The sequence below is a fragment of the Hevea brasiliensis genome, chromosome 5, assembly GCF_030052815.1.
Source record: "Hevea brasiliensis isolate MT/VB/25A 57/8 chromosome 5, ASM3005281v1, whole genome shotgun sequence".
In the NCBI taxonomy this organism is placed as follows: Eukaryota; Viridiplantae; Streptophyta; class Magnoliopsida; order Malpighiales; family Euphorbiaceae; genus Hevea; species Hevea brasiliensis.
This window is the reverse complement of record NC_079497.1, coordinates 7140135-7398047: the sequence shown is the minus strand read 5'-3', so window position 1 is coordinate 7398047 and position 257913 is coordinate 7140135. Positions and strand designations below refer to the sequence as shown.

General features: G+C 33.0%; 26 protein-coding genes, 1 non-coding gene and 1 pseudogene across 100 annotated transcripts in view; 11 read left to right on the top strand and 17 right to left on the bottom strand.

The window, feature by feature from the left end:
• The first annotated feature begins 10756 nt into the window (after positions 1–10756).
• Positions 10757–16403, top strand: LOC110637772 (pentatricopeptide repeat-containing protein At2g06000-like). Of its 11 annotated transcripts, none has more exons than XM_058146783.1 (5): positions 10757–12825; positions 13730–13903; positions 14458–14502; positions 14811–14876; positions 15055–15290. In XM_058146783.1, exon 1 carries the CDS (start codon positions 11078–11080, stop codon positions 12716–12718), a length of 1641 nt encoding a protein of 546 aa, XP_058002766.1. In that variant the 5' UTR covers positions 10757–11077; the 3' UTR covers positions 12719–12825; positions 13730–13903; positions 14458–14502; positions 14811–14876; positions 15055–15290. The 11 variants fall into 11 exon arrangements, with proteins under 11 accessions (XP_058002766.1, XP_021643789.1, XP_058002765.1 ...); XM_021788097.2 differs by having other exon boundaries at positions 14811–14935; XM_058146782.1 differs by lacking the exon at positions 13730–13903 and adding an exon at positions 16346–16403 and having other exon boundaries at positions 14458–14876; positions 15055–15117.
• A 9124-nt stretch (positions 16404–25527) lies between these two features.
• On the bottom strand, positions 25528–38312 carry LOC110637788 (phytyl ester synthase 1, chloroplastic). Of its 4 annotated transcripts, XM_058146768.1 has the most exons (14): positions 37534–38312; positions 36718–37435; positions 36442–36493; positions 35928–35998; positions 35594–35752; positions 35388–35492; positions 34823–34929; positions 33961–34082; positions 32894–33002; positions 31810–31943; positions 27335–27701; positions 26844–26957; positions 26172–26257; positions 25528–26054 (listed from the first exon to the last, which is right to left on the bottom strand). In XM_058146768.1, exons 2-14 carry the CDS (start codon positions 37160–37162, stop codon positions 25754–25756), a joined length of 2172 nt encoding a protein of 723 aa, XP_058002751.1. In that variant the 5' UTR covers positions 37163–37435; positions 37534–38312; the 3' UTR covers positions 25528–25753. The 4 variants fall into 4 exon arrangements, with proteins under 4 accessions (XP_058002751.1, XP_058002752.1, XP_058002753.1 ...); XM_058146769.1 differs by having other exon boundaries at positions 35928–35983; positions 36718–38309; XM_058146770.1 differs by lacking the exon at positions 37534–38312 and having other exon boundaries at positions 35928–36008; positions 36718–36859.
• A 1548-nt stretch (positions 38313–39860) lies between these two features.
• Positions 39861–51461, bottom strand: LOC110637787 (uncharacterized). 2 transcript variants are annotated; one of them, XM_021788118.2, is made up of 19 exons: positions 51198–51461; positions 49916–50025; positions 48950–49108; positions 48461–48526; positions 48272–48361; positions 47777–48082; positions 47512–47609; positions 45956–45991; positions 45716–45836; positions 45358–45594; positions 44794–44889; positions 44652–44717; positions 44411–44449; positions 44198–44332; positions 43669–44030; positions 43270–43363; positions 41783–41968; positions 41029–41150; positions 39861–40527 (listed from the first exon to the last, which is right to left on the bottom strand). In XM_021788118.2, exons 2-18 carry the CDS (start codon positions 50012–50014, stop codon positions 41052–41054), a joined length of 2289 nt encoding a protein of 762 aa, XP_021643810.2. In that variant the 5' UTR covers positions 50015–50025; positions 51198–51461; the 3' UTR covers positions 39861–40527; positions 41029–41051. The 2 variants fall into 2 exon arrangements, with proteins under 2 accessions (XP_021643810.2, XP_021643809.2); XM_021788117.2 differs by having other exon boundaries at positions 39861–40481.
• A 13913-nt stretch (positions 51462–65374) lies between these two features.
• LOC110638863 (serine/threonine-protein kinase EDR1) lies at positions 65375–78372 on the bottom strand. 2 transcript variants are annotated; one of them, XM_021789583.2, is made up of 13 exons: positions 77738–78370; positions 73920–74336; positions 73710–73813; positions 71491–72665; positions 70830–70870; positions 68149–68217; positions 67921–68021; positions 67662–67740; positions 67480–67578; positions 66748–66816; positions 66589–66638; positions 65901–66077; positions 65375–65797 (listed from the first exon to the last, which is right to left on the bottom strand). In XM_021789583.2, the coding sequence occupies exons 1-13, from the start codon at positions 78158–78160 to the stop codon at positions 65662–65664; spliced, it is 2940 nt and encodes a 979-aa protein (XP_021645275.2). In that variant the 5' UTR covers positions 78161–78370; the 3' UTR covers positions 65375–65661. The 2 variants fall into 2 exon arrangements, 1 of the variants encoding a protein (XP_021645275.2); XR_009148798.1 differs by lacking the exon at positions 65375–65797 and having other exon boundaries at positions 65978–66077; positions 66748–66817; positions 67491–67578; positions 77738–78372.
• A 2310-nt stretch (positions 78373–80682) lies between these two features.
• LOC110638826 (aldehyde oxidase GLOX) lies at positions 80683–82536 on the bottom strand. 2 transcript variants are annotated; one of them, XM_058147840.1, is made up of 2 exons: positions 81095–82536; positions 80683–80998 (listed from the first exon to the last, which is right to left on the bottom strand). In XM_058147840.1, exons 1-2 carry the CDS (start codon positions 82469–82471, stop codon positions 80831–80833), a joined length of 1545 nt encoding a protein of 514 aa, XP_058003823.1. In that variant the 5' UTR covers positions 82472–82536; the 3' UTR covers positions 80683–80830. The 2 variants fall into 2 exon arrangements, with proteins under 2 accessions (XP_058003823.1, XP_021645210.1); XM_021789518.2 differs by having other exon boundaries at positions 80683–82536.
• Positions 82537–85982: 3446 nt separating this feature from the next.
• On the top strand, positions 85983–87541 carry LOC110638860 (late embryogenesis abundant protein 47-like). Its single transcript, XM_021789581.2, has 3 exons — positions 85983–86657; positions 86737–87045; positions 87133–87541. Exons 1-3 carry the CDS (start codon positions 86418–86420, stop codon positions 87307–87309), a joined length of 726 nt encoding a protein of 241 aa, XP_021645273.2. The 5' UTR covers positions 85983–86417; the 3' UTR covers positions 87310–87541.
• An 891-nt stretch (positions 87542–88432) lies between these two features.
• LOC110638846 (uncharacterized) lies at positions 88433–96706 on the bottom strand. Of its 21 annotated transcripts, XR_002491757.2 has the most exons (11): positions 96379–96703; positions 95554–95738; positions 94215–94882; positions 94042–94115; positions 93176–93954; positions 92936–92990; positions 92776–92832; positions 92562–92663; positions 90561–90685; positions 90266–90469; positions 88433–88893 (listed from the first exon to the last, which is right to left on the bottom strand). XR_002491757.2 is itself a non-coding variant. In XM_058146764.1 (9 exons), the coding sequence occupies exons 5-9, from the start codon at positions 93259–93261 to the stop codon at positions 88885–88887; spliced, it is 309 nt and encodes a 102-aa protein (XP_058002747.1). In that variant the 5' UTR covers positions 93262–93954; positions 94042–94115; positions 94768–94882; positions 95554–95738; positions 96379–96704; the 3' UTR covers positions 88433–88884. The 21 variants fall into 21 exon arrangements, 10 of the variants coding, with proteins under 10 accessions (XP_058002747.1, XP_058002750.1, XP_021645239.2 ...); XR_009148797.1 differs by having other exon boundaries at positions 92776–92852; positions 93166–93221; positions 93360–94882; positions 96379–96704; XR_002491763.2 differs by having other exon boundaries at positions 93166–93221; positions 93360–94882; positions 96379–96704.
• Positions 96707–105781: 9075 nt separating this feature from the next.
• LOC110656733 (cysteine synthase) lies at positions 105782–114348 on the bottom strand. 3 transcript variants are annotated; one of them, XM_058146760.1, is made up of 11 exons: positions 113912–114335; positions 113303–113356; positions 113082–113191; positions 112929–112986; positions 112427–112690; positions 112213–112350; positions 112039–112090; positions 106857–106936; positions 106451–106510; positions 106243–106323; positions 105782–106096 (listed from the first exon to the last, which is right to left on the bottom strand). In XM_058146760.1, the coding sequence occupies exons 2-11, from the start codon at positions 113339–113341 to the stop codon at positions 106007–106009; spliced, it is 972 nt and encodes a 323-aa protein (XP_058002743.1). In that variant the 5' UTR covers positions 113342–113356; positions 113912–114335; the 3' UTR covers positions 105782–106006. The 3 variants fall into 3 exon arrangements, with proteins under 3 accessions (XP_058002743.1, XP_058002744.1, XP_058002745.1); XM_058146761.1 differs by lacking the exon at positions 113912–114335 and adding an exon at positions 113771–113870; XM_058146762.1 differs by lacking the exon at positions 105782–106096 and having other exon boundaries at positions 106241–106323; positions 106451–106502; positions 113912–114348.
• Positions 114349–119656: 5308 nt separating this feature from the next.
• Positions 119657–123478, top strand: LOC110645053 (cysteine synthase). Of its 7 annotated transcripts, none has more exons than XM_021798054.2 (11): positions 119657–119776; positions 120482–120535; positions 120645–120754; positions 120851–120908; positions 121146–121409; positions 121486–121623; positions 121734–121785; positions 122256–122335; positions 122749–122808; positions 122939–123019; positions 123166–123478. In XM_021798054.2, exons 2-11 carry the CDS (start codon positions 120497–120499, stop codon positions 123253–123255), a joined length of 972 nt encoding a protein of 323 aa, XP_021653746.2. In that variant the 5' UTR covers positions 119657–119776; positions 120482–120496; the 3' UTR covers positions 123256–123478. The 7 variants fall into 7 exon arrangements, with proteins under 7 accessions (XP_021653746.2, XP_021653747.2, XP_021653742.2 ...); XM_021798055.2 differs by having other exon boundaries at positions 119760–119783; XM_021798050.2 differs by lacking the exon at positions 119657–119776 and adding an exon at positions 119777–119907.
• A 6721-nt stretch (positions 123479–130199) lies between these two features.
• Positions 130200–133891, bottom strand: LOC110656736 (cysteine synthase). Of its 3 annotated transcripts, XM_021813655.2 has the most exons (11): positions 133781–133891; positions 133348–133401; positions 133146–133255; positions 132998–133055; positions 132475–132738; positions 132259–132396; positions 132120–132171; positions 131476–131555; positions 131049–131108; positions 130838–130918; positions 130200–130664 (listed from the first exon to the last, which is right to left on the bottom strand). In XM_021813655.2, the coding sequence occupies exons 2-11, from the start codon at positions 133384–133386 to the stop codon at positions 130578–130580; spliced, it is 969 nt and encodes a 322-aa protein (XP_021669347.2). In that variant the 5' UTR covers positions 133387–133401; positions 133781–133891; the 3' UTR covers positions 130200–130577. The 3 variants fall into 3 exon arrangements, 2 of the variants coding, with proteins under 2 accessions (XP_021669347.2, XP_058002746.1); XM_058146763.1 differs by lacking the exon at positions 133781–133891 and having other exon boundaries at positions 133249–133772; XR_009148795.1 differs by lacking the exons at positions 130200–130664; positions 130838–130918; positions 133781–133891 and having other exon boundaries at positions 131476–131621; positions 133348–133772.
• Positions 133892–135847: 1956 nt separating this feature from the next.
• LOC110656735 (cysteine synthase) lies at positions 135848–139855 on the bottom strand. Of its 6 annotated transcripts, none has more exons than XM_058146755.1 (11): positions 139704–139851; positions 139056–139109; positions 138835–138944; positions 138691–138748; positions 138077–138340; positions 137853–137990; positions 137703–137754; positions 137034–137113; positions 136657–136716; positions 136487–136567; positions 135848–136314 (listed from the first exon to the last, which is right to left on the bottom strand). In XM_058146755.1, exons 2-11 carry the CDS (start codon positions 139092–139094, stop codon positions 136225–136227), a joined length of 972 nt encoding a protein of 323 aa, XP_058002738.1. In that variant the 5' UTR covers positions 139095–139109; positions 139704–139851; the 3' UTR covers positions 135848–136224. The 6 variants fall into 6 exon arrangements, 4 of the variants coding, with proteins under 4 accessions (XP_058002738.1, XP_058002739.1, XP_058002740.1 ...); XM_058146756.1 differs by having other exon boundaries at positions 139637–139828; XM_058146757.1 differs by lacking the exon at positions 139704–139851 and adding an exon at positions 139574–139697.
• Positions 139856–141155: 1300 nt separating this feature from the next.
• LOC110656737 (cysteine synthase) lies at positions 141156–145161 on the bottom strand. Of its 3 annotated transcripts, none has more exons than XM_021813658.2 (11): positions 144974–145161; positions 144512–144568; positions 144308–144417; positions 143966–144023; positions 143495–143758; positions 143277–143414; positions 143121–143172; positions 142283–142362; positions 141768–141827; positions 141554–141634; positions 141156–141436 (listed from the first exon to the last, which is right to left on the bottom strand). In XM_021813658.2, the coding sequence occupies exons 2-11, from the start codon at positions 144551–144553 to the stop codon at positions 141344–141346; spliced, it is 978 nt and encodes a 325-aa protein (XP_021669350.2). In that variant the 5' UTR covers positions 144554–144568; positions 144974–145161; the 3' UTR covers positions 141156–141343. The 3 variants fall into 3 exon arrangements, with proteins under 3 accessions (XP_021669350.2, XP_021669351.2, XP_058002737.1); XM_021813659.2 differs by lacking the exon at positions 144974–145161 and adding an exon at positions 144882–144943; XM_058146754.1 differs by lacking the exon at positions 144974–145161 and adding an exon at positions 144840–144861.
• Positions 145162–148886: 3725 nt separating this feature from the next.
• On the top strand, positions 148887–160409 carry LOC110656738 (5'-3' exoribonuclease 4). 2 transcript variants are annotated; one of them, XM_021813660.2, is made up of 22 exons: positions 148887–149321; positions 150428–150530; positions 150606–150682; positions 150770–150961; positions 151120–151239; positions 151332–151394; positions 151489–151635; positions 151722–151886; positions 152096–152173; positions 152436–152522; positions 152715–152795; positions 153663–153758; positions 155275–155345; positions 155725–155853; positions 155976–156052; positions 156141–156181; positions 156281–156355; positions 157692–157843; positions 157953–158057; positions 158134–158209; positions 158578–158657; positions 159248–160409. In XM_021813660.2, the coding sequence occupies exons 1-22, from the start codon at positions 149115–149117 to the stop codon at positions 159828–159830; spliced, it is 2805 nt and encodes a 934-aa protein (XP_021669352.2). In that variant the 5' UTR covers positions 148887–149114; the 3' UTR covers positions 159831–160409. The 2 variants fall into 2 exon arrangements, with proteins under 2 accessions (XP_021669352.2, XP_021669353.2); XM_021813661.2 differs by lacking the exon at positions 153663–153758.
• Positions 160410–160832: 423 nt separating this feature from the next.
• On the bottom strand, positions 160833–161666 carry LOC110656740 (uncharacterized). The gene has a single exon (XM_021813662.2). The coding sequence runs from the start codon at positions 161462–161464 to the stop codon at positions 160865–160867; it is 600 nt and encodes a 199-aa protein (XP_021669354.2). The 5' UTR covers positions 161465–161666; the 3' UTR covers positions 160833–160864.
• A 2560-nt stretch (positions 161667–164226) lies between these two features.
• Positions 164227–165944, top strand: LOC110656741 (probable transcription factor At3g04930). Its single transcript, XM_021813663.2, has one exon. It carries the CDS (start codon positions 164471–164473, stop codon positions 165674–165676), a length of 1206 nt encoding a protein of 401 aa, XP_021669355.1. The 5' UTR covers positions 164227–164470; the 3' UTR covers positions 165677–165944.
• Positions 165945–168443: 2499 nt separating this feature from the next.
• Positions 168444–181345, top strand: LOC110656742 (protein transport protein SEC24 C). Of its 2 annotated transcripts, none has more exons than XM_058146752.1 (25): positions 168444–168706; positions 168796–169752; positions 170094–170324; positions 170469–170543; positions 170736–170834; positions 171228–171339; positions 171773–171900; positions 172064–172183; positions 172440–172520; positions 173192–173269; positions 173425–173517; positions 174641–174695; positions 175490–175566; positions 175901–175972; positions 176109–176192; positions 176857–176976; positions 177086–177154; positions 177571–177648; positions 177998–178136; positions 178425–178589; positions 178989–179134; positions 179220–179399; positions 179693–179769; positions 179883–179914; positions 180798–181345. In XM_058146752.1, exons 2-25 carry the CDS (start codon positions 168931–168933, stop codon positions 180908–180910), a joined length of 3246 nt encoding a protein of 1081 aa, XP_058002735.1. In that variant the 5' UTR covers positions 168444–168706; positions 168796–168930; the 3' UTR covers positions 180911–181345. The 2 variants fall into 2 exon arrangements, with proteins under 2 accessions (XP_058002735.1, XP_058002734.1); XM_058146751.1 differs by having other exon boundaries at positions 168445–168706; positions 179681–179769.
• Positions 181318–182822, bottom strand: LOC110656744 (guanosine deaminase-like; annotated as a pseudogene).
• A 6690-nt stretch (positions 182823–189512) lies between these two features.
• Positions 189513–191675, top strand: LOC110656746 (general transcription and DNA repair factor IIH subunit TFB5). Its single transcript, XM_021813667.2, has 3 exons — positions 189513–189902; positions 191069–191144; positions 191321–191675. The coding sequence occupies exons 2-3, from the start codon at positions 191110–191112 to the stop codon at positions 191496–191498; spliced, it is 213 nt and encodes a 70-aa protein (XP_021669359.2). The 5' UTR covers positions 189513–189902; positions 191069–191109; the 3' UTR covers positions 191499–191675.
• Positions 191676–193102: 1427 nt separating this feature from the next.
• LOC110656750 (40S ribosomal protein S24-1) lies at positions 193103–195805 on the bottom strand. The gene is made up of 5 exons (XM_058146750.1): positions 195620–195805; positions 194734–194775; positions 194244–194414; positions 193455–193541; positions 193103–193346 (listed from the first exon to the last, which is right to left on the bottom strand). Exons 1-5 carry the CDS (start codon positions 195689–195691, stop codon positions 193305–193307), a joined length of 414 nt encoding a protein of 137 aa, XP_058002733.1. The 5' UTR covers positions 195692–195805; the 3' UTR covers positions 193103–193304.
• On the bottom strand, positions 195094–195181 carry LOC131180503 (small nucleolar RNA SNORD24). The gene has a single exon (XR_009149270.1). It is a non-coding gene; the product is annotated as a small nucleolar RNA SNORD24 (small nucleolar RNA).
• A 154-nt stretch (positions 195806–195959) lies between the features above and the next one.
• Positions 195960–202917, top strand: LOC110656748 (uncharacterized). The gene is made up of 6 exons (XM_021813669.2): positions 195960–196811; positions 199559–199661; positions 201269–201324; positions 201424–201588; positions 202436–202549; positions 202631–202917. Exons 1-6 carry the CDS (start codon positions 196275–196277, stop codon positions 202721–202723), a joined length of 1068 nt encoding a protein of 355 aa, XP_021669361.2. The 5' UTR covers positions 195960–196274; the 3' UTR covers positions 202724–202917.
• Positions 202918–206241: 3324 nt separating this feature from the next.
• On the bottom strand, positions 206242–210157 carry LOC110656751 (probable serine/threonine-protein kinase WNK9). Its single transcript, XM_021813673.2, has 7 exons — positions 209718–210157; positions 209594–209631; positions 209140–209367; positions 208774–208994; positions 208472–208629; positions 207958–208396; positions 206242–207847 (listed from the first exon to the last, which is right to left on the bottom strand). The coding sequence occupies exons 1-7, from the start codon at positions 209790–209792 to the stop codon at positions 206793–206795; spliced, it is 2214 nt and encodes a 737-aa protein (XP_021669365.2). The 5' UTR covers positions 209793–210157; the 3' UTR covers positions 206242–206792.
• A 9200-nt stretch (positions 210158–219357) lies between these two features.
• Positions 219358–220858, top strand: LOC110656754 (DNA damage-repair/toleration protein DRT102). Of its 2 annotated transcripts, none has more exons than XM_021813678.2 (2): positions 219358–219492; positions 219617–220858. In XM_021813678.2, the coding sequence occupies exon 2, from the start codon at positions 219684–219686 to the stop codon at positions 220653–220655; it is 972 nt and encodes a 323-aa protein (XP_021669370.2). In that variant the 5' UTR covers positions 219358–219492; positions 219617–219683; the 3' UTR covers positions 220656–220858. The 2 variants fall into 2 exon arrangements, with proteins under 2 accessions (XP_021669370.2, XP_021669369.2); XM_021813677.2 differs by having other exon boundaries at positions 219381–219514.
• A 233-nt stretch (positions 220859–221091) lies between these two features.
• Positions 221092–223422, bottom strand: LOC110656753 (acetylajmalan esterase). The gene is made up of 5 exons (XM_021813676.2): positions 222537–223422; positions 222126–222338; positions 221859–222010; positions 221506–221779; positions 221092–221425 (listed from the first exon to the last, which is right to left on the bottom strand). The coding sequence occupies exons 1-5, from the start codon at positions 222799–222801 to the stop codon at positions 221211–221213; spliced, it is 1119 nt and encodes a 372-aa protein (XP_021669368.2). The 5' UTR covers positions 222802–223422; the 3' UTR covers positions 221092–221210.
• Positions 223423–223557: 135 nt separating this feature from the next.
• Positions 223558–235063, bottom strand: LOC110656752 (zeta-carotene desaturase, chloroplastic/chromoplastic-like). Its single transcript, XM_021813675.2, has 14 exons — positions 234311–235063; positions 233623–233747; positions 233193–233327; positions 232456–232528; positions 232200–232273; positions 231542–231646; positions 231209–231453; positions 231010–231097; positions 230726–230768; positions 230461–230617; positions 230185–230313; positions 229300–229372; positions 228414–228578; positions 223558–223985 (listed from the first exon to the last, which is right to left on the bottom strand). Exons 1-14 carry the CDS (start codon positions 234489–234491, stop codon positions 223818–223820), a joined length of 1761 nt encoding a protein of 586 aa, XP_021669367.2. The 5' UTR covers positions 234492–235063; the 3' UTR covers positions 223558–223817.
• A 595-nt stretch (positions 235064–235658) lies between these two features.
• On the bottom strand, positions 235659–242667 carry LOC131179884 (uncharacterized). Of its 13 annotated transcripts, none has more exons than XM_058146748.1 (7): positions 241995–242664; positions 241392–241504; positions 241036–241095; positions 237101–237150; positions 236979–237008; positions 236688–236877; positions 235659–236207 (listed from the first exon to the last, which is right to left on the bottom strand). In XM_058146748.1, exons 2-6 carry the CDS (start codon positions 241411–241413, stop codon positions 236755–236757), a joined length of 285 nt encoding a protein of 94 aa, XP_058002731.1. In that variant the 5' UTR covers positions 241414–241504; positions 241995–242664; the 3' UTR covers positions 235659–236207; positions 236688–236754. The 13 variants fall into 13 exon arrangements, 8 of the variants coding, with proteins under 8 accessions (XP_058002731.1, XP_058002730.1, XP_058002726.1 ...); XM_058146747.1 differs by having other exon boundaries at positions 241392–241493; positions 241995–242663; XR_009148789.1 differs by lacking the exon at positions 237101–237150 and having other exon boundaries at positions 241392–241493; positions 241995–242657.
• Positions 242668–248196: 5529 nt separating this feature from the next.
• LOC110656756 (uncharacterized) lies at positions 248197–251718 on the top strand. Of its 6 annotated transcripts, none has more exons than XM_021813682.2 (3): positions 248197–248540; positions 248801–248883; positions 248973–251718. In XM_021813682.2, the coding sequence occupies exon 3, from the start codon at positions 249054–249056 to the stop codon at positions 249951–249953; it is 900 nt and encodes a 299-aa protein (XP_021669374.2). In that variant the 5' UTR covers positions 248197–248540; positions 248801–248883; positions 248973–249053; the 3' UTR covers positions 249954–251718. The 6 variants fall into 6 exon arrangements, 4 of the variants coding, with proteins under 4 accessions (XP_021669374.2, XP_021669375.2, XP_021669376.2 ...); XM_021813683.2 differs by lacking the exon at positions 248197–248540 and adding an exon at positions 248585–248677; XM_021813684.2 differs by lacking the exon at positions 248197–248540 and adding an exon at positions 248662–248705.
• A 2175-nt stretch (positions 251719–253893) lies between these two features.
• LOC110656755 (protein NDL2) overlaps positions 253894–257913 on the top strand; it is a 4333-nt gene continuing 313 nt past the window's right edge. The window contains exons 1-11 of the mRNA XM_021813680.2: positions 253894–254047; positions 254177–254276; positions 254464–254561; positions 254706–254794; positions 255262–255322; positions 255418–255504; positions 256439–256516; positions 256636–256692; positions 256894–256949; positions 257280–257415; positions 257744–257913. The exon at positions 257744–257913 is cut by the window's right edge and continues 313 nt beyond it. Of these exons, the coding sequence (XP_021669372.2) occupies positions 253988–254047; positions 254177–254276; positions 254464–254561; positions 254706–254794; positions 255262–255322; positions 255418–255504; positions 256439–256516; positions 256636–256692; positions 256894–256949; positions 257280–257415; positions 257744–257913 (992 nt within the window). The 5' untranslated portion in view covers positions 253894–253987. The remainder of the gene's footprint in view (positions 254048–254176; positions 254277–254463; positions 254562–254705; positions 254795–255261; positions 255323–255417; positions 255505–256438; positions 256517–256635; positions 256693–256893; positions 256950–257279; positions 257416–257743) is intronic.

The following is a 257913-nucleotide window of genomic DNA, read 5'->3' as shown; positions in this document are numbered from 1 at the left end:
TGGTATGATTATCGGCACCCTCATGAAATCGTTTTTTCTTTTTTATTTATTTTTTATATAAAATTTATTTAAAAATAATTTTATGTATCAAAAAATTATAAAAAAATTATTTTTGGACTCCTTAGAATATTTTTAATTTTTATTTTATTTTTATGCCGAAATAAATGAGGCATCAAAAATATTATTTTTTACTTCTAAATTCATGAAAAAATATTTTATATAAAAAATTATGTAAAAAATTATTTTTACATATCAAAAATCATGAAAAAAAATTTTAAGATTTCAAAAATATTATTTTAATAATTTTTTGATGCATAAAGTTAAAAATAAATTATTAAAAAAAAAGCAATTGCATGAGGGGCGATAATCATACCATCGGCAAATCCTTTTCCAAATATCTAAGTATAATAATATGAAAATGAAAAATATAATTTTTTATATTTTTAATTTTAATTAATTATATCAAATTTACTATTTATATAAAACCTAAAAATAATATTTTTAACCTGTTCTCAACAATATATATATATATATATATATATATATATATATATATATATATATATATATATATATATATATATATGTCACGACCCAACCTATGGTAGACCAAGACTAGGACACAGGCCACTTAAAGCCCCGAGGACCTTAGTAATCCTAACTGTTCATTAACCCAACTCTACTGACCATTTGGGCCCAATTTCAAGAAACCAACTGACAGAGTCCGCCATAAAGTGGACCTTTCAACGGGGAGTTTTTGACTCACCCGACCTGTAAACAAAATATATCATCAATTGGGGAGCTCAGCTCACCCTCCACATACTCATATCGGCATAAAAATAAATGGGAGCTCAGCTCCCTCATCCAATCCATCAAACATGCATATAATTTTACAGGTCCACATGACAATTTATATTACAGACCCGAATTATTTAAATATTTCTAACACATGCGGAAATTCTAGGAGTAAATAAAATTACAAAACTATTGATAAACAACCTGCGAGGAAAGGAAGCAGGTTAACCTCAAAAATATCCTCCTGTGGCCTGGAAAAATAATGAACAGGAGTGAGCGTTCGACTCAGAGAGTAAAATATCAATTTTAACCATAATCTCTATAACTATCTAAAACTAATGCACCCTGTAGAGTGAAATGCAACATCAACAACATTTTCACATCATAACATCAAAAGGTAATTTGGAGCACTCACACACCTGTAGTATCAATCATAACATATGGGAGCCGATCCCTATACTGACTCTCTTAAATCCAACTTTGGTGCCGTGAAGAACTCACTGACTTCCACTTAATAACCAAATCGAGGGTCCCAGCGAAGAACTCAAGCCGTGACTACCCCTCGAAGGATCGGGTCCCAGCGAAGAACTCAAGCCGTGACTACCCGTCCTATCCATAGTTCACACCACATCACACGCACGCCAACACACGCACACTGCTCCAAATTACCACAACAACATCCATGGCACATCAACCGTTATGAATGCAACATAAATCGTGCCTAGAGTTTAACTACATAAATATATGCATATAAGTGATGCATGGGCATGCTTGAACATATAATAATATCGAAATTACAATTAAAATTAATATTCTACTCACAGATCGACAACGGTCCTTTGTGGCGGTGAGGCAGAGGAAGAAGGTCATCCCGCTCACGACAATTACAAGACAATCATTTAATAAATTTGACTCTATACAAACAAGGAAAAAGACCAAATACGTCCTAAGTCGTAGTTTAAAATCCGCAGAGTCTCCCCTATACCTAGGACCTACCCAACCTGCAAAAGAGCTCAAAACACACTTCTATATCCACAATCCATATATCCACAACTCAATCATATCACACAGCCCATCCTGGGCCCATCAAATCAGTCATCCATCACAATATGTAAAAATACAATTAAGTCCTTATAATAGATCATTTTGCAAAAACACACCAAACAATCTCTAAAAATTATAAAACTTTGCCCCGCGGTCCTTAGCAATATTACTAAGAATCATAATTTTCTAAGCTACCACGAATATTTTATGGATTTTTAATCCTATTTAAGCACTAGAAAATTACGAAAAAGCAAGGTTCGGGTTTACCTTTGCTGATTCCGACTTCTGGAACGCGCTCGGGATGTTTGACAATGGGGGGATAGCCAAAACCTCGATCCAATTCGGAGACTTTTCCAGTAGTCTGTTCGCCGGAAATTCACGCATCCAGGACAACCGTCGAATTTTCGCGAATTGAGGATACCTACACGAAGCCCAATAATAATATATAAAAATCGGGTGTTACATTCTTCCCCCTTACGTAAAAATTCGTCCTCGAATTTTACACAAGGCAGAATAAAACACATGATTACACATTGAACATATAAGGGTACTTGCTACGCATGTCCCGTTCTGACTTCCAGGTGCACTCTTCCACCGACTGACTCCTCCACAAAACCTTAACCATAGGGATCTGTTTTGATCTCAGCTGTCTCACTTGGTAGTCCACTATGGCTACAGGCTGCTCCTCAAATGTCAAATTTTCTTTTAGCTCTATCACAACCTTTGCGATGACATGAGAAGGATCGGGAATGTATTTCCTGAGCATGGAGATGTGAAACACGGGATGAACGTGAGAGAGGTTGGGTGGTAGCTCCAACCGGTAGGCAACTGCTCCAACTCTATCCGTAACCTCAAAATGTCCGATATACTGAGGTGCCAACTTGCCCTTCTTTCCGAATCTCATGACTCCCTTCATTGGAGATACCTTCAGGAATACATAGTCGCCCACTGCAAACTCCACATCCCTCCGTCTGGGGTCTGCATAACTTTTCTGTCTACTGAAAGCTGTCCTCAGTCGTTCCCTGATTAAAGGAACTACCTCTGAAGTGTACTGCACTAGGTCTACATCATGCACCCTTGCTTCCCCCATTTCTGTCCAACACAGAGGAGACCTACACTTTCTTCCATATAGTGCCTCATAGGGTGCCAACCCTATGCTGGAGTGATAACTGTTGTTGTAGGCAAACTCCACTAAAGCTAGCTGCTCATCCCATTGACCTCCAAAATCCAAAACACTCATGCGAAGCATGTCTTCCAGTGTTTGGATCGTCCTTTCGGACTGTCCGTCTGTCTGAGGGTGGAAAGCCGTACTGAAGTTCAACTGTGTGCCAAGTGCCTCCTGCAACTTTCTCCAAAACCGAGAAGTGAACTGGGACCCTCTGTCAGATATTATGGAAGCCGGAACTCCATGCAATCTGACTATTTCTCGAATGTAGAGCCGGGCATACTGTGCCACAGAGTATGTAGTCTTCTGAGTAAGAAGTGAGTGATTTGGTCAAGCGGTCTACAATTACCCATATCGAATCATATCCTCGCGTGGTACGAGGCAACCCATCCACAAAATCCATAGTACTCATTTCCCACTTCCATTCGGGATAGGGAGCTCTTGCAGCCTTCCTTGACGGTCTCTGTGTTCAAACTTCACCTTCTGACAAGTCAAGCACTTGGACACAAAGTCGGCTATGTCTCTCTTCATGCCATTCCACCAATAGCTATCTTTCACATCATGGTACATCTTGGTGGAACCTGGGTGGATACTGTACAGTGTATAGTGTGCCTCTCGCATGATTTCATTCCTGAGGTTGTCCACATCGGGCACACATATCCTAGAACCTTGCACTAGGGCGCCATCATTGGCAAACCCAAACTCACCACCTTCACCTTCTTTGTACTCTTTCTATGATCTTCATCAATTGTTGGTCTCTGTGCTGGGAAACTCTAACTCTGTCCCTCAAGTCTGGCCTCACTGAAAAGTGAGCCAACAATACCCCATCATCTGAAAGATCTAGGATTAAACCTTGATCCATCAACTCATGTACCTCCTGAATCAACAGTCTCTTCTCTGCTGAAATGTGCGCCAAACTGCCAGAAGATTTTCTGCTTAAAGCATCTGCTACTACATTGGCCTTCCCAGGGTGGTACTGGATGGGGCAATCATAGTCTTCCAGAAGCTTCATCCATCTCCTCTGTCTCAAGTTTAAATCCCTCTGTTGGAAGATGTACTTCAAACTCTTATGGTCGGTGTATATCTCGCACACTTCACCATACAGGTAGTGTCTCCAGATTTTTAGTGCAAAGAATACAGCCGCCATTTCCAAATCATGGGTGGGATAGTTCTGCTCATGCCTCTTCAGCTGCCTTGAAGCATAAGCCACTACTTTTCCATTCCGCATCAAAACACACCCTAGGCCAACTCGAGGCGCCACGACACTGCAGTGTATCCTTCACCGCTCATAGGTAGTGTTAACACAGGGGCAATGGTTAGACACTCCTTATCCTCATCATTATAACTGACTCTATCGAGCTCTCTTCCTGTCCTTTGCATCTTATCCACTTCCCTTTTCCTATTTTTGGTATTGTTGGTATCATTTCAACCTGCTGTACTTATTCCTTAATTTTAGTCCTATCTCATCCTTACACCTTTTCCTTCAAAGATGTCTATCCCATCATCAACTTTAATTTTCTTTTTATTTCTTAGTCTTATCTTGATTACTAGTTCCATTACTTCGGGAATTCTAACCTTACGATTTTCTCCTACCAGCACATTCTTCACCTTTCGTAACACTTATAATTAACCATAGAAAACTTTTTTTTTTTTTTTTTCTTGTATCCCCTTTTTTCCAACTTAACTATCAGAACATTATCATTCCCTATCAGCCTTAGTAGGAAATTGCTTATCCTGGATGAATATGAGCCCCATAAACTATAAGTTCCATCTGAACTAACACGGCTGTAGGAAATATGTGTCATGCCTTAATTCCAAACAAGATACTTCACGTGTTTATTCTCCTTAATATAATCATATATACTGCCCATAGCTTTCTAAACTTCAACCTCAAATTACCCATCAGTAACAATTTCATCTATTGAATCTCAACCATAAATAGTACTTCCTCCAGCTCATAGTTTAAAACAGTTGCAAGCCTTAGTAGCTAACTCAATTTAACTCCTGTCATTACTCTGTTCGTCCTTTCATACTTAATACTAGGTATGCACTTACTGTCATTCTCATATCAGGAAATTATGTATGAATTTGTGCCTACTAAACTCTCAATAACTAGGTCTCCTTGACTCAGTTTCTGTTCCTTATATAACCTTCTAGAACCAAAAGCACAAGCTAAACTTGAAAAGAAAGAAAATATCCTCTTATATTCAACTACACCCGATTGTCATATTATAACGTTTCACCTAAGTTTCTTGGTCTTTCTCTCCAAATTTCATCATCTCCTAGCACAATTATGCTCTACCTATAAGGTATCATCTGCATGAACCCTTTACCGTACCATTTTCCTTCTTGACATAATATTTTATAATTTATTAACTTTACTTATACTCGACCTATGATTCATATCTATCATCGTTTTTACTGTGCCCTTAACTTTTGTTGATTCCTGAAAGATTTCTCTCACTAATAAATTCTTCCAACACTAATTCCACCCTTATCTAGGGTCATTAATTTTGATCCTTGAACTTTCTAGTGATTTATAACCATCCAGACTTGTCACTTTTCGTTCTACCCCTACTATTGTCCTGTCGTTATTGCTTCACTATAAAGTGATTCTGTTGATCACACTAAAAATGTTTGCCTGACATTCATACTCAAAAGTCTAACCTAAAACCTATGTGTCATTATCTATCATTCTTTTCCTCTCATCATACCTATTTGATCCCTTAGACTGACTTTTATTCAACTTACTGCTTACTAACTTCTCTTTCTCTACCTATTTAGGTAGTCCGCAATACCATCGCACACCTTCTAACATTTACTCATTATTATTGTATTCCATACCTCCATCACTTTTCTCACTAATGTGGTCCCATTTTGGGTTTTCCATCCTTGTCATTCTCCTTGCCAAGAATAACACTTAGCCTATCCTATATCTTAACTTTGTTCCGTTTATTATGCGCTCTTTAGGTTGTCCTTTCATTTATTTCCTTTGTCTTACCCAAAATAGAACTTGACTATTCTATCCCTGGTTCCATTCTTCTTCCTAACATAATAGCTGTACTTGCTAACTATATCTTTCAAAGTCTCTATCGCGTTATCATATGTCCTGCTACTCGATTTGGTCCTTTGACCACTCTAGCTAGTACTTCCACTAGCATTTAGATTATATTGCATCTGCAATCAATTGTCCAAACTTTCATTCTGCACTTTCTTTATCCATTGGCCTTCTGTGATTTATCTTCGCTAATTTATTACTCTTAACACTATTATAATTAGATTATACTATTGTTTTGAATAATTTGAAATTAGAAAGGAACTCAGCAAATTACAGTCATACTTTTATTGTATGATCTCTATTCTTATCCTTTAGCTTACATAATACCCTTACTACCTCGAAAACTGATTCTGCAGTAATTTTATTTATTATTATTATTATTATTATTATTATTATTATTATTATTATTTTCCATGTTTACTCAATTCCAAAACTTAAGATTTCGGGCACCCAAACCCGTCATCCAATTCAAAGGATTTACATCCATCGTGATCTGATTATATATGATTCCTATAATAGAACTTGCATCCTCTCCAGGATACCCGAGCCAACTACTCTCTACCACACTCTACAGTCCCATCTGGGACACTATTCCATAAGTCATCATTATCGAATAACCTTCGATCCATTACGAAAAGATAGGACTATATCCTAACTTGTCGCAACAAAGGTACTACATCTACCACCTTGCCGAACCATGTCAAGTTAATGACTCTTTTATCATATCATAGCTCTATAAATCATCAATTCATAGTTTGACCTTCTCTAGGTAGTAGAGTTGTACTTTATTCCATCTTGATACACACAAGGTATACTATTCTCACTCTATAAGTGTCACCTTTACTTTGCAACTAGTCCAAACCTGCAGTGTCCGATGGCAACTCTTGATGTAACTCTAGCTCATGTCAGTAATCGAGTCACCGACTCTAGTTATCACCCAACCGTGACCTTTCAATATTCTAACTCTAGACTCTTAGCCAGGAGTTCCCAACTCCTCTGCAAATATAGAATTACGTTCGCATAAGCTGTACCAAAGCGAAGCCATCTCAAACACCCTCATTATGGAGCACCACGGGATGCACGCAGCTCTACACAATAATCTCATGTCTGCATGTCTGCGACTTACAGAGCGGACATCGAGAACATTGTATAGTTACTACGATACGTCCCCGGACTAGGTCTCCTAATTTCTTATCTCTCCGAATCTTCTATTATCACAAACTTATTACATTGGGTCATCTACCGATGACCGCCAAGAGTGGTATCCTCATCCTTATCTAGGGCAACTGATTTCTTTAAGACTCACTTTTATGTACTCGTGCCTTACGAAATGGGCACACCATTTAAACCCATCTTGACAAAAATATAACATTTCTTGGAGTACGTATCCTCATGATAGATCTCACATGTCTACTAACTCTATTTCACATTTACTGTACTCCACGAAAATCCGGACACTAAGCGAGGTAATCTTATATTTCCGAGGTATAACGTAGAATCTAGAAACAAAGAATTACAGAAAAGACGAAATGTAATCCTATACTCCGCATGTGACTCCTAGTAGACTCTTCCCAACACTTAGATAATTTTTCCCTATGAATCTGGAGCCTAAGCTCTGATACCACATTTGTCACGACCCAACCTATGGGCCGGACCGGCACTAGGACCTGGGCCAGCTTAAAGCCCCCGAGGCCCGTAGTAAGCCTAACTGTTCATTAACCCAACTCTAAGGCCCATTTGGGCCCAATTTCAAGACACCAACCGGACAGTCCGCCATAAAATGGACCTTTCAACGGGAGTTTTGACTCACCCGACACGTAAACAAAATATATCATCAATTGGGGAGCTCAGCTCACCCTCCACATACTCATATCGGCATAAAAATAAATGGGAGCTCAGCTCCCTCATCAAATCCATCAAACATGCATATAATTTTACAGGTCCACATGACAATTTATATTACAGACCCGAATTATTTAAATATTTCTAACACATGCGGAAATTCTAGGAGTAAATAAAATTACAAAACTATTGATAAACAACCTGCGAGGAAAGGAAGCAGGTTAACCTCAAAAATATCCTCCTGTGGCCTGGAAAAATAATGAACAGGAGTGAGCGTTCGACTCAGAGAGTAAAATATCAATTTTAACCATAATCTCTATAACTATCTAAAACTAATGCACCCTGTAGAGTGAAATGCAACATCAACAACATTTTCACATCATAACATCAAAAAGGTAATTTGGAGCACTCACACACCCTGTAGTATCAATCATAACATATGGGAGCTGATCCCCTATACAGCTCTCTTAAATCCAACCTGGTGCCAGCGAAGAACTCAGCTCGGACTTCCACTTAATAACCAAATCGAGGGTCCCAGCGAAGAACTCAAGCCGTGACTACCCCTCGAAGGATCGGGTCCCAGCGAAGAACTCAAGCCGTGACTACCCGTCCTATCCATAGTTCACACCACATCACACGCACGCCAACACACGCACACTGCTCCAAATTACCACAACAACATCCATGGCACATCAACCGTTATGAATGCAACATAAATCGTGCCTAGAGTTTAACTACATAAATATATGCATATAAGTGATGCATGGGCATGCTTGAACATATAATAATATCGAAATTACAATTAAAATTAATATTCTACTCACAGACTGGACAACGGTCACTGTGGCGGCTGGGCAGAGGAAGAAGGCTGTCCCGGCTCACCTGACAATTACAGTACAATCATTTAATAAATTTGACTCTATACAAACAAGGAAAAAGACCAAATACGTCCTAAGTCGTGCCGAAAATCCGGCAGAGTCTCCCCTATACCTAGGACCTACCCAACCTGCAAAAGAGCTCAAAACACACTTCTATATCCACAATCCATATATCCACAACTCAATCATATCACACAGCCCATCCTGGGCCCATCAAATCAATCATTCATCACAATATGGAAAAATTTCAATTTAGTCCTTATAATTGATCATTTTTGCAAAAATTGCCCAAACAAGCTCTAAAAATTATAAAACTTTGCCCCGCGGTCCTTAGCAATATTACTAAGCTATTGCAAAAAGAATCGTAATTTTCTAAGCTACCACGAATATTTTATGAATTTTTAATCCTATTTAAGCACTAGAAAATTACGAAAAAGCAAGGTTCGGGTTTACCTTTGCCGATTCGACTTGAACGCGCTCGGGATGCTGACAATGGTGGGGTAGCCAAAACCTCGATCCAATTCGAGACTTTTCCTAGTGGTCCTGTTCGCCGGAAATTCACGAATCCGGACATTAACCGTCGAATTTCCGCGAATTGAGGATACCTACACGAAGCCCAATAATAATATATAAAAAATCAGGGGTGTTACAATATATATATATATATATATATATATATAACCTATTATGCATATATTTTAAATTTAGGGTAATATATAAAATTACCATTGAAATTAATTAAAATTAAAGCATATTAAAAATATAACTGTATATTTTATATATTTTTATTTAAATTTCTTAAAAAGAACAATTAATATGTAAAAAAGTAATTAAAGTCAATTAATTTTAAAAAATATCAAATGACAATGTATCATGTGCTGCAAGGAGGTGTCCAAAATTCCCAATTCTATAGTTTTAATTTTTTTAATATAAAAATAGATTTTTTATATAAATTAAAAAAATAATTAATAAAGTTAAAACAATAATTTAATTTTTACCCTTCACTCATATTACTCTATTAAAAATTTAATAATTTATATTATTAAATTATTTTTAAAATTAATAAACTTTACTTCTTAAATGCATTCTCAATACAGGTATATTAATAAATTAATAAATATATTATTATTATTTTAAAAAATAAGATAGTTTATAATTTATGACAAATGAAAACGAATAGCAAACATATTTTCATGAAACGGAGTGAGCAATAGAAGTATGAATATAATCAAATAATCAAACGAAATAGATATAATTACGTTATTTTAATAAGAGTAAATTTGTTTCAGTTTAATTTTTAATTAATAATAATAATAATTTTTATTTTTAAGTTCTCGATTTGTTTACCTTTAATTTGCTAATAAATTAATCAAAATAATTGAATTTCTATTAATTTATATATTAAATATAATTTTATTAATAATATGTTTTTATAATTTTATAATAATATTTAACTAATAATTATTACCTTATTAATATTAAATCATGTTTATTATTTTTATAAATAAAAAATTATAAATATATTTTTATTAATATTTTATTAAACAATTAATATATAAAATATATCTTTTATTTTTATTAATTTAATTATAATCGATAATTAATTAAATATTTTTAATTTTAATTAATTTTATTTTTTTTTCTTAATTTTAATTTAATTAATATTTTTAAAATAAATTAATAATTAATTAATTAAAAATTTAATTCGATTAGATTAATTAAATACTCACCCTAGTGAATACATAATACTATTATTTACAATAGCAGTAATATTGAATCGACTTGACAAGATTCACCCTGGATTGAAAAATATTTTCTAAGCTACACAAAAATAAAAATTTCACACAGATTTAGCAAAAAGCTCCCCATTGAAGACTCTCATTTTATAACAATATGACATTACCTAAGCCCACAAATGATAAAGCGCCGTTGCAGCAGCCTTGTGGGGTGTGCTTCGATGCAATGTCAAATTGAGCGCAAGCCCATCTAGTAGATTTGGCCCAATGTAGTTTGATCCATCTCCCCTGCCCAGCTCCCACTGCTGCTCACACGCATCCTTGGGAAAGGAGTGGCCGCAGTTTCAATTAAAAACTGAACCCTTCTCACTGTGAAGCTCGTACAGGTCGGGATATCGGTAGCTCGGCATGAAGCGATCCGGTCATTTTTACCGGAATGCTACAAGATCATCAAATTTTGATTTAACCTAAAACCCGCGAAATCCAGGCGACCCAGTAAAGTTTTTGGTCATCTTCATGGAGTCGTTGATATAGATTAAGTGATGGCTTGGGATTGCCGATGACCGTCCTATTATTCAATACCCGGCCTTGCAGGGTTCGAGCCTCCACGATCATCGTTTCCCATTTTCACGCTCACACTCAAGGAGGATTTCGCCCCTTCCCTGACAGAGAGGTTATGCATAATCCCGAGGCTTGGTTTGTTAAAGTTGTCGCATCCCTTTTTGTCCGTTCACGTTCTTTGGATGCTTGTTTGGGGTATTTGTGTGAAAATTTGACTCCTTTGATAGCATTCGAGGTAATTAAGAGATTTGGTAACTCTAAAGTGGGTTTAGAGTTCTTGGAGTTCAGTAGATTGAATTTGAGTCTAACTCATTCCTTTTCGACTTACAATTTGCTTATGAGGTCTTTATGTCAAATGGGCCTCCATGATTTGGCGAAAATGGTGTTTGATTATATGAAGAGTGATGGGCATTTGCCTCATAATACACTTGTAGGATTTTTGGTAACTTCATTTGCCCAAGCAGGTAAGCTTGATCTTGCCAAGAAACTGCTTGCTGAAGTTCAGGTTGAGGGGATTGGGATTAGTTCGTTTGTGTATAATAATTTGTTAAATGAGTTGGTTAAACGGAATCTGGTAAATGAGGCAATTTGTTTGTTTAAAGAGCATTTGGCATTGCAATCTCCTCCAGATACTTGGACCTTCAATATTCTTATCCGAGGTCTCTGCAGAGAAGAAGAAGTTGATAGGGCTTTTGAATTTTTCAATGATATGGGGAATTTTGGTTGTTTACCCGATGTTGTTACATATAACACTCTGATAAATGGATTGTGTAGGGTTAATGAGTTAGATAGAGGATGTGACTTATTGAAGGAAGTTCAGTCTAGAAATGATTGTTCACCAGATGTGGTGACTTATACCTCTATTATATCTGGGTTTTGCAAACTGGGTAAGATGGGAGAAGCCTCTGTTCTTTTTGAGGAGATGATCAGGTCTGGGATTAATCCAAATGTAGTCACTTTTAATGTTCTTATTGATGGCTTTGGCAAGATTAGCAACATGGTTGCAGCAAAAGCCATGCTCGAAAAGATGGTTCCTTTTGGTTGCCTACCTGATGTAGTTACCTTCACTTCCTTGATTGATGGTTATTGTCGGACAGGACAAGTGCTCCTGGGTTTGAAGATGTGGGATACAATGAAAGTAAGAAATCTATTTCCAAATGTTTATACTTATGCAATTCTTATTAATTCTCTATGCAAGGTGAATAGACTTCATGAAGCCCGAGACTTTTTAAGGCAGTTGAAGTGTAGTAAGGTTGTTCCAAAACCATTTCTATACAACCCTGTGATTGATGGGTATTGCAAGGCTGGGAATTTGGATGAGGCAAATTTGATTGTGACAGAAATGGAAGAAAAGAGATGCAATCCTGATAAAGTGACATTTACCATTCTTATTATTGGACATTGTATGAAAGGGAGATTGCATGAAGCAATTGATATTTTCAATAAGATGTTAACAATTGGTTGTGCTCCAGATAGCATTACTGTTAATTCATTGATATCTTGCCTACTGAAGGCTGGGCTGCCTAATGAAGCCTTTCATATTGTGCAAATAACACAAGATGACCTCAATTTGAGTTTGTCATCTTTTAGAGCTACTATTCCTTTGAGAATGAAGACAGGCATCCCATTGGCTACTTGAAATAACAGCTGCTGTACAGTTGGAATAGATTTATTAAACCTATTAACCGAACAAGGTGCTGCTATTTCTTGCACCTCCAAATTGGTTATCCTGCTACCAGAGTTTCAGTAAGTGCTTTGTTCTTTTTGAATTTTTAGCAAGATCAACAACATCAATTTTGTACTTTAGCGTAGGATACTTCAAAAACATGCTGGTGGTGATACTGTTGAATTTGTATGCATATATTGCTCCTTTTGCAAGTTACTTCTAGTATTCATTTTTGTTCTCAACTTTTAAGCAAAGTTTACCTTTGGGCAACTCAGTTATTTTCTCTTGTTCTTTACAAAGTTCACAAATAACTATTTCCAATTGTTTTAATAAATTGCTTATTATATGTGCTTTCCCAAGATCAATTAACATATATGTGCCTCATGGGGCCTGATGTTTAAAGTAGCTGGTTGTTACAGAGAGGTGTTGCTTGTGATTGATTGTATCCTATTGTTTTAGTGCATGAGTAAGCCTAATGGAGGATTCTACCATCTTATACATCTCAACTGATTTATAAGATAGTAGAAATAAGATTTAACAAAAGGGAATGAAGAAATAGAAAGGAAAGAGTCTCAAGGTAAAAAAAACAAAAAAAAAAAAAGAGAAGAAAGAAAGAGACAACTAAGGAAGCTCACCTTTCTTCTAGGGTTGTTAAGCTCATAACTACGGTAAACAAATTTTTGGTTTTATTGTTCAAATTGCTTAAAATGAATTATAAATGGAAGATTTTACAATTTTTTCCCTAGAAGAGAGATATGGAGCACAGACTGGTTTATATACAATTTTATATCTACACATATACTACCAACCCAGAGAACTCAAAATAATTCAGAACAAACGCCACTAAAAATTGCTGAAAACCCTTACTTCTTTACTGCAAAAAACACAGACCATACACAGTAAGTTCCTTGTAAAATGTCCACTACTTATACCAGCATAGAAGCCTACCACTCCCTCAATTGCTGCCTTGCAAACTGTTTGCAGAACTAACATGAGAGGCTTTTGAAGGCACCTGCCTACTTCCAAGTTGGGTGATGTGGGGAGTTGCAGCAAAGGCAGCTTATTCTCGTGTTCTCACCTTGGACTAAATGCCAGAGAGTCCAGCATTTTCATGTTGACAATGCCTTGACTTATTGTCTCTCTGATGCTTGCAAACAGGTACTACAGTTTTTAAACATAGTTGCAGTTTCATTTTTCTTGGTTTATAAACCATCTTAATGAAGCGAATCCAAAGCAATTATTGCACACTTTTTAGGTTTTTGTTTGTTAGTCAAGTGAGTGCTCTAATTTATCTCTGTTTAAAATTTACAAAGAGAAACTGAATACAAAGAATTTAATTGATGTATCAATTAATGAATTAATCATGGAGTTAATGATTAGCTGTATTACCAAGTGTGTATGCTCTCTAGAAATTGAATTTAATTGATGGCTTTGATAGGTATTGATTTTGCCATGAAAACGTGTGTAGTTTTCGGGTGTTAGCCTTTGGTAAAAGTTTTGGATAACCAAATTCACTTCACTTTATATTACCAGTAGTTCTTTTGCACCAACTGATATTTGCCATAGCAATTTACCATTTGAAGGCTGAAAGTTGCTACTGAGATTTCTTACTTCTATTTTGTATGGTTGGAGCAATTTCTTGTTTTTATGCTATATTATGGTCTCAGCTGGTTCTTGTGTACTGAAACTCGGCAATATTTGAGTGGTTACAGCTGCAAGAAGTGCTGGTTGGCTCAGGGGATTGCTTCGTTAACCAGGTACCTGTTTGAATTCCCACGCTGAAGAGACTGATGGGAATGGGGTTTCACAAGAGATTAAACCCAAATTGAATGTCATGGAAAGAGAAGTGCTATGGCACTTTTGGGTAGTAAGTTGGGGTAACTGGGGCTTGAGGAGCTTGATTGCTTGACATCAAAATTGTTACACTACTCTCTCGAGTTGTGCAATAAATTTTGTGTCTGTCATGAGATTCATCCTTCACTCTAGGTTATCCTATCAATGTTGTATTTAGATTTTTTTTTCTTTTTCATATATGCAAAGCTCAATATTTGTTCTCCATTTTCAGCTGTGTTAACATTACTGGCACTTACCTTCTTGGAAACAAACTCGTGAATGTGGAATGTTGGAGCAGGTAAGCTACTGAATTAAGAAATTCTCAGGGTGTTCCAGCTGGAGAGCCTTGAGAATCTGGTATGCTTGAATGATACATAGAAATAATAGCTTTCACTGATGTTATCATTGTAGATAGTGGTTCTTCATTAAGACAACTGACATACTCAATTATGCTTCTAAAACCTACTACTAAGCAGGTTGGTGGTTCAGGTGTCCCTGTACTGACTTCAAAAGCTTGCATGATCCCTTCGGAGAAGCAGGTATCCATAAGTTTATATGGAGATACAGAGCCCGATTCTGAGTGAGATTTGTCTTTATTTTACAGCTCTCTCTCTCTCTCTCATCCTTTCATGTGATCATATTAATGGATTACCAATTAATGGTATAATCAAAGTGTTAATCTTAATTATCATATTTAACATCGAGAGAGAGAGAGAGAATATATATATATATATATATATATATATATATATATATATATATATATATATATATATATATATATGATGTGGGTAAGAGAGCTGACAGCAAGTGAACAAATTAATGGGAAGCAACTGCAAAGCAAGCTTCCTTTCCAACTGTGTGTCGATGATATGTATATGTATATGTATATGTATATACAAGGTGGACTACTTTTGCAGGAAAATGAGTTAAGATGATATTCAGCCAAACATTGATTAGATTGCGGAACCTCAATGTTTGCGGAATTAGATTCGAACACCAACCCAACCTTAAAAAAATATTTTAATTTTTTAATTTTTATGTTTTCTTACTAATAAAATTACATGTGCTTGAGATATATGCAAATTGATGATCACAAGATTTTCGCTATAATTTAAAAAGAAAAAATATTTTAATTTTTTAATTTTTATGTTTTCTTACTAATAAAATTACATGTGCTTGAGATATATGCAAATTGATGATCACAAGATTTTCGCTATAATTTAAAAAGAAAGAAAGAACCCTTCAGTTTGTGCAGCTTTCAAAGCTACATTGGAGGCTAAGCAAGTAGATCGTCAAAGAATAATTAATTATGTGATAAATTTTCAGATGGGATAATTTTTTTCTACTTAAGATATAGTGAATTTATTGTTGCTGTATGAGAATTAATTTAAGATTTGGATCAAATTTTTGATTTTACAAGTGTTGCTATTTGTGTAGAATTAATTAATTAATGCTGTTATACATTGTAAATTTTGACGGTGAAATCATGTCTAGAGACTATTTTCAAGCTTGAATTAGCCATGAAAATTAAGAAGAAACTAAGAAAAATTTCGAAATTAATTCAATGCAATGAAAGGAACCAACCAATTTGACTTGAAGCGTATATTTACTTAATTTTAGATATGGAGTTATTCAAGATACCTGTCAGATGTACCTCTCTTTGTTCATCTTAGTAGTATGTTTCTTTGTTTATATGCTCCTCGATGCACGTGGAAATTCTCATGTGCTGGATTATATATGTGTTTCTCTCCCTCCATTTCCCAGGCGACAGCTAGAAGGCAGCAAGAGAACAGAACTCAGAAACTGAAAAAAATAGAACTCAACTCAACTCAACTCAACTAAGCCTTTATCCCAAAAATTTGGGGTCGGCTATATGGATTCGCTTTTTCCACTCTGAACGATTTTGGGTTAAATCCTCAGAAATGTGTAATGCTTCTAAGTCATGCTGTACTACTCTCCTCCAAGTCAATTTAGGTCTACCCCTTTTTTTCTTTCTATCCTCTAGTCTAATGTGCTCTACTTGTCTAACTGGAGCCTCCGTATGTCTACGCTTCACATGACCAAACCACCTCAATCTCCCTTCTCTCAACTTATCTTCAATTGGCACCACTCTTACCTTTTCTCTAATACTTTCATTACGGACTTTATCTAGTCTAGTATGGCCACTCATCCACCTTAACATTCTCATTTCTGCAACTCTTATCTTAGATGCGTAGGACTCTTTCAGTGCCCAACACTCACTACCATATAGCATAGCCGGTCGTATGGCTGTACGGTAAAATTTTCCTTTTAATTTATTGGGAATCTTACGATCACATAAAACTCCCGTGGCACATCTCCACTTCAACCATCCGGCTTTAATCCTATGACTAACATCCTCCTCACATCCCCCATCTACTTGAAGGACTGAGCCTAGATATTTAAAGTGATTACTTTGGGACAGTGCCACTCCATTCAAACTAACTCATTCCCTATCACCAGTTTGGCCTTCACTGAACTTGCAATGCATGTATTCTGTCTTCGTTCTACTTAACTTAAAACCCTTTGACTCTAGAGTACTTCTCCAAAGTTCTAGCTTCCTATTGACTCCTTCTCGTGTCTCATCTATCAGAACAATATCATCCGCAAACATCATGCACCAAGGAATACTCTCTTGTATATGTTTCGTCAGTTCATCTAAAACTAATGTAAAAGGTAAGGGCTTATGGTGATCCTTGGTGTAATCCAATTGAGATCGGAAAATCTCTTGTGTCCCCTCCCATGCGCACAATAGTAGTTGCTCCTTCATACATATCTTTCAATACTTGTATATACCTAATAGATACCCTCTTTTGTTCTAACGCATTCCATAAGACCTCTCTTGGAACACTATCATAAGCCTTCTCCAAATCAATAAAAACCATGTGTAGATCTTTCTTCCCATCTCTATATTTCTCCATCAAGCTTCTAATGAGAAAGATCGCTTCGATTGTTGATCGACTGGGCATGAATCCAAATTGATTGAAAGAGATTGAAGTATCATGACGTATTCGATGCTCCACAACGCTCTACCTCTACTTCATAGTATGGCTCATGAGTTTAATTCCCTATAGTTTGAGCAACTCTGTATGTCTCACTTATTTTTAAAAATAGTTACTAAAATACTCTTCCTCCTTTCATCAGGCTTTTTCTTTGTGTTTAGAATCTTATTAAAGAATTTAGTTAACGATGCCAATCCCATATCTCCCAATTACTTCCACACTTCAATTGGTATTTCATCGGTCCACAGCTTTACCTACTTTCATTCTCTTAAGTGCTTCCTTTACTTCTAAAGATCTAATCCTTCTAGTATAATTTACATTCTTTTCTATTGTTCTATAATCTATATTCACGCTATTTCCATTTTGACTATTATTAAAGAGATCATTAAAATAATTTCTCCATCTTTCTTTAATGTCCTCATCTTTCACCAACACTTTTCCTTCTTTATCCTTAATGCACCTAACTTGATTGAGATCTTGACATTTCCTTTCTCTACTCCTTGCTAATCTATAAATATCTTTCTCCCCTTCTTTAGTTCCAAGTTTCTCATATAACTTTTCAAAGGCACGTGCTCTTGCTTGGCTAATCGCCTTTTGCCTCTGTCTTTGCTATCTTGTCTTGTTCATATGCCTCATTATTATCACATTTAGGTAATTTCTTATACCATTCCCTTTTTCTCTTCACTGCCTTTTGTACTTCCTCATTCCACCACCATCTCTCTTTTGAGGGTGGTCCATGTCCTTTAGACTCCCCAAGTACTTTTCTAGCTACTTCTCTAATCTTTGATGCCATCTGTATCCACATATCATTGGCCTCCATATCTAGCTTCCATACTTGACTCAAGAAGCTCATTTTGAACTTCACTTGCTTTACTCCTTTGAACTCCCACCACTTTGTTCGAGCTACACTATTTCTTCTGACCTTACTTGAATTGTTCCTAAACTTGACATCCAAGACCACCAACCTATGTTGACTTATTAAAGCTTCTCCTGGAATGACCTTGCAATCCTTGCATAGAGCTCTATTTGTCTTCCTAGTTAAGAGGAAGTCGATTTAGCTTCTATGTTGCCCACTTTTGAAAGTCACTAAATGTGACTCTCTTTTTATAAAGTAGGTATTTGCTAGTATTAGGTCGTATGCCATAGCAAAATCCATGATGCTTTTTCCCTCCTCATTTCGACTGCCAAAACCAAAACCTCCATGAACATTCTCATAACCTTGCCTATCACTTCCTACATGTCCATTCAAATCTCCACCAATGAAAACATTCTCTTCATTCGGTATGCTTTGCATTAAATCATCCATATCTTCCCAAAACCTTTGTTTACTCTCACTGTCTAGTCCTATTTGTGGGGCATAAGCACTAACTATATTTATTGTTTCTCCGTCTAGTACTAACTTTACTAGTATAATTCTATCTCCTACTCTTTTCACAGCTACTACTGCGTCTTTCAATGTCCTGTCTATGATTATACCCACTCCGTTCTTGTTTCTCTCCTTTCCGGTAAACCACAATTTGTACCCTGAATTACCCACTTCCTTACTTTTCTCTCCTACCCATTTAGTCTCCTGAATGCAAGCAATATTCACCCTTCTCTTTTCCAAGGTATCCACAAGCTCCATTAATTTTCCTGTAAGTGATCCAACATTCCAAGTACCAACCCTGATCCTCCTCCTATCCTGCTCCTTCCTAATTGGTCTCCTTCTATGATATCTTCTATTATTTTCTATGTCTATCTTGTGTTCTGTTCCACTATTTGTTCTATTATCTGTCTTATGGACTAACTTCTTTACCCACACACCGTCCATGATGTGGGAACCCTTACTCACTTAACACCACACCCGGGCGCCGGCATGGCGCGTCGCTTTCGGTGAACGCCCTACACCCTTGCATATTTATCACTACACCCGGGCTCCGATGTAGCGCGTCGTTAGTAGAGGACGCCCCAACGTTTATATCATTTGAATCCATATCATAGGGTGTGACGAAATTTTTACGCTGGTTGTCACCTACCGCAACCCTCCTCCTTTATCCGGGCTTGGGACCGGCTAAGCGCAAACTACTTAGGCAGAGTTAAAAAAAAAATAGAACTCAGAAACTAAAAAAAAAATCTACTTCAGGAAGCCTCTGCATCCTTGGGAAATAACCTGTGGTAGATCAGTGGACAAACAGGCGGAAGAGAAGTAGCCTTTTGAGAAAGCAACAGCAAAGTACTTTAGGTTGAAAGTTTATAGAAAAATTGATACTTTAAGAATTTGGAAAATTGAACTTAAGTTACGTAGGTCAATACTCAATAGCAATGGGAAGTGGAAAGAAGAAAATGACCTAGGTTGGCAAAGAATGTGCGCAGGTTTACTTTTCTAGCGTATTAGAATATTTAATTATTTATCATCAACTAAAAACTCTGATTCTTGTGGAATGCTCAGTAGTTACATCTGCGACAATCCCAGACGGCTTCCCTCTTCTTTTCTTCTTCCTGGGAAAGGCCCGAGTTTTGAAGCCATACATTAACTAGCAAATAGGAGCAACTTGAGTCCATCCTTCTGCTGATCTTGAAGTGAAAAACCATGGCTATGGAAGATGCATAAAGGGGGACTAAGGGAGAACAATCAGAGAGAGAATTACTAAGTAGGAATCTCCATTAACTTAATAGTGTTGCTTACAAAGGAAGCTTATTTAAGCGGCAATATCAGAACACTTGTTTATTAGTTGAACACCAAGTAGCTCTACTAGAGCCACTCATGAGTAGCAAACAAGAGAAAAGGAACTTCAAAAATCATCTGAGGAAGCTTTGCTGGACCAGGCAAATAGCTCATAGACAAAACCATTCTCCATGGATATAGATTTCACACTGCTGTCCCATGATACTTCCTTGCAGCCTCCCTACTGTCAATGGTGGTCTTGTAATTCTCATCCGTTGTATAAGGTCTTGATGCAAAATTGAACTTACCATATCTCTTTGAAGCTTCCCTGCTGTCAATGGTTTCAGTGAAGCCTGGCTCAGTATACCGGGAGTTAGGAGCAGTATGGACAGAAGGCTTGGCAGCTTCTTTCAGAATTCCAATGGCTGCATTGATATCACTTGTAGGTTCGGAGAGTTTGGACTCAGGTGGTGAGGTCCATGTTGTAGGACTTGGCCTGACCCACCCGCCGCTGGTGATCATGGGAGGCTCAACTGGGGTAGCTTCCTTTCTGTCAATGGTTTCTGTATAGGCTGGTTCTGTATACCTGAAACGGGGAGCAGTAGTGGTAGAAGGTTTGGCAGATTCCTTGAAGAATCCTGTGGCAGGGTTGACATCGCTTGTTGGCTTGGAGAAGGTGGAATTGGGAGTTGTACCCCATGTTGAATGACTAGGCCTAGGCCATCCACCGGTGGTGACCTTTGCTGGTTCCACGGCGCCACCCTGCTTGTTGAAGTAATCATCATAGCTGTCACTTCGGTATGCATTACCACTGGGCTTCTGCCATTCCTTGTTGCCGTAATCATTGAACTCGCTATTATAGCCACCGTTATTACCGGGAAAGCCTGTGGGTTTAAGGGTCTGACGCCAATTTGCTGGATTCACTGTGCCAAACCTGGGTCTGCTGGCCTCAATTTGCACTTTGGTGATGAAATCATCGACCTTTGATGGGCGATCCTGAGATGGACTTGAAGAACTGTGCCACCTTTCTTCAACAACTCCACAACCCTCCAGTGGACTGCAAGAATTATGATGGTGTTCTGAGGCAAAGGGTGAAATAACGTGTTCTTGAACGATTGTTTCAGTTCTTGTAACAAAGAAATCTGAGTTCTGAGCTGGACCAAAAGAAACAATTGGCCTTTTCCTTCCTTCAGCATCGACGATGACTGGCCGGCAGACATGATCAGAGGCATAGCTTGTTTTGCTCCAATCATCAGCTCGTGGTGAATTGTAGGCAGAAGAACTTCTGTGCGGATAATTATACCCAGCCATCACTTAGCCTTCCTTCTCTAAAGCCCTCTACTAGTATAGCACTTCCTTTTCTTGCTTATGAAAGATTTTAACAATTTGCTCATATATATATATATAGGAAAATTGTGTTCTCCTACCATCAAATGAAGGTGATGGAACATTCAACTCTATTGCGTGTAAAAGGATCATATGCTGCTTTTAGCTCACGCTTTGAGATTCTCTTGAAGTTCTTTCTATGTAGAATCATATTCTCAATGTTGATGATCGTGACTTCCAATGCTTCCCTAGAGTTGGAAAACTCATTTTGGTAGCTTCAGCGTGTTGAATATACGGTGCCCACCTTAAGGGCATAAAGAAGCCAAAGAAAGAAAGGGAAAGAGAATCAACTTTAACCTCCTTAGAGGTTAAGGCCCCGTTTGGTAGGCCAATTTTTGGAAAGTTTATTTCTTGAAAAATATACTGTTAGAGTTAGGGATGTTATTTTTCAAGATATATGATTTCAATATGTAAAAGTTTATTAATGAAAATTAACAATAAAAATAATTTTAAAAATCCGTACTTCAAATATTATAAACATTTTATAACTAATATAAATATAACATTAATAAGAATATATGAAATTTGCCATTTAGTTTTATATATATATATAATTTGCCATTATATTAAAGCGCTGATGATATCTATAAATATATATTTGGTAAAAAGTTAAAAAATCAATGGTTAAATATTACTCTTATAATTTTTAATCTTGAATGATGATAATTATTAATCTACTCAATATTTAACCTTAAAAAATGTATAAATATTAATGAGATAAAAAGTTAAATTATTTTCTTTTAAATATCAAAATAATATTAATGGGAGTTAAAAACTACCAGGATAACAATTATCTCTCATTAGTATCATCCCAAACACTCCAAAAGGTAATAAAAGTTATAAATTTTAAAGATTAAGCTTGTTTTTCCTTAATTATTAAGAATACTTTGTCTTGAAGAATTAAATTAGTCAAAGATTTTGTCAAAAAAAAAAGAGTCAAAGATTAAGGTGCATGCAGGCATGTAAAGTGGGCGCCAACAATTGGTTACTTCTCTGCTAAGAATATCAAAGGACTAGCTTCATGTAAGCTGATTTGTAATTCCAGCAAATTATGAGCTGGGCAAGTCGGCAAACTTAGCATTTAACAGTCTTTATTTTCCTATATATATATATATAGGACCAAATCATAAGCATTTGTAACATAGAGAATTATGAGAGGTTAACCAGCTCCAACGAGCTAAGTAGAAATGCTGTGTGTATGATAGTAGTGTTTTATAATGGTTGTACTATTTTTAATCCATAAAATATTTGACTGTTTGTGAGAATTAATTAAAACCATCTCATAGAAACAATTATTTTTTTTAATTGCTAATAATAAATTATACTAAAAAGAAAATGAATAATTTAAGAGGTAAATTTATCAGATTCCAGTAGGATCATATACTAGTGTAAGGGATCGAACATGGGGATGAGACCATGCCACCCCACCTGACTTACTACTAGGCTTCCTACCTGACTTACTACTAGTTTACCAAGCTCAGTAATAATATATATATATATATATATATATATATATATATATATATATATATATATATATATATATATATATAATGATCATATGTATAAAATTAAAAAAAAAATACTTACAAAAATAAGACAACAAAAATCGCCTTTCAAAATGTTTGAAGATTTTAGTAAAACAAGTTCTACCTGTACGCAAGAAGGATTACCTAGACCCGAACAATGAAACAGCATAGGAACAGTAAAGAATGGAGAAAGAGAAAAGAAAAGCAAGGATAAAATAGGAAAATGATGGATTTTTTCCTCATGAACTCCAATTAACTAGGTTGATCTCAGTGAGTTAATTCCAGTCAAGGAAGTAGAATTCTTAATTTCCCGGACAATTAATTGATATGGCCAACCAAATAAGTTGCACTCTAATACTTATTGGGAACTTGAAGTTCCTAAGCATATTTATCCCTAACCAAATAAGGCTAAAGGTAAGCCCTTTGCGAGGCAAGAATCAGAAAAAGAAGAGTGCTTTAATGATGCAGGGACTTGTTGAGCTATGCAACTCTTCTAAGTGACAATATAGAAAAATCAGCATAATTGATAACAAAGGTGCCAAAACTACAGCACGAAGACAAGCCAGCAACCTCATTTGAAGACTCAGTGAGATTGGCTTGCATTGAGAACTTCCCATGGAAATGTTTTCCTTGACCTTGGGGGTATCTGATATTGCTGACCTGGAAATGGATGGATCCTCTGAATTACTATTATTCTTATGATTAAAGAACACAGCTTCTATCATTTCAGCATTGTCCCACAACTGGGAAGTTGCATATTCCTCCCACAACCGAATCTTGAATTCTTTTCACCTCTACCGCTGAATAAAAGGTTTTCAGAATCGTGTTCTGCTTATTACAGATTATGACCTCCATTACTTGCAAGAACAATGAAAATCTTCCCATTTTCAGAAATTCTAAATGTATGGACTAAAGAAAAGTAGGACAATCACTTAAAATCCATTTGAAAAATGTATTAATATCCTCATAGTGCTTTGCAACATCAATTATGTAAGAGCGCATCTAATATAAATTCAAGATCATATGAGAATGAGTTTAACAACTGTTATATTAAATATTTATATTGAGATATGTATAAAATTAATTAAAATGAACATAAAGAGTGCACAAATTTAGATGCAAATATTTAATTTAGCGATTGTTAAACTTATTCTCATATGAGATCGAGTTTATAGTAGTCGTATCTGTATGTAAAACAAAAACACAAAGAGAAGAAAAAAGGCTCCAGGCTATGCAATAATGACTCACTTTCTGTAGGGCATGTTACATGTGATGTCATTGTCAAGCATAACAAGGAAAGAAATGTTTTTGTTTCAGAAAGCATTTTCTATGGAAGCCGCTAGTAAGAAGCCATCAATTAATTGTTCTACACAAGCTCTGGGAGAATACCTCATTTACCAAGTATCTCTTTTTATAGTGCGTGTATGGAAAGTCTAAAAATGAGAGAAATGAACGCAATTGAATTCTTTTTATCACTGAACCAGAAAGCACTACACTATGTTCTACAATAAAATGCTTCTGGCCAAAACAGTATTTAGGTTAGAATATTTCTTGCGAGCCATTTGACTGGTTAATTGGCTTCACTTAAGAAAAGGGGAATACAAACAAGCTGAACATTTTAGTTGCAGACAGTGGCACATGTCAAGCAGGGGTGCTTCAGATATTAAAAATATAAATAAATAAATTCAAGACTACTCTTCCTTAAATCACAAGCTCTTCACTAGGAAACGACCTGTCAGTGATGAGCTATAATGTTTTCCAATTTGTATACTAACGTTCCAGGTTACCTTTTTCTTTGGATAATTTACAATTAAGTCCCTAGAGTATAACAAAATTCATTGATTAATTCTTTGTGTGTTTGAATAACAATTTGGTCCTCAAAATTTAATTCTATTAACATATTAGTCTCGGCCATCTAAATTGGCCGTTAACTCTGTTAAATACTTTTCAATTTAAAATAATTTAGTCCATAAAATTTTTGTTTTATTAAGAAACTAGTATAAAACAAAATTTTAGGAACTATTTTGTTAATAAAACAAAACTTTAGGAACTAATTTGATAATGAAATTAAACTTTAAGGACTCAATTGTTACTAAAAAACAAACCAAATACTAACTTGTGGGTTTTACTATGCCTCAAGAACTTAGTTGTAAATTACCCTTTTTCTTTTATGCCTGCACATGATGTTTGTGATTCATTAAGGAAGAGCCAAGTCTACTCAAAACTCTTACGTTAAGAATTCGATAGTCTTTTAAATATATGGCTGATTCCAGAAGCATTCAATTTGTTGGAATTGGATGACATGTACCACAGAGACAAGACTCATATCAATAGAGTTTCCTGAAAATGAAATTTTAAGCACGAATACTAGTCCAGCACGATTTCATTTCTTCATTGATGCAAAGGGTTTACGCAAGTTCCTTTCTCAATTGTTTTGACTATCATAATCATAAAGTAATTCTACAAATGAGAACTTGATAAGGCACCAAAGCTTTTATTACATATACTTTTTATTTTGTATACACTTCACTTTCAGTGAAATGGATTGTTTGTGGAAGTTTAGAGACCTAATACTGCATCGTCTATGCATATTTCAAGGATCAAAGGCAGGAATGTCTTGCCAACGAGAATTTATTGCACCATATAGTGTTCTATCAATGATACTCCTATAAGGATCCTCCTCTCTCTTCTTCAACAAGTAGTCCATATTATGTTTAATTTCAGATTTTACCTGTAAGTACAACTCATTTGCATAATTTCTGTCTTTCAGAAGCTCTTCCTTCCCTTTTGTTTCTATGGGCTTTCCAAACAGAAAATAAAATCGGCCAGGTAACTTAGGCAAAAGCCCTGGGATATAATGTTTTTGGTTGGCAACCTCTCCTTGACTCTCATCCCTATAATCAGGTCATAAACTTTGTCAATACATAATCAAAAGTAGCTAGAATCTTAAAGCTGATATTGCTTTCCATTTCTAGTGAGCAGGTAAATGTCATTGCACAGAGAGTAATCACCTGATTCTTGCAGCAGTGCGATCAATCTTTCTAACAAACTCATTAACAAACGGGATTTTCATTAGGTCGTTGTAGTCAAGAACCAACTGCCACATCCAGACAAGAGCATTATGTTGTTATAATGAGCATAAGAATAACTGCAAACTGAAGTAGAAAAAGGAAATTTTTGTAAAAATCTTTAAAGCGAGGGAAGATGGTGTATGAGGAGAATGAGGGATGAAAGTATAAAAAAATGCCTAAATCATCCAGAGTCTGGGTCCTATGTAGCGCATAATTTACAAAATATAAAAGTAGTAAGCTTTGTTCACCTAAATTTTCTATTAGAGTTGACACATCATATCTAGTTCCACCCATTAATTATTATGCATGAGCACATATAATTGACACAAATGTTAAAGTTAGTGTTTATGACCGAAGTTTTGGATTTTTTGGGTCATTAACCTAAATAAATAAAAAAAAACTAAAATTTCCTCTTTTGGGCATCTTAACCATTAAAAGAAACCGTGTTAAATTCCAGCAGGCAATAAAGAAATAGAAAAGAAGGATGTATGTTCTGCAAGATTTAGCAATTCCATATCCTAAACAAACAAAAACATCCCTACCATCAGGAATAGGATCTAGTATTGAAATAATATAGTGGTGGCACTAGGAAAAAGAATAGTACAAACTCACTTCTACTATATCATCTTCTCCTACAGTCCCAAATGGTACAATTGTGGCCCCAAACCTTGCAGCCATTCTCACAAATTCTTGCCGATTAGGCCAAATTAACTTGTACTCTTCACCCTGGAAATCACAGAATTGTTACAACTGGGAGGAACCATAGTCTTGAAAAGTATAAAGCAATAAATAACTTAATTAGGTGAAAATTAGGGGTGGTGAGGTGGCAGCTATGGTGATTGTGGAATAGCATACAAGATATCTTTGCAAATATGGAGCAGTAAACTACAAAGTATGGTAACCGTGGCTGCACTGCATAACGGCAATGTGAAAATGTAAGGCAACTTAAATTTGCTGTCCTCCATCTGCTTCTTTACATTTCATTTAATGAAATCAGATGGATAGTTGATGACAGAATTAGGAAAAAATGATAGAACAAAAATATCTTTGACTTCAGCTTTCAAAGAAAAATTCTCGAATTGACACCAAAAAGGTTGATGTACCTTGTAATGCAAAGCCTCCCGTGCACCTCCAGGATAAAGAAGCACATGCGAATTTTTTGAGAGCAATTTGAAAATATTATTTGCTGTAACAGGTACTGCGCCCAACACTTTATACCAATCTAGTTGAGAAAATTCACTAGATGAATTTTCTATCGTCCCATTAAAGAGTGATGGATGTGCTAGACCACGCAGAACAATGTTCTCCCTCAAGAATGCTTCTGAGAGGGGCTGAAGTTCAAATCCCATCAACATGTGGTAACCAACTAATAAAACAGGACCTTCCTTTGGAACCCCAGCAAGACCTCTTACTATTCTTCCATCATCCAGAGTTGAGAACACAGCAGCACCAGTAGCAAAGCAAAATAATCTGAAATGTATTTGATTTTTATTAGCAGAAAATACCCACGAACACAAATACACATTAGAAAGTACAAAGAAAAAACAAACACAAGGATTCTATTAGGTTTGGCAAGTGTGCCTATATCCATAGACAACACATGCTTTATCCACTCTAAACGATTTTGGATTAAATCCTCAGAAATATGTAATGCTTCTAGGTCATATTGTACTACTCTTCTCTAAGTCAATTTAGGTCTACCCCTTTTTTTTTCTATCATCTAACCTAATGTGCTCTACTTGTCTAATTGAAGCCTCCGTATGTCGACGCTTCACATTACCAAACCACCTCAATCTCCCTTCTCTCAACTTATACTCAATTGGCACCACTCCTACCTTTTCTCTAATACTCTCATTACGGACTTTATTTAGTCTAGTATGGTCACTCATCCACCTTAACATTTTCATCTCTGCAACTCTTATTTTTGACGCATACAACTCCTTCAGTGCCCAACACTCACTACCATATAACATAACTGGTTACGGCAAAATTTCCTTTCAACTCATTGGGAATCTTGCGATCACATAAAACTCCCGTGACAAGTCTCCACTTCAATCATCCGGCTTTAATCCTATGATTAACATCCTCCTTACATCCTCCATCTACTTGAAGGACTGAGCCGAGATATTTAAAGTGATTATTTTAGGACAGTACCACTCCATCTAAACTAATTCCTTTCCTATTACCAGTTTGGCCTTCACTGAACTTGTAATGCATGTATTCTATCTTCGTTCTACTTAACTTAAAGCCCTTTGACTCTAGAGTACTTCTCCAAAACTCTAGCTTTCTATTGACTCCTTCTCGCGTCTCATCAATCAGAATAATATCATCTGCAAACATCATGCACCAAGGAATACTCTCTTGTATATGTTTCGTCAATTCATCTAAAACTAATGTAAAAAGGTAAGGGCTTATAGCTGATCCTTGGTATAATCCAACTGAGATCGGAAAATCTCTTGTGTCCCCTCCCACTGTGCGCACAATAGTAGTTGCTCATTCATACATATCTTTCAATACTTGTATGTACCTAATAGATAGCCTCTTTTGTTCTAACACACTGCATAAGACATCTCTTGGAACACTATCATAAGCTTTCTTCAAATCAATAAAAATCATGTGTAGATCTTTCTTCACATCTCTATATTTCTCCATCAAGCTTCTAATGAGAAAGATCGCTTCCATAGTTGAACGACCCGGCATGAAGCCAGATTGATTGAGAGAGATAGAAGTATCATAACGTAGTCGATGCTCCACAACTCTCTCCCACAACTTCATAGTATGGCTCATGAGTTTAATTCCCCTATAGTTTGAGTAACTCTGTATGTCTCTCTTATTTTTAAAAATAGGTACTAAAATACTCCTCCTCCATTTATTAAGCATTTTCTTTGAGTTTACAATCTTATTAAATAATTTAGTTAACCATGTCACTCCCATATCTCCCAAACACTTCCACATTTCAATTGGTATTCCTTTGGGTCCATAGGCTTTACCCACTTTCATTCTCTTAAGTGTTTCCTTTACTTCTAAAGATCTAATCGTTCTAGTATAATTCACATTCTTTTCTATTGTTCTATAGTCTATATTCACGCTATTACCATTTTGACTATTATTAAAAAGATTATTAAAATAATTTCTCTATCTTTCTTTAATGTCCTCATCTTTCACCAACACTTTTCCTTCTTTATCCTTAATGCACATAACTTGATTGAGATCTTGACATTTCCTTTCTCTCCTCCTTGCTAATCTATAAATATCTTTCTCCTCTTCTTTAGTTTCAAGTTTCTCATATAACTTTTCAAAGGCTTGTGCTCTTACTTGACTAACTGCCTTTTTTATCTCTTTCTTTGCTATCTTATACTGTTCATATACCTCATTATTATCACATTTAGGTAATTTCTTATACCATTCCCTTTTTCTCTTCATTGCCTTTTGTACTTCCTCATTCCACCACCATCTCTCTTTTGAGGGTGGTCCATGTCCTTTAGACTCTCAAAGTACTTTTCTAACTACTTCTCTAATCTTTGATGCCATCTGTATCCACATATCATTGGCCTCCATATCCAGCTTCCATGCTTCGGACTCGAGAAGCTCATTTTTGAACTTCATTTGCTTTGCTCCTTTGAACTCCCACCACTTTGTTCTAGCTATACTATTTCTTCTGACCTTACTTGAATTGTTCCTAAACTTGACATCCAAGACCACTAACCGATGTTGACTTGTTAAAGCCTCTCCTATAATGACCTTGCAATCCTTGCATAGAGCTCTATTTGTCTTCCTGGTTAAGAGGAAATCGATTTGGCTTCTATATTGCCCACTTTTGAAAGTCACTAAATGTGACTCTCTTTTTATAAAGTAGGTATTTGCTAGTATTAGGTCGTATGCCATAGCAAAATCCAAGATGCTTTTTCCCTCCTCATTTCAACTGCTAAAACCAAAACCTCCATGAACATTCTCATAACCTTGCCTATCACTTCCTACATGTCCATCAAATCTCCACCAATGAAAATATTCTCTTCATTCGGTATGCTTTGCATTAAATCATCCATATCTTCCCAAAACCTTTGTTTACTCTCACTATCTAGTCCTATTTGTGGGGCATAAGTACTAACTACATTTATTTCTCCTTCTAGTACTAGTTTTACTAGTATAATTCTATCTTCTACTCTTTTCACAGCTATTACATCGTCTTTCAATGTCCTATCTATGATTATGCCCACTCTGTTCTTGTTTCTCTTCTTTCCGGTAAACCACAGTTTGTACCCTGAATTACCCACTTCCTTGCTTTTCTCTCCTACCCATTTAGTCTCCTGAATGCAAGCAATATTCACCCTTCTCCTTTCCAAGGTATCCACAAACTTCATTAATTTTTCTGTAAGTGATCCAACATTCCAAGTACCAACCCTGATCCTCCTCCTGTCCCGTTTCTTCTATTGTTTTCTATGTCTATCTATTTATAATAACCTAATCCTTATGCACCGAGGATTAGTAATACAAACAGAATTTACATAATCAGCCCCAACAATAAAAAATAAATAAAAAAAAAAGAAGCCAAGACGATCAGCATTCTGCACACAGCCCGTCCCCTTTGCCAGGAGCCTTTAGTGAACACTAAATTTCCTTCTAACAAATATGAGCCATAACTAAACAGATTTTATCATTAGCATGAGCCTGCAACAGACAATTTTATGTTGTGAGATGCAACTTAAACAACCTGGTCAGCCAGCCACTCAGACAAAGCCCAAACTGAGAGAACTATGTTGATTTTACAACAAGATGCCCAGGATTCAACTTCAATCCATATAATTAAGCAATAATGTCTAATCATAGATATGCATGCTAGGAACTTTAGGGGTTTTTCCCCTTTCTATTTCTTCTTTATAGTTGTTTAATCATAAAGGAAATAAAAAAACTTAGCTGTAAACATGGAATGAAGGAAAAATATCAAAATAGCCAATTCCAGTTTTAAAATTGAAGCTGCCCAGAGCTGAATACTTAGGATGGAAAGGATTCGCCAGCCTGCTGAAAAACTATTGGAGATTTTAAAATTAATGTACAAGAACTTACATATAAAAGAAATAATAAAAACAATGAATTTCTTAAACGTTAAGAGTTTCAATCAAATAAGCATTAATGTTTAATGAATAATTGAGGAATGGACCTGTTGGACCATAAGAAAAGGGAGAAGGAAGGAGGCAAGAAATCAATGAAGACCAACTTGAATTTCCAATTGATTTTCTTTCTCACAGAAATAAAATTCAATAAAAAATTATAGTACCAAGGTTTAGACAATCAAAAGAGAGAAGATTGAGGAACGAGGAGTGAAGAGTGAAGAGCAAATAGTTGACATATTATCAAACAAGACAATGCTAGGTAATTTTTTTTTTTTATTTAACTGTCTAACTCATGTGAATATAAGAAAGCAGAAATGCTCCGGCTTAACAAGGATCACGTCTGCATGGTCTCATTCTAAGCAGAAACTTATGTCTTAATCATAGATTTCAGTGAGCTATATCAAATTGCATCCACAGACTGTCCTTTAAGATTTAAGAGACTACATATAATAAATTTGCTGAATTACCCATTTACTTCATCATGGATATATTTGAATTCTGACATGCTAGGTGGCACAAAGTCTGAGACAAAATCAAGCCTACTTGAACAACGGTATTTGCAAGTACCTTTAATAATAGTGAGCAAATTAATTCCATCTTCCTGTGCCATCGAAGAGAAAATTCTATCAAAAGGGGGAAAAGAAGATAAAAGCAGCCAATTAAATTTGTCCTTCCACAGTGAAAACAATGAAAGAATGGTAACTGTATGCAGTAATGAATGAAGCTTCTGCACATAAAAACACTTTCCAAAGTATGGGCACAAGCAATGCAGCTGGCTTACCATATGACTTGTTAACAAGAAAAATTTGAGCATTGCATTTCTTATGGGCATAAAATTATTCAGAGTAATTCCTTCAATTTTGGAAATATTCTTGTTTATAGTTACAAATGACAGTACAAAAAAATCCATTCACTAGTGCTACGAATATTGGTAGACACTGTTTCAAATTTGAGGCCTTGATCTTTTAGCTTGTTTCAATACTGCTTTTTTACATACATCGAGAAGTAGCTTCAGTACTTCAGATTTAGGGGTCTATGGATAAAAAATACATTGACAACATGTCCAAAGAAAAGCACCAAAAGCAAATGTATTCAAACAATGGCCATGAAGCAATTGTGGCACCACTTATTCTGATTAAGAGAGACATTATTAACTCTGTTACAGCAGTCAATTATGTTTCCCTACACTGGTTTATTGGTTTCACAAAAATTAATCACCTTTTGAGAAACTGAAGATTAAAGAGAAGGGAATTACATTCCAGGACCATCTCATCAAGAGAAACACTAAATACAGGACAGTTGGTCGACATAGAACTGACTCTTAGTGGTTGAACTGGAAAAATTCATTTACTTAATCACCAACGATTTAAGGTGTTGATTCAACTTTAACAAGTCATGCAAAATTTGGATATTGACCAGAAGCTCTACTGATTTAAAAGTGCTTAAAAGGGATCTAGAAAACCGCATCGCAGCATCCAAAGACAAAAGCAGTCTCTCATACATCCACTTATTTCAGATACATACGTGCACATCATGCTTCTTTTCACATACCAGTAAAATTGCATGCCCATGCTCTTTAAAGAGACGAACTGTGCAATTCCGTAATGAACTTTTCAGACGCTTAGCTTCATCACCACTAGGAAGAATATAATCCTTGCCACTATAATAAATACACCATTGTCAAACTTTAACACTATATAAATATTTATCAATTCTAAGATGATTTGCAAACAAGATCAAAAAGAAAATCAAGCACAAGGAAAAAAAGGACCGAGCAATATTTTCCTACAAGGCATAAATATGTGATCCTTAATTAAATAATCGCACAATTTATTGCAATAAGCTGATCAGCTATAGCAAAAATAGTCACATAGGTAAGTACATTTTTTTCCAATCATGCTGCTAAATCTCAGAAAACATACAGCTTCTCCTGAGAATGGAAAACAAACAAAAGATGTCCTATCTTTTATTTAAGTGACCCAAGGCATGCATGCTAATATTTGGAGGCAAGGATAGATTCAAGAACCTTTAGGTAAGGGAAAGGGAGTTTCTTTTGAGCATAGTTAGTTTGCCACTTTACTTCACTCTAAAGTGCTCATGTTGGATAAAATTAATCAAATGTAGGTGTAGTAAATTTGTGGGAAAATCTATTCAAATTTTGGAGGATAGATGATTCTGACCTCTGGGAATGCACACATATCTGATGCTCAAAATTAAATCTGCGAAACATAGCTTTCAGTGTATTTTCAAGGTGTCCTGTGGAAATTTCAGTGAAACCTGGTAAAGCAAGCCAAATTCTATTTACATGGTCAAATCCTACATTTCTCCCTGTAAAATTTATCAAAATGTTGGTCCTGGGACTCTATAGCTAAAAAGTCATTTAAGGCTTAAATTTTTACTATCCATTACATTTCCTTCTGCAACAGAAATCATAGACACATAATACTAGCATATTAATTAGAGATGCAACATGATCAGTGATTAAATCCTGACATAGCAAGAACAATCTGCCACTTTCCAAACACCATTTAGGAAATGCTTGAAACACCACCAAATGAGAAGCAACTTAAGCTGAGAGAATCAAGAAAGAACCACATAAAGTCAAGAGAGATAAAGACCTAGCAAGCACTAGCACTTCAGCTTTTACAGCTTGAAGACAGGAATTGGCATAAGCAGCAGCAGAGTTAAGCAGTTTCAACTTCCAAAGAAGAGTTTCCCTTGGAAAGATATCAGTCAAACCCTGAAATCAAACATATTAATATCTGTGTGTGGCCCTAAAAAATATTTAAACAGATCAAAAGAATGATAATAATATGAATGCGCATTAGGAATCAATTTATTTAACGTCATGAATGCGCATTAGGAATCAATTTATTTAACGTCAGACCAAAAAACAGGTCTTAGTCTCTGAAAAAAAAAAATCCCGAAAATCACCAATCTTATTTATGAAGCACATGTTTCCCTTTGTTTTAACTTAAATATAGCACAGTACTGAAATCAACTTAGGCCTTCCCACTATGAAAAGGATTTTAAAATCTTATAATTGATAACCATATCCAGCACACGCCTTACATTTTGGTACTTTTCATTACTTTGCTAGTTTACAATAAAAAGCACTTAGAAATACCCTCCAGGGTTTGAATTCACCATATTTTGACAATACCAGTAATCACATCAACAATGGCTTTGAATATTACATCTATAGAGACTAACTATCAACAAAGTTATTGATGAAGAGGGGAAAATAGCAACAAGGCATGAATTCAGAATATATTTAAGCTACCTATATTCTCTTCCCATACCATATAATAATCTACAGGATAAGATACCATCCTGAACATTTTGTGTCCACAACACAGTTTTTCATAACAGAAGCTCTAGTTATTGGAGAATAAAGAGTATATAAAGAGATCAAAGGCAATAAAAACAAACAGAATAACACAAGTGCAAAAACTAGGCAGTGCAGTCTTAATTTCTTACAGAAAGAAGTGGTAATAAAGCAGTGAGATTGCCAGACAGTTGTTCAATTTTTGATTTGGGAAGAAGCCTATTTTCAATATCAACCATTGCCATCTTCAGTGGATCACCTGGTGTCATGAAGAGAAATATTAGCAACACTAGAGAAATTTATTTTCTTAATTTACAGTTTTAGACATGGTAGAAGTTATTAAAGAACCAGAAGAAAAATTCTATTTCTATGTTTAATGCTTCCAAAAAAAAAAATCATGGTGCATAAGAAGGTAGCAGTAATCCTATAACCAAGAGATCGATAGAGGCTTTTCTGCAGTATGCTTGCTAAGGAGTACTTTAACAAGATTCACTATATTCATTCCCATGATTTTAGTTGATCAATTGTATCATTCAGTGATCATGAATGCATATGTTCAAGTAAATCAACCAAGCATGAGTACTTTTTAAGTATCAAACAGTCCAGATTCAGAATTTCTGTTATGGTTCTTTCACTGGAAACATGTTTAAAGTACAAAAACTAAGTTGTATCTTAGAGGAAAAATAAATGAATATTACAGAGCAACAGAATATGTACCCATAACAAAGCTAAGAAGATAGGGGACTGCATTATGTAATCCATCAGGTAAAGCCTCCAAAATCGGAAGCAGGTGTTCTAGCTGTGACCTGCCAAATGATGTAGCTAAAACAAAAGGCTATAAACATCAGACTAACTTGAAGAGTGTGAACCAGGAAGTCATTAAGAATATATGTGAACAAGTCACTGCTTATCTGTGAACTGACCTGGATTGGCTAGGATAAGAACAAGGTCAATTTTAGGATTACGGGCAGCAACAGCAAGTGCTAGACATCCTCCAAAGGAATCCCCCACTAGATAAATTGGTCTATTTGGTGACGCAGCATGCTCAATCCTTACAGTTTCTTCAACAAGTTTCACCAGTCCTTCATGGAATACAATTTCATTAAGTTACCAATAAAAAGCAATTTTCCTATGTACAGAAAAAGAAAACTATCTTTATTTCACCTCAAAATTTTATCTTGATGAGTTATCAATGCAGATGAATGACTAAATAACTCAAGCAAGTAAATACAATAAGTTTGCATCCAAGAGTAATACCTTCAAATGGTGTTCTGTCATACACAGGAATATGAAGGCACCAAACTTCGAACACCCTGCATTTGCCAAAACTGTCAACTGCTAATTCATGTTGTATGCAAACACAAGTTTAGAACATTTTTCCATAAATCATTGATAAAGTAAATCTGAAGCAGTTCAAACAGTTTTTAAAGGGGATGGATGTGCAGAAGTTTTTGCCTCCTAATGCGAGTGTTCCACTGACAAATTAGCAATTATAACTTTATAAGGTGTTTCTGGAGCATTCAGCTGACTCAGGTCAGAGCAAGACCCAAACTTTACAGGACTGAGACGCTTATTTCAATTTTTGATACAACATGATTTCAGAACACTTTGAGATGAACGTCAAAACTTTATTACTCAAAAATGAACATAAAAAGGCTTTGGTGTTATAATGAAGATAGAAATAAAAGAACTGGCTTTGGTGTTATAATGAAGATAGAAATAAAAGAACTGGCTTTGGTGTTATAGTGAAGATAGAAATAAAAGAACTTACTTTCCAAGAGCTTTATGGTGCAAAGTAAGTCCCAAGCCAACACCATCCATCCCTGCAAGTATCAACACCAAAAGAAATTTTCATTATTCTAAAACCCTATAAACATACGTAATAAATGTTAAATCCATCAAAAACTAAATAAATATTAAAGATCCAAATCACTTCCAGGAAGCCAAAATCTCATTTATTAGAAAGTCTATCCTTTTGTTAATGTTTCTCTTTTGTAGAACCTGTAGAGGAGTCCAAATTCAACAGTGTTTTTCACAGAATGAATACCTGGTAAAAACAGAAGAGTTGGAGAATTTTTTCGAGGTTGCCCACACTCGAGGGGGCAAAACCATCGTGGCGGCCCTCCGTCAGGCATAATCATCTCCTTGGCTACATGAAAATAATCCTTCACTGTCTTGGTACCATATCCATCATCCCAAAACACTTCCAAAGAAAAATCTTTAACCTTCTTTTTCTCTAATATAGACTTCAATCTCCCATTTTCTCCATTAATCACAGCCCTCTCCTCTTCCACCCTAGTGCCTCCATCAATAAGAGCTCCATTCTTCTCTTTATGTCCATTGAAAGAAGTTCCATTCGCTACATATGAATCAGATGACGGCAGTGTTGAATCACTACTACCTAAATTCTGAACTCTCACTTGAAACCAACCCCTACTTTCTGAATTTGTCAAAAAATAAGGTGATATCCGGAAAAAAGAAACTGATGCCATGGCCTATATAAACAATGGCAGACAGCTTATAACTTGTATAAGTTCTCAGAAGAGCAACTTAGAACTTCTTAACAAGAGCAACTATAAAGAAACTTGGGAAACGTTTCAAGCAATTGGAAAGGGCTTCAAATTAACAGAATGCGCAGAATATAGAGAACCATAGATTTCTCAACCCCCAATTTATAACCATTGAACAACTTGGAAATTTGTTCAAGCGCTAAGCAGTAACGTGGGACCCATTTCAAGTCTTCTAGCACTTGAAAAGACCTGAAACTGACAAATACACCTCGTGATTCACCGAAGACTAAAACACTATAACTCGACAAGCACAACACTGAAATATGTAATTTTATAACCTTTTCAAGATTCACCTATTGCACAAATTAGAACCGCTTCCAGTTTCAGGTACCAAGACGCAATAGTAAAGAAAAACTTGCGGAACTCAACTTGAAAATATCAGCAAATGAACCAAACCCACTCAGAACGTTCCCCCTAAATCACTCTAACTGAAAAACTCACACCCTTCATGCCCTTCTTGCTTATATGGCTATATTATAAAAACAAAAAAAAGAAAAACAAAATTGGAAGCAAACCCAGAAAGCAAAATGAAGTACACAGGTACACAGCTTGTAGGACACGTAGTTCTAGAGTTCTTATGCGAAAGAAGACAATAAAACGGCAGCAATAGATTCCAAGGAAAATTATGAAAGAGATAAATAACAGGGAAAAGCGAGTGAACTGACAAAATCAAGAACACGAATTGTTTTAAGAAAGTTCTTGAATTTTGGATTCTAGCCAGAAGAAAACTTTAATTTCAATCTCGTTTTCTTTATTTTGGAGCTTTGGGTGTTCCTCTTTTTGTGCTTCTATAAAGGCCATTCCCGCTTTTCTGAATCTCTGATTCTTGCCTAGCCACAGATGCAATATATGGACTCTCTCTCTCTCTCTCTCTCTCTCTCTCTCTCTCTCTCACACACACACACACACACACACGCAGACGCGCCCACACACACAAACACACCCATACAACGTTCTCAGTACCCACCAGAAAAAGACACAGTTGGACGTTTGGTCGTCATTGCAGAAATGACACTTATAATCGGTGGAGTTTTAGAGAAATAAGGAAAGCCATGGCAGACGAAGTGACAAGTGACAGCAATGACAGAGGAAAAAGTATCGATACGAGCATAATACATCTAACGTCTTCGTTGCATTTACGTGAAACCATATCCATTTAAAACTAAATTATAAATTTATTATACACTAAGCAATTCATCAAAGATAATTAGATATAAATTAATTTTTGTTGATTGATATCACACAACATAAGAGAATCCCCTTCTGATATTTAAAAAAAAAAAAAAAAAAGAGAATCCCCATTGCAACGAGGATGGCTTACAACAGAGGCCAACGGGACTTCAGTTGCATGCAGAAAAATTCATGGAATTTGTCATGAGATGGGCCTGGCACGGCATGCGGGCAAATTCTAATACACTTCGAGTATATTCCATCACTCGCATAAATATAAAATTACATTTTATAATTTATTGCAAGGCTTACGTTTATGTTATTGCATGAGGAGAATTGTTATTTACATCATTATATATTTAATACATAAATATATAAATTTATATATTTAAAATAATTTTATTATATATTTTATATTTTAAATTCATAATAAATAAAACCTAAAGTATGGACACTTGACCTCTTAAAAATGTGCACGATTATTTTGATATGTTTTCAAAATTTTATTAATTCAGCCAACATCATGAATTTTTATAAGTCATCGAAATAGATTAATGGCACTCAGGTTTGATCTGTCGTCTCCAACCCTTGCATTGCTCTGATGATTTAAGTTAAAAAAAAAAAATCAATTATTTAATTATAACATATTCAAAATCAAAATTAAAACTGTTTTTAAATCGGACCAAAACCAAAATTATCAACTCTAAATCGTATTTGAATCAAAGCTATCCGGTCCCAGCAGCGAACCTAAAACCAGACTGTCCCCGGGACTACTCGGAGGCGGTTGATGTTGAATCCACCATGTTTTTTAAACGAGCGTTGACAGCTTCGCTCGTCGGAGCCCGATTACATCTCTCTAGGAAACTATTTCATTTAAAAAAAGAAAAAGGCTTAATCGAATGCGCTCCAATTATGTCTACAATTAGTGTGATTTACTGGCTTTTAAAAGATTTTGAAAATTTATGCGCATCGGCAGTTGGAGTCCACCTGTTCTGAATGAATTGATACACCCGAATGACAACTTATCACTTAAATTAACAGCCGAATATAGATTTTTGTAAATGTATGTATTAATAAATGGAATTTTTCGATCAATTATTCTATACTTTGAGATGTCTTAACCAGTCAGAGGACACAATAGGGACACAGTAAGCATAAACATACAAGATACAAAGTACCCATCATGGATCAGATCAATCATTCAACTTACTTCTAAAACTTACAGCAAACTCGAAACAAATTATATGACTGCAAACAAAATTGCTAAGCCCCACTGGACTACTAAATAACCCAATTACACACGAGTATGCGTATGCGCATGGACCACGTACAAATTGAATTCCAATAGAAAAAATAAAAAGATAAAAAGATATTTCGATGGAAAAATAATGAGTACAACTATAGCAGGTTCAAACATTCAATTGACTGCATGTAAAAGTGTAGGTTAGAGTGGTAAGAAGCCTATAATCTCTTTAAATGCTCTCACCGAATACTTCTGCAGTTACAGAGTATTGTTCACCTCGAAAAAGGTTACATGGGAGCATTCGAAGTGGGCAAAAAAATTGTAGGCAGATAAATAAAATGACTAGATCAAAATGAATGGAAATTGTATTATTTCCACGAAAAGCAAAAAGAACATAATAAAAAAATAAAGAAAAACCTTAATAACAGTTTCTATGGCTATGTATTGTACCAACAATACAAATCTACAAAGCTTTCCACATCATGACTCTAGTTGGCACCGCTTAGCAAGCTCCTTGCCATTAACTCTCAACAGTCACAAACAATTCTATTGCCACGTGCAGACTTGCCCTATGACTTTGCTATGTCCATCAAAAATAGCTTGCATGCTGGCTAGACGAGGTTCAAAAGTTATACACCATCAGTCCAACAAAGGAAAACGCTAACCAAGATCTTCTCAGCTAGTTTGGAGAATGGCCAGAAATCAATTGCTTTTCCAAATTTACAAGGATCATTATAAGACTGATTATGCTGAGGACCCCTGAAGAACCAATGTGTTCCCCAATATTTTACACAAGCACAATATTTCCATCAGAGAGCCAAGTTCCCCCTGTAACCCATTAAATAACAGTCTGAAAATAGAGCAACCATTTGTTCTACAAACAACCAAATAAGCATGACTTAGGGCCTGTTTAACATTGCTATTGAAACTGCTGTTAAAAAAATTACTTTTTTAAATATACTAATTATAAAGTATTAAAAAGTAATTTAAATTTAAATTTAATAAGTTTTGGTCATAAGAACACTAAAACAACAAAACAGTTTTTTTCAAGCTATTTTTTTAAATAAAATCTAAAATGGTACTTTTATTCAGAAAAACAATTTTGGCCTCTCAAACTCAATGCCAAACAGACACTTAGCATGTTCAACATTAAAGTCATTATCAATGCATTAAAAAAAAATGATACTTGCCTAGAGAAATGGGGAAACCAAAATAATTTCACTATCCTTTTTTAAAAGAAAAATGTAGGGAAGCTTTCGCTAATACAAAAGAATGCACGAAATATATTTCAACTGAAGGAGAAAATTGAGATGAACCAGATTCATAGAGTTAAGTGAATAATATCATGAGAAGATAACATCAACTTAATGCTCACCTCCTCCCAAAAGTTGTATGGAGTCACCTGCCCTGAACCAGTCTGTAGTTAAGGACCAGATCCTCAGGTTTCTTCCATATGTAAGCTCTCACGGTGGCTAAGCTCATGTCTGGGGATAAGACCTAAAAAATGTAGAATCATTAGGCAGAAGCACCAAACATCTCTAGCCTTTGGTTTGTGGTTCAACTACATTACTCGACTAAAACAACTTAAGTAGAAGTATAATTGGCTTAAGTGAAACAAATCACATATTAAAATAAGTGCAATTGAGGTCTACAAGTTATTGTAAATTTTCATTCATCTGCCAGACTGGCACACTTGAGAAATGGAAACGAAAAATAATCAAGAGAAAGCATTTGATAGAAGGAAGTATGCCAGACAGTTCTGAAGTGTTAACTTACTTGACCATACTACATAAAAACTTTGTTGCTATCTTGTTTCTGTTCCAATGTCTTTTAATTTGTTGACTGAGATTTCATTAATTGCCGTAAACCTTGTCGAGGCCATAGCAACTATATCAAGTGCAGAAAAGCTTGCTGAGGCCATCGCAAGTTGGCAGTGAGGTAAAATCTGATCCAATCTGTCATACAAGTACACAAATGTTTTCCTATACAATCTGCACGTATTATATGTATTTGTGCATGTCTGTAACCTTATCGTATAATTGAGGATTATTCTCTCACAATGAACGGCTCCTAGTATCTATAACAGTTTTCAAGGGCATCCCCAAAGCAAAAAATAAATATCCAATTACCTGATTGTTGCACAAAATCTCTATGGAAGGCCTCAGCTTTTGCCAAGGCTTCAGTCCAGGTCGATAGGATCCATCTCCAACAGTGGAATGCTGTAACTGTCCTCCACCAAGTCCAGGAGCAAAACTTCCATCAGGATTATCCAGCGGTTTGTCAAGGACCATCTTTTCTATGACATAATTGACAACCTACATAATCGTAGCAGTGGACCATGGTGGGTCACAGTGTATTCTTTAATCAATCAAGCAAAAGGACAACAGTACAGCACAACCTAACACAATTTAACGAATTATATTTAATATCTTCCAAAAGTGTGGCCAAAGCTTAAGGTGCACTGGATCACTGTCACATAATTTGTATTAGTCAACTGACACATATAATACCATCAGTTTTTCTATTTGATTTTCAAAGAAAATGTTCCCGGAAATAAATGTGCTATGATTGTCAATTCATTCAGCTCCTCATCCGCCTTCATGAATTCCCCTTGTGTTGAGTTCTTATATCTAACAATAATTGACAGACATATAGAGGGATTTTATAAACTAAGGCATCATCAGTACGTAAAAATTTAATCTTTCCTCCTCTCTATTTTAAGGACAATGTTGCTTACTGTCATTAGTTTGTTCCATCTTGCCTTTGATTTTTGCATTCCATCATTTGAAGAAATTATAAAAAAGGATAAAAAAGGAATGAAAAGAAACAAAGAGCACAGGGGAAGGAATAGAATTTAAAGCTCTCAAGAGCATGTTAAAATAAGTAACCTTTTAAAAGAAAGCTGATACATATGTGTTCACAGGGATATAACCACATGCAATTACACAATTTACCTACTTGGTTTCTAGTTAGTAGTATAACTTCAGATCATAAAGCATTTGAAGATGCAAACAGCAGGGACAGGGAGGTGTGATCTCCAAGATGCTATAAATTGAGGAAATACCTTACATAAAATTAGTTGCAAGGGCACATACCATAAATGCATCATAAACATTTACTTTTGAAACAGAGCAAATGATCCTCAAGTCAACAAAACCTCCCAGACTGTTTGGGTTTGGCTAAGAAAGAAGTTTTCCTACATTCAGCCCCATTGACCAGAAAACACTCTTTTAACTAATTTGATATTTAAATAATTTTTACCACTTCCATCTACATTGCTTTTGGTCTATCTCCACTTCTATTGTCCTATTGCTTGAACCCACTCACTTACATAGGGCACATATTGTTTTGAGACAAAAATTTACAGCTCAGATATATGCATCTTACAAGGTAGTTTTTCTTGGAGAACAATGATTAAACAGTTTCTGATCCCCACTCCGTGCATGTCACAGAAAAGACCATATTAACAAATTTGTGTAAAAAATCTCGCTGGACATATTTTAAGTCCCATAAAACATATGTAAACAACACATACGTTATAACTTATCTCTTTATAATCAAATGCTTCTAGCATACATTCAAAATATATTCTTTCAAGTTACAGAATTAAACTTACTTTGTGTATTCTCAGTATGCGGGGTGCACTCAGCTTGCCTTGCGTGAGGATCTGTACAGCTGAACCTTCACAAGGATGCAGATAAAAGCTGCACCTGGGGAAATTCAACAATTTAAATTATTTACCTCGGCAAGAAACCTACTTAAATCAACTCAGCATGAGCACAAGAACACATCTATTGTTCATTGCAAATCCAAGCCCAAAATAAAGCATATTCACATAGAAAGTTCCAAGTCATGCAGGATAAGTTCAAAGAACAAGAAGGATAATGGCCTTCAATAGATGCATAGTTTCACATAAGCATGCTTTTTATGTCTATGTCTCGCAAGTAAAATGTCAATTAAGTGAAACACACATACATACACACATGAGAAGAAAGCAACAAAGTCAAAAGACTACTTGGTGTTTTCTCTTGGAGGAAGGCGATTATGCAATACACAATCCAAACACCACCAAGGGAAGTCCTTTTCATCCTCAGTTCCATCTAAATCAGTCACTTTCTTTCTCCATGGGCCTCCTTGAGAGCCTTCAGTGATAATTGAAGGAGGGGAATTTGTTGAAAATTCAAACGAGGGATACACCATGGAGTCATTTTCGGCGCTACCATCTATCTCAATTCTTGAACGAGCAAGACTTCTGGAAGTAATATCTTTCCCAGATAAAACGTCCCCATTAGCTGAAGATTGGGATCCAAGTCTTTGCCTTCTTTTCGCCATCCAATGAGCCAACAGACCTTTAAGGGTTTCACGAGCTAGATTGACCTGCAGATCATTGGTCAAAGCAATACATGAATTTGTTAATAGTAAACTTTATGGCAAGCAATCCGGTTTCACAATTAAGTACAACACTTGGAAGATCCTTTACTACAGTAGAAAAAGGCCCTGTTACACAATACCGCCATTAATTTGAGATTTAGTTAATAATTTACCTTATCATCTTCAGGTTTTCCGGCTATGTTAAGGTCTGCAGAATACATCTCTGCAGAAAAGCATTGTGGTGTGTCCAAATGAACAGACAGGCTTCCAAGCCTTGTATCCACAGTGAACCACCCAGGGATGCTTACCTAGAGCAGCAAGAGAATCAACAAAATCCACCAAAACTCCCATACTAAAGCATTGTGAAAAAAATTCATCATACATACCATTTCAAATAATTGCTCCTTTTTCTCCTCAAATGACACCTGGCGAAAGGATAAAATTAGAAGTATGAATAATTACTGCAATACACCAACCTTGACAGCTGCCACATACATGTGTATGCATGACATCATGAATGAACATATAAGTAGTTGTGCCATCCTACGACTTCCAAAAATAGGGGTACCATCATGCAAAAATACAACCATATATTGACATAAAAACGGAAAAGGACAGAGATGTTACCTTTCCAAAGTCCTGAACTACAACACCCCTTGTGATCTCCCATAGCTTCACTGAACCAGTAGTATCCTATCAAGCAGGGTGATTCATAAGTTTCATAGAACTCCAGTTGCACATAACACACTGATGTTACAAACATGCTTACCTTTGTCAGGACATGTCTTCTGTTATTTAAAATTTCATGCTGCACTATTGCCGGAGTTCCAGGAATGCTTAAAGTTGGTTCTTTGTAGACAGAAACCTACAAATGTCAAAGTAGTTTACCAAATACTCAACTCAACTAAGTCTCTATCCCAAAAATTTGGGGTCGGCTATATGGATTCTTTTTCTCCACTCTAAACGATTTTGAGTTAAATCCTCGGAAAAAAGTAGTTTACCAAATAAGGAAGAAAAAAGTTTGTGTCCACCAGTTGAGAGAGAGAGAGAGAGAGAGAGAGAGAGAGAGAGAGAGAGAGAGAGAGAGAGAGAAACCATTTAAAAACATTTCTGATACTCAACTAAAAAAAAATCATCAATAAAAGTGAGAAGTTACCCAAAGTCAGAATGTAAATATGCAGATATAAAGATATAAGTATTCTTGCCACCACATGCCTTAGTTGGCGGAAGTGGTAAAAGACAAATCTAATTAATCAATTGATTAAATATATAGCGTCGAGCATCAAGAAACATAAAGAAATTAATTGAAAAGAATAAGCTAAGAATTACTTACCGGAGTCGATCCTTCTAAAGAAATCCTCGCCCTCGAAAAGGATAGGTTTCCAGCTAAAAATGAACCACCTCTTTGGAAGACCTTTTGAGGATTGCGTCCTTCGGCAGGCCATCTATGAACTGAAGAATCTGTTGTCGCAACCCATATGCTATCATCATGCAATGCCAACTGCAAAACAGGATGTTCCTTTGTACAAAGCAAAAGACTCTCTCTTGTTGCCAAGTCTGTCAAGTATAACTGAAGGTACAAACAGAATTGGGCATCAAAAATTTTGATCATCAAAGCAAAATAGTAAAAAGAAAATACAAGAAAAAATTGAAAAGATTTAAATAGTTAAGTTTGCAAGAAAATCACTTACGGATAGGTCCCTCCCACCACTATAAACATGGCTAAACGTTGGTGTGCTGGCAAGTGCCCAGACAGAATCTGTATGCACAGCATATGAATGCACACAACGCTGCTGACCAAGGTCCCATAGTCTATAAGGCAATCCATAAATAATTAAAAACAAGTTGTTTTGTATTTTAATGGCCTGAGTGAGAGCCATATAATACAGTAGGGAAAATGGGGAGGGAGGGAAAGGTCCTAAAATATCTACCTGATCATAGAATCAGAGGATCCAGATAAGCAAAACCTGCAAGAATGAACTTTGGAAATTCTGTTAGTAACTTAAATAAAACTACAATTAAATAAACAAAATATAGATAAGCGATGCAATTAAATTAGCTAAACTGATAAGTAATTGGTTAAGAAAAGATCCAGCTGCACCCCATTCACTAATAAATTATGTTAAAACGCAATATAATTTGCATATAATTTCAGTCAAAAGCCTTCATGATAACAAGCAGAACCCGGAAAAAAAATAAAATAAAATAAAAAAAAAAAGATGGATACACCCACTATATTCTGATGTAGCCTTTTTTTTCAGTCAACATGTTTGCCAGTTTGAGTTGGGGACTTCATTTTATGAGATGCCAAGAATTTGTTCTACTTATGGTCTCAGGGTTCATATGCCTTGTTTGATTACATATATGTTGGACAGGGTTCATCATTAGTTGCAATTATGGGTTATTGTTACATGAAAATTTCTTCTCCACATTAGGGTTTTCTGTTCAAAGAGATTAGACAGAATTTAGCAACAAAGGAAGCTACATTTGTCGGTTATCAGCTTTTCTTTCTCTCCTTCCCCAGATTCCCTACCCCTCTCATTTTCTTTCTACGCTTTCTCTAAACTGATTTGCCTCATCCCTACATATTCCTATTTGGTCACATCCCTTTTGGCTTGTCTTCTCCATGTTACAGGTAGTGAAAGTTCAAGATTTGGTCCAGCTGCTTTCTGCAGATCCTTTAAGCCAACTAATTAACTGAAGCAGGAAAACCAATATCAGACTGTCACTTAATAATTCAGCTACAAGAAACACATTCCACATTTTTTGGCGGTTCATATTGAAATAGAACATTTACGTTTGTCATTCAACCACATCATCTTGACATGCAACCTTAAGAAAACAAAAACAACACAAATTGTTGAATGTTCTATTATTATTTCTATTTTAACCTATGTGTCGATAAGCAACAGCTCTATCAAAAAAAATCCTTGTTTTACATAATCCAGAAATTTAGTAACCAGAAACACAAGATCGCATTACATTCACCAAAAATCCATCTGTCACATAACTCATCTCTCTCAAGGACATCAGCTTTATCTTGCTTCAGCCACAAATGACAGAGAAGTCCCCTCCTCTCCTAGCTCTTCCTTTCCACCAGTAACACCCCCCCCCCCCCCCCCAAACATTTTCCATTATATTTACAAGCACATTGGTTAAACACAAAATCTTTTACATGTCAAGTACAGCAAGTTTTTAATGACACTTAAAAGGCGTTCTCAAACAGTTTATAGGCTTTTTCACAATGATAAAAGTGGAGTTGTAAAATGTGCTATTGATACATCATCTCAATTAGCTAGACCAACACCCCCAACCCCAGGCTTCAATTCTGTATATTACCTTAGCATGCAGAAGAAGCTGCACCTACAATCTTCCTTTCTAATTCAACATAAGCTAGAAACTAATAACCAATCCAAAATTAAATTTTTTTAACCATAAAAAAGTCCAAAAAGCTAACATGAACAAGAAGCAAACCCATTCAACAAACCTGCCAGTAGAATCCAAAAGCAAAGCCCTAATATTATCAGTGTGCCCTCTTAGCTTCATAGTCTTTGAACCAGTTCTCGAATCCCAAACACGCACAACCTATAGGAATAGAGACATTATATACATTGCTCTCGCTTATAATACACCAGAATCCTTCTCAAACCATTATGATCAAAACCATAAAAGCTGTCCAAGAGAAACTTCATAAATGACTTTTTAATAGTCTTAAGACTAAACACATTAATCACTATAATATCAAAATATACCTTCTCAGTTCCACCAGAGACGAGAATAGTTCCACTCTCATTCATTGCCAATGCATAAACTGACTCCTTATGGCCTTTCGCAGCAATTGGGACATATCCATGGGACTGAGTTGTATGCATAGATATGTTGTTGCTTGACCCAATGGTGCGTAAACTTGTCATGGGCAATGGATTGCCAGAACCATTGACACCATTTGAACAATCCTCTTCCATCGCATCATTTGACTTTGAGACTGAAGCAAGTGCAGCTTCAAGATCCCATATGAAAACCTCCCCACCAAGGCCACTAGAGGCAACAATATTGCTCTAAAAAGCATGACACTAGAAGAGGATCAGAAAATGATTTTGACAACATATAGGATCACACTAATCATACCTACAAATATGATTCTATAAAATTAAGTATGAAACTTAGATGGCAGGAACCTTTCATATGTGCAGTTAATAAGATCGAAAAAAAAAAAAGAAGAAGAAAAAAAGTGACAAGGAAATTACATTTTTTTCTGCTGCAGCAAGACAAGTAACGTAGTCAGAGTGCTGTCGAAGAGTCCTGGTACAAATTCCATCAGACAAGCAATTCCAAGTCTGGTAAATCACAACAGATAAATAAACAAACATATCAATCAACAAGGAAACAACCATAACTAATAGGTAAAGCAACAAAAAATATAAAGGCTGACAGACCTTGAGGGTGGTGTCTGAGGAGCAGGAGACAAGTGTACTATAACCAACAAGGACAGCATCATTTACCTACATAACCAGAAATGCTCCATTAAATCGTATCCCTGGCATTGATATATATGTACCTTATGCATGTAACATAAAAATAATACAGTTTAACACTAATCTTCCAAAAAAAATAAAGGAGATCTAAAGTATCATATTAGATACTTGTTCAAAAAAGATAAAGCTTCCTTCTTTCCATTTTCTCTTTTTGGAAGGGATTAGGGGTGGATGTGTGGGAGTGAGGTGTTCATTTGATGGTAAATCACAACATTCATTCTAACTGCAAAACACCAACTCAGATTTGCTCCCTTCAAAGTCCCATGCAGTTAGTGAGGTATGGAAATCGGCTGAACATGCATCAACACTAAAAAATTAAACATCAACCAGACCCCTGTTATGTGTCAAGTATAATAATGAAAAAGATGCCACAGGGAAAAATAAAGGTACCCAATCAACATGTGATTCAAATGTAGCAGAATATGAAGCAGAATCTTCAGCCAATGCCCATCTCTTCAGTGTGCCATCACGACTCCCAGTGAAGAGGTAATCACTCCCATCAGATACAGGTGATTTTAACACAGCCAAGCAATTTATGCCAGCACAATGCTGCAAAATAGAAATCCAACAACATGCCATATTAGGTTTATCACACCATTGATGGTCAAAAAATGCTACCCAAACACATAAATCTTTGAAAATAAGGAGAAGCACAACGTTCAAGAGATGAGGCTGCATTCATTACAAGTTGGTAATGTTGGTCGCAAAATTAAAAGGATGGATCTCAACCTTTGCAACGGCATAAAATTCATGTTGCAAAACTCCTTCAAACTCCCAACATCAGAAGCAGGAAACTAAAATGCTTTCTACTGAACCCAGAACATACTTCAATATTTATAATCTAACTATAGCTTATCTAGAAAGCATTACTGAAGTGAAGTCATGAAATCGACGACATTGCCCCCAATATGGAGTGGATTAATACATTACCTTGTAGAAGGAAGATCATGGGCTCCAGCTCCAAATTTTCTCCAAACGATAAAGATAGCAAGCAAAGAAGAGGGGCCCAATATTGCTATTATTAAGTAGTCAGAACAAAATCATAGTCAATTTGAATTTTGTGAACATACAAGATTCTTTATCTAATTTGATGAACAGCATGTATACTTTAAAACCATACAAGTGAAGTAATGTATGAACCAAATGGATTATATCTTATGGTTTAGCAGTATTACCATATTATAAACTAGCAAGAGAAGCATTAAATTACAGAAATAAAATTTACATAAGAAGTTCACAAACTGAAGAGAGGACAAAAACATGAACACTACATATCCCAATCATGCAACTTAAGTATTTATATACCACATCAAATAGACAAATGCTGACTACCAAATAACTACAAGACTGCTTCACCTTTGTATCATCAGCATCACTCAGCACATACGTAAGCCTCTTCTCTTTGCGCGGGCGAACAGAATTGGAATTGTTCCCTGCACTACCCACACGGTGCATTGCAATAACCCCTAATATAATATAAATTTGAAATCAGTTAATAGTGAAACTAGAGTTGCAGCCAGCTACATTCTAATTCAATAAAGTTGTTAATAATATGCACCAACTAAAATTATTTATACCTACTTTCCCAAGAAGTGGTAGCCTTTTTCTAAGAAATCAGTACCCAATGCTAATTAGAGGAAGTGAAGAACCCAACTAGTATCTTTTACATTTTCATTTAATTGAATGCAGTAGAAGCAAAATAGCAGATTCTAAGTGCAAAGCTAAGCTATATTTTTCTTACCATAAATTAAATTTTTGTTACAAGTAACTCTGTCCAGAAACAGCATGAAAAAAATTCTAAATTGTAAAGAGCAAAAAAAAAAAAAAAGAATAACTGAAACATTACAAAATGGGTAGAAACACATGAACTGGCCAGTAAGGACTGAACCCCCAAAAAAAATGCATCATGAGGTAAAAGTACAACTCCTCCACAAAATAAAGATAACCAACACTATCTTTCAGGGGCTGGTGCAGAAACTAGTAGATTGGTGAATCATAATTTGAATTCGTGTGAATGGTACAGTGAGCCAGTAACATAGAGCAAGTTATCCTTAATATAGTTTTCCTTCCTACTCCATACTAATAGAGCTACCATTTTACAATTATAAGATCATCATCGCCAGCATTGCAAGTTATCCCACTTCATCTATGCATACGCGTTCTCACTTCCATACAACTCTAAAAATATAATGAATGGCATAACCAGCATCAGAATACTGTCCTCGTCAAAGAAAAATAAAACGCAGATATGCCCTAATAAAAGTAACGACCCATTAATCGCCGCTTCTTATGCATAAAGCAACAACATGTAATAATCAATTGTTGGAGAATTCAGCACAGGGTAGTAATATCCTTCGTAATCTCCAACTGGTCTCTATTGCTTAATTCAGACTTCTCCAATGAATAATTCATTCAGAAACAAATTATAGATGAAAAATTACGATTGAGACTGGTAAAATCGACGAAAATAAAGGCGATCCAAACCCTAAAAAAAATTAAGTAAAGAAAACTGATATACAGACACAAGTCAAAATAAAGAAGAGAAGAGGGAATGCAAAGAAATTAGACGAGATCAATTGAGGCTTAAATGATCGAATAAAGAGAACTGAATGAGGGGGAGAATTGCGTAGTAACTTACAGGGAAGTGATAGAATTCGATGGAGAGAGTGGAATCTGAAAGCGTTTGATTGAACAGATTGAGAGTTGAAAAAACCCTAGAGATTGTGATAGTGTTTTTGCTTCGTTTTGTTTTATTCTTCGAGTTTCACATAACCGAGAGGGAAAGGAAGAGAGGGGGAAGAACTCAAGGAAGGAGAGATTTGGGAACAGGGGGAAAAAAAAAAAAAATTCATAAACAACAGGCTCTCCTTCTCCAAAACTGCACGGGAAAGTAAGGTCAAAGCCCAATGCCTAACCTGTAAGATCCTAATCTGTCATAGTTTCTCGGCCAGCGACGACGTCGTGTATCTCAATGCCTTGAAATAAAAAAAAATAATAATAATAACAATAAAATAATTTTTTTCCTTTCAATTTCGTACACAAATTATAAAACTAATTTATTATTTAATTCTTATATTAAAAAATTACTATAACAGAAAAGTAAATTTAAAATACACATAATTACATAAAATTTATATAATTCAATGAAAAGGTTTGAATTTATGGATAATAAAAGAGAAAAAAAATTTTATGAAAAATAATAAAATATAATTATTTAAAATTTTTAAATTTTAATCTCAATATATTTTTTAAATATTTTATAATTAAATATTTTTATAATTAAATAATAATATAATATTTATATCAATTTATACCCTCCACTTATCACTGCAGAACTCACACCTTTATTCCTATCAGGAAGTAATAAGAAACTTTCAAATTGAATTATAATTCAAATCAATAAAAACATATTAAAAATTAAAGCCACATAAAAATAATATTTATATTAAATTTGTAAATTTATTGTTTAGTTTTACTGTTTAATCTAGATTAATTTATCGGTTAATCAAATTTGGATTTTTTTTATTTTTATTTAATAAATTTCTTTTTTAATTTTAGGAAAATCAATTTTCCATATTCTATTTATTTAATGCTATTTAAATTTAAAACTTTGAATTTCAAATACACTTGAATTTTATTAATCAGAACCTGGGTATATCTAAAATAAACTCCAACTCATATGCGAACTAGTTTAATAATCATTAATTAAATATTTATCTTGAAATATGTATAAAATTAATTTAAGTATGTATAAAGAATATACAAATTTAAATATAAATATTTAATTGAATAATTATTAAGCTAGACCAAACTTATGATAACCACAACCTTAATAGATTATAAAAATAATTAGCCTTATAAATTGTTAAGTATTATGTTTCATTGAATGCATACATATAAGAGTGTGGATTATTATGAAATTGGAAGAAATTTATAAAATAAATTAATAAAAATAAAGGTATTAAAAATTAATTTTGATTAATATCAAATAAAATCAACTACATGTTAAAAGGTAATTCTTCTCTAATTTATCTAAAAGTCTCTTAAAAGTGTTTGACCTAATTTATAAAATTAGTGTATAAATTAATTTGAGCTTAAAACTATTAAAATTTTAAGCAGTTATATATTTGGTTAAAATATTTATAAGTGATTGATAAGCAGTTAATATATTTAGTAAAAAATAGTTTATAAGTATATTTATTATTAAAATTACTAAAAGGGACATTAAATGATATTTATAGTGAAATTTTAAAAATTAAATGAGGATAATATAATAAAATATTTGACTAAACTAATTTACAAATACAAGATTTATAACCATTAAAATAAAAAAATTTGACCTCCTCAATTTATTTTTTAACTTATAAACTCAATTTATAAATTTAAAAAATATTATAAATAAATAAATAAATTTAAATTTAAATTTTATAAATTAATTTGACCGGTTTACAATTTAAAGCGAAGAGAAACACCTTCTAAAAACGATTCAAGGAACTTAACCACATTTAAAAATTCACAAAAATAATTGCATCTTTTGGTATATATCCTAAATCCAACAGCTTAAAAACATACTCCTCGATTTATCATATATTTTAAGATTTGTCAATTTTCATCACATTTTATTTGGAATCTATGGATCGCAACGATAGGGTACTAACAAAAATCATTCTATTTAAATTTGATCAATATTATTAAAACTGAAATACGTCTCAAATTCGATTAAAATTTATTATAAAATACTAAATTTATTTAATTTTATATATTTTAATTCAAAATCTACATAAAAAATTTTGTATGAAAAATGTATATTTTATAAATCTCATAATTTCATAAAATAATTAAATTTTATTCTATTCAAAGTAAAATATATAAAAATTGATAAATATTATTATAAAAATATATTTTTTTTATTTAATTAATATTTATATAAATAAATTTGAATAATAAATATCAAATATATATAATTCAAATGTAACTCAAACCACCTCACAAGTATTAAATTTCAAATTTAAACTCATTTCAAACTCAATTATATGCTATTAAAATTTAATCTATAAAAATTCAATTAAATCAAATATCTAAAAAATTCAATCCATTACCATCCATACTAAAATCCATGAACAACCTCCTAAATGTGTAAATTTGATTTCTTTAGTGTCTCTTTACAGTCCTAAATTTCACAGCGAGTGGAAAAAAAAAAATTTTTTTGAACGTAGGGTCAAATGGCACGTGGACGCAGTAAAAAAGAAGATGAGAGCACCATCAAATGGTTTCAAGACCTATCCATGTGGCCTTTGGCTGGTGAACCTCCATTTCTTTCTTCCTTTCTTTCTTTTTTTTTAGCACAAACTCCATTTTCTTTTGAAATAATAATAATAATACGTTTTAATTTAATTATATTAAGATTATTTTTAAAATTTTAAAGTTTTGAATTGATATTTTAATCAAATTAAATTAAAAAAATAATTAAATTAAATTATTAAATTGATGATGTGACAAGAGATGATAAAAATACTATTTAAGATATATATATATATATTGCCAAATGATTTTTCAATTGAAAATAAATATTATTCTTTCTTTATAAATTTTTCATATTGGGATATTAATTGAATAAAATAAATTAGAAATTTAAGAACAAAAATTGAATAAATCCATAGCTTTTATGTTCAAAACATGATAAGAAGAGGATAACAAATTCAATGGGTTGGTAAGGAAAGCTTGAATTGGAGAAAAAGCATGAATTGGAGAAAAAGCAAAGCAGAAGAAAAAATAAAGAAAGAAAGAAAGAAAGAAAGAAAAATACATTGTGGCCACGTCAAATGCTCTACAGATTTCGAAACGTGAAGTGTTGGGCTCACGTAGCTTTATTTATTTGGCCGTTGACGTTCATCGCATAGAAGGAATTCCCAAGGATACCTCCAATTAGTTAAGACATGGGCAGCCTTTTTTTAATTGGCAATTAGCGTCTTGTTTTGACAAAACCAAAGGGGGTGCTTAATGAATTTTAAAATTAATTTTTATATCAATTTTAAATTTAATTTAAATTTTATAGATTGAATATTTTCTATTTATGTGTATATATATATATTTATATTAAATATAAAAATATATGTTTCTATAATTTTCTTTGTAATTATAATATTATATTAAAAATCAAAATATGAAAATAAATTTAATTAAATATATGTGTATTTTTATATAAACTATTAATTAAATATTTAAAAATTATAATAATCATATAATTTAAGATAAATTTTAATCATGCTTAAATATTTAAATTATTAATTAATTTAGATTTGAATAAAATGATTTTAATTTGCTCTTTATCCATTATTTTATATAATTACATTCCTAATTACATGTGCAAAAAGGAAATCCCATGTGACAATTTTAATGGAATATAACAAGATTACCCATATGTGCTAAAAAAATATATTATAAGTAAATATGGGAATTTTATTTTTTTTATTTTAGTTATTAAATTAGTAAAGCATGATTAAATGTTTGTTTTGTAACGCATAAATAAAAGGTATAGATTTTAACAGCAATGTGTTTTTTTATTTATGCTAATGGTTGCATCTAGCTTATTTGGGGCAGCTAAATTAAAAATTATTAATTAAATAATAACATTTAATTCAGTGATATTATGATAATTTTCAGAATTATAAAATTTGGTAATATTAGGATAATTTTTAAAATTATAAAATTTTAAATTTAAACTAAAATGAAATGAATTGTATCAACAAAATCATTAATCATAAATTAAATATTAATCAAATAATTCATACGCTTTTTTCGGTTTATTCCCGCATAAGAAGATCCCAACTTCCAAAAAGCGGTTATCCGCTCACAAGGGAACCCATGCTTTTGCAGAGAAGCTTTAGATTTTAAAATCCAACGGCTCTAAAAGCAGTAACGTCAATAGCTCCCGTGTATCTCAAATAGGAATGACAGCGAGACGGATTATATTTTATTTTTATTTTTATTTTTATTTAATTTATTAATATATAATATAAATTTATTTATTAAAAATAAAATATAATTAGAAATATAAATTTTATATATTATTTTAATAATATATTTATATAAAATAATATATTATTATGTAAGACGGGTTATGGGTTTCGAAATATGAAAAAAGTATTTCAATTTCTGTTCTACATAAATCGTAATCGAGATAAAATCAGAAAAAATTGATCAGGTTCGAATCGGGGTGGAACGGGTTTGGAAAGTTTTACTATCCCTAATTTAAAAAAAAAATGCCACAAATACTTTATTTTATTTTTCAATGAGAAATATTTATTAATATGCAAATTGCAGTGCAAGGAAGCAAAAATTATATTATATCTAGCTATTTTATATAGAATTAATACTTGAAATAACAAATTAATTATAATGTAATAATTATATAAAAAATAGTCATAATTTATGAAAATAAAAAAATTTTTAATGCATAAAAAATAATTTTTTTATAAAATTTATCACTGTTAATTCATTATTATAACATCAGTTTTTCATCTATGTGGGTTTGCCTACATATAGTATATAATTTTCACCCAAAAGAGACATTAGTAATCGCAACAGTTTCGAAGGCCCAAACCATTTAAAATCCAACATATAAATCCCAAGAAAAAAAAAATCTTAGGTGGCCAAGGCAAAACGGGTCTCCAATCCGTGGGTTTCAAAATGGGCATGCACCGCTCCTTTGAACAGCACACGAGCCGTTCGCACCTTATGTAACGTGGAAACGGAAATATGGACACGAGAAATGTGAAAATAGACATTAAAGAAACAATATTTCAAAAAATATAGGAAATAGAAATGTGAATATATATATATATATAATAAAAAATAAATTAATATTTAAATTTGAAATTTTTTAATTTTAAAAATAACTTTAAAATATATTTATATTTAACTTTAATTTTCCTTTAAACGTCACTACAAGAAATTAAAAAAATAACTACAAAAATTACCGACCAAATATACTGAAATTTCGTAGGTAATCAGTGATTACCGACAAATTATCGACGAAATTTTTTCGTCCACAAATACTAGGGTAGGTAATTTTTACTGACGAAAAAAATGTTGTCGCTAAATTTACCGACAAATTATTTAGTAGGTAAATTTAAATTTTTTTGTAGGTAATTTCGTAGGAGATTTTGCTCTTATAAATTACCGACAATTTACCAATAAAATTTTTCGTTGGTAATTACCGACGAAAACAAATTTTCGTAGCTAATTTTTATTTAATATTTTTAATTTAAATTTAATTTTTAATTAATTTTATTTAATTTAATTTTTTTTTTTTAAATTAACTTTTAAATTTAATTTAATTTAAAATGTAATTTAAATTTTAATTTAATTTAATTTAATTTAAAATTTTCAAATTAATTTTTTAATTTTTTAATTTTTAAATTAAATATTAATTATTAATTATTTTAATTTATAATTTTTTAAAATTTAATTGGCTTGAAAAAAATTACTAGTGGAGCCCAACATAGACCCCATATATGTGACTATGCCACAATTGCTCTATGTTGGAGGGTAGTTCTCCTTTTATAGACAAACTCACTACCCTCAAATCTATTCTCAAACGATGTGGGAATTTCACATTTTTTGTGATTTGATCAATTAATTACTAAATATATTTCGTAGGTATTTTTTTAAAATTTTATTTTCAATTTCTCCTTAATATTACCTACGAAAATCGTTTCGTTGGTAATTACCGACGAAAACAATTCGTAGCTAAAATTTTTTAAGTTTTTTAGAATTTTTTCCCTATTTTCTCCTTAATATTACCTACGAAAAGTATTTCGTTGGTAATTACCGACTAAATACTTTTCGTAGGTAAAATTTTTTTTGTTTTTTAGAATTTTTTTTCTCTATTTTCTCCTAAATATTACCTACGAAAAGCTTTTCGTTGGTAATTACCGACTAAAATTTTTTCGTAGGTAAAATTTTTTTAGTTTTTTAGAATTTTTTCCCTATTTTCTCCTTAATATTACCTACGAAAAGTATTTCGTTGGTAATTACCGACTAAATACCTTTCGTAGGTAAAATTTTTTTAGTTTTTTAGAATTTTTTTTTCTCTATTTTCTCCTAAATATTACCTACGAAAAGCTTTTCGTTGGTAATTACCGACTAAAATTTTTTCGTAGGTAATTTTTTTTTCCTATTTTCTCCTTAATATTACCTACGAAAAGCTTTTTGTTGGTAATTACCGACGAAAAATTTTTCGTAGGTATTTTTTTTAGTTTTTAAGAAATTTTCTTCTCTATTTTGTCTTAATATTACCTACGAAAATTTTTTCGTTGGTAATTACCGACGACAAATTTTTCGTAGGTATTTTTTTAAAAAAATTTATTTTCTATTTTCTCCTTAATATTACCTACGAAAAGCGTTTCGTTGGTAATTACCGACGAAAAAAATTCGTAGCTAAAATTTTTTCAAGCTTTTTAGATTTTTTCTTCTCTATTTTCTCCTTAATATTACCTACGAAAAATATTTCGTTGGTAATTACCGACAAAAAAAATTCGTAGGTAAAATTTTTTAGCTTTTTAAAAATTTTCTTCTCTATTTTGTTCTTAATATTACCTACGAAAAACTTTTCGTTGGTAATTACCGACGAAAAATTTTTCGTAGGTATTTTTTTTAAAATTTTATTTTCTATTTTTTTCTTACTATTACCTCATTTAAAAGCATTTCGTTTGTAATTACCGACGAAACATTTGGTCGTTATTTTTATTATTTGGTCGCTACTTTTGCCGCTAATGTTAGGCACCACTTTTACCTACGAAATTACATCGTCGGTAAACTTTTAATCGGTAATTAGTCGGTAATTTCATCGGTAAAAATTAATTTAAATTTTATTTCTCTTTTCATCGGTAAAGCGTCGGTAATTCGTCGGTAAATTACCCACGAAATTTTGTAGTCGGTAATTTTCGTAGTTATTTTTAACTTTTCTTGTAGTGCGATGATTGCAAGAATATGATAAATTTGAAAATTTTTAATGAATTTGAAAGAAATTTTTTATTTTTTTTTAAAGAAAATTTATTTGTGACAATTTTTTAAATTTAGTTTGAGAAAATTTTAATTATGGGATATACATTTAGATAACAATTAATATTAAATGCGATAAAATTGTGATTAATTCATGCAAATTTTTTGATAAATTTATTTTAGAGAGAAATTAAAAAAGAAAAATTTAAAAAAAGGAAAATAATGAATTAAATGATAAGGGAAAAAAAAGACAAGCAAATATATATATATAATTTTTCTCATATAAATCATAAACCAAACATCCAATCCAATCAAATTCAAAAACTCAAACCAATCAAAACCTATTCCACTATAAATAATCAAACAACCAAGAACAATTAGAGCATCACGATAGGAATGGAGAAAGTCAAAGGCCGCGAGACCACAAGAGGTAGAGAAGAGATCCCTCACCTGTGTCATCACTATCATTGTTGTTGTTGCCGTCTATCGCCACTGCATTGCATTGCTAGGTAAGTCCTCTAATCCACACACCCCCACACCCCCCTCCTCCTCCTCCTCCTCCTCCTCCTTATTCTTCTATGTCTTTTGTTATGTGTTGTGTGATGCGGTGCAATTGCAGTTTGCATTTTTAACCTAATAATTTTTTTTTTAAAAGAAACATGTGTCCATGACCGAAAATGCATCTCTAATTTGTAATATTTCTGGAAATGACCTAAAAACATCTCCGAACTATGTCATCTCATTTCCATATCGAAAACATTTCGAACACTGGAAATGTTACCCAATTCCATTTCTGTGCATCGTTGCACACACCATCAAGCTACTCCAACTTTTAGCGAGGCTACAACGATCAATCATGAAGAGTGAAGTGAGACAAGATGAGCAAGAAAGGCCCCTAGATTGATAAACATGCTTAACTAAGTGAAGCCCATTCACTCCCAAAAATGGAAGCCCTTCACTCCAAGCCAATATCAAAAAACCTTAAGAAAGTAGAACTCGAATATATTTTTAATGACTCCAAAAGAAGAAGCATGGCAAAACTCACGGCATTTCAGTCTCTTTTAGCCTTAGGCTGCTTGCCACTAAAACCATAATATAATTGATACAGTATCATCCTAAAATATCCGAGTCCTAATCTAATATAAATATTATCCAATAAGGATAATTAACCCACCTTATTAGAGATTATGAACCCCACTCTCATTATACTTTCTCCAAAATAGGAATCTTATCTCAAATTCTAAATCCGACTCCAAATAGGAGTCTTCCCGATGCTTATATAAGGAGCTCAAGCCTTCACATTTAAGAACGTTGTTCTCTTTAATCAATTTTATATTTTATTCAGTACCCATACTGACTTAAGCATTGAAAAGGTTGCCCAAGCCAACCCACTCGATGTTCTCTCTAGTCTTGCAGGTCCATACCCAAAGGAAAAATCCACGAATAGCATCAATGGCGCCATCTGTGGGAAACACGACACAATAAGCTGTCTATTTCTCATATTTTTCATATTAATCAAATAAGTGGACAGTTTGTGGTTTGCGATAATCCAACTAAAAAATTCATTATCTTGCTTGAATAATTTCTTAAAAGAGTTATGAGGTAATTAAATTCAAATATTTGTATTCTATATGCTTTTTTAACCTTTTGCATTAATCTTCCTCCACTAGCTTTGGCCCAAATGAGATTTAAAAAAAATTAGTTTTATCGAGTCCAATCTAGTTTTTGGTTTTATGGTTATGAATATGTATATATAACGGGAAAAAAATTATGATTTTTAAGGAAAACCATAGCATTGTCCTGAATTTAAGCCATAAAAGTATCAATTGACTGTTATTTGTTGAAGAATTGAGCTCATATATAACTGCCCAAAATAGTCCTATATTAGACAATGTTCCAATAGCAGCGGTACAGTTATGCTACCGAATTTTAATGATTCAAAGTGGCAATCCTTTTTTTTAGTGCCAACTTTTTTTTCTTGAAAGAGAGGGCTAATTTCCTCCCCCATTTTTACAATTATGCCACCATTAATTGGCTAGTAAGAGAAACCCCAATATTTTATTTAGAGTTACATCTATGCCACCACATATTGGTTGCCCATAATTTTGATCAGTTATACTTGAATATTAAGAAGTAACAAAGCTTTTATCCCCAAGCCAAGCTTTCAAAACTTTCATCCCCAAACCAAAAACCCTAAATCTCTTATACTTTTCAAGGTTAGCCTATATTTGCCCTTCCACCTTAGATAAGGCTCATTCAATTTTCGTCCAACCTAATCGATAAACAAAACACCAAATATTTCAAACTATGAAAATATTTAATTTTAATACCTAACATGCAGTATAGTAAGCTTGTAAAGTAATATCTACATGATAATTCGACTACATGAAAATATATTATATGACAATATTTTTAATAGCATAATAAGAAAACATTTGAGTCTTGAGCAACAATAGCTCATAGATATTAAAAAATTTATAGTATTTGATAAGTAAAAATAATGCATGAAACTTAAGTTTGAAAGAACTCACAAAAAACAAGCTTACTCTCGAACTGTCTGACAAGGTTGGCATAACTTGCTATTTAAACTTTTATAATTTATTATTATAAATTTTTAGTTTTATAGTATGATATATGCATAAAGTATATGTAGTATAAGAAAATGAAATATTCTATTACAAGAGACTTTATTTGACACATAGAATAATATAAAATAACTATTTTATGCCTCCTATAATTTCTTGTTAATAAAATTACCTTCGATATGCCACTATTTTTTCTCTTTTGATCTCTATGGTAGTTTCTTTATTTACAAGCATACTATCATCGTCCATGTACATATTTTTTAGATAATATCACAAGTATGCCACTGCATTCATGATTGGAAAAATGCTTTTGGTTTTGACAATTTACAAAAATATCATATTACTAAAATTGGCCTTTCGTTCAAAAAAGAGCTCCTATGTTCTAAAAATTATAAGGTGTTATGGTTCTCCTCTTTAATTATTTACGGATGCCATTGTAAGAATTAAATAAAGGTAATTGTACATATTTAATTGGATTAAATTACTTAGTTCAATAGTATAATCAATGACAATTAATTAGTTGTGGGGATATATACACTCATTTCAGAGTTTATTGCTCTAAATCTCTCTGTTTCAACATCACCATTGATCTTAAACAAAGATACAGGTTTTAATTGAAATTAAATAAATTCACATGCACATGCATGCATAAATATTTTAATACAAGTATAATATGTTACTTCCAAATATGAAGGCTTTTTATTATTGGTTAAAATCAATACTTAGACATACTTGAAATATGAAATACACACTTACTGTATTACATTTTTTATTATTTATAACAAAGTTTGTACAAACATTATTTTGTAGAAAAATCTCTAAGGGCCACAATGCCCACCAAAGAGCCAACAGCGATAAAAAATTGAAGCGTCTATCTGCTTGCAAAAAAACTTAAGGTGTTTATTTGCCTGTAAAGAAACTAAGGCACACGTCCGACCATGAGGCATCGATAAAGCTATCAAAGGTACATGTCCATCCATGAGGCATCGATAAGCCATCAAAGGCACACGTCCCTCCATGAGGAGTTGACAAGTTATCAAAGGCATATGTCTACCTATGAGGCATTGACAAGCCATCAAAGGTACATGTTCGCTCATGTGGCATTGACAAGCTATCAAAGGTACACATTTGCCCATGAGGTATCGACAAGCCATCAACGATACATGTCTGCCCATGAGGCATCGATAAAGCCATCAAAGGCATACATCTGCCCATGAGGCATTGACAAGCCATCAACGACACGCATCTACCCATAAGGCGTTAATAAGCCATCAAAAGCACACATCCGCCCATGAGGCGTTGGTAAGCCATCAACAGCATACATCCACCCATAAGGCATCGACAAAGCCATCAAAAGCACACATCCTCCCTTGAGGTGTTGGTAAGTCATCAACGACATATGTCCACCCATAAGGCATCAACAAAGCCATCAAAGACAAATCCGCCCACAAAGCATTGATAAGCCACTCAAAGGCATAAGTCCACTCAAAGGGGGTTGACAAAGCCATATACAGCATAAGTCCGCCAAGTGGCATTGATAGCCTACCTAAAGCATAAGTCCACCCAAGGAGCATAGATAAAGTTATCTAAGGCATAAGTTCGCCCAAGGGGTGTAGATAAAGCCATCTAAGGTATAAGTTCAGCAAGTGGTGTAGACAGCCTACCTAAAATACAAGTCCACCCAAAAAGATATTGACAAGCCATCTAAGGCATGAGTCCACCCAAAAAGGCATTATACAAGCCACTTAATAATGGCAAAAGTTTGCTATGTCAAGGCGGTAGAACGCCTTACCTTAAAAGCAATAGTCCACCATATTTTCAAGGGAATAATCTGCCACCCATTAAGGCGACAATTTGCCAATAAAAATATTTGAGGCATTAGTTTGCTCAATTTTAAAGTAATGGTTTTCCAAAAAATCCCAAAAGTCTTTATGACATGGTCAGAGCTCATCTAACACATTATTAGACAATGAACTTAAAGATTCATACTTGAAGGGGGACTAATGATACAGTATCACCCTAAAATATCCGAGTCCTAATCCAATATAAATATTATTCACTAAGGATAATTATCCCACTTTATTAGGAATTATGAATCTCACTCTCATTAAACTTCTTCTAAAATAATAATTCTATCTCAAATACTAAATTCTACTCTAAATAGGATCTTTCCGATGCCTATATAAGGAGCTCAATTCTCCACATTCAGGGACGCTGTTCTCTTTAATCAATTTTATAGTTTACTCAGTATCCATACTAACTTAAACATCGGAGAGGTTGCCCAAACTAACCCACCTGATGTTCTCTCTTGTCTTATAGGTCCATACCCGTAGGATGAGATACCACCTTTCTACAATTAGCCCAAAAGAGTCACCTCCCCCACAAAGCCAGACCTATACACCACAACACAAGTCTAACACACCACAACCCAAATTCACATCAATAAATCCCTCTTAGTTAGCAAGACGAATTTGCAAAAAAAACAAAAAAAGTATATACATCCCAATCTATAAATAGGAAGGGAGCAACCCACTTAGGGAAGAACCTTCTCCTATCCAAAAGGAACAAAAGAAAACCTATAAAAGGGAGCAAACTTAGCAAACCCAAAAACCAGTAACAAAAGAAAAATAAGAGCAAATTATTTCTCTAGAAACGAGAGAGAGAAAATGCATATGGTTAGAGTGCCACAAATACTTTATCACCTAGAATCCAACCAATCTAATCATGCCGAATCAACAATTAAAGTTAAAAATTTTTTGAAGACAACTATTATAAGTTCAATCTTACACGATAAAAAATGTAAAGTATATGATAAGACTTATTTATTAAATATATGGATTATAGATATTTATATTGTGTCCATGATAAACTGAGTCTATATAACTTGTTAAGGTATCTTCACCATTCTTCTTTCTAAACGATGTCAAATGTGTTACAATCTAAAGATACAAGTCTGTTAATTAGTTCTATTCTTTAATATTCTGATTCTTGGCAATAATATTATAAAATTACTGATTCATAATACCACTAACCTTTAACCTTTGCATGCTTATCAATAATGCAGATGGAAGTAAAAGCCTTATAAATAGCCTTCGTAATTTCCCAAACTCAAGCCTTACTAAGAGCACATAAAGAACCTGAAAATACACTCTTTAACATGGTGAAGCTTTCTACCTTCTGCTTCCTGCTTGTCCTCCTCATCTTTCCTCTGGTAAAAGTTTATGGCGGATTCTCTATTTTTATGTTAAGTAAGCTATTGTAGAGGATTAAATAACGGGGCCAACCTGCATAGGTTAAGCTAAAGGTAAATTTCAAAAATATAAGACATGGGAATTTTTATGTGGTGTTAAATTTACATATAATATGTAACGAACTAATATGGAATGAAATATATTAAAAATAATTTTTTTTCTTTTATAAAAATTAAATGAATTTGAGTTTAGATAAAATAATTTTCACAAATACCCTACTTATTATCATTTTTATACGAGATTTTATATTTTTATTTTACTAAAATTGAAATTGTGGTCTTTTCAGACAGCTTTAGGCAGAAAGCAATCACACAACATCGTTGGGAAGACGGAAATACATTTAACCCACATAAGTTGCATAAATTTCCTTCTAATACCTTATCATCGTATCCTTAAATTGGTTTCATTTCACGTACGCTTCTTGAAAGAAATAATATCGTGGGGTATTTAAGCAAAAAGAAAGGTATCCCACATCGGATAAAAGTGATGGTGGAGGAAAGACGCGCGAGTATAAAAGAGATGCGTATTTTAATGAAAAACACAGTTACCGAGAAGTCAATGGGTGATCGACCCGTGGCTTAGGCCGGTACCTCGATTACCTCCATCGCACTCAGGGTTGCTAGCCTAGGGTCTCCCCGCGTTGAGAGATTCTACGTCATAGTTTGAGGCGGTAGGGCCCTGAATAAACCTGCAATTAGCTTTTTTTCAAATTACGGGTATTCAGTGCAACTGAACAGATCCAGTATAATTCAAAGGTACTAGAAGTTTGCTTTATGGGCCGGGCTAATCTAATATCAAATCAAATCCAGACCAAGAGTGATCATATACCCGAACTTCCAAGTCTAGTGGAGATCTCAAGTCCAAACATGAAAAGTAGAACAAACCTAGATACTGGAGGTTTTGGATTCACATCATAACGTCCGCAAACTGCCAAAAAGTGAATTTGACAGCCACAAGAAAATGCGACTCAAACATAACTTAGAAAGTACATGCACTCCATTTTTTATGACAATTTCCCCTTTAATACAAAGCTTCATTCCTTGATACACATGTCCTTGATACCAAGCTGTACACAAAAAAGTGCTGCTAAATTTTTTGGGCAGCAGCAGCAGCATACATCCATTACTTACACAAACCAGTGCCTAGAAACTTTTCTTCTATTCTCTCCTCTTTGTTTTCCTTTTTCTAGAGTTCATATACTAGCCTCACCGAAGCCAAAATAAACAAGAATGTCTATTCACAATTGAGTAATTGAGACATTTCAAGGTGTAGAATTTACTGAGATCTCCTGCTGCAGAGGTGAGCTTGGTTGGTCCAGATGTGAAGGGATGACTAGCCGCTGCAAAGGCTTGAGAGCTACTGCAAGCTGGGCAAAGGATGGACGCAAATTTGGATCCCTGAGTAATAACCGTGCCAAGAACAGCAATCAGTAAAGTGAATTCATGTTAGTAAAGGAAGATTACCTAGGAACATATTTATGAATTCCATTTTTTAACTTACGTCTGCCAACATTCTGTAATTATCCTTGCAACTAATGGATCAACATCCTTGGGGATTTCAAGGCGCCCATTCTGGAAACCAACTGCACCAACAACTTGCATCGGGTTCATCCCACTCCATGGCAATCTTAGTGTTGCAAGCTCCCAAAGAATGACTCCAAAACTATATACATCACACCTGCTCATCCAGCACAAGCACAACTTATTTAGTATATTGGTCCTACCCATGAAATCGACTTAAGTTTCCAGCAGGCAATAACCGACATATATGTTCATTGCAAAGGCAATGGCTAATAGAACTGTACATTGCTTCTCAATTCATGAGTCATTCCAAAGCTATTTTCATTATAGAAAACCCCTTCTATAAGCTTCTGAGGAATAAGCCTCAAAAATACCCTTTTTTGAGGCACTGTAGCACTCAATTGTAGAGCTAAAGGACTACTGCCGTTTCAAAATGGATTCCAAATGATTTAATTATCTGCAATGGCTTCTATAGGATGATAAACAACTAAAAGTGGATCCATCTGGCTGCTTGCCAGGTAGAATGGGAAGTTATTTATTTTACTGCATTCTAATCAGCCGAAAAGAGCATTCAAGTACAGAGGAATTTTAACTTTGCACGAAGCTTATGCAAGAGCAAAATAACAAGTGAATTTGAAAAATGCAAAAACATAACATCAGCAACTCACTTCTCATTTGAAGGTTCATTACGGAGAACTTCTGGTGCCATCCACTCGGGCTTACATCGTAAAGGCATTCAATCAGAAAAGGCATCAAGGTAAGATCAATACACAAACTGTACACTGTCCATAAAAGATAAATATTGGATGAAGATATCAGATTATTACTGTTCCTGCAGTTGATTTGGATGACAAAAAGGTGTTATGCTTCAAGCGTGACAACCCAAAATCACAAACCTGCAAGTGAAATTGAATAGTCTTTCGTAAGGTGCTTGCTCAAAACAACAAATTGTAAAGGCAAATCATAATTTATATCCTCATCTTTTGAGCAAAATGTTATTGTACAATATGTTAGGAAGAGGAAAAAAAAAAGAAGAGTTCTTAAAGAGACGGACAAAACACACAAACAACTTCTTGCACCATTCTAACCAATAAGAAGATGCCGAAACTATAACTCCAATTCCAAACTAAACAAGCCAGCAGCATCTCAGCTTGGCCAATGCTAAAAGGCTGAAGCAAACACAAAATCCCTATTACCCATTTGTAGGGCACCATTTTGGTTAAAAGACCATTAAGTTGTGACCTCTTTTTCTATAGAAGTTTTAGAGAACAGATGACTAATACAACAACCTTTGAACAAGGCAGCAACAAAAGACCAGTTGGTGAATATAAAGACATCAATACTTGAACTGCAACTCATAAATCAGCACTAATCTCAAGGAAGTACACCTAATTCTAGAAACAACAAGAAAACAATAGTAGATAATTCAAAATGTTTCAGACATCAATGAAGATTATTCCACATTCACAAATATACATGCACATACGTCATTTTCTGTTATACTGATTATTTTGAGAAGAAATATGCCAATGAATCAACAAAGTAAAAGCAAAATATACTTTGACATTCCAGTTTTTATCAACCAAAAGATTTGGTGACTTCAAATCCCGGTGAACGATTGTTGGTATACTGGCATGCAAGCAATTCATACCCCTGGCCTGCAACAAGCAAAGACATTTGAATCAAACACAATGATGTTGAATGCAGATCAGAAAGAACAAAGATTTTAAAATTCTTGTACCACATCGAGAGCCATCTTTATTCTTCGCTTCTCATCAATTTGACAATGTGGACGATGAAGAATCCGGTATAAACTTCCTCTATTAAGGCAAACATCAATATAACAACTTTGTTAACAGAAAAAATTTGTAACTATGGAAGTAGAATAAGTATGAAACACTAGCAAAGTCATAGTGCTACTAGCAATTTCTGTTGCTCTGGCATAAAATAGAACTGACTAAGAAAATATGACCAACAAAATGAAGGCACAGAGTTATTACCTTGGAAGAAACTCTGTAATGATAGAGAGGTTTGGAGGGCGTGTTACAGCACCCATGAAGAGGACAACATTTGGATGGCGCAATCTCCGCATTATTCGCACCTTACACCAAATAGCAAATAGCATAGTTACAGGGTCAATAATTTTGGACTAAGAAACATAAATAGTCAATAGCAGAAAAAAAAATTATCAAGCATATCAAAGGCTAATTTATTGATTTATTGCTTACTTCTCTTTTGAATTCAGCTAAAGCAGCACCTGAGAAATCCTGGTCTAAGAATTTCTTCACGGCAACCTCCTGCAAGTTTAACAACAACAAACCACCCAAAAGTCAGAACTTGAAAATTTTTTTCCCCCAAAAATTTCTAAAATATTACTATAGTGCAAGGTAGAAAATTAGCAGTGTGAAGCCAGCGTCCAAGAAGTTCATGAAGACAAGAAAACAGCTGTTATAGAAAATAATGCAAAGGAGTCTTTTTCTAAGCACATATCCAAATTAACTAAAACGTATGTTCATTATTCAAAAAATGAGGTTTTTCCAAATCAAACAAACATTTCAAGTGCTAAATCTATCACCATTTATCTATTACTGCAAACTCGAAAAGTAATAATCTTCTATAATAAATATAAATGTGTCAAAAGGTTGGGGGGGGGGGGGGGGGGGGGAAGGGGGGAGGACATTGATATTATCCAAAATAACCTTCCTTATTTATATTATTTATAAAAATACCAATAAAAAAATCCATAGCAACAAATATATATATTTGTGGCTAATAACATAAATTAATAACAAAAATCCGTTGCTAATACTTTCAGTAATGAGAAATTATTATATATAAATTCATCACTAATACTTTTAGCAACGAGAAGCTATTCAATATAAAATCGTTGCTAATAATTTTTAGTGACAAATAATTTATAAATAATTTCAATTTTTAATATTATTAAATTCATATAAATTAAAATTTTAATATTATTTTAATAGTAATTCTACTTATATAAAAAATCCTATTATAATTCTATATTCTTAATTCTATACGTATTATTAACTCATTAAAAATTATTTACTTTATTACAATAAAATTATATACAACTTTAAACACCGAATCTTGCTTTCACTAATTTATTTTTTTAATTGTTCTAAATATTTCCAAACTTATTATATTAAATTATAAAATTACTATGAAAAATTAACTATTTAATTAACATAATTATAAAATCATTATTAAATATTAAATATTTAATTAAATAAAAATTTGCATTTATATCAATGCCAATGGACAAAATTATAATTCTATTCAATGACAAATATTTTATTTGATATAAATTTTTAGCTATTTAAAAAAAAATTAGTAACGAATAGTTTTACAATTAAATGCTCTATTTTCATGCATTAGGACTCGAGTTTAATTAACTTTGACATATAATGTGATTTGTTTTCTTTCTTCACTAATTTTGTGTATCTTTTTTTCTTCAACGGGCAAAATCTATTTATAAGCCTTTAATTTTTTTGAGTTTTTGTATGTCACAAGTATCATTCTTACAAGAGTAGTTGCACGTGAATATGATCATTAGGATTTTGTTGTTATAGCTAATATCAAATGAAACTAATATCCTTGCAAATTCAATAATATTTATATAGGCTAAGATAAATTCAATTTCCTATTTTTTTATATTTAATATTGATGTATCCAATAATATTTGAGATGATTACTATTATTGTTATATAAAAAAAGTACATTTTACATATGATTGTATGAGATTTTAATTTTTCTTGAGTCTACTTAGTTTAAATGTAGATTAATTATAATTTTTTAATATCCCTTTTGTGCATGAACATATTTTTTATTTTTTAATTTATTAGTCAAGCTTAGCTAGGTTGTTGATTTTGACCATAAGATTATAAGAAAGCTTAATTATATTTTTGTATATATTTATTTGAGAAGTTATGTTCCTCTCAATATTAATTTAAAGTTGTTATGCTTTAGATTTTCAAAATAATAAAAACGAGAAGAAGATACTAAAAGGAAAAGAAGAAAAAAAAAACAATAAAAAATAATTTAACTACTTGAGAGTATTAATTATATAATTACTATAATTAATTAAAAATGCATGATTAAATTTATATTTATTTTTAATCTATAATGTATTTATAACATATAAATCTATAATTTAAAAAAATAAAAATACTTATCAAATATACTAAATAATATATTAAATAAGTTTTAAAATTATTTGTATTAAACAACATGACAATTAAAATTTCAAGATATCAATATAATGAAAATAAAAATTTTATAATGATAATGCACTAAATATAAAATATATTTTAAAAATATCATATTTTCTAATTTTATAAATAATTTACTTTAACATTAATTTAGCTATGCAACCTCATTATGCAAGTTAACATTATTTCAAATTATAAAAATACAAAATAAAATATACACAAATCAAACTTATTTTTCACAAAAAGTAAAATAACAAAATTTGAACAAATTTGATTCAATAAGTTAACTTGCATTGATTATTTATTTAATTTAAAACATTTTCACCCATTTATATTTTGAGAACTTATTATTATATCATTTTTTATTATATTGCAGTTTATAATTAAGATATTATTATATATAACACATAACTTGCATAAAAATATGATCCAATAAAAAATATAATAATTCTTAAATTAATAAATATTTTTATTTATATAATTAATTAAAATAAAATTAAAATTAATATTTTAATTTAAATAATTAAATATAATATTTCTAATTCAGTGATAATATTATATCATGTATAAAAAAGTAACAAAAAATTATATATAAAAAAATAAATCACGAGTACATATAATATGCAATACACGTTGCAGAAAATAACAGTTGAAGTAAATGCAGGAAAAGTCAAGCTCACCGTGCCATTCCAATCAGCATGATAAACCTCTCCATATGAACCTACTCACAAGAAAAACGTGAGACAGACAAATATAAAGGTAGAGAAAGAGACAAGGTAACCAAAATACGTTGAGATGCAATGCAAATATTGAAATAATACCAATGCTCACCCTACTATAAATATATTACAGCTGTAGCTGCATTAGCATTAGAAGATACACTAGTTACATCTTTCCAAAGGAACTACCATTATACCTGCAAAATGGTCTCCAGCTCAAAAGAAATAAGGGCCTGAATTGGTTTTTCCATTTCAAAAGATGCTTTGCAGGGAACCAGATAAACAAATTTGCCAAGGAAATGATGAAAAAAAAATCTGAAAACAGATATTTGTTTATTACTACCAGAATAATTTTTGTGGCTTGAGAACTAAGAATAAAACAAGATCCAAACAGAGGCCTAATTTCACAAAAAAGATTACCATAAAAACTTGTAAGACTGATCATGTTTAGAGAATACTTCATATTGTATGTAAGCGCATGCATATTTCACATTCTTTGTTCCACTTTTATCATTTATAGTTGAATGCACATAAGCACATATTTGTTGCAAAACAGGCTTAGCAATGATGAAACCATGATTGGTAATCACCACACAAAAACCTCATCTGTCAAATGTATTACCTAGTCCAATCCTCTCACCAATAACCAAATCTTCCCAAGGAATTTCGCATTCACCAACATCTACATCATCAAAGATTTGATCAACCCTGTTCCTGGTGGAATCAACTGATGAGCTAGGACTTTCAGGTTCCTTTGGTTTCAGATTGGTTCCCAAAAATCTGTCCTGCATGCACTTTTTCCAATCATGGAAACAAATTTCATTATTTTCATTAGCTTTAATCATGACTTCTGCATCATTTGTGAAATTCTTCCCATCCCTAGGATTTTCTTCTTTAAAACTTGAGTGTACTTCCTCAACCAAAGGTGACTTGTAGCATTGATTGATGCCAGAAGCCAAAGCTGAAGAGGTACCACTTGAAGAATTCCCAGCATCACCATCTCTCCTGGATGTATTCAAATTATTGGATGACTTGAGGCCTTGAGAATAAACCTTCTCGGACATAGTAGAGCTGGTAGAAGCTAATGATGACTGATTATAATTATTTGGTTCACGATTAATTCTTGGAAAGAGACCCTCTATATAGTCATATTCTTTTTTCCTGGGAACTTCATTGTTTGCATATCGATTCTTCCACATCAATGGTATAGGGGGTCGACCAGGAACGGGATTATTTTTCTGCCCTTGAAAGTCCTCCACTTTCTTCTCAGCAGGTTTGAAACTTTTGCCAGTTCCTTTGATCTGGAATGGATTAAGATCTGAAAAAAGGAATTTTGAATCCTCTGAGCTATTTTGACCATATGGAACAACATTAACATTCATCCTCACAGCATCACCAATTCCATGGGCTCCACGACTACCCTTGTACAGAGACGATCCAACAACTGAGGAGGAAATATTATCATGTTGATTAGAAGGAGCTCCTCTACTAGATACACCAGAAGAACCAACACCAACATCACTATTTGCACCAGAGAATGAAGCCAAGGGCTCCACACTTTCACCACTCAATCTTCTATCCAAAGGCAAACTACCATCCACTGAAGAGTTCTGACTACTGCCTTCACCCAATAATGGCTTTGATCCATTATAAACAATTCCAGATTCACTAGAAGAATGAAGACCAGGGATTTTACCTATGGTTGGATTACATGATTTAAAGGTAGTGTCCCTCACACTTAGAACATCAGCCGGTATAAGTGTCCCTGGATCTGCCATGAGATCAACCAAAAACTCCCTGAAAGCAGAAATTTATATGTTAGAAGCAAAAACACCTAGAAATAGGTCTCTACCAGCCAAACTCAAACATAGGTAAAACATGAGAGACAAAATCAAATGGCTCCACAAAATCTGCAATTATGAGATCTCAACTCACTTGGCCATGAGATAGGTACTAAAAAGGGAACTGTACACTACGTAAATGGACTTGCTCCATAAAACACACAAACAGAATGAGGGAAAAGAAGGGTAGTTGCATAAGCCATGACCATAAGGATCCAATGTCGGCATAAATGAAGAAGATGTAATTCACTATGACCTTTAAAATAGGAAACCACACATTTTGTGTGAAGGCCAGACTAGGTGTCTAGGTCCATACTCCATACAACTAAATACCAAAGAGACCTGGTCCCTTGACCTTCTCCACAAGCATCTTATTTCTAAAATTTCATGCCTAAGCCTGAAAGCCTCCTTTCAGCTCAAGGCAACAGAATAATGTGCGCAGCAAACAAGAAATAATGGCTGCTCTGCACAAAAAATGATGAGAAATTTAGAAACAACTGCAGGAAAAGATTATCATTCCATGTCTACTCAGTTCTAAAGGAAATGATAAAGATGTTAAGAAAGTTGTCTAACTGAACTATAAATGTCTAACATGCGACCTAGGAAAACAGTGACAGGGAAGTTGTATTTTCTTCCACCATTTTGTTTGCCATCCCAATAACAATACCCTAAAATCAGTATGGGACATTGAGGTACTTGAGGGGGCCCACAACTACTGCATCCTTTCATATATCTCCGATGACTTGTTTCATAATATGTAGCTGTCGCCATTTGAAGTTTGTGTATGAATATTGAGTTTCGCAAGTCAACAATGGAAAATGTTCAAAAAGAAAATTTTCAATCATACCCTAAGCCATATAAAATTACGGCTAAGTTAAAGTATAGAAAGGCCACATAAACATATAGAAATGAGGGTAAAATCATTAATTCAAATTTACAGTCAGTCACAGAAAGTTCTACAATTAGTAAATAAAAACGTTCAACAATAACAAGAAACAACCTTTCATCTTCCAACTTTATTATGTTGATAGCATCATCCTCAATGCCAGTGTAATGACTACCCTTCACCAATCGACAGGGTAATCCCGTATTGTCCGCCAATACCTACGTACAAGGCAAGAAAGATAATGAACATAAAGCGTCCAGATATACAATAAGGTGCCTTGACAAAACCATGCAGGGACTAGTCACTGATGAAAATAATGCTGACCTTAAAAAGTAAAGCTCGATGCCGAGACAAACCAATATTAATGGACCCAATTGGCAACACACTCGTGTGAAGGGATGTCCTCAACTCTGTGCTTCTTTCCATCCACCTTGCCAACATTATGTTAGCATCCTTTACTGGCCCACCCATATGTCCTGTAACAAGTTCGGCTAGCCTCTGTACCAAAATACTGACATCTGTAGCAGGGCAATCTAGAGCAATACATTGGGAAACTTGCACCAACTCTTCCAATCCAGGATCAATTGCTTGGTTGACTATTACTGCTTCAAAACCAGAACTTCCACGGTTTGTTTCTAGATCTGTGAGAGATGGCATTTTTCCTTGGACTGCTGGACTTGTGGAGAGCACATCATAAAAACCATCCATTACTTTTTCCTCATAATCAAGCACATTATATTCCTGGTGAACCAATCCAACATAAGGCAAGGCAGATGGAAGTAAGATAACATTATAGGATAGCATCATATGTTAGCAATATAAAGTTGGGTATTGTCAGCATTTAGATGTGCCTTAAACAAAATTGGGGCAAATTACAGGCATGCCACATTTCCACAATTGTTATGCACATTCATATACTATTCATTACTTTCTCCTGAAAATCAAGCACATTAAATTGATAGTGAACCAATCCAACACAATTCAAGAAAATAGAGGGAGATAACATTATTCACTAGGATCACATGTGAGCAACACAAAATCAAGTATTGATGGCATTTAGACATACCTTAAACCAAATTGGGGCAAATTAGACGCATGCCACACATTTCTGTGATTACTACATATGCTTCCTCACTTGCACCATGTAAAATGAGATTATTATAACCAGTGGTACTGCTCAATCTATCAACCAGCAGTAATCCAATACCATACGCTACATGCATGCCATATAACCACCACAAACACAAAAACCAAACAGTAGACAACACAAAAGAGAAGCTGGAACTCAACTATAGTTCAATTGACCAGAGTTTCCCTGACATAACATCAAAATTCAAGCATTTGACCATCGAAGATAAACTTTCCTGCTTGAAATCCAAACCAGACACAGCCACACTCAGCAGCAACAAACAGAACTCCAGTAATGGCTAGGGATCCAAATTGCAGCTCCTTCCTAAAAATTCACTCCACATAAGACTGAATATAACCTGAATCTAGTTTCCAATAATTTAGGTAAATGCCAAACAATATTAACGATAATCAACACTAATCATATGTCAAGTGAATTAGAGAAGATGATATTGAGGGGGGAAAAGAAGAAAAAGGGATAAGATAAGAGAGAGGAGTAGAAGACGAGAGAGAAGAATTCTAGAAAGATAAGATAATTCTTGTATAATTATTTCACATTTGGTCAAATTGCGTACCCTAATAACAGCCTATATTTCTAAGTCCTAATCTTACCCTCCATTGAAAAGGGAGAGCTGAACTTGACAAGATTGCCACCAACAGAGTTCACAATGAAAGAGCAGTGTTGAGAATAAGCCTGCTACAATCCTGTCACTTTCACCTTGGGAATTTTCTCCAATTTCCCACAACACAGGCTGTAATACTGTCAAATTTTATTCAGTTCCTTAACAACTCTTCCACTTCTTCAATGCGCAGGCATAGGCCCTCTGCTGACAATGATTTAATTTTCTTAAATTGCTTTCTCCACATTCATCTTCTTTTAAGAATCATATAATTATTCAATTGCAAGTCAAAATCATGACAACAAACACCACAGCCACCATGATACTAATACACTGTTTGGATTGAGTGCAGTGTTGTTTATTAATATATGGCATCATATCATATTATATTGTTTGGTATGGTTTTTATTAACATGTTAAGTACAGGATGGTTTAATAACCTTTTTCTTTTCTTATTAGATGGTATGGTTAAAATACTATATATTGTTTTAAATATATAAATGGGTTACAGATATTTATTTAAATGAAATATTAATTTATAAATAATGTTATCAAAACAATAATTAAAGACACATTTTTTTTTAATTAATCACTAAACATGTCTTCTATTAATCCCTAATTAATCATTAAAGAATAAGATATAATTGGAATTTTATAAATTGCGCAAGGATAAAATGAGAATACATAAACTTTAAACTCTCTCAACCCACAGTTGAAAAGCTATTGTAAAATGAAGGTTCATTTCACAACCTAAAACCAACCTTTTTCAAGAACAATCTTTCAAAATAAGGAGAGAAACCATACCAGCCATTATAAAACAATGGCAAACCATGATTCAAACAATGTATAATTCCACAACTTTCCTCTTCCACATTGTTATACTTTTTCCTTATCAAGAATAATCCCCACAACAAAGAACAAATCTGGTTTAGAATTCCCTCCAATAAAACCAGATTTTAGTATCATAGCATCGCTATTATGAGAATTTTCCACAACTTTAGAAGCAGGAGTTTTGCCACTCACATCTTGAATTGAAGATTCAGAATTAAATTTGGTGTCTTCATCCTTTTTCCCCACCTTAAATTCTTCAAGCGGCTTAAAAACTGATTCTAACTTCTTCTCATTTTCTTTTTGAGCCTCTTTGTTCTTCAAAGCAAGACTAACAGTACTTGTATCTTGGATTGGTGTTTTCTCCCATGTTCCTTGCCATTGCTTTGATTGTAAATTGAGAATGTCAAGAATTTGGCCCATGGTTTTCTGGTTCTCTTGATGAAGAAGCCGCATTTCCGATTGCACTTCATCCATTCTTCGAGTATTTTCTGTTATGAAGCTTCTGAGTTGCTGCTCTAATGATATGACTTGATCCTCCAGGTTTTGAATCTTTTCCCTGACCATACTTGGCGATGAATGCTAGGCTCTGATTCTTGTTTTGTAGCAGGGAAAGGAAAGTGAGAAGAAATAGTAAAAAAGAGGAATAGGAAGGAATGAGAAACAAAGAGATAGACAGAATGGAGAAATCTAAAGTAAAGAAGATGTAGGGAAAAGAAGAGGAGAAGACAATAAAGCATACGAGGGAAAGAACGGAATGCAGACGTATAGGAAAAGAAGGAGAAGAAAAGAGAGAAAGCTCAAGGATTGAAATGATAACACCTTTATAGGACCTGCGATTGGAGAACGTGACTGATAGAGATAAGAGTGAATCGAGGAAAAAAAGGGAGAAGATAAGAGAGGGAAAAAAAATCTAAAGAGAGAAGATAATTCTTGTATATTATTTCAGTTACAACAGATTCTTTGGTAGTTATATTAACTATCTAATATTGGAATTCAACCGTAATTGGTTATCCTAATAACAGGCTAACAGCCTATATTTCTATGTCCTATATATCATCACAACCAAACGAAGCTGCAGCCATAATTCAAGACCATTAACAATAATTGACCCATGCAATATTCAACAATGGTTAATTTACCACATCTAAACAAGTCCACTGCCCATAGACATAATCATCATAAATCCAAAACCAGGATAACGTTTATTTTCTGAAGGCTCGTCATCCACCACTGGAAACAAAGTAAATTTTTTTTTTGGTGCATCAAAACAAAGTAAGATGAACCTTACCTCCAAGTTAATTCACTACAATTCACCGCATAGACTCAAGAAAAGTTTAATTGACCATATTTAAGCTCATTCGATAGCAAATTATATAAAACCTCAATCGGTAATAACCCTAATCAACTGCAATCCAATGTCAGAGACGAAATTACCTAGTATTGAGTATTGAATAACAAAAGACGAACTAAAGAACCCCAAAATTTCGGACCATTCATTACAATTCAATACATATTGCAGTTCAAGTACCAAATTCGACTTCAAGAAGAGTCCACAATACTCACCCAATACTGCCTTGACAAGGCCTCCGCGGCAGCCTCCCCCTTTTCCCGCCCTACATCGATCCGATGATGATTATGATGATGATTCCCTCCCAAGCTCAGCAGCGTCGCCGCTCGGATCTGATCCTTCTCGGGATCATCCTTAAAATCTGAATTGGACGCGCTGATCGCCAACGCCAGCTGCACCTGGAACTCCTCCTCTGACGAGAAGTAGTCCGTACGATTATTAGAATTATTCGCCGCAGGAGGAATCGTCGTAGCAGTAACGGTGGACACCGGTGACGAAGATGTTGAAGGAGGACTAGCCGGAGCGTTGCCCGGCGCAGTGCGGGGATCGGAGGTGTAGGGTGGCGAGGGAGGGGTCTCGTTTGATCGATGTGGCTCGTGGCTACTCCCTATGTGTAGCTTCTTGAAAATGTGCTTCATTTCCTCTTTTCTATCTCTCTTTTATCTGTCCGCTTTCCCTCGCTTTCTTTCCTTGGGCTTCTTCCTCTTCCTATTTCAGTCTCCTAATTATCAATTTTCTCGCTGTTCTTTCACTTTCCCTCACTTTCTCTCCGTATATCCTGTTTGGCTCTGAGGGTCAAGACCGATGAGCATCGAGAAAGGAAAGTGCTCTGTAATGGGAGGGAAAACTTAATGGAGTGGCATATATGTTGGCCGGTAACAAAAGGACTTGACCTTTAGTCTAATTACTAATGTGCCACTTCATGTGGAATACTCTGCGTTGACGGGGCCAAGTTTAAGGGGCCAATGAAAAGGGGACGTAGTTGCTCACAAGGTTGTGAGGCCCACCTGAAGATGACGCTTCGCTTTGCTAGCCTCGTGATAGGGCTAAATAATTATTTAATTTTATATTTTAAAAAATATATTATTTAATTTTTATATTTTATTTTAATTAAATTATTTAGTTCTTTTATTAATTTTTTATTAATAATTATATAGTCTCTTTATTTTAATAAAATTAATTAATTCTTATATTTTAAAAAAATATATTAATTAATTCATATAATTTAATTCTATTATCTATTTAGTTTCATAATTATATTTTATATTTAAATTACTCTAATTTTTTGTCCCTTATTTTTCTCTGTATAATTTTTTTCTCTATACTCATATTATTTTTCTCCTTATTTTTTTTTAATTTTTATTTATTAATAAAAATAGTACAAACTATTCACATAAAAATTTAATCAGTTTCTTAATTTTTTAAGTAATAAAAAATTATTTTTAGTAGAAAAAAAATAAAAATAATATCTAAAAAATTAAAAAAATATAAATTTAGATTTAGGATTAACATAACAAAATTTTTAGTTTTATCTAATAATATATTTTTTTAAAAATTATATTTTTCAAAATGCATAAATAAACTAATTAATTTTATTAAAATAAAAAAAAACTATATAATTAGTTTTTTTTAAAATACAGGATTAATGAATTAATTTTTTTAAAATAGATGAATTAAATACTAGATTAAATAATATGAATAATGAAAATTTTGATAGAAAAATTAAATAGTTTAACGAAAATAAAATATAAGGATTAAATATTATATTTTTTTAAATATATAAAATAAATAATTAATTTTATTAAAATATATAAACTAAATAATAATTCTTCCTATTATATATAATTTTTATAAAATAATAATCAAGTTAATTAAACTAAATAAATGTATTATAATTAGTTAAATTATTTTTAAAAAATTAAATAGTTAGTATTATATATATATTTATATATGAGCAGTCCTATGAGGAGAAAACGTGGGCGTTTCAAAATGGGCGGCTTTAATTTCACTCAATTATTGTCAACAAATCACTCGCTTTAAAGTTACTCATATTCAATATCAAGCTAAATGTTCATTTAACTTGAGGTGTGAATAAATTCATTTTAATTTGTTTTGAGCCAATATTTAAATTTAAAATTTTTATTTTAAATATTTTAACATTATATCAACAAATTATTCAGTTTTAAAAACTTAAGCTTATAAATGAAAAACATGAAAATAATTTTATATCTTTAAAATAATTGTCAATCAATAAGAAAAAATTAAGCTCTGTCGCATTATCGTTATTGAAAATTTAATTCCTATAGCTTCAAATGAAATATATTATTATGAGAAATTTTTATCTAAATTCAATATATCATATATAAATTTAAGATATAAACATACAGATCTCATCATATATCTTGTATTTTAAATCGATAATAAATTAAATTTAAATAAAAAAAAAATTCATATTATCGTCTGCAAAAACTACCATTGTTGAAAGTAATTGATGACTTTTGGATTTTTTCTTGTTAAAAAATATTTATTTTTCAACTCATTTGAAAATAATTTTACACACAAAAAGTAGATAATTACTTGCACTCATTCAATTAAATTAAATTAGATTAATTTAGATGGTAAGGAAAATTTGCCATTGATCGGATTCTAGCTAACTACAAAGTCCAAATATTAATAATTGTGCATTTACAGGAGTCCTAATCAATTTCAATATGTGAAAAGGGAATATAATGAAAAATAATGAAAGATAGCAAGTTTCTCTTCGATGTGACAATTTACCTTAAATAACATGGGAAGATTTTTGTTTACAAGAGAAGTAAAGATTGTTTTCGCTCATACAAGCCAAATTTCTAATACAATATTTTTAAAAATTCATATGGGGAAATTTTTCATAAAGCCTTATATCATATCATTGCAATAAATATTAAAATTAATAATAAAAATTTTATAATAATATTAATTTTATTGTCAAAACTAATATGTAACAATAACATAAATAATTAAATTTTATAACAATAATTATTGTCAGTAATAACTATTTTTTCTATGGTAATCATAATTTTATTATAAAATATTTATGACCATAATTTTATTATAATGATATGTAATAATTTATATATTACTATCATAAACTTGTGATAATTAATTTTATACATTTGACAGTAATCTAATATTTTTTGTAGTGTATTAGTAATTAATAATTAATTACAATATTAGCACTGGTGTTTTGTTAATTAAGTACATAATTGCAGGAAAGCAACCCTTTAGCAAAACCAAAACAATTAACCCTCCAAATCCCCACGCCTCCATCATCCAGTCTTCACCCATGCACCAGTACTAGGTATATCACCATGCAACACAAACAACAAATAGTATCCTGCTGGTGCAATCTCAGCTGTTGATGGTCCAACAGCACTCAAAGTATGCATATCAGACGACTCATGAGTGATAGAAATTATCCTCAGCACCACCATCCTCTGATTCATGGCAAATGAGTGAGTAGTGAAAGATGGTGCAACTATTCTTACTGATAGAACGCTGTCTGATAAATACTCGTCAACGTGGAAACTCACCGAGAATTTCTTCCCATATCCTAACGTCTGGTCTAGAGACAAAATTCTTGGCCTTATAGATGTGTACTCTTCTGATAAGTATGGAGGTGAAAAGGCCTCCAAGCTCAAGTCCGTTGGGAATACTACACCAGTGAAACTATAGGCAGGATGGGGGTTGCTACCACCCACAAGAACACGCCCATCAGTCAGTAAAATTGCGGATGAGTGGTACATTCTTGGTGTTGATGATGGTGACATCGTCGAGAAACGCCAGTCAGGGTGCTCAGATGGACGGTATATGACTGGAGTAGTTACAGGGTCTCTCCCAGAATCATACCCTGCAGTGCCTGATCTTCCACCATTGATGATAATGACATCGCCAGTGGGAAGTAGCAGCATATCGCTCATGACTCGTGAAGTTGGCATGGTTTCCATTACCCAACTAGGGTTTTGGTCAGTGATCACCAGCCGTCCACATGTAGAAGTTGCCGGAAGAAAGTGTCCTCTCGCGGCTCGTTGAAATGAGCCTCTTCGTGCACCCCCACAAATCAGAACTTCAGCTTCAATCCTGCCATTGTTTTCATCTAGTGGAAGTAGAACTGAGGATCCTGTGCTTGGATAATTACGAGGGACATCATCAGGGATCCGAGGAAACTCTCTGATCACACGATTTTGATTGTAATCTAACAATATCGACCGAGTGTTGGCAAAAATGAATAAGTTTCCATCTGGTAAGAGATGTAGAAATGGATACAAATTGTTCTCATCTCTATGATCGTAAGTCTCCCTTAAAAATTTAAGCTTGAAAGTACCAGAAAGAGAAGGATAAAACTCGTAGTTAAACTGTCTTCTACCACCAACAATGATGATTCTTCCATCCGGCAAGATATGATCACTTGCATACCATCTTCTTTGTGATAGATAGTTCTTGAACTCAGTCCAGTCACAAATTTCATTGAAACATGGAGTAAATGTACGTATTACATGGTCTCCATCATTGTATCCGCCAGTTTGAACTAAGGTTCCATTGGATACAACCGCACCAGAAGAGCACCAAGTGTCAGTTTGGACCATAAGGGCACGGTATGAGTTGGTGGCAATGTCGTAGAGGATGGAGTGTGCAGTGCAATCTACCCCAAGAGCCATGTCTTTGTTATCATTCCGGCAGCGGCCACCGGGAAGGGAGATGTTGGATTTGCCAAAATCTGTACGGTCAAAGATGACGACTTTGTCATCATGTAAAAGTTGCATATGCATTGCTGTTATGCCTATGTTTGATTGCAATAGACACCATTCGCCTTGGCGTCCAGCGTATGAAGGTGTGGTCCAAGATATTGCTGGAGAGTGAAGGGTGAAGAAGAAGGAAAGCAGGAGGAGTTCGGTTTTGTTAAATGTCATTGTGGTTAGGGAGATTTTGCTAGTATCATGGAACGTGAAAGAGGATAGGAAGCAGTGACGTTTATAAGCAAAATTGGGCTATATGTATATTACCTGTCGTGATGTAATGGATGGAAAGTAGGAAAATAATCTTGGAACGGCCGTTTGAGCTGCTGAGAAAAGGGTGTGTTTCTTGCGTGCATTGCAAAATAAAGATAATATGATAGGATGCATATGCTTGCAGCAAGCCAGGAAAATGAAGGATTTGAAGGGGTTTTCTAGACTTGGGACTTGCTTCGATATTCATTTACTTTGCTTTTCTTTTCTGGATCAACTGGGGGTTTGCACGATTCTCATTATGAAGTTCTCACAACAGCCAAAATGATACACTAGTAAACCACAACTTTGTTTAAACAAGAAAAAAAAAATAATTATGGCAAAAATATTAGGAAACCAAAAATGCCATAGGAACAGATAATATTATAAACAGGAGCATTAGCAGAAACAAGAGAAGAGCCAAAACAAGATGGTAAATTACAAAATGATTTAAGGATATTGAATCTAATTCCTTCCACCCCGGTTTTTCCTGGATTAGTTAAACGTCCACCCTCTTCTCCATGAGCCTTCTGGCCACTGGGATCATCAACCTGTATGTTCACTTGATTTGAGTTTGACTGAAATTTCACCACGATCTACGGTCGTGTTTAATCCGTCTCCAATGCTATCATCATTATCATCATCTGCAGCCCAGCAAACAGTAGAAGAGCAAAATTTAAGAGAAAAGCCAAGCTAATAATGGCATACTCCTTAACAAAAAAGAATTTCCAATCACAAATTCCTTTTATTAGTTTCTCCTTTGGAGACACAAGAAGATACAGCAGTCTATATGAAGTGTTAAGTTCCATGCAGGAAACTTCCATGACATTTACTGGACCTACGAACGAAAATCCTAGGTTCCAACTGTATTTTGCAAGAGATACATGCTCAACTATGGTGCTTTACATTTTCTGTCACATGAAAAAGCAGTCTATGAACAATTTCATGCTCTTAAGCTCAAGCTGAACCACAGGAGGGATATGATAATAAATTTTTTATCACCATAGGAGCAGCCCCAATGGTATCCTAATTGGATGAACATTACAAACTGTAATGTCAATGCTTATCCTCACAAATTTTTAACATCTATCTGGCACTGCATGTTGGATCGAAAATATTTCTCAAGGCAGATAAGACAACTCATGTACTTTCTAAAGAATTGAAACTACAATTACCAGTCTGACATGTTGATTATCTCCCATTGTAGGACCTGCTTTTTATCTTGTCGCTAAAACTTCGTTGCTACTTATTAGCGACGGATTAGTCGATGTATTAGTGAAAAATTTTTAATCCGTCGCTAATTTTTTTACTTGAAAAAAGTTTATTAAGTGGAAATTCTAATTTTCCTTGAAAAAAGTTTATTAAGTGGAAATTCTAATTAATAAAAAGGAAAGATTTTTATAGTTATTAATTAAACTAATTTTATTGATAAAAAATGATTTATGATAATTTTATTTTAATTTTTTTGTATATATATGTATATATTGAACTAATTAGCTTATAAATTTTACTCTAACTTAAATGATAAAAAAATATTATAATATTGAGTCTAAATTAAATCACTAAACTTTTTTTCTTTATTATTAGATTTTTGTAAAAATTAAACATTTTTTTAATTTCTAAATAATTAAAAAAAAAGTTTACATTATTATATATCTACTTACGCAAGTGAAATGAAGTTACATTGTAACACCCCTGATTTTTTATATATTATTATTGGGCTTCGTGTAGGTATCCTCAATTCGTGGAAATTCGACAGTTGTCCGGATCTGTGAATTTCCGGCCAGACAAACCAGCTACCGGAAAAGTCTCTGAATTGGATCGAGGTTTTGGCTACACCACCATTGTCAGGCATCCCGAGCGCGTTCCCGAAGTCGGAATCGGCAAAGGTAAACCCGAACCTTGCGTTTTCGTAATTTTCTTGTGCTTAAATAGGATTAAAAATCCATAAAATATTCGTGGTAGCTTAAAAAATTATGATTCTTTTTGCAATAGCTTAGTAATATTTCTAAGGACCGCGGGGCAGAGTTTTATAATTTTTAGAGCTTATTTGAGCAGTTTTTGCAAAAATGATCAATTATAAGGACTAAATTGAAATTTTACATATTGTGATGAATGATTGATTTGATGGGCCCAGGAGGGCTGTGTGATGTGATTGAGTTGTGGATATATGGATTGTGGATATAGAAGTGTGTTTTGAGCCCTTTTGCAGGTTGGGTAGGTCCTAGGTATAGGGGAGACTCTGCCGGATTTTCGGCACGACTTAGGACGTATTGGGTCTTTTCTTGATTTGTATTGAGTCATTTGTATTAAATAATTATAATATAATTGGCAGATGAGCCGGGACAGCCTTCTTCCTCCGCCCAGCCGCCACAGTGATTGCCGTCAAGTCTGTGAGTAAAATATTAATTTTAATTGTAATTTCGATATTATTATATGTTCAGCCTGCCCATGCATCACTTATATGCATATATTTATGTAGTTAAACTCTAGGCACGATTTACGTTGCATTGATAACTGTTAAAGTGCCATGAATGTTGTTGCGGTAATTTGGAGCAGCAGCGCGTGCGTGGCGTGCGTGTGATGTGGTGTGGACTATGGATAGGGCGGGTAGTCACGGCTTGAGTTCTTCTGGGACCCGATCCTTCGAGGGGTAGTCACGCTTGAGTTCTTCATTGGGACCCTCGATTTGGTTATTAAGTGGAAGTCCGAGTGAGTTCTTCACGGCACTGGTTGGATTTAAGAGAGCTGTATAGGGGATCAGCTCCCATATATTATGATTGATGTTACAGGGTGCGTGAGTGCTCCAAATTTACCTTTTTGATGTTATGATGTGAAAATGTTGTTGATGTTGCATTTCACTCTACAGGGTGCATTAGTTTTAGATAGTTATAGAGATTATGGTTAAAATTGATATTTTACTCTCTGAGTCGAACGCTCACTCCTGTTCAAAAATTTTTACAGGCCACAGGAGGATATTTTATTCTGGGTTAACCTGCTTTTCTACTTCGCAGGTTGTTTATCAATATTTGTGTAATTTTATTTACTCCTAGAATTTCCGCATGTGTTAGAAGTATTTATTGATTATGGTCTGTAATATTATTATCATGTTGGACCTGTAAACGTATAATGATATGCATGTTTGATGGATTGGATGAGGGAGCTGAGCTCCCATTTATTATTATGAGGATATGAGTATGTGGAGGGTGAGCTGAGCTCCCCAATTGAGTATTTATTGTGTTTACAGGTCTGGTGAGTCGAAAACTCCCCGTTGGAAAGTCCATTTTATGGCCGGACTCTGTCCGTTTGTTTTCTTGATACTGGGCTCAAATGGGCCTTAGAGTTGGGTTAATGAACAGTTAAGCTTACTACGGACCTCGGGGGCTTTAGGCTGGCCCAGGTCCTAGTGCCGATCCGGCCCATAGGTTGGGTCGTGACATACATCTAATGGCTTTCTTTCAAATATTTTATCCTGTGATTCTCTCCTCTTTCATTATTCTAAGTGAAAGGGAAAACTAAAGAAATTGAACAGAAAAACTGGGGAGGGAGTCAAACTAATATCAACCTTTAATCCATACATAGAAAGGCACAATGCTGCCAATGAAGACCTAGTCGCAATCTATATATATGTACGGTCACCGACTTTTGGTATCCAAAATATTGCATGGGAAGCATCAATTTGGAATTCACCTCTGCATCAGCCAAGTGTTTCTAGTTCCACAAATTTCGCTCTGTTATCCTCTCCACGTTTCTTTGCTTACCCAAACATGCCCTTATCTTCCTTGCTTCCATGCACGTATAAAAGCTGCCTCTCTAATATCATCGTTAATCTAACACAAATATCAAAACTAATTCAATTTTGTCTAAACAAATGAGCCAACAACAGCTACAAAGGTCTCAAGAACCCCTTGATGGACATGTCTTTTCCCAAGAAGATCTCACTGAGAAAACCATAGATACGACGGCTCCGTCAGAGAATGCAGTGGCGGGACAAATCCAGAAGAGAGGTGGGGAGTCGGGTGCTGGTAATCAGGGCTTGAGCATAGCAGTTGCAGGGACTGATACCCCTGGAATGCGTATGGTCAGAGTCAGAGAGTCAATTGCTGGACAGGTTCTGTTTTAAGCGGCTTATCAAGAGATTTGATGGGTTTTAATTAACTAATGTAGATGTTTAATTTGTTGTGGCGCAGATAGTTGGGCAAATATACCAAAGAGCGCCAATCCGTCCGATGACACCACCAGCCACATTTCAACAAAGTGATAATATTAGTGGTGGTGGGATCACCATAGGCGAAGCACTTGAAGCCACAGCTCTAACAGCCGGAGAGAAGCCTGTTGAATGGAGTGACGCGGCAGCAATTCAAGCAGCGGAAGTAAGAGCCACTGGTCGCAACAGCATTACCCCCGGTGGTGTCGCCGCAGCTGCCCAATCAGCAGCAACACTCAATGCTAGGACTCCAAGGGATGAGGACAAGACAAAACTAGCAGATATTCTTGCGGTAATTACACAATTAATTACCAAATGGGGTTAGCTAATTAATTAATATTATTATCAATCAGCTAAGATAAGATGATAATGAATGCAGGATGCGACTTCGAAGTTGCCGATGGATAGGCCGGCGACGAGGAAAGATGCGGAAGGGGTGACAGGTGCAGAAATGAGGAATAATCCATACCTCACTACACATCCTGCGGGCGTTTCTGCTTCGATAGCTGCTGCTGCCAGACTCAACCAGCAGAATTTTTCAAATAACTTAAATTAGATTGGTTTTTCCTTTTTTTTTTTTAAAGAAAAAATTTATTTTTACAATGGTTTAACAGTCAAATACCTTGTTTATGGTGATTAAATCAAGTATTTATATCGAAATATTCAGCCTCGCGGTCTCTTTGAAAACTGGTCAAAAGCATTGCCAATCAATCTGTACATCTATCAGGCTTTGGTGGATCTTGTAATATATTTTGTATTGTTAATAGTCGGCTGAAATATCAATTGCGCCCTGTATTTTTTTTAAGGGAAAGTTGAATTTAATAATTTTAACTTTTTATTTAAATTAATTTAAAAAATTTAATTTCAACTCAATTTAACCTAAAAATAAAGAAAATAAATTTTAAATTTTTTAGATTAAATAAAAAAATAAAAATTTTAGTTATAAAATTATAAAATTAAACTTTTTAATTTTTTATTTAAATCAAGAAATAAAAAATCTTAACTTATAAATTTAAACTAAATTAAACTTAAATTAAAAATTTTAAATTAATTTAAATAAAATATTAAAAATCAAATAAATTAAATTTTCTCCATAAATATAAAACTAAATTAAACATACATTTTGCTGTTAATAATCGGCTTCCCGTCTCACTATATCATTTTTTGTAATATATATTGGTTTGAATTCGTGTCTGTTGTAAATATACATATATGTCAGACACAGTAGCAGGACCAGATATTGATATTAAGGAAAATATCTTATATTTTTTTTCTTCTTTAAAATTGCATTCACTTTTAATTGGAGTTAAAAAAAATAGTTTTTGAATTTTAAAAACCAGTGCTTTCAGATGGTATGGAAGTCTTCAAAAGCACCATATGGAGATTCTTGCCCTTGCCCAGTCTACTATGTCCCTAACTACTATGTATCTAAGATACAAACAAGTAAAATACATCTCTGCAACTTAAATTTATAATAGACCAGATTTAAACAATAAAAAAACCCTGACTGAAATGTATCTACAGTCACATAATAAGCGAAAAGATCTTTAAAAAAAAAAAAAAAGATACACTTCTCATTTTCATTTCTGTCAGGGCTCTTCGTTTAACCAAATTTGGGGTCTGGTTTAGGGTTAACGATAACATAAAATCCACAGAATCATATTTGACCTCTTATGATCTTTGACATAACGAGTGAACTTTATTTCGCTTATAATTGTAGCATCATTTCAGTATCACACCATCACTCTCCACTAGAATATAACATCACGGCTACAAGGATCATGCCTACAATTCACACAAGCCGCCAGTGAAACCTTTTGTACCCTATAATTGTATACCTTGTTTTTATCATCCTGGCCCATGAAATGTTCACTCTAGTTCAGTGCCTCAAGTATAACAAAATCCCACAATGTACAAACCTATATCATACTAAACTAGACAGTGGAGGACAGCAAAACGAAAATCCTCACCTGTACTGTATCCATAAACAAGTAATGCCCCTAAAATTTAATTTTGCACTTGATCATTGTGAAAATGCATTCTTCCATTTATCAACTGGCAATACCAACCTTTTCAAGCACTAGTTCTTTAGCGACGAGCCTTGGCAACACTTGCACCAACTTTCTCACTCTTAACTTCCCTGCACAAGAAGGATGACATTCATGCGCACAAATGTAATCTCAATTTGTAAGTTAACTTGTATGCATGTGCATTTTGTCGTGCATACATGCAAGCACACGTTTCTGTTCATATGAATGTGTATTACTGCAATGTGCTTCACAACTAGTTGTGAGTTGTCACACTCATCATGGTGACATTAAATAAAAGCACAAATCCATTGTCAACCTATTCAATTACAACCTTCACAATTCACAAATTCTACAGCTTCTCATAGCTTTTTCCCCCTATTCTTTTGAAATTTCCAATTCTAGCATTGTTGTTAAATAACAGCCAAATCCTTCCCCAGCCTATTCAATTACAAACCTTCAAAGAGTCAAATCATACAGCCTCTAATAATTTTTTTCCTTGAATTATTTTGAACTTGCCAATTCTAGCATTGTATTGAACAACATTTTCAAAACCAGTTCAGTTATTGAACCAAAGAAGGCAGAGGGTCATGGTTTAGAAGGTCAACTGAAATAACACATTCAAACAGGAATTAAGTATATATTTACTATTGAGAACATATAATAATAAAGATTTTACAAATTAATCTCAAATAATATATATTTGAAGAAATTTTTGTCATACAAATAAAAGATGCTAAGATGATCATGATTACCTAGTGTCTTGGTGGCATTAACCTCTATTTTTTCAATCTGAATAGTGAGGTTGAACAATTGACCTCTAGCCATTTTCCAAATTTTCTATATTGAACCAATAACCAGTTGAACATGGGTCTATTTCCACTTACCTTCCCAAGTAGCTGGCCTAGCCACCCATTTGACTGGTTCATGACTGGGTTTAACTCAAATAGGGATTGAAGTGAGACCCATACCAGACTAGTGACTAGTTTCCGGTTAATGCGGTTCAACTAGCTGGTCCAGTCTGGGTTTCAAAACAATGGTATTCAATTTAGAATTCACATCCTACAACTCAACAATTTTTCATAGCCATTGCCTACATGCTTTTGAGCTTTCCGCTTTAAGTAGTTCATGAGAGTAAGCCATCAATGGTCTCACCACTAACAAACTGCTACTTCTAAGACTCCATGGATATCCATTCTTGTTTTATACTCACGTCTTTGGCTTTCAGATCCTCTTTTCCAAAACCCACATCCCTTTAGTGTTTTTGTAGGTCTGGTACCACAAAGATTTACCACTAACGTTTTCTCAACCAACAATCAACACATTACTCCATCCAACAGGCAACAAGATTATGTTTTAGTGTGAGCTCTTGCAAGAGTTACTAGCAATGTCTCCCCTACACTTTCCGTTAGTGTTACACTCTTTATATCTTTATATTATTATAGGTTTCTGCCGAACAAAATTTGCTCAAAAGATATTTCTCACCTTGTTATTATAAGATTGCAGAGGGTAGAAAATAGAACAAACAGATGCAGACATTTTTTGTGATCATCCTCATCTGCTAGGACACCTCCCAAATTGGGATGTAACGGAAGAACAGATACTGTTTCCGGATTTATTCTTAGATGAGCTGTTCTTGAAGGACATAGAAAATTTCTTCAAGCCTTGCTGATGGTAATGGTCTTTCGCCTGCTGGAACAGTAGCAAAGTTCAACAGGCATAACCAAGGTGAGAGGAATGTTTTTGCTAATAGATAAGTTACAGAATTTAAGCTACATACCTAGTTCCTTCTCATCCATCAGAAATCAGTTCAAGATATATTCACATCTAGTCGAAAGAACCCTCACTGAGATTTTGCTGACTTCAGAACTCATCAAGTTACAATCACCAGCTTCATTGTCATAACTGGAAACACATCATTCCTTTCATTACTTGACCCAAAACAATATTGGAGCTAAATTATTTGTTGATTTTATAATATTTATCAAACCATGAATTTGTAATTTGTTTAAATGGGAGACCTTCTAATAATTAAGCGGGCTGCAGGAGTACAATATATTCTATTTGACAGGAGTCATTTATTGCTTGAGATGTTTAATTTGTTCTAGGGACAACATTAGCATCAGATAAAGAGAGTTCATGTATTACCAGTTTTTGACAAAACAACAGCTTGGATATTCAGGTACCCATAAGCACATGGTCAAGAGACAGAAGAAAAGATAACTGGGGCAGCACATATTATCTTTATTCCATATTAGTACCTGGCTTCACTAAATAATGCTAATGATGTCTAAGAATGATGGATTTAATGTCTTTATTTGATATATTTAAGTTTATTATGTGGTTATGTATCTTAGTTTTAATTATATCTTTAAATATCTATCATTTCATGAACTTTTGAAAAATGTGCATAGCAATAGGCTGTTACCATTACATTACGGCTGTTAGAGGCCTACTTCTATTACTTGCGGTGATGCAGGGCATTTTTAGGTGAAGAAGCCAATCAAACAAAAATGGAAGCATGCTGATGTGAAAAGGTTTGGGGTGGGGGGAGAAAAGGGGGGGAAGAGGGGGGGCTGCAGGGGGGCGGGCTTAGGAGGATAGCAATTTCTAGCAAGTTTGGGCCAAGGTGATTTTTGGGACTGCATATCCCACGCCCGAATGTGAGATTTCCCATGCCCAGGTTTGAGACTCTCTGGACAGCAGGAGCAGCTACGTTTATTATTATTATTATTATTATTATTATTATTATTATTATTTTATCTCTAGCAGTCCTATTTTAATTAGGACTTCAAGGAAAGACTCCCAGTAGTTGTGAAAATTGAAGGGAATTAATTTAGGGAATCTCCAACTCTATTTAGGATCTAATTATATTTTTCTTATTCTATCTAGGATTGCCTTTACTCCTATTTTATCTAGGTTTTCTAAAGTATTTAGGTTTAGTTAAACTTCCTATTTAGTAGAGATCTTTTCCTATTGTATATAGGAGTTAAAAAACTCTATAAATACCCCTAATTTCTATGTATTTCTGTTAGAGATTTTAGTTAATAAAAATACTACAAAGAATTTTCTCTCTTTATTTTTCACTATTTGCGTAAGTGTGTGTTATCTTGTTAAGCTTCACGCTGCATCACGCGGCCACAACCACAACCTAAATCCATGCTTTGATAATTCCACACTTGTAGCCTATCCCTTCCCCTGCCACCCATATTTCTCTTCCTTTCTTAATTTCCTTATGAGAGTCCCTTTGTCACCTCTTCTTCCTCAAAAAGCTTTAATTAATTTTTTCAAAAATAGTATTAACAATAATGCAATAATTAAATGAAAGTATGTCTCTGGGTTGGCTGTATCATAACGAAGTTCCCATTTAGTGATAAAAGGCAAGGAAAGGAGAAACAGTACTAGATTCATGAACAAGGACCTAACAAAATGTGAAGTGTGATGTGTGAAGCTTAGTGATTACTATAACAAGCCTATGATACACGGATCACTTAGCAAGAAACCTGATACAAAGACTACGCATTCCTAAATCAGATGAACTCTAAAATAATATCATGATGTTTATTTGTGAACAATATTAGGATTTTCAGTAAAGCAATTGAAATTTGCTGTTTGATACCAGATGGAAGAGACTATTAAAATGCAAAAAATATAATAAAATATAATAAGAACAAGAACTAAACAAAATAATATAACAATAATAAAAATCTGTTTGCTTTTAGAAGTGCTTCATAAATACATCATTCAAGCCTAAAAAGTTAAGATTCATAGTTGAACACACCTCACACTCAGTAATAAGGGATGAACTGTATAGTCTGATAATATGAGCAACTGATCGCAAGACCAACCAACGAAAAGAAGGTTCTCCTGCTTCTCCATCGCTCTGATTCAAAGTTAAAAGGTAAAAGACGTGTACAATGAAACTCTTCATGAGATGGTCTATATCCCTATACAGGTCAAAGTTTTATTCCAATTATTTCAAAAAGAGAAGCTACCTTAGCATTGGTACGAAGTGAAGTCATCAAAAGTGAAAAAATCTGGTGACGCATAACCTATCAAGTTTCCATGCAAACTTTAAAACTTAAAAATTATGCTAGCATGATCAAGAAAAAGAACAACAATATGTATTCTTGGTAAAAATATTCATATGATTACCTGTTCATAAGGATCCATGGTCTTGAAAATAACAACATAATTGGACAGAATGAACCTGCAGAACGGAAGCATTCAGCAAAAGAAGGATAAAAAATATGTTGTATTGCAAAACATCATAGTTTTAGTTGAATAGCAGAATCCTTGATACAATTGTTTTCTTTGTAACGATATTAGATTTGCAACAGTAATACAGGTATACAAAATATTGCGGGCAAAGTAATATTTCCTACTCAAGTATACCAAGTGCAAATATCCATTGAAGAGAATTTACGTGTAACCAAATTGCCTGCAAGATGAAGAAAAGTTTTGTTAAAATTGAACCGCATAATTTGAGACTCAAGCAATTCCAAATATCCTATAATAATAAACACCAGATGAATAAGTTAGTTGATGGAACTCTCTAATAGTCTCAAATAGCACATACAGAGCCACCTGCAGCAAGAGCTGTCAGGTCTTCAAGTAAATGAAGCCCAGCTTTCCAGCATTTGTTAGGATCCCCCGAGTCAATGATTGCTGTCCAGAAATAGGTTCTTGCCCAAACAACATGTTCATTCTTGGGTTAGATTTATGGATATGCCAGAGATCATACCTGGAAATCTTACACCAGGAGTTTTTTTCCCTTATAGGACATAAGAACCAATTCTACCCCTCATCCCACAAAAAAAAGGACCACTCTGCAAATTCAAATTAAATTATTATTCGTTGAAAACATATACATACCATATACAGCAGCACACAAATCTATTGAGTGACACAGTATCAATGTATGTATATTACATTTGCAATTTATAAAACAGATAGGCATTAAGACACAAGGGTTATAATGTTTGATTCACAGATGATATTTATGATGGTTAACATACTCCGAATGATTGATACTGTGACTAACATAATCAGTAACTGAGCTGGATCGATAAATATGACCTCCAGAACCAAACTTTCCTACAGGAAGAGCCTCAGCATGAACCACAAGATCAAAAATTAAAGCTACTGCCTGTCTGAAGGTAGCAGCAGCAGTACTGGAAATAGTAACAGAAAATACAAGTAAGCAGAAGGCCTCTCATCAGTTAATACTGATTGCTAACAAATTAAAAATTTTAACGTACTTTCACACAATGTCAGAGGATCTGTTATTTTCAAGAAGCTGAAGACATATGTAAAGGGCTTGAGCCATATTCTCCTGACACAAATACAACAAATTAGGCACAGCACTTGTAACACCCCCATCCCAAGCCCAATCAAAATTAAAACTTGATAGAAAAGCAGATAACATTATTACACTAAATCTGTGCTTTAGCTATGATGGCTAGAAAATTTTTCACAGAAACCTTCTTCACATATCCTACATGCACAAAACTGCTCGCACCTAAGCCATAAAGTGTATTCCTGCTGAAGGTAACCTGCCTGTAGGAGCCAGGGCCAAGTTGGCCAACAGCACCCTGTGCATCTTGAACCTCAAGCACACCTCAGGCATGCCTTTACCAATTATGACCCTTAAAATGTAGCAGACACAAGACAAGAAGGCAAGATAAGGTGTGTTTCTACAGTTTTTCAACCAAATAAGCAACAAAACCCAAATCAGTATGTGCACTCATAGACATGGCAACATATATATAATTTACTTGTCAATCGTATTGGTGATAGACCTTAAAATGCTGAACTTTCCACAGATATCAGAATATATCACATCTGCCAATGTTTCTCCTAAATATTATCAACATATTTACCATAATCCAGTGCGTAAGACCCGCATTCATGTGTTTTCACTTCAATACCTAATCTGTAGAACATAGATACAGTAAAAGACAATATTTGGAACAGATTTTACATACATCATTTACAATACTTGATTATCACCTCATTCTCTAGATGTAACCGTGACTGAAGTATGATTAATATAGCCTGAAGGGTCTTGAGTTGAACACTCTCATCTGCCATTTCAGCATGCTGCATGGAAGAGAAAATAATACATTAAATTCTGTTGATGCATTGCTCAGCATTAAGAGAATAGAAAGACCGGACAAAATTGAACACAAATTTCTGCCAAAGCTAGTAGAAAGACTGGTTGAAATATGATTAATATAGTCTGAATGTTTGCTAGCAATAACTATTCAAACTCAATAGAAATTGTGGTAAATTTATGTCTCCATAGTCCATATGGTTTGTGAGTAGTGACATACAATTATTCTATCCCACTGTGTATTTGAAAACTAATTAGAATCATACAAACCATAAATTTTAAATTAAAGGAAAAAATAAGAGTTAGACATCACAACACACATAGTTCTTTGTATCATGTTGGGGAGTTGGGACTTCAGAGAGGAAAAGGCCAACTGAAAACACAAAAGAAGTTGTGCATCCTTCATTTTCACAATACTTATTTTTCTGTAAAATCTATCAGTATTAGGAATACAAGACAATTCTTTTTAATCATCAAGTCATAAAGAAAAAACGCATACGACAGCATTTGCATGCCAGGTTAGTATTTGCAAACCCCGCTGCACAAGCAACTCTAGAATTCATTTCCATAAAGTCATTCAAAGCATTTTCTAGAAACCAATTTGGAATAGAAGTAACCATATCTCACATCACATGCCAAATACAAATACAAAACTCACATCTTTCAGTGTGAAAAGTATCTCCTTCAAAGCTGATGGAGCAACTGAATCATGGGATATGAGCTTTTGTAGACATGAAAGTCCAATTACACTCAGCTTGACAGTTCTGACCATACTAGCCATCAAAAAAATCAGTAGAATGTACTCATTATGTGCAATTTCGCTAGGAATTACAATGAACGAAGCTGCAAAAACCATGCCAAAGAAGGCAAGAAATACATAATCATTAATTCAGCTACAAACCAATGGCCATGAACGATAATATTAGCTTGCAAAAGCCATGGCCCCCGTAGCATCACATCAAAATTGATTTTAAAAAAATTTGTAAGTAATAACTTACAGTTAAATATCGATGTGTGCAAAAATTTGGACAATAACAATACTAAATAATATTAGGGCAAAGTGCCTTTGGCCTTTTTAAGCATTGAGGGTATGTACTTAGGACAAGAACTTTAACTCCATTTGGACCACATCATACATGGCACTACTTCGGCATGCCCCATCAGGGCTATGTATATACGTCAGCATCATTTATGAAGCTAAATTTCCTGTCCATAATTACAACAAAACAAATAGCCTTAACACTCAACAGGCCAAAGTACAGATAATAAAGTGTACTTTGCCCATAATATTATCTTAAATACTTCTTGGCTTCCAGCAGCTCAAACTCCAATATACACACATAGACATACATATATACACATGCCAAACAGCATTTATCAAACAAACAAAGCGCAAAATTAGCACATCACATTAGAAACATGCAAGCACGAGTAACCACTACACATAAGTAAATAGAAATATACCTAGAATTCGAAATCTAACCTTTAATATGGCATGCTCTGCGCCGTCCTTAACAGCGGGGTACCGCCGTCGAGCTTCAGCAGACAAGGCGTGAAGATCCGACTCCAAAACCGCCATGAAAGCCGTGGCTGAAGCTTCCGTGGCTTGAGTTCAAAGATTGAACGATCAATTTCTAGGGTTCAGGTGAAGATAAAATTCCAATAGAAAATATCGACGACAATACTGTAGATAGAGCGAGGATATTGAGATCGATCAGCCTGACTGATGGAAAATGAACAAGCTAGCAGTGGATCTTGGAGTTTTTTTTTTTTTTTTTCCTGCGATTTTCTCATCGCACGTGCACGTGTGTGATGAGAAAAGGTGTAGTAGTTGGGCTAACTAAGTGAGCTGAATAAGTTAGGGCTCAGAAGGCCTAGGCCCATTATGATTTAAGAAACCAATTACTGTTGGATTTTTAAATGACAATTGTAGCCTCAAGGGATGTCTATTCAACTCTTCCCCGTCTCACTTCCACTGCCATCAAAATCAGCATTTCTTGTATCCAAAGTTATTATTAATTTAAGTAAAAAAATAAATATATCATTTATTTAATTAAAAAATTTTACCATTTGACGTATAAAGTTAATTAACATTACGATTTAATCTTTATATTTTAGAAATTGAGTAATTTAATATTTATATATTTTTTAATTAAAATTAATTATTATTCAATAAATTAATTCTTTATATTCTATAAAATAAATTCAATAAAAAATTTTAAATAGAGCAAAGTTAATAAGAAAAAATTCTAATAATTTTTATAATATCAGTCAAAACCTATAAATCAAATAGTAAATCTTTCTTAGTTGAATAAACCATATATTTATTTTTTTATTTAAATTAATGATAATATTTTGTGAAATTATCTTTAATTTTAATAAAAATATAAGTGAGAGGATAATTTTTTTAATATTTAAAATATAAAGGCCAAATCGTGACATCCATCAAAATTCAAAAGCTAAATACTAAATTATCCCTCTAAAAAATTAAGAATTGTTACACAAAGGGATATTACGAACGACAAGGAATCATTTCCTCTTCTTGGACGATAAGGAATTTTTTCACCCCTAGTGAAAACCAATGGAAAATTGGGCAAAGATTTGTTGTCATTACTCATGCAAGGATCTACCATTCTAGGAATGTATATATTTAATGTTGCTGTTGGAATTGCGGTAAGAAAAAAAAAAAAATTTAAATATATTAATTGTAACACCCCCGTTTGCATAACCTGGTAGATTTCACTGTTCCAGTGACTGGTGTCGGTCCGGACAATTAAGGAGATTAGAGCCACACTTAAGACAACTTGAGAAGCCATAAACACAAATAATTAGTAATATTTAATTAGTTAACTATAAATAAGAAAAACAGAACATAAGAGGTTAAATGAACCGAGAGTCACAGCGATGAGTGACCTCCTCGGGAACGACTGCGAAGTCATTTTAAACTCAAATTTCAAACCGTAAAAAGTGACACTGCGGTCCTTAGGACCCTTATAAACACAGTGGAAAAGAGAAAATCACGAAAAAGAACTGTTAAGCCAGTCAAATAATTAGGTCAGGGAGTCGGAAGAAATATTGGATTATTTGCAAACCGGGATGAACCGGCGAGAGGCAATTTGGTCAATTGACCCCGAGAGCTGACTCCTGACCTAACTGTCCAATAAAATCGGAGAAAAGAAAATTTCGGAATCGAGAATTAAATTAAAGAACTAATAGAAAAAAATAAATAAAAAAAAAAAAGAAAAGAAAGAAGTTAGAAAAGTCAAAGATGATGTCATAAAATAATTAATTAAATATTTATTAAATTAGATTTTTTTTTTATGGTCTTCCATAGAAAAATAAATAAAAGAAAACAAAAGAAAAAAAAATTAAAGTCATCTTCTTCAAAAAGAAAAACGTGACTCTCTCTTCCCTCTCCCATAAACCACCATTGTTACACTAGAGAAGCTTGAATCCAAGCTTTCTTTCAACCATTTAAGCCTATTTTGACCCCAACTTGACTTATTAGAACCTGATTTAGTTACTTGAGAAGAAGTTTGATCACAAAAGAAAGAAGAAAAGTAGAGAAAAATTGAAGAATTAGATAGACAAATTCTGCTCACTTAAGGTAAACTAATCCAACTTTTCTTTTTAGTTTATATGATTGATTTAGGGTAGAAATGAATGAGATTATATGAAGAAATTGAAAAATATTGCATGATTAGGAAGAGAGGGAATTTTCAGCTAGCCATGGATGTATGAGTGTGGATGTATTTTAAATGAATTAAAGGTATTAATAAACTTGCATGAGTATGGTAGTAAGATGAAAAGGCATAACTGTAAGTAATTGTAACAATTAAGTGAGATTAGGGTTTTGTATGCTAGGGTTTGTGAAGCAAATTTTGGAGAAATGCATAAATGATGACCTTGGTCTATTGTGAGATGAAAAATGGTCAATAATGACCAAAAGAAATGTGTGGGAATTGTTGGAATGAGAATCAAATTCGTAGGTCCAATGGTCATGCTGCTGGCAGCATGACCAAACCCACTTTGAAGGACCAAAACTCAAATTTTACAAGTCCAATTGATATGCCACCAATTGGGGATGAAAATAGACATAAAATAGCACAATTTTCATTAAGGAACCATGGCCAAAAACTGACCAAAACTTAGTAAAACAATTGACCAAAGTGAAATGAGAGCAGGCTGCCCCTGCACCAAATTAACTAAATGAACAGTAACTGTTCATTTGGTCATAACTCGAGTTAGGAAGGTCAAATTGATCTGAAATTTTACCAGCAATTAGATAAGACATAGATCTAAAACTGTCATGAAGAACACCACCCCAAATTATTCCATTAACCCATTCAAATTATTGAGCAAAGTTAAGTTACCAAACCTGCAACTCTGCAGAATTTCCATTGAGCAGTAATGTTTGAAGGGTTATAACTCTTTCTAGAAAACTCCGATTTAGGCGATTCTTAAACCGATGGAAACCTAAGACATAGTAGAATATTTCATGTGAAGAAAGTTAAGCCAAATTATGAACTTAACTTGACCAAATTACTGAACAAAATTAGATCAAAATCTGCCAGAACCCAAAATCTCAGCATGAATAGTGCACGTGAACAGTAATAGTATTTTGGCCATAACTTGAGCTACAAAACTCCGATTGAGGTGATCCAAAAATGAGAATACACTTAAGACAATAAGAAACATTTTCTATGAAGGAAGTTTTATCAAATTCGAACAGTAGATTGACCAATGGAACAGTGCAACTTCGGAGCACCAAAACCGAAAATTGGCAATTTTGCCAAAATGACCTAAGTTTTGAGAAAATGACCAAAACCAACAAGTTTAATGACCAAAATGTGGTATGTGGGTGAAGTTGGAGTTCCCATACCTATTAAGCCTTAGAAAGTCAATAATTTGACTTGAATAGTATAGTGAATAGTAACCCGAAACACAAAATTTCAAAAACGTTGAATTTAACACGTTAGAGCTAGGTAAATGTGAAGCTAAGTTTATTTTGAATTTATTTTAAGTTCTAGTACTGAAACATTGTAAAATTGCGTGTTTCAGTGGAAAAGAATACCGGGACAGAACCCGAGGAGTCGAGTCAAGGCCAACAGGCGACTCGTTTGAGGTTTGTGCACAACATCACTATGTTTTAAAATGTATTGATAAAGTGAATGAATTATGTATTTTACATCTGCTTTGAATTATTGAAAATTTATTTGTGACATTAGTGATGATGTTTTGACTTAAATTGTGAAAGTTATTGTGTATATTGAAATGACAATGTTTAGCAAATTGTTAAGATAAGTTTTGAAACCGCAGTGTCATGACCATATATTTGAACACCTCACTAGCACGACTAGTGGGGGTAATTAGTTTCGAATTTTGATTCCTTCTCTGAAGAAGTGTTGAGGTGTGCCAGTAGAAGAGGATGTGAATGAATATCCATATATTTGAGCTAGCTAGCCTTGTGATGTGATTTCTCTTTAGCCTCTGGTTATTGAGATTCATGTGATTTCTCTTTAGCCTCTGGCTATTGAGATTCTATTTGTTTCGACTGGCATGATCTAACTGTGGGTTTTATGAAATGTGTTTGATACTTTGAAATGAACTTGGTTCGTATTAAAATCTCATGATTTATGTTTTGTGTTTAATGCGCACGTTTAGCCAAAATTTTGAATAAATGTGATTGAAGTTTTGCATAAAGATTATTTTAGTATGTTGTGCACCACTGAGTCCTAGTACTCAGCGATAGCTTCTATTGCTGTCGCAGATACAGAGACTAGAGGAGCAGCAGACTGAGCTGCTGAGGATTGAGGATCGTTCTGCTTTGAAGCTATCGGGTATAATTTATATTCTGATCGTAAATATTATTTTGATGTATGTAATGCACAGAAATGTATGGACATGTGAAGATGGGTTTTGAGCAGCTTGTACAAAATCTGTATAAAATTTGTAATAAACTTTAGTTTGGATTTTCTTAATGTAAATTTTTGTATGATGAATACATAAATTGTTTATCTTTAAAAAAAAATATGAATGTATGAAATTGATTGACTATACATTGAGGACTATTGAATTTTGAACTTGAGAAATTTATTGAAATGATTGTGAAATTGATTGAGTTTGATTGTGAAACCGAAATAGTGGTTGAGAAAAACTTTTAGAAGTGCTTTTTACAGGTATTTGAAGAACGGTTTTCTCAAAATACAGAGGAAACTCTGTCAAAAGTTTTATAGAATTTACGGAAAACTAAAATGGACCAAAAATATTAACTAGTTTTAATTTTAACTAAATGTTTTAAATGCCTATTAGAAAATGCTCACCACTTAACAAAAGTAAGACAATTGATTTTAAATCCTTTGTAGGGTACTTAATGAGTTATCGGTAGGTGAAGTTCGGTAATTCATTAGGTATTCTACGGGATCATGTTATGCCTTACAGAGGGGTAAGGTGTGACATTAATTAAAAAATAATAAAAAATAATTTAAAATTAAAATTAATGAGTTTTAATTATAAAAAAAATTAAAATAATAAAACAGCTTTTTTATACTGTTTAGGGTAGGGAACATGCTTAGTCATATATGTATCCATTCATTATATTACCCTTTGTTGGTAATTTCTCATTTTATCTTCTTTGTTATATCCCCAGAGAAGAAAAGGCCGTAAGTTGTGGGATGATTTTCTTGAAAGAGGAAAAGGTGGGAGAATTATTTCTAAATATATATGAATGCTGGAGAATCACAATTTCTTGATCTTTAACAATTTTTTTTTTTTTTTTTTGGGTTTTCCAAATGTAGCATTGCTTCTCTAGTATAATAATCTCAAGGCCATTTTGGAGGATTGGTGCCCACTTAATTTATCACGTATCTTTCTTCTTGTTCCCAGGTAGGTTGGTGAAAAATTAACCAAAAACAAGAGAGATGGAGAAAAAAATGACTGCATGTTTCATTTTATTTGTTTTGATCATACAGACAGGTCAATTGCCCATCGTTGAGTCAGAATGTCTCTCTGATTGTAAAGAAAATTGTAATAGTTCATCAAAGTTCCCATTTGGATGCAAGATGCTTTGCCTGAAAAAATGTTCATCTCAAGTTGATGGTATGTTTTATTTTGTTTTTTTTTTCTAAATACATAAGTTTAATTTTATTAAAAAAACTCTATTCACATTCTAAATTTTTAAAATGTCTTATGATACGCCTTAATTCTTATAAACATATTATCACACATCTCAAATTTTAAAGATATTTTAATTAACATATCATTCAAATTTTAATTAGTAGATCGCCATATCAACGTAATTAAAGTTTATATTTAATTTTAAATATATTTTAATTTTATAATTAAAATATGTTGTTGGACGTTTTAAAAATTTAAAATAGCATGAAACTGTTTTAATAAAGTCTCAGTGTAAAATAGTATATATATATATATATATATATATATATATATATATTTTTTTTTTTTTTTCATATGATGCAATGTCTATGTGTATGTAATAATGGATAACATTTTTCATTGGAATATGTAAATTCAGGAGGGATAGAGAAATCGAGGGCGCACGGTGTCAGCATACCAGTGGACCCAAAGACCTAATGGAGAAGAGATACGCGCGACAACCTCTGACTTGTCACACATGTGGGGGCAAAAATGCAATATCTTCATATATATATATATATATATATATATATATATATATATATATTAATTTTTTATTTTATTTTTATTGCAAAAGGTGGGATATGAAAAAATTATAAAATATTTTTGATATATACAATATTAATTTTTTTATAATAAAAAAAATAAATTTTATATAATTATAAAAAATAATACATAAATACTGAATGTATCTAATAATTTTTTTATGAAATATGATCATGTAATGGCTATTTATGTATGGTGCTCAAGCAAACTTACTATATTGATTTTTTTTTTTTGGTTAAATTAGTGAGCACAAGGCTTGCTTTAAAAAAAAAAAAATAGAAATGAAGAATTAAACAAAAGTTTAATTTTATATAGAAAATTAACTTATAAACAAACTAGAAAATGGTGTTCAAACAAAAGTTTACCATATAGAAAGATCTCAAATCGATATAGTATTTTTCATATTCTAAATCTGTCAAATTATAAGCTTAAATTAATTTATAAATTGATTTTCTTAAGTTAAGTTAAATATTTTTTAAATTAGGGACTTAATTTTGTAAGTACTTTTTAAGCTTATAGTTTTTTTAGACTCTGTTACTTAATTTTATTAGGCATTTTTAAAATTTTAGCTTTCATATATTTATATATAGACAAGCATTGGGCCCAACCCTCTAATTAATGATTTTTTTTTTTAAATTATAGTTTTATTTGTTTTTGCATTTTGGGGATGTTTCACATTTTTAATATTAAAGAAAAAATTAAATATTTTTTTAAAAAAGTGAAAAACAAATATAGTGTCTGCTGCACATTGAACGAAGGGTTAAAGTTATTTTTTTATAAAAAAATATTATTTTAAATGTCATTTAAAAAATCGTATAAAAATTATTTTATTATTTTATAATGAAAATTTATTAAATTTAATTTTTAATTATTTTTTAATATTTTTTAATTAATATATTTAAAAAAATATTGCCACAATAACAACCTTAACGACAATATCAAGTAGCTTTATTAAAATGTAAATAAACTTATAATTTCCCGGTCACCTTTGAGGCTTTGACTACCAATAATTACCGAATATTGACAATCAATGGAGACAATCGAAAATTAATAATGCCCTCGGCAATTTACCATTTTATATATTTTCCTCTCATATTCAAAATAATTAATAAAAAATTAAAAATTAAAAGAAAATGAATATTTTTCAGTATATTCTTAATAAAATTTTCACTTTATTTTCAGTATTGCAATCCAACAATAAAAAAAATTATTTTACAAATTTATTGTGTATATAAAACTAATTATAAAAATAGTATTTTTTAAAATATATTTTTAGATTATGTCACAGTTAGATAATATAAAAATTATCAGAGAAAATTTAATTTAATATGATATTTTTTAAAGTGATATCACATCACGTCATAAAACATAAAAATGTCATTCGAAAATGTATTTTTTTTTTTAAATGGTATCACATCACGTGTACAAAATGCTTTAAAAAACGGCATTTCAATTGGTATTTTTTTAAGTAATTTTTGTATTATTTGATGTGATATAACACTACTTCAGAAAATGTGATTTTAAATTATATTTTATTAAGTAATTTTTGTATTATCTAATATGATATAATATCGTTTCATAAAATAATATCTTGACATGACGTGATATTACTTAAAAATATATTTTAAAATGACATCGTCTCAAGAATATGTTATTTTTACAAATAATTTTAGATCATATTAAATTTATAAATAATTTTTAAATCATATTATTTTAATAATTAATCCCTTAAAACCAAAGGAAGCATGAAATTTGAAATTTTTGAGAAAAGCTTAATTCAGCAATATCTTTCTTATGGGGTGTTTGGTTCACTTTTTGAGCATAGTTGATGGCTGAATTAGAGTGTTTGATAAATTTAAAAAAATAGAGCTAACAGTTGATGGGTAATTGATATGATATTCATCAGCTGCAGTTTATATAAGTTTTATTTTTAGAGTTATTTCTCATCAGCTGATAGTTGATTTAATTTTATTTTTTATTTAGACAATATTATTTTTTTTATGTAACTCAAAAATTAATATTATTATTATTTTTATTTTTTCATTTATAATTTTAACATCTTAATTAGTACAACTTTGTTAAAATATTTTTTTTATTAATAACATAAAATATAAAATACTTATTTATTATGAAAAAAATACATTTTTTACTTCTACAGACTTAAAATTACTTATAAAGTTTTTTTTATCAACAATAATAACTACTTATTATTTTATAATTCTAATTTTAAAGTTATTTAATTATTTTTTAAAAAATTTAATTATTTTCTTATTTCAATAATAAAATAAGTAATATAATATAATAAATCAATAATTATATATTTATTTTAATAATAAAATAAATAATATAATATATTAAATCAGTAATATTTTAATATCATAATAAATGATAATATATTAAATTAAAAATTATATATTTAATTTAATAATAAAATAAATAATATAATTTAATAAATTTATAATTTTATTTTTATTTTAATAATAAAATAAATTATATGATATATTTCCTTATTAACCATTTACACATCAATAGTAATAGCTAAATATAGTTTTATTAAATACTTAGCATAAATCAGCTATTATCTGCTATAAGCTATCAATTAATTACAATAACTATCAACTGACAGTTATAAGTTGTATCCAATAGTTAAACTAAACAGGTCCTTAATCTCACAATTGTTGTTGTGAAATTAAAAGTTTATTCTTAGAAAAAAAATAAATACTAAAAAAGTTAAATAAAATTTTGATAAAAATATAAAAGATTAAAATAAAAATATGAAATATTTAGAGATTAAAATAAAATAATATAAAAATATGAATAAAAAGTACATAAAAATATAAAATCAATGAAAAAATAAAAATATTAGAGAAAAACAATAATTTAAAAAAATAAAATTTATCAGTAAAATTTTAAATTTAAAAGTTTTAGGAGGATAAACAGTTTTTTTTTTTAAATGTATATTAAAATTTATGGGGCCAATTTCCCCTAGCCATAAGGTAATTCCGCCCTAACTGCAGTCACAACTTTAAAAACGCTGTGCCCGTCGAAACGGGGGAAGGGTGTATGAGCTAGGACCGTTTCCTCGTTTAGCATTAGCACTAACGGGATGCATGCTCGCATGGGGCATTGCATACTATGAAAATATATATCATTAAATAAATAATTTGTATTAATGAAATAATTAATTTGTATAAAAAAAGAATAATTTTATTGTTGCACTAAGGCTCACTCTCAAAGTTCCAACAGTCCAGTGAAGCCAACATGAACAGTCCTGAAGTACGTGGGATTTTTACAGGAGTTCCAATCCATATGAGAACACAGTACATCATCATCAACTAGGAGGATATCACAAACAATAAATTGAAACTTCACGTGTAATTAGTTCTCAATTAAAACAAACGACTAATACCTCAATCAATAGTCATGTTTTCCACCTCATGCCTCACCGAATCAAAAAGCTTTGTAGATAGGTAACGCTCTCCAAAACTTGGCAATATCACCTGCAAGGAAAAGCAGAAAAAATCACATAATTAATGGATTTGGATTGAAATCATGCAATGATGAATTTGACAGAATCCTCTTTAGGCACGGTATCAGACAAGCTAAAGCACAGGCTTCTTAACACATAAGAGGCTATGAAACTTACAGCAATGAGTTTCCCAGCATTTTCAGGCCTGTTTGCCAGCTTAATTGCAGCTGCTACTGCAGCACCAGAAGATATACCAACCTGTGAAGGAAAAAGGTGGGATAAGAGCACAGTCCCACAGTTTGGTCATAAGCGCTAAACAACAAGGGCTTCTGATAGAGATCTAGAAATCAAGCAGTAGCACAAACAGGGGAGCAACATTTCATACCAATAAACCTTCTTTGAGGGCAAGCAGCTGGGCAGTTTCAATAGCTTCCTCACTTGATACCTAAAAAGTTACATCACCATCAAAAGAAAAGAATTCATAATGCATGTTTGCTCCTTTTCCATTTCTTTCAGTAATGACCATAAAAAAAAAAAACTTGAGATATTTTTATTTGAAACATTTTCTAACGTAAATTTAAATGTCTGATATATCTACAGTTATCATTGAGAAAATTGAAAATGACTATCTTTGCAACTATATTGCAAGGTCTTCATAACTAAAATTTTACTAATGTTGTATTATTGTACTTGCATCTTTCACTTAAAATCGCTAATAGAACAGCAAATCTTCACAGATAAGTTGGTGTCAATTCGAAGAGTATAATGGGAAAAAAATGGCTTAGACTTACTTGAAGAACTTCATCCAGCAAGTCAATATCCAAAACACTAGGGATTACACCAGCACCAATTCCTTGGATCAGATGCGGACCTTTGGCAGTAGCAGAAAGCAAAGTTTCAATAGAGTAACAGTCAATATTACAATAATGCCCATATTAAAAGTGATTAGATGAAAAAAAAAATTTAGCAAACACAACGGTAAATCTTTTAAGCCTGCATTACATTTGCGGTCCAATATCAACCCCTCTATGAATTTTATTGTAGCATGTTAAGATCTCTCGCCCAAGATCTAGTCACATGCTTATTAATAATAAAATCTGATTCAAAAGCTAAAATTTTTACTTTACCTCGATTCTTTTCTCAACTTATTGTTGTTGAAAAGGTAAGCTCGTTAAAAGGGAGCTCTAACCTTAAACTTGTCGGAGAAGAGAGAGTCTAGATTTCAATTTAAATGAAAATAGTTCTGGTTAATTTATTAATACAAGTGACCCCTTTTATAAGAGAGGTTTATACAAGATTTATTAGAGTTCTACTAGAATTAAAAGTACTAATAATAATAGCAATCCTTGTATAAGAGAGATTGCAATTCTAAAAAAGAAATAACTCTTAATTAAAACAAGAATTAATATCTAATAATAATAGAAAATAAATCCTGAAAATTCAACCAACTTTGCCAAGGGGTCCACAATGCGTCTATAACATCACTCTCTCTTGGAGAAAGAGCTTATCCTCAAGCTCAACAGTAGGTTAAGACTATGAATCACCTATAGTTCTTTTGCTCTGTTGCTTCCTCTAAATCATCCATCCCCAACCAAAACAATTTCTTAAATTGATGCCTAGAGGAATATAGTTTGTCACAATTATAGCAATGCCCCTTTACTCTTTGCTCAACCATTTCTGGATGGCTCAATCTTTTAATAAAGGGAGACGAAACACTTATAAACTAGAATTATGTGATATGCTAATGGCCTGATTAGCAGTAGCCTTGGTTATAGGTAGAATTGATGAAGCAGCTGTTATCCAATTTTCTTCCAGTTATTGTTTTCTTTCAAAGGCTTTTGCCAAGTTCATAGTTGTCACAAAACTTGGGGGATTTTGCATCTCTATATCTATCTAGATTGAATTTATCAGGCTTGGAATAAACAAATCAACTTATTAATCTATCTGAACTGTTGTTGCACGAGCTATAAGGCTCTAGAACTAACGTTGGTTTTCTTCCACTGTCATTGCCTACTTCAGATTAGCCAATTAATCAAAGGATTGCTACTGAGTGGAGGCCAAAATCTCAAATTGCAATATTCTTTAAATGGGTTTCATGATAGTCAAGGTTCTTGTTCTAATCTGTAGAACTAGAGGTGTGCCTCTCCTGTTATATGGAATGTTGCGAGGTTCACCTTATTTGGTTCTGGTGTCTGTTGATTTGAAAAAAATTATTCACATCAGTGTAACCAAATCAGCAGATATTCAGATCCATTAAACGTTAGAAAATCCAACTTCGTACACTTTGGTACTATCCCTAGCCCGGGTTTCACTGTTTCACTCTATTGTTGTTGCCTTCATAGTTGTTATTGTGACCTAAGCCGCCCTCTATTTCCTTACCTCGGCTCTTGTAAGTTCCCTATATGAACTATCACACTTGATGGGATAAGTTTTGTAATTTGGATTCCAATGTAACACCCTGAATTTTTAAATAATTATTTTATATGTAAATTATAATATTTTATTTTATTAAATATTATGAAAATTAAATTTGAATTTTTTGAATTTTTAAAATTGGGTTTGATTTTTTTAAGGTAATAAATTTCATCTATTTTTAAAAATTAAATTAAAGATCACGTGGCAAATCAAAAATTATATTTGGACTCTATAAATTTTTTTTATTTTTCTATAATTTTTTTAGAATTTTTGGGCCTCATTTTGGGTCTCAGGGCAGAGTAAAAATTCAATTTTAAATATCCTAAATCGAACCAGTCAAATCAAACCAGATCGAATCGGATCAGTATTCTTTTTCCCTCCTCTCTCTTCTTCCTGTGTGCAAACCCTCTTCCCTTTCCTCTTTGATTTATCTCTCTTCGATTTCTCTCTTCGATTTCTCTCTCCTCTCTCCTTCCCACCGCTAACCACTGTCACCCCTCCCTTCCCAGCTTGTCGGCACACCACCAGGGTGCCTTCCCACTGTTGGCCGCCGCCCTAGGACGCCGAAAAACATGTTGAAACTCCATCCTAATACGCAGCACGACTTTTCATCTTCCTGGCCAAAATTTGGCCAATTCGGCCACCAATTAGATCGGGACCAATCCCAATCACCTTTTATACTTCAAGAGCTTTCCAAAGACACCAAGAACACGAATTTTGGTCGAGCGATTTTTTCGATTTAAGCTCAATAAATTTTAGCCATTTCGACTTTTGAGTTAAATTTCTCCCAAATTAGGAACCCCACGGAGATTCAGAGAATACTGGCGTGTTCTACTCGACAAGAGTTTCGCGGTAATATAAATTTTAAATTTTTTGAAACTAAAAATCAGGTGAGTCCCATGAACTTCATAATGATTTTTCGAGCTTTAAATGAGCTTTGCGTAGGTGCCTTCCTTTTGCGAAAATTTCACCGATGACCGGATCGTATTTTCGGACTGAGCAAATGAGCTACCGGAGTCACTTTGGAAACGGGTCAGAATTATAGTCCTCGCCACTACTTTCAGATGCTCCGGATGCGTTCCAAGCATCAAAATCGGCATAGGTAAACTCAAACTCTAAGTTTTCTTATTTAAAATTTGTAAAATATTCGTAGGTGTTTAGAAAATTATAATTTCTTTTGCAACAACCTTATAGCATTGTTAAAGACCATGGGATGAAATTTTAAAATTTTTAGAGTTAGTTTGGTTGGTTTTTGAAAAATATTAGTTTTAAAATTTATAGGTGAATTTTTTGATTTGCTTGAGTTTGCCTAGTTTAGCAGGCATAGGAGAGGCCATATGATATTGTTGAGAGGTGGATTTGAGATGTGTGATTTTAGAAGTGTTATTTGAACCACTTTGCAGGTTAGGTAGGTCTTAGGTACAGAGGAAACTCTGTCGGATTTTCGGCATAAATTAGGGTGTGTTTGACTCTTTAAAGTTTTGTTTTGAGTTGATTATGATAAATTTGTAATACAATTATTTAGGTGAGCCGGGTTAGCCTTCCTTATCCGGCTAGCTACTATAGTAGCTTCTAGTGTATTGTTAATAGGTATTGATTTTAACTATAATTTCAATATTATTTTATAATTCAAGACATGTCCATGCATCACTTATAAATATATGTATGTAGTTAAATATTAGACATTCCTTGTGTTACATTTTAATTGATGAAATTGTTGTGAATACTGCCTTAGGATAATTTGGAGCTTTCTGTGTGTGTCGACGTGCATGTGGTGTAATTGTATTGAATATGGGTAGGACGGGTAGATTGGCTTGAGCTAGTCTCGCTTGAGGCCCAGTCTTTTTTTTAGATAAGTTGGTGTGAATATGGCTTTCAGTTGATCTCACTGACCCTTGCATTTGAATTATTAAGAGAAAATCCGACTCGAGTTAATCTTGTTAGCAGACATTGGATTAAGAAAGCTGTATAGGGGATCAACTCCCATATGTATATATTTTGATGTGATATTTAGGTATGTGAGTACTCTAAATTATTATTTGTGCGATTATTGTTTGAGTTGGGTTGAATATGTTAATCTGTATTGTATTTCATCCTTAGGAATATATTAGTACTAGATAGCTATGAAAATTATACTTAAAATCAATATCTTACTCTATATGCTAAACACTCACTCCTGTTCACCATATTTTTCTACATACAGAAGAATTTTTTTCCTTGTGATTAACCTGTTTTCTTCCTCACAGGTCTATAGTTGTAGTATCCACATTTTATGTTATTAATTTGAAATCTAGAACTCTGTATGTATTAGGAGTATTTTATTTGACTTGGGACTGTAAAATATTATTTATTTTGAAATTGTAAATTTATTAATTATGCATATGTGAATGTGTAGGATGGATGTTTATTTTGGATGAAGGAGTTGATCTTCCATTTAATTAAATTGTTATATTGAGTATTATAAGGGTGAGCTGAGCTCCCCAAATGGATATATTTTGTGATTACAGGTCGAGAGAGTCGAGGACTCCCTATTGGATAGTCTAGGTTATGATTGGACTATATCTGATTGATTTCTTGAATTGGGACTTAGAGTATGAGCTTCATGGTTTGACTAGAACAGTTAGGCTTACTACAGGCTTTGGGAGTCTTATACTGACCCAAGTTCTGGTGCCGGTCTAGCCTATAATTTGGATCGTGACATCCAATTTCGACTTTAATTGCTTGATCCGATTTTCCATCTTTGATTCAACCCGTGCTGCTCTTGCTTCTGTCAATGCTTGTGCTTCTTGGAATAGCGGCCTTAATTATTCTCTCGGATTTGTATCATCCATGACAGGCTCTGATACCAATTTGTTAAGATCTCATGCTCAGGATCTAGCCACGAGCCCATTAATAGTGAAATCTAATTCAAAAACTAAAACCTTTACTTTATCTCGATTCTTTTCTCGACCTATTATTGCTGAAAACGTTAGTTCGTTAAAAGGGAGCTCTAACCTTAGATTCATTAGAAAAGAAAGAATCTAGATTTCAATTTAATTGTAAATAGTTTTACTTAATTTTAATAATTCAAGCAATCCCTTTTATAAGAGAGCTTTAAACCAGATTTATTAGAATTCTACTTAGAATTAGAAGTCCTAATAATAATATCAATCCCTTTATAAGAGGGATTACAATTCTAAAAACGAAATAACTCTTGATTAAAATAAAAGTTAATATCTAATAATAAGAGGAAGTAAATTCCGTAACATATCATCTCTTGTGTCTTGTCAATAGCTAGTTCAAGACTTCTTATTGTGCCTACTAATTTTCTGAATACAAGCCAACATGAAGAATGGTAACTTAAAAAAAAAAAAGAACAAAAAAGGGATGAAAACTAAAAGACAACCACTACTTGTAACCCATTATTGACACGACTAATTATTTAGCAATTGATTCCTAGTCCATTTGTCATAACCAGCGTCCAGACAACTGATTAACAAATGCAACTGATGACTTTGCTTATTATTATTTATTTTATTTGATTTCTGATGCTCTAACTTGAACTGGTTCATGACTCACCAGGATTTCTTCCATTCAATACTGCACTTTCAACTGGTTCTACGCCATAAACCTGTTCATAAACAAAAGGAAACACATCAGTAAGACAGTTAATGATAGTTCTCTCTCTCTCTCTCTCTCTCTATCTCTCTATCTCCCCCTCCCTACTGTTAACAAATTGACGAAAGAACAAACCTTAATCTCTGAGTTTTTCTCCTTGAGGAATTTCCCAGCTCCAGTCACAGTTCCACCAGTTCCAATCCCTGCAACCAGAGCATCAACTTTTCCCCCTGAGTCTCTCCATATTTCCGGGCCAGTGGTTTCATAATGAATCTACACAAAAACAACAAGCTGATCTATAAAACTTTTGACCACCAATCTATATTATAATAGACCAATAAAAGGATACCTTTGGATTGGCTGGATTGTCAAATTGCCGAAGCATATGCCCATTAGGTGTTTTACTTAGTAACTCGTCAGTCTTTTGAAGTACCCCATTAAAGCCCATGGCTGGATCAGTAAGGTGAACCTCCGCTCCGAGAGCCCGCAGCACAATTCTTCTCTCAAGACTCATTGAAGCAGGCATTGTGAGTATAAGCTTGTAGCCCTTCACTGCAGCAATTGAAGCCAATCCAATGCCCGTGTTACCACTGGTAGGTTCAATGAGGATGGTCTTAGCCATTATGTTTGAACATCCAGAAAAAGAGAACTCGTCAGTCTTTAACTTCCACGACAAAGACTTTTCAAATATTCATATTTCCTTCATTTAACAAGGATTTCTTTTCCTAAATCAACTTCCACAATACATGCCTTATGCTACAGAAAGGCAGTTGGTTTTCATTTTGGACTGGGATTAAATTTCTTTCGCTGAATGAAAAGCACTTATGGGATAAAGCGTGTCTAAGACTAACCTTCCCTGGAGTAATCAAGCCCTTATCTTCTGCATCTTTGATCATGCTGTATGCAATTCTGTAACCACAAAATGCAAATTCATTTTTTAATTCCAAAACAAAGATTTGTGCATTTACATAAAGAAAATGTACATAACGGGCAGAAAATTATGCCTGTCTTTAACACTAGAGGTAGGTTCCATCATTTCAAGCTTGGCAGCAATGCGAGCTAAGCAACCACCCACAATATTTTTGAGATACACCATGGGGGTATTACCTATTAACTGCATAAGCCCCAATGAAAATGGATAATGAAGAAGGAGAACCACATGCTATAATTAAAATTTTTGTTACATATGACCACAGTCAAAATGAAAGGAAAAAGGAAAATATACTTCAGTAACATCTTTCTTGATCTCACAATTGTCCGCCATATATTTCTGGCTATTCTGCAAGCAGGTAAAGAAGTAGGAAGAATTAGAGAGAGAGAGAGAGAGAGAGAGATTACAAACTTACGCAAATGAAAAGGGATTGAGACAGCCACGAATAGAAGTAAAATTTTGATTCCTATGGCAGATATCCAAGTAATGAAAGCATATTAAGGTTGCCCAGCAGAAATTAGAAGCAGAACAAGGTAGGATAATATATCTTTGACTTGACTCAATGTTAATCACATCTAAACCAGTACAAAATAAAATTAGCTGCTCTCTCAATTACTTTTTGACAAAAACCTGCAGCGAAACGCCAGAGGAGGAGAAAAACTATACCAAATCCCCAAAAATCAAAAGACACATTAAAATCCTCATTATCAAGAACCAAAACTAAGCACAAATATAGCATCAGCACACATACTATCACAGTACCCAATATCAGTAGCAGCTATTTAACAAGAGCATCAACAACAACAACAACAACAATTTATGCATATGTATCAAGTGCCTGCATTTAGATTAGAGAGAGAGAGAGAGACAGAGAGAGAGGGCTAGAGAATATGAACTACAAACCTAAGCAGATAAAATAATCTATCCGTTGCCTGCAAAGTCCATCCTCTCTTCCATTTCATTAATTTATATAAGAATAAGCATTTAATAAAATTTAAGTCATTTGTCAAGATCGAGACGGCGCCCTGTTTTTTGATTTTCTTCCCTCTCTCTCTCTCTCTCTCTCTCTCTCTCTCTCTCTCTCTCTTCCTGGTAAATTTCTTTGACATGGATGTTGAATTTGGAATTCCAACCCTGGCGGTTACGCTGTATGAAAATTGTTTGAAAGATTTACATTGGAGGAAAGACTTGTAATCACAAGAAAACTTCAAAAATAATAATCCTCACACAATATTTTTAACAAAAATTGTTTTCGTGAACATCAGGGCTTGAGCTTACAATCCATAAGCTCAACTTCCCAAACCAGAACTCGATTATTAAAAATGATATGTGGCATTCCAGTACAGTTAGATCATCAAATTCGGAAAACATTCCTTTTGGGGATACGTGCTGATAAGCCCCCTCCCTACAGGTCAGGCTCCTACGACTTAGCAATCACGTCTTATTGCCCTTTGTTTGTACTTAGCAATCACGTCTATTGCCTTTCGTTTGTCCTTGAAAGATGGAATCAACAATATGTTTGGACACAGACAAAATAATAAAGGAAAGAAAATTTGAGTGTAAAATAATTTTATTTTTTATTATTATTTTATGTTTGAATTGATAAATAAATAAAGAGAAAAGAAAAATTTGAGAGAAAAATAAAAAATTTTTGTTTAATTTTACTTTTTCTCTAAAATAAAGAGAAAATGAGAAAAAAATATAAAAAATTATAAATAAATCCTCCGATCTAAACATAATGTACAGAGGGAAAATTATTTTTTATTATTATTTATATATTTTATTTTATGAAAAAAATAAAAATTTTTCTCTTAATAAAATTATTTATCATAAATTGTAATTTTATTATTATATAATATTAAAGATATATAAATAATTTAATATAAATAAAATTTAATTTTTATATTTTATTTTAAATTAAAAAGAAATATTATTTTATTCTAAATTAAAAAGAAATATTTTATGTTAATAAAAAGAAATAAAAAATGTATATATTTTTTTATTTTTCACTTTTTCTCTCATTTATTTGCTATAAAAGAAAATCACACTCATCCTTGTTTTTCTTTCCATCTCCCCCAAAACAAACATTCCCTTCTTTTGCGTCTTTATCCATTAAATTATTATCATTGGGACCCATAAAATAAGTAAAATATTCCCTTCATCATTAATGTGAAGGATTAGATTTGTAAAAGGATTAGATTTTTAGACTCTCCGAGTACTTTTTTAGCTACTTCTCTAATTTTTGATGCCATCTGTATCCACATATCATTGGTCTCCATATCCAGCTTCCATGCTTCAGACTCGATAAGCTCATTTTTGAACTTTACTTGCTTTACTCGTTTGAACTCTCACCACTTTATTCGAGCTACACTATTTCTTCTAACCTTACTTGAATTGTTCCTAAACTTGACATCCAAGACCACTAATCGATGTTGACTTGTTAAAGCCTCTCTTGGAATGACCTTGCAATCTTTGCATAAAGCTCTATTTGTCTTCCTAGTTAAGAGGAAGTCGATTTGGCTTCTTTATTGCCCACTTTTGAAAGTCACTAAATGTGACTCTCTTTTTATAAAGTAGGTATTTGCTAGTATTAAGTCGTATGCCATAGCAAAATTCAGAATGTTTTTTCCCTCCTTATTTCGACTGCCAAAACCAAAACCTCCATGAACATTCTCATAACCTTGCCTATCACTTCCTACATGTCCATTCAGATCTCCATCAATGAAAACATTCTCTTCATTCAGTATGCTTTGTATTAAATTATCCATATATTCTCAAAACCTTTGTTTACTCTCACTATTTAGTCTTATTTATGGGGTATAAACACTAACTACATTTATTGTTTCTCCTTCTAGTACTAGCTTTACTAATATAATTATATCTCCTACTCTTTTCACAGCTATTATAGCGTCTTTCAATGTTCTGTCTATGATTATGCCCACTCCGTTCTTATTTCTCTCATTTCTGATAAACCGCAGTTTGTATCCTGAATTACCCACTTTCTTGCTTTTCTCTCCTACCCATTTAGTCTCCTGAATGCAAGCAATATTCACCCTTCTCCTTTCCAACGTATCCACAAGCTCCATTAATTTTCCTGTAAGTGATCCAACATTCCAAGTACCAACCCTGATTCTCCTCCTATCCTGTTTCTTACTAATTGGTCTCCTTCTATGATATCTTCTATTATTTTCTATGTCTATCTTGTGTTCTGTTCCACTATCTGTTCTACTATATGTCTTATAGACTAACTTCTTTACCCACACCCGTCTATGATGTGGAAACCCTTGCTCACTTAACACCATACCCGGGTGCCGGCATGGCGCGTCGTTTTTGGTGAACGCCCTATATCCTTGCATATTTCTCACTACACCCGGACTCCGATGTAGCGCGTCGTAAATAGAGGATGCCCCAACGTTTATATCATTTGAATCCATATAATAAGGTGTGACGAAATTTTTACGCTGGTTGTCACCTACCGCAACTCTCATCCTTTATCTGGGTTTGGAACCGGCTAAGTGCAAACTACTTAGGCGGATTTGCTCACTGCATCATTAATGTGAAAATGCCTGATGAATGGAGGAAGAGTATTTTAGTACCTATTTTTAAAAATAAGGGAGATATACAGAGTTTCTCAAACTATAGAGGAATTAAACTCATGAGTCATACTATGAAGTTGTGGGAGAGAGTTGTGGAGCATCGACTACGTCATGATACTTCTATCTCTCTCAATCAATTTGGCTTCATGCCTGGTCGTTCAACTATGGAAGCAATCTTTCTCATTAGAAGCTTGATGGAGAAATATAGAGATGCGAAAAAAGATCTTTACATGGTTTTTATTGATTTGGAGAAGGCTTATGATAGTGTTCCAAGAGATATCTTATGGAATGTGTTAGAACAAAAAAGGGTATATATTAGGTACATATAAGTGTTGAAAGATATGTATAAAGGAGCAACTACTATTGTGCGCACAGTGGGAGGGGACACAAAAGATTTTCTGATCTCAATTGGATTACACCAAGGATCAGCTATAAGCCCTTACCTTTTTACATTAGTTTTAGATGAATTGACAAAACATATACAAGAGATTATTCCTTGGTGCATGATGTTTGCGAATGATATTGTTCTGATAGATGAGACGTGAGAAGGAGTCAATAGAAAGCTAAAGCTTTGGAGAAGTACTCTAGAGTCAAAGGGCTTTAAGTTAAGTAGAACGAAGACAGAATATATGCATTGCAAATTCAATAAAGGCCAAACTGGTGATAGAGAAGGAGTTAGTTTGGATGGAGTGGTACTGTCCCAAAGTAATCACTTTAAATATATCAGCTCAATTCTTCAAGTAGATGGGGGATGTGAGGAGGATTTTAGTCATAGGATTAAAGCCGGATTGTAACACCCCCGTTTGCATAGCCTGGTAGATTTCACTGTTCCGGTGACCGGTGTCGGTTCGGACAATTAAGGAGATTAGAGCCACATTTAAGACAACAGGAGAAGCCATAAACACAAATAATTAGTAATGTTTAATTAGTTAACTACAAATAAGAAAAACAGAACATAAGAGGTTAAGCAGTAGAGAGTCACGATGAGTGACCTCCTCGAGAACAGCATGAAGTCGTTTTAAACTCAAATTTGAGCAGTAAAAAGTAGCTGCGGTCCTTAGGACCCTTATGGACACAGTGGAAAAGAGAAAATCACGAAAAAGAACTGTTAAGTCAGTCAAATAATTAGGTCAGGGAGCCGGAAGAAATATTGGATTATTTGCAAATCGGGATGAACTGACGAGGGGTAATTTGGTCAATTGACCCCGAGAGCTGACTCCTGACCTAACTGTCAAATAAAATCGGAGAAAAGAAAATTTCAGAATCGAGAATTAAATTAAAAAACTAATAGAAAAAAAAAAGAGAAAAAAAAAAGAAGAAGAAGATAGAAAAGTTAAAGATGATGACATCATGAATGATGTTAATAAGAAATTAATTAAGTTATTTCACATTAATGATGCAGTGAGCAAATCCGCCTAAGTAGTTTGCACTTAGCCGGTTCCAAACCCAGATAAAGGATGAGAGTTGCGGTAGGTGACAACCAGCGTAAAAATTTCGTCACACCTTATTATATGGATTCAAATGATATAAACGTTGGGGCATCCTCTATTTACGACGCGCTACATCGGAGTCCGGGTGTAGTGAGAAATATGCAAGGATATAGGGCGTTCACCAAAAACGACGCGCCATGCCGGCACCCGGGTATGGTGTTAAGTGAGCAAGGGTTTCCACATCATAGACGGGTGTGGGTAAAGAAGTTAGTCTATAAGACATATAGTAGAACAGATAGTGGAACAGAACACAAGATAGACATAGAAAATAATAGAAGATATCATAGAAGGAGACCAATTAGTAAGAAACAGGATAGGAGGAGAATCAGGGTTGGTACTTGGAATGTTGGATCACTTACTTAGGCGGATTTGCTCACTGCATCATTAAGATTTTTTAATTTATTCTTTAAATATATATACTCATTGCATATAAATATCTATAAATTTAATAAACATTTTATTTATTTTAGCAATAAATATACTTATAAATTATTTTTTATCAAACACATTAATTATTTATAAATTACTTATAAGTGTTTCGACTAAATATATAATTACTTAAAATTTTAAATATTTATAAATTTAAATTAACTTACAAATTGATTAATTCTCATAAATATGACCAAACATCTTCAAATTAAGTGCCTAAGTTTTGTAAGTATTTTTTAAGCTGATGCTACGTGAAGTTTTTTTAAACACTATTACTTAATTTTATTAGCTTTTTTTTTTTTTTTTTTAATTTTAGCTTTCATATGTATAATATAGATAAGCATTGCGCCCAACCCTCTAATTAATGATTTTTTTTTTTTTGTCATGGTTTTATTTGTTTTTGCAGTCTTGTGTTCGGGACGCTCCACATTTTTAAGGTTGAAGAGAAAATTAAATATTTTTTAAAAATGTAAAAGTAAATATAGTATTTGTTTAGCATTAAGATTAAAAAATAAAAATTATTTTTCATAAAAAAGTATAATTTAAATGTTATTAAAAAATTTATTTAAAAAAATTATTTTATTATTTTAATATTTTTATGATTAAAACATATAAAATTTAATTTTAAAGTATTTCTTTAATTATTTAATATTAAAAGCTATTTATGAATTTTAATTAAAATAAAATTTAGAAAATAAATTAAAAAACATGGTCAAGAAAATTTGTTTAATATTAAAATTATTATTGTTAATATTTTATTATTTAAAAAATTAAAAAATAATATTTTATTATTAAAAAATAATATTTTATTAAATATAAACTTATTTGATCTTAATTAAAAAAAATACTTTAATTTTAATTTTATTTAGCCCTTAATTGAAAGTACGAGAGCTTATTTAATTATTTTTTTTATCTTTAATTATAAGATTAAATCACAGGAGATTCTCGAAAACAATTTTTATTAAAAATATTGATTGTGGAGTATTATTTTTAAACTTTTCTTGGGCTTTCATTTAGAAATTTTATCTCCTATTATTGGTTGTTGTGGATAATAATTATAATTAAATTATTATATTGAGATTTTTTTTATAAAATAGTTTTTTAAAAGATTATTATAAAAAAAAATGAAGTTATCAATCGTTTAATTAAATATTATATATATTTTTATTAATTGTGGAAAAAAAAAGACAGCCTTTCGATGGAAGAGAGGGATTAACTTTGCAGGCAACAGTTAGATTATAACATCTGCTCACGTTTGTAGTTCATATTCTCTATCCCTCTCTCTCTCTCTCTCTCTCTCTCTCTCTACTCTAAATGCTGGCACTTGACACAGATACATAAATTGTTGTTGTTGCTCTTGTTAAATAGCTGCTACTGATATTGGGTACCGTGATAGTTTCTGTGCTGATGCTATACTTGTTCTTAGTTTTGGTTCTTGATAATGAGGCTTATAATGGGTCTTTTGAATTTTTGGGGATTTGGTACAGTTTTTCTCCTGCTCTAGTGTTTCGCTGCCCTTTTTTGTCAAAAAATAATTGAGAGAGTAGTCAATTTTCATTTTGTACTGGTTTAGATGTGATTAAGATTGAGTTGAGTTCAGTCAAAGATGTGTTATCCTAGTTCTGCTTCTAATTTGTGCTGGGTAACATGCTTTCATGACTTGGATATGTGCCATAGTGTCATAATGTTGACTGTGTGTGAATAGATTGATTGTATAAATCATGATATTGATTGTAGGATTGATCATAGGGATATTGATATTTTCAAAACCATATATTAAATCCATTGCTTGAGGGAATAATCAAGCAATTTATTCCCCAAATCTTCCCATTCTTTCTCTAAGTTTCAGCACATAGGAATCAAAATTTAACTTCTATTTGTGGCTGTCTCAATCCCTTAGCATTTGCGTCAGTTTGTAATCTCTCTCTAATTCTTCCTACTTCTTTGCCTGCTTGCAGAATTGCTAGAAATATATGGAGGACGATTGTGAGATCAAGAAAGATGTTACTGAAGTATATTTTTCTCTTGTCCTTTTAATTTTGACTCTGGTTATATGTAACAAAAATTTTCCTTATAGCATGAGGCCTTCTTCATTATCCATTTTCAATGGGGCTTATGCAGTTAATAGGTAATACCCCAATGGTGTATCTCAATAATATTGTGGGTGGTTGCGTAGCTCGCATTGCTGCCAAGCTTGAAATGATGGAACCTACATCTAGTGTTAAAGACAGGCAAAATTTTCCACTCGTTATGTATATTTTCTTTACGTCACTGCACGAATCTTTGTTTTGGAATTTAAACAATGGATTTTCATTTTGTGTTTGCAGAATTGCATACAGCATGATCAAAGATGCAGAAGATAAGGGCTTGATTACTCCAGGGAAGGTTAGTCTTAGACACGCTTTATCTCATAAGTGCTTTTCATTCAGTGAAAGAAATTTAATCCCCGTCCAAAATGAAAACAAGTGCCCTTCTGTAGCATGAGGCATGTGTTGTGGAAGTTGATTTAGAAAAAGAAATCCTTGTTAAATGAAGGAAATATGAATATTTGAAAAGTTTCTGTCATGGAAGGTAAAGACTAACAAGCTCCCTTTTTCTGGATGTTCAATCATAATGGCTAAGACAATCCTCATTGAACCTACCAGTGGTAACACGGGCATTGGATTGGCTTCAATTGCTGCAGTGAAGGGCTACAAGCTTATACTCACAATGCCTGCTTCAATGAGTCTTGAGAGAAGAATTGTGCTACGGGCTCTTGGAGCAGAGGTTCACCTTACTGATCCAGCAGAGGGCTTTAATGGTTTACTTCAAAAGACTGACGAGTTACTAAGTAAAACACCTAATGGGCATATGCTTCGGCAATTTGACAATCCTGCCAATCCAAAGGTATCATTTAGTTGGTCTATTATAATATAGATTGATGGTCAAAAGCTTTATAGATCAGTTTATTGTTTTTGTGTAGATTCATTATGAAACCACTGGCCCAGAAATATGGAGAGACTCAGGGGGAAAAGTTGATGCTCTGGTTGCAGGGATTGGAACTGGTGGAACTGTGACTGGAGCTGGGAAATTCCTCAAGGAGAAAAACTCAGAGATTAAGGTTTGTTCTTTCATCAATGTTTTAACACTGGGGAGGGGGAGATAGAGAGAGAGACAGACAGAACTATCGTTAATTGTCTTATTGATGTGTTTCCTTTTGTTAATGCACAGGTTTATGGCGTAGAACCAGTTGAAAGTGCAGTATTGAATGGAAAAAATCCTGGTGAGTAATGAACCAGTTCAAGTTACAGCATCAGAAATCTAGTAAAATAAATAATTTCAAGAAGCAAAGTCATCATTTGCATTTCTGAATCAGATTTCTGGTTATGACAAAGGGCGTAGGAATCAATTGCTAATTAAATAGTGTTGTCAATAATGGGTTACAAGTACTGGTTTTCTTTTAGTTTTCATCCTTTTTTTGTTCTGTTTTTTAAGTTACCATTCTTGTTGGTGGCTTCTATTCAGAAAATTAATAGGCACAATAAGATGTTATGAACTAGCTATTGGCAAGACACAAGAGATGCTACAATAAAATTCATAGAGGGGTTGATATTGGGCCACAAACATGATGCAGACCTGAATGATTTATTGTTGTGTTTGCTAATTGTTTCTCATCTAATCCCTTTTAATGTGGGTGTTATTGTAATATTGACTGTTACTGTCTTGAAACTTTTCTTGCTGCTACTGTCAAAGGTCCGCATCTGATCCAAGGAATTGGTGCTGGTGTAATCCCTAGTGTTTTGGATGTTGACTTGCTGGATGAAGTTCTTCAAGTAAAGTCTAAACCATTTTTTCCCCATTATGATCTTTGAATTGACATGAACTTATCTGTGAAGGTTTGCAGTTCTATTAGCACTTTTAAGTGAAAGATGCAAGTGCAATAATACCACACTAGTAAAATTTTAGTTATGAAGACCTTGCAATATAGTTACAAAGATAGACATTTTCAATTTTCTCAATGATAACTGGAGATATATAATATACAAGCAAATTCTAGCTCTCAAGTCTCAACAAGTCAACAGATTGCACTGAAATGGTTTAAGGGGTTCAGTCATTTAAATTTGCATTAAAAAATGTTTAAAATAACAATATCTCAAGTTTTTTTATGATCATTACTGACAGAAATGGAAAAGGAGCATTCATGCATCATCAACTCTTTTCTTTTGATGGTGATGTAACTTTTCAGGTATCAAGTGAGGAAGCTATTGAAACTGCTAAGCTGCTCGCTCTTAAAGAAGGTTTATTGGTATGAAATGTTGCTTTCCTCCTGTTTGTGCTACTGCTCGATTTCTAGATCTCTATCAGAAGCCCTTGTGTTTTAGCACTTATGACCAAAGTGTGGGACTCTGCTCTTTTCCCACCTTTTTCCTTCACAGGTTGGCATATCTTCTGGTGCTGCAGCAGCTGCTGCAATTAATCTAGCAAAGAGGCCTGAAAATGCTGGGAAACTCATTGCTGTAAGTTTCACGGCCTTGTATGTGTTAAGAAGCATGTGCTTTAGCTTGTTGGATACCATGCCTAAAGAGGATTCTGTCAGGTTCATCATTGTATAATTTCAATCCAAATCCATTAATTTTTTGATTTTTTCTGCTTTTCCTTGTAGGTGATATTGCCTAGTTTTGGAGAGCGTTACCTATCTACAAAGCTTTTTGATTCGGTGAGGCATGAGGTGGAAAACATGACTATTGATTGAGATATTAGTGGTTGGTTTTAATTGAGAACTAATTGCACGTGAAGTTTCAATTTGTTGTTTGTATATCCTTCTAGTTAATGATGATGTACTGTGTTCTCATATGGATTGGAACCCTGTAAAAATCCCATGTACTTCAGAACTGTTCATGTTGGCTTCACTGGACTGTTGGAACTTTGAGAGTGAGCCTTAGTGCAACAATAAAATTATTCTTTTTTTATACAAATTAATTATTTCATTAATACAAATTATTTATTTAATGATATATATTTTCATAGTATGCAATATCCCAAGTGAGCATGCATAATGTTAGTGGTAACGCTAAACGAGGAAATGTTCCTTGCTCACACGCCCTTCCTTCGTTTAGACACGCGGAGCTTTACTAAAGTTGTGACTACACTTAAGGGTGCAATTACCTTATGGCTTGGGGGAATTGGCCCCCCATGTTTATCCTCCTAAAACTTTTAAAATTAAAATTTTACCTATAATTTTTTTAATTATTGTTTATTTCTCAAATATTTTTTATTTTAATTTTGATCTCTATATTTTTATATAAATTTTATTCATATTTTTTATTATTTAATTTTAATTTTTAATAGTTTTACTTTTAATTTAATTAAAAAAATATCATTTCAAATAATATTTTTAAAAATGGTATCCATCAAGTTAGATAATACAGAAATGGCAGAAGAAAATATAATTCAAAATTACGTTTTGTTAAACTACATTATACGACGTTAAAGGGTGTAAAAATTATTAAAAAAATATCATTTAAAATGATTTTTTTAAAAATATTTTAGAATATGATGTGATATTATTTTAAAAAATATCATCTTAAATAATATTTTATTAAGTAATTTATGTAATATACAATATGATGTGATATTATTTTAAAAAATATCATGTGGCTTTTTTTAATAAATTTTATATTATTTAATATGAGTTGATATCATTTAAAAATATATTTTTAAATAATTTTTTATTAAATAAATGCTTTTTATAATTAATTTTATATTCATACTAAATTTGCAATATAATTTTTTGATAATGTTATTTTAATAATAATTAATTCGATTTTAAATAGCAATAATCCCACCACCGACAGCCCACTGCAGTTTCGTCTCGTTCCCTTTTTTATTAGGACAATCTTTGGATGAATCTACACTACTTATTATAATATTGGGTTTTTTTTTTTTCATTTCTCCAAATAATATTGGGGTTGATTTCGTCAGGTGGAGAGTTAGAATATTCTTCTCTTCTCGAACCTTTGCTAGATTTTGACCAAAATATGATTAGATTTTAATTTATGAAGTCGGACCAAATGTGCATTATTTTCGAGCAGGTGTGATGGCTAAAATTAACCATATTTTTAAGGCGAGAGCAAGAAAGTGATAAAGGTAATGAGTGGGAGAAATATTAAAAACAAAAAAAAAAAAACTTAAATATGGTTTAATTTATTTTATTTTAAATTTCATAAATTTATTACATACTAAAATGGATAACTTTTTAAAAGATCAATCATTTTAGGATTTATCTAAAATGAGCATGTTTAATCTATGTGTTCTTTTAACTCTTCATATTATTCAATCAAAAAATACTTCTTATAATTAATTTTTTCTATTTTAATATATGACTCAATTTATTTTTATCTCTCATTTAATTAAAATCTCAAATAATTTTTCGCTTCTAATTATAAATATTTTTTTATCAAACGAGATGTTACATTAATGATTTTATAAAATATTTAATATAAATTAATTATTATTAATTATTTATTGCATTTAATGATTAAATTAAACAGGACCCGCGTCTTTCAAATTATAATCGCTTGTTAAAGATCATACATGGCATTCCAGTACAATTAGATCATCAAATTAGGGACACATTCCTTTTTGGGGATATGTGCAGACAAGCCCCTGATCAGGCTCAATTGATCCCCTATTAAAGTTTTGGATGTAATTAAAACCTTTAACTCTTATGGCTTAGCAATTTCGTGTATTACCCTTTTGTTTGGACAATTGTGCAGAGAAAATGAGAAGAATTAAACAAAAAAAAAATGAATTAAAAAAATTATTATTTAGATATTTTATTAAAATAAAAGAAAAATTAAAAATTTTCTTATAATAAATTTACTTAATTGTCATAAATTGTGATTTTATTATTTTATGATATTAAAGATATAAAAAGTATTTTAATATAAATAATATCTAATTCTTTTTATTTTATTTTAAATTAAAACAAAATATTTTAAGTTAATAAAAAAATTAAAAAAATATAATTTTTTCTTCATTTTCCTTTACTATTTAGATAAAGTAAATTTAGAAAATCAAATTTATCTTTTATTTTCTCTACATTTCCCTTAAAACAAACAAAGGTTAGTGATTATTTGTGTCTTTATCCATTAAATCACTGATATTGTGATCCATAAAATGAATATGACATTCGCTTCTTTTTATGAAAAATTCGCACACATATATATCACAAATATATATATATATTAAAGCTAAACCTTAAAAAGTATTCATAAGAGTGTGGCATGTAGAGTAATAAGAATATTTAAAGCATTAGAATGTAGCATCTCTTTTTATTTTTATTTTTAAATTTAATTATATATAAAAATTAGGTTATCATATTAAATATTAATTTTTATTTAAATATTTTTAAATTTTAATTATTAAAATATTATCTCAATTATTAATATTTAAAATTCTTTTTAACAATTTTTTAAAAATTTTAAAATTTGTTAAATTCATAAATTCAATATTATAAAACTATATTCATCATGTTATAAATTCATAAAATTAATTACTTTATATATATATATATATATACTAAAAAAATATTTAGAAAAATTTAATATATATTTTAAAAATATTTCTTATATTTAAAATATAAGAATTTTAATAATAATTTTTTAAAAATCACCAAGTGACATATATTTTAAATATAAGAAACATTTTTAAAATATATATTAAATTTTTCTAAATATTTTTTTAGTATATATATATTCTATTTTAAACATCTTTTTAATAATATATGTCAAATAATTTAAAAAATAATAAAATATAATCTATTAATTAAATTATTTAAATTTAAAATAAAATTATAATTAGTTAAAATTTTATTATTATTAAAATTTTACCATATAGTTATGAAAATATAAAATATTATAAAATATATATTAAATTATATTTTTAAAATAACATAACGCATACACGAAATGACTAGTTAATGATGCATTGCGTAAATCAAGACAAGACCTAGAAACCTGCGTTTTACTTATTTCATAAGGATTTCTTTTATTTTTTTGAATTTTTTAATTTTTTTAAATAGATTTTATTTATATTTTTTTAAATATTTAAGAGTTTAAAATATTATTTCTATTTCATTTAAGTACTTAAATATTTTTTTATTTAACTTAGGACTTTTCAATTTATTTTTAATTAAATTAGGGTTAAAAACTTATTTACATCATAATTTAATTTTAATATTTTTTAATTTTAGTTAATTAATGAGTATAAAATATTAAATTAAGTTATCAATTTAATGTGATCAAGCTCATAATTCAAGCTTATAGAATATCAACAGTTATTGAATATTAATTATGTGAAGCCAGACTGATTAAATAATTATCAGTATAAGTGAGTATTATTTATTCAGTGTCTAAAAATATTTACTAAAGATAAATATAAGTGGAGTAGTGGATAAGTGGAGAATATGGTGTAGTGGGTAATTGTGGGAGATAGTGGGTGGTTACGAGAGTTGTTTGATGGTTTAGGAAGTTATGGAAGTGGAGTAGTGGTGAGCGAAATGTACTAGTAGTGGAGAGGTGTAACTACTTGACTAAGCCACCAAGCAAGATTTTTAAGTGTTAGGCAGAAGCAGAAAACACCTTGCCAATTAATCAACACATAATAGATACAATGTCTTAGCTTAAATTTTCTCTAGTTCAACAATCTTTACATTTTCAAGCAGTCTTTTATTTTTCAGCTAAGCAATGAGTGTTTTATTTTCAATTCAAGTAATCAATTTACATTTTCCTAGGACATCATTTTTTTTTTGTTAATGCAAATTACTGCTGTGATACCCCTTACCCGTCTACAGTGTAACCGAGTAAACCATGTCACACTCGGTGCCAGAGCACCCTATCTTATCTTACTTTATTCTTTTAATAATTTGTTCTCGTTATATTTTAATATCAATTATTTTTCTAACGAGAAACCAGCGGAGTTTCCCCTGTTTCTATTACCATTTGGTGTATTTCACTGTTCTACTGCTTGAAATTTTCAATAATATTTTACAATGAAAATATCATCCATACTCATCATAGTCATCTCACATTCAATTCTTGCAATTCACATACTCATTTGTACAAATCTATTCATTTCTATACATATTCATTAATGCACGATTTATATATAGAAATTCTCATATTTTCATTAATTTACATAATATATGAACGAATTATATAAGTTCATAAATTACATAATATACAAATTAATTTCAGATGAAAGAGCTAATATGTTAATTTACATCCCATACATATTAAATACAATTTTCTCGATTGTATTACAACATATGAACAAAATCCTAACTTCATGCCTCAAACCCTAATTCTCAAATGTCCATTTCATACAACCCATACAAAACTAGCATTCTAATCATATATACACACTAAACAACTCTAATAATCACAATTTATTTCATTCAAATTCATCAATTCCCTTAACTTAAAAGCTGGCCAAAATTTCTCTTGAATTAAACATGAATAGTTTCTCAATTTCTCTTGAATTTCTTTTCATTTTCCTACTCAATTTCAAGTTTAAAGAAGAGAAAGGGAAGAAGGTAGCACTAACCTTGAATTAGCCAATCCTCAAGACTTGATAACTTCTTGTTTTCTTCTCCTTCTTGCTGCCTAGAGGTGATTTAAGGTGTGAAGAGAAGTTTTTATGAAGCAAACTTAAAATTCTATGGTGATTTTTCAAGAAATTTTAGTGAGAAGTTTGGTTAACAACGGTGAGAGGAGTGAGAGAAGAAGGTTGGCTGAATGAGGAAGACAATGAGCAGAATTGGTTTTCTAATTTTACTCATTTTTATCTCTTTCAATTGAGTTTATAAGTATGTGTCACAATGTGATTGGGTGGAGGCATTTTAATGACATAATTTCAATTTTAATTCATTTTCTTTTCTTTTCTTTTCTACTTGTTTTCAATTAAATCTTTAGCATTATTTATTTATATTTATGTCATATAATTTATTTACTTAATTGGCCAAGTTGGTCAAAAATCATATCTGAAGATGAAATGACCAAAATGCCCTTCATTTTGCTTAACAGACTAAAATTATCTGTACCAATCTAAAAAATTTTCTAAGCATTTTCTTGGCATTCTAATGCCATCGAAACCTCAATGACTCTTCTCTGGAGTCCCAAAAATTATTTCACAGAATTTCCCTCTGGTTTAGGGCTACTAGCTGTAAAGACAGTAACTTCCCGTTAGGGTCACCCATCACCGGGACACCGGCTCATTTAACTTTGTTGGATTTCATTTCTCAAATTTTTCCTAAATTTTTCTTACTGTTATTTGAGTTATTTATGACTCCTCACTCTAGTTTAATTATAGTTTCAAACATTTCAATTGTCTGAACTGATATTAATCACCGGAATAGTCGAATGCACGAACTAGCTAAAGTAATGGCGTTACAACTGCTTTCCTGTCCATATTTTATTTCAAGCAATCAGCCCATTTAATTTTCAATGTCCAATTTACTTTCCAAGCAATGATTTAATTTTTTGCCAAGTAATCAATTTATGTTTTCAATGCACAAATTTACTTTTCCTAGTAAGCGATTTATTTACATTTTTAATGCATAGATTTAACTTTCATTTAAGCACTCAATTTACTTTTTCAACACAGCTTTATATTTTCTGCTATGATTAATTTACTTTTCAAGTACAAATTTACCTTTCAATGCACAAGCTCTCATTCAAGTTTTCTTAAGCATTCAAATAATTTTCCAATTTCACAAAAGTTGAACGAGCAGAGATCCTAACAAAGCGCGTCCTAGTGGAGTTGGGGAACATAAGGAAAGATTAGATTCTTTTTTTTCCTGTCGTTCTGTTCAAAAGTCAAATTGAAACATATTTATTTCACATTAAGATCATACACGTATCTGACATGCCCACAAATCGAGTTTACAAGTGAGTAAAGGCCATATGTGCTTTTGACACATGCAAATTGAATAAAATCAATTTTACAGGAAAACAAAACTCTATAAATATCTATTTTCATCATATGAAGCATTTCATAATTATTTAATAAAATTTTATTTTTCATAAAGCTGGTTTGCATTCTTGAACATTGGATTAAATCTTGTGTTATTTAAGATATTGGATTAGATTTTATTTATTTTCAAGAATTGATTGTGTGTTATTATTTTCCATGCTACACGTTGCATGAATTAAATAAACAGCATTAATTAAGCAAGGCAAGAGACTAATCTATGTTTTGTTCAGATCTTAAAAAAAAAAAAAAAAAATTAGAATTTAACTGCTCTGCCACCTATAGTATTATGGGGAAATTGCCAGAGAAATTCTAAAGTTTACATATTTTTACAATCGTATAAATTAACAGAAATACCACCTTAGTTGTGCCCCAATTTTTAAAAATTTACTAAAGTACCAATGTCAGATAATAGCTCGGATGACATTTTTGTTAATCTCTAACAATGTGATTAATGGTGTGGTATAATTACACTGTTGTCAATAGTTCAAGTGCAATTGTTAAAAAAAACAAAATTCAGGGTGCAATTGTAAAAATGAATAAAGTTTGAAACTTTTTGGGCCAAATATTATTTCAGTTGAGCTTTATATATTGAAGACAGCATCCCATCCGCTTGTACAAAGTACTTTGATTCACTATTTAAAACATTAACAAGTGACCAGCAACTAAACAAATTAGGATTGGAGCGTACCCTTTGCATTTCATATAAAAATGGAAAGCCTTAAGTGATACCAAGGTTCACCCTCAAAAACAAAGCTTCGGTATTTCAATAAAATGAGTCAAAAGAGTACTGGGAAGCCACAATTACACAAGATTTTTACAGAAGTCTTTTACACAGTCACTTGACTTGATTTCGTGGCTGAAAACATATCAGGCAGAATCAGTTTGGTTCGCTATTCCTCCAAACCCCCTATTCAAAGGGACAAAAAAAAGTCCTTTACACGATAACTTCTACATAAGTGTTTGGCACATCAGCAATTCCAAGGCTATTACATATAATAAGTTGAAAATATTCATGAACTTGTTCTTGATTAAAACCAACACCTAATAGGTCATGCTTTCCACCTCATTCCTGATAGAATCAAAAAGCTTGGAAGATAAGTAACGCTCTCCAGAACTAGGGTATATCACCTGCAAGTGAAAAAAGTTACATGATTAATGGAGTTTGATATCAAAGTTATACACACAACAACCATTCAATATATTGGTGCACAATCATGACAGAACTCCTTCACTTTAGTCAAACTAACAAGCAAATTCCAAAGCAGTTTGAATACCAATTAGAAGAAGGTAATGAAGCTTACAACAATGAGTTTCCCAGCATTTTCAGGCCTTTTTGCCAATTTGATTGCAACTGCTGCTGCAGCTCCAGAAGATATCCCAACCTGTGGAAAAAAAAGGGGGAAAAGACAAATCCTGTAGCTTGCATCATAGGTGCAAAGGAAAGAGGGCTTCTGGTAGAGATCTAGAAATTAAATAAATAATAACACTAACAGGAGAATAACATTTTCATACCAATAAACCTTCTTTCAGGGCAAGCAACTTAGTAGTTTCAATAGCTTCCTCACTTGATACCTAAAGGTAATACCACCATCAAAAGTAAAAAAATGATATTTTGTATGGCCATGCATCCATGTGTATGGGTGTGTAAAACCTATATAAACCCTTCTCTAATGAAAATTTAATTGACATTTAAAGCCATTTAATGGAGTTCGATTATCAATGTAGACGGTCAGAATTTGCTTGTCTATTATGTATCCTTTTGTGTCATTGAGAAGATTGAAAATAATGATATCAGTTCTTCATAATTAAATATTTCCCTAGTGCTGCAACTTTATAGTGGCAGCACCACATTTCTAAATGCTAAACAGGAGTTGAATCCAAGCAGATGATTTTCAGGTCAATTCAAAGAAAATGCCAGAAGAAATGATTTTAGACTTACTTGAAAAACTCCATCCAGCATGTTAACGTCCAAAACACTAGGGATGATACCAGCTCCAATTCCTTGGATCAGATGCGGGCCTTTGACAGAGATAGCAAGCAATATTCCCAGAGAGAGGAACAGTCAATAATCATAACACTGTCCATCTTAAAAGGAATTAGATAAAAAATGGTTTAGGTATAACACAATATTGTTCAAGTCTAGTGCATAATCATGGACTAAGAGCAGTATGAGAATTTAAAATTAGAAGCAGGTAAAACAGGAACTTGGACCATAAGAGATAATTTCTTATAGCATCTCTCAAAGTCTCTTCAATTGTTAACTTAGTTTAAGCCCTTATCTGCCTAAGAGTACCGGTACTTCACAAGCCATTACTGAAACCAGGAAACTTTTATCTGCTTCATCACTGGCAAATAATCCCAACTAATATATCATAAAAAAGACATCTATTCACTAGTATCATTTATGGTTTGATTCGTATAATATTGAATTCACTAAATTTCAGGTGCTGTGACATCTCCAAATGATGGAAAGCACTAGAATGAGTAGAACCTAAACACTGGTACTTATAAATCCCGTGTACTTCTGCAAGAATGTATCTGCCCCAAGAAAGAACAAGAAACCAATTAAAATTTACCACTCACCATGTTTTCCTCCACTCAAGACTGCACTTTCTACTGGTTCTATACCATACACCTAAAGCAAAAACAAAAGAAAGCACTCCATTAACTTATATAATCATAATTCTCTCTCCCTCTCAAAACAAAGACACACAAAAGAAACCTTAATCTCTTTGTTTTTCTCCTTGAGGAATCTTCCAGCTCCAGTTGCAGTACCACCTGTACCGATCCCTGCAACCAGGGCATCAACTTTCCCTCTTGAGTCTCTCCATATTTCTGGGCCAGTGGTTTCATAATGAATCTACACAAATAATAACAAACTAATATGTAAATCCTTTTGCCACCAACCCACACTGAAATAGAGGGACACAAAGAATACCTTTGGATTGGCAGGATTTTCAAATTGCTGAAGCATATACCCATCAGGTGTTTTACTTAATATCTCCTCTGCCTTCTTAAGTCCCCCCTGAAAGGCCTTGGCTGGGTCAGTAAGGTGAATCTCAGCTCCAAGAGCCCGAAGCACAATTCTTCTTTCGAGACTCATTGAAGCAGGCATGGTGAGTATAAGTCTGTAACCCTTCATTGCAGCAATTGCAGCCAATCCTATACCAGTATTACCACTTGTAGGTTCAATGAGGATGGTCTTTAGCCAGTATATTTGAACAACATCCAGAAATAAAAGTAAAATTGTTAGTCTTTACTTCCATAACATTGACTAGTCTCAGATAGACATATTCCCTTCATTAAAATGGACTTCTACTATGATGGGCTTTCCATATTATTGCATATACACAAAAATTAAGTCTGATTCCTAATGAGAGGTACTTCATGAAAGCATTGATTATGGTTAAATTTCTTGCATAGAATGAAGGACTGGTGAAATGGGAATGAATATGACCAACCTTCCCTGGCGTAATCAAGCCCTTATCTTCTGCATCTTTGATCATGCTGTACGCAATTCTGCTTGTGCAAAAATGAAAATCATTGTATTACCTCCACGGCAAAGATTTGTGCATAATGAAAATATACAAACAGATGGAAAATGCATGCCTATCTTTAACACTAGAGGTAGGTTCCATCATTTCGAGCTTGGCAGCAATTCGGGCTACGCAACCATCCACAATATTATTGAGATAAATCATAGGGGTGTTACCTATTAACTGCAAGGAGAAGAAGAAGATGCAGAGACACAGAACTACTGTTACTTAAAAGTCAAAACAGCAGATAACATGGAAAAATGAGGAGGATATACTTCAGTAACATCTTTCTTGATTTCACCATTGTTATCCATATCCTTCTAGTTATTCTGCAAGCACATAAAGAAATGAAATGATTTTAGATTTGAGACATGAAAAGGATAACAAGATTACAATCTAATGCAAACTAAAACATTAAGTACTGGGAGGAATCATTTGTAGTTTCTTTCTAGTTCCATTGATGGTAACATCAAAGAACATTGGAGTTATCCACAGTTTGCTTAATTTGAACCCTGAACTACCAATTCGAATTTACTGTCTTTCTCTCTCTCTCTGAGTTTTTTCCCCTTGAAAACAACAAAACAAAGCAATAACTAGAACTGCCAAAAAAAGACCACATCCCCAAAGTATCAAGACCCAGTAAAAATCTGACTATGAAGAACCAAAAACATTAAGCAAACTCAAACACAGCAGCAGTAGGGATCTCACCAATAGTATCCGATGTCAGCAATTTTTTCTTGTATCAATAATCACTTTTTTTTTTTTTGGGCAAAATCCTTGTCTGTACTGTAAATGCAATTCCAACATTAATCCCTTCCTTTTTCTTTTAGGAAATCGTCCAAGGTAGGCTAATTATTGCATATATTGTGAGAGCACTAAAAAAAAAAATACTACTTTATATATAAAAAATTATTATTTTTTTAATTTTTTAAAAATAAAATTTATACTTAAAAAAATATCCATATATAAGAGATACACCTAATAATCTTTTCTTATATAATAAATTATTATTTATTTGATAAATACCGTAATTATTTATAATATATTTTGTATATCTTAAAAACTAGAATAATTAGCTTGATATTTTGTTTAGTCAATAAAATAGGCATTTTTGTCTACTTTGATAGTTACAATTAATAATGTAATCTTTCTCTTATCTCTCCTTCTTGTTCACCTTTCATTTCTTTTTATTTATTTTTAGCTCTCCCTATTTTCTTTATTTTTCTTCTTCCATTTCTCTCCCTCCCTTCCTCCCTCTTTAGATTCCTTTTCTTTTGTCTCTTTCGATCACATGATTAATTAATATTCCCTCCGTCCCATTGTAATAAATAATTTAGAAATTTTTTTTTATTTCACATGATTTATCATTTCAAAAAAAAATGTTAATTTTTTTTAACTTTACCTTTATTTATTATTATTTTTAATATATTTATCTATTTTTAATACATTTTTACATTTCAATGAAATTAGCCAATTATTAGCCTTTTTTTTTTATAAAAATGATGTTATCTAATTATTTTTTTAATTTTTATGTAAAAATCTTATAAAATTATTGAAATGGGACAAAAAGAGTAATTTTTAAAATATATTAATTAACTTGTGAATAATTGTAATATTTAGAGAGTAAATAGTAATTTTTTTTTTGGAATACTAACAAAAAAATTATGAACTTTTTAAATGGTGTGACTAACTAATTGACATAATGAAATCTTAAAAATCAATTAATGTAATTTGTAAATACAAAAATAACTAATAAATAATAACAATGCCTAAACACTAATAGCTGGTTTGGGGGAAATTTTTGAAGGCAAAAGATCAATGTTTAAAGTGTCATACTTATTTAGGAGAAAGGTTTTTTTCAAAGAGGTAAAATTTTTTGAGATTTGAAAACTCCCAAAATCTTTACTTTTCAATCTACTAAATTAGTGGGGTTCGAGAGTTTTTACCGTTTTACCTTCTATTATCTTACCTTATTTTGGCCTTATTTGGTAATATTAATTATTCTTGTAACTGTTGACTATTTTAGTAACTATTCACTATTAAATATTAATTATTAGTGATTAATTATTTACATAATTGTTAAAGCAAAATGTTTAATAAAAAAACTGTTAAATTAACAGTTAAATATAAAAATAGTAATATAATTTTGTTAACGCTAGTCAAACACTTTCTCAACTTCTAAAAGCTAAGAGAGTAACTTTTATGATCCACTCTCTCAATCTCTGAACACTTAAAACTCACTCTTGGCTAGAGTTTCTTGACAACAGTCCAAGATTGAAAAGATAATAATTCAAAGGACCCAATTCTGGAGAACTTGTTTTCTTGGTTCAAAAAGTCAACTACATGATTTTACATGCTTACTTTTAAAATCCATACTTCAAAAACTTCATCCAAACTTTAGAACTCACCTTAGAAACGTTTCCTTGGGGTCAAATTTAACATAGGAATTTAATGGATGTTTCTAGCAAAATAGCTGTAATGGCAATTCAGAAAAAGGGTATTAGAAACTGTGAGGAAACTAACCACCATGTGATTTATGTGCATCTAATTCAAGCAGGAACGCAAACATCAGTTTCTTGATTATTCTGAAGATGATGATGCTGTTGTGGAAAAACAGATGCCATTAGTAGCATAAGGTTTGGCGAGATCCAGCATTTAGAGGAACCAAAAACAGGGATTAGCAATGAAAATGCTGTACAATACTCATAATTTCCCGGCCTTTTGTTTGTCAAACGTTTAACTTGCTATGATCTGCATGAAAAACTAATTAAAATATGTCATAAACATATCAAAATCCTACTTGGTGTTTATATACACATTCAGTTCAACAATGATATAGGCCAATCCCATATAATTAAGTTGCTTAAGAATCATCGAGGACAATTGATTACATTATATGTGAAGGATAAACTTGTTCATTTATTTTATATTAGGAGAATGAGTAACATAGAAGGTACATGGCCTTGAGGGTGGCCTTCATTTGCACATCGGAGGGGTAATTACTTCAACTCACAATTGCGGTGATGAAGGCCTGCATTAGTTCAGCCCTCGCCAAGACAAGTGCATAACTAAAAACAAATCATAAGTTCCAGAAATATTATAAGATACTGAAAACAGGGCCTATCAAGGCCTATGCTACCCTCATTGTGATCTTAATCAAAAGTCATTTTTTCAGCTTCGTGTCTAAGGGACTCAAACAACTTAGAGGACAGATAACGCTCCCCAGCACTGGCAAAAACTACCTGCACAGCAAACAAAACAAAATGACTTAGTACATGTACAGCATATTGGATGGCAATCACCTACAGATGCGAGAAGTTAATCCATTCGATGAGTTAGGCATGGTACTAGCATCCTTAGCAGACTATGCTTGCAGGGAGTGACAGGACCAATTTTTATGCTAATCAGACTTACTACAATGAGTTTCCCAGCATTTTCTGATCTCTTTGCCAGCTTCATAGCAGCAGCAGCTACAGCACCGGATGATATTCCCACCTGTGAGGAGAAAAAGAGATCCAACAATTTTTGTTACAGATGGGGGACACTGTAATCCATGAATACCATCTTAAGTAGCTTTAACATACCAGCAAACCTTCTTTCAAAGTAACTAGCTTGGCAGTTTCAATAGCTTCCTCACTTGGTACCTAAATTGTAACAGCACCAGAACGAAAGTTAAGAGAAATGTTCTAAAGAAAGCCATAAACTAATGACACTCTTAAACTTGTTGCATCAGACCCTCAATGTCTGCATTAGGAGTTTAGGACCCATAATTTGCTTGTCTATCTTGTGAAGACACAAACTTCTCAGATGCAAAAGCTTATTTACAATTTCTGATCATGCTGTAGGCCTCTTAGTGCATAGATCACTTCATGTTGCAATCAGAAAAACAATAAAAAGAATGGAAGCACAAGCAGATAATTTTAGAGTTAAATACAAGCAAATGACATGGTTTTAGACTTACCTGAATAACTTCATCAAGAATGCCAACATCCAGAACGGAAGGTACAATACCAGCACCTAGTCCATCGATTAGATGGTGACCTTTGACACACACAGAAAGTAAGGTATCCAATATACCAGAGAAGATAAAATCATAAGCACATTGCAAATCTTCAAATTACTTGCATGATAAGTGTGCTCAATGCTTAGGAGTGTTTGCTTTACAGAATCTTTAAAAGATCCAGTATCACTCTAAATTTCTTAGTACATACAAGTTTCAAGGATTGTTTTGCTTAAACAGAATCTCTAGATGCAGGAGTTTAGGACCTATCAGATATTGGCAAGACTTTTTTAGTTGTTAGAAAAATCAATTACTTTTCTAGATGGTTTCCTCCCCTTGATAGAATCTTCTATCAGTCTTCCATTATTCCTAGTTTCCAACTACATATACCTTAAATCTTTTTGTCTGAATTAGTCTGGTTGAGCTGTTGAGCAAAACTGTCAATATTTTGGTTCAGAGTTCCTACTGCTTAATGTTTCAAGTCTTTTCAGTGTCCTATCAACCTCTAAAGTAATGAATAACTGCAACACATGAACCATGAAATTTGACCCCAAGCCCCACAACTAGAAAATTTATGGGACCATGTAAAAAAGAACAAAGAATACAACCACGAAGTGATCCATGACTTACCAGGTTTTCCACCATTCAAGACAGCACTTTCTGCTGGTTCTACACCATAAACCTAGGTATGAACAAGAGAAAGTTATACAATAACATAAAATAATTAAAGCTGGAAAACAGCAGGCTGTTCGTGCACAGCAAATATAATATGAAGAATGCCTTAATCTCTGGATTTTTCTCCTTGAGAAATTTCCCCGCACCAGTTACTGTACCACCAGTTCCAATCCCTGCAACCAAGACATCAACTTTACCTCCGGAGTCTTTCCAAATCTCTGGGCCAGTGGTTTCATAGTGAATCTACATAAATGACAACAAACTGGCTTATTAATCCTTTTGAACCTTTTGACCGCTAATACACATCACAAATATTGATGAAAGTTTACCTTTGGATTGGCAGGATTTTCAAACTGATGAATCATATAACTATTAGGTGTATTTTTCTGTATCTCCTCTGCCTTCTTGAGAATCTCATAATAACCCTTGTTTGGATCTGTGAGGTACAACTCTGCTCCAAAAGCTCTTAGCACAATCCTTCTCTCAAGACTCTTTGAAGCTGGCATAATGGCAATAACTTTGTAACCCTTTGCCGCAGCAATGGATGCCAGTGCAATCCCAGTGTTACCACTGGTAAGTTCAATGAGGACAGTCTTCAGCCAATTTTAAACCAAAACATCCAGAACCCAGAAACAACAGAAATTTTTAATTAGAATAACCCATAAATTGAACCACTAATGTGGCTATTGCCCTCATCGGACCAAAAATGCTTTGGAATATTCACATTGCAAGATCCAAATGCTTGCAGGAATTAAAAACTTATATTGCATTCTTCACGCAAAGGTATGTATATAACTGGCTAAAACAACACATTTCTAGTAGTAGAGCAACACATTTCAGGGTTTTGTGGAATGGGATTCATTTCCCCCCCTTTTTTTATTTTTCACTAAAGAAGGGTTGCATATCAGTAATGATGAACAAATCAGGAACTTCTGCTACTGACCTTCCCTGGTATAATCAAACCCTTCTCTTCTGCATCTTTGATCATACTATGTGCTATCCTGTATGTCATACATGAAAACAAACAACAATAATTTCAAAACAAAAATTAGAAAACTGATAAAAGAAAATGAAACCAGTTTTATACCTATCTTTAACACTAAAGCAAGGTTCCATCATTTCAAGCTTGGCAGCAATTCGAGCTTCACAATCTTCCAAGATATTGTTGAGATATACCATAGGAGTGTTGCCTATTAACTGCAGAAGGCCAGCAAGAAGGAAGATACTCATCATAGAAAAGATTGTTGTTATTTAAGGCCATAGTTGAAATAAAATATTAGAGGTGACAATGAAGAGGGGAAAAATTACTTCAGTAACATCTTTCCTGATTGCACACTTGTCCTCCATTATTTTCTAGAAAATCTAGAAGAAAGAACAAATATGTGAAAAGAAGTGAAAATTCTTTAAAGAATATGGGATCTAACAATAAGAAAGCATTCCATAAACATAGGGACTTCCAATTTTTTCGAGTTCCATTGGTAAATGGATTATGCAGTTATGCTCTAGACACTACTGAATGCTGCTAGATAAGAAATTTAGCTAAATATCCTAACAGAAGAGCTCCGACAATTCAAATGTTAGATAAATGGAACAGAAACCCTTAAACATAAATTCATCAAATACAAAGGAAATGACCAACATGAGGAGCACAGAGCTGACAAGAAGAAATCACCAAACTTTCATAAACCAAAATTTTTAAAACTTATTGACTGAGTAGCAGCAAAAGTTGACAAACTCAATGTATTCAAATAAACTCAAATATATAGAATCTTGGAAAGGAAAACCAGCACAAACTAAAACAGAGATAACCAAGAAATATCGATTACCCAACAGTGGAGTAAGTAAAACATCAAGAAACCAACAATAGCAGAAGGGAAATTATTAACAACCCATGATTATTTGCAGCACAACAATACAAGAACTGGAAGATGAACAATCCATGGGCAAGATCCTAACCAGGGAGCTCTTGCTAGCTATAACGTAAGGTTAGTTGACGACTGCACTAGGGTATTTGTGGACTTTGGATTCTAAACTATCCGAATCTAATATTTTAGAAAATTTCTGATTTTTTTTTTAATTTACTTATAACTTTTTAGAACTCTTTCTTTGCAAATTATTTATTTCAAATGAAATGAAGCTTGGATTTTGATTATAAACCTCAATTAAAGTAAAAATTTTAGATACACGAAATTATAATAAAAGAGAAATAAAAAAATTTATATTAATTATGATTGAAAAATAAAATAAAATCTTAATTAAAGATGAAAAATATTTAAAAATAAAAATACCGCTTGTTCCAATCAGGAAAAAGTCTTCATTCCTCACGTCAGTCCCGAGTCCAGTAACGAATGCGCCCTCGGTGTATGTTAACGTTTCTGTTCAATATCAGATATAATTAATTATAATATTAAATTAATTTTAATTAAAAAATATGTTTTATCAACTAATTTTTTAAATATTTCGACGTTGGAAGATATAAAAAATATTTTTTTTAAAATATTTTTTTATAAAATAAATAGAGCTTAAATTATAATATTTTTATTTGATAATTTTTATAATTCATCCTTTAATTTTCTCTTATTCCATTTTTATCCTTAATTTTAATTTATTATTAAAAAATTCTTAAATTTTAATCTTTTAATCTAAAAATCTACCATAATAGGGGTATTTGTGAAATAAAATTAAAATTTAAAATTTTTTTAATAATAAATTAAAATTAAGGAAAAAAATGAAATAAGGGACCAAATTCAGGAATGAATCATAAAAGTTAAACCCTATTTTCTTACGAAGCTAGGAGCTCCTTTTCCTGCATTTTCAACATTGTAGAATATCACTAGAGGGAAAAATTACAATTTAATCCCAAAATATGAATTTAATCTCTTAATTTTTTAATGCAAACTAAGTTGATTTTTAAAATATATTTTTATTGATAAATAATTTTTCACTAAAATTTATCATTAATACCTAAATCTTAAGATTAAATTGTTATAAATATTAAAAATAAAGGAATTAAACTATTATAAAAGTAAAATGGACCTAATTTGGGGTTACAACAGCTCTAGAATTTCATGTGTTTAGATAAAAATGGCAATTATAAGAACATTAATTAGAATTCTCTATGTATCATGAATTATAATAGACGTAAAGAGCTTTCTTTATAAACTAAGGGTGAATGATATCCTAAAAATAAATAAAATAAAACTATGGGTAAATGAACTTTCCAAAAGGGCAAAAAATCTATGGGTGGATGAACTCTCTTTAAAAAGTGAAAGAAATACAATGGGCTTGTTGTAAGTAACAACCATAGATCAATGATATCCTAAAATAAAACTACAGGTGAATTATTCGAAAAGGAAAGAAAATCTATGGGTGAATCTATGTAACATTCCTTTGAGGAAAGATAATCACTTGTTTCTCAATGTTTTGGCCAAAAATTTATTATTCATCACAACAGTTGCAAGTCAACCCACAAGCTTTCCTTAATACGATACAAAGAGCAGAAAAGACCCCACATTGTTCTGATTAGGAAACTAGGAACAAGTAAATCATTGAAACCGTAGACAGTATTGCTCCTCTTAGCCCATCCTCTCTATACCTCAAGGCTCAAAAGTCATGTTCTCTGCTTCATGCTTCACAGATTCAAAAAGCACAGATGATAGGTAACGTTCTCCAAAGCTGGGGAAGACCACCTGTTTAACATTTAAAAATGGTAGGATGCACCCACATTAGACAACAAACAAGGTCAATTGCTACAGCTAGAAATGAACTCGAGTAACAAATGTCGAGAAAGAACAAATCAAACTTACAACAATGAGTTTTCCAGCATTTTCAGGCTTCTTTGCTATCCTAATTGCTGCAGCTGCAGCAGCACCAGAAGATATCCCTGCCTGCAATACATATGATCCCATTAAACAGATCTCAATACTGTTGCATGCTCCAAAATATTGAATAATTAAAAAGAAGGGTGCTAGCAAATGATGATTCATTGCTGGAACAAATACTAATTAATAGTGTGCTTACCAGCAACCCTTCTTTCAAGGCAAGAAGCTTAGCAGTTTCAATTGATTCTTCACTTGATATCTGCCAAGTCATATGATGTTTCATGTAAATAAAATTATTGCATCTCAGTAACAAAGATTAGTTTGTAGGTCTTAGAAATGAAGAGTATGGTTAAAAAAATACATGAATTGAAGCCAAAATATATATTTGCTTTTACAAGAATAAAAAGAACACACTATAAAAAGCAGACTTGAATAATCATTGCCCTTCATGTTTTGTAAAATCTTTAGCAATGATGGTAGGACATGCATAAGAAACACCCAAAATTGCTTTCTGAAAAATTTGAAGAACTGCTACAACATGCATAGCTGAACAATGCAAGTTCCCTTTGTTTACAAGTCCAGTATCTTGTATTCTCAACTCTCATTATATACTTCCATGCATAAAAATTAAAATGAAAGAGGAGAAAAAATTGTTGCCCAAACAACCTCAGATATTCACGTCTGAATAATCTAATTAAAATGACTGACACTTACTTGAACAACTTCATCAAGTATACCAACGTCCAAAACTCCAGGAATAAAGCCAGCACCAATTCCTTGGATCTTATGTGGGCCTTAGAAATTTAAACAGCACACAATCAGTCAGGTTAGCAAAGAAACCACATAACCATTTTCTTCAACTAGACAGGAATTCGAATAGGGATAATCCAAAATATGACAAATGGCATGCAAAATCTTGAATAATAATCTAAAGGAACAAACAGACAAGTAGTTTAGAAATACAACTATATTTCTAAAGGTTCAGATATTAACAGAAAATTTAAATTCTAAAATTTTTCTATGCTTATTTCACTAATTCAAAGAACAAAAATTGTATTATGTTTCAGCAGTTGATCAATTCAACTATTTTCTAAACCAAATATCCAACTTAACCTCCTCACCAACACCAAGGACAGTTTGCGTTCTGGAACAATTACTTCCTAAATTAAATTTGTTAAAATTATATATATATATATATAATAGGGGGAGAGAGAGAAATAGAGAGATCTTTTGGTTGCTACTCATATACAAAAATGTCATATCAATCAAAAAGACACCCAACAATCATACTTTTTAGGTATTATTTGAAAAGATTAATTGATTAAGAGAAAAACAACATGACAGGTTAAATGTCAAATTGTCAATAGAAGTAGATGACAGCTGAACTAAACTAACCCTGGGCGATGGAATCTTAAAAAAGTAAGGGAAAAAGCTGCAATGTAAATGTAGCCAATATTAGCTTGGTTAGTTTATTCATGATTACAGAACAATGGAATCATAGAAGGATAGAAAATAAAAAATACAAACACAAGACCAAGGAATCATGACACACCAGGTTTCCCTCCTGACAACACAGCACTTTCAACTGGCTCTACACCATAAAGCTGAACATCAAAAGAGAGAAAGAATGATTAGAAACCATTAAGCAAACAACTATCACCAAGACTCTGATCTTGTGAGTAAATCAAAAGAACACAAAGAGGTTAACCTTAATATCAGGGTTTTGCTCCTTAAGATACTGCCCTGCACCTGTCACTGTACCCCCAGTCCCAATCCCAGAAACAAGAGCATCAACTTTTCCACCTGAGCCTTTCCAGATCTCTGGTCCAGTGGTCTCATAGTGGATCTGCACAGAAAACATGAATCTGATTGTACTTTTCTTCAACCAACAAGCCAATGATATGAAAAAGGCTGACAAGATGATACCTTTGGGTTGGCAGGGTTTTCAAATTGCTGCAGGATATAAGCATTTGGTGTCTTAGCTAATATTTCCTCTGCCTTCTGAACAGCCCCTTTCATGCCCCTTGCTGGATCAGTAAGAACCAGCTCAGCTCCAAAAGCACGAAGAACCATTCTTCTTTCTAGACTCATAGAAGCAGGCATTGTAATTATGAGCTTGTACCCCTTAGCAGCTGCCATGAATGCCAGCCCTATGCCAGTATTGCCACTTGTGGGCTCAATGAGGACACTCTACAGCATTAAGGAAGAAAACTATGTCAATAACAAAGTTCCCTCTTCCAATTTATTTCTCCAAAATGAACAAAAGCTTTGTTAGAGCTATAAACAGATAGCGTAAACTAGTTATGAGTTCAGTTGACATTAACTAGGAAGTTGGATTATCATATAAAAGGGCTTAGCAACTGTTTACTCTTTGTCTGTGGTCCTGATGGTACTAACCTCACCCGGCTTGATGAGACCTTTCTCCTCTGCATCTGCAATCATGCTATATCCAATCCTACAAACAGTATAAGAATCAAAGAAAATTCCCATTATTCAGGATGTTTCAAGGGCCTCATTTTGTCACATGTAATGGAGATCCAATTCTAACAATGAAGCTCGAAATTTGCAAAACGTATACAACCAATAAACAACGTAAATTTCCACAGGAACAAAAATTTCAGATTTACAGAAAAATAATTTAACAAACCAACGAAATACAGTCTAATAGTCTAGTAATTCACTAAGAAAGCAATATATTATGAATTCTTCTATAAATAACAAGAGCAACGTAACTAGTACCTATCTTTAACACTTGAACAAGGTTCCATCAGCTCTAGCTTAGCAGCAATGCGAGCCACACAGCCATCCACAACATGGTTGAGATATACCAGTGGCGTTTTACCAATCAGCTATTCAAGTCAAAAGTAAATGGGTGAGTAAGCCATAGCTTAAATTTCATATTAAAACTCTGCCAAAAAAAATTTTGCAGTGAAGAGAACTTACCTCAGTAACATCGTTAGCAATAGCGATCTTCTCCTCAGCCATTTTCTTGTCAGATCACTGCATAAGCATCAGAAAAACGCTAGGTGATCAGCAAATGAAACTAAAATGAAACATCCCCCGACATTGGAAGCACTGAAAGAATTTACCAAAACCCATTTGATCAAATCTGGAAATGATTCCAAGAAACTCATAGGGTAATCCAACTAAAAAATATCACTATAGTCTAAGACAGATTAATAAAAGTTGAAAGTAAAAGAGAACACATAGATTAATCCAACTAATCCTAAACTAGTTAATGAATCAAAGTTTTCAACAAACAAGGACTAACCCACATTAAAGCAAAAGGAAAAAGTGATAAAAATCAACCAACCCTGAAATTCACGAAACAACGCAAGAAAAAGAGGAAAAAGAAAGAAGAAAATTGCTGATAAAAATATGATATATGACTGAGAGAACACCTACCAGAGACAACCTTGTCCTATAAGGAAAAGAGTAACGACGGCAGGCTCAGGCTGAAAGAGGAGTAATAGCTGATGTCCAAATAAATCTCTCCAGTTAGTTTACAAAATCAAGAAATTGAGAATCATCGGCCGGGTTAAAGAATTATGATTATTATTTTTTTATTTATTACAGGGTAAATGCGACAGTCTGTGATTGAGAAAGGTTATGGGTCCTTTTCTTGGGATGTTAATGTCAAAAGGCGGACATGTTATAAAGTGAAGCGGAGATATTATTTCGGTAACTTACATAAAATATTAGAGCAATAAAAAATAATAAATATATAAATATTATTATTAAAATTAAAAAATTAATTATATTTTTTGAATTTTACTTTATATAATATGTATTTATTTATTATTAATTTACCATTTCAAATATATTATTATATATTGAATAATTGATGTATAATGTAATTTCTCTAAAAGGTCAAAAATTTTGTTTTTATTTTTTTAAAATAAAAACAAAATAATTATAAAAAAATATTATATATATATATTAATAATTATTATTATTATTATTATGGTGGTGGTGGTATTTGGTTGAAGGTCAGTGCGACCTTTGGTGAGGTGGAAGAGTCCATGTAATTTTGTTCATGCATCATAATCCCATGACTTTTTACCAACCTCTACCTTTTGGAAGTTTTTACTATAATTTTTATTTTTTATAATATAAATTTCTTTTTTTTAGAATATAAATTTTATTTTATTAGTATGCACCATTACTTGTATATGCATAAAAAATATTTGAATTAATAGTAAAAAGAGAAATTTAATTAAAAATGCGATTAAAGATTATTCTATTTTTTTTTATTTGAAGGTTTAATTAGATTTATAAGTAACTTTTACAATTGATTATATACTAAATTTAAATAAATTGATTAAATTTAAAATAAATTCAGACAATATAGCACATAAATTGAATAAAATTAAAGTATATTAAATTTAAGTTAAAATTAATTCCTAATAATATTTAATTATATTAAAAAATTAATTTTTAAATAACAATTTTATTTTTTATGGCAAGGAATTTTAGGAAGCTTTCAATTTGGATATTCTGAGGGGCGCATGAGTCGTACACGAAATAAATAGATCTTTATCTAATAATATTTTAGGAATTTTTGGTTGAGGTGGCCTTCAGGGCTTTTGTGTTTGTTACGTGTACGAGATGATTTCAAATAATTATATTTGTCAAGATTTTTAAAAATCTTACCTCGTATTATCTATAATTTCAAAGTGATTTTCAAGCAATCAGGAATATTAAGGTGAGTTTATACAATGTTACTGGTTTGTAGAAGATAGGAAATTTCTGAACTAATCTACTCGATAATCACTACATTTTTTTCATTAGATTACAATATCCATTTATGCAAAGACAGATAAAATTTTTCTTTTAGAGTTTAAGATTTAGAATTTAAGGTTTTTTTAATTCTCATATACTTATAAGGGTATCATTTCTCTTTTTCAAGCTTTTTTATTTATGATTATTATGAGGCTAATTGGATAAAAAAAATTCAAAACATTAAGTATAATAGTAAGTATAGTCTAAATTTTTTATTTCATGTATTATAGGTGGACTATTGGCAGCGCCGCATAGGGATGATAGTGGGTTGAGTTTTTGTGGGTGCCCGATCCGATCGAAGTTAATAAGACGATTTTGAGTATTATATAATTGAATTCGAGCTGGGTTCGAGTTTGAAAAATAATATCCGTGTCGGGTTTTGAATCGGGTTCGAGTTTTATATGTTGAGTATTCGTTGCTCGAGCCCGTTTACCTAAATACTTAATTAAATATAAAATATATTTTTTTATAATAATATTTATAAATTTATATATTTTTTATTTTATATAAAATAGAATTTAAATATTTTATAAAATTATTAAAATTTTAAAATATAAATTATTAATTAAAATAATTTTTTATACAAAATATTAATTAAAAAATATAAAATTAAATAGGTTCCGATTTTTTCGGATATCAATAATCAAATTTTGGATGGATTCAGGTTTTAATAATATTAATCGAGTTTGGACTTGAATATGATAATTTTGATAGATACTATACTCGTTACTATCCTTAATGCCACATAGATTGTGGGCCGAGTGACCCACTATTTTTTTTTTCAGATATATTATACTTATTCACTTACAATTGCAATTCAAAATTTCAAAATATGTGTCCCCAAAAAGTTAAATGGGAAGAGAAATAAATTGTAGGGGTGTGCAAACGGTCGGTTCTGTTTTGAACCGAACCAATAAAACTGAAAATTGAAAATAAAAAATTTTAAAAATCGAATCAAATCGATTAATAAAAGAAGATCGAACCGAATCGATAATACCGGTTTGATTTTAAATCGATCAAACCGAAATTTATAAATTGAGCATTTGATTTTCAACTGGATTTGGTTCTATTTTAAACCGATCAAACTTAAATCTTAGGATTCGATTGGGTTTTCTTTAATTTCCTTGATATATATATATTGATAATTTCAGTTCGGTTCGATTTTTTTTATTTTTTTATGAAAATAATCGAACCAAACTGATTAATTAAAATTATTAAAATTATAAACCGAACCGAATCGATTGAATTTTAAAATCAAACTGATTGAACCAAATTAATTCAATTCGATTCGATTTTTTAATTTAAACCGAAAACTGCTCCCCCTAATAAATTGTGCCTATCCTGTCTCTCTATCCCCCTCTGTTTTGTTTCTTCTCTTAATTACTTGGTTATTGTCATTCCACCGTAAATTCAACACAACCCTAACAAGGTTGTTGGTTTTTCTACGAAAAATTGAGCAATAAAATATATTATTCTAATTTTATTAATTTCAATTTAAAATTACTTTATAATTTATGAATTAGATAAATTATTAAAGTTTTTTCTTCATTATATAGATATTATTCTGTTTCTTTGACTTAAAAAAATTAGTATAAATTTTAATAAATTAATCATACAGAATAATTTCAATCTATTTAGTTTGATGTCACCTAATATTTCAACCCATGTAATTTGATATTATTCTTATAAAGTTGCATTTATTTATTTATTTATGTAATAATTAAATTTAATTATAAAACATATTTTATATTTTAAATAATAAATAAATTTCATACAAAAAGAAAATAACGTATTTAATAGTATTAATAATAAAATAATTATTCAATGTTTTCCAAATATGAAAATTTGTTGAGTATAATTGTAATTCTTTCAAAAGGTTGTATATCTATTTATGTTTAAATGAAATTGACCCACTTGATAAAGTTTTTGGCTCCACAACCCAACCTTAATTAGTTATCTCAGTTACAAATAATAATATATTATCTAAAATTTTATTTAATTAATAAAATAATTTATTAATTTAATTTTTATATTTATTTTATAAAATACGTTTATAATATAAAATATAGTTTATATTTATTTTTAATTAAAAATTTATACTAAAATATATTTTAATTAATAACAAATTATACACTTAAAATATAAATTAAATTAAAAAGTTAAAGTTTTAATGTAAATAATATAATATTCTACTGTCATAATCTTCTTTCTTAGCCGCCTCTGAGAAAAAATCTACCAACTCTAACTACTTACTAAAAGTTATGTTATTATTATTTTTTTTAATCAATAGAGAGAATAATTGTAGATCTAAATTAAATCATTAATTTATTAAAATTATAAAAATTAAATATTTATATTTTTCAGATTAATGTATAATTAAATTAAAAAAATTACTTTAAATAATAAAAAGAATTTTTATTAAAATATAAAAATTAAATAATAATATTATGTAATTTTTTTAAGGACTTAAATGAAAAGTGTCAAAGAGGCCTTTTTTTGCCTTGAATTTTATTCAAACGCCCAAGTAAGCCCGAGAGCCACAAAGTATCCATAACAACCCGTAAATTCCACCGCCGCTCACCCACCAAAAGGGCATTCTTGTCCATATATATTTTTTTCACGTGCGGACTCCCCTTCACGCAGATCTCGAATCGTCTCTCAGCCGAAACCCCCTTCTCTTACCTGTTCCATCCCGTCTCCCTTTGACTTCTACAGTCGTTCTTGATCGAACCGGGGCTAGACCTGGACCGAGCCAGCATCAGCCATGGGGGTGCCAGCGTTCTACAGGTGGCTTGTAGACCGTTACCCACTAGCAATTGTGGATGTGATTGAAGAAGAACCTAAAGAGGACAGCAATGGCGTCCCAATCCCAGTTGACGTTTCAAAACCTAACCCTAACGGCATGGAGTTCGATAACTTGTACTTGGATATGAATGGTATAATTCACCCCTGTTTTCATCCAGAAGGGAAGGTACGCAGCTTAAATTTGGTGTATATTTATGTTTGTTAATTTGTGTTTAGCAGAAGGTTTTAATTTAATTCAATTTAGTTTGTAACCATGGTAAACATGCGTGTAAATGAGTTGCGAGGCTTTGCGAGGCTCGTGACCTATTTGAACTTGGCTTGTTAGAATTGAGTTAACCTTGAAATCACGTAGTGAGTTGAGCATCACAATGTTTGACTCGGGTGGCTCGCAATCTGTTTGGTTTTTTTTTTTTTATATAATTTAAAATATATTTATATTATGGTATTTTGATAATAATTTATGAATTTGAGCTTGAACTCCCGTGGGATAAAAACTTTAATTTGAGATTAGTAATTAAATTTTTAAACGGAATCAAGTATATTTTGAGTAATACATTGTAGTGACTTGACTTGGCTTGATTACACTTTAGAGAGGGTTTAATGAATTGATGTGTTTTAGAAGAGGGTAACAGTGATTAAGTTTTTAACTGATTTAGGTTATTGAGTTGGTACATTGTGACCTGCAAAACTTTTTAGTTATAATAATTCAACTGGCTGTACTTTAGGGATCATTGGAATGGCATAGATATGAGAAATTGATTATGGCTTGTGGTGTTGTCAACTCAAATTCATAGTAAAATTGCCTTTGGCTCAACTCATGTGATCATCCCTTAATTAGAAATTAATGATGGCGTGTTGTTGACCTCCCAGCGGTAAAAGGGAATTTGAAATTCAAATGTTTTTGCTTTTGCATTCTAACTGCAATGTTAATGAGTTCGAGTTTGTATGAAATGATGTACCTTTGTTGAAGCATCTTCTCCTGTGGTTGTCAATATGGGGAACTATATGTAAAAAAGCTGATTTTTGAAGAGTAATTTATAATTTGATTGTGAAGAAAACATGCACTTTTGTTATAATTATGGCCTTAAATGAACTTAGATTTGGCATTAACATGGTATCATGATCTAGTGCATTTACTAGAAGTATTTTTGTGCTCTTATTGGTGGTTAAATAGCTGAAATATTTAATCTGTAATCTGTAGTCAATCCATCTTTCCACATTATTATTTCACCGGAAGCAAAGATGATAGTATATTACTCTTTATTCTTACAGCCTGCACCTCCTACTTATGATGATGTTTTCAAATCGATATTTGATTACATTGACCATCTTTTCTTATTGGTTCGACCGAGGAAGCTTCTATATATGGCAATTGGTAAGCTTTGTAATGAATTTTTCTTCATTTTTATTTCCATTCCACTGGTAACAAAATCACATTTGAGTTCTGTAGATGGGGTTGCACCTAGAGCTAAAATGAATCAGCAACGGTCTCGGCGCTTTAGAGCTGCAAAAGATGCTGCTGAAGCTGTAAGACTTCTCTCTTGGTGTATTGAGTGGCTTCTTTTGTGAAAGCAGCAAACTTACTGTACTGACCCTTCACTTCTGATGTCTTAGGAAGCCGAGGAAGAAAGATTGAGAAAAGAATTTGAGGCTGAGGGGAAGCTTTTGTTTCCAAAAGAAAAGCCTGAAACATCCGACTCTAATGTCATCACTCCTGGGACCCAATTTATGGCTGTGCTTTCGATTGCACTTCAATATTATATACAGATGAGGTTGAATCAGAATCCAGGCTGGCGGTATACAAAGGTGTGATTTGTGTTGCCCTTTACCTGAGTCCCTTCTAAGATCGGACCATTCCTTGTGTCTGGAGTAATCCCTTCTGTATTTTTTATACGCATCTGGCTTTCAGGATACTTTGTGTAACTAAATTTATTTATGGCGCTGCATTGGGTGATTATTTGAAGGTTATTCTTTCTGATGCAAATGTCTCTGGTGAGGGAGAGCACAAAATCATGTCATACATAAGATTACAAAGAAACCTTCCTGGTTTCAATCCAAACACACGGCATTGTCTATATGGTCTGGTCAGTTTTTTGCCTTTGATGTTCCTGCTTGTTATTTAGGCTTTGTTTAAATTGATTGGTCCTAATTAAAATATTTGGTGTTTCATAATCAGGATGCAGACTTGATTATGCTGTCTTTAGCGACACATGAAATTCACTTTTCAATATTGAGAGAGGTTAATAGTTCTTGTCTTTATAAACGTTGTTCTTGGTTCCTACTCACTTATCCCTTTTGGTTGATCTAAAAAGTTTATTTTCCTCACTACACAGCTAGTCACACTTCCTGGGCAACAGGAAAAGTGTTTTATTTGTGGTCAGGCCGGCCATCTTGCAGCTGAGTGTCGTGGGAAGCCAGGAGATGATGCTTTAGATTGGGTTGTGGTAGATGATACTCCAATTCACAAGAAGAAATATCAGGTCAGAATAATGGATACCTGAGTTTCAATTTTTTTTCCATCTTTTACCTAATCTGATATCTTTAAACTGAATCATTGTTTGGACAGTTCCTCAACATCTGGGTGTTGCGAGAATATTTGCAGTATGAATTGGATATTCCAAACCCTCCATTTGAGATCAACTTTGAACGTATAGTGGATGATTTTGTATTTCTATGTTTCTTTGTTGGCAATGACTTTCTTCCACATATGCCAACATTGGAAATTAGGGAGGTACGTTAGCAGTCAGAAATTGTTACTCTATATTGATGAGTTTGGGCTTCTGAGCTACTCTCTAAAATCATGTTTATTTTTGTGGTACCATAACATTGCTTACCTTTTTTTTTTTGTGAGGTTTTTTCTTGTGCTTCCTAGATCATTTATTCCCACCTTTTCTTTTAGTCTGTTTACAGTGCTTACTGTAGAATACTCTTGTGCTTCAGGGTGCTATAAATTTATTGATGCATGTGTACAGAAAGGAGTTTGCTGTGATGAACGGTTATCTTACTGATGCGGGTGAGGTAATTTTTTTTTTATTTTTTATTATTATTTTTTTTTTGTGTATGAAACCTGTATATGCTGCATATGATTTCTGTGGAAACAGTTTCTGTTCTTTTTCTTCCATTGAAATTTGTTCAGAAGTAGGTACAATGTATTGAAGTTTATTTAGTTAATCCTCCTTTAATTCTTAATAATTTGTGCATAGTTTGAAGAGCATATTATTTTAGTTTATAACCAATAATTCAAATAGATATACTACAGCCAGTTACTTTGTACATACAGGTAAATCTTGACAGAGTAGAACATTTTATCCAGTCAGTTGCTGTTTATGAAGAGCAGATCTTTCAGAAAAGGACTCGTATACAGCAGGTGCTTTCATGTTTACATGTTTTGATTTTATTTACTTGTATGAAGAGCAATCACTGTCATCTGTGCTTGATAAATGGATGTTTAAGATGTATGTTAATTGTTTATACTTTCATCAAATTCCAAAGCTATTTCCCCCGCTTATTTCAAAGTAAATATTTCTTTTTTACTGTTTGTGCTGACTTTCATTTTCAGGCTTTGGAGAATAATGAAGAGATGAGACTCAAAGCAAGAAAAGAGTACTCTGAAGAGTCGCAGGCACTGGCTGTAGATAAGGTTTGTGGTAATTTTTATATTAGAAGATGCATGATTAAAATGTAGTGAACGGTTATATTCTGATTTCAAGCAGATTGTATTATTCAGGTTTCTATAACAAATAACCAGCAAACATGGTCAATACTCTTGTTTGACCTCTATCTCTGCACATAAGTTGGTTACGACCCTGGCACATTCTTCTCTCAATAGGTTAATGGTTATGAAAAAATAGATGAAGTTGATTTTCTCAAAGATCATCTTTCCAGTTTCATTCTTTTCGAGATTAAAGTTAATTGTTGGTGATCCAAATTAAAAACATCTTCTCTAGCAGCAGCTCCTTCTCTATACATACTAATTAGCATTTTTAATTTCTCATGGCTCTAAACAGTCTCTTCAAGTATTATTTTAAAAAATGAGTGAGGCCAGGTTGTATATTTCTCTGATTCCACTCTGTATAGTCATAAACTGACTGGCGGTTGAAAAATCTAATTTCGAGTCTTATAATTTTTTCTGGTCATAATCTAGTGACTTGGAAATTCTAGTTTTCTTCTTAAACTCATCAAATGCTTCATAAGCTTTACTATGCCCTTGTCTTTTGTTTGGTAATGTATCGAACATTTCTTGCAATAGAGGTAAATTTTATATATATTTAGCCTTGCAAATGATTTTGGTTCAATGGAAAACCTACGCTACTCCCTTTACACCATCCATGTGATGCATCTGAATGTGCTAATGTGGTTATTTTTGAGTTTTTTGGATTAGTTATAGTTCCCATATCGATATTTGCATTTATGCTCATATGAAAGGCCAGTCTTTCCTGGGGAGGTGTCATGTTTTCGTTTTTGCTGTCTTACTATTTTGAAAATTACTTCATTTATCTTTTTTCAGGTTAAATTGGGGGAGCCTGGTTACAAAGAAAGATATTACTCTGAGAAATTTGGTATATCAAATCCAGATGAAATCGACAAATTTAGAGAAGACGTAGTAAGTTAGATCTCTTCTCTAACATGACAAACCCCTTCCTCCCCCAAGTGCCCCCCACCCAAAAAAAAAGTTTGACTGATATGCCTAGGACATAAGTAAGGATATTATATGTTTAGGGAATAAATAATAATATTATCTGGCATGATAATATGCATGTAGAGGATTACGGTGCACACTGTCTAATGGTGGTTACTATAAATGAATTTTTTTTTTGTTTGGATATTATGTTGAATCAACACAATAAAAAGAAAAAAAGAAACTGAAAAGTCCGCGTCAGGATGGGCTTTGAGTGTGGCTAATGTTAGCGTGCTTCCACCTTGCAACTTGAAGTTTTGAAATATTCATCCCCAGTGTAGTAACTTTAGTTTTTGAAGCACAATTATTTTTGAATCCGACTAACTGTAATGATTTCAGCAGTTAAATGAAGAAAGTATGATTGCTTTATGAAATTTACTGGCATTGTAGGTGTTAAACTAGATGTTAGTTGGACCAAAACAAAAGTTTTTGTTTTATTTGTATCTAAATACAGACCTTCTCCCGTCCCCTTCCTTATTTATCACCACCATATAAAATTTTCTTATATGAATGCTATTATATTTTTTGAGGAAACCAAAATTTCCCATTCTACCCAACATTTACTCAACTCAACTCAACTCAACTCAACTAAGCCTTTATCCCAAAAATTTGGGGTCGGCTATATGGATTCGCTTTTTCCACTCTAAACAATACTCAACTAAGCCTTTATCCCAAAAATTTGGGGTCGGCTATATGGATTCGCTTTCTCCACTCTAAACAATTTTAGGTTAAATCCTCAGAAACTTGTAATGCTTCTAGGTCATGTTGTACTACTCTCCTTCAAGTCAATTTAGGTCTACCCCTTTTTTTCTTTCTATCATCTAACCTAATGTGCTCTACAAATTTCTACCCAACATTTAATGCATAAAATATTTTCAGTTTTTTTTTTCTTCATTTTAGCTTATGCTTTGCTGTATCCTAATTGATCCTTAGGGATTTTACATCTTTTTTGGGTGAATCCCAAAACAATGGTAAATGCTTTTTGGTGGATGTGACTGAATATGAATTTCTTGGTAGGGCCAAGGGTTTGTTTGGCACTTCTGTTGGAGTTACTATTGAGAAAATCACTTCTTTAAATATATTTTTTAGAGAGTATTAAAAGAAAATTTAAAACTAAATTTGATAAGTTTGTCATTAGAACACTAAAATAACAAAATAGCTTTTTTCAAATTGTTTTTATCAACATCTAAAATGTTACTTTTTTCCTGTAAAGCAGTTTTAGCCCTCAAAGCACAATGCTAAAAAAGCACTAACAAGATAGGAAATCAGAGGTAGACTAAAATCTTTGGATGGAGGATTGTGTCATTAGTGGTTTCTTGAATGCTAAATTTTTTGTTACATCACAAATGGTTCACTTGTTATTTCCTTTTTCTATTTGGCTTTTGTATGATGAATTAAGTGCCACTGCAGCATAACGAACAAATTTTCATTATTTATGCAGGTTTTGAAGTATGTGGAAGGTTTGTGTTGGGTCTGCCGATATTACTACCAAGGTGTTTGCTCTTGGCAATGGTCAGTTTGATTTTGGCTGAGATTAGAAGCTCCTCCTTTTCACCTGCTATTTCACATCTTGTTAAATAGGGTTCCTGTATTGAAGTCCAAGTAATTGCATGCGTGCATGCCTACACATGTGCATGCATAAGTTTTCATAGCCTAAGTTAGTACAAAAAGATGTTGGGGAATAGACATAAAACTACATTTTACTTTGAGGAGTCTAGTCTTGTTTTTTTATGTAGTTTTTGGCCTAAGATCTTAGGTGTGACTTTCTTGATTTGGGGTATGCACTCAAATGCAATGCATGAAGTTCCTGAATCAGATCTCAAACACTTTGTAGCTCATATGATACTATTTTAACCTAATTAAAGTTGTATTTATCTTCTATTTGTTTCAGGTTTTATCCATACCATTATGCTCCATTTGCCTCTGATCTCAAGGATCTTGCTGACTTAGAAATAACTTTCTTTTTGGGAGAGCCATTTAAACCCTTTGATCAGCTAATGGGAACCCTACCTGCTGCAAGGTCCCCCTTCCCCCTCCTTAATTATTGTCGCTATTTCAGTTTTTTTCTCCTAAATCTCATTAAAATGGATATTCTGTCTAGTTATTATTATTTTTGCTGACTGGCCATGTGGCAAATTGCAGTTCTAATGCGTTGCCTGAAGAATACAGGAAATTGATGACTGACCCATCATCACCAATATATAACTTCTTTCCCTCAGGTAAAATTGATGTACGGATATTATCTATTTAACTTTTGGATATCTTCATTACTTTTGCAAGATTAGTTGGGTCTCTTTTTGTGAGCAGATTTTGAGATTGACATGAATGGTAAACGCTTTGCCTGGCAGGTTAATTCTCCTGTACCTTCTCTTGGCCTTGCTATGAAAATTATTGTTATTTGTTGCCAACTAACAAATGTTGTCTTGCATTTCATTGTTGGAAGCCAGGGTATTGCCAAATTGCCATTCATTGATGAGAGGAAATTGCTTGCCCAAACAAAGAAACTTGAAAGCACTTTAACGGTCTGACTTTCATTGTTCAAAACTATTGTTTATTGGTTTTATTTGATCCTGCTCTTCTATGCTTTTACCTTGCAGTGTTTTTAGAAATTTAGTATACTATGATTTCATTGGCATACTAATTTGTCCTTTTAACATGGTAAAAGCTTAGTTTCAAATTTTCGTCTAAAAAATACGAAAATCCATCTGAGTCTTGCCTTACCTCACTTTAGTTAGAGGCATTTGGAGGAAAATGGCATTTATAAAGCTGACTGCTAAGTACAATTCTCAGCCAGATCAGATTGAGGCCGAGTTGAGGTAAGTGTTAATGAAATGTAGCCCTAGGCAGATTAGAATGGGGAAATGATCCATATAGCCAAACACAACTAAATTGAGATTGAGGCATGGATTTAAATGGTGGTTGCAGGTAACGGAAACAAACCTATAACGGCTATAATATAATGGTAACAGCCTATAGCTAAGTAAATTTTTTTGAAAAATTTGCAAAGTTCAATGAATAGATGCTTCATACTATAAATTAATTAAAAAAACCTAGATTTAAACGTAATTTTTTTCAAACAATTAAGCAAAAAGCACCAAAAACAAAAATAAATAACTCACCTTTTGCAAGATATAGATGTGTAGAACTAGAAAAGTAGTTAATGCTCGTAGCTCAGGAGAGAAGAAGTGAAAGGTCTGTAGAAAGATACAAAAGTTCAAATGGAAACTTGAGAAAGAAAGTGAGACATAGTAGCTTAAAACTCCGTGGACTAGGAAAGAGAATGAGAAAGACCTGCCGCCCCCATCTGGCTTAAAAAAAATGAGTGTACGGACCGTTACCGTTGCGTAATGGCAAATAACGTCCTTTACTGTTAGGTAATGGATACAATGACCGTTGCAGGAGCAATTTTTTTCCTTTAAATAACGGGTGTCATGGTAATAGGAGGGCAAAAAACGTGTAAATAACGGCCATTACATAATGTAATGGCCGTTATTTAAAACCATAGAGGTTAAGTTTAGGGCTGTCATAAAAATTACAGCACTAGGGAAGCTGTGAATTGTACTATTCTTTTTAATGAACTTTTCTATTGCTGAATATTGACTTGAGAGAGTGAACGATTTTGTGCTAAAATTAGGATAGTAGTATTCCTTTTGAATTCATAACTGAAGTGATGTGATGTAGCGATGTAGGAGTATCCCTTTTGCCTATAGTTTTTGGTTCAATGTTGATTTGTAAGCAGCATGGAATTCCAAGATGATGGCAACCATTTCATTATGATATGTTGTGGCCATCAGGTGCAGCAAAACCTAGTTGTCATAGTTCCCGATAGCACTAAAATTTTGTTTTGGTAAGTTGCAGGACAAAGAACGGTTCCGTAATAGTAAAATGCTAGATTTGCTGTATGTTCATCCTGCTCATCCTTTGGCAGCAGAAATCTTCTCATACCATGAAGTTACCCGTTTGTTACTTCCATTGCAAAGGTGTTGTTGGGAAATTGACACAAATGCCAGGTTAGTGGATCTCTGTAAGAATTGATTATTGAGTTAAAATGTTTAGAAATCACTTTCATGGTAAAAGTTTTCTGGTGTCATGATCTCATCACTTGCTGACATATTGCAGTGCTGGCATGAATGGCTATCTTTGGTTAACTGAGAGGAATGTCTGGAGAAGTATGGTCCCTTCACCTGTCAGTGGGTTGCCAGACATAGAGCCCAACCAAGTTTTGTAAGTTCCCCTTTGCTGTGCTGTTTTGTGAATCTGATGGATCCTTTTTGTCATGCTGGGAAATTTTTCTTTGCAGAAATATTACATATCTTAATCCTATAAATCATAGACACGTACCTGAACCTCCCACTGGTGTGGTCATGCCTGAAAAGGTTTGTCTCTGAATGCTTGTACTTAGTCATTATGTAGAGCAGAAAAGTTAAGGATATGAAGGTGCTTTCAATTGATAGTCTTGGAAGTGCTTGAAATTTCGTTGGAGCAGTAAACTGGGGACATTCTTTATTTTCATTCCTGAAGGATGACTCAACAATGTTCCATGTTAAAACAATCTTAACATGTCATTGTAAATAAGCATTGTGTTCAAGAGCTCTCCTTGCTTACTTCTCATGGGGCACAAGTACCATATGGAAGTGCAAGGATGTTCTTATGTTGTTTTCATAATGGGTCTTCTTGCATTTCTCAGTGAGTTTATTTAACATATGTTCATGTTTTTGTTTGTGATGTGTTATTAATATCGCAGATCTTAAAACCTATAGATATTAAACCATTCCCCACATTATGGCATGAAGATAATGGTCGACGCCAGCAAGGCAGAGAAAGGTGAGAATGCGTTACCTTATATTTTCAATGATAGATTTTGTATGGGCATTTACTGCCCTTCCTTTTTTATTTTCCCCTTTTATTTTTAAAAGAAAATCCCCTCATTGGAGGCATGAGTGGGGTTAGAGGTATACTAAAGTTGAATTGAGTCAATATCACTGACCGATGTTGACTTCTCTGAAAGCCCTATTTGAACTTGATCAAAATTTTATTTTTCATACTCAGACTTCACTTGATAGAATATTTGAACTCCTTGACCATTTTGAAGATTTTTTTTTTTGACAAATCTTGTATTAAAACTTCAATAAACTTTGAGCAGGTTCAAATTAGGGTTTTCAGATGACAGATCATAAATGAATATTTAAATGTTGTATAATATATTACGTTAAAAATTAGATATTTATAAATTAAAGGCTCAGAAGTTACTAAAGTATTGTGATATTACACAGCTCTACTTGATTAAAGCCAAGTTGAATGTAAAGAATTTGTGAGTGGAGTTCAAATGGTTCACAATTAGTTAACTTGATGAAATAAATTAATATTCAGTAGTTTAGCTTTTGCATCTTCATAAATTTATGTGTATTTTTCAGGCCACAAGTACCTAGAGGAATAGCTGGCCCTCTGTTGGGTGAAGCAGCTCACCGGCTTGTCAAGAACACGCTTAATATCAGACCAAATGGGTCATCTTCGAGATATTTTGAGCAACCGCCATATCGCAATATCCCAGGGAATCCTATGTTCAACAGACCTAGACCAGCTGGACCCTCTGGAAATGAAAGGAGCTACAATTATGACCCAAACTATTATTATGGGCATTACGGTAACCAACAAGGCCTAATGAGCAATCCTAGATTTTCTCCAATATCAAATGGCATGCCAGGCAATCGGCACAACTTTAAGACTCAGGACAGAGTACAATACCCTGAACAGTACCATGATATAAAGAGTGGGATATCTGCTTTGACTGTAGAAGAAAATGTCAGAAGCAGACCGCCTGTAGTAATATTGCAGCGCGTGCCAAATACAGGGAGTAATTCAAATATGCACCACCAGGTTGAGCAGAACATAGGTCCACTTCCATCACCTCCTACCAAGTGGATTTTTAGGCCAGCAGGAGATGCTGAGACTAACTTTAGACAAGAAAAGGGTGCAAGTGAGAAGCAGATGCGGTAGGTTTATCAGGTCAAGACACGGGCAGTTCAGGAAACATCAAATCCTGTTGCTCAGGAAATATCTGGCTTGAATCAGCAGTAACATTGTGGATATGGTTGAACCTCTAATGATTTTCCATTGGCATAGTTCCCATTCGGCAGTGAGAGAGATCTCTCCATTCGAGTGCAAGGCATGGTAAAACATGCCAACTGGAGGCACTAAATAGAAAAGCTATCCCTGCCATGCTTGTGGTATTCAGTGCCTTTCATCGTCATATTTTTATTTTGGCATGAGTATGTGCATGTCTGGTACAGGAACAACCCTTTGAGAAGAACTTTGGATTCTGAAGGAGAGCTAGCATACCAATTATGAGGGCTTCATTGCAGGTGTCGTCTTTTAGATTTTCTTGTATATCTGCTGGGTGGCTGGAGAAAAACTGTAAAATAAACACGCTTGGTTGTAATTGGGTTTTGATTCATAGGAAACTACCTCCAATGGGGTGTTATGTAGGGAGGAAATGACTTGATTAGCATCGAACTCGATGTATTTGTACTCAAGATTACTTTTCTAGGGATATGATTATTCTGTTTTTTAATGTAAGCATTGTGTTTCAGAAGAAACAGCCATGTGGAGAGTTGTAGCAACTTCTGTTTATCGTTTTTTCTAGTAACCAAGTATATAAACTAAGACCCTAATTTTTATTTTAATTTCAACAAAACTACGAAGATCAGATAGGAGGTATTAAAAAATACTAAAATTGCTGAGTACTTAATGCAAATTGCAAAAGAATGATGAAGTTTCAATTGTCAAAGGAGAAGAACTCTACACCAAGGGTAGGGGGGAATAATTGGCTGATTAGCTGAATTCGCTGAAGTATTCGTCCAACTTGCTCTGTCACATGGTTTACAAGCCATTACCAATATTGAAGAGATTTATTAACAAAATAGTATTCTATAACCCACACTAATGCACTTCTAAAAATATTAATCTATTTGCAAGTATCAATAAACTACACACGATACATAAAACCAAAATATCTTCTCCATTGCCATACATTATTGCAGAAAGTACCCTGACAAGAACAAAACAAAAAACAACAATAAGCTACCATATATCAAAATAGCCTTTTGCCCAGAAGTAAGCGAGTTGCCTCCAAGCCCATATTGCTGGTTTTGTGCAAAACCAGCGATCTCCACACTCTTACTTTCGAAGAAACTCTTTGCAGCCCCACAAGTACAACACCTCCAGTCCTCAGGCAACTTGTCAAACGGCAATCCTGGTGGAATTGGGTATGAGGGGTCGCCAACAGCCTCATCATATTTGTAACCACAAGACCTGCACTCATAGATCCCAGTATTCAACACTGCAAACTTCTCTTCTAACCTCCGCTGGTCAAATTTCGGTTCCAAATCTTGAGGGGGTGATTCTGCAGCAGAAGGTAATTCTGCTGCTGATGGTATTGGTGGATTACTTGGTTGGTTTGTAGCAGGTGGTTTGTCTTCTTTAGAGACATCAACTGAGCGAATAATAAAATGGGTCTTTAGAGGTTTATGGAGAGAGATGAACGATAGTTTGCAGAAATGGGCAGTGGGTTTTGGAGGAGGGACTTGGGAAATGTGGAAGGAGAAAGTTGGTCTTGTAGTTGCAGAAGCCATCAGTGGCGTTAGTATCTAAAGGCTCCTTTTAATGAGCTATACTAGGTAGCTATGGTAATGGTAGGTTGTGCTTGTGTTGATGAGTTTCTGGGTGGAGGAGAAATGACTGGGATCCATCATCCATGGAAGGGCATATGCTGTCTTTGAAAGGGAGATGGATAAGGTGGGGGAAGTGCCAAATAATGGGCTAATGGGCTAAGGGTGTGGTCTTGGAGTTGCGTTTTGTCAAGCTCTGAGCCTTTATATATATATATGCATTTCACATAATTCAGTCCAAGGGTTAATTTGTTCGCATTAAATCGGCTTATTAAAAGATAAATTAACTATTAAAGAAAAATATTTTTTCTATTTATAAAAATTAAATACTAAATATTTATTGGTATTTTAATTTAACCTTGAAAAGAATTATAAAATGGTGATTGAAGGTAAGAGTTTGTTTCACAGAATGACTTATAAGTAGAGGGTGAATAAAATAAATAAAAATAATTATAATCAAAAGGGCAAAGAAATGGATTATAATGGTTATGGTCAAATGGTAATAATTTTCTTTTGGTTAAGTCAACTTCTATTTGAGCAATTTGAGCATTTAACTTTTTTAATTTTTGATTCTATTTGCTCAAATTGATAATATCATAGATAAAATTTTTGTCAAAGAATGGGATATAAATAAAGTTTAATTTGAGATAAGTAATCAATTAATAATGAGTTGCACAGTACCAATACCATCTTCAAACATTATTATCAAGCTAGCTTCATCTTCTTCGTCCTTTTCCTTTGATCCAATTAATCTCATCTCTTTTCTATCTCTATTAGCTTCCTGTAGACAAACTTTAATCTCTAAAATAAATAATTTAGTTAAAATTTCACACATTTCTAATTACGCACAAGTTGAAAAATCCCTTTTTCCTCTAATAAGTTCATATAATATTTACAGGCACTCTGAATTTTTTACTAGAAGCATTAGAATTATCATTTTTTTTAGAAGAATAATTACCAAAGAATATGTTCAGACTTCACATCTAAATCAGTATACTCTTAAATCTATAATTACAGAATAATATGTAATTCTTGAAATTCTTCCAGCTTTTATCGATATATGAATATTCTCATATTTATTATGGAGTTGTTTGCTTTATTCTCAACAGACGAGGCAAATACTAATGAATGATCTCATAGCAGATAAGATCATAATAAAAAAACATCATAATAAAAAAATTGATCTTTTCTTTTTTTTTTTTTTCCTCTAAAAAATGATTATTACAATCATTTGTGGAGCAAACAAAAGTATCCAAGTCTAAAATAAATCCGTGGACGTTGGTTGTCGTATATTACAATGACAAGCAAACGACATGTAAATATGTAACCAATAATCCATGTTTTAAGCAAACGACAATGACTACTTGTTTTAAAAAATGGAAATTTACGTAACATATTATTAAAATGAAAGAATTATTATTTATGTTTTTATATTTTAATAAAATTAATTAATTAATTAATTTTTTTATTTTTAAAAATATGTGATTTAGTTTATTTATTTTTAGTTTGTGAATTGTTTAGCTTTTTATTAATTTCTATAATAGTTAATATTTGTCTTAATTTATAAATTGAGTAAATTATTTTATAAGCTCTAAGAATATGTCGACTTATTTATTTATAATAATTTTTAAATTTATAATTAAAAAAATAAATTAAAGATTCAATTTTTATTTTGATACTTATAAATTAGTTTAATTAAATATTTTATATTATTTTTATTTAATTTTTAAAATTTTATTTGATATATTTTTTATTTTTTTAATAATACATGTATTTATAAGTTATTTTTTATTAAATACATTAAATATTTATTAGTCACTGATAAATACTTTAATAGAATACGTAATTACTTAAAATTTTAAATGCTTATAAGTAATAAGTGTTTATAAGTTCAATTTAATTTATAAATATTAAATGTTTATAAGTTAATTTTTATAAATTAAAAGTGTATTTGTTTTAATTTATAAATTAATTAAAGTAGTTTACAATCTCTAAAAATAAATTAACATGTTCATTTATAATAATTTTAAGACTTATAAATTGAATTTATAAGTTAAAAAAAAAAAGCTGATGATCCAATTTTTTATTTTGATACTTATAAATTAGTTTGATTAATATTTTATTATTATGTTCATTTAATTTTTAAAATTTCATTACAAATCTAATTTAATATTTTTATTAGTTATTTTAATAGTAAATATACTTATAAATTATTTTTTATCAAACACATAACTATTTATCAGTCACTTATAAGTACTTTAATTAAATACATAATCACTTAAAATTTTAAATACTTATAAATTTAAATTAACTAATTTTCATAAATTAAATAAAATACTCTTTAAGCTAAATATTTTCTTAGTCAAAAGTGATAATAGTTATTGATAAAGATATTATTTAAATTATAGGGCTGAAAATTGAATTTAAAAAATTAATTTAAAATAATAAAATTAATTAAATAATTTATAAATTAAAATGATATATCTAATTTTATATGAAAATAAAATTAATAAATATTAAATTAAATATTTATATTAAAATTTTTATAAAATTAATTAAAAAATATATAATTAATATAATTTAATAATTATTAAATTTATTTTTATATCGTGCTCAGATTAAAAAATAAAATAATATATATTTTTTAAAGTATGGAAAACGTTAAGAATGTAAAAGATTAAATATATATATATATATTTTAAATTCACAAACGAAATGTGAAATTACTCTAATTTATTGGAAAAGGCAGAAGAAAGGGTTTGAAGACACGCGCTATGAAAAGAGCGTGGGTCGTCTATTCTCCTAGGAAACTCTTCACAACCAAACCCACCCAACACGCAAGAAGAAGAAACCAACGAATCCTCGTGAACCCCTAACGCACCCGCCCTACCTTAGCCTTTAGCCTCCCTCCCTCCCTCCCCCAAAAATTAACGCTTTTCTCCCCTCCTATTTCTCTCTCTTACATTTTTCATGGCCTCCGAGCAGGACGACACCGTTTTTGGCCACGACCTCGACGACGATGACGACGACGAAGAATCCTCCCAGTCTCAAGATGACGACGATGATCTTGAGAACGACGATGTCATAGTTGGAAACGACGACGTTCTTGCTGACGAGGAAGACGAAGTAGACCTCAACTCTGTTTCCCCTTCTACCTCCTCTCCTGCTACCGTCCCTGTTGCTGTCCCCTCCTCCTCTGTCGTCACCGTCGCTGTTCCCAACGGAGGTGATCCTCCCTCTGCTTCCGTGGAGTCCGCTCCTGACTCCAAGCGTCAACGCGTTGAAACTATGCGGGTTATCCACCAGCGAGAAGAGAAAAAACCGCAACCGCAGCCGCAACAAATGGATGAATCGAGGCGGCTTTTTCAACGATTATGGACGGATGAAGACGAAATAGTGGTCCTCCAAGGGTTTCTCGACTACACGACACAGCGTGGAAGCAGCCACTACGACACCGCTTTGTTCTACGACCAAATCAAATCGAAGCTTCAGCTCGATTTCAACAAGAACCAGCTGGTTGAGAAACTACGCCGTTTGAAGAAGAAGTACCGCAATGTCCTCAACAAAATCAGCTCAGGTAAGGACTTCTCTTTCAAGAGCCCTCATGATCAGGCTAGTTTCGAGATTTCGCGTAAGATTTGGAGCTCCACCGGTAAAATCGGTGTCGAAGATGGTAATTTGGATGATGAGGAAGGAAACCCTAACCCCCCTAATTTCAATGATGCTGAAGTTAAAATTGAGGATCACAAGTCCACGCCCAGGTCACGTAAACGGTCGCGATCACGGTCATGTGCTGCAGCTCCTTCCGGTGTTAAAGTTGACGATAAGCGTGTATCAAGCGAGGCTAATAATGACAGCAACAATACCAATAACGTCATTAATAATAATAATCAAAACGTTTCGGTTTTGATTGAGGAGACGGTAAGGAGTTGCTTGTCGCCCTTGTTTAAGGAGCTGTTGAGTAATTTTATGGCTGTAGGGCCTTGTACTGGGAGAGGAATTGGCGGGTTGGCGATGAATGCAATGCCTTTGAGTTTTGGAGGAGGAGAGTTGATGGTAGATGAGAAATGGAGGAAGCAGCAAATACTGGAGTTGGAGGTGTACTCCAAGAGGTTGGAGTTGGTTCAGGACCAGATTAAAGCACAATTAGAGGAGTTGCGGTCCATGGGTGGATAGCTGATGATGGATTTTTTGGAGTAAGTTTTCATCTCACAAACAATTTTCATCTCACAAACAAGATTTCTTCTTGGTCTCTTATGCTTATTTGGGGAGTAACTGCAATTTTTCTTTTCTTCTTTTTTTTTTTTGTTTTTTTTTTTTTTGGGGTGTTGTGGGTGTGGTTCCGGAGGGGGAACTTGGGTGTTATCTTTGTCTTTTTGTTTATTATATAACAGTTGTTGAATAATGATTTACTAATTTATTTAGCGGTGGATAGTTTGTTCTACCTGTAGATATGGCTTGATGCATAGATTGGAACGACTCTTAGAATAAAGACAGTTTTATCTCAATACAAGCATTTATTTGTTCTCAATATTATGTAATCTGGTTTTTGGGATTGATTCCTGATTCATTGTTCTGTTAAAAGTTTCAATCTTTAATTAAATTTATATTGGTTTGACTGTATTGTAGGGTTCACTGTTAGCTAGGTGAGTATTGACAATTTGTGGGGATTCCTCACTTCTGCTGTGATACATTTTTATGGTTGTATGGAACTCGGTGATGGTTAATTTAGGGATGAGGGGGTTTATTTTTTCCTTTTCTCACACAACTTCTAGGCTAATTTCCAAAACCTATTTGTTCTGTATGTGAGATTTTATTGTTACACTGGTGAAATGTGGTTGTAGACAGACATCCTTTGCCTGAAATGAAACTTGAAAAGAGAGGAGAGTGAGCAATTGGATTTTGGATATATGGATTGCTCTCTCCTTTATTTGTTGGTTTTGAGTGCTTGTTGTATCATGAGAAGAGCTGGTGGAGGTGGGGTTATGCAAATTGTACACCTAATTTCAACTCGTCTAAATCTTGAACTTGATGGACTTAGCTGCATCATTCCTTGTGTATTGTGTTGATTATTCCTAAGATTTTAATACCAAGGCCATGTTTTTTGTTTATTGTGCGTCACTAAAGAGCAGACCAGGTTTGTGCTGTGGATTCTTTCCTCTGGTATATCTTATGATTCAGTTTTGAATCTGAACCATATCTCCTTGTGACCTGTTCTGTTCTGAAGCTCAGGCCGGTACATCGTGTTGGATATTTTTCAGCTAGAATTTGAATTTCAATACTGGCCTGCGATCTGATGTCCAATTGTTATGCTTATCTTGTGCTTGGCGTAACATCTGATATCATTAATGTTTTCCTTTGTTTGGCAACGGACCCCACATTCTGCAATGATAATCATGCCATGTTTGTTGACTTCGCCTTGCTACTTGATATGGTAATTTTGTGATGTTTTTAAATAATCGATGCTTGCTGGAATTGATTTTTTCTTCTATATAAAAATGTATGTTCATCATTTAAGCTATCTTCTATATATCACTCCTGTTATTGAAGTTGAGGGAACCTACATTTGGAAGCAAAACTTGTAAAATAGTGGAAAGTGTTGCAAGTGTTACAAAATCAGCAGATACTTGGGATGAAACAAAGGTCCTCAGGAGAGTAACCCACGCTAATCAATGCTTAAAATTGACACCCTTTGTTTGCTAAACCGGAATTGGGGGATGCTAGATCTGACCGTTGGAAGAGGCGAAATCCTCTTTCACGGTCCTGAGGAATCATCATTGGGGTTTTAAATCAGATGGAGTTGCTTTTTCAATTGATTTTCTCATGTACGCACACATGGGGCTGGCTTCTTGGAAAGTTTTGTTTTGCCTTTTCAATGTGGAAACTTTATTGATAGGAAAAAATATTTATTAATATTTTAAAATTTATTATTATTGTTGATAACAAATTCAATCAGTACGCCCTGATGAAATTAAGCCTTTGAAAAGCTTAAACTATGAAATGGTATGCTATTAATATATGTCTCTAATTCAAAAAACATTAAATATTAAGGATATACTTACAATGAGAAAATAGATAGCAAGGGGAATATTATTTGACAACATATTCTCGATAATATATATATATATATATATATATATATATATATATATATATATATATATATATATTTCTTTTTGGATTGGTTTTAATTGTCATTCAGATTTACTATTTTATAATTTGAAAATTAAGGACTTATTTAATATTACTGTTAAAAGAAAATTATCTTTTTAAATATATTAGTAAGATAATATTAAAAATAATTTAAAATTAAATTTAATAAATTTTAATTATAAAAATATTAAAATAATAAAATAATTTTTTTTAATAATATTTAAAATAATATTTTTTATTTAAAAAAGCAATTTAAAATTTCTAAACTTAATGCGAAATCGGTACTAAATCTAAAAAAACAAATTTCTTTCCATATTTTTTACAAACGGTGTGAATTAGTAAATAACATTCAATCATTAATTGACTTGCAATTTTATAATTTTAGTGAAATTAACAGATATTAATATAATATTATAAAGGAAAAAATTTATTGCTGATATTTGACTAAAAAATTAAATAGATATTTTTAACTTTTATATTGTAAAAAAAATGCTAAAATATATATTACACTTTTATGATTAAATTATAATTTTCATCATTATATTTTATGTACAAATAAATATAATTAAAATATAACATTAAGATGAATTGAAAGTTGAAAACAATTAAGAATATTAAAATATAATTCCATTAATATCATATCAAATTTTTTTCAATAAAATAAAGAAGAAAATTGTTGCTGATTTGTCTGGAAATGCTGACTTGGCAAATTCTGAATGAAAAAGACAATACTAGGTTTCAGTATTCCACTGAAACTTGGACGCAAATGCATGGTTGAATTCTATATACAAATTTTGTTAAAAGGAGAAGAGAAGAAAGTTTTCACAATAACTGTCTTTCTTCTCTCTGTTAAAACATTAAAGGGCCCGCCCTTCTTCAGCTTCTCAAATATCTCTCTGTCTGAGCCCCACCTTGGATCTTCCTCTGATCCCAAAACCCTTATTTTTAATTCTCTCTCCAAAACCCATATCAAAATTCTCTTAGATCCATTCCCCTGGTCATTCACTCTCACAGATCCAGTCTTCTCGATCCCTTCTTCTTTCCTCTGTGCAGGTTTTTGGTTGATTGGTTCATCTATCTCGCAATTCGATTTGAATGTATGCATTTATATGAATTTTGGTTGAATTGCTTTCATTTTACAGGTATGTTTTATTCGTTGATGCATAGATTTAGAGTTGATCCTGTTCATCGGATATTTTTTGAGGAATAGATATTGTGGGCGTGATTGCTGGAGATTAAGTGAGTTGAGATTTTGGGTTTATTTTGGTTAATTGAGAATGGCAGCTCCTGTGCCTCCAGGGGCACCTAGGCAACAACCACCGCCACCTGATTATAACCCTAATTATCAGCAGAATCCCAATTCATTATCTGATAATTTGCAAAATCTGAGCCTTAATCGGCCCCCTTTGATGCCCAATTCAGCTCCCAGGCCATCACCATTTCTACCGCCTCCATTTCCTTCCTCAGCTCCTTCTCCACCATTGTCCCGCCCAGGCCCACCGCCTCCTGGTGCATTTCCTAGACCCTCCCTGCCTCCATCAGGGTCCCCACCACCTACATTGCCCCCAAATGGGGGTCCAGCTAGACCAACTGGCCCGCCTTTTAGTCAGCCTTCCCCTTTTGTGTCCAGACCACCTTCTGCAGGCAATGGTGTGGTTATGGGCCCTTCCTCTGGGGCACCATCTCATGGATCACTTGCACCACGGCTGGGTGCTCACCCAAGTCCTATTGCATCTTCCACTACACCTTCATCTGTACCCCCTTCAGTCTCAACGGGTGGTTTAGTCAGTAACGGGCCACCTGCACCACCTTTCCTTGGAGGGCCACGGTTTCCTCCATCTGGCAGTGCACCACAGCAACCACTGATGGGTCCTCTGACAATTGGGGGAGCTCGGGTACCTCCTCAAGCACCAAGCATGCGTCCCTTAATGGGGAGTTCTGGGATCAGTGCTCAACAACGGCCTCCATTTTCAGCAGCACATCAAGGGACACCATCATCTTCAGCACCACTGCAAGGAATGCCATCATTTTCTGCACCACCTCAAGCGATGTCACCACCTGTAGGTTTTCCTTTTGGACAACAGATGCAAAACCAGCCAGTAAGTCTAAGAAGATTACAATATGCATTGATTGGAATTTTGTCCTGTTTTAAGATAGTTCACCACTTTAGTGTTTTTCTACTTGCTTGAATGTTTGAATAAAAGGTTTCTTTTTTCAATTTAGGTAGATTGAAATCAAAGCATGGAATTAGAGTGTGATCTTTTATTTGAGATTATATTAATTCAGATGCAAACATAAGGCTGCTCTTTGCTTTGGATCAATAGTAGAAAAATTGTTAACCTCATTTGAATTTCTAAATAAATCTTGCACGATAACTCATATGTATTGCTTCTCTTTTCAAATGAAGATTCTGGATTCTAAATTTCGTGGATACGTTTAGGTGGCTCCAACTCCAATTCCTGGTTCTGCACAACCTCCCACAATGTTTGGAATGCCACCACCCCCACCATTACCAAATCAAACGACTGCTATATCTCCTGTTGTTGGACAAACAGGAGGTTCTTTGGCAGGATCATCAAAGATTGATCCCAATCAAATTCCACGACCTGTACCAGGTTCCTCTGTTATCCTGCATGATACTCGTCAGGGAAATCAAGCTAACCCCCCTCCGGTATTTAATCCTGCGTGATTTGTTGTTGTCTTTTCTCTTCTTTTCTTCCTCAAATTCACTTGCAGTTTTGTATATTGCTGCAAAGTTGTTTATTTGAATAATGATTTATCATTTCCTTTTCTAATTGTTTGTGTTATTGTAAAGCCTGCTACAAGTGATTATATTGTTAGAGACACTGGGAATTGCAGTCCACGCTACATGAGGTGCACAATCAATCAGGTTGCAGCCAACATTTAAATTGCCTTTGGCAGCAGTTTTTGTGGTTAATTATAAGCTATTAGATCATTTTACCCCCATAGGGATTTTTTTTTTAATTTTAATTATTGATCAATTTCTTAGCCGACTCCAGCCAGTTTAAGATTAAGGCTTAGTTTTTGTTGTTGTTGATCAATTTATTCACTGCATTTTCAGATCCCATGCACTGTTGATCTTCTGACAACATCCGGCATGCAGCTGGCTTTGTTGGTCCAACCTTTGGCCCTTCCTCATCCATCTGAAGAGCCTATCCAGGTAACTCAAGATTTCTTTCTTAACTAATCTCTGTGTGTGAGTGTGTGCCTCTGTCTCTTAATTTTTCTGTTTAGTTTCCCGAAGCAAGTATTTTGTTTGTTTCTTGGTGAAACATAAATTAAATTATTTTCCTTTTTTTCTGTTGGAAAAAGAAAGGAGTGGGGGGGGGAGGGTTCATTTATTTCTAATTGATCCATTGAAGCTTCATTTCTCCAAAAAATAATTAACTCTCTCATCTTTTCATAAATTTTTGATCACCCTTCCTATATTATAGTCAATTGCTAACTTTTCCATAGAGTTTTTGACCCTTTACTTAAGAAAAACCCAACTGTTGCATTTACTTTTTGACTGTTTTTCCGATTAAAAACTTCTGGGATTAATTTGTGGTTGTAGCTTGTGGATTTTGGAGAAAGTGGTCCTGTTCGCTGTTCTCGTTGCAAAGGCTACATAAATCCTTTCATGAAGTTCATTGATCAAGGAAGGCGGTTCATCTGTAATTTGTGCGGTCAGTATATTATAGTTTATTTATTGTGTTTATTTGGATTTCTCTTGTAGTTTTTGATAATTATGATTTGGATGGTATAAGGAGCAGTAAACTATTAGGATTAAATGTAGATGTCACCTTTATGGCCCTTTGCTTGATTACATGAAAATAATTGCATATTATATGGTTTACAGTTAGGTTTCGTAATTGTCAGAACTTTTGAAGAGTTCTATTGCATACTTCATTTATGATTGAAGTTTTAAGGTTTGACATAAACCTCCTGTTGTTTGTTTTTATTGGTGTTATAGATCTTCTGATGGCAGATGTTGCTTCTTGGAACATATGCAATTGAGCATTTTATTGATTTCCATAGGTTGCCAGTTTTTTGTATTACATTCCCTGAATATGTTGGCAAGACAGTGACGTAACAGCTTCTTCCCTTTCTTTTTTCCAGGTTTTACTGATGAGACTCCCCGTGATTATCACTGCAATCTGGGGCCAGATGGTAGGCGCAGGGATGCTGATGAAAGGCCCGAGCTATGCAGGGGAACTGTTGAATTTGTTGCCACGAAAGAGTATATGGTCTGTTACCGTATAAAATTTGCTGTGTTACAGAAGGGCATTTGTTTTCCCATTACTGTTTCTGTATCTTTCTATATCTTTATTGGATTCTTATGGGAAAATCCAGTTTATGCTGCTTATTTCTCACATTATTTTCTTGTATGGTTCACTGTATGTATCCCAGGTGCGTGATCCGATGCCAGCGGTGTATTTCTTCCTTATTGATGTATCCATGAATGCAATACAAACTGGCGCAACTGCTGCAGCTTGCAGTTCAATCAATCAAGTTATTGCTGATCTTCCAGTGAGTTTTATGTCCATTTTACTGGATTTTGTACCATGTAATCCACAACTGTTTATTGGACTGTTTTGAACTGCATCCTTCCCTGGCATTCTGTTTTTTGATGGACTCACTGGTTTCTTTTCTCCTCTCCCTATCATCCATGCTTTGTATTGAGAATTTAATTTTGCTCTTATTTCTGGGTGTACATTGATTTAGAAAACAGAAGACTGTTTTATTATATATTGATTATCATTTATCAATGAACTTGTGTTTGCAGGAAGGACCCAGGACAATGGTGGGAATTGCAACATTTGATTCTACAATTCATTTTTACAATTTGAAACGTGCATTACAGCAGGTTTTATTCCTTCTTCAGAATTTTATATCATTTGCTTGACCAGTGTCATTTTTCTTTTGTTATACGTATATGTGCATGTCTGTACAGTAATAATCAAAGAGAATAATGCAAGTCAATATCTGATATTCTGCTTTCTGCTGTGTTTACAAGTCCATTAGTAATTTGATAAGTATGCACTCTTCTCAAATGAGCAATAAGTTGCTCTGCTATCTGTTTGCTTCTCAGTATTGATCTCTGATTTGTAAGTTCTGGTTCTACTTTATACTGTTTTTTAATGAATTGTGATGCATCAAAAAAAAATTATAGATGTGTTTATCAAAATGTTCAAATTACCATCTAGGCTACGTGACAACTGATACATAAAATAGAAGTCATAATTACCATTAATACAGATATAGCTTTTCCATAGAGGCGAATGTTGCTAATTGTGCAACCATTATGCCTATATCTTAAATGTGAGTTGTTGACTTATTAGGGTGGGCTTCTAATGTGGTTGCACTTAGAATGCTTCTTTCTTGCTTGTTATTTATCTGTGCACACACACACACACACACACACACACACACACATGCACACATATGTATTTGCATAAATGCAAGAACTAAAAAAATTTCAGTGGATGAACTGGAAAAAATTTAGAAGCTCATTTGACTTTTGTCATATTTTTACAGCCATTGATGCTTATTGTTCCTGATATACTAGATGTCTATACTCCTCTGCAAACTGATGTTATTGTTCCGCTTTCTGAGGTTAGTTATCTCATTTTGGTGCCTTCTGCGGTTATAAAAAATCTTTCAATGTTGGTGAGACAGTATTAGAATAATTATTTATAAGTTATAGGTTAAACTATTTTGAGGAATTCACAATTTTTTTAAAAAATTATTTTTGTTTTATGTGGATATAGTGTCGTCAACATTTAGAGGTATTACTGGAAAGTATTCCAAGCATGTTTCAGAATAGTAGAACAGCTGAATCTGCATTTGGTGCTGCAATCAAGGTATGTTGTCTTGTATAAGATGTAAATGCTATACATGATGCATTTATTATTATAGTTAAAAGCCCATGGAATTTTGAAGTGGAGTGAGATATGACTGTTGAACCTCAGCATTGCATATATATCTTATGCTTAGCAGAAGCCCATCTCTTGTGGAGAGTTTGAAATTTTGTGTCTATACTGGACCTTTCATGTGAATTATGTGTAATGCATTAACAAAGAAAACATATGCATGCAGTCACATGGTGATGATGGAGAATATTTAATGTAGTTTTTGTGGTCTATTAGGTTTCTTGCTTTCTTTTGAATTTTTGGATTAGTCTAATAACTTATGGCTAATAAAGGGGAAAAAGTAGAAATCAAAAGCAAAATATAGATTTTTTTGCCAAAAAAAAGTTTTATTAATTGAAAATGAATTTTCAATCCAATAAATTCTAATACATCTTCCAATAAAGTATATATGAGATCTCGATTATTTGGTGGGCATATTTTCCGGTGCTCAACTTGGAATTTAATGCAAAGATTCTTGTAATTATTTACGTGTGGTATTCTTGTAATTATTTATGTGTGGTATTAATATGCTTGTGTTGGAAAGACTGAGCATGGATCTCTGTGTATTTTTTTCATTCTTAGAGCAGAGTATTAAAGGATAAGGAATCATTCTGATGTTCTTTGAGAATAGGCTGTTTTCATGCCATGCGTGTTTGCACACATATTCATGTAATTTATTTGTTGAGACATATTTGGATAGGTGAAATGGTAAACTGATAAATTGTTGAGATAAATTTGGCCACCAACAGTTCATGTTGTTGTATTGATGTATTTGAGGATGTGATTTTTGATGTGTTTCTGCTTTGGGAGCCAAAACATGAATGCATCAACGTAACGACTGAATAGAGTAGATGGCATTTTGCATACTATGTGTTTTATGATCTTTGGTGAAGAAAGGGCTTGGTAAATAGATACATTTTACCCTCTGTTCTTTTACTGCTGTTCTGGTGTATAGATGTTAGACTGGGAAATTCTAGTGTTGTACATTCACAATTTCATGTTCGTACTCTCCTTCATGGGCATAGATTTAAAAACTCAAAGTATCTGCTTTCAAAATCCTTTTTGCCCCTCTCAGGCAGTTTTTTTGGCAATGAAGAGCACTGGAGGGAAGCTTTTGGTATTTCAATCAGGTAAGCTCAAGAACTCATTTCTTTCTTTGGTGTTGGCATATTTAAATGTATGATTGTTGCTAGACTTGTTCATGTTGGAATGCGTATCAATGTATCAATCATATATCAATCCTTTGTACTTTTGTGGTAATCATGTATGTTACATATGTATTTTGTGCATATATGTGTATGTGCATGCTTACACACCAAATTTAAGAACAACAGTGCTTTTATACTTGATTTATGCTCCTTCTGATGCTTTTAGGTTTTGATTTTATACTTGTAAGTTTGGTTAGTTAGATGTATGAAAGAGATAATGGTATGTTATGTAAACATCAATGCTGAAATTTTGTTTGTGGCCTACAACCTCACTGTTGGTTGTTGGTTCTCTATACAACCCATAAGCAATGCTTAGGGTTAGGTCAAGGATATCAGGATGAAAGATGTGAAAGTAAAAAAGAAAAAAAGAAAGCAAAAGGGTTCAACTTGATTCGTGTCTGATAGTTAAAGTGTAGAAATAAGTTGAGAGACTGAATTTGGACTCAATCTAGCAAGAACAAGACCTTGGCCTCCCTAGTGGCTGCAGCTTGTGAAATTTCGAGCATTCATTTTGTGCATCTTTGTTCTGTATGAATTGTATGTATTGTTTTTCTAAACATTTCTTTCTTTTTGGTTACTTGGCCGGTGTAGCAATTTGGACATTTTGCTTGGTACTTCTGTTTTGTGGGTTCTTTAACTTTTTCTTGGAACCTACCTAAACTCTGGAAATGGAGTTAATCTGGCAGAGCATACTGATTAGTTTTCTTTCTCTTCAGTGTTGCCATCAGTTGGCATTGGAGCTCTTTCAGCTAGAGAGGCTGAGGGAAGAAGTAACATTTCTGCTGGGGAGAAGGTATGAAATGTCTTATATATATATTCTGCGATCTTCTCTTAGTTAACGAAAGATTTTGTGTTCTTATTGTCCAAGTTGAGATGCATTTATTTAAGATGAGAGCTAATTTGTATTATCTTCTGTGTGCATATGGAGGAGTTAGATAATAGTAGATTTGTCCAACTTACAGATTCCTGCCTTTGAATAACCTACTGTATCTGATTACTATGAATTGCCAAGTTCTTTAGGTTTATTTGTTATTTATATTCTACTAAAAGTGAACTGAATTACTGAAGAAGCAATCCCAATGCAAGACTAACCTTGTGGTATTGGTGTTAACTGTTTTGTTGTTTAGGAGGCCCACAAATTACTCCAACCAGCAGACAAAACTTTGAAGGAACTGGCAATTGAATTTGCTGAGTTTCAGGTGACCTCTTTAATTAATTTTATTCTCTTTTAAATGATCATAATCTAGATATCAGTTGAGATCTGGCTGGCAGTATAGCTTGCTTGTCTGATTTATTTGAGCCTTACTTTCTACTTCTTTGTGATATGTATTCCAGGTCTGTGTTGATGTATTTATCACTACCCAGACATATGTGGACATTGCGTCTATCTCTGTCATCCCAAAAACAACTGGAGGACAGGTAATTAAATATTTGATTTCTAAGTGGTGTTGGCTAGAAATGATGTCCACTGTTAGTCCTCCAAGTGCCAATCCCACATCTTAATAGTCCTTTGCAATGAAAATAACATGGGAATTAGAGTATTTTTTTACTATCCTCGTTAGAAGTGGCAAGCCTTTTGGAAATAAGTGCCAATTGTGCTGAATTGCTGCTGGATGTGTAAAGTTGAACTAACCTTTAGGATATTAAAAAACTTGCAAGTTATCAATCAATAGCGGCCAGGAACTTCAATACATTTTCTTTTTAAATTTTGCTACCTTGAGTGTGTGGTGCTTTAGTCATCTGAGTGATTTTCTAAGAACTTAATGAGTTTCAATGCAGATCCTTTTGCTAGTTTCTCAGGATACTAATGTATTCCTTGTTGCATATTATGAATAATTTTACTAGTTTATCTTTATCATTAATGTATATTTGCTTGAACTTATGTTTTCAATCTTACGTATATCATTGCATTTGCAATTAACATTGTGCCACTATCTAATGTAAAATATAATATAATGAATTTGGACCTAATGATTGTATCCAGTCAATGGGACATCTTTTTTCCATACTGGTTATAATTTTCTTCTTTGGGCAGTTGGTTTATTTGAAGTTTCGACTTTAAATGTCTTACACTCTCTTCCAGGTTTATTATTATTATCCCTTCTCGGCTCTTTCTGATCCTGCAAAGCTTTACAATGATCTTAGATGGAATGTCACAAGGCCTCAAGGTTTTGAGGCAGTGATGCGTGTGAGATGCAGCCAGGTAATCCCTTTTGTGTTCCATAATATTTGATTTCTTCTAGAAATTTTTGGGTTTATAATTGTAAAACTTGCAAAATACTCATAAGTTGATTAGGTTTCTTTCTTTTTAGGGTATTCAAGTTCAACAATACCATGGAAACTTTTGTAAACGCATTCCAACAGATGTTGATCTACCTGGGGTTTGTATTCCTTTTCGCAAAATAAATGTTTTTATTGTGTTAGTAATTGATGCTTAACTTGATTGTATTGAGTTGTAAAACTCTCTTATTCATCATCTTTGGATGATCTCATAATTGCTTTGTTCTTTAAATTTGGGAATCAAACTGCATTTAAAATCATATTCATAGTGCAAAGTGCTTGAACCTGAAAAGTGGCCAGAAACTTCTCCCATGTACAAGTTACTGGGTACATAGAAGAATAATAATTTGTACAAATTTTTTTTGCTGATCTCTTAGAAGCTGATTGATGGCATATAGTCTATTTTACTAAAGTTCTATTACTGTTGTTTTATTATTGTTGTTGTTTTTTCTCATGGTTTCTTTTAGCAAATTGATTACTTTCTAGTTTGTTCTGATAATCCTTTCTTTCTTTGCAGATTGACTGTGATAAAACTATAATGGTGACGTTGAAACATGATGACAAATTGCAGGATGGCACAGAGTGTGCCTTTCAGGTTTATCATATTTCTTGAATCTGATATGGTTTTTAATCCTTGTGTGGCCCATTTACTCATCGGTCCCTCTTTTGTGAAACTGGAACACTGATTCTCTAATTGCAGCACTTGCAATTTTATGTTCTTCTCATGACTTTTTGTCCCACTCAATTAAGCATCAATTGACAGTCAACCAAGATTGTAATGTAAATGCAAGTTTAAGTTTTTAATTGCTGCAATTAGAAAATCAAAGTTCTCTTGTTATAGTGGAGAAATTTGGAGAGTTTATGATGTGATTAGTCTTATAATATATTGTAGAGAAAATAATTCTTGCAACCTTATGTTTGTACTGTTTGTTTTCATTGCTCAGTGTGCCCTTCTTTACACCACGGTGTATGGCCAAAGAAGAATTCGTGTCACAACATTATCATTGCCATGCACAAATAATTTAAGTAATTTGTTCCGCATGGCTGATTTGGACACTCAATTTGTATGCTTCTTGAAGCAAGGTATATATCACTTGTTTTTATTTGTTGTCTTGGTTTTACTGCCAGTGGTTCTGTTTTGCTTATTTTCAATCTCTGAGTTTGACCAATCATTTATGTCATTCACATCTAAATGCTTATAAATGAGGATATGATATGCTTTCCAACACAGATTAGCTTTCTGTATTGTGTGCTATGACTATTTCATTATGGTTGTGATGTTCTTTTCTTGAAGCTTTTAGAGAATGTTATCATTATTTGTTTTTATTTAAAGAAGACTGACACTTTTCTTTAATGCAATTTATTTTGTAGCGGCAAATGAGATTCCTTCTACCCCACCATTGAATCTCCGGGAACAAGTTACAAATTTTTGTATAAACATTTTGCTTTCATATCGTAAATTTTGTGCGACAGTATCATCATCAGGACAACTTATTCTTCCAGAAGCACTTAAACTTCTACCTCTATACACCCTTGGTAAATACTTTCTGCATATTGATTTGTGCTTATTCATCAAATGTTTTATGCAGTAACTGCAGATATTTATTATGCACTTGCTCTTTCATGCTGTGCAAATGTTTCATTAGTATAATATGTTGTATGGGCCTTGTAGACCTGGGAATGCAGCAAATTTCTATACTTAAATATGCAAGTTTCAAATATCAAAGAGAAATCGTATGATTAAAAGTGGGGAAAGTTGGACAACTGATTGTGTTTGGTTAAATCAATACTTTTCTTAATTATATTTCTAGTTTTCAGTTAAGGCTGTTTTAATTAAATTTAGAAGATATTTTGTATTTTATCATTTTGGTGTGCGGGTATTTTTTGTTACTATTAAAACCATTTCCCTTTTTTGGTTCTTTTTTTTCTTTTCAGCATTGATTAAAAGCACAGGACTGCGAATTGATGGGAGAGTAGATGATCGGTCCTTTTGGATTACTTATGTTTCCTCAGTTTCTACCCCTTCTGCAATTCCACTAGTGCACCCAAGGATGATTGCTATCCATGACCTTGATACACAGGCATGATTTATCTCATTTTGCTTTGTAAATGATGCTACTTTAAATTTGGTCCTAAATCCTGTGGTGTCTTTCTACTGGTTGACAGGAAGGAAATGAATCTCTTATTCCCCATTCAATCCCTCTTTCTAGTGATCATGTGAGTGATGATGGAATTTTTCTCCTTGAGAATGGTCAAGAAGGTTTAATGTACATTGGGAGCTCAGTTGATTCAAACATCTTGCAACAGCTGTTTGGCATTTCCTCTGTTGATGAAATCAGGACCCAGGTAATCTAATTTCATCCTTTTTGAAGTTCTTATTGTTAGTTCTATGTTGAAAAATTCTGTATCCAAGCCTCATACATGATGCATAATAATACTTTAGGGATTTAGCTATATCATGTGCTACAAAATGGGCGTAGGTAGGTGATACTGCCAGATATGTTGACAACTGGATATAGTCTAGTATAATTTGTCATTTACAGAGCCCTATTAGTGTTTTTATTGAAGAGAGCTTCCATTCAAAAGTTCTTTTTTCCTTATTGTACAGCTAATATTTTTTTTCTCAGTTTTTCCTGCAGCAATATGACAATCCATTATCAAAGAAGTTAAATGATGTCACAAATGAGATACGGCGCCGAAGATGTTCTTACCTGCGGTATAACAGATTTTTCGTTAGCTATTTCCATTATGACAAATATTATCATGACATCTTTGATTAATGCTAGTTGGATGTATTATGCTTCATCTAATTTAATTATTCTCTTGCAGCTTAAAATTGTGCAAGAAAGGAGATCCATCAGGTCTGTTTCTTGGAACTTCCCTTGTATACATTAGGGAATGATTGTTATGCTAGACAATTGTCTCATGTTAGAATAAACCAAAACAGACCAGATCATTCCCCTTCACATAACTAACATAATCCTTTTTGTTCTTTCCCTCATTCACATAATTACGTCTTAAAGGAGGGCAAATATCTATTACATTAGATATTTGCCCTGTCAAAAAGTAACTGCACATCCATTTACTGAGGTTTGCCTTTCTCTGAAAATTGGACCTTCCACGCTATTATTTCAGATACAACTAGCTGTCTTTATGTATTTTTATATATATATTTATAAATGTTGTTTGAAATTGGACCATTGCATTTTAAACATTGATGATCCTTTTCTGTGACTATACATTAATAGTCTTGAATTGTAAGTTAGTTTCTTCTCCTTTTCTTCCAACTGCTGATGTTGGAATACCCGTGCACACTTGCAAATTAGAAAAATGATTCAGTGATGTGCCCACATCCACAGAGAGTCGCATGTGTTTTTACTGTGAAGGACAAACTAACGAGTGTTTATTTAGAGTTGCTTTAGTTTTCCTTTTATAAGTAGGAACAGGGGACATTCGCAATTACATTTATCCCCTTTGCTTAGAAGTGCCCCAGGAATGGAGGGTTTATAGGTGGTAACAGCTTTTACATTGTTTCTGTTAACCTGGCTTGTACTGTTAAACCTGAATAATTGGAGTCCAGTACAAACCAGAAAAAATACATCAGCTAAGAGGCTTGAGAAATTTCATCTGTGCTGCATCACAGTGTTTTTCATAGTATATACATCATTCTATTTTGAACACTAAGGGTGTGCATATAATGTGTTGATTGAATTGATAAAGTTTGACCATTACTTCCGTACTCAGGACTGTCATTTTTTTCGTGTTTGATCGAAGACAAAGTTCCAACTGGTGGTCTTTCTTATGTTGAGTTTCTGGTGCATGTCCATCGGCAAATTCAAATGAAAATGTCTTCATAATTTTGTGCTTCTTCAGTTGAGTCTACAAGATTTGACGCAGAACTGGATTTCAAAGAAAAGAACAAAGGGTTCTATGATTGAATATGATCTCTGGAGACAGCAACACCCTTTATTTATTTGTATAAAACAAATTTTGCCATTAGAGTTTGTTAGTATGGTTCTATATTCACAGCTGTGAATGGTGTAATAAGGTACAAAGCTTTCATTGTCCGTCCCTTCTCTGCTTTGTTGTTTTACTCCTTCCTCATCCTTCCTTGGTTCTTTTTCTTCTCTTGCTCCCATGACTACTGTAAGAATCTGTACACCTGTTGAACTTGTTTCCTAGTTGGCTATACTTGTTAGTATGGTTTCTATACGAGGGTTTTGAGGAGAAAAATCACTACAAGAATCCCCACAATGGAGGGGAATAAAGGTAAAACAATATTTGTATTTTTATACTCATTTTGTTGGATGTGTACATTTTACTGAGAACAGCCGCATGTTGTCCTAAATTATTAACCCACAGTTTCTACACTGTGTCAATTGATAACATGATTGAAGCTATTCTATGTTCTCCAGTTAGGTGAATATCCTTTTACGTGAATGCTTGCTACTTGCACGAGTACCAAGAGAAAACCCAAGATTTTCTCAAATGTTGATAGAAGGGGACTGTGATGCACACTTGTTTGGCATTTTATGATAAAGAAGATGACCAATTTTGGCGCATGCATCCATAAATTTCTATACGATCAACAATCAGTACATGGTAAACTTGGACTTTTGTCTTCTCAAATACTTGTTCTGCAATAACAGCACAACTTACGTCAGCTTTCTTTATCTCCAAATTAGCCTTCTGATAATACCCAGTTCCTCGTAAAGCATCTGCAATGAAATCATCAAACCCGATAGCTATAGCTGCTTCAGCTTTGGCTCCATAAACGAGCCTCTGTTGCAAAGTAGCAAAAACACAAAGATATCTGAAACCTAAAAGAAATCTGATTACATTAAAAATCCCATTACCTTGATTCTTGAAAGATGGATGGCACCAAAGCACATTGGACATGGCTCGCAAGAAGCATATATTTCACAATCTGAGAGCTCGATTCGTTTAAGCTTCTTGCATGCCTGGGAACAAGATACATTTTAAGATTAGAACCTATGGCAAGAACGAACTACTAAGCAATTGCACACCAACAGTTAGCAACCTAACCTCTCTAACTGCTGTAACTTCAGCATGAGCAGTAGGATCGGTGTTTTTAAGAACCATGTTGTGGCAACTTACACTATTTCATCACTGCGAACAACAACGGCACCGAATGGTCCTCCATGTCCACATTCAACACCCTTGTATTCTTCTTCAACTGCTTTTGTTAAGAATTTGTGGTCTCTGTCCTGAACAGCTGGTTGAACAATCACTAAACAGATTAGTTCAATAACTACTAAAATCCATAAACAGACCTAATTAATTGTACTTATTTAGAAAAAAAAATTAACAAAATTGGCATTACTTTCTTGATGACCAGCAAATGCAGATGCTATAGAGAGAGTCCCATCTGTACCTTCCACCACTATTGAACAAAGTTTTCATCAAAGGATAAAATTATTAGACCTATAATTGGTCACTTCCATAGCAATTAGCAGGTGATGGATTTGTAAATTAAGGGCTGTATGAAGAGTGGGTTTTCTTTATTTTTAGGCGAACAGAAACTGAAATAATCAAGAACAGAAAAATACACAAAACCATGTAATTATAATCTGAACCTGCACCTAACAATGACAAGAAACATATAAACACACTTAGGAGAGTGAATACAGAAGTCTTAATTACAGTACAAGAAATAATCAAGAAAATGATATATCAAAACTGAAAATTAAAATCATAAGGTGCCATCAATAGAGTACAATACAAAGCAAACACAACAGATAATAGGAAACTGACCCTTAGCATCCTCCGTGGTCAAAGAAGAGAAGTTCTCAAAGAAATAGGGTGGAAAGAGAAAAGATAAAGAGGAAACAAGAGGTGTGAACGTGGAGAAGTTGATGTAGACCACGAATTTACAATATTTATAGCAACGCAAGGGGTTGGAAAATGATAGATAAAGAAAAGAGAATGAAAATGAGAGAGCATGTGAAGTTCAAGTGGTGGGAGACACAAGGGAATCTTTTAGCTTTTGAAAGACTTGAAATTGATTCAGCCTTTGTTTCTTTGTGGGTTTCTTTTGAATTATTTTGGATTCAAGAGATATCTGTGAAAGCTAAAACCTTAAATCATTGGAGATGTATGAAGTATCCAAACTGTTGTTATTTTATATTTTCAATAAGGGATCCTCTGTTATAATTACAATTATAATTGTTATTGTTCTGTTGATTTATCATGAATTCAAGATATATCATATATGATAGAATTTATCTATTAAATATATATCCATATATTTATATATTGAATCCATAATAAACCAAGCATAGGGAATTTGAAAATGGTTGTTGGCTTGTCTTTACACACAGCTAATAAATGTTGTGTTATTGGTCCTTTGGCATTAGCTGTTTGATTGCTTCAAGTTAACAAGAACAAAAGTATCCACATTTTCAGATGCAAAGATGCTAAACCATTATGCTCATATCAACCAAATAAAGAAACTGGGATACAAATGATCCATCTACCAAGCATAATGGGTTGCGTGTACTCTTCTTATGGATTGGCTTTAGGTGAGATGAAAAGTGGAGGAGGAATGCAATTTCTGATTTCTTGAGAAAATGCTTCACCACTCAGTCTAATGCTAGACTCAAAATGGCTTCAAATCCTCAACAAAAACTATACAATAACAAATTGAGTTTTTAAGAGAAAATACAAAGGAAAAACAGTTACTATGTAATCAAAAGAAATTAAAAGAAAAAAAAATCTACATAAAAGAATTTAAATAAAAGAATTATTTTATAAATAAAATGAAATAAAACATGATAAATGAAATAAAAATAAATAAATACAATAAAAAAATTAAAGCTACATCTAAACTCTATTAAATAATATTAGTTATTCTAATATTTGTTGGCTGTTTTAATATATGATGATTTAAAAGAAATGTTCGATAAAAATAACTGTATGATTAGTTATTAAATATAAAAATAATAATATTATTTTATTAACTCTAATTAAAATATTCTCTCAACCTTTAGGAAATATCACTTTTCATGAATCACTCTCTCAACCTCTAAATAATAGAAATAATATTTTAATTATGATCAAAATACAAAATATTATCTTAAAAGCTATTATTGAATAGAACTCTAATATAAATATAATCTTATATGAAATCACGATTATACAAAATTAATAAAAATATATATATAATAAATTCATAAATTTAAATGTGAATATTTGATTTAAGAAGGTTACACTCAATTTTCACATGTAAAGTTGAGTTTATGATAACATCATTTAAAAAATTAAACATAAGGACATAGAAAGTAAAGTAAAAAAAAAATTATTTAATTAAAAAGAAAAATTTTAAATTCATCCTTTCACGTTTCAAACGGTATAATAAATGGGATAAAAAAATAAATATATTATTAATCTTAATATTTAGATTTTTTTTTTCATTTAAGTTATGATAGATATTTTCTATCATTCCTATATATTATAATATTTAACTTTAGTACTAAATTTAGAAATATTTTTATTAATTAAATTTATGTAAATATCACATATTTAGCTTTTTTTTTAAATCTATTTAATATTACATATAAAATATCTTTATTAAAAAGTAAACTTAATCCTAAAATCTCCATCTTTCTTTGTTTGAATTGAGAGAATGGAAAGAAGAAATGAAATTTGTCACGACCCAACTTATGGGCCGGACCGGCACTAGGACCTAGGCCAGCCTAAAGCCCCCGAGGCCTGTAGTAAGCCTAACTGTTCATTAACCCAACTCTAAGGCCCATTTGGGCCCAGTATCAAGAAAACAAACGGACAGAGTCCGGCCATAAAATGGACTTTCCAACGGGGAGTTTTCGACTCACCCGACCTGTAAACACAATAAATACTCAATTGGGGAGCTCAGCTCACCCTCCACATAATCCTCATAATAATAAATGGGAGCTCAGCTCCCTCATCCAATCCATTAAACATGCATATCATTATACGTTTACAGGTCCAACATGATAATAATGTGGTCCCATTTTGGGTTTTCCATCCTTGTCATTCTCCTTGCCAAGAATAACACTTAGCCTATCCTATATCTTAACTTTGTTCCTTTTATTATGCGCTCTTTAGGTTGTCCTTTCATTTATTTCCTTTGTCTTACCCAAAATAGAACTTGACTATTCTATCCCTGGTTCCATTCTTCTTCCTAACATAATAGCTGTACTTGCTAACTATATCTTTCAGAGTCTCTATCGCGTTATCATATGTCTGTGCTACTCAGATTTAGTCCTTTGACCACTCTAGCTAGTACTTCCACTAGCATTTAGATTATATTGCATCTGCAATCAATTGTCCAAACTTTCATTCTGCACTTTCTCTATCCATTGGTCTTCTATAATTTATCTTTGCTAATTTATTACTCTTGACACTATTATAATTAGATTATACTATTGTTTTGAACGATATGAAGTTAGAAAGGAACTCAGGAAATTGCAGTCATACCTTTATCGTATGATTTCTATTCTTATCCTTTAGTTTACATAATACCCTTACTACCTCGAGAACTGACTCTGCAGTAATTTTATTTATTTGTTATTATTATTATTATTATTATTATTATTATTATTATTATTTTTCATGTTTACTCAATTAGCCAAAACTTAAGATTTTGGGCATCCAAACCCGTCATCAAATTCAAAGGATTTACATCCATCGTGATCTGATTATATATTATTCCTATAATGAAACTTGTATCCTCTGCAGGATACCCGAGCCAACTACTCTCTACCACACTCTACAGTCCTATCTGGGGCACTATTTTATTGGTCACCATTATTAATAATAACTTTCGATCCCTTCTGAAAAGATAGGACTATACCCTAACTTGCTGCAACAAAGGCACTACATTTACCACCTTGCCCAAAACCCTGTCAAATTAATGTCTCCTTTATCATATCATAGCTCTGTAAATCATCAATTCATAGTTTCGACCTTCTCTAAGTAGTAGGGTTGTACTTTATTCCATACTGATACACACAAGGTATTCTATTCTCACTAAGTTCTAAGCAAAACGCGTCATCGCTCGCAAAAACCATCCAAAATTCCATACCGAAGACTAGATGGTCTCACTCTATAGGTATCAACTTTACTTTGCAACTAGTCCGAAACCTCTGGTCTGATGGCAACTCTTACTGTAACTCTAGCTCATGCTAGGGTAACTGAGTCACTGACTCTAGTTACCACCCAACTGTGACCTTTCGATATTCTAGCTCTAGACTCTTAACCAGGAGTTCCCAACTCCTTTGCAGATATAGAACTCTGTTCTGGTATTACTGTACCAAAATAGAGACTGCCTGCAACATCCTCATTATGGAGCACCACGGGGATGCACGCAGCTCTACACAATAATCTCATGTCGGTACTGTAATCTGCAGCTTACAGAGCAGACATCGAGAACATTGTATAGTTACTACGATACGTCCTGACAGACTAGGTCTCACAATTTCTTATCTCTCTTGAATCTTCTATTATCAAAAACTTATTCTTTGGGTCATCTATCGATGACCGCCAAGAGTGGTATCCTCATCCTTATCTAGGCAACTGCATTGTACTTTTAAGACTCACTTTTATGTACTCGTGTCTTACACGAAATGGGCACACCATTTAAACCCATACTGACAAAAATATAACATTTCTTGGAGTACGTATCCTCATGATAGATCTCACATGTCTACTAACTCTATTTCACATTTCTGTGTACTCCACGAAAATCAAGACACTAACTGAGGTAATCTTATATTTCCCGAGGTATAACGTAGAATCTAGAAACAAAGAATTACAGGAAAAGACGAAAATGTAATCCTATACTCCGCATGTGACTCCTAGTAGACTCTTCCCAACACTTAGATAATTTTTCCTATGAATGGAGCCTAAGCTCGATACCACATTTGTCACGACCCAACCTATGGGCCGGACCAAGACTAGGACACAGGCCACCTAAAGCCCCGAGGCCTGTAGTAAGCCTAACTGTTCATTAACCCAACTCTAAGGCCCATTTGGGCCCGAGATCAAGAAAACAAACGGACAGAGTCCGGCCATAAAATGGACTTTCCAACGGGGAGTTTTCGACTCACCCGACCTGTAAACACAATAAATACTCAATTGGGGAGCTCAGCTCACCCTCCACATAATCCTCATAATAATAAATGGGAGCTCAGCTCCCTCATCCAATCCATCAAACATGCATATCATTATACGTTTACAGGTCCAACATGATAATAATATTACAGACCATAATCAATAAATACTTCTAACACATGCGGAAATTCTAGGAGTAAATAAAATTACACAAATATTGATAAACAACCTGCGAAGTAGAAAAGCAGGTTAACCCAGAATAAAATATCCTCCTGTGGCCTGTAAAAATTTTTGAACAGGAGTGAGCGTTCGACTCAGAGAGTAAAATATCAATTTTAACTATAATCTCTATAACTATCTAAAACTAATGCACCCTGTAGAGTGAAATGCAACATCAACAACATTTTCACATCATAACATCAAAAAGGTAATTTGGAGCACTCACACACCCTGTAGTATCAATCATAACATATGGGAGCTGATCCCCTATACAGCTCTCTTTAATCCAACCTGGTGCCAGCGAATTACTCAAGCTCGGACTTCCACTTAATAACCAAATCGAGGGTCCCAGCGAATTACTCAAGCCGTGACTACCCCTCGAAGGATCGGGTCCCAGCGAATTACTCAAGCCGTGACTACCCCGTCCTATCCATAGTCCACACCACATCACACGCACGCCAACGCACGCACACTGCTCCAAATTACCACAACAACATCATGGCACTTTAACATTTATCAATGCATCATAAATCGTGCCTAGAGTTTAACTACATAAATATATGCATATAAGTGATGCATGGGCATGCTGAACATATAATAATATCGAAATTACAATTAAAATTAATATTTTACTCACAGACTTGACGGCAATCACTGTGGCGGCTGGGCGGAGGAAGAAGGCTGTCCCGGCTCACCTAACAATTATATTACAATTATTTAATACAAATTACTCAATACAAATCAAGAAAAGACCCAATACGTCCTAAGTCGTGCCAAAAATCCGGCAGAGTCTCCCCTATACCTAGGACCTACCCAACTTGCAAAAGGGCTCAAAACACACTTCTATATCCACAATCCATATATCCACAATCAATCACATCACACAGCCCCTCCTGGGCCCATCAAATCAATCATTCATCACAATATGTAAAATTTCAATTTAGTCCTTATAATTGATCATTTTTGCAAAAACTGCTCAAATAAGCTCTAAAAATTATAAAACTCTACCCCGCTGTCCTTAGAAATATTACTAAGCTATTGCAAAAAGAATCGTAATTTTCTAAGCTACCACGAATATTTTATGGATTTTCAATCCTATTTAAGCACTAGAAAATTACGAAAAAGCAAGGTTCGGGTTTACCTTTGCCGATTCCGACTTGAACGCTCGGGATGCCCGACAATGGTGGGGTAGCCAAAACCTCGATCCAATTCGGAGACTTTTCCGATGGTAGTGCATGCAGTAGGAAATTCCAGTCCAGGACAACCGCCGAATTCCGAATTGAGGATACCTACACGAAGCCCAATAATAATATATAAAAAAATCAGGAGTGTTACAAAATTATTTTTTAATTTTTCTTATTTTAACATTAAATAAATAAAAAAATTTTCATTTCTCAAAATTTATCATTAATTTAAAATATTTTTAAAATAAAATAATAAAATATAAAAATAAAAATATTATTTAAATTAGGATAATTAAACATAAAATACAAAATATTTTTGTGATTTCATAATTTTATTATAGAATTTAGGGTTGGTAGAAAATCTATATTTCCACCCCACAATATTGAGATTAGGGTGTGATCAGAGGTAAGAATGATAGCATATTAGATTTTTATGGGTATTCTATTCGATTAAATTTTAATAAAATAAATTTTAATAATATATAATCGAGTTTAAAATAAGTTTAAATTTAAAATTTAATACTTATAATGAACTTAAGTTGAGTTTGAATTTTATATGTTAGGTATTCATTATAAAAATTTATTTATATAAATATTTAGTTAAATATAAAATATATATTGTTTATAATAATATTTTTAAATTTTTATATATTTTATTTTATATAAAATAAAATTAAAATATTTTATAACATTATTAAATTTTAAAAATATAAATTATTAATGAATAATTTTTATATAGATTTTTAATTAAAATATATAAAATTAAATAAGTTAATTATTTTTTGAATAATAATAATTAAATTTTGAAATATATTTAAATAGTTAAAAATTAACCAGATTTGAAATGGATTAAAATTTTAAAAATAGTAATCAATTTAAAATTTCTGTTAGGTAATTTTTATATATACTTTATCCGTTGCCGCTCTAAGAGGAGGAAATTAACGGTTCGGGCGGGTCGGATGGACTCGGAACTTTTGACATTGATAATCATTTTCCTGCACGATCGAGGCGGCTCTGTTGCTCAAAGTCTCTCTCTGTCTCTTATCTTCATACTCTCTCTCTCTCTCTCTCTCTCTCTCTCCCTCTCTCTCCCTCGGCCTTGTGCCCTTGACGGCATCGTAACCTCCTTCAAGCCACTAACTCCATTCTTCTCGCCTCCGCCCCTCATTCTTGCCGCATGCCCAGCTGCTGCTTCGTCCGGAATAGCAGAATCGATTCTTGGTTGCTCCGTCCTGCTCCATCCTTTCTAGCTACTGCTGCTCCTCTCTACCATTCCCTTCAACGAAAATCCAACATTGCGGACTGAAACTGTGTACCAGGTTTGACCTGTGAGGTGAGTTTTTCATTTCTCAAATTCCTCCCTTTTAATGTCGATTTTGCTTGTTATATCGAGGGAATTGAAATTGTTAGTCAATGAAAATTGTAGCAAATGTTTGAATTTGTTGAATTTGTCGATTCTGCCTGTTAAATCCGTCCTCTTTACCATTCCAAATTGTTTGTTCTTGAATTTGTTGTCCGAAAGCAGCAGGAGAAGAGGCAGCATATTATGGTTAACATTATCAGTTCATTATTTTACGTTTCATTGAACAGGCAGCATATTAGATTTGGTTATCTTGTTTAAATTTTCTGTTCATATATTATAGTGTTTTGTGTCTTATATTTTTATGTTATCATAATTATGAAATGCTATTATTATTTATTATGGAAGACAGAATTTATTTATGTGTTATATGGATCATTTTCTTTGTTTTAATGTCTAGATAACCTGCATGTATTTCAAGTTTTGATTCACTTTTCCGGATCTGGGTTCATATATCTGACCTGTTTACACCCTTCTACTGAATTTTCAGCCAACAAAAATCAATGGGCTCGGATGTGTTTGGGTAATGTGAGGATAGTAGTAATTAGGTTTGGGACAAGTATGGATAGCAAAGGGTTAATCTTAATTAGGTTCGGCTTTGATACATCCAATTTTGCGGGTTTCCTACCCTTTTCCATCCTACTGTGTATTGCAATATTCTCTGATCCTTTTGTGCTCAACTGGAAATGGGTCCAGTGGATTCCAATCTAATGGCTTCTTCTCTAGGTTCTCTTGTTAGTAGTTGATATCTTATCTTTGAATCATACCCTTTATCATTTATTATAGCAGCACCTTATTGCCCATATGTTCAATATTAACTGGAATTTTCCTTGATGGTAATGAAATTGTACGCTCCTTGTCATTTAAAAGATGTATTGATTCTTTTCTGCCCTCTATGGTAAAGAAACCTTTGTGGGGGAGCTTTCTGGTTTATGGTAGTTGCTTTTGTTCAGAGTAGCCTCCTCAATCTGAAAGCATGGAGATTGTTTTCAACTATTGAATCCCAATCATGCATCATTGATATAAATATATTTGTAGAACAATGATTTTATCATAATTTAGTTAATTAGAATATAAATTATTTTCTTGCTTGTTTGGATCATGGTAGCAAGTGTTCTGCTTTCTTTCTGGTGGAATAGGTTTTTGCAGTGCTTCAAACTCTTAAGATTGCTGATACAAGATGGTCAATGCTACTAAAGGATTGTTCATATCCTGGTAAAAGAATATTCTGACCTTACTAAGCCTGATAAATTTCCTTGCTAGCAATTCATTCCCTAGTGAGTATCTAATTGTTGTTGATTCAATAGTTTGAGGGCAACAGTTGCTTGTGAACCAACAAACAAGTGGCTTCACTTCGTTACTGAAGGAACCTGTTTTTGTTTATATTGTAGTGACATACCCATGGCGCAATTCATTATCAATTTGAATGCTTCTTTACCTGCATTGCAGAAGTTCATTATTCATGTTATTGATAGCACTCATCTCTTTGTACAACCCCATGTTTCTGAAATGATACGAAGTGCTATTTCCGACTTCAGAGATCAGAATTCCTATGAGAAGCCGAATTGATTTAATTTTCTTTCCTTTGCTTTGTATCATGGAGGATTTATGTATATTTTTCATAAGCTCCTGTTTTAACTTGTATATTTAACAATTTCTTTGTTTTCATATGTCAGAGTACTTTTGCTGCTGTTCTCAATGCTTTTTTAAAGTAGAGCTCTTGAAATGGCCAGTTGAACTTCCGCATATCAGTTGGATTTGATGGTCTGATCTTTTTGCTATTTTACTTCGTGAATTTTTGTTATTTAGAATTTGGTTTAAATTATGAACTGCTTAAGGAATGAAGCATCATGCAAACATAAGATTGAGATTTGGACACCGTTGCTATGATATTGTTATTTTGCTTAATTATCATGACTCCTAAACTGTAGTATGCTGTGTAGTACTTGTGTAACATCTCAGGGCATTCTGCCTATAAGTGACATAATTGAACATAATTTCTAAACCCTACCATCTGTATGAAATCAACAACTTAACCCGAAGCAAGAGACGAGATTTGATGTTGGTCGAAATAGAGGCTAGCTTGGCTGGAGGATTTCAAAATAGCTCGATTGAGAAAGGGTTTTTCCTTTGGTCGTGAAAGGAATGAGAAGGAAGAGAGCTGTTGAGTGAGGGTATTGGTCTGTTTCAAGGGGAACTCCAAGAAATTGACAGTGATTATAGGTTACGGGTGCTATGGATTTGGCGTTGACTAGAGATGGGGAAGAAAGATGATGGAGTCAGTGGCTGAGAAGGGTTTTAAAAAAGGAAAAAAGAAAAAAAAAAGATGGTTGTAGGTGACAGGAGTAGGAGAGAATGATGCAGTGTCTTCCTTTCAGTGAAGAAGAAAAGAGCGTTCTCCTTAGAGAAAAATCAAAATCCTTTTTAGTGCAGTCGCTCACCATCGTAAAGGATGGTTAAGGGGAAGGATTGAGAGAGTGTGGATCGCTGTCCCCAAATGATCGAGGTCAGGGCTGAAATTTTTCCCCAGTATGGAGCGGGATTAGTTTTCCGGTTATGATTTTTTTTTTTTTTAATTTTCATTTATTATTATATAATATAAATTTGGTTTGGCTTTTTCTATTTTATTTCTATTATTATTATTATTATCGGCAATTGATTAAATTAAATGATAAGAAACATATGCGTAGATTTTTTTTCTTAAGTAATTAAAATTAAAATAGTAAAATTTCCAAATAAAAACTTCAAAAACTTGAACTAAAAATCATAAAATACGGATGAAAATTATTTATTAAATACTAAAAATGTAAGATTACTTTTTTCTTTATTCAAAAAAAAATCCCAATAAAATACGCGTACCATAAACATATTTTTTATGATTAAAGTTATTCGCATTATCATTATAAAATATAAAATTAATGTACACTTGTAAATATCATAACTTATATTTCAATTCAAGATTTGATTTTATGTGTTTTAATTTAACGAGCATCAGTCAGTGTTGATCTTGAACAGAGCAACCACTTTTTAAGTTTTTAAAATATAAAATACTAGAATGTATTGTTTTACTTTCCTAACCTCAGAAACCTAGTTGTAAAATACCACTGAATCACACGATGAAATGACGAACCAAAACCAAAAAACAACAAAAGAACCATTGCTACACAGGTTGGTGAAAGAAAATAACAGCAAATGTACAACTACTCAACATTTCAAAATTTGTCAAAATTTGTCCTCTTCAAAGTGTGCTCAAAATCATATAATGAAAAATTAAACATCCACAATGACAATAAAAGATTCCATTCAAAATTATCTAAATGCTTGAGAACTATTAAAGAAAATCCAATTAGCGGATATGGGCATATCCTTGAAAATTTATTTCTTCTTTCCTCCCTTGGCAGCATCACTAGCCTTTGTCTGCATAAGAAATATCAATGATCAGCAATGACTTGTATAACATTGGAAATTTTAAGAACTGGTAAGGCCAACCTCAAGAAACCATTACAAATGAATCTAATATCTTACCTTCTTTACTCCACGAATCTTCTTGGCCCTGTTCTTTCTCTCCTTCAATTGCTTCCTTGACTTCTCTACTTTAGTGTCAAGTCCATTCTGCACAAAAAGAAGAAACACTTGAAAGGCAAACAAAATAACATTCTAGAGACCAATCACAACCCAAGAAATATAAGAAAGCATGCATTCAATATGCATACGAGGAGCAGGCGAGGACAAGAACAATTACCAAGTCACTTTTAACCGTCAGATGAACAATGAATTAGATATATTGAAAAATTATAGAACTTAGAAACACAATTTTATTAAGAGACCAAATGTCAACAAAACAGTGTACACCCATCAAATGCACTAATAACCACAATCCAAATTAAATGATTATTTCTATTTTGAATGTTGTACACATTTACGTATAAGCTCTATTATCACCCAAAAATTAAATATTTTTATTAAAATAAAAAGGAAAAAGCAAATGACTGTGAATCAGATAATGTCAACCTCCATAATCTATAAAGCTTTCAGACAAAATAAGCTAGTTTAGCAGTGAGGTGAACAAAGGCCAAGGCACCAAAAATGTAGGTAGAAGTGAAATCTTGGTAATTTAGCTCTCACATAGTGCCACTTTGGACCCTTGGAGTTCTTGCCAATATTAATAAATTAGTCATCGATTGGGTTAGATAGCTTTTTCACACCTTGTGCCATTGTAAAATACAATAGCATAAAAAAGAAAGTTAACCAAACAAAATCTGAGACTAATAATGAAAGTTTCTATCCTGAAGAGAATTAAATATGAAAACCTACCCTGATGAGTCTGTACTTGGGCTCATACTTCTTTGCATTCTCAACTGAATCATAAATCAGCCCAAACCCAGTGGATTTCCCACCTCCAAAATGAGTCCTGAACTTAAACACAAAAATTGTGTTGGGATCCTTCACCTCATACAAGCTTGCTAGCTTCTCCTTCAGTTCCACCTTCATTACAGGAAGAATGTAAACAAAACAACAAAACCAGGTGAATAAACTATTGAACAGGTCAAAGTAAAAACACATGTCAATTAACAAATGGATGCTCTACTTAGAAATTTAAATCAGAAATAGCGATATAGTTCCCCATTCATGGGCATATAGCATAACTATCCGCCCAGTGATGGCTTAGTTGCTTTAACACTTCACTCTAGTTGGGAAAATCAAATTCCCAAAATACGAAATTCTAAATTGTTTCTAATGATTAATAACTATAACAAAATAAATGAAAAATGCAAAAGGAGAAGTCTGAATTATCAATATATACCTTGGAAACATTGGGCCTTCCAGGGTGAAGAACATCAATTATCTGCATTAATCAATAGAAAAAAAAAATTAAAATCTACATACACACCCAGGATGAAAGCAAAATGTGAACAAGAATATGACATCATCATAATCCTCTATCTGCAAAAGCTCATAAGCGTCAGAGTTCTCGTAAGCAACAGAGTTCTCATACGCTAAACTATCATCATCAGGAAAAATAAATACATAAATAAATAAACATAGCATTAGGTCACTAGCAGCCATCAAAGGTTCAATTGATCAAACGTCAAGAATGAAGAATTCCAAGAAGAAAAAGTTAAACGAGTCACTGATTAACAAATTGAGGAAGAATATAAAATATTGCCTCAGAGATCTTGGTGGATAGGAATCCTCAAGTGGGTTGTTTAAAACCCATCAAGAGTAGCAAATATTTTCTCACATCACTGGCCCTGCAGCAAATATTGGACCTAAACAATCCAATGCAAAACAAAGGGATACGAATAAAAAAATTAGACCTGAGCCCCATTAAAATACCAGTCTAGAACCCCGTGAATTATCAGATAAAATGATTTTAACACAATTACACATTATCATCATTTGAAATCCCACCTAAGACGTAACAATCATTTGAGCTTTAACATCAATAGCAATCTTTCTCTACCGAGTAAACTAAAAAATACAATAACAATGGCAAAATATGCAAGATAATTGATATTCATAAAAGACAAAATCTTAAAATCAATTTCTCCTTTCATTTTTAGTTTAGGACCTATAACCCAATAGAGCAATAAAACTGAGTAACTGTGCTAAAAGGACGCTAGGCCACTAAGAAAGTGAAGAAAATTGGCCTGAAAATTTGATGCGAGAAAGGAAAAAATAAGGCTTACAAATTGCTTCCTGGATAGGAGCCGGTTGGTCATGAACTTCCTGGTACGAATAGTAACCGCCTTGTCCGCCATGGTTTCAGCGAGAGAAGATAGCTAAAACCTAGAAGGTATTTCTCGAGGCAGAGAGGTCAAGTAACAGAGGCAGCAGCAAGCTCAACGAGAAAGTGATGGGGGGCAAGACCGCAAGACCCCAGCTTTTATAGCATTTAATTTAGGGTTTCACTCATCCTTTATTGGGCCTTGATGGGCTGTTTCAGCCCATAGATCCACGTCACGTGATGGTGGGATTCCGTCACGTGCCATCAAATAGGCCCAATTGCTTAATGTGAAAACCCGCGCTCATTGATCTGTTCACAAAAGCCGCATTTCATCATCATCTCCTTGTGTAATATATCGCAATTTCTGGATAATCGCACCAAAACTCCAGCTCAGATCGCTAACAAGGTCCCTGTATTCTGTCTTTAATTTCATGGCAACTGCTTCTTTGCTCGAATAGAGCCCATTGAAATGGCGGCAGAGCCTCCCTATCCAGTTATCCCCGCCTCGTCCTCTTCCGTCTATTCCTTATCCCCTCCCTCTCAGACCTACTGAATGCGGCGATAACTTGACAATTAAAGGGCTGAGCTTTGCTAAATTCAGCGTTGAATGCTCTTTCATGGATAAACTTTTAACGAACTCGGTTAATAATGATCCAAGTTCAAGTTCGAGTTCGAATTCCAATCCCAAATCCCCTGCTAGATCTGTAACAATCAACCCCTTTAAGATCATTTACAATATGATCATAAAATCTCTTGAAGCGCTTAAAAAACCTGCAATTGCAACTATTTTAGTGGGGCTTTTATTGATGTACAACCCTAATTCTGCATTTGCTGCCTCCGGTGGGAGAATGGGTGGGAGGTCTTTTTCCCAGTCATCTTCATTATCGTCTAGAAGCTATTCAGTTCCTCATACGTCCAGTTCAGGGTTTTCATACTCGGTGCCGTACTACGCGCCATCGCCGTTCGGTGGTGGTGGCGGCGGCGGCGGCATTTACGTTGGTCCTGCAGTCGGAGTCGGTGTGGGTGCTGGGTCTAGTTTATGTTTTATATTGGCCGGTTTCGCGGCGTTCATGTTGGTTTCAGGGTTCCTTTCCGATAGGAGTGAGGGTGGGGTGCTCACTGATACAGCTAGAACTAGTGTTCTTAAGCTTCAGGTAATGGCTGCTGCTTGAATTAATTTGTTTTCGTCGGTAAGGTTCCAATGATTATTAGTTTGGTTTATGTAGTGATTAAGTTATGCGTAGTGGTTGCTCTATGCTTAACGATGTGCTGAGGCACCTACAACTCAACTCAACTAAGCTTTTATCCTAAAAATTGTTCTACTTGTCTAACTGGAGTCTCCGTATGTCTACGCTTCACATGACCAAACCACCTCAATCTCCCTTCTCTCAACTTATCTTCAATTGGCACCACTCCTACCTTTTCTCTAATACTTTCATTACGAACTTTATCTAGTCTAGTATGGCCACTCATCCACCTTAACATTCTCATCTCTGCAACTCTTATCTTAGATGCATAGGACTCTTTCAGTGCCCAACACTCACTACCATATAGCATAGCCGGTCGTATGGCTGTACGGTAAAATTTTTCTTTTAATTTATTGGGAATCTTACGATCACATAAAACTCCCGTGGCACGTCTCCACTTCAACGATCCGGCTTTAATCCTATGACTAACATCCTCCTCACATCCCCCATCTACTTGAAGGACTGAGCCTAGATATTTAAAGTGATTACTTTGGGACAGTGCCACTCCATTCAAACTAACTCCTTCCCTATCACCAGTTTGGCCTTCACTGAACTTGCAATGCATGTATTCTGTCTTCGTTCTACTTAACTTAAAACCCTTTGACTCTAGAGTACTTCTCCAAAGTTCTAGCTTCCTATTGACTCCTTCTCGTGTCTCATCTATCAGAACAATATCATCCGCAAACATCATGCACCAAGGAATACTCTCTTGTATATGTTTCTCGGTTCATCTAAAACTAATGTAAAAGGTAAGGGCTTATGGTGATCCTTGGTGTAATCCAATTGAGATCGGAAAATCTCTTGTGTCCCCTCCCTTTGTGCGCAAAATAGTAGTTGCTCCTTCATACATATCTTTCAATACTTGTATATACCTAATAGATACCCTCTTTTGTTCTAACGTATTCCATAAGACCTCTCTTGGAACACTATCATAAGCCTTCTCCAAATCAATAAAAACCATGTGTAGATCTTTCTTCCCATCTCTATATTTCTCCATCAAGCTTCTAATGAGAAAGATCGCTTCCATAGTTGAACGACCAGCATGAAACCAAATTGATTGAGAGAGATAGAAGTATCATGACGTAGTCGATGCTCCACAACTCTCTCCCACAACTTCATAGTATGGCTCATAAGTTTAATTCCCTATAGTTTGAGCAACTCGTATGTCTCCTTATTTTAAAAATAGGTACTAAAATACTCTTCCTCCATTCATTAGGCATTTTCTTTGAGTTTAGAATCTTATTAAATAATTTAGTTAACCATGCCACTCCCATATCTCCCAAATACTTCCACACTTCAATTGGTATTTCATCGGGTCCACAGGCTTTACCTACTTTCATTCTCTTAAGTGCTTCCTTTACTTCTAAAGATCTAATCCTTCTAGTATAATTTACATTCTTTTCTATTGTTCTATAATCTATATTCACGCTATTTCCATTTTGACTATTATTAAAGAGATCATTAAAATAATTTCTCCATCTTTCTTTAATGTCCTCATCTTTCACCAACACTTTTCCTTCTTTATCCTTAATGCACCTAACTTGATTGAGATCTTGACATTTCCTTTCTCTACTCCTTGCTAATCTATAAATATCTTTCTCCCCTTCTTTAGTTCCAAGTTTCTCATATAACTTTTCAAAGGCCTGTGCTCTTGCTTGGCTAACTGCCTTTTTTGCCTCTTTCTTTTCTATCTTGTACTGTTCATATGCCTCATTATTATCACATTTAGGTAATTTCTTATACCATTCCCTTTTTCTCTTCACTGCCTTTTGTACTTCCTCATTCCACCACCATCTCTCTTTTGAGGGTGGTCCATGTCCTTTAGACTCCCCAAGTACTTTTCTAGCTACTTCTCTAATCTTTGATGCCATCTGTATCCACATATCATTGGCCTCCATATCTAGCTTCCATACTTCGGACTCAAGAAGCTCATTTTTTAACTTCACTTGCTTTACTCCTTTGAACTCCCACCACTTTGTTCGAGCTACACTATTTCTTCTGACCTTACTTGAATTGTTCCTAAACTTGACATCCAAGACCACCAACCTATGTTGACTTGTTAAAGCCTCTCCTGGAATGACCTTGCAATCCTTGCATAGAGCTCTATTTGTCTTCCTGGTTAAGAGGAAGTCGATTTGGCTTCAGCTGGTTCGTAAAAATAAAAATTTTTGGTTAAATTGGGTTTGGGATTGTTGCATCTTGCTTTTTCAGTAGTATATTGTAACTCAAATTCGTCTATGGCAAATTATGCACGGTTATTTTATTTGTGACTGGGTGAGGCAGTTCGTTCTTTAATGATTTTGAGGGTTAAGGTGCTAGTCTAATTGGGTTTATTTCATTATTTTGGTACAACTATTCTGATCATGATGACTACACTTGTACTAGGACCAATAATTCCTGCTTGGAATGAAGAATTGTGCAATCTAGGTAGGTCATTAATATATCATTAGCCCTAAGAAAAAGGCTTATTATCATTTGAGGTGAAAAACAAGATTCATTTTGCTCTAGATGCATACCTAATTGCGGTGGCTTGTTGATACAAAATGCGTTTTGTGATTGCAAGAAAGTTTATTTTCTATTATTTGTTGATTCTTGTTCATTTAAGGAAGGCTTCTTCTATAATAATATATTTCATTCCTATTTTCTTTTCTTAGGTTGGGTTGTTGGGCATGGGCAGGTCTCTTCAGAGAGATCTCAATCAAATTGCAGAAATTGCAGATACATCCTCGTCAGAGGGTCTGAGCTATGTATTGACAGGTATAGCTTCCTTTTTTTTTGATGTTGTCTTTTTCGATTTTAATTTGTTCTTATTTTCCTCTCTTCCATTTTGTTCTTTAGAAAGGTTGAAATTGAAACTTCCATTTTACCTTACTGTAAGATATGCAGCAGATATGGAATGTCTTTTGCATATGAATGGATTATAAGAATACAATGAAAGAATATTATATTTATACCCTTAGCACATGTATGCCTAGTTATTTTAATGTTGGTCTCTTATATGGTCTGATCCAAGTCCATTATTATAATGAGTATGTTAGCAACTTCCTATGAGGAAGGCATACGTCTTTAAACTTTTAAGGGAAACATATAGTAAGTTTGGAAAGAAACTTAGAAAGACAATGTGAAATATTAGAAGTGACTAAAATAGATTAATAATGCATTAAAAGCCTCTAAGGATACTATTTTATTTTTTGTATAGCATGCTTCTTTAACCATCATCAATCCTTTTTAAGTTGGAAAAACACCATATCAGCTCAACCTGGCTATTAGAAGTTCTTGGAGGCAATGTAGTAAAAATTATAGTCATTCAGGGTCCGTAATTTGGATCATAGTGAATTTTTGTTGACAAGTTGGTTCAGTGACACTAGGTTGTCTCTAAGAGGTGTTTGATGGTGATATAAACTTACTGCTGACAACTTGACAGGTGAGGAAGTAGTATCTCATTTCTTATATAATTAGGTGATTTAAGTTGGCTGGGTTTTTTTGTAATTTTAACATGAGAAATTCATTCAATGATAAAATTGGTGGGGAAGGGAAAGGGGGGGTGAGGGGGAGGTTGGCAGCGCTGGCTAGAAAAATAGTTTACAAAGACTAGAGTGCTATGCTTTTGATAGGTTAGAGGTATCTTAGTAGCAGATTAAATTAGATGACTTTGGAAATTTTTTACATCACATGTTAATCAATCAAAGTAAAACTCAATAGCTAAAAGAAAGACTGATTATATGGGGTCCTGTCAAATGGGATGAACAGCTACCATCAGACCTATTCCTCGAATGACTTTTTGGATATTCCTCTTTTATTGGACTTCTACAGTTCTTATTTGACTTGTAATTATTTTGGATCACGTTTCCTTTTGCTGCATAGTTGGTTGCTTGCATCTTCTTTTTTTTTTTTCTTTTAACAATATATTTAGAACAAGAGAGATTAAATTTGTGTTTGGAACTTTTCCCTGATGTTTGCTATAAGCATGCAGCTGGAGTTGTAGCCAGCATAATGGCCAATCCTTAAGGCTTCTCAAGCCTTTCCTGAGCCAAGGACAGTGTAATCTAAAGACTATAAGTTGGAAATTAGTATCTTGCTGAGTTGACTTCATTCTTTTCTTCCCCTCTCAGCAACCCAATTATAAGATTGCACTTAATGAACATTGTGTTAAAAGCAGCTGCCAAATTTTTTTTTTCAGATACTGCATGATTTTATTGTACCATACTACCATCATAGCAATTTTGCATAAAACATGATCGGCTAAAGTGTAATTCAATAGAGCATGATAGTAGTCATGTTATTAAAACCATATTTTTGCAGTGAAGAAAATCTCATACTGTTCCATCAAATATTAGTTCATATTGCATTTGTTTTGGTTGCAGAGACATTACTAGCTTTGCTTCGGCATCCTGATTATTGCATCTCTGGCTATTCATATGTAAGTCAACAGCTAGCTGCTGGAATACGTTTGTTCAAATTAGGACTTAAGTGCACCCTTTATATGCTTTATGCCTTTATGTATGTGATTGTATTTCAGGCGGATGTGAAGCAAAGCATTGAGGATGGTGAGAAACGTTTTAATCAACTATCTATTGAAGAAAGGGGGAAATTTGATGAAGAAACGCTTGTTAATGTGAACAACATAAAAAAGCAAGCCACAACAAGCCAAAGAGCTAATCGATTTAACAATGAGTATATAGTGGTAAGGTTTCATCTCTGAAGTTGCCATTGTTTTAGATTTGATATCAAATAATGGAGTTAAAGACTTTTTGTAGCTTAATGTTGTAGTTTATACATTTCATGCTTAAGCTTCAGGACTTGGATTTGTATGTTTTTGAGCTTTAAAAACCAATATATAATCTGATTGGCATGCAAAGGAGATATTGCTGTATTCGAGAACTTCTTTATTTTCTGATGGTTCAAGATGTTGCCATATTTGAAAATTTAGATTGGTTTCTTTTCTTAATTTTTTTGATTTCTAAATCCAAGGGGCAGCTAGATCCTTTGGGGAAAAAAGATCATTTGGCCTCAGATGCCTGTTATCCCTTGTGGTGAAACCTATTATTGTGTACTAAGAGTTTGCAACCTAACTCCATGCTAATGTTACAACTTGCAAATGATCATTCTCCACTTGAGTATGAGTAGATAAATGGAAAAGAGAGAATTAAATGAAATCAAGGAAATTATAGGATGTTCTTCCTGTAGGTTATAATGGAATCTGTTTGCACTATCTTCTGCTATTTTAGCAGATTAATGATGATGTGTGAACAATGAATGGAAAACTATCTGGCCTTTTTTATTAGATCTATTGGCAGTGCATCAACTGTGGAAAACCAACAATTTGTTATCAAGATTTAAGACTGCAATCAAGCTTTATATTTCAAAGCCAAGTTCCTCTTTGTCAAGAAATTTGGTGCTGTAAATTATCATGCTCCTCTAAGAGAATTTAATGCAGTTCTTGGATATCTGCAGCATCAGATGTGGAGGTTTATTAAGTCAGCCTTTGTTATGAATCTTATTTAAAGTGAAATTATTCATGTTTCATTCAGATAACTATCTTGGTGGCTGCCGAAGGAGCACATAAACTGCCGACCATCAATGGTAGCGGAGACCTAAAGGAAGCATTGCAAAAGCTAGGTTCCATTCCCACCAGCAAAATACTTGTAAGTACAGCAATATTATCTGAATGGTGACCCATAAATATATTGATCCAGTGACTTGAATCTATTTTGATTATCATGCAGGCAGTTGAGGTGTTATGGACCCCTCAAAATGAAAATGATACACTGACGGAGCCGGAGCTGCTGGAAGATTATCCACTTTTGAGGCCTCTGTAAAAATTGTATAGCATTAACTTGGATCTCCTGATTTTAAAAAGTTTAAGGGGCATTTGTATAGGATAAGTTTATGTATGGGATTGGAAGCATTCTCATCTCTTATTGAATAGATGGCTTTATGTTTTATTGAATTGTTAAACTTATAAAGAGAAATGTGTAATTTATACGGCAATACTTAGTCTTCTTGCTAGCAATTTATTGGTCTCTCTCTCTCTCTCTCTCTCTCTCTCTCTCTCTCTCTCTCTCTATATATATATATATATATATATATATATATTCTCATAGTTCGTTAGAATTTAGTCTCTAAAGTGTTGGTTTGAAATGTAATTATAAAACAATTGAGCTTGCCTCAGAAAAATTAGAACATTATGTTTGCTTTCTTCCTCAATGATATTTTGTTGTTATTGTAATATTGCTCTCTTCATTGTCCAGGTTTTGTTGCAGAACTTTAGACACCTAGATATTTTCTTCTTTCAGGAGACTATTGGAAGCAGAGATTAGAACTTATTTCATACTGGAATAGTGAATTGTGATCCTGTTTTTTTGAGTATGGGACTAAGATTACTATTTGGTTACCTCTTCTAAGTTCTAACATTTCCAATATTCTAGTTGACACTCATCTCTCTAGATTGTTCACAATCCTCATCCAAATCAAATTCGTTCACAGTATGCATTGAACTTTAATTGATTCTTCAAATTCATGTGCATGGTTCAAGAAATGATTACGTTCTTGTTTTTTTATTACGGACTTGGTATCTAAGCTATCTAGTTTTTCACTCCTAACGTTGTTAGGTTATCAATTTTTCATATTCTAGAAGATGCATAAAGCATTTTGGGACATTTATATTATACACTCCTGTGCTGAATTGTATAGGGCAGATTCTATCAGTTTGCCACTGGAGTGGCTTCGTGGATACATCCAGTTAGAAATATGACAAGAAAGTGATAAGGAGTTGACTTGAACTTTAAAAGTGTTGTCATTATCACCTAATAGTGGACTCAGGCCTAACATTGGCCACTTTCTTGGATGATGGCAACTTCCATTGCAATAAAGTAATATTGCTATCTTAATTTTATTTGATTCCGAGTGGAATGGCAATTTCCAAGAGTATGTTTTAAATATTTTGTTTGCATTAAGAGTTGCTTGGAAGCAGAAATAGGGATTTGAACTGTAAGATATGTGTATATTATAATTAAACGGCATGAGCTAAATGACATACTGTCATTGTTTCAGGTCTGATTTCTAAATAGTCATTGATGATGCTTTTCAACACGCTTAGGCCATCGATTTGGTTGTTACCTACTCCAAGCCAAGGCAAGTTTTTTGCATTCTTCCATTAACTAAGTACTCTTTCTTAAGAAGTTTTACCATGTAGATATTTTTGTATTTTTACAGTGTGTTTGGCCACACTGTTTACGTGTTTTAAAATCTAGAATACCTAACAAAGAACAGGCTGAAGTATCGATCTTTATCATCCAAACTGCAGACAACTTTCATGAAAGAACAAAATATAAACAAATTTAAGAAAATGGCAGGATGGGTTTACCCTAGGATATATAAATGTTAAAGAATGGTATTATCTGTGGCTATTTTCAGTGGAATTTTTTCTTTTATGCTTTTCAAAGCTTTTTCCAGTCTTGAATTTAACCAAGGAATGGTGATTTTTCAATCCATCCCTTTAGAAAAAGTTGTTGCTGCTGTGGAATATGCTTATCTAGGTGTACATAAAATCACCCCTTTAGTAAAGGGAAATCACCTTTCTAAGATCCATATGTTCCACTGATTGTACGTTGCATTGGTTGTAATCACAAAAATTATGACCAAAAAAAAAATTCTCAAATCCACATCATCATCACATTATTGATATGAGAAAGCAAAAAACAGGAAAAGCTTCTCAATCATTTAAAGTTTCTCTTTCTTTCTCTCTCTCTCTCTCTATCCAAACCAACTCCTCACCCACCCATTAGCCATTTAAGTGTATTCTATATCACACATAATTCATCAGAAGCCATTAACTTAATAGTAATGCATATATCTTGTGACTTAACTGGCGTCCACAGTCACCAATTTAATCATGAAGCAAGGAGCATGCTTGTGTTGTGGTGAATCTTTTGTTGTTTTTGTTTGTTTCTTGGTAGCTTATCCAAACATCCCCTTCCTGAATACGAGAGAGGGGGTAAGGGGAAATCGGCTCACATCATGGTTTCGTGTTAGCTTAAATTGTCAAGAATTTGCTTATTGCGCCAATTAGTTTAATTAAATTTTTGTGATTGGTTTTGACTTTTCAATCAAAAGCCTCCAAGCTTTTTTTTTTTTCTTTTAGTTGCTCCAAGATGTAACTCCGCCTCCATGAGGTTAGCAAGACAGCGGATTTTAAATTCGGATATAGGAGAAAGGTCGCAATAGGTTGACGGCCAACGTAAAATGTAATCATCTGACATGCTCATCTAGGCATGCTCTATTTGATGTGAATCTGATATCTAATAAAACTGAATGGTGAAAAAATGGATCTATCCTGATAATCTCAATTAATTAAAAATTAAAATTTAATTATTATTGTTATTGGATGTATATTATATTAAATTTAGATGAAACAAAAGTAAATCATTCGCATTAAAATCAAAAAATTCAAAAAAAAAAATTGTTCTGTGTTCCAATCTCAAGATTTAAACCTTAACAGCAATAACAATTAAATCTTAATTCTAAACTCATATATATATATATATATATATATATATATATCTTTTTCAAAGAAGGAAAAAAAAAATCCCTTTCTACCTGCAGATTAGGTATTTTAGTATGTTCAAATTTTGAAACGGCAACAGGTATGATTTCATTGTTTAATCTATCTTCTTCCGCATGATTTGCCAATGTTATTTATTTAAGCCACTTGTATAGCCAACTTGAAACCGGCACCTAATTTTTTTGGCAATTGAAGCTCACCTAAGCACACAAGTTTCTTCTTGTAGATTGACCGTTTAACCCACCCATGACTCATTATCAACTAGGAGTTTTGACCTTGCATACCTGATACTTAAAAGAGTACAATTTTTGTACCTTCAACTTTATAAGGTGAGGGTTTATGCGTGGATTGATTACTATTCTTCCAAGTCTACATCAAAAGCAGCCTCATTGAGGTCAGTTTGTGGACCATCCATTATTAAATGAACCATACTGGTCATGTGGGCAACAATCAGCTTGCATATAAGATAATGCTTTTGTGGGCCATATTCACTTGTTAGTATTCTTTGCAAGATTCTCTTTATGGCTGCCTTAATGTGTGGGCTCTACCAGAAATAGCAGAAGCCCTCAAGAAAACCTCTTATTGGTCAGCTGTAACTTGTATACCAAATGCATAGTCTTGTTTACTACAGTCTAACCTATTACTCATCAGCATTAGGTGTCAAGTCGGAAGCTCATTCCCTCAATCCCCCTATAAAATAAATTTGCTTACCAAATATAAAACAAATTATTCAACACGGAAATAGAGATTTAGCTATGCACTTCAAAAGAACAGTAAAAGAAAAGGCATTTAGTGCCTCTCTGCTCTTGACAGATTTAAGGTGAACAGAAATGCACATGGGACTCCAATTCAACTGAGTCATTACACCTGGAGGCCCTGCAAGCTTCAATGATTGAATCTCTCCTCATGATAGCTAATAATAATAACCACCCTGATGGTAGTTCAAATAAAAGCCAGTAGGTATTGCACATGGAGTCCTCAACCAATTCAATATATCTAAAGATCTCATAAAAGCCTCAAACCATCTTTCTTCTACACTCTCCAACTCCAACATCACATTGTGCACTATTTTACTTCTGGGGGACAAATGGATAAAAATACATCGAATAACATCCCCATTTGAGATTCTATAGGGTCAGAACTTTGCATCTCTCATCATAATTACATATGCCATAATAAGTGCAAGATAGGCTGGCAGCTGGCTAGTAGGACATGAGCACATTGAGGGTGGATTTTGTTCTCTCCCCATAAAGGTTGATTGTATAATAATAAAGCCTCTACAGTAAGGAACTCGTAAAAGAATGAAAAAAAGTGTCTTACATATGTTATACATCAACAGCATCAACTGGAAGGGATGTTGTCCTGTGAAGTGAATGTGGAAGCAATGACCTACTGTAGAAACTCTTGGCAGTGACCATGTCACTTGTTCTCGGGGATTCCTTCATCGCCACACAATTTCGGGCCCTTCTGGTATCCAAATTGGGGCGGCTATTATTGACATCATTATGCAAATTGGGACCATAAAGCTTCTCATGACCTAAAGATTTGAAGAGATCTCCATTGGTACTTCCTTGAAATGAATTCATTACTGCAGATGACAAAACCCCATTACTTGGTTTGCAGTTTCTATTGCTAGAAGTTGAAGATGTTGATACAATTCCTAATTGTTGATCTCTAAGTTTTCCCAATTCGATATGGTACTTCGCTTTAAGCCATCTCAATTCTTTCCGGATTTTGTTCTCATTACTGTCTGAGAGGTCATTGTACAATGAAGAAAGTCTGCAAAAAGAACCAGAACTTCTTAAGTGTAGAATTGACTTCCCTGCACCAGAATGAAATTCATTTTCCATCTTTACATTATTCTCATCCTTTGCTGTGATTGATTGATCAACTTTTTCATATTCTTCATCTGAATGGCTTCTTCCAGATCCCACTGGAATAAGATCGCGGCTTTCATGTTGACCCCAAATTTCCTGATAGCGTAAGCAGTCCGAATGGCTCAGTATGTTTGGAGCACCTTCTGTTGAATGAAGCTCAGGTTCATCAGCCTGGAATGTAATCTCTTCAAATCGGCCATGCATGGAAGCACATCCATTTCTACAACATGGATTATTTGATAGAAAATCTATAAGTGAACCATTAGAGGTTCGATTGGAAGCACAATTGTGACAGAAGGTTTGATTTGCAAAGCGAGGTGTTTCCTCTATGCCTGGCCCTGGCCTCCAATCTGGAACCAAGGAAGCAATCTCCCCATCAATTGTATCTGCAATTTTAGTCACATCTTGATCAGTAATATCAAGTTCTGCAACCATTTCAGTAGCAACACTCAATGCTGTATCAGTTTCAACATCAAATGGGAAATATATGTTTCGAATGCGACCTGCAAGGAGATAATAAAGTACCAGGTTAGACATTCACCAAAGTAGACGGGAAAGTTAACAATTTACAGAAATGCTAAGTAAGAGAAAAGAAGATAGGAGGCTTGCTAACCATCTTTATCTGTAATTCGAAGCCTTAAAAAGATTCCACCATCATCTCGCCTCTTCCCTTTTATACTTATGTCAACATTTGCATAATGTTCGTCATCATGATACTCAAAAAGTTCAATTCCACTTTGTTCGAACTCAACTGGATGATATTCCAATTCATTCTGAGCATCATAGCTATAGCCATTTGAGTATCCATCACTGCAGGGATAAGTATTGTCACGAAATTCAAGGTAAGGTTGCCTTATGAGAGGACCCATGCCATCAATTTCCGGCCCATAATCTAAAGGTCTAAAATTAGATTCACAATCATCAATTTGGAGAAATGGATCATTCAACAACTCTCTAGCTGAGAGCCTAAGTGATACAGTTGCCAAGCATTTCTCCACAAATTGTCTTACTTCTGGATCCTTCACTTTGTAGAGAGCATCAGGCTTTCTGCCCTAAAATGATAAAGTAGGTGAAATCTATCATTTTTCACAGAGAGAGAGAGAGAGAGAGAGAGAGAGAGTTCTTACAGAGATAACTTTCTTATAGATTTGAGCTGGATGGGTGCATTCGCTATACGGATATTCAAAAGTGACCATTTCCAAAATGCACATCCCAAAAGAGTAAATATCCACCAATTCATTGTATGCCTCTGCATACACTTCTGGGGCCATAAACTCTGGTGTCCCTGAAGAAAGAACAGGTCCATAGGAAAAAAAAAAAAAAAACACCACAACGTAAATATTACTTGAGAAATAGACGATCTCTTTGCTCAGCTCTAGTCAAGTGATGGATAAAGAGATTTCACAGGACTCGAATCAATTATGCATACCAACACAGTGAGCAGCATGCGATTTTCGAAGAATTGCAGCGAGGCCAAGATCTCCAATCTTCACTTCACCTTGGTTTCCATTGACAAAAATGTTATCGCATTTTAGATCTCTATGGATCACAGGAGGGTTATGGCTATGGAGATAGAGAAGTCCTCTCAAGATCTGCCTACACCAATTCTTCACTGCTCTAATGTTAACTCTCTTGTGCTTTAACCGGTACCTATGAAAGGCCAAAGGAAAAAAAAAAGGGCAAGAGGACCAACTTAAAAATGATAAATAATAGAGAAGACCCACAAACTAAAATGATTAGAAAAGCACCAAAAAAAAAAGGATCATGGAATCATTAGATTCTTGACAATTCTTACTGTCTTAAAGTCCCAGAGGTGAACATTTCAGTCACAAAGTTGATGTTCCTATTTGCAGTATCAACCCAAGAAGTATAAAATTTCATTATGTTCTTATGCTTCAATGTCTTAAGCAGATGAATCTCACAGTAGAGTCTTTCAAGATCTTCAGGGCTTTGCAGGAAATCATAGAGCTTGACCTGGTTCCAAGCAACTTCAATCCCTTCATACTCATCAAATGCTCTGTAACTGCATCAATTCAACATCCAATAACTCAAAAATCAATATCCAAACCATTTGCCAAAACTCACGTATAGATCCCAAGAAAAAGGCCAAATTTTGCAAAAATATGAAATGGGCATGCATCAAATTCAAACAAGAGAACCAATAAAGAAGAAGAGAAAAACAAAAATGAAGGACAAATCTGAAATGGGATCCAAGCAATTAAATGAAAGAGAAAATCTTGGATGCATACACTGTCTTTGAAGCTCCTCTGCCAAGAATTTCATTATACTGCAAAAAGAAAAAAATCATACTCCAAAATCAAACTCACAGCTCAAGAAAAGAGAAGCAAAGAGAGAGGTGTAAATATTATATACTCTTCCATATCTTCCAGTTGGATCAACTTCAACAAACTCAGAGTAATCTGGCTGAAGATGTGAGAGACCATTCATTTTCCAAAGCTTTTTTATGTATATTGGGTGGCAATTTCCTTCTTTTATTGCAAATTTAGGTTCCCCCTTGTTGTCTTTCTCTTATGAGTCAGAGTAAGAAATGCTAAAGAAAGATGATTTCTTTGTCACCAAAAAATATTACTTTTCTATGGCCTTTTTTTTTTCTGAAAGAAAGAGAAGAGGAAGAGAGAGATAGAGAGTGTGTGTTATAGGACAAAGTTTTGCATCTGTTTGCCACATTTTAAGAAAGAATACTTACAGAGCCACAGCCACCCACCCCATGAAGGGAACATCACAAATTCTGAGACAGAAATAGCCGGTGGTAAAAAGCCCTTGAAGGAGGCCTGCAATTTTCTTTAAAAAACAAATACTAATGCACAAAACAGGACCTTCCGAGCTTGACACTCGAATGGTATATGTGTATCATATTTACAAAATAATAATAATAATAATAATAACAATAATAGCAACAGTTCTTTTGTTAAATAAAAAAGTAGGTCAACTATAATAAATATGCTTGAATTTTATTATTTCGAAATTAACAATTTTACCCTTACACTACCATGAAAAATAGGGGAGTGTACCAAACGGTTTAAATTAAAAATTTAAATCGAATTGATTTAATTCGATTTTTTAGTATGGTTATTTAGTAAATTGGTTCAATTTTAATTCATATTTTTCAAAAATTTTTGTTATTCGGTTCATTTCGATTAATTTAGCCAAAAAATTGAACTAACTGAATAAATTGACATTTTATATAAATTTGATTTTCAATCTAATTCAATTAACATTTTAAATAAATTTGGTTCGATTCGATTAACATTTTATATAAATTCAATTTTATGGTTTTAGTTCAATTCGGATCGGAATCAACTGATTACAATAAAAAATAAAAAATTTTAAAGAATTAAAAAATATTATAGTATAATAATCTCAAAAATAAAGTCTAATTAAATTAGAAAAACTAAAACACTAAAATATGAACTAATTTAAAATGTCATATATTGAAATACATTAAAATTTTTATAATTTTATTGTAAAAATTAAAGGGTAGATTCAACAATAAATCATAAAGACAATAAAAAAAAAATATATATATATTAAAAATTTCAGATTTTTTTTAAATGTTAAATTAAAAATGTAATCAACATGAATCCCTAATATAATTATTGGGATTCCTAAAAAAATATATATTTAATTTTTTTTTTCTTAAACACTTGCTATGTATAAGATTTTTTAGGAAATAATTTGATGTTAGGTAAAACAAAATAGGAATCAGCTTGGTGTGAAAGCAAGGCCAAATTCATTCATTTTTATTCAAAAGGGGTTGGTGAATTCTCCATTTTAGAGATTAGTCAACTTAAAAAATAAAATAATCTTCAATTTTTTAATTCAAATTTTATTTTAAATACACTTTAACTAAATTAAAAATATAATATTAACCAATAGTTTACCCAAATGTTAAAGCCATTATCTCATCAAGCACAATAAATTAATGATATTTAAAATTTAATATGTAAAATACTATATAAATAATTTTATAAAATTATAAAAATAAAATGAGAATATTGTTGTTCCATTTATATATTGTTTTATTTTATAATAAATAAAGATGAGAATAGCAAGATATATATATATATATATGTGTGTTCCCAATTCATGGTGATTGATTTTTTTTAATTATTTAAATTAAAGAATCTAAATTTAATTAATGATTTGACAATTATTATTTAGTTCTTAAGAATAATATAATTAATTAAGAGACTTAGTTTAATTTATTGATAATTCCTTATATATAATATCATTTTTTTATTAGACTAAATAACTTGAAAATCAAGTTTAAATAAAATAATTCATGAAACCCCAAAAACTGATTGGTTTGGATCAAAACAAACTAAATTAGAGCGATTCGGTTCGATTTGATTTTTAAAATATGATAATTCGATTAACTCAATTTTAACGATTTGGTTCAGTTTGATTTGATTTAAATATAATACTTAGCCCTATTTGAAAGTAAGTGAAAACTAATCAGATTATCTCCTGATTGGTAAAATAAACTACTTAAAATTATTTAGTATTTTTATGTTAAATTTATTTCTTTAATTCAAATAGGGATGATTTATTTATACTATATTAAAAATATATATTATTTATATCAAGATTAACATTATTTATTAAAATTATTAAAATATAAATATATTTTATGATATGACTTTAAAAAAATTATAATTAATAATAGGATGTAGACTATATATTTAATAACTTTATTTTGGTATGGATCTCTCACTCCATTTCATTGAAGAGGAAATTTAGCTTAATCATAGGACATTGATTTTGAATCTTCTAATATGTTAAAACTCTTTTCATGTTCCATTGAACAAATGATGCCTTATAATGTGGAGTGCACAAAAAGTCATCTAAAAAATGAGTGATAGCATGAAAAGAAAAGCTGCTTAATTTTATCCATCTCTCCTCAATTTTGAAGTTATTTTATTACTATTATTTAATATAAATTTATATTATAAAAATATTCAAATTTCAATTTCTCTGTACTGTTGGATGATATAATCAGAAATTGATCTTAAATATATGTATAGCAAGGTAGATCAAGCACAGTAAAAAATTTTCTCTCATTGCCAAGCGAAAGAGAACATTCTCTATATGATTGTGGTTTATTTTCTCTAATTTTTCTTTATTTTTAAATTATTTTTTATCGTGCATATTTTAATTTATCTGGATATTAATTTATGATTGGAGTATCCAATAAAATTTAATTATAGTGATTTTGAGCGATATTAAATTAAAATTTAAGTATTTTTATGATACAAATTAAAATTTAAGAAATATAAAATTGAGATATGACGATGAAATTAAGCTAAAGTTATTCATCTTCTTGTGTAGTTTAAGCCAATCAAAGAGTCAAAAGTCTTGCCATTTCACTTTTTTGTCAACCCAAGTTATTCCCATGTTTCACACGAATGAGGTAGACTCATGGAGATATAAGCTCCATTTGAAATTATGATTGAAAAATAAAAAAAATTAAATTAAAATTACTTTTTTTTTAAATACTCTCAAAATAATTTGAAAAAAATATTTTAATGATTAAAATATGTTAATAATATTATTAAATAGATGTATATTTAAGCAAATTTTAAGTTGATGGAATCCTTACCCTCATTAGATTTTCTTACTTGCAAATCTTCAAAACATGTCTCTAGGAAATTAGGCATTTATTATATATATAATGTAAAAATCAAATGTTCTAGAATAGTATTGATAGTGAGTGAAAGAGTTTAGTGGGTCAACATTCTACCCACATCTTTTTGGCCTATAATATTTGGACTATTACATTGAGTTTAAGTTGTACCTCTATTAACAACTTGAACTTTTGGCACAAATCATACAACCCCATTTTTTTTTTATATTTAAAAAATATTAAATTTTAAAATTAGATAAGATGAATTCCATCATATAAGTAGAATATAATTGATAGAGACATGATAAATGAAAAAAAAAAAGTTTAGAGTTATGGAATTGGTCAAATTCAACCTTTTTCACACCATTGTTAGGATACATTTGATCTTTAGCTAAAAATGAAAATGCATTAGGCTGAGAATTATATAATTGAATACTTTGTAACCTAGTTTGATAAGTTAGTATCAAATCTCAATCAAACACTTAGATAACCATCTATTTAAAAATGAGGAAAATGCATATGGGAAAAAATAGTGTAATTTTATTTTTTAATTTTATCTCAAAATTAAAATTCAATCATCATTCTAGTGCTTGGGTAAGACTAGGATAGCAATTTTAGACACCAACTATGAATATAATATTATAAAAATAGTGAATTCGGTTTGGAGTTATTTGTGTTCATATTGATTCATTTATGACACATCAATAATTATGTCTTACCGTAAGTTAATTCGCTAATTTAATTTGACATATTTATGATACATTTTATTATTCATGTTATGTGTTAACCTGTAACTTGTTAATTTACTTATAATTAGTAAATATAAAACTAATTATTAATTATGTTAGATATTTATTATTTTATTATAATCAGTTTGCATTCCCTTCATTAGAACTCATTTAATTTGTAAATTTATGTATCAAGTTAAAAATTATATTGTTTTACAAATAATTAATTTTTTAAAGTTTTAATTAATTAAATGCTAAAATATTGCTTAATTGTTTAATGTTAGATTCCATATTGTATATTATTAAATTTATGCATGATTAAAATTAATGCATAAATTTTATATAATACATTATTTTATAAAGATTACAAGTGTTAAATGTGTCAAAATGTATTAAATATGTTGATTCCTATTAAATGAAATAATTTATACCAAATCATATTAAAAATATTATTTTATATTAAATTAATTTAATATAATTCTATATTAATTGTATCGCGTAATATGTATATATTATTATGCATATCAATTGATTCGCGAAATATGTATTGATTTTGTACTCGAGTCCCTGTAGAGCCAACAGAAACAACAATACAGTCCAGTAGCCACGTGTCAAGTATGGAGGTTAGGGCACAGTGATGACACCATAGACTCGAGCTCACATGCACAGATCTTAGGATTTTGTCTGGTCTTAATCTAAGAGCTCAACAGTTGGGACATTTTTCTTGCAGAGTTGTTTCTGTGGGTGTCTGCTGAAAATCTCTACTCATGATTTTGACATTAATTAAACCTAGCTAAGGCCTAGATCCTTTTTTCCCCATTTTCCCTTTTGTTTTGTTATTGAGATTTTTTTTTTAAATATTTCTATTAATTAATTGTTGGAATAAATTTGTGAAAAATTTTTATTTAAACTTATTGTTATAAATTTATGTAAAATTTTTACTTAAACTTATATTATTATGTATTTAAAATATAAATATATAAAATTTATATATTTAATAAATAAAATCACACTATATATTTTATATCTTAAATTCATAATAAATCATATGCATATAATAAATCTATTAATATATAATAACTTTCGCTTAACAGAAATTTGGAGCATATCAATTTTATTGAAAGGGAGAAAATAAATTAAATAATAATTTCTTGGATCAAATATTATGGGTATTGATTAATTTTATTTATAAAATCTAGATTAGACTGAAAAGATAAGTGTGTAATATATAGAAATGAATTCATAATTTTATATATATGAAGAAAAGTTTGTATGTAAATACCATGAATATTATGTATGAATTCATGATATATAGATTAGACTGAAAAGGTCTATCTATCAATATATAAAATTTTGAGATCTCATATCAATTATATATTATATATAAATTGATTTATATAAAAATAAAAATTTCATTAAAATTAATTTTAATTTTAATGATAATTTATTTTTATCATTAATTTATATATTTTATCTATATATATATAATTAAAATACTTCCTTAACTTTTTATTTTTTAAACGTATGATGATTTCATTGGGCTGGGAGTAGCATTTTTTAAAAAAAAAAAAAACATTATTACATATGGAAATCAAAGTTTTACTAATGATGGGCAGAACAGGAACAAAGGTGTCATTATCAAGAATCAATTTTCCACGTTTGACTAGTTGTCGTTGATTCTGTCGTAGCTTGGATTAAAGTCTGAAAAAAAAAAAGCATAAGTACTTCAAAAAGCACAATTTAATGACTTCCCATTCTCCTAAGTTGCTATTTCTTCCAGAATAAATAATAATTAATTATTATTATTAATCTTTGAGATTAAGACATGTATTATATTTAATGAAATTTAGATTATTTATTTATTTATGATTAATTATCTATAATTATAATTTTTGATAGCCTATTCGTATCAAAGATGTAGTAAATTCTAATGTCTAAAATAAAGGATAAAGTCTTAGCTCACTGATTTTAATTTTACTCACACTAAATAGACTCGTTATAAAGATAAAATATTTTAAATATAAATTTTTTCTATTCATAAGGGTTGGACATTTAATTTTACTTGTGAAATATAAATTTATTTATTACTAATGTCAAATCTATTGTACTTATATTATGATATTTATTAATGAATTGTCAAATTTTATATTTTTAAAAAGAAATTTGAAATCCATGCTCTATGTCTTTCATACTCCATATTTTAAAGAGTAACTGAAAATTTGAGAATGCAAGTTTATAAATTCTATAATTCACCAATTATTTGATACTAAAATCAAAATAATAATCAACTAGACTATGCTAAAATATACTTCAAACCCCGCAATTGTAGGGATTTTATGATGTAAGCTATAGATTTAAGCTTAAAGTATTGGACATTTGCCTTGATTAATTAACATCACTTAACTATTTACTTCATGTTCAATCTGTATAGTTTTTTTTTTTCCTTATTTTTTGTTGAATCATATGATTTCCCATTTTAGCCACCAAGTGATTGGGAATTTTGTTCGTATAATATATAGAAAAATGATATTGAATTATTGATAGTGGAATAATAAAATATTATATTTATGTTTTAATGTTGAATTCAATTCTAACATCATTACTTTGCGAAAATAAAACCCAAATTAACATGGAATGTTAAAATTCAATTGAGTTGGAATTTGTCTTATAATTTTTTTTTTAACATAGGACTGTAGAATTTTGAATGATATTGATGGATTTAGGAGAAATTGGATGAAATTGTAGTGTAGAATGGGCATGTGGACTGTTTGGGATTTAGGTTGAGGATTAACACATGGGTATAGTTGACCATGATGGATTATTCAGGATTCTCGAAGCACATATTTTTATAATATAAATATATAAATTTTATTTATAAATGAATAAAATTATAATTTTATATCTAAATAAATATTATTTTTTAGTATTTTTAACGTGTACTATTATCTATTCTCTTAACTTCTACAATTTTTGTTTTGTTTTCCTTTTCTAGATGTTATATATTAACAATCCATTTAGGGAGCATAGTGGATCAAGTTTTTATGGGTATCTGACCGAATATGAAGAATTTGAGTAATATATAATTCGATTCAATGTTTGAAAAATAGTACTCGTGAAGAGCTCGGGTCAAATTCAAATTTTATATGTTGAGTATTTATTACATAAATTCGTTTATATAAATACTCAATTATATATAAAATATATGATTTTTTTAATGATATTTATATATTTTATATTTATATTTTAAATAAAATAGAATTTAAATATTTTATAAAATTATTAATTTTTTTAAAATATAAATTATTGATAAATTTTTTTATATGTAAATTATTAATTAAAATATATAAAATTAAATGAGTTCGAGTATTATTCAAGTAATAATAATTGGATTTGAGAATGATTCGGATAGTTAATAATAAATTTTATTTGGATTTAAAACGGACTCAGATAATTAATAATAAATTTTAATCAAATTTAGATTCGTGTAAGATGATAATAAATTTCCATTTTAAGTATTCCATCTTAAAAACTAACTATAAACAGTGGCAATTATGGTATGAAGATTCAATTTTTTTATGTTTTCCATAAGTTTTCTTAATAAAGTAGCTGGTTTTTTAATGTATAATTAACTATTTAAAAAATAAAAAAAATTTTTATGAAAATTTAATTTCTTATTTTATTATATTTAACTCTATGTATTTCTTTACACATTACATTTTAATTTAATAATATTAAAATTATTTTAATTCTGCAAAATTTAAATTTGAGTGGTGGAAAGAAAAAAAAAAGCCTATATTATTTTTTGGGTTGAGGTATTTGTGGACCAAACTGGGCCTAAGAGAGGCCACATAGCTATTCACAGGTCTCATCCATCTAAAATAAAAACCTTATCAATGACTGGAAACTGACAACTGGCCCCTCGGTATGCATATTATTTAGAAAGTATTAAAAAATAATATAAAATTAAATTTAATAAATTTTATTTATAAATATTAAAATAATAAAATAATTTTTTATAATTTTTTTTAATAATATTTAAAATAATATTTTTATTTAAAAAAATAGTTTCAGAACTCTAAATACAATGTCAAATAGACTTTTAAAATAAAAAATTTTTAAAAATTTTAAAATTTTTAAAATCTTTAAAATCTTCGCTTTTCAACTACTAAATTTATAGGCGGTGAGATTTTAATACCTTATTTACCATTATTTTATTTTATTTTATAAAATCTTTTCTTATTTTGATGGTATTTGATTTATTTATTGGGTATAGTTGATAGCTGATATATACTCAAATAGACGTTTAACAAGCTTAAAAAATTAAAGCTAATAGCTGATGGATAACTGATATAGTATCCATCAGCTGCAGTTTGTATAACTCTATTTTTAGAGCCGTTTAACTGAATTAGTTTAATTTTTTATTTTGACTATATTTTTTTTCTTTAACTTAAAAAATAATATTATTGATATTTTTATCTTTTTTATTTATAATTTTAATGTTTTAATTAACATATTTTAATTTTATTAAATTTTTTTATTAATAGCACAAAATATAAAATATTTATTTATATTTAAAAACTTAAAATTAATTATAAGTTTAAACTTAAAAATAATAATTACTTTACTATTTTATCTATATTTTTAAAGTTATTTAATTATTTTTTTAAAAAATCAATTATTTTCTTATTTCAATAATAAAATAAATAATATAATATAATATATTAATAATTATATATTTATTTTAATAATATAATAAATGATATAATATATTAATTTAATAATTATATATTTAATTTAATAATAAAATAAATAATATAATATAATTAATTTATAATTTTATATTTATTTAAATAATAAAATAAATTATATGATATGTATACTCTTGTTAGTCATTTCATATGTCAATAGTAATAATTAAATATAATTTTATTAAACACTTAATATAAATCAGCCATCATCAACTATCAACTATTATCAATTAATAGCTATCAACTAACAGCTATTAACAGATATCAATTATTAATAAAGTTTATCAGCTAATAGTTATCCTCCGTGTAGGGGAGAGCAGTTTTCGGTTTAAATCGAAAAATCGAACCGAACTGATTAAATTTGGTTCAATCGATTGGGTTTTAAAATTCATTCGGTTCGATTCGATTTATAATTTTAATAATTTCAGTTAATCGGTTCAGTTCGGTTATTTTCATAAAAAAAAATCAAAAAAACCGAACCAAACCGAAATTATTAATATATATAGGAAATAAAAAATCAAACCGAATTGAATCGAACCGAATCAAACTGAACCAAAATAAAAAAAACCGAACCGAACCTTAAGATTTTTAAGTTTTGATTTCTATTTTTTTTTGTTTTTATATTTTTATTATTTAGATTTAATGTTAAAAATATGAAATTTTATAAATTTCGATTTGATCGGTTTAAAATTCAACCGAACCGATATTTATCGATTCGATTCGGTTCAATTTTCTCTTATCAATCGATTTGATTTAGTTTTTAAAATTTTTAATTTTTAATTTTATCAGTTTGATTCGATTCGAAATCGAACCGACCGTTTGCACGCCCTTACCACTGTGTATCAAACAGACCATCTAATCACATTGTCACCTAATTACATTGTTAGGGTTAACGGAAGGAAAGGGTATACGCCACTTTTGGGTCTGATGGGCCCATAATTTCAATTCGGCAAGCTTTGATTCAGAGGCCTTGTCATCCCTTAAAACCCTGTCTGCAACAGTCTTGTTTTGCGAAGTGAAGCGCCATGGTATTACTGTACATATATTAAAGTATACTTTATCCTCATATTTTATTTCAGTTAATTATTATTTTTTTGGATGAATATGGCCCGATGTCGATCTACTTTCTAGAATTTAATGATTTAATTTCAGATAATTGGTGTCCCGTACTCCATCACTCCCTGTTACGACCTCTACACCGCCGCTGCCAACAGCACAAATGGCTGAATCTACCGTCGCCGCTACTCCCCAGCCTCTCAAAATCATAACCGGAGCGGATTCCTTCGGCTGCAACCTCAAGGACGCTCTTGTCTCGCATCTCCGCTCTCTTAAGATAGACGTTGAAGACCTCGGTACTTCCTCCTACTACTCGATCGCCGCTGAGGTTGGCCGCCGCGTCTCCGCTGCTAACGCCACATCTCCATCCTCTCTTTGCCCTGAAATCCGTGGCCTTGTAGCTTGCGGAACCGGCGTCGGTGTCTCCATATTTGCCAACAAGTTCCCTGGCGTCTTCGCTTCCACCTGCCTTTCAACAGCCGAAGCTATCAACACCCGCTCCATTAACAACTGCAATGTTCTTGCGGTCTCTGGCATGTCCACATCTCCAGAATCTGCCATAGAAATCCTCGACACCTGGCTCAATACACCTTTCAAAGCCCCTTGTCCTGCTTCTAATTTCGCTCCGTGGAGCGAAGAAATATCTTCTTTCCTGGAAAATTCCCTTGCTGAAATGCCAAAAATTGGACAAGAGGAAAAATCCAATGAAAATAAAGAAGAAACTCTAACTCCGTGTGCTCTATGTTGCTTAGTGAAGAACAGGAAGCTGGATCCGATTGATATTATCCCAGGAGGTTCAATGAAGATAGTAAGGGAGAGCCCAACATCAGCTATAGTGAGCTTCAAGGCAGGGAGTGTTGAGCCGGCCCATCACCATACATTTGGGCATGATTTGGTGGTGATGAAGGGGAGCAAGAGGGTGTGGAATTTGAGCAAGAAGACAAAGTATGATCTGGGTGTTGGAGATTATCTGTTTACTCCTGCTGGGGATGTGCACAGAGTGAAGTATTTTGAGGATACAGAGTTTTTCATCAAGTGGGAGGGCCAGTGGGATATTTTCTTCGATGAGGATCTGGAGGTTGCAAAGAGTGCCATTGAGAAAGAAGCAGAGGATGGATTTGAGTGGATAAAGTAAGGTGTGGATGTGAAATGAGCTTCCTTTTTCTATAATGCCGGATATGTGTTGCATGGTAACTCTTTGTTGTGTAATGAAAGTTAATATCATCATTGTCATAGAGTGAAATATATTGAGGATATGGAGTTGTGATCATTACCATTTGCTGTTAGTCCTGAACTTGAGCCTTATTTTGATACATAAATAAGTTATCTTTGAAGTAACTTAGTTGCTCATTGTGTTTGATAGCTGATCATGATTTTGTGCTATTCCTAGTTGCATTCCATATCTTGCTGCTTTCACTGTAATGGCAGAAAATATGTTAAAAATGATCTCCAACATCTGTCCCTGGTGTTTATATTTTGGCCTTCTGGCTGAAAATAGAAAACTTTATGCAATTGAGGTCGACAAAAATGCTTTCGGCTGTAAGAGACCGCCTGGTTTGAAATGAAAGATCTATATCTTCAAACCAGCCCTCTTCTGAATGCTTATATTGATATGATCAATGGCGCATTGACAAACTAAAAATTACACAATTGAGGAATAAAATCAACAAAAATGCCTAACAAGACCTTGTCATGCGCATTGAAGCTGTGGCAGCATGTTTTTTATAAGCCATTCTGATAAATATTTATTTGCTTGATGTGTAAAATGTGCTACATCCCAAAACACATATTCTGCAGGATTCGAGCAAACTGGCACACCAGCTTGTCCACAACCTTGAGCACGGTCATGACTGTAATTATATTTTCCTCCAATCCCGCAACAAGCTTGTGTTAATGATTTAAATCCTGTACATAATAAGAGGTTAAAACAATATGCATTATTTTTACCTCTATTGAATGCTTGATGGGTTTCTAGATTCATTTACCAAGTTTTGAAAAATTATCCAGAATCGATTGTAATGCATTGTAAATATCGCCATATATGATATGTGTGTTAGGGTATTCCTTTCTCAATCCCTCAAGAGCTACTTGGAGATGGCTATTGTGATACATAAAGAAGTCATTGTAATCCTTTAGACAACCATGTGCATCGTAAGCAGCAGATGTGTTTGTTGAAAACATTGTAAGCAAGCCTGGCGTGCAACCCATTTGAAAGGTTCCGGTGACGACCACTTGAGTTGCGCCGAAACTGATAATTTTCTGTGAACAATTAAGGTGAGAGTGAAGAACTGGATAACGGTAATTGAAAGTTGCACGCACAGACGCACACAACACTAACTTTGACTGAATCTATTATGGTTTGCACCACTCCAGGCACCATGATGTTCTTTATCTCTTCAAGGGTTTTGTTTTGACCAAATGCAAGATTATAATCATTGAATCCAATTGTTCCAATCATGAACAGGGATGATTTAAGCTTCTCTTGACAATCTATTGACATAAACAAATTTATAGAATTAGTATGCATTAATTACATATATTGAAGTTAAAAATGATCTTGTTTTTGTATGATTTGAATGAGGAAGAATTGTATTAAGTTAGTAACCTGCAACATTAGTGCAAAAGGTTGGTAAATACTTGTTGAACCAGTCAACTTGAACCATAAGAGAATTGTTGGTGACAAAAGGTGGGATATCCCACTTGATTAGAGTATCCACAGATACAGCAGTAACACCAGCAACTGAAAAATCCACTCCCTGTGTAAAATTTGAATTTGGATTTTCATATGGTTCAAGTAATGGAAGACCTGCTGATTGTGCTGCAAAATTTAAATATATAATCATCTTAAATATTTGCTCAAACATAGTTTCAAGGGAAGGAAGAAAACAAAAAATAATAAATAATAATTAATAATTCATCATTTTAACTAATAAAATTAATAAATAGGATAGTTTATATGAATATCCATTTGTCAAAGAACATGAAGGCAACTGGCAGATCTAATGTGTAGTCTCACCAATATAATCAATCATTAGCCAGCCATCTGAAGGTCTACCAGTTGCTTCTTTAACTGACATGCCATAGGGAAACCTGCCATATGGAAGTATAGGAAATTCTATAATCGCATTGCCCGTTTCTGATATTGAATCACCAAATTGATATATCGTATTGAATTTGCATGCCTTTAAATCTTGTGCGTCACTTGAATTAAGATGAACAAGAATGAGAAGAAGATAGGAAAAAATTAAGAAACAAGGACATTGCACTTTGGCATATGCCATGGCTAATGGCTTTGAGATTCAGAGACAGCACTCTGTGTGCGTAGAGTTTGTTGCCTAATTCAAAAATTTTTCAACCAGTATTTGTATAGACAGACCACAATTATCTCTTTACCATTAAAAGAATGATTAGACAACATCAAAGCTCCAAAATTTACTTAAAAAAATGATTAGACAACATCAAAGCTCCAAAATTTACTTAAAAGAATGATCAGAAAACCACAAAGCTCCAAAATTTACGGAAGTAAAAAATGTAACTCGTTAAATTTGGACCTTTTTATCCTGTTATCGTAATAGGATTTTGCACACAAAGCCGAACAACAGGCTCATTAAGTGTTGGCAAATTTGGTGGTAATTAATTGAAGTATGACTTAAACATATTAGATCTTTGTATTTAATAGGTAAATTCTATTATATATATTGTATTTTAAATTTATGGTGAATTAGATCTAGCTAAGAAAAATTTATCTTAGGAGAAATTTTTACCTAGACCCGATCTTCTATGTATTTAATAGGTATATCCCACCAAATAATTCTATATCTTAAATTCATAGTAAATCGAATTCAGACAAGAAAAATCTCCGTTCTTAGAAACTAATTTTTAAACATATAATGAAACAATATATAGTTTTACTTTTCATGCATTAATTTCAAATTAGGTGAAATCAATTATATGAATATTTTTTCACCATTCAACTCTATTTAAAATTGATTTCAATTTTAATTGAGAAAATTCGATTCTAACTTGAGAGCTCTTAATAAAGAATCTGAGTCTTTACTGCTAAATATTCCTTTGGGGCCTATAATAAAATATTAGTTAGTAAGGTAATTCAACACATTACTATCTTGCCATGAGAACAACTCCAACCAGACACTATATAAAATGAAGGCATTATCACTCAGTGAACAATAATAAATGCATGGACTGCCTAATAAACTGAAATTAAACTTTTATATTGGCAATATAATTTCATTTGAGTTACATAAATAAGAAAAAGGACTCCACTACCATCTATATATCAGACAAGACTTAGCTCATCAGTAATTGGAGAAGACTGTGTGCTTTCTGGAGATTCTGTGGTAGCGAGCTTCTTCCTCAATGCTACTAACTCTTCACCAGCATCACATATATATGCTGAAGCCTGTCTGCCAGATAAAGTTGCTCCTTCCATACTGTCTATGTAATCCTGTTCAACATAGAACCATATGTCCTTATTCCTTGTTACAGCAGTAAAAGAACAGGTTCTTGTTTTGCTGAAAAAGAGCATTTAAAGATTTTGAAGGAAGAAAGATTCAAGTTTTGTCCATTATGTTCCAAAGTGAAGCAGACATCTATAAAATGTATAAATATAAGACCAATTATACACCTTATGCCAATTACCCTAGTTTTGTTTTTCACTCTCTCTATCTTGGGGTAGGTGGGGTAATGCAGTATAGAGAGAAAGAATTTAGATATTATTCTCATTGTAAAATTAGGAAATTTAAAAGTTTTATTATTTAGGAATTTTATTCTTATTAGGTTTAGGAATTTTATTATTTCCTAGTTTATTTAGGATTAATTTAACTCCGCCTAAGTAGTTTGCGCTTAGCCGGTCCCAAGCCCGGATAAAGGAGGAGGGTTGCGGTAGGTGACAACCAGCGTAAAAATTTCGTCACACCCTATGATATGGATTCAAATGATATAAACGTTGGGGCGTCCTCTACTAACGATGCGCTACATCGGAGCCCGGGTGTAGTGATAAATATGCAAGGGTGTAGGGCGTTCACCGAAAGCGACGCGCCATGCCGGCGCCATGCCGGCGCCCGGGTGTGGTGTTAAGTGAGCAAGGGTTCCCACATCATGGACGGGTGTGGGTAAAGAAGTTAGTCCATAGGACAGATAATAGAACAAATAGTGGAACAGAACACAAGATAGACATAGAAAATAATAGAAGATATCATAGAAGGAGACCAATTAGGAAGGAGCAGGATAGGAGGAGGATCAGGGTTGGTACTTGGAATGTTGGATCACTTACAGGAAAATTAATGGAGCTTGTGGATACCTTGGAAAGGAGAAGGGTGAATATTGCTTGCATTCAGGAGACTAAATGGGTAGGAGAGAAAAGTAAGGAAGTGGGTAATTCATGGTACAAATTGTGGTTTACCGGAAAGGAGAGAAACAAGAACGGAGTGGGTATAATCATAGACAGGACATTGAAAGACGCAGTAGTAGCTGTGAAAAGAGTAGGAGATAGAATTATACTAGTAAAGCTAGTAATAGACGGAGAAACAATAAATATAGTTAGTGCTTATGCCCCACAAATAGGACTAGACAGTGAGAGTAAACAAAGGTTTTGGGAAGATATGGATGATTTAATGCAAAGCATACCGAATGAAGAGAATGTTTTCATTGGTGGAGATTTGAATGGACATGTAGGAAGTATCATAGAAGGAGACCAATTAGGAAGGAGCAGGATAGGAGGAGGATCAGGGTTGGTACTTGGAATGTTGGATCACTTACAGGAAAATTAATGGAGCTTGTGGATACCTTGGAAAGGAGAAGGGTGAATATTGCTTGCATTCAGGAGACTAAATGGGTAGGAGAGAAAAGTAAGGAAGTGGGTAATTCATGGTACAAATTGTGGTTTACCGGAAAGGAGAGAAACAAGAACGGAGTGGGTATAATCATAGACAGGACATTGAAAGACGCAGAGTAATGTGAAAAGAGTAGGAGATAGAATTATACTAGTAAAGCTAGTAATAGACGGAGAAACAATAAATATAGTTAGTGCTTATGCCCCACAAATAGGACTAGACAGTGAGAGTAAACAAAGGTTTTGGGAAGATATGGATGATTTAATGCAAAGCATACCGAATGAAGAGAATGTTTTCATTGGTGGAGATTTGAATGGACATGTAGGAAGTGATAGGCAAGGTTATGAGAATGTTCATGGAGGTTTTGGTTTTGGCAGTCGAAATGAGGAGGGAAAAAGCATCCTGGATTTTGCTATGGCACACGACCTAATACTAGCAAATACCTACTTTATAAAAAGAGAGTCACATTTAGTGACTTTCAAAAGTGGACAACATAGAAGTCAAATCGACTTCCTCTTAACCAGGAAGACAAATAGAGCTCTATGCAAGGATTGCAAGGTCATTCCAGGAGAGGCTTTAACAAGTCAACATAGGTTGGTGGTCTTGGATGTCAAGTTTAGGAACAATTCAAGTAAGGTCAGAAGAAATAGTGTAGCTCGAACAAAGTGATGGGAGTTCAAAGGAGTAAAGCAAGTGAAGTTCAAAAATGAGCTTCTTGAGTCTGAAGTATGGAAGCTAGATATGGAGGCCAATGATATGTGGATACAGATGGCATCAAAGATTAGAGAAGTAGCTAGAAAAGTACTTGGGGAGTCTAAAGGACATGGACCACCCTCAAAAGAGAGATGGTGGTGGAATGAGGAAGTACAAAAGGCAGTGAAGAGAAAAAGGGAATGGTATAAGAAATTACCTAAATGTGATAATAATGAGGCATATGAACAGTATAAGATAGCAAAGAAAGAGGCAAAAAAGGCAGTTAGCCAAGCAAGAGCACAGGCCTTTGAAAAGTTATATGAGAAACTTGGAACTAAAGAAGGGGAGAAAGATATTTATAGATTAGCAAGGAGTAGAGAAAGGAAATGTCAAGATCTCAATCAAGTTAGGTGCATTAAGGATAAAGAAGGAAAAGAGTTGGTGAAAGATGAGGACATTAAAGAAAGATGGAGAAATTATTTTAATGATCTCTTTAATAATAGTCAAAATGGAAATAGCGTGAATATAGATTATAGAACAATAGAAAATAATGTAAATTATACTAGAAGGATTAGATCTTTAGAAGTAAAGGAAGCACTTAAGAGAATGAAAGTAGGTAAAGCCTGTGGACCCGATGAAATACCAATTGAAGTGTGGAAGTATTTGGGAGATATGGGAGTGGCATGGTTAACTAAATTATTTAATAAGATTCTAAACTCAAAGAAAATGCCTGATGAATGGAGGAAGAGTATTTTAGTACCTATTTTTAAAAATAAGGGAGACATACAGAGTTGCTCAAACTATAGGGGAATTAAACTCATGAGCCATACTATGAAGTTGTGGGAGAGAGTTGTGGAGCATCGACTACGTCATGATACTTCTATCTCTCTCAATCAATTTGGTTTTATGCTTGGTCGTTCAACTATGGAAGCGATCTTTCTCATTAGAAGCTTGATGGAGAAATATAGAGATGGGAAGAAAGATCTACACATGGTTTTTATTGATTTGGAGAAGGCTTATGATAGTGTTCCAAGAGAGGTCTTATGGAATGCGTTAGAACAAAAGAGGGTATCTATTAGGTACATACAAGTATTGAAAGATATGTATGAAGGAGCAACTACTATTGTGCGCAAAGGGGAGGGGACACAAGAGATTTTCCGATCTCAATTGGATTACACCAAGGATCAGCCATAAGCCCTTACCTTTTACATTAGTTTTAGATGAACTGATAAACATATACAAGAGAGTATTCCTTGGTGCATGATGTTTGCGGATGATATTGTTCTGATAGATGAGACACGAGAAGGAGTCAATAGGAAGCTAGAACTTTGGAGAAGTACTCTAGAGTCAAAGGGTTTTAAGTTAAGTAGAACGAAGACAGAATACATGCATTGCAAGTTCAGTGAAGGCCAAGCGGTGATAGGGAAGGAGTTAGTTTGAATGGAGTGGCACTGTCCCAAAGTAATCACTTTAAATATCTAGGCTCGATCCTTCAAGTAGATGGGGATGTGAGGAGGATGTTAGTCATAGGATTAAAGCGGGATGGTTGAAGTGGAGACGTGCCACGGAGTTTTATGTGATCGTAAGATTCCCAATAAATTAAAAGGAAAATTTTACCGCATACCATACGACCGGCTATGCTATATGGTAGTGAGTGTTGGGCCTTTGAAAGAGTCGTATGCATCTAAGATAAGAGTTGCAGAGATGAGAATGTTAAGGTGGATGAGTGGTCATACTAGACTAGATAAAGTCCGTAATGAAAGTATTAGAGAAAAGGTAGGAGTGGTGCCAATTGAAGATAAGTTGAGAGAATGGAGATTGAGGTGGTTTGGTCATGTGAAGCGTAGACATACGGAGGCTCCAGTTAGACAAGTAGAGCACATTAGGCTAGAGGATAGAAAGAAAAAAAGGAGTAGACCTAAATTGACTTGGAGGAGAGTAGTACAGCATGACTTAGAAGCATTACACATTTCTGAGGATTTAACCCAAAATCGTTTAGAGTGGAAAAAGCAAATCCATATAGCCGACCCCAAATTTTTGGGATAAAGGCTTAGTTGAGTTGAGTTGAGTTGAGTTTATTTAGGATTAATTTAGTATTCCTAAGTAGGATTGAATTAGGGTTCTAAAATTCTAATATGATTGGAATTCCTAATTTTATAAATAAGACTTAGGGTTTTGATTGTCAGGGGAAGCTTTGTTATGCCATTTATTTGAGATTAATATGATTTCTAAGAATTAGCTCTCTTTCTCAAAGATTGGTCCTTATTCTTCATTTGTTCTACATTAGTGGGGCTTTCCCAAAAATTTTGATGGCAAACATACAACCATTTTGGAAAATGTAAAATTACCTGTTTTGTGTAAGAGCCAGCAAGGAAGAAATTTTTCACAGGTGTCTTTTGATCTGGTCTGAAGGGATCTTTGCCAGGTCCCTCACGGTATAAGGATTGCCCGATTTTTACTACCGATGACCAGATAACTTCTAAGCCTTGGGATGATGGAAATAAAGTCAAAACCTGATTTGTCAGGAAAAAATGATCATGAGAATAATGCAGAATCATGATTGGCCAACAACACTATATGATTTGATACGCATATTAGAAACTAAGCAATCATCATCACTATCAAAAGCTAATAAAAAGGAAATTTCTTAACCATCCTTTACAATGAATTCACTATAAATCAACTTTAGAGCTTACATAGACCCTCAGCTCCAACTTGGTTTTGAAATTTGGACTATCAAGTACCAAGAGCTCACATCATGCAAAAGGGCAATTACAGGTTGGCATTATAGATTAAAGATCAAGGCAACGACTGCTGCAACTTGCACCAAAAACTGTTTCTGAATTCTGGGAAACCAGCTGATCTCAATTTCACAAGATTAAAAACTGAGATTTGTTTTCTCACAAAATTAAGTAGAAATTGCTTCTACCATGTCAAACATAAAAATAGCAGATTTATAGTACACAGTTTCTGCCATCTGAAGTCAAGTTTATGCTGTGCAAGCACCATAGAATATTTAAGATGAATTCTCAAAGAACCAAATGGATTCTAAGGGATAAGAATTTTATCAAGCTAATGATTTGGAATAAGATGCAAGATATTAAAGCATGCATAAATTGAATTCTAAGACTATCCATAGCCGGTAAGCTCTTATACAACTTTCTAGCGTGTAATGGATCTTAGACCAAAAAAAACTGATCTACAGTGTCATGCTGTGTTTTAGAAGCTACCAACCTGCTTTGAGACTCTCTTTATGATTTCATCATTTGGCAAGGGCATGTATGGATCACCTGGTGTAAGAACACACCTGGAAAAATTACAGTTTTAGTAAATAGGACTGAATAATATGATATTTAAGTATAAAGAAAGAATAAAGGAATGTTTACATGAGAATACAAAAATGAGCCTAGACGTGAATATAAAACATGAAAGATAATATTCATTTTGCTAATGTAATTTGCATAACCTTGTAGTCCATACGTAAACAATGCTAGGAAAAGAAAAGTTGGACCCCCTCAATATATAATGTACAAGGCATATAGTTGATACATGGCTCATCACAAAATTACAAGGTCCTCATTATTATTTCAATTCTAAATGGTAGAACAGTAACTTGGTGATTTCATACAACAAAATATCAACTGCATCAATTAGATGAATATCAGCACATGGCACACAACCCAACAACCAAATGATTGGGCTTGAAGCATAGTTGTGTACTGTATTACATACTAATTTATTTCTTCAATGTATGGATATTTCTTTTTTATTTTTTTGAACTCTATTTCCAACCCTTGCTTATTTTGATTGTAAAGGCAAACTTGATTTATCTGAAGCAACTAAGCGAGTGTTACAGGTTCCTTCACATCTATGTGTATATCTTAGCTTCTAATGAATAGAATCTCCAGTGCCATAGAAAAGCTACGTTCACAGTAGGATAAGAAGTTAAGAACTAAAAATGGACAAGCATACAGTATTGAATCATTCACAAACAGAATCCTGCAGCAGTGACCATGAACCATTCAACTGTTCAGCCACTGGTGACATATGAAATAGATTCTTTGCCTGAGGGTAAAAGCTGAAAGTAATTATTGACAACAGTAATATTTTTTCCCTTACTGGAGCAATGACCCTTGTCCTTCAATATAGTAATCTTCAGGAGAACTGAGTGCAAGGTCCGCAAAACAAGAAAAATCAGCATCTGGTGTGTACAGAAGGTTATCTAAACCAATAGCTTGCCTCAATTGCCTACCAATCAAAAGAAATAGGGGCTCATGAAGGAATTCGAGAACCATTTATCCAAGAATCTCAAGAAGTAAAACAAAAGCAGATAGTATACATGGTCCTTAAAAGCCTTTCACATAATAGGAACATCAATGTAAAAGAGAGATTCACCTTGATCTTTCTAGATCCTGTAACTCTGTGACCCAACCATTATATCTAAGTTGCACGGTTACAACAGGTACTCCAACTAGCTCATAAATATTATCAAAAAATTGTGATTCCCTCCACGGTGATGGAAGTAATCTTTTAATTCCAGGAACATCACATGCTGCCATCAAATGGAACAGTAAAATGAGTACAAAGTATCACACTAAAATGGAAAGAGAGCATGTTCATATCATAAAAGAAAAAAGGATGGGGGGTATTTGAATACAACCTGCTACATAAGCATCTGCTTTCACAACTTTCTTGTTAGTAGACTGCAATAAAATGAAACTTTTCACCATTAAATACTTGTATAAACATCTGTAAAAAAGAATATAGACCACAGAACCTCCCCAGACATAACACTGGCACACAATTAATTCATTTTCAAATCAGAGCAATCTGAGTGCTTGTGGAATAGAAGAACTTCAAACAAGTGATACACTTAACTAAATAAGCACTTAATCAATTTCACGTAGGATCTTGTAAAGAGAAGTAACATGAAAAGAAACTTACTCTTGACATGGCAAGTCCTGTGACATATGTTTCTCCATCAGCAGACCTATCATACATTATCTGTCTGCATCCCCACCTTAAATGAAACCTGCCCAAGAAGATAAACAAATTTCATAGGAATATTTAAAAAAAAAGAAAAAAGAATCACAATCCAACAGGTACTACTTTTCTAACCTATATCTTTGTCTTACAACCATACCTGCCTCCTTTATCTTCAATATACTTTCTAATGGGACCACTCAAGTAAACATCTGGAGAACCCTTGAGCATGCGAAGTAGGGAAGCCTCTGTCTTAGTGGCAAACAATGAGAATATAGTGAGCATACAACGGGCACTGATGTTATCACAGTCAATAAACCCAAGGGCATAGGCAACAGGATCCCACATTCTTTGGATGCTCATGCGTGTGCCTCCTTTGGACAAAAACCAATCAGAGAAGCTGATCTGGAAGAAGGAAATGCACTCTCAAGTAAAAGACATTGTGAAGAAATAACTAATTAAAACTTGAATAGAAAATTATACCATTGCTTACACTATCTAAATTTCTTATGTCCTTCATTGCTCCATCTGGATCAACAAGGGCCCTCACAACTGGACTTAAGGCAAGAGCCACAGCATTTCTTGCTTTATCATATGTCTGCAATTGAACAGCATTAGGAGAAAATGCATCATGAGAAATACCATGGAGCAAGAAATGAGGCACTAGTTGAAACCCTATAATTAGAAGACAAATAAAACTCCTTAAGTTCTCTTCTGCACTTTCCCATATCGACGCAAAGTTGAATGCCAAAACTATGATTTGTAGGCTGCAATGCCTTGTGTGAGCATATCACTGAAAATTGGAAAGCTATAGAGGCATGGTTGATAATGGTAGTAAAGAAGCAACATAAAATGTGGTGAAATTAATTTAAGCAGTAAATTTGTATAAACAATTCTGTCAATGGAGCTGTCACTATGCTGCCATTGGTCAAGAAGGTGACGTTTATGCCCATGTGATATAAGTTGGTGACTTTATTTAGTAATATCTGAGCTGAAGTCTAGTGCCATGCGGCATTAAATAGAACATTGCTACAACCACTCTAAGAAATGGATACTCAATGACTCAGCACCAATCCAACCCAGTTGGTGTCACGCTAAGAAATAGACATACAGTTAAAATTCAGAATGGACCTAATACTAGTAAGTATTACCTTAAGTTGATTTGTCGACAAAAAAGCACGAATCCCATGTAAGGGAGCTCCAATTGGAAACCGAAAATCAAGCTCTGCAATCCAAGTCAAACTTATCAAGGGATATAATGATACTATACACAAGACTGAATATGACACCAAAAAAAAAAAAAAGCTTCAACCATTAAGGATCCGGTAAAGCTGTAAAGATAACGTCTATGACGCATAACTATTCTAATTCACATCTGATCTTAGAAGAATGAGCATTAAACCATACCACCAATGTCACCCCCCTTGTTAACAAATGTGTGAGTATGATCCTTCACAAGTAGATTCTTATCTGCACCCACCTACGTCCAAACAGAGAGTTGAGGAAAACTAATAGAGATCATTGACATTGTAGTACTTTAAGAAAATATGATGAGGCGATGACAGAGCTCTACCCTGATTCAGCATATCAATCACTTATAGACAGAAATAAGTACTTTGTGACCAGAGAAGAATAAACAGACCATTTGCCAACAAGAAATTTAACAGAATTAATAAATTAAGGTTGACTATTTTATGACCATAGTTATTATGTTATCTTTGGAACATTATCATTCACACAATATAGCACAAGAATGACAATGCCCATTAAGGATTATTAGATACACGTTTCATACAGCAACAAGTTATCATATTACACATTATTAGTGATATTTGATACACAAGGGACCATAAGTACTTCAGAAGAGGTTAATGAGCACAGTTGGGAATCTAAAAACTGCCTTTATTTCTAATCTTAGCCAGCCAATGGAGATGATAAAGCCATGGAATTCTTAACTTTATTCTAATTACTTATAAAGAATTGACTTTGCATCATGATAAAAGGGCACTAACATCAATTATCATCGTTAGAAACAAAAGGATGCAAAGTCAATAAGCATAGGCTTTCAGGTTTAACTTTGTTGGGTAGTATGGACAAGAGAACTTCATTTACAACATGTCATGTTGCAATCAAACATTCCTCACCTTTTTCATCAAACGAAAAAGATTGTTGTAGCAGCCAAAGAAAACATGAAGTCCCATTTCAATGTGATTTCCACGTCTATCAACAAATGAGCCCACTTTACCACCAATGAAAGTTCTTGATTCATATATATCCACCTGAAAAATCAAATAAAATAAAAAATTCATGATCAATCACTGAAATGGGCCAACTTCCAAATGAAATGAACTTATAGAAATAGACAACAATGCTTGCTCTTAAGAAATGAGAAATGCTAAAAGATGTATATGGTATGTAGTATGATAGATTTGTGGTTTAGACCCACATTTCTTTTGGATATAAATAATAGATAAAAAATATGGGATCATTAGACAGAAAAAATGTTGCAGAAAACAAATATATAAGAGATCACTGATAGCATCAGAATGCCCCTAAGAGTAAAAGGAGCAACACCTCATGACCTTGATCCAATAGCTCTACTGCAGTTGACATCCCTGCAAGCCCAGCCCCAATAATAGCCACCTTCAGCTTCGGTCCTCTATAATGTTCAGGTTCTGGTGGAAACAACCCCTTTGGAGCTGGCATGTATACCATTTAGTGTATGGTGAGAAGGAAGAATAATCCAAAACTAGCACACCTACTATATAATTGGAAAACATTAAAAAATCTTATTGATATTCTCATATCAATTTCAAAACTATGAAATTGGAGCTCAAACGATAGAAATGATATTCAGGGATCACATCAACTAAATTTGATTAATAATTGAATTTTATGAATTGCCATGCTACAAGAATCCATTTATAGCGATTCCTTTCTGCTTGTTTCACAGGGAAATTAATGCCAATGACTAACTTGTTAAAGTACATTTTCTGGTTATATCCAGCAAAAATTAATAGCAAATATACACAGCTTCTCCCCACCAACTCCTTCTCAATATCCAGAATAAATTCAACACCAAACTCACAGTGAATGCCCCAAATTCACTACAATTAATATTTAACAATAAAAAATATGTAGAAACAGCTCTATTTCCACTCCAAGAACAAAAATAAAAACACCCAGAAATCAGATAGGCACAAAAATCAGGCTCGGTAGAAGAAAGAACACGATTAATGCAAATAAAAGACAAGTGAATTACCATTAACACTCATATCAGACACGTTTGTCTCCAAAAAGTCCAAAGAAGACCGAACATAGAAAAACCTTGGAATCCTCACCACCTGAGCCGCCGACCGATGACCACCAGAGAGCATGAATCCAGGAGTCTTGCTTCTGATTCCAGTAACAGAATTTGCCGGAAAAAGAATGGAAGAAGCCATAAGTTTAAAACTAAAATCAACAGAGTTTTCAGTTCCCTCTTCCCTTCTCCTCCGTCTCTAGCGCTCTGCGTGTAACAGTTGTACCAAAGATACCTCCAACAAAGGAAGAGATGGGAAGTAGAAAACAAGAAAATCGAACCCCTCTCTGCCTTATATCAATGAAGTGTCAATTTCAACACGACCAACTTTAGCAAGAAGTTTAGGCACATGACAGACAAAGACTCATAGAGAGATAAGAAGGGGTATCTTGAGAAAACGAGCAGAAAAGAAGGGGGTATCAAGAATTTGCCAGCTAATTAAGACTGGTTGTTTTGGTATTCAAATAGATTCTCTGGGTCGTGTTTTTTGGATGTTATTGCGGTTGGCAAGGAGTTTCACTTTGGGTTGGTGGCTATGCCACTAACAACGATAATGGACCACGAGAATTAAAGAAAACAGAGAAGTTAGTTTATTTTCGACCTTTTTCTGATGTCGTTTGATGGAAATGGGGTGTCGTCACTTCCACGCTGTGTGCTCGTGTTTAACAAAAAATGTAACTTGTCTTTTCCGTTCTCTCTCCACGGGAAGGAAATGGACCACGTTCACTTCCTTTTCATGAACAAAGTGCTTGGCATCTTCGATTTATTTCTTAGACCCAGCCAAAAATCATTATTTACTGCGTATTAATAAGACTCAATTTCAACAAGCTAGCTCGTACCGTGAAATTTTCATTTGGTAATGGAAGGGGTTCCATTGCAAACCCTGTTTCACTTCCCCCCAGTTCTCCAATCTCCCAGGTAAAATGTCCTCAAGATTTAGTGCAGTCATTATTTTTTTTATAGTTATTTGTTTAATATATTTTAATGGCAAAAGTTACTAATATTTCCTGGTCATTCAACTTTTGCACAGGTCAGCAATAAGAGATGGAAAGATGCTAGACTACGGACTTTTATGGCCAATTTGCTTTACTAGCAGCGAAAAGATTGGCAAGAAGAGGGCTTTTGAAGGCTATTGGATTCAATACCATCCTATTATGTGCTTGTCCTGTTTTTGCTGCATCAATGCTACAACAGAATGAACCCCAATTTATTCGGTAAAATGTTGTATGTGTTGGCTCTATTTCCTTTCTTTGTTACCTTTTTGTTCTTTTATAAGTTCAGAAGATGGTTCTTTTTCATAAATAAACTATGCTAGAACTCATATGAGATTTTGCGACTATGAATGTATAAGTTCAAGATACTGAAGCTTGATAGTGGAGTTACAAGGGAGGGAACAAAATACGAATTGGATACTTAAACAATGTGCTATGGTCTTGGCCATGACCTGATACATCTTCACATTCCCCGGCAGCCTGAACCACCTCAGAAATTGCTTGCTGCTACACTCAGACTATGCCATCTGCCATTCTCCTCCTCTTACTCAACTTTCTTCCCGCCACAGATGTGAAGTACTAAGCTGTTTTGCATTAAGTTCTTGAAATAGCAACACAAGAATCCAATAGCAATAACAAGCAAAACTACATTCTTAATCTTCTCATCTTTTTTTTCACGCCTGAGAGATTTCAGTTTCAATCTCTTCAAACAATTGAATAGTGTTGGAGCTAGATTAACAAATTTGCAGTTTCAGGAATCAGAAATACAAGAAGCACAGATTGATGATCTTTGATCAAAGCTTGAATTAAGACTGGAATGATCAAGCAAAAGCAATGCAAACTTCACAAGACTGGTCCTGAAAAAGCTTCACAGCAGTGAAGTAAAGAAGAAAAAAATTAAAATGTTTTGAATTCTAAGGCACCAGCAGTTATAGAGGAAATGTATTTCTTGGTTGAAAAATTGATACTTTTATTTCATTCAAAATGAAGTACATTTACAAAATTTCTCAACTACCAGAAAAAAATACAACCTTTACAACTGAATTCAAATTTTTAAAAATAACAGCTAACACCAACTTATTCCAAGATTTTCTGTTGCTATTCATACTTAAAAAAATCCTTTGATGTTGGAGCTAAAATGCCAATACTTCAACAAATAGGAAACAGAAGTCCAGTCCTTGATTTGAATCCACAACTTGAAAGAAGACAATCGATTGAAGATTTTTGGAAATAATTGCCATCATTTCTTTTCTTTCCATTGGAAGGATTTTGGAATCAGTGTCAACAAATTTGTAACGAACCAGTAAAACTTTAGCTACTTTTCTGAGGAAACAGGAAGAACACACCTCTGAACTCGTGAAGAAGCGATCCTAATATCACACCACTAGGAAGATCTAGGTAGACTATACACTATTATATAGCTGCGCAGAAGATAACCAGCAAGAAAAGAAGTGCAGCTGCTTCAATAATCAAACAGATGATCCAACACACCTTCCTGAGTATACTCATTGGAATACAAGACCAAGATTGCTTCATCTACTTATCAACAAAAATATAGAGCAGTTAAATTGGAAAATAAAAGAGAAGTAAACAAGTTATTTTAAACAAAATAAAATATAAGATAAGAAAGAATGTACCTGCATTCGACTTTGCGTTGCATCTTCTGACTGCATGAAGAAGCAGAAACTATAGTCAGTCAGTAGTGTGCAGAAAATTAAGAGCAACTAAACTATGTATGAATAATGATATGTACAATAAGAGGTTTGAGCATCTCTGGATTATCTTCGGACAAGAGGGGCATCATTTGATCTGCATCATGATATGAAGAAGAATTAACCAGGAGTGTGGACCATATCTTGAAACATTGAGTTCAGACCTTCCAAGTACCAGAATATTGCCAATTTCATGTGTTTTAGTGACAATACTTTAAAAGGTTGAATGTTGGTGACGAAGAGAAAAGTACAGATTTATTTACTTCGAAAAGATTTGCCCCATTGGCCATTAGTTTATGTTAATTGCCTTATCATGATTTTGCATGGTATATCAAATCCAAGGATTTGCCTTATCAGAGACTGCTTAAATGTATACTCAACTCAACTCAACTCAACTAAGCCTTTATCTCAAAAATTTGGGGTCGGCTATATGGATTCGCTTTTTCCACTCTGAACGATATTGGGTTAAATCCTCAGAAATGTGTAATGCTTCTAAGTCATGTTGTACTACTCTCCTCCAAGTCAATTTAGGTCTACCCCTTTTTTTCTTTCTATCCTCTAACCTAATGTGCTCTACTTGTCCAACTGAAGCCTCCGTATGTCTACGCTTCACATGACCAAACCACCTCAATCTCCCTTCTCTCAACTTATCTTCAATTGGCACCACTCCTACCTTTTCTCTAATACTCTCATTACGGACTTTATCTAGTCTAGTATGGCCACTCATCCACCTTAACATTCTCATCTCTGCAACTCTTATCTTAGATGCATACGACTCTTTCAGTGCCCAACACTCACTACCATATAACATAGCCGGTCGTATGGCTGTACGGTAAAATTTTCCTTTCAATTTATTAGGAATCTTACGATCACATAAAACTCCCGTGGCACGTCTCCACTTCAACCATCTGGCTTTAATTCTATGACTAACATCCTCCTCATATCCCCCATCTACTTGAAGGACTGAGCCTAGATATTTAAAGTGATTACTTTGTAACAGTACCACTCCATTCAAACTAACTCCTTCCCTATCACCAGTTTGGCCTTCACTGAACTTGCAATGCATGTATTCTGTCTTCGTTCTACTTAACTTAAAACCCTTTGACTCTAGAGTACTTCTCCAAAGTTCTAACTTTCTATTAACTCCTTCTCGTGTCTCATCTATCAGAACAATATCATTCGCAAACATCATGCACCAAGAAATACTCTCTTGTATATGTTTCGTCAGTTCATCTAAAACTAATGTAAAAAGGTAAGGGCTTGTGGCTGATCCTTGATGTAATCCAATAGAGATCGGAAAATCTCTTGTGTCCCCTCCCACTGTGCGCACAATAGTAGTTGCTCCTTCATACATATCTTTCAATACTTGTATGTACCTAATAGATACCCTCTTTTGTTCTAACACATTCCATAAGACATCTCTTGGAACACTATCATAAGCCTTCTCCAAATCAATAAAAACCATGTGTAGATCTTTCTTCACATCTCTATATTTTTTCCATCAAGCTTCTAATGAGAAAGATCGCTTCCATAGTTGAACGACCAGGCATGAAACCAAATTGATTGAGAGAGATAGAAGTATCATGACGTAGTCGATGCTCCACAACTCTCTCCCACAACTTCATAGTATGGCTCATGAGTTTAATTCCCCTATAGTTTGAGCAACTCTGTATGTCTCCCTTATTTTTAAAAATAGGTACTAAAATACTCTTTCTCCTTTCATCAGGCATTTTCTTTGAGTTTAGAATCTTATTAAATAATTTAGTTAACCATGCCACTCCCATATTTCCCAAATACTTCCACACTTCAATTGGTATTTCATCGGGTCCACAGACTTTACCCACTTTCATTCTCTTAAGTGCTTCATTTACTTCTAAAGATCGAATCCTTCTAGTATAATTTACATTCTTTTCTATTGTTCTATAATCTATATTCACGTTATTACCATTTTGACTATTATTAAAGAGATCATTAAAATAATTTCTCCATCTTTCTTTAATGTCCTCATCTTTCACCAACACTTTTCCTTCTTTATCCTTAATGCACCTAACTTGATTGAGATCTTGACATTTCCTTTCTCTACTCCTTGCTAATCTATAAATATCTTTCTCCCCTTCTTTAGTTCCAAGTTTCTCATATAACTTTTCAAAGGCCTGTGCTCTTGCTTGACTAGCTGCCTTTTTTCCTCTTTCTTTGCTATCTTGTACTGTTCATATGCCTCATTATTATCACATTTAGGTAATTTCTTATACCATTCCCTTTTTCTCTTCACTGCCTTTTGTACTTCCTCATTCCACCACCATCTCTCTTTTGAGGGTGGTCCATATCCTTTAGACTCTCCAAGTACTTTTCTAGCTACTTCTCTAATCTTTGATGCCATCTGTATCCACATATCATTGGCCTCCATATCTAGCTTCCATACTTCGGACTTGAGAAGCTCATTTTTGAACTTCACTTGCTTTACTCCTTTGAACTCCCACCACTTTGTTCGAGCTACACTATTTCTTCTGACCTTACTTGAATTGTTCCTAAACTTGACATCCAAGACCACCAACCTATGTTGACTTGTTAAAGCCTCTCCTGGAATGACCTTGCAATCCTTGCATAGAGCTCTATTTGTCTTCCTGGTTAAGAGGAAGTCAATTTGGCTTCTATGTTGCCCACTTTTGAAAGTCACTAAATATGACTCTCTTTTTATAAAGTAGGTATTTGCTAGTATTAGGTCGTATGCCATAGCAAAATCCATGATGCTTTTTTCCTCCTCATTTCGACTGCCAAAACCAAAACCTCCATGAACATTCTCATAACCTTGTCTATCACTTCCTACATGTCCATTCAAATCTCCACCAATGAAAACATTCTCTTCATTCGGTATGCTTTACATTAAATCATCCATATCTTCCCAAAACCTTTGTTTACTCTCACTGTCTAGTCTTATTTGTGGGGCATAAGCACTAACTATATTTATTGTTTCTCCTTCTAGTACTAGCTTTACTAGTATAATTCTATCTCCTACTCTTTTCACAGCTACTACTGCGTCTTTCAATGTTCTATCTATGATTATACCCACTCCATTCTTGTTTCTCTCCTTTCCGGTAAAACACAGTTTGTACCCTGAATTACCCACTTCCTTACTTTTCTCTCCTACCCATTTAGTCTCCTGAATGCAAGCAATATTCACCCTTCTCCTTTCCAAGGTATCCACAAGCTCCATTAATTTTCCTGAAAGTGATCCAACATTCCAAGTACCAACCATGATCCTCCTCCTATCCTGCTCCTTCCTAATTGGTCTCCTTCTATGATATCTTCTATTGTTTTCTATGTCTATCTTGTGTTCTGTTCCACTATTTGTTCTACTATCTGTCCTATGGACTAATTTCTTTACCCACACCCGTCCATGATGTGGGAACCCTTGCTCACTTAACACCACACCCGGGCGCCAGCATGGCGCGTCGCTTTCGGTGAACGCCCTACACCCTTGCACATTTATCACTACATCCGGGCTCCGATGTAGCGCGTCGTTAGTAGAGGACGCCCCAACGTTTATATCATTTGAATCCATATCATAGGGTGTGACGAAATTTTTTCGCTGGTTGTCACCTACCACAACCCTCCTCCTTTATCCGGGCTTGGGACCGGCTAAGCGTAAACTACTTAGGCGGAGTTAGACTGCTTAAATGTATGCAGGAGTAAATTTAAAGGGGTCTTAATAGCCATTTGATGGGTGACCTCCAGCACAAGGAGTTGCCACAGTAATTCATTTCAGCTTTATATTATACCAATCAACTATTCTCTCTGTTAAAGTAAATAAAGTGAAGAGGTTGGCCAATCGCTACAATGAGCCAGTGATCATGTGCATAGTACTTACTAACAGTGTAATGAATTTATCTAAACCTTAGTTTTTTGTGATATTGTTCTTACTAAGGTAGCAACATTGACAGGTAGGGTATTGTGTGCTAAACCTACATGTGTAGAGTTGTACCTAGATCTTCACTTTCAGTGGGTTTACTGATTCCTTTCGCATTTGAAACAGGCAAACTTCCTGCCGTGTAGAGGAGTTAGAGATGCAAACATAATAGTGGTACCAACTAAAAGATCATCCAATCAAACATAATCAAGAATTAAACCAAATTGTATTTGCAAGAATTATTAGTAAAAGTCTATTTCTGGTAGTGCAACCCTTTTGTAATTATGATCTTCAGAATTACATTTCTAACCACAAAATCCAAGTGCATTAGAGCAAGCCTACTTTTCGAATTCCACCACACTTACTTAGAGTTGAAAATGTGATGGTTCAGCTATATTTCAACAGTAATAAGGACATAAGAACAGCTATACCTCTTTGAAGATGGTGACGCATAAAGACTGATGGCCAGCACTCTTGTTCTTAGGCGGAAATCTGATAGCATTTCCCATCGGAATTTCATATCTTCTTTGGTTCTGCAAATTTACTGCAGCTAAATATTACTTAAACAAGGTAATTGAGTTCTCTCATTCACCCTTGTAAACTCTTGACATTTCAGGGCATAACAAATTATGCAGGGAAAAATTTCTAACAGCTAATCTACAAGTGATTTGCTAATCTCCTTTTTCTTTATTTTGATTTCATTCGGGAAGTCTTTAACTTTTGCCTGCATGAACATAACATTGTTCATGTACCAACCCATCTTGAAAGATGTTGGGATGCCAATATAAAGTTGAAAATTTACCATCTAATTGAAGTAAAATGCATCATCTACTCTTCAAATAAAACAATTCATTGCATGCGGAGAATAAGGGAAAGAAAGGAAAGAGACACAGAGGAGAAAAAAAAAGAACAAACAGACAAATCAGAACCCAAAATGAGACAAAATTAAACAAACTACTTCCTCTCCCACCACACATTTGAATCTAACTGCAAAGTAAAAACCAGAAGAGCAGGAAGCGAGAGAAGGAACATACAAGATGGGTTTTGAAGGAGGGTTATGGAGGAGTGATTCAAGGCGATCAAGCTTAACTCCGACTTCCAAAAGCTTGGATTGAGCATTGTCTTTAAGCCTGTGCTCTTGTGCAAGGCCCTTGTTCTTGATCCTGCTTTCTATGTTCCCCATCAACCTGGACACTTCTTGTGCTTCTCTTATCCATGCATCTACGGCTAGTGAGTGTTCAGTCATCTCTTTGAGTTCAATCAACAGAGAACACTCACTTCCAAGTTCCACCTCGCTCTCTTAGGTTTCATTGGCCATTTGCTAATCAGATAAGGACAAAGAATGGAGTTTGAGCCCATATGATTATCCAGCTAAGATGGTATACTAATTAATGATAATTATCCTCGTCTCAAGACACAAATGGCAAGTAGGATTTCTTTAATTTGCATCAGTGATGAGCCTAAAATTTATGTTACTGCCTAATGTGGCAATTAATTGACTAATCACATAATGCAATAATCTTTGACAGGACAGATCACAGTCACGATAATCAGCACATAATTATTTGTTGATTTTGATAAGTGGGTCATTAGCTTCAAAACAGGACAAATTTTGAGGCTATTCTGCTACAAAACCAGACTTCAAGAATCAAACAATTCAAGAAACGCAGATAAACAAAAAATAATGAACTAATTAGTAAAAAAATAAACAAGAATTTCTTGATTACTACATTATCAGGAAGCAGCAGTTATGTTGCTATAAGTAATTTCTTGATTGGGCCAACATGCTTAAGGCTACCATTTAAATTCAAGCAATTTGACAGGGCGGATACAGAATAGGCATTACAATTTACAGCCCAACCTTGGTGCATAAATGAATTGGGCTTTGTTTGGTAAGTCCCAACCTAGAGGACAATCAAGAAAGACTCAAAAAGTATATTAAGAGTGTGTTTGTCTTAAATTTTAAAAGTAGCTTGGCTTAGTTATTTATAATAATTTTTAAATTTATAAATCCTATTTAATAATATTAATTATTTTAGTAGTTACTTTAGTAGCTGTTAATTATTGAGTATTAATCGTTAATAGTTAACTGTTTATATAACTGTTAAAATAGAACTGTTCGGTAAAAATAGGTGTTGAATTAGCTATTAAATATAAAAACAGTAATAAAATTTTATTGAATTTAGTTAAAACACTCGATCAATCTCTAAAAGCTACGAGATATAGCTTTTTATAAACTATTCATTCAACCTCTAAAAACTAGTATAAATACTATGTTACTGAATAAAATAAATAAGAAAAGTAAGGTTAAGACACTAAATGTCACCTTAAAAGATATTGCCAAACAGGGCTATAAACCAAAAAAAAAAAAAAAAAGTTAGGAGACACAATTTTTTATTTTGGTACTCATAAACTAATTTGATCAAGTATTTTATTATATTATCATTATTTAATTTTTAAAAAGTATCATAAATCTCATTTATTTTTTTTATTATTTTAATAATAAATGTGCCTATAAACTATTTTTTATCAAACATATAACTCGTTTATCAGTTACCTATAAATACTTTAACCAAATATATAACTGCTTAAAAATTTTAAATGCTTATAAGTTGATTTTCATAGCCTCTATATTTATTCCAGGATTGTTATGTTTAGATAATTATACTACTTAAAGGTAGCTAGTTCAGTTAACAAATATGTAAATTTTTTTTTATCAATTAAGGTTAAATTTTATTGGAGAGAATTTTAAAATTATTTGTATTTAATACACTAAATTTATGTGAAAAATGTGACATTAAAATTGCCTGATGTTCAATGAATGAATTTAATTTCAATACATAAAACTAACTCAATAATATCCCTTCCCATAAATAAAGTAGGTGTTGATTAATACTACAACAATCATTTTAAATTAATTATATAATTTTTGAATGAAATAACTTGAAAATGGATTTAATATAAACAGATGGAGTTGTCAATTATACCACTTATGATTAAAATTTTATAAATACAAAAAATATGATAAACAATATTATTAATATAAGAATAATTTTTAAAATTAATTAAAAATGAATAAGGTGCAATCCTATTAATAAATTGACTAAGTTGGTTAATTAAAGACAAAAAAAAATCAAAGTTGACTATTTGGCATATTGTTTTGATTTATTTATTTTTTTTTTTTAAATCACTGAAAAAGTAAAAGGAAAAAAGAAAAACAATATTGTTGGAGGTCAAAAGCTACAAATAGTAAAAATGGCATCCAAATGTGCAAGTGTACATGATTGCAACTTCTGCAGGAAATGGAACAAAAAGACCAAAGAAATGATAAGCACTCATAACAGATACCAAAGCAAAATCACCCACCACCCAAAAACAAAAGTTAAGCAAAGTTGATTCCTTCACTCCACCTTTTCCTTCTTGAAAAAATGACTGTCACTCAATTTGGAGTATTATTTCACTATTTAAATTTTAAATTAATATCACCCAAAATCTTCTATCAGACCAGTTTCTGATTAGATTATTCAATAAAATCTGTGCAAAAAGACTTTAAATGATATTAAATTGAAAATTAAAATTTTTTAATATAAATTAATGTTGAGGGATAATGTTAAAACAACACAATAAGATTAATGAAATTAAGCCTAAAAGTATCTATGCCATATACCTTCATCCCTTTAAACCCTTAAATGAATAAAAATAATTAAATTTAAATTGATAATATTATATTATCATAATATTTATATATATATATATATATATATATATATAAAACCTTATTTCTCCCACTCTCACATTTGCAAGATTACCTTCTTTTGTGATGTAATAATTTTTTGCCTTGTCTGCCAACTAGAAAAATCAATCAATGTTCTCAATATACAATAAAGTTGTTTAACATCAATTGCTATTAAAGCTAATTGAAAATCAATTTATCAATTTATTTTAAATTTTAATATTTTATTATATTTAAAATTGAATTATCAAAATTTTAAAAATAAATTTTAATTTATTGACTTTTTTATTTTATTATTTTATACATGTAATTATGTAAAACATCACTGTTTTGGATTTCATATCTAAGTTATGGTAAGGAAAATGAAGAAGAGGTTAAATGATTTTAATAATTAGCAGTACTAGTGCAGAGCAAATGATAGATTGGAATTGGAAGTAGCTTTAGGGCAAAGCATGTTAGATTGGATAATACCAAAGAGACAACAACAACAAGTAAGGAATTAGAATAAGATGCATCATTCATTTAATAATGCAAAAGTTAACCCTTTTCCCATTAAAAGTTGGTCCTATGATTGCGCCTTTGTCTCTCCAATTATGCCATCTACCCTGTGCTTATTGGGTATCCTATTTCCAAATATTACCTCACAAGCTACCATTAAAATATTTTTAGAGTGTTTAGTTTAACTTATAGATCGATCAAACTTATTTATAAATAGAAAGTCATTAATAAATTAATATTTAATTCGATTTATAAATTAAAAAAAATTATATAAAATAAGTTAAAATTTATAAATAAATTTATTTTATTTATAACTCATTTACTTATTTTAAATTATTTTTTAATCGAGTAAAAGACTATATTATTATAATAATTTTAAAAAAATATAAAGACTATTCTCATTTTAACAACCACACCGGTTATTGATATATTTTTTTTTGATATTTTTAATAATTTTAGTTCTTTATAATATCTTTTAACTAAATATTTCAATTATCTAAAAGTTAATTTTAAATAATTTTATAAAATAGTTAACTGTTTATTTTTAAATTAATTTATAAATGAAAAAATATATTTAAGTTGAAAGAAAAATTATAAAATATATCAGAATTAATTTTTATACAAATAAAATAATTATTAATTAAAATCTCTCGAATTATACTATGAATTGAATTCGTAACAATACGTAAATATCTTTATTATTAGAATAAGCAAAATAATTCTAGTTAAATTATTTAAAAATTTATTAATATAGATAAAAATAAAATTTTTTTCATATAATTTATAATTTATTTTTTTATATATTTTAAAATTATAATAAAATTAATTACATGTGTATGTATAATTAAATAGTAAGAAAATATATTATATAATATATTTATAAAATAATAATATAAATAAAATTCAATATAACCGACCGCGGACATGTGCACGTGAACTCGACGTCTTTATCTTCTATAAAGAAGTGATTAGCGCTAATGTAATTCGACATGTCCTTGAACGGAACTTTAATCACTTGACGCGCTATAAATCGGTGTGAGATTTTCATTCCCAATTGGAAAATTTATACTAAAAACATGACCAATTATATGAAAACGTGTTAAACACGCGAACACAACTGTTTCTTTGACAATATTTATAAATGTATATATTTTTTAAATAGGTACATGAAGATGGAGAGGGCATCGAATTGGGGACGTTACCTCAAATTTATGGTGCCTTGCCACTGAACCAAAATCATAAGGGCACAATATTTATATTAGAAATATGTAGTCTACCAAAGAAATATTTATCCCACTGAGCGTTTCTTTTTTCTTTTTAATGAAAATCATTTTTTTTTATGGAAAATCATTTTTAGGTGATATTATGATAAATTTTTGCATATAATCTTATAGTCTATTAATTAATATTAGTTATTTTAATAATTATCAATGAAAATAAAAAAAAGAAAGATTTAAAGGTGGCTTTGGCTCCCACACTTCATATTTTTTTTTTAGTATATATATATACATAATATTTAATTAAAAAAGTAAATAAGGGGAAATAAGGATAATTTTGTCCCCTTAATTATTTAAAAATTTTTTTAATAAATATATTAAAATTTAATTTTTTTTCAATTAATTGATTTCTCAAATTTTTTTATTAGTCTCTCTATATATTTATATAAAAAAAACTTAAATATGTGCAATAAATTTTATTTTTCATCAATGGCCCCTTTAAATTTTCTATTGCACCTAATAATTTATAATTTATATATTATGATTTAAATTACTTATTTTATTGTTTTATTAATATTTAATTTTTTAAGTCTCTTTAATTTTAATGATTATTATATTTTTTTTAATTATATAGCTATTTATATGGGATTTATGTTTTTTTTTTGGTATTACATAAATTATATGTTTGAGATGATTGGTTCTCAAAAAAAAAAAAAAATTACTGCTTCCGTCCTTGGCTGTCAACTATTTTACTAATTATTAATTATTAGATATTAATTATTAGTAATTAATTATTTATGTGGTAATTTAATATATAAATATTTAATAAAAAAATAACTATTAAATTAACTGTTAAATATAAAATTAATAGTATCATGTTATTAATTTTAGTTAAAATGTGTAAGGTTTCGGTTGGAGCGGTCCTTTGGGAGGGTAAGCCTCGCTGGTGCCCTTGTCCAAATGAGAAATAAAAATGAATTGAATTATACATTGAAATGGGATAAATTAATCACTAGAGCCGTATTTTGGTGGAATGACTTAGAGAGTTAGAAAAACTCTAGGGTTAAGTATCTTATGAGACAAAACCGTAAGATTTAAAATGGGGTGAATCAAAGCAAACAATTCTTCTAGTGGTTATAATTAGAGCGTTATAAAATACTCTCTACCCTTAAAAGTTATGAAAATAATTTTTATAAATAAAATATAAGAAAAGAGAAGAGATAATGTTTTAATAATGATAAAAAAACTAAATTATTATCTTAAAAAACTATTATCACAGGACTTTACATATATTTATTTTGTTAAATATTAATATATTATAATATATGATTTTTTTTTTAAAATTAATGTAATATGTAATTATTAAAAAAAAAAGGCAAAAGACAGACCCCTTTACTCGTTGTGTGATTGGTATGTTAAACAACAACAGCTTGAAAGCCGCCCATGTGGACGATATTATGTTTGTTTTTAACATATTTCTTTCAAAAAATTATAAATGATCTAAATTTCTATATAATATATTTCACTTTATTATAAACAAAATTTAATAATTATTTTTTATTAATATTTATATTTTAAATTATTATATATAAATAATTAATTATTAATGATTAATATTTAACTGTTAATAATTATTACAATTGAGCTTAGTAAGAGCATATTTCATAAAAATAAAAATGCAATTAAATTATGGCATTAACTGTGTTTGAATTGGACCTCAAACCGATCCATCTTCCATAACCATCACCATCATCATCTTCTTCTTCTTCTTGTTTAATCCTTTAGACACAGGCAGGAATTTAGTGTAAATACATTGAACATACGTCTTTACCATGTTTATTTTGCTCCATGAAAAGGAGAGGTTTCAAGGGAGGTGCTTTCTGTCTCTCTCTCTGACTGCTGTAAACGTTTGTGTGTCTATTTACTTTGAACACGTGTCACTCAAAAGAAGGTCCTGAGAGAGAGAGAGAGAGAGAGTTTGAGAATTACCTACAGAGAGAAAGAGATGCCCTTTTTTTCCTTTCTCAGTGTGGAGTAATCTTCAAAACCCAGCCTTTCCAGCAATACCCAGTTGCTATAGCATACTTTCCGTTTCTTGTTACCCTCTCCATTTAACCTGTCATTTTCTTGAGGTATAGAATACATCATACTAGTACATTTTTCTTTCCTTTTTTCTTTTATTATGACTGATGAGTTTGTCTAAATTAGAAATTTTTTCACTTATTTATTTATTATTTTATTGTTGGGGATGGTATTGACAGTGAAACGAGTATGCTTTTTGTCTGCTTCTCTCATCAGTTACTTTGCCACCTGCATTCTCTATTTTTGTCTGCAATTTAGTTTTTCCTTCTCGCTCCTTCTATAAGCTATTGATTGATGGTTTCTTTTGTAGAAATTTATCTGTGTAGACCATACCCGGATAAAATCAAGACTTGAATTGCAGATTTTGAAGCGTTTCTGAGATGGGTTTTTCAGGTAAGAACTATTTCTTCGCTTATTTAACTTTTTGTTCTTACACTGTTTATAACTTCATTTCTGTGTCATTTTTATTCTGTTACTTTTAGATGCAAAATTGGGCTCAAGTGTTTGTTGAAAGACCGAGGTGAGAGTTTGACTGTAGTGAATTGGAGTTCTTTGTAATAAAAATGAGAGATTTTCCGTCTTGCTTTGGTGAAAATGGGGTGCAAGTAGCTGATTCTTCATCTTCAAATACTAGTAAAAATGCGCAGAATTTGGTTACTTGCGTGTATCAATGTCGAATTCGAGGTCGCTTTTGCTTGATCACTATTACGTGGAGTAGGAATTTGATGGGTCAAGGCCTAAGTGTTGGAATGGATGATTCCGCTAATCACTGTTTATGCAAGGTTGATATTAAACCCTGGTTGTTCTCGAAAAGAAAAGGGTCCAAGAGTTTAGAAGCATATTCTTGTAAAATTGATATATATTGGGACCTTTCATCGGCTAAATTTGGATCTGGGCCTGAACCGTTAGAAGGATTTTATGTGGGTGTTGTTGTTGACAGGCAAATGGTTCTCCTTCTAGGGGATATGAGAAAAGAAGCTTTCAAAAAAACTAGTGCTACTCTCACTCCTTCTAATGCTGTTTTTGTTTCCAAGAGAGAACACGTGTTTGGCAAGAAGGTGTTTAGCACCAAGGCTCAGTTTTGCGACAATGGTCAAATTCATGATCTTGTGATTGAATGTGACACAATCGGTATCAGTGATCCTTGCCTTGTGGTTCGGGTGGATTGCAAGACTGTGATGCAAGTGAAACGGTTGCTGTGGAAGTTCCGAGGGAATCATACCATATTGGTTGATGGGTTGGCAGTAGAAGTTCTTTGGGATGTTCATAATTGGCTTTTTGGCACATCTGTTGGAAATGCTGTTTTTATGTTCAAGACATGCCTCTCAGCTGAGAAGTTATGGTCAAGCCAAGCACTTACAGATCCCAATGTGTTGCCATGGTCCTTCTCACAGAGATTTCTGGATTCCAAATCGCAAAATCTTGGTTTTTCACTGATTTTGTATGCTTGGAAGAATGAGTAGAGTCAGAAAATTTTCTTTGAGTGCTAACAGAAAAATTAGGAGTTGTGATTTTTATCGGTTATGTGATTGATTACACTTAGTTTGATTCAACAGTTTTTCCCCCTTCTTTTTGGTCCTGTTGAGTTACTTGAGTAATTAAATTGATACAATTTCATGTTTCAGTTGGCTGTATGTCCTTTCCAAAATGTTCCTTTATTTTTTTTTTCTATTTCTTCTTCTATTAAAATCCACTGTCAACAGAATAATTAAATTCATGGTTGAACCTTCTTTTTTTTTTTTTTTAATTTGAGGTTTGAGTTTGTTTGTGTGAAGTGCAGCATTTAGGACACCCTGGGTCATTGGCTTTTGAGTTGAATTCTCCCTTACGATCAATCTTTGCATGCTTTGTCTTAGTCACAACTCACAAGTATGTGCTGCTTTTCCTAGAGATATTTCAATTAATGCCAACGTTGCTTCTTGTTGATTTACCATTTGTTGGGAATTTTGATTCATGCCTTTGTGTTGCAGGTGCCCATTTATTGCATCTTGTTGAGGAAGAAAATTTCAAGATCACAGCATGCTTCCAGACATCCAGTTCATATGAGATAAATGATCTTATCTTACTATAATGTTGCATGGGCACTTAAAAATATGTGAATGATCCAATATGGTCATGTAAATTCTGCCATTGATGGATATTGGTATGAAATTCTGACCTCATTATTATTATTATTATTATTATTATTATTATTATTATTATTATTATTATTATCATCATCACATTGCTGAGTAGTATCCATGAAACTATCATGGATATGTTATATACTATACTCAATTAGCCATCTCTTATAGACAGCCTAGCCTGATTCTGGGCTTATGCGTCTCCTAATACTAGAATGTTCTACTCAAAGATGAATATCCATGACAACATAGTTTACTATATGCTGATATGTCCGCCTGATTCGTTGTCTAGGATCTGATGTAGCTTTTGACTCTGTATTAGTTCTGCAGTGGATGTAAGTGTGTTCTCTTACTACTTTAGCCTTTGCAGTTATATTAATTTTCCCTAGTTTATTTTCTTCATCCACGCAAATAATATTTCATTGCTGGTTTATTGAATTTGCCAGTCTTATATCAAGTTTTGTGGCTACCTTCTAATTATCAGACCATTTATGTTTTAAGGATGATATTTATGTTAAACAAATGCACATATAATGTGTGTGTGTGTTTCTGCTTAGGTTTATCATCTTCTGAAACGGTCCCCACGATAGTTGTATGTGAGGCTTATCAAGCCTCATTGTCCAATAACTTGGAGTTTCAAAATTGAACACCCTAACAAGGTGTTAGATTTTGCTATATTTCTAAGCCCATTTATAGTCACTGTTGTCCTGTCTATTGTGTTCATTTAAGTTGTGAAATCTTTTACGCAGAATTTAAAACTCTGTTATCTATCAGAATTGGTTCTAGTACAGTAAAGGACAATATGTTGGAATCTCAGTTGGCAGCTTGCCGTCAAGTGATTGCAGTTGTGGTTGATACACGTATGCTTAGATCTTGCTGTTCTGAGCCTCATAAATTCTTAGATAATGCCAAAGATGATATACAGGAATCTCAGCTAATAGCTTGCTGTCAAGGACAGGTGATAATGTTTGTTGTTGAATGTTGAGTCATATATACGTTCGCTTGTTTAGATACTGATTTGAGTATCTAATTCTAAATTTGACTTTCTACCTGACAATCTTTGACATTGTAATTTATGAATTATGAAGTTAAATTTGTGACCTCATGCATATATTTTCTTAATGCATAGATGATATGTCTGGCAGTGCCATGCTGCATAGCAGGTTATAAGTTGAAAAGCTCGGAGCAGGGATTGGGATGTTTTAACTATTGCTGGCCTCTGAAATTCTTTGCTTTGAGCCAACCAGCTAATATATTGTGCAGATGTAATCCTGTTTGGAGAACTTAAAAATACAAACATTTTATATGGCATTTGTTGGAATTTCTGGATTGGATTTAAGTTCATTTAAGAGCCGCAACCCCTTGTTCTTGTTGGCCAAGTGATAAGAAAACCAGGTATGACAGTGGTTGACGGTGGAAATGGCTCCTTCATCCTTGCCCGGCAGATGATCATTATTGGGGCGGGAACTTCTTTGTCGGGCAACAGTCCGGTGAAGAAAGGGGATATTTTTTTTTTTTTATAATTTCAATTTATTATTATATGATATAAATTTATTTTAAAAAATAAATTATAAGTTGAAAGTACAAGTTTTATGCATAATTTTAAAAATGTATATTTTAAAATCACAATATTTAAGTATTTAAATATATGAAAATAATTTTTTTTAATAAAAATTAATAATATATTATTATCGGGTTGAGGGACCTTGAATCAGCTCAATGCAAAAATTTATTTGTCTTTTTTTCTTATCTAACATTTATATTAGTTTTTTTTAAAATTTTTTTTTTACGTTAAAAATCAAATGAATGATATTTAAAAATTTATTATAATTTAATAATACTGAAGGTTGAATAAAATTTGGGTCAAACCTATGGTTTCGTCTAAAAACCGAATCAAAATCGGTCCATGGCCATGTGCATTTCCTGTTCCCATCTAGCGTGATATTGGGTGCGGGACAGGTTCATGGAAAATTAGTCGAGTATGACATTGGCTCAATCCTTTGTTTGTTCAGTGAGGTCAAGAAGAATAAAGAAATGGCATTGGCAGTTAGGTGCCACCATTTTCATTTGCCTGCGCTGAAAGGTGCAGTTTGTTGGCGCCATCTATACTATATTAAATCCCACCGAATCACTATCCCCTTCCCAAATCCCAAGCCATGTACATTTATTGCCCTCTCCCCCCCAGCCGAGTGGTCACCCACCAATTTTTTTTACTGTTCCTACTAAAATAATATTATTTTTATTTTTTAAAAAAATTTATCATTCATCAAATAATAATATTTCAAGCAAGATGAATTCAAATTCGAGCAGCAAATAATGGAAATTCAAATAAATTAAAATATACTCGAGTAATGTGTGGACAAAAAACTATAATAGAAAAAGCAGTAGCAGTAATCTACTTATGTGCAGACAAAATTCCTCGAGCATGTTCCGACAATGTCTGTACGTTTATTTATTTTTATAAATTTAGAGCAGTGCCCCGTGATTCCCGTTTCAAAACGCGTTTTTTTTTTTTAATTTTTATCCAATAGTAAAATAGTAATTTTATTTTTCATAATTTATTAAAAATTTTTATTTTGTAATTTTGGAATTAGAAAATTTAAGATTTTATTATTTACCATAATAATAATAATAATAATAATAATAATAATAATAATAATAATGTAATTATCATAAATTTAATTTTATATGAAAATAATTAATTTTAAAAATTATTATTATTATTTTTTTATAAAGTCGATACATTTAATAATAAATAAACTAATTGAAGAGTGACAGAACTAGAGAGGATGGGTGGTAATGAGCTGGCGCACTAGGATGGATTAACTCACTGGATCATGCTCTTTTGCGGCTTCCAGGTGGCATACAGCTGTCTGATACTTCTAATGCAAGTCCTTATTCGCTTTCCCCAGAAAACGATGCCGCTTTAGTCCCCCAACCTTCTCTTGCACATTTTCAGTATTTCCCATTGACAATATTACCCTCACTGACCGTTTCACGTAGACCTGCTAAAGGCCCATTTTGAATCAAAATTGTCTGTTTAAATGGTCCTATAAATCAAATAGGTTCCGATTCAATATAATACTGATTTGATCTGTGATATTATGAAATTATAATAATTTGTAGACATTATTTATTTGGTTTTTAATTAAAAAAAATAAATTGAATAAAAATAATTTAAATTCAAGAAAAGGAAAAATAACTTTTTTGAATCGAGCCGGTTTCGGCCTTGTATTTCCGTTCTCTCTCTTGGGTGGTTTGGTCATTTGGCGAAGTTACGCGCAGCAGAAAGTAGAAAGGTAAGAAGGCGCATATAAACCGGGGAGCTGCTATTTGTGCCATTTTGTGCATTGGGAGTGTGAAAGAGCTGAGCCATGGGCGAGTCAAGCGAGTCAGTTTCTATAGATATTGACATGCTTTCTTTGGAAGGGAAGGTAATTAACGAACTAAACAAGCATACCGAGAAATAACAGTCAGCCGTTTCTTCTTCTTTTTCATTTTTTGTTTTCAATTTATTGTTTGCTTTTTCTGGGTTTTTATTTGTAAGTTTTTGTGTTTTGCAGGAATATGTGGTGAAAACGAGCAGAGGTTCAATCTCAGTGTACGTCTGTGGTGATCAAGGGAAGCCTGCCTTGATAACATATCCAGATGTTGCTCTCAATTGTATGTAATCTTTGAAATTAGCTCTAATGGAAACTTGTAGTTTGCTCTAAACGTGTTTGTAAAGATTAAGTCTTTTAATTTTTATTAGGCTAGTAGCTTTAGTTGCTTCTGGATACTTGTGGTTCAAGAATTTTGAATTTTAACATGTTTGTGACTTGTTTGAGTTTTTGGCTTTCTCGATTTTCAGACATGTCTTGTTTCCAAGGCCTCTTCGTTTGCCCAGAGGCAGCTTCTTTGTTGCTTCATAACTTCTGCATTTACCATATTGATGCCCCCGGGCACGAGGTCAGTTTGTATCTTCGGCTTTAGCTGTGTTGTTTGCTTAATTGTTTGATTTTGTTTCTGTTGGAGGGGTCTTTCTTTCACTTCTTCACCTCTGAACTAAACTAATAAAGTCTCTATCGACCCTTTGTTCAAGAGTTCTTGCAGTTGGGAGCTGATGTCATTTCTTCAGACGTTCCATTACTCAGTGTGGATGACTTGGCAGACCAGGTTGCTGAAGTGCTTGATTTCTTCAGGTATGTATGTAGCTTCTGGTGGTAATAATATTGCTTCCCTCTGCTATAGAAAACTTGTTATATCAGATTGTTCTAATTCATGTCACATAAAATTATGTGATGTTATGATCATGTACCGCAACCATAACATTTTGATGATTTGCAAGCTCTGGTGCTGAGTTCAGTCCATTGCCTGACTTGTTACTCGTTTCCACAAATAAAATTTGCCAGTTTTGGCATACATCATTCTTTTATCTAAATAAAACTTTACTTTTACAAAATCCAAAATGTGCCTCTGATATCAAATCTTTCCTGCTTCCAACATGGATCTATATCATACTTTGTCACATCTTCTTCTTCTTCTTCTTCTCTTTTTTCTTTGCATTGAACTTCTAGAGGGATTTCAATTGTAATAGATTGAGTTAGATCTATTTTCTGATGAATGTTAGTTGCATTCTATTTAAGGTTTAACTGATTTTCTAAATCAGGCTGAAAGAAGTCCTGTGCTTAGGTGTGACAGCTGGTGCTTACGTCCTGACACTTTTTGCTGTAAGTTGGCAAAATCTAGCTATCCAATCAGTTGATTTTTTTTTTTGTTATTCTGATTTTTAAATGGTTGGTTGTTTATTTTTCTTCTGTTGCAGATGAAATATAAAGAACGGGTGCTTGGGTTAATTCTTGTTTCCCCTATCTGCAAAGCTCCCTCATGGACTGAATGGCTTTACGATAAGGTTCTATTCTCCATATTCAAGCCAGCACTACTTGTAAATTACAAAAATAAAACATGAAAAAGAAAAACGGGAAGGGGGGAACAACTCAACTTTGATACATTGTCAAATATTGGATTAGGACCAATATTGCTAAAAGCACTTTTAGGATCTATAACTGCTACTTATCTGGCAAACCCAAAAAAACCAAATTGCTATGTGGTTCATCATTGATTTGTGCACCCAAATTGAAATGGATGGTCACCTTAAAAAAATGCGTAGACGTAATTAATGAATATACAAACATGAATCAGTATCCCAGATGGGCACTGAAACTCGGAAAAACTGAGGCTCAATTAGGCATGTTTGCTAAAGTTACTTTTTCACAATTGTTGTATTTTTATACCAATTGCAAAAGGCCAAAAAATAAGCCTTAGCAAGTTAACCAAATGAAGCCTAAAATATAGTCAGATTGTACAGCATTAGTGCGAGTAACTGACAAACCAAATGAAAATAGCAGTAGCATTATAGGGACTAGTACCTAGTTGGTGGTACTCATTGTTTCAGATCAATTTTTTAAACATTAAGAAATATAAAATATTTCTAGTTTCCATGGTCATTCCTTCTTCATGCAGAGTTGCAGTCATTGATTTTAATTTCTTTACCAGCATGTTTATAACGGAAGCTATTTTTGTGTCATCCAGCTGAATTTGAAGAATTTAATTAAAAAAATATATCTTATCCAGATATATTTATGTGTGCATTTCCATTATAATTATCACTCATTAACCTACCTTTGAATGACCTCAAACCAGAGCTTCTTCATCCATGCTGAGTTGTGCTGACATGTATAATATTTCTCTCGTAAAAGTAGAGATTAACAAAATCTGAATAAATAGAAGATACACATGGTTATGTCAAATTGAGCATTTGCTTAGGGATTTTTTGAATTTTCCAGGTATTATTAAATTTGTTATACATATATGGTATGTGTGGTGTATTGAAGGAGTGCCTTATCCAGCGATACTTCAGTAAGGTACTAGCTAATAGTGACCAAGTTTTCAGTTATTATTATTATTATTATTATTATTATTATTATTATTATTATTGTTATTATCTCAGTTTGTGTTAATGACTCTCAAATTCCTGGTGTAGGAAATTAGGTGTGGTGTGCATGGTGCAGAATCAGACATCATTCAAGGATGTAGAAGGGTAAGGAAATCTCTGTTATGACTTATGACAGCTTATTTCCTTTCGTAAATTTTCACCGGGGTAAGCAGGGAAGGCTGAAAACCACCACTCAATTGTTCAGAGCAATCTGTTTGTGGAACTATTAATAATGTCTGGTAGGGGATGAGATGTATTAATGCCTGTAGTGAACTGATGTCAGTCACTTTTGACGTGTGGCCACAGTTGCTTGATGAGAGGCAAAGTTTGAATGTCATGCGCTTTCTTCAAGCAATTAATAAGTGAGTTATTTCCACTTCTTAAAAGTTTACAGTATCTATATCTTTTCTCTCTCCTTTATGTTTCTGCTGACTCTTCCTCCCATTGCAATACCAAGGCTCAAGAGCCTCTTGTAATTACATTTCTTTCTTCTGGTTGCACTTGTTTTGGTTATACGAGAATGAGTGTGAATTGCAACCTAGCCACCCACTACTTGCAAAATCTCCTAAGATTATATCAGAAAGATTCACCTGAAAGTACTGTTCTCCTTGAAGCAATTATGTAGTCACGTTATAATTTTTGGATCTTATAAATAATGCCATCATCAACTAACTATTGAGTTTATTAAGCAGGAGGCATGACCTTACAGACGGCTTGAAGGAGTTGCAGTGCAAGACACTTATTTTTGTAGGTGAAAGTAGTCAGTTTCACGATGAATCTGTGTATATGAGTGCCAAAATGGGAAAGAAAAGCTGTGCCCTTGTTGAGGTAGGATGATCTTCATCTGTTGCTTCTCCTTTCGTGCTATTTTTGCTGTAGTTCATGCACCAGTTAGTAACCGTTACCGAATTAATTGTTGAAGTGGTTCATGATATATACTTTGAATATATTTGCCCTGCATTAAATGATTAGACATTGACCACTTGGTTTCCCAATTATTTTATTTATTTATTTTTAGAAGTATAGAAATGCTCTTTTTTTGCTTGCAGACACATGCATACAACTATAATGGCTCGTGTTTTGTGTGCACATACATAGCAACATAGATACATTGGCATTGTGACTGAAGCATCCGAATCACACTTTTTGTTGACAGGTTCAGGCATGTGGCTCACTAGTGACAGAAGAGCACCCCTATGCCATGATAATCCCTATGGAATTCTTTCTAATGGGATTTGGCTACCACAGACCTCATTTTTCTTCCTCATCAAGTAACGGTTCCAACCCAGCCAGTCCCTCGAGCCATTCTTGTATAGCACCAGAACT

Bases quoted from the DNA above. Each gene is read 5' to 3' on its own strand.
- LOC110637772 (XM_058146782.1), top strand. From the start codon at position 11,078: ATGACCGTCCTATTATTCAATACCCGGCCTTGCAGGGTTCGAGCCTCC.
- LOC110637788 (XM_058146768.1), bottom strand. From the start codon at position 37,162: ATGGCATCAGTTTCTTTTTTCCGGATATCACCTTATTTTTTGACAAAT. The intron at 26,958-27,334 runs GTACATCAACCT...TGTGATTTCCAG, and splicing joins GGGAGGCTTTGCATTACAAG to GGTGAAGAGTACAAGTTAAT. The intron at 26,258-26,843 runs GTGAGTTTGTAC...TGGATGTGGCAG, and splicing joins GAGAAGATGATATAGTAGAA to TTGGTTCTTGACTACAACGA.
- LOC110637787 (XM_021788118.2), bottom strand. From the start codon at position 50,014: ATGCACCGTGTGGGTAGTGCAGGGAACAATTCCAATTCTGTTCGCCCG. The intron at 45,992-47,511 runs GTTTGTTGAATG...TCATTCTTGCAG, and splicing joins CTTTTGGATTCTACTGGCAG to GTTTTGCTTATCTGGATCCT. The intron at 44,333-44,410 runs GTATGTATGATG...TTGCTGCTCTAG, and splicing joins AGGAGCAATTATTTGAAATG to GTAAGCATCCCTGGGTGGTT.
- LOC110638863 (XM_021789583.2), bottom strand. From the start codon at position 78,160: ATGAAGCACATTTTCAAGAAGCTACACATAGGGAGTAGCCACGAGCCA. The intron at 70,871-71,490 runs GTAATACATTTG...TCTTGTGAGTAG, and splicing joins TGGTGAGAGGATTGGACTAG to GTTCATATGGAGAGGTTTAT. The intron at 66,078-66,588 runs GTGAGTTGCTGA...CTGGATGAGCAG, and splicing joins AATGAACCTTCAAATGAGAA to GTGTGATGTATATAGTTTTG.
- LOC110638826 (XM_021789518.2), bottom strand. From the start codon at position 82,471: ATGACATTTAACAAAACCGAACTCCTCCTGCTTTCCTTCTTCTTCACC.
- LOC110638860 (XM_021789581.2), top strand. From the start codon at position 86,418: ATGAGCCAACAACAGCTACAAAGGTCTCAAGAACCCCTTGATGGACAT. The intron at 86,658-86,736 runs GTTCTGTTTTAA...GTTGTGGCGCAG, and splicing joins GAGAGTCAATTGCTGGACAG to ATAGTTGGGCAAATATACCA. The intron at 87,046-87,132 runs GTAATTACACAA...TAATGAATGCAG, and splicing joins AACTAGCAGATATTCTTGCG to GATGCGACTTCGAAGTTGCC.
- LOC110638846 (XM_021789547.2), bottom strand. From the start codon at position 93,261: ATGCGGTTCAATTTTAACAAAACTTTTCTTCATCTTGCAGGCAATTTG. The intron at 92,991-93,175 runs GTATACTTGAGT...TCCGTTCTGCAG, and splicing joins TCAATGGATATTTGCACTTG to GTTCATTCTGTCCAATTATG. The intron at 92,833-92,935 runs GTAATCATATGA...GAAACTTGATAG, and splicing joins CCATGGATCCTTATGAACAG to GTTATGCGTCACCAGATTTT.
- LOC110656733 (XM_058146760.1), bottom strand. From the start codon at position 113,341: ATGGCGGACAATTGTGAGATCAAGAAAGATGTTACTGAA. The intron at 112,691-112,928 runs GTTAGTCTTAGA...ATAATGGCTAAG, and splicing joins GCTTGATTACTCCAGGGAAG to ACCATCCTCATTGAACCTAC. The intron at 106,511-106,856 runs GTAAGTCTAAGC...GTAACTTTTTAG, and splicing joins TGCTGGATGAAGTTCTTCAA to GTATCAAGTGAGGAAGCTAT.
- LOC110645053 (XM_021798054.2), top strand. From the start codon at position 120,497: ATGGAGGACGATTGTGAGATCAAGAAAGATGTTACTGAA. The intron at 120,909-121,145 runs GTTAGTCTTAGA...ATAATGGCTAAG, and splicing joins GCTTGATTACTCCAGGGAAG to ACAATCCTCATTGAACCTAC. The intron at 121,624-121,733 runs GTTTGTTCTTTC...GTTAATGCACAG, and splicing joins AGAAAAACTCAGAGATTAAG to GTTTATGGCGTAGAACCAGT.
- LOC110656736 (XM_021813655.2), bottom strand. From the start codon at position 133,386: ATGGATAACAATGGTGAAATCAAGAAAGATGTTACTGAA. The intron at 132,739-132,997 runs GTTGGTCATATT...TACTGGCTAAAG, and splicing joins GCTTGATTACGCCAGGGAAG to ACCATCCTCATTGAACCTAC. The intron at 131,556-132,119 runs GTGAGTGGTAAA...TCTCTGTCAAAG, and splicing joins CTTGAGTGGAGGAAAACATG to GCCCGCATCTGATCCAAGGA.
- LOC110656735 (XM_058146755.1), bottom strand. From the start codon at position 139,094: ATGGAGGACAAGTGTGCAATCAGGAAAGATGTTACTGAA. The intron at 138,749-138,834 runs GTATAAAACTGG...TATGACATACAG, and splicing joins TGCTTTAGTGTTAAAGATAG to GATAGCACATAGTATGATCA. The intron at 136,315-136,486 runs GTAAGTCTGATT...TTTGCTGTGCAG, and splicing joins ATGCTGGGAAACTCATTGTA to GTAGTTTTTGCCAGTGCTGG.
- LOC110656737 (XM_021813658.2), bottom strand. From the start codon at position 144,553: ATGGCTGAGGAGAAGATCGCTATTGCTAACGATGTTACTGAG. The intron at 144,024-144,307 runs GTACTAGTTACG...TACTGTTTGTAG, and splicing joins TGTTCAAGTGTTAAAGATAG to GATTGGATATAGCATGATTG. The intron at 141,437-141,553 runs GTAAGTTTGATT...AATGTTAAACAG, and splicing joins ATGCTGGAAAACTCATTGTT to GTGGTCTTCCCCAGCTTTGG.
- LOC110656738 (XM_021813660.2), top strand. From the start codon at position 149,115: ATGGGGGTGCCAGCGTTCTACAGGTGGCTTGTAGACCGTTACCCACTA. The intron at 155,346-155,724 runs GTCAGTTTGATT...TATTTGTTTCAG, and splicing joins GGTGTTTGCTCTTGGCAATG to GTTTTATCCATACCATTATG. The intron at 157,844-157,952 runs GTTAGTGGATCT...GACATATTGCAG, and splicing joins GAAATTGACACAAATGCCAG to TGCTGGCATGAATGGCTATC.
- LOC110656740 (XM_021813662.2), bottom strand. From the start codon at position 161,464: ATGGCTTCTGCAACTACAAGACCAACTTTCTCCTTCCACATTTCCCAA.
- LOC110656741 (XM_021813663.2), top strand. From the start codon at position 164,471: ATGGCCTCCGAGCAGGACGACACCGTTTTTGGCCACGACCTCGACGAC.
- LOC110656742 (XM_058146751.1), top strand. From the start codon at position 168,931: ATGGCAGCTCCTGTGCCTCCAGGGGCACCTAGGCAACAACCACCGCCA. The intron at 178,137-178,424 runs GTATATATCACT...TTTATTTTGTAG, and splicing joins TGTATGCTTCTTGAAGCAAG to CGGCAAATGAGATTCCTTCT. The intron at 179,915-180,797 runs GTCTGTTTCTTG...TTCCGTACTCAG, and splicing joins CAAGAAAGGAGATCCATCAG to GACTGTCATTTTTTTCGTGT.
- LOC110656746 (XM_021813667.2), top strand. From the start codon at position 191,110: ATGGTCAATGCTACTAAAGGATTGTTCATATCCTG. The intron at 191,145-191,320 runs GTAAAAGAATAT...TTTATATTGTAG, and splicing joins AAAGGATTGTTCATATCCTG to TGACATACCCATGGCGCAAT.
- LOC110656750 (XM_058146750.1), bottom strand. From the start codon at position 195,691: ATGGCGGACAAGGCGGTTACTATTCGTACCAGGAAGTTCATGACCAAC. The intron at 194,776-195,619 runs GTAAGCCTTATT...TGATTAATGCAG, and splicing joins TCCTATCCAGGAAGCAATTT to ATAATTGATGTTCTTCACCC. The intron at 193,542-194,243 runs GTAGGTTTTCAT...CTTTTTGTGCAG, and splicing joins CCAAGTACAGACTCATCAGG to AATGGACTTGACACTAAAGT.
- LOC110656748 (XM_021813669.2), top strand. From the start codon at position 196,275: ATGGATAAACTTTTAACGAACTCGGTTAATAATGATCCAAGTTCAAGT. The intron at 199,662-201,268 runs GTATAGCTTCCT...TTTTGGTTGCAG, and splicing joins TCTGAGCTATGTATTGACAG to AGACATTACTAGCTTTGCTT. The intron at 201,589-202,435 runs GTAAGGTTTCAT...TGTTTCATTCAG, and splicing joins TTAACAATGAGTATATAGTG to ATAACTATCTTGGTGGCTGC.
- LOC110656751 (XM_021813673.2), bottom strand. From the start codon at position 209,792: ATGAATGGTCTCTCACATCTTCAGCCAGATTACTCTGAGTTTGTTGAA. The intron at 209,632-209,717 runs GTATATAATATT...TTCTTTTTGCAG, and splicing joins CAACTGGAAGATATGGAAGA to TATAATGAAATTCTTGGCAG. The intron at 208,995-209,139 runs GTAAGAATTGTC...GGCCTTTCATAG, and splicing joins ACCTCTGGGACTTTAAGACA to GTACCGGTTAAAGCACAAGA.
- LOC110656754 (XM_021813678.2), top strand. From the start codon at position 219,684: ATGGCTGAATCTACCGTCGCCGCTACTCCCCAGCCTCTCAAAATCATA.
- LOC110656753 (XM_021813676.2), bottom strand. From the start codon at position 222,801: ATGGCATATGCCAAAGTGCAATGTCCTTGTTTCTTAATTTTTTCCTAT. The intron at 222,339-222,536 runs GTGAGACTACAC...TAAATTTTGCAG, and splicing joins GCTAATGATTGATTATATTG to CACAATCAGCAGGTCTTCCA. The intron at 221,780-221,858 runs GTTAGTGTTGTG...AATTGTTCACAG, and splicing joins CCATAATAGATTCAGTCAAA to AAAATTATCAGTTTCGGCGC.
- LOC110656752 (XM_021813675.2), bottom strand. From the start codon at position 234,491: ATGGCTTCTTCCATTCTTTTTCCGGCAAATTCTGTTACTGGAATCAGA. The intron at 231,647-232,199 runs GTAATACTTACT...GTTCAATTGCAG, and splicing joins TGTCGACAAATCAACTTAAG to ACATATGATAAAGCAAGAAA. The intron at 231,098-231,208 runs GTATGGTTGTAA...CTTCTTGGGCAG, and splicing joins ATTGAAGATAAAGGAGGCAG to GTTTCATTTAAGGTGGGGAT.
- LOC131179884 (XM_058146741.1), bottom strand. From the start codon at position 242,206: ATGACTGAACACTCACTAGCCGTAGATGCATGGATAAGAGAAGCACAA. The intron at 241,494-241,994 runs GTATGTTCCTTC...GTAAATTTGCAG, and splicing joins CCTCCTTCAAAACCCATCTT to AACCAAAGAAGATATGAAAT. The intron at 237,009-241,391 runs GTATAGCTGTTC...TTCTTCATGCAG, and splicing joins GCGTCACCATCTTCAAAGAG to TCAGAAGATGCAACGCAAAG.
- LOC110656756 (XM_021813682.2), top strand. From the start codon at position 249,054: ATGAGAGATTTTCCGTCTTGCTTTGGTGAAAATGGGGTGCAAGTAGCT.